The following is a 288,358-nucleotide window of genomic DNA, read 5'->3' as shown; positions in this document are numbered from 1 at the left end:
TATGCACATAGATAAATGTTCTTCCTTTTAGAGCAACACAAAACCTGGGAGGTCCTACCTATCTTCCCTGTCACACACACAAAAATCACCAAACAACAAATAGAGAACTACATTTTGTCCAAAATAACTAAAGGAGAGCACAGGGGAACAGCAAAGGAGCAGCAGAAAGCCTGCCAAGCACAGAAATCCAGATGGCTGTACAGGAAAGGGGGAAAAATCCACCTTGCCTCTGCCACCCCTTCCCCCAATTGGGATCAGCTTGGAACCAGGAGAGATTTCCCCCTATGGGAAAAGGTAAACAGAGGAACCCAGCAGCCTCCATCACTACTGTGGACACCTGCTGTCTTCACGTCGCTGCACTTCACTACAGGGGACTTCTGCAGTCCTCACAGGCTCTGAACCCAGCTGAAGGACATCCCCAGAGTCCACACATTGTGCTATCCCCAGAGAAGTAGCTGATACTATACTCCATCACTCTATGGCCCGAGATGCTGTCTTAGAGCTGGAACCATTGCTAGAGCATGTCCTGCTCCAGGGTAAAGTAGACTTTACATACCTAAGGGTGCACCCCTGAGGCTTTGCCACAATGGCACCATGCCCCCCTGGTAGTGAGCCATCCCTGAGCCATGCTGAGGCTATGCTCTACTCTCTGGGTCTGAGCACTGCAAAGCATTCCATCTTCCTATTCCTTGCTGGTGTGCCCTGCCCCCTGCGGTTCAAGCTGAATTGGCAACCTGCCTCCTTGGGGTCCTGAGCCTTGACACATTGGAACAGTTGTGTCCCTGGTGCTGAAACCAACACAGTGTCACGCCCCCCAGGGACTTCAGGCTTCTGGCACACCAGAGCAGTCATGCCCTCTAGTGCTTGAGTTGACCCAGCACTCTGCCACTTGGGAGACTCTAGACCTTGGAACATGGGAACAGTCATCCCCTTGTTATCACAGCCAACATGGTGCCTCATCCTCTATGACCTCACACCCTTGGTACACCAGAATAGCCACACCCCTAGTGCTCAAGCCATTATGGCACACCACCTCCTGTGGAGCCTCAACTGACCTGTGTAGCCATGCTTTCTGGGGCTGAGCAGATGCGGCACCTGATGTCGAAGGGAATGAGAGCCTTGGCTGAGCTGAGCCATTCTGTCCTCCAGGCTGAACAGTCAAAGTTACTCACTCTCCTGTAACTGGACCAACCCTGCACAGAATCTGAGTTGCTGAGGTGCTTCACACTCCTGGGAAGTAGAGTCATCTCTGTGCGGCTGGCTCCCTGTCCCCTGAGGTGCAAGCCACAGATGCAGCTTGCCATTCCTGGGTTCTTGTTGCTGCTGTTCAGGCCTCACAAAGCCTGGGCTACTGCCACGCCCCATCATCCCAGAGCCAGAGTCACAATTGCATGATAGTTTATCTGCCAGGGCCTGAATTGATGCTATACACTGTTGATTCTGGGTCTTACCTTACAGTTGCACTGTTATGGCTTAAATGCATCCCCTCTAAATTCATGTGGTAGAAACTTAAACCCTGATACAACAGTGTTTAGAGGTCAGGGTCTAATGGAAGGTGTTTAGGTTATAATTAGGTTATTAATGCAGATATAAAAAGAACTTGTGGGAGTGGGTTCTCTCTTTTCTGCCACTGTGACAACTGAAGACTTAGCGTTCATCCTTTCTTTCATTTCTGTCTTTTGCCATGAGAGGACATAGTAAGAAGGTCCACATCAGATGCTAGTGTCTTGATTTTCAACTTCCCAGCTTCCAGAACTGTGAGAGAATAAATTTTTGTACTGTGTGGTTTTAGGTTATAGCAACACAAAATGAACTAAGACATGTGCCGTGCTCCCCAGGCCCTGAGCTTTCAGAGCACCCCTCCTTGGAGCCACGCCAGTGTCTTGGCCCACAGAGTCAGAGCCACAGGTCAATCCCTGCTCCCTGGGCCTGGGCTGTTGAGCAACAGAGCTTTGTGAGATAAATGAATCCAATTATGCCATGAAGAGTAAACCTGCACCTCAAGTCCCAGGGGCTATAGTAGTTTTGCAAGGCCCTGAGCCCAGGACCATGACTCCACAACTGCTCTGAGCACTTGTGCCCTGGATCCCAGAACTGCTACAGCTGCTGGTGGGATATGTCAGACCCAACATCAAGAGTGATTCTCTCAGTTAAGACTCCTTAATGTGGGAAAGACAAGAAAAGGAGGGTCCCTAAATCCCTTGCCACCAAAGACCCTAATAACCTTTACTGCCATCACTACTTTCACAAACTCATATAGTCTAGACCACTGAGGCCCCTGAAGTTACTGCTGACATTGATCACAACCAAAAAAGCTGCATGGAGACTATACCATTGTGCTCATTTCCAAACCAAAGGCCACGTACCCTCCTCAGCCAGCACCTTTAGTCACATCTGCAGGTGAAAATCTTCCCCTACAAAAGCTACTCTGTACAGTTTTGAAGATGTGCCTGCTCCACCAGATGCGCAATCAATATAGGGACACACACAAAAACATGAAAAAGTCGGAAAACATGACACCACTGAAGGAACACAATAATTCTCCAGTAACGTATCCCAAAGAAATAGAAATCTATGAATTGTCTGAAAAAGAACTGAAAATGTTGATCTTGAGGAAACTGAGTGTGATATAGGAAAGGAGTAAGAAAACATGACACCACTAAAGGAACACAATAATTCTCCAGCAACTGATCCCAAAGAAACAGATATCTATGAATTACCTGATAAAGAACTGAAAATAATGATCTTAAGGAAACTGAGTGTGATATAGGAGAATACAGATAGACAATTCAATTAAATTAGAAAAATAATTCATAATCTAATGAGAAATTCAGAGAACAGATAGATATAAAAAAGAATATGACAGAAATCTTGCATTTGAATAAGTCAGTTAATAAAATTTAAAAATGTGGTGGAGAGCTTCAACAGCTGACCAGATTAAGCAGAAGTAAGAATCAGTGAACTTGAAGACAGAGTTTTTTTTTTTTTTTTTTTTTTTTTTTTTTTAATAGTCTTGCTGTATTGCATAGGCTGTAGTGTACTGTTGCTCACTCTTGGCTCACTGCAACCTCTGCCTCCCAGTTTCAAGTGATTCTCCTGCCTCAGCACCTGAGTAGCTGGGATTACAGGCATGCACCACTATGCCTGGCTAATTTTTATATTTCTAACAGAGAGGAGGTTTCACCATGTTGGCCAGACTGGTCTCAAACTCCTGGCCTTAAGTGATCCACTTACTTTGGATCACATGAGCTACTGTGCCCGAAGGCAGGTCTTTTTAAATGACTCAGTCGGGGGAAAAAAGAAAGAAAAAGGGTAAAGATAATACACGCAGCTTATAAGACACCCTTAAGCAAACAAATATTTGTATTATTGGAGTTCCAAAAGGAGAAAAGGCACAGAAAGGGACATAAACATATTTAATAAAATAATTTTTGAAAAAAATTCCCATGTATTGGAAGAGATATGGACATCAAAATTATGAAGTTCAAAGGTCCCCAAAGAGGACGTAAAAAGTTGAAGCCAGAGAAATAATTTTAAATCAGCAAGACAGAAATGTCAGGTCACATATAAGGGAATTCTTATTAGACTATTAGCAGATTTATCAGCAGAAACCTTGCAAACCAGGAGAGAATGGGATGATATATTCAAAGTGCTGAAAGAAAAATGTTGCTAGTCAATAATAATATACTCAACAAAACTGTTCTTCCAAAATGGAGAAGAAATAAAGTCTTTTTGAGACAAGCAAAAAGCTGAGGGAATTCATCACCACTAGGTCTACCTTACATGAACTACTTAAGGAAGTTCTTTAAGCAGGAATGAAAGGATAAGAATTATTACTCTGAACTAATATAAAAGTGCAAAATGCACTGGTAGAGGTAAATACATAGTCACATCTAAAATACTCTAATATTGTCATAGCAGTGTTTAAATCATCCACACTTCCAATATGGAAAGCTTATAAGTTAAATGGACAAAAATAATGAAAGTCATAATAAGTTTTTAAGGAATACACACTATAAAATGTAAATTGTAATATCAAAAACATAAATGGGGAGGGGTGAATAAAAGCCTAGAGTTTTTGTATGGAACAGAAGTTAAGTCAATATCAGCTTCAAGTAGTTGATTAAAAGTATAAGATGTTTTACATAAGCCAAATGGCAACCAAGAAACAAAAAACTACAGCAGATAAACAAATAATAAAAACAAAGATATCAAAGCTTACCACTACAGAATATTATCAAGTCACAAAGGCAGACAACAAGAGAAAAAGAAAGGAACAAAGGAACGTCAAAACAACCAGAAAACAAATAACAAAATGGCAGCAGTAAGTCCTCCTTATCTATTGATGATAACCTTAAATATAAATGGGTCAAATTTTTCAGCTAAAAGACACTGAGTACCAGAATGGCTACAAAAACAAGATTCAGCTATATACTGACCATAAGAGACCCGCTCTAGCTTTAAGGATACAGGCTGGAAATGAAGAAATAGAAGAAGACATTCCATGCATTTGGAAACCAAAAGAGATCAGGGTGGCTCGACTTACATATGATAAAACAGACTTTAAGTCAAAAACTGTTACAAGAGACAAAAAAAGTTTTATTTAATGATAAAGGAGTCAATTCATGAAGAGTACATAACAATTGTAAGTGTATCTGTAACCTACTTGGGAGCACCTAAATACATAAAGCAAATATTAGTGGACATGAAGGAAGAAATAGTCAGCAATATAATAATAGTAAGGGGAATTCGGTACTCTACTTTCAATAATTAAAAGACCAACCTGACAGAAAAATTAATAAGAAAATACTGGACTTGTATAGCACTTTAGACCAAATTGACCTAAATAGACATATACAGAATTTTTCATCCAAAAGCAGCAGAATGCACTTTTTTCTCTAGCACATATGGAACATTCTCCAGGATAAACCATCTGTTAGACCACAAAACAAGTCAATAAATTTAAGAAGATTGAAATCATGTCAATTCAGACCACAATGGTATCAAACTCAAAATCAATAACAGGAAGAGTTGTAGAAAATTCACAAATATGTGGAAATTCAGTAACATGCTTCTGTGAACAGCCAGTGGGTTAAAGAAGAAATCAATATGACACATCGTCTCAACAGAATGAAGGGGAAAAAAACATGATCATTTCAATTGATGCTGAAAAATCATCTCATAAAATTCAGCATCCCTCCGTGACAAAAACCCTCAAAAAACTGAGTGTAGAATAAATATATTTCAACATAATAAAAGCCATATATGACAGACTCACAGTTAGTATTTTACCAAATGCCAAAAAACTGGAATGCAACAAGGATGCCCACTTTCACCACTGTTATTCAACATAGTACTAGAAGTTCTAGCTAGAACAATTGCACAAGAGAAAGAAATGAAGGTCATCCAAATTGGAAAGGAAGAAGACAAATTATCCTTGTTTGCACATGATATGGTCTTACATTTGGAGAAACCTGAAGACTTCAACAAAAAACTATTTGAATTGGCAAACAAATTTAGTAAAGTTGCAGGACACAAAATCAACATACAATAATCAGTGGCATTTCTATATGCCAACAGTGAACAATCTGTAAAAGAAATTAAAAAAGTAATCCCAGGTCAGGCGTGGTGGTCCATTCCTGTAATCACAGCATGTTGGGAGACCAAGAAGAGTGGATCAATTGAGGTCAAGAATTCAAGACCAGCCTGGCCAACATGGTGAAATCCCATCTCCACCAAAATATACAAAAGTTAGCCAGGTATGGTGGTGTGGGCCTGTAGTCTCACTACTCAGGAGGCTGAGACAGGAGAATCCCTTGAACCAGGGAGGCAAACGTTGCAGCAGTGAGCCAAGAACATGCCATGGAACTTCAGCCTGGGTGACAAAGTGAGACCCTGACACACACACACACACACACACACACACACACACACACACACACAGAGAAAGAAAAGAAAAGAATCCCATTTACAATAGCTACAAGTAAAATTAAATACCTAGGAATTAACTTAGCCAAAGAAGTAAAAGATCTCCATGATGAAAACTATAAAACACTAATGAAAGAAACTGAAGAGGACACAAAATATTTGAAAAATACTCCACATTCTTTCATTGAAAAAATTAATATTGTTATCCCTATCAAAATGCCAATGACATTCTTCACAGAAACAGGAAAAACAATCCTAAAATGTATATGGATCCACAAAGGACCCAGAATAGCCAAAGCTATCCTGAGAAAAAAGAACAAAACTGAAGGAATCACATTACCTGACTTCAAATTATATGACAGCACTATAGTAACCAAAACAGTATGGTACTGGCATAAAAACAGACTCACAGACCAATGGAACAGACAACCCAGAAATAAATACATATATCTACGGTGAACTTATTTTCAACGCAAGGGCTGAAAACATACACTCTGTAAAAGACAGTCTCTTCAATAAATGGTGCTGGGAAAACTGGATATTCATATGTAGAAGAACAAAAGTAGGCTCCTATCTCCCACCATACACAAAAATCAAATCAATATGGATTAAAGACTTAAATCTAAGACTATGAAACTACTACAAGACAACATCAGAGATTCTCTGCAGGGGTAAGAGGATACAAAGTAGAAGATACATAGAATGAACATAGTGCTAATGTACAATATGAGGACTATAGGCAATGACTGTATTTGAGATTCCTAGAAAAGACTAGACTTTAACTGTATAAAAAGAAACCATAAAATGGATAAGCATGTGGGTTGATGGATATATTAATTTGCCTCACTATAGTAACAATTTTACTATTTATATGTATTCCTTAGTATCAAGTTGTACACCCTGAGCATACACAATAAAATTTGTTTAAAAATAGAAAAAAAACCTAAACAACTTCACACTAACCAATATACACTTTCTAATCATATGACTATAAAGCAAGGGAATAGTGAAGAGATATTTTTAGATTTTGATTTATATTCAAACATTTGATGTCTTTTAGGCCCTGGGAATGTGCTGATTTCCTAGCTACCTAAACTATGTATATTTGAGACAGGGTCTCTCTCTGTTGCCGAAACTGGAATGAAATCGCACAACCATAGCTTACTGCAGCCTCAACCTCCTGGACTTAACACAATCCTCTCAGCTCAGCCTCTCAAGTAGCTGGGAATAGAAGTATGCGCCACCACACCCAGCTATTTTTGAAAACTTTTTTTTTTTTTTTTTGTAGAGATGGGATCTTGTTTTGTTATCCAAGCTGATTTTAAACTCCTGGGATCAAGTGATTTTCCCATCTTGACCATCATCCAAAGTGCTGGAATTATAGGCAGGAGCCACCATGCCCAGCCTGAAATATCTTTAATGATTTCTACATGCAATATTCCCACTCTTATGCATAAAATATATGGGACAGTGTCTTCAAATGGTGAGTTGCAGTACCAATGAAGGTGAGTGATTTCTGAAAGCTACTCTGTGGTTGGATGGTGACTAGGGAAACGAAGAATGTTTCAAAAGACTTAAGTAACATTGCTAAGATTGATGAAGATACTCACTTTATGTTGTGATAAATGTATTAGAATACGACAATAAAAATATAATTGTTGAGAAGACAGACTATATTCTTGATGTTGACAGAAGTACAGTCAAACAGAAACATCTTGAAGTCTATAAACTGGATGTCAAAAAGATCTGAACTCTAAAGCTTATTCGTCTACCATGAAAAATGTCCATTATATTACATAAGAATTATAAAATCTTTTTTTAAATAAAATATTTAATTTGAACAGTCTTTACCATTTAGTTCTCAATTAATGTAATATTTTAGAGGGTTAAAAGTAGCCACCATAAAAAGAGGTTAGAGGTAACTTCAATGACTAGTGAACCATGTGACTTGGATAATAAGGGGAAAATCAGAAAGCTCTGGAACATATACCAGGGAACTCAAACAGCATGGTATTTTGAACTCTTTTAGTGTATGAACACACAGCCTTATATATTTCTTTTCTTATATATAAATGTAATTATCTCTTAAAAATCAGTTATATTTAAAAAATTTTTAGTCCTTTGAGGCAGAGTCTGAGTCTTCACAGTTACATCTCACTGTGAATATAGTAACTGACACATAATAGGAGCCCAATGAAGTCCTTGCTATTATCTTTCAAATACTAGGAAGAATACATTTTCTTTCTTTGTATATCTTTTTAGGTAACTATTGACTTCCACACATTTGGAAGCCTGTTCCATGGAAGTCCTTATCAAACTGCCATTAGCAATGAAATATATTGCTAATAAGATACAATATGGCTTATACTCAAGTAATAGGTTCTAACTGAAGACGGGCTGTGTAGCTTGAATATACAGTAATTTCCTTTTTCAATAGCTTTCTATGTGACCTTGGGCAATTTATTTAATCTCGCTATGAGATAACTTTCCCTTCTGTGAAATGAGAATACTGCCACTTGCCTCCTTCCTACTTCACAGAGATATGTATTTCCACACCTAAAATAATGGCTATAAGTCATTTGAAGCTCATTGGAATAAAGCACCATTTAATTACAATTGTTATTACTTTTTAGAGAGAGTTAATGATGATGAGGGGAGGAAGATATGCCATCCAAGATATGTATAAATGCATCTAGGCTAGAATCAAAACACACAAGCAAAATGAGAAAAAGAATAAAACTAAAATTCCTACTAAAATAAAGCCAACTAAATTATTTCTGCTTTAGAATTACCAAAAACTTATATATTATTTTTCTAAAGAGGCAAAGAGAAAATGATAACATAAGAAAGTTGAGAATAAGGAATAGTTTTTGTTATCTTTATCTGAAAAAGCATAAACAATAAAATAATAGGAAAAATTAGCAGGAATGAAAAGTTTTAATAAGATTTCTAGTTCACTTTTTAGAGACAAGTTCTTGGTTACATGTTTGTGGCTTATCCACTTGCTGTACTATCTAGGTTAAATCTGCACCCCTGGGCAGATATCTCCCGTGTCTGCATGTTTCTGGGTCAAGTCCCTCTTTCTGTGCCCTCTCCCTGAGGCAGTTTTTATGTCAAGGAATGCAAACCAATTTTAATATTAGCCTAAGGTAAACATAATTAGGAGGGTAAATTTTCTGCCAAAAGAGAGGAACTTACAAAATGCACTTTAAAAGCAAATGTAATTTTTGTAAACAAAAAAATGTCTTATACTTCTGTAAAATATTATCTCAAAGAAGCCCAGGGTTAGATATCACCTGTAAACTATTATCATTTGTCCAGTGAGTAGAGCAGTTTTGAAGAAAAATTTTTAAGTCTCCCAAAACTGTACTTTCTTGTAAAATATTCAACAAACCCCTTCAACTTACCAGTGAGTTGCAAAACCATAGATAAATATATAGAACTCTATAAATATTTCATATCTATAAGATAAAAATCTGAAAGAAAAAATGTAGAAAAGATAAAAAGGGAGAATAATTATAATTTAACAGTGGGATGATTTAATGAATAGATATTGAAAATTGGGCATCAAAAGTGTAAGCATGAGCTACTTGAGGAAAGAAACTGTTTGCCTTTTTTATCATTATATTCCCTTAACAAATGGAGAAAGACTCATTAAAATCACTGCAGAATGGAGGGTAGGATAGGATAGGCAAGGACTAATACAAGGCTGAAATCAGTAGTATAGTACAAGAAAAAATAAAAAGGAACGGAAGAAAGAAAAAGGTGCAGGTGGATGAGTACTGAAAACCATGTTATTTAGTTTTGTAAAATGTGGAATTTTTAAAAAAATCCTGTAAACTTTCAGGCCCTTGGGATTTTCTTGGTTATTTTCTACTTTTTTTCTATTTTGTAGTCAAACTAGTTTCTATCTGTTGTCTCTCTAATTCATATACTTGTATATGTTCTTAGTCCTGAAGTTTAAGCCTGGGAGAGATGCATGATTTTCTGATTAGCAACAAAAGGATTACCAATCTAGATGACAGTTGGGATTTTAAAAATATACTTTATTTTTTAATTTTTGTGGTACATAGTAGATGTTTATATTTATGGGATACGTGAGATATTTTGATACAGGCAGGAAATGGGTAATAACCACAACATGATAAATAGGGTATCCATCCTCTGCAGCATTCATTGTTTTTTTAATGGCTGAATACTACTCCATTGTGTGTGTGTGTGTGTATATATATATCTATATATATATCACATTTTCTTTATCTATTCATCTGTTGATGGACATTTAGATTGCTTCTAAATCTTGGCTATTGTGAACAGTGGGGCAACAAACGTGGGAGTGCAAATATCCCTTTGCTATACTGCTTTCCTTTCTTTTGGGTATATACCTGGCAGTGGAATTGCTGGATCATAAGCTAGCTCTGTTTTTAGTTTTTTGAGAAACCTCCAAACTGTTCTCTATAGTGGTTGTACTAATTTACATTCCCACCAACAGTGTACAAGCATTCTCTTTTCTCTAGCTCCTTGCCAGCATTTGTTATTGCCTGTCTTTTGAATATAAGCCATTTAATTGGGGTGAGATGATATCTCGTAGTTTTGATTTGCATTTCTCTGATGATCAATTGTGTTGACCACTTATTCATATGCCTGTTTGCTGTTTGTACGTATTCATTTGAGAAATGTCTATTCAGATCTTTTGCCTATTTTTAATTGGATTATTAGATTTTTTCCTATATAATTGTTAGGAACTCCTTATATATTCTGATTACAAATCCCTTGTCAGATGGGTAATTTGCAAGTATTTTCTCCCATTCTGTGGGTTGTCTCGTCACTTTGTTGATTGTTTCCTTTGCTGTGCAGAAGCTTTCTAAGTTGATGTGATTCCATCTGTCCATTTTTGCTTTGGTTGCTTGTGCTCGTGGGGTATTCTTAAAGAAATTTTTGCCCAGACTAATGTCCTGCAGGATTTCACCCATGTTTTCTTGTAGTAGTTTCATAGTGAGAGGTCTTAGGTTTAAGTCTTTAATCCATTTTGATTTGATCTTTGTATATGGCAAGAGATGGGGTCTACTTTTTTTTCTTCTGCATATGAATATCCAGCTTTCTCAGCACCATTTATTTGGAACAGAGTGTCTTTTCCCCAGTGTATGTTCTTGGCACTTGTGTTGAAAATAAGTTCACTGTAGATGTATGCATTTGTTTCTGGGTTGTCTGTTCCATTGGTCCGTGAGTCTGTTTTTATGCCAGTACCATACTGTTTTTGTTACTATAGTGCTGTAGTATAATTTGAAGCCAGGTAATATGATTCCTCTAGTTTTGTTCTTTTTGCTCAAGATAGCTTAATCTAGTCTGGATCTTTTGTGGTTCCATATACATTTTAGAATTGTTTTCCCTGTTTCTGTGAAGAATGTCATTGGCATTTTGATAGGGATTGGACTGAATCTGTAGGTTGCTTTGGGTAGTATGAACATTTTAACAATATTGACTCATTCAGTAAATGAACATGGAATATCTTTTCAATTTTTTATGTCCTCTTCAATTTCTTTCATTAGTGTTTTACAGTTGTCTTTATAGAGATTTTTCACTGCTTTGGTTAATTCCTAGGTATTTAATTTTACTTGTGGCTATTGTAAATGGGATTACATTCTGATTTCTTTTTCAGATTGTTCGCTTTAGACATAAGAAATGCTACTGATTATTGTATGTTGACTTTGTGTCCTGCAACTTTACTGAATTTGTTTGCTGGTTCAAATAGTTTTTTGTTGAAGCCTTTAGGTTTTTCCAAATACAAGATTATGTTACGTGCAAACAAGGATAATTTGTCTTCTTTTTCAATTTGGATGCCCTTTGTTTCTTTCTCTTGTGTGATTGCTCTCGCTAGAACTTCTAGTACTGTGTTGAAGTACTTGTCGTGTTCCAGAGCTAAGAGGAAAGGCTTTCAGTTTTCCCCCATTTGGTACAATACTACCTGTGAGTCTGTCATATATGACTTTTATTATGTTGAAGTACGTTTCTTTTATACCCAGTTTCGTGAAGGGATGCTGAATTTTATCAAATACTTTTTTCAGCATCAATTGAAAATATCATATGGTTTTTATTCTTCATTCTGTCGATATGATGCATCACATTGATTGATCTGCATATGTTGAACCAACCTTACATTGCGGGGATAAATCTCACTTGGTCATGATGAAGGATCTTTTTAATATACTGTTGAATTTGGTTTGCTAGTAATTAGTTGAGGATTTTCGCATCAATATTCACCAGAGATTTTGGCATGTGTTTGTTTATTTTTATTTTTTTTGACATGTCTTTGGCTGATTCTGGTATTAGGGTAATACTGGCCTTATAGAACGAATTTGGAAGTATATTCTCCCTTCCATGGTTTGAAATAATTTGAGTAGGATTAGTATTAGTTCTTTAAATGTGTGGTAGATTTCAGCAGTGAAGCCACCAGGTCCCAGGCTTTTCTTGACTGGGAGAGTTTTATTATGGCTTTGATCTTATTACTTATTACTGGTCTGCTTAGGTTTTGGATTTCTTCATGTTTCAGTCTTGATAAGTTGTTTGTGTATAGAAGTTTCTCCATTTCCTCTAGATTTTTCTGATTATTGGCATATAGTTGCTGATAGTAAATACTAATGATCCTTTGAATTTCTGCAGTATCAGCTATCATGTCTCCATTATCATCTCTGATTTTATTTATTTGGGTCTTCTGTTTTTTTCTTAGTCTGGCTAAAGGTTTTTCAATTTAATTTATCTTTTCTCAAAAGTTAACTTTTCATTTCATTGATCTTTTGTATTTTTTTCTTTATTCAATTTCATTTATTTCTTCTCCAATCTTTATTTTTTTTTTCTTCTACTACTTTTGAGTTTGGTTTGCTCTTGCTTCACTAGTTCATTAAGATACATTATTTGGTTATTTATTTTAAGTTTTCCTTCTTTTTTGATACAGGCACTTATAGGTCTAACTTTGCCTCTTAGTATTTTTTTGCTGTATCCCATAGGTTTTGGTATGTTATGTTCCAATTATCATTTGTTTCAAAAATTTTATCAATTTTCTTTTTAATTTCTTCATTGACCCAATGGTCATCTAGGAGCATGTTTTTTTTAATTTCCTTGTATTTGTATAGTTTCTAAAATTCCTCTTGTTATTGGTTTTTGGTTTTATTCCATTGTGGTAAGAGAATATGGTTGATATTATCTCAATTTTTTTTGGAATGTTTTAAGACTTGTTTTGTGACCTAACATATGGTCTCTTCTTGAGAATGATCCATGTGCTGAAGAGAAGAATGTGCATTCTGCAGTTGTTGGATTAAATTTTCTGTAAATATCCATTAGGTCCATTTATTTTATAGTGCTAATTGAGTTCAATGTTTCTTCGTTGATTTTCTGCCTGGAAGATCTGTCCAGTGTTTAAAATGGGGTGTAAAATCTCCAGATATTATTAAAATAATAATATGTACCAGTGTTGGGTGCATATATGTTTACAATTGTTATATCATCTTGCTGAATTGATCCCTTTGTCATTATATAACAACCTATTTTTCTCTTCTTAGGTTTTTGTCTTGAAATTTATTTTGTCTGATATAAATTTAGCTACTCCTGATCTTTTTTGGTCTCTGTTGGCATGGAATATCTTTTTCCATCCCTTTGTTTTCATTCTGTGTATGTCTTTATAGATGAACTGTGTTCCTGCAACAGATCATTGGGTCTTGTTTTTTAAATCCAGTAAGTCAGTTTATATCTTTTGATTATATTATTATTGATAAGTAAGAACTTACTTTTTCCATTTTGTTATTTGTTTTGTAGTCTTCTCTTCTCTTCTTTCCTTCCTTCCTATCTTTCTTTTAGTGTGAGTAATTTCCTCCAATAATATGAAGTAACATTTTGCTTTTTTGTATCTATTATTTGATTTCAGGTTATCATGAGTCTTGTAAATACTGTCTCTTATAACCTATTATTTTAAACTGATGTACTTAAGACCGATCACATAAATATGCAAAAAGAAAACTAAAAAACCTCTATGCTTTAACTTTTTGCTTTTTAAGTTGTTTTTGTTTCTTTTTATGTCTTATTGTAGAGTCTATATCTTGAAAAGTTGTAGTTATTATTTTTGATTGGTTCATTATTTAGTCTTTCTACTTAAGATAAGAGTAGTTTACATACCATACGGTGTTATGATATTCTTTGTTTTTCTGTATACTTACTATTACCAGTGAGCTTTGTGCCTTCAGAAAATTTTGTTATTGCTCATTAATCTTCTTTTCTTTCAAATTGACAAAGTCCCTTTGACATTTTTTGTAGGACATGTCTGGTGTTGATGAAATGCCTCAGGTTTTGTTTGTCTCAAAAATTATTTCTCCTTTATGCTTGAAGGATATTTTCACTGAATATACTATTTTAGGGTAAAGGATGTTTTACTTAAGCATTTTATTTATTTATTTATTTAGAGACAGGGTGTCACTCTCTCACCCAGGCTGGAGTGCAGTGCTGTGATCACAGCACACTGCAGCCTCAACCTCCCAGGTGCTCTACCCAGCTGTGGTTGAGCTGTACCTAGGTGCAATACAAAATACCCCTTACATTTCCCTATGCTTTTCTCAAACAGGAGAAATCTTTCACTATAGACACAACACCTGGGACTGTGCTGGGTATCACGTGAAGCCAGCACTTCTCGGAATCTCACCCAAGGTCCATGACGTACTACCTGGGTATTACTGTTGATTATTCGGGGCCCAAGCACTCTTTAGTCAGCAGGTAATAGATTCTGTTAGGACTGGATCCTTCTCTTCAAAGCAGTAGGTTCCCTTCTTGTCCAGGGTGCATCTAGAAATGTTGAAGAGCTAGCGGCTGGAATGAGGGCCCCTGAGTCTTCCCAGTGCCCCATCCTGTTGTGGCTGACCTGGTACTAAAATGCGAGACAAAGTCATCTTTACTCTTTGCTTTCCTCTTCTCAAGCAGAAGGAAGAAGTCACTTTAATTGCTGTCAGCTATGCTGCCTGGGTTTGGGGGAGGAATGGCACAAGCTCTCCTTTAACTGCTCTGGCTTATGTCTTCCTAAGTCATGTGCCACCCTCGTGTCCTGGCTCTAAGTCCAACCTAGCACTAGGACTTACCTAGGAATTATAGTCCTTGTGTCCTAGACTGCCTCTCAAGCTTACCTAGGACTCCAGAGCACTTTAGCCCATGGTGATGAGGCTTGCTGAGAAACTCGATTTCCAACAGCTGGGATGAGTGATTTCCCTCTGCCTAGGACTGGTCCTAATGCTCATTCTGTGGGTTGGTGCCAGCTGAGCCCAGTATGACTTTTTTCTCTGCTATGACAGGGCAGCACTGAATTCAATGCCAAGTGCCTGTCGTTGTGCTCTCCTTCCCCCAAGTGCACAGATTCTCTCTCTGCACCATGTGGCCACTGCTGGGGGATGGGGAGGGGTGGTGTGAGCAATTCAAGACTATCTTTCTTACCCTCTTCAATGCCTCTTTTAGTGATATGAACTTAAAACAGGTAGTTTGATTGCTCACCTAATGTTTGGTTCTTATGATGGTGTTTTTTGTGTGTAGTTTTTTGTTAAAATTTGGTGTTCCTGTGGGGAGGACAACCAGTAGAGGCCCCTATTTAGGCAACTTGCTCTGCTCATGGGCGGTTGGAATCTTAGTAAGTGCTTTGCCAAGTAAGAGTGATTCTATTTTTAACCTCTAGGCTGACGTGCCCACCTCTGCCCAATGCCCTGCTAAGCCACAGGATGCTAGCTTCCTGGGCCAAGAGAAGATGGTAATTACAAAGCACAAAATGCTCATTGGACAAGGGTAGATAAAGTCCACAAATTTTAAACATTTTAAACGTTTCTATCCCACATTTTCCCCTACTGGTGTTGATTTCCTCTTGGTGTAAGTAGTTTTAAAAATGAATTCCAATAATGCCATTGGTTAATCTTAAAATATTTATAGTTACAGAGTTGACTTGTTCCCCTTTCCTCAATAACTCTCATCTCGCTTTCTCTGCTAACATAAAACCATGTGGCTTTCTGAGGCAAACTGAGAAGAAAGTCAATACTAAAGAGTAATTTTATGTTTTACTATTAGAGCTCACCATCCATTTGTTTTCCGGGACAGACAAACTTGGGTGGTTTATAAAGAGTTTGGCCTTGGAGGAGCATGGTGTCTCATGCCTGTAATCTCAGCACTTTGGGAGGCTGAGGCTGGTGGATCCCTTGAGTCCCAGGAGTTCGAGACCAGACTGGGCAACACAATGAAATCCTGTCTCTATAAAAAAGGTACAAAAATTAACCAGGCATGATAGCCCACACTTGTGATCCCAGCTACTCAGGAAGCTGAAGTAGGAGTATTGCTTGAGCCCAAAAGGTGGAGGTTGCAGTAAGCTGAGATTGCACCACTTCACTCCAGCCTGGGTGATAGAGTGAGACCCCATCTGAAAAAAAATAAAAATAAAAAAAAGAGTTTGGCCTAGTGTTGTTTTGAATCAATAACTTTGATTTTTTTTTTTTAAATCTACCTGTTTTAAAGAAGGGCTAACGTGTTTCAGTGATTTGAACTGGCAAAGCTGGAGCCACAGATTCTAAGTGTACAACACACGTTTCTGAGACATAGTCCTTCATGTAAAGTAGCGCCACAGCATCACAGCTCTGGATCCCATCGCTGGGTGCTTCTTGGAGGAAAAGGGTAAATTGCACAAGCAATTTCTGGGGAAAAAATGACCCCCACCAACAAAATATTTTTTAAAAAAGCAGACTTGCCTGTGTAGGAATTTAATACTGGGTCCTTTGACCTTAGTCTACTGATGCAAATGGATCTGTAATGGTAATGGGGCTTTTATGGCTGTGAGGCATGGAAAAGAAACCAACCTCCAGTGTGAATTGAAGGAAGAAGTTCCATATTTTTATGATCTTTGAAGACATGAAAAGTCTGTCAACTAGCTGATCTTGCCCATCTATGATTATTAATACCTTTCAAGACTTCTGAGCTTGGCAGTATATTGTTCCCAACATTTCATATTATTTTCTCTCTGTTTATATCTCCCTTGTAGACATAGGCACCACTTTAAATAAGAAGCCCTTCCAGAGAGATAGCCTCAAAAGATTCTATTTATGTGTACAAGGCTTGAAATAAGACATCTCCTAGCCTTTAATTATGAATTACTACCTAAGTTTCAAGGAGTGCATAAAGGGTGGAAAAGCAATGATTTTTTAAAGATGACAAACTCTTGAGGTTGATTTAACAGGATTTCTTTGACTTTAAAAGTCATATGCTGAAAGCACTTGTTAAAAAAAGATTGGCACAGGTGACATTGTCAAGGATAAACAATCATTCTTAAATCCTTTGTTTCAGCCCACAGTGAAACTTAATCCCCGAGGTGTTACTGTCTCTCCATGCCTGCATATGGATCTCACCATTCCTCTAGTCCTGGTGCTTGCTTTCAACACAGAGCTCTGGACTGCAAGGCATTTGATTTCTGGTAATTAATCAGCTCATCATACACTCTGTGCTTCTCCCCCAGGCCCAGCTCAAGTGAGTGATCCAAATCTGGCTTCAGGAAAAAAGAAAGCGTTTATGCTCTGAGTGCACAGAATGAAACACTGATAAACAGTTCTTGGTAAAACATTGAATTCAGATGGCGTTATTTTTCTTTTCAAGTCACAAGTCATCATGAAAAAATACACATAGCAAAAAAACCAAAACCAAAACAAAAGCCAAACAAAAACATGTTGGATGCCCTTTAAACAGAAAGCATTTTTTCCTAATAAAAAGAGTTACCAGGATTTGCTGGTATTTGTGAATCTGGTGCCTTTTAAAATGTTTGCCTAGAATGTGAATGTTCATTTTTTAAACATCTTTTTGTTTGACTCTTTATCCACAGTACTTTATCTTATAGTTTCTTGTTTGTCTTGTCTCTGTAATAACTCAGATGCTACTAATTTTATCGGTTGTGAAAAATCTGAACTTACATTAGTAATTATTCATGCCTCGAGACCTGGCAACTACCATTCCTTTCAATTAGTTACTTGTCTGCCTCAACAGCCATTTGTAAAGTCAGGTTTTGTTATTAGGACTGAGAATAGTCTCATATATTGGTCTTGCAGGTAATTTTGAGTCCCCTTGTTTCTATAAATAATGTAGTCCTATAATGGGTTCCCTTTTCTTGCCAATTATTCTGCTCAAAACTGAGATTAATCAATCAATCAGCTGTCAAAAGCATTTCTGAGTTGGCTGTGTTTGATTTATAGAAGCTACACATGAAAGTTAAGCAGTGGGAAACATGGTGTATCCAAACTATAATAAACTTTGATGATTTTGAAGACAGTGCGAATTTCAAGTAATGCCAACCCACATAATTTTCTCCAAGTCTGGTAATGTTACTCATTGTTATGATGCAATAATCCTATCTTAAAGAATTATTTCCTATAGGCATCTGACTTATAGTCTTTAACAATGATAGATTACTTTAGAGGTTCTCAGGAGACTTTGTTTCCTGGAGACATTTAGCAATTTGGGAGATATTTTTGATTATTGTAACTAGAGAGGAGAGATACGACTGACAACTAGTGGGTAGAGGTCAGGAATATGTCTGAACATCCTGCAATGCACAGGAAAATGCCCATAACAAAGAATCATATGATCCAAAATGTCCCTAGGGCCGGTTAAGGAATCCTGGGTTACGTACGTTAATACATTAATACACAGATTAAATACCTTTCAAAAGCAGAATACATCCGTGTAAGTAGCAGCAAGATCAAGGAAAACAAGATGATCAATACCTCCGAAGCCCCCCCACTTCCCAAGCTCCTTTCCACCCACTATCCCCGCAAGGTAACCATGATCCTGATTTCTTAGGGCATCTAAATGGAATCACAAAGTAAGTTGCTTATACGTTATATGTAGTTTAGATAGACACTTCTCTCTTTCCATTTGAATCCTAACTTTTATTGAATCCTAAAAGTCAGAGCTAGGACTTATCTGACTCATGGAAAATTGAAGAACTTTGGGTCTACAGTGCATTTTATGAGGATTGTTATTGATGACTACTTAAGCATTGAAAGCATTGTTTTTCTTGATCTTGCTGTTACTTAATTGTTATTTCATCCTTCTCGGACCTCCTGTTGCCAGGTGATGGAAAGACACCTAGCCTCTGTTCAGGGTCAGAGGCTTTGTCATGATGGGAAAAGGAGACCTGAATTCATACAAGAAAGCAGCTAGGGGCTGGTCAAATAAAGCAAAGAAACATTCCCTAAGCTTTTGTTTGTTTTACTTCAAACGAACTCGCACACAAAGAGAGAGCCCTTGAAGCCACAAGTAAATGATGCAGACTCTTAGCCAAATGGGGAAAAGTGCTTTATATGTCATGTACCCTTGTGCTGTTTCTAATTTTTCCTGCTCCTTAGTTCTAAGCATACCATCCACATAAGTAAAATAAACCACATTGGGCTAGAGCTTAAGTTAAATATCAAAATCACTGCATGCTGACCGTGAAAACTCACTCATGCTGAACATTTGTGGGTTATCAGGATCAAAGAAGACTTCGATATTTATCAAAAAATTTAGCCCACCGTGGTTTAGCCTTCATTAACCTGGTATGCATTTGAAGAATTCCATAGAGTTAATGCAGGCCAAGGCTGAACTAAATTTTTTCAACTTAGGAAAACACTTATCCTCTAAAGAGATAGATATCAGTTTTTAAATATTGGAAAAGGGCAGAATAACATAAGGTTCACACATGGCTGTCTGAATGCGATGAGCTCACTACAGGGCTGAATTACGCTTTGTACATGAAGAGACACAAGAACAAATTTGTCTTTATATAATGCTCCTAATACAGATTTGAGGTACTATGGGAATTCGTACTGAGTCTAGACAGCAAACTTTTTCTAGTTTAGATCTAAAATTACTTTAAATGAAAACAAGCCTCGTTGCAAAATCATGGATTGTTGCAGGCACCCGAATAAGCAAAGAAGATTCCTCCAACAAAATTTCACTTACACATTTACCCCACACAGAGGAGACTGGATGATGAAGTGATCTATCTTGAATTAGAGACAGGAGATGTTTACTTTAAAAAAAAAAAGTGCCTACTCATTTTTGGTGTCATGGCTCTGCTGCATAAAAAGTGGTTAGATCTATCATTTTATTTAAAAATTCCAATATTATGATCACTGGTGTGTTTATTGCCACTTACTAGTCCTATATATTTCTTGCATGAAAGCAGGGATAGTGCATTCTTTGCACCTGTTGGGGAATGGCAATGCTGTGGGTGACAGTGAAGGGTGGGGTAGGAGCAAAAAGAAAAATAAATCATTTGCATCAAAAGGCTAAATAAATTTTTCCAGAAGCTCTTGGTAATAAGGAAAATGCTCTGAATAGGAGAACATTAGCCAGAGACAGAGGAAGAAATTTGCAAATTTAAATCAGGAATCTACAATATTTTCAGGCAAATATTTATCATAACAGCTGTTATTACATGATTTTGACTATGCCATCTTATTTTAGATAAAGAAGTAAAATGTAATAAAAATTCTAAGAAAGAAAGATATTGCTTAGGAAAAATCATTTGCTTTTTTAGACTTTGCTTCTTTTATTACGTTCATTATTTGTGCAACAAAAATAGAGATTTGACATTTCCCCCATAGATATAGTTATAATTCTGTGCTGCATTCTTTCAAGGTCAGTTTCCTCTTCCATGCTTCTAAAAAGCATTTTTTTTTTTTTGGTCATAGAGTCACCCATGCATAAAAAGTATACAATGCTATAGTTATTTCAAAATATAACTTAATTTCTATAAGTATAGAATACATGATCAAATCAAAACTTAAAATTAGACAAATTGTCCTTGTGTTTTTTCTGTTTGTCTAGTGCAAGGCATTCCTTGTAAACTACAGTGCACGTAGCTGCAAACATTCCCAGGAATTGGTCAGTGCAAAAGATTTTCACATTCATCTTAAAACAATGTTTCTCTATGTGTGGTCTGTGGATCACCTGTGTCAGATTTCTTGGGAAGCAGAGTGTGTTATAATTATACTGAGCCCCACCATAGTTCTATTAAGTCAGATATCTGAGGGTTCTACCTTGAAAAATGTATTTTAATACGATTATGAATAATACACAAGTAAGGTAAAGCTTGAGACTAAGAGATATAGAAAATGTTGATGTCCGTACATCATCTTCAAAACTATGATTTTTCCAAGAAAATGAGAAGTATTTGAAAAAGCCTACTAGAAGGGTATTCAGGGAAGAACAAATAGCTTTGGTAGAAAATATCTAGATGTGAAATCACTTCTGAAATAAAGAAAACTTTTCTCTTTAAAAAAATATTGCTGATGTTTCAGTCGTAACACATAAACAGATATCTGGATTTTAAAATACAATTTTAAAAATGCATTTAGCTGACATAGCCATTTAGATAAGCTAATCTTGAAGTAGGGACTCTTATTATCCCATTCTGCAGTTGAGGAAACCTAGGCTCAGACGTGTTAGGTGACTTAGTCAAGGTCTCACAGAAAGTAAACTGGAGCATCCCAGGCAACTTGATGCAGTTACACAGCGTCTTCTGCATTTTTCTACTTACATTTTAGATACTGTTGACTCTTTTACCTAGGTTAGAGTCAAAGCTGAAAAGAAAAGGTGCTAGGTAGTCTCTCATTCCAGACCCAGCCCTGTCTGACATGGCAAGGGCACTGGCACTTGAATTCCCTTTTAGTCTAGGGCATCGCAGACAGTAACTGAGCTAAGGCTGCTTTGCTGTTCTTCTACCTAAGTTAGGCCACCTCCCATGCTGGGTGTAGACAGTCCACTAGCTTTTATTCTGGAGCTGACATTTTGAACTCAAAGCTGAGTCAAGGCTCAGTACTGAGGAAGCTCTACCAGGCTGCCTAAAAGGCACACTTGTAACCTCTGAGAGTCAGTTATAGGGACAGTTAGGGCAAGGAAGACACTGCTAGTCAATACTGGTCAAAAAATAGCAACATTCTGCTCTTTTATATACCAAGATACTTGCCCTCTCTCCCTTATCTCCTTTCCCTAACCCAGCATCACACATGGAGGTGGGAAGAGGCATGACCAATGTTTTAAATCAGCTCCAGTGGAGTTATAATTGTTACAGTGCCCAGAGATTCGGGGAATATCTTCCCCTCTTTAAGGGCTGAGGCTTCAGAATTTAATACAGCATGGCTCACAGAAATAATTCAGGAAAACATATTTATATCCCCTCCCTGATTGACTTTGTGATAAGCTGTTCATGAAAATTACGTATTTTGAGTAGGATTCTTTATTACAGTCCCCAAAGTTTATATTGAGAGTTCATAGAAAGCAGTTCATATAGAACTGACATCCTGTAAGAACCTCTGGATATTTCCTAAGGGTTATTGGGCTGGTGCAAAAGTAGCTGCGGTTTTAGACCATGAATTTTAAACCATTATAACTAGGCTCAAGAACATCTTTATTAGTCGAAATAGGAACCATTATAATCAACATATTTTTGCCAATGAGAAATAAGTTTGTTTATTCCTGTAGCGTAAAACTCTATGTTTTGGATTCAATGAACTCTTGGAAAGCATTTTTTGCCTGCTACTTGTTGTGGAAGTCTTTTCCCTGCAAAAAGTTGTCGAAATGCTTGAAGAAGTGGTAGCCTATTGGCAAGAGGTCAGGTAAATATGGAGGATGAGGCAAAACTTCACAGCCCAGTTTGTTCAACTTTTGAAGCATTTGTTGTGTGACATGCAGTTGGGCTTTGTTGGAGAAGAATTGGGCCCTGTCTGTTGACCAAGGCAGGCTGAAGGTGTTGCAGTTTTAGGTGCATCTCATCGATTTGCTGAGCATACTTCTCAGACATAATGGTTTTACTGGGAGTCAGAAAGATTTAGCAGATCAGACTGGCAGCAGACCAGTGACCATGACCTTTTTTTTTGGTGCAAGTTTGGCTTTGGGAAGCGCTTTGAAGCTTCTTCTCAGTCCAGCCACTGAGCTGGTCATTGCTGGTTGTCATATAAAATTCAGTTTTTGTCCCATGTCACAATCCGATTGAGAAATGGTTTGTTGTTGTTGTGTCTTCTTAAGAGAAAAACGACACTTCAAAGCGATGATTCTTTTGATTTATGGTCCGTCAGCTCATGAAGCACCCACTTACAGAGTTTTTTCACCTTTCCAATTTGCGTCAAATGCTAAACAATGGTAGAATGAATGGTCTTTGGCCACTTCTTGTGTAGTTGTAACAGGATCAGCTTCAATGATTGCTCTCAATTGGTCGTTGTCAGCATCCGATGGCCGGCCACTATGTCCCCTATCTTCAAGGCTCTCTTCTTCTTTGCAAAACTTCTTGAGCCAGCACTGCACTCTGCATTCATTAGCAGTTCCTGGGCCATATGTGCTGTTGATGTTGAGAGTTGTCTCCACTGCTTTACCCATTTTCAACTTGAATAAGAAAATTGCTCGAATTTGCTTTTTGTCTAATGTCATTCCCATGGTCTCAAATAAACATAATATAAACAGCAAGTAACAAGTCATTAGCAGAAAAATATAAAGTGAGAAATGTGCATTAAAATGATGCATAACATAACCACGTTTATTTAAAATTGTATTCCAATATCAAATGTCAAAATCCAACAATGCAAAAACTGCAATTACATTTGCACCATCCTAATAGAATGCAGGTCAGAGAGCTCAGGCATATATGTGAACATATAATGGTGGGAAGAATCTGAAGGGACTGGAATTTTCTTTAAAATTGTGACAAAAATTTATTTATTTTTATTATTTTTTTTAATTCCATTTATTTTGATGCTAGTCCTCTAGTATCACAAACATATAGGCTTGCAAATAACTGTTCGTCTCAGGAGATGGGTCCTGGAAGCAAAGCCTCTCTCTTGGAACCTTGTTATATTTACTTCAGCAAAAAGCTTTTTATAATCAAGCCACATTCAAGACCATAAAATCATAATTCTTTTTGAGTTTTATAGAGTAGTAAGTATTTCATCTTTATCTGCTGGCAAAGTTAACATAAAATTAACTTTGGCTGGGCATGGTGGCTCACGCTTGTAATCCCAGCACTTTGGGAGGCCAAAGTGGGAAGATCCCTTGTGTCCAGGAGTTCAAGACCAGCCTGGGCAAAATGGCAAAAGCCATCTCTACAAAAAAATACAAAAATTAGCTGGGCGTGGTGGTGCATGCCTATAGTCCCAGGTACTTGGGAGGTTGAAGCAGGAGAATCGCTTGAGCCTGGGAGGCAGAGGTTGCAGTGAGCTGAGATTGTGCCACTGCACTCCAGCCTGGGCAACAGAGTGAGAGCCTGTCCCAAAAATAAATAAAATAAAAATAAAATAAAATAAACCTCATTGAAGAGAACTTGGCACCAATAGCTTTTTTAATATCCAGAAGTGAAGATACCACAGCACCACAGAACCATACATTTTGAATGCCTCTCACACAACTCCTCTATACATTGACTACTGCTGTTTGGATTTCTAGAAGCTTTCTACTAGCATAGAATTATTACTGCAAGAACATGACAATGGGTGCACAAGTGGTGCCACATTAAATGACAAACATTAAAAGAATCATTCAGGCTTGGAATGGAACACAGGGTAGCTTATCTGTGTATTAATGCTGTCACTTAATTCAGTTGCTAGTGAGGAAGTTCATAACATTCTTGCCAGTAGCTGACTCATATTTTAATACTTGATACTCTAGGAAAAAAAGAGGTGCTGCCTTATCACTCTATGGAATGTGCAGAGAATAGGAATGCTTGATGTAAAGCCAGTTGAAGAGCCTCTGATTTGTGTCACCATAAATACTCTATACACATGTATGGTTAAATTGCAGCTTACATATCATTCACAGCACAGAAAAGAGTTCCAGTATGAAGAACCAGCAGGCCACCTGTCTTTATTGAAAATGACACAGTGGAATGTATCTGCAGTTGTTTAAATTGGGAGAGTGGGCCAAATTGTTTTACCAGAAATCCTCTCCTGGGGATGGAATGTTTGCATGTGTACATGGTAACATCACTCAGGGATTGATAGAACACTTCACTATTGTTGGAAACCTGTCTCATCATTCAAGGAATGTGTCTGGCTGGCCATACGGGACATCTCATCACTTTATGGAAGACTTATTCCAAAACAAAGCACCAGGTCCTGGTGAGGCCTTGCTTATTCATTTTACTTCTTGCTATCTCTCTTTTTTTTGGCGGGGGGATACTTTTCATCTAAGAAGTCAGTAAACAAAATCCTTTGCTGATAAGCTTACAGGAGAGCAACATTTTGACCTACAGGCTGTTGGTTGTCTACAATGTGTTATTAAAATGTAAATGCCAAGTGATAGAACACAATTGAATGCTATCAAATGAGTCAGAATCATTTGTCTATTAATGGGGAGAAAGATGAAAATGTAGTCACGGTGTTTTGGGGGTGTATCATGTGCTTAATTCCAGTACAGTTGTTAAATATTAGGTCATAGGTTGACAGCAACTGCATTCTTTGCCTGGTGTGATCCTAAGAAAAATTCTCTAGATGGTAAAAATTACGATAAAAATTAAAATAGAAACATAATATTTATACATAAGATTTTTGTTTTGTTTTGACTTCTTTTCGCTAAGTTCACTGCCTAATGTTTTATGAGTAGTGTTCTCAACTGCAGCACTATTGCACTATTGAAATCTCTTTATATAAAAGATGGGGCCTCGCTGTATTGCCCAGACTGGACTTAAACTCCTGGGCTCAAGCGATCCTCCCACTTCAGCTTCCAGAGTAGTAGGGATTAGAGGTGCATGCCACCATACCCAGCTTAGCACTATTGACATTTTGAACTTCATATTTCTTTGTTGTGGAGACTACTCCCATAACATTGAACATTTTTGTGCAATTGTAGGATGTTTAGCAGCACACCTGGCCTCTACTCTCCAGATTCTAGTAACAGCTGCTCCAGTCTTGAAAGACAGAATGCTCCAGACATTGCCAAGTGTCCCCAAGAAGGTAAAGTTGCTCTAAATCGAGAACCATTGTTCTATCAGTATTATGTAGGGATGTATCATCATTAACACACTCAGTATATTTGGCAAGATGTAGTGATAACATTGTAGAAGTTTTAATGTGTCATATCATTTTGAACATTTTCAGAGGCAAGCTGTAGAGTTTTGGTTCATTATCAAATGCATTTGATATTTTGCCCTATTTAGAAACAGTTTCTACTACCAAGGGATATACTAGCCTAGATTTCCATGGCACATTCATTTAAAAGCAGTTATTCAACATAATCATAGAAGGTCATGTGTGCCATGATAGGTCAAACTGGTTAATCATCTAGCCAGTCTATGATTTGGCCTCCAATGCTCACCTAGATCTATTTTGAAGCTTTTAAAAATGCTTTGCATAACATCACATTCCAAAGGAATCCCAAGCATCTCTCATTTGATTAAAATATCCATTTTAAAATAGTTGCACCACAAATGTACTTAAAACAGTTTTTGAACCCACTTGTATATGAACTCTTATATTTTAGAAGAAATACATTTCTAAATGTTGAGAAGCTGGAAGGCATTTCTGCAACCCAGCCACAGGGCCCGTCTCATACTGGATTCTTCCTCACTTCTTTCTCACTGTAGGCTGGCAAGACTCATTCAGTTCAGTTTTCCTCTGTTTTTGATAGCCACTGCCGCCCATTCTATCTTTTGGGGTTTCGTTATCCACCAAAAAGGAAGGCAGAAGCTTGTGAAGTCTTGCCAGTTTGACCTTTTATTTACCTACCTCTGACAGAATCACACAGACCTCTTTTGTTTTAAAGGTTTCACTGCTAATTCCTCTGGGGAAAATACTGAAGAGATAAAAATAACAAACGTGGGAAAGTGATGAAAGTCACAGACGCTTACAAAGTTCTTACAGTCTTATTCCCTTGTTGATGGTTCATGACTCTTTTCTGAAGGCAGGAATGGGAGACTTCCCTTTGAATCTTGCCCTGTAATTTTATTTTTAAGACTGGGCCGATCCAATGTCACTTCTCCTCTGAGCCATTTACAGAGTAGGTGATATGCAATTTTTCTCCTTGAGGGCTCCTGGCTCACCATTGGAAAGGTTTAAGGCAGATGCAAATCTTCAGGCTCTCTCCCATTAAACTATTCTCTATTCACCCAGGAATTACACCTTTCAGGCGCTTCTTCACAGTGTTAAACTCTACTGTCTAAAGTCTTGATTTCTTATCCACACCAAATAATGCAGGTTATTTTTTTTTTCCAAACATCAAGGTGTATTTCCTTAGTGTTTTATTTTTTAATCATAACCCCTCACAGCCTTACATATTTTCATCTTTTCTCATTTGTAATTATATCTACCTTAATTGTTTCTCTTCTTAGACACCTTCTTGAATGTGACATCTGGGAATACCGATATAATTTTATTTTGGTAAAAGGTCAGATTCCTCTGTTTAGCAAACATGTATTTATTAGCTAAAGAGTGTCAGGGACTCTTGTAGAAATTAGACGAAAACCTGTCCTCATGAAGGGTACATTCCAGTGATGGAGACAGTCAGGAAACAAAAAAATATAGCACATAGGCTGTTAAATGGTGATAAGTGCTACAGAGAATACAAGGCAGGAAAGGGGTAGAAATTGCTGGTTTGTAGGGAAGTATCTATATTTTTAAGTGGAGTGGGCAGGGAAAACTTCATAGAAAAGAGATGTTTGAATAAGGACTTTAGGAAGGTAAAGAAGAGAATTATGTTGATGTCTAGAGAAACAACTGAGAGAATCATCAACCTATCAACCTAGTTTTTACTAGATAGAAGCAAAAGCCAACACAAAAGCTCAGAGGTTGGAATTGTGTCTGGCATATTTGGAGAAGAGCAGTATGTTTAGTTGGGTGGGGTAGAGCAAATGAGGAGAAAATTTAAAGAAGATGGAAGACATAAAGAAATAATACTTGTTTGCACCTTTATGTTTACTATTCTTCCTAATTTATGCAGTGTTTTATAGGTCATTTTGACAATATTAGATTTAGTGCAATGTCTTTAAAGGTATTTTCATAGGCATTAGTCCAGGAATTTCTTATTATTCAGTCGTTGGTTATCAAAAGTGCTAAATCAGGTTGAACCGTTGCAACAAGTTATAAAGATGCTCTGATATTTGTCCAGTTGTTGGATTTCTTTTAGACAATCACACCAAACAAAACAAAACAAAACAAAACAAGCTGAAAACTTTGGCAAATCAACAAACTGTTTAATCCTTTGTGGCTCAGTAGCTGAGTACCAGTAAGATCCAGGGAGCTCAAAATGTATGCCAGATACATTTGGTAATAAGGGCAACTCATTTTGCTAGTGCATCTCAGGGCTATGTTTGAACCATTGCAGCAAGTCATAAAGATACTCTGATATTTGTCCAATTGTTGGATTTCTTTTAGGCAATCATACCAAACAAAACAAAACAAGCTAAAAACTTTGGCAAATCAACAAACTATTTGATCATTTGTGGCTCTGTAGCCGAGTACCAGTAAGATCCAGGGAGCTCAAAATGTATGCCAGATACACTTGGTACGAAGGGCAATTCATTTTGCTAGTGCATCTCAGGGCTCTGATTCTCAGGGTTATGAAAAATAGAACTTTAGATTGCATTGACTCTAGGAATTTATAATAATCACAAGTCTGTTACTTCTAAGAACATAAAGTCCACATTCAATTGGTTTAACTAATAAAGGGAATTTATTGGTTCACATGTAACTGAAACAACTGGAAGTGTCAAATTTTAGAGGTGGCTTAATACAGCAGTTTAATGATAGCATCAAGAACCTGTTTTTATTGTAATTTTTTCCCATCTGAACACTCTGGCATCTGTGGGGTTCTCTTCACCTTAAGACTAGCTGTCCTCAAGATGGAAATATGCCTGCTGGAAGCTCTAAGGACTTCATAGTCATATGATGCTGCTAAGTGTGAAGAACCAATGTCTTTGTCTCAAAATTCTCAGCAAACTCTCGAGGTTCAATCAGATTGAGTAAGAGTATTTGAAGAAACTATTTTGGCCAGGACTCCATGTAATTGAACCCAGGAGTTGATACCAGATTCTGCCAAAGATCATACACTAAGTTGGGACTAGGACTTGGTTTCTCCTTACCAAACCAGAGTAATCTTGCACTAAGAAGGAAGAGGATACAAAGTAATAAGAACTATGAATGTACCAATGGTGATGCAATACGAACAAATCGCCTTTGTAATCTCAGGGTCTGGTACTATGTCTGATATACAGTAGATTCTTATGTTGATTGCCTTAATGAAAATGCATTTATTGAATGAGTAAACATTCCTGATGAATATAGACTTAAAAAGGGCATAATAACTTTTGTCATTGTATGTTTTGTAGAAAACTCTGTATTCTGAAATCTGTGTTGAAATCCATGTATGACAGCTATACTATTTCTAAGGAATGACCTTACCTCTGATTTTACCTTTGAAACTCTCAGCAGAAAATTTGGAGGCTAAAATAAAAATATTCTGTTTTTTTATTCTTAATTCTGTTTGGGGACAGAATTAAGGTTTTTTGAGAGGGAAGAATTTCACACCCAGAGAAGTGCAGTAAAGTTCAAGTAAATGTTCTTTGCATTTCAAAAAAAAAAAAAAAAAAAAAAAAAAAAAAAGAGCAACTTTTCTTTACTTTTTCCTCTGTGAAGTCACAAGTCAAGTTGCTCCTTCAAGTAAACCTTTCTCTTTGAGAAACTTCTCAGGTCATCTGGGAATCAGAGGCTATTACAAGTTATGGCTTTGCTCATTGCTAATAGTGGATATCTGTTATTTTATTTAATTCTTACAAAAGTCTCATTAGGCAGTGTAGAATAGAGGTTAAGAATTCAGATATTAGATTCAGACTGCCCAGGATCAAATCCTGACTTCTTCATGTCCTAGCAATGTGACCTTGGGCAAGCTATTTAATCCTGTATGCCTCAATTTTATCATTTGTAAATGGGGAGATAATGTTTGCCTCTCAGGTTTGTTATAAGGAATAACTGAGTTAAAATATGCAAAGTACTACAGAGCATGCCTGGAACATGATAATCATTCAATAAGTATTACCCATCATGATAATGATGCTACTGCTTCTGTTTCTCATACATGGGAAACTGAGCCTCTGAAAATCTCAGTAGCCCTCTGATATTCCCAGAGTAGCAACGTCATAAAGCTGAATTCAAATGCAAGTATGTTTGACTTTGATTCTGCAGCTCTTCATACTACAGCCTGCCCCTTCCAACCCTTGTCTTTTTACTGACATATACATACAATATTTTAGTACTAAATTGACACCTGGGTAAAATCTAGGACTATGAATATTTTTCATAAGTGCCACAGGATCCTAGCACAGGGTTTTATACCCTGTGGGATTTCAATAAACACTGCTAATGTGATCAGAGATATTCTGCAGGGAATCCTAGCTCCAGGTGGCATTAGAAAAGACACTAACATTGGAAGACCTCCTTTAAAATACACATCATTACCTGGAGAATGAGACACACAAGCCTTCCTTGTTAGTCTTCTCTCATAACTATCATGCCCTACAGTGTCTGTCAGTTGAACTGCTTGTTAATTTAGGCAAATTGGAAGGGCATAGAAAGATGACTTAACAGAGCAAGACTAGGAAATACATGTAACATGATATCATGTGCCAGTTTACATATGGGCACCAAAACTCATGATGAGAGGCCTGAGTTTCCTTATATAAATGAGCGTTATTACTCTTCTTTCCATTATGTGCCCAGAATAGTTGCAAATAAAGACATCTAGCAAAGCTGCTTTCAAACGCAGTGGTGGGAAAAAAGACACCCCAAAATGCTGACAGTGATGAGCAAAGGATTTCAGCTATTTTTATTTATCATCTCTTCTCTATATTTTTCTTTTGTGATATAGGTATTAGCTCATAATAAATGAAATTTGTGTGTAAAAAATACAGTAACATTGAACTTTCTACCCTACTTAAATTGGCCAGAATAAGTTTGAAACATTTCAACTTAAGAAGTTATGTTTATCTTGGTCTATGTTGAGTTAGTGATGGTTTTGAAGAATTACACTAGCATAAACTGCATAGTAATGATGTTATACATCAAATAGACATAACTCTCAAGAATTCTAAGATGCATAATCACTGGGGAGACAGAACACACAAACACACACACACCACAAGCATCAAACATACTACAAATAAAAAACAAAAATGCAACACACTCAAATACCCAGGCATTTGCCAAATAAACCAACTTATATAAATATATCTTGTCAATTATATATAATTGCAGAACAAATTTTCAGAGAAAATTGAGTCATCTAACAGATGAAAACACAGAACATTAAAAAACATTATATTGTTAGTCTTAAAAGTTTTTTTAGTAGAAGAGATTATTCTCTCTGTATGTGTGTGTGTGTGTATATGTATATGTATATCTTTAGGTGATTTATGAGTTATCCAAAGTATATTTAACATTATGTCACAAGACTGGGAATTAATTATGACACATAGCTATGAAATTATATTTCATAGAGAGCATTTGATCCCTCAGTCCATGTGTTTTGTGTTTTCACTCTCAAATATTTAGAAGAAAGTTTAAAGACAAAGACATATGGAGGATGCTTTTATGTGTGCAGTTGACAGAGGAATCCTGCAATTTTGTAAGATCTAGAACATTTTGCAGTAAATGATCCAAAAGGAGAACACAAGATGAGTCTGATCTCTCACTGTGCTAAGCATGATCAAATTAAGCTGCATAACTAACTCAAAAATAGCAGCAAGGGAGAGGGACAACAGGATAAAACATCAGAAAGGAGTAAAGAAACTCCAGAAGAAAAAAAATTGTGACTCTTTTTGTCTTTGGAAGTAAGTAGGGCTGATGCCAAAAGAAAAGACTGCTTTTGACTAGAATCTAATTCAGAGGACTGAGCCCCGTCTAGTCCCTTTGTCAGCACTTTAGCACTTTATACATTTTGTCTATAAACAAAAAGTGAATGGATCATCTTAATGCTTCTCCAGCACTATTCCAACATGTCAGAATTATTTTTACTTTTTTTTTTTCTTTTGGAAACAATATATTGGAGAAAAATGGTAAAAATGAAAGGCTAATGCAGGTCATGATTTGGTTTAAACCTGCTTTCTTTGGTGTTCTACATACATAGATTTATAGTAATTCTATTTTTAATTCTCAGGAACTTTGCTCCATAGTGCACTATTCTTGTAATTCTCATGTTCTCATTTATCTCCAGTTTGTATAAATCTCTCTCTAATTCAGCTGAAAATGATGAAATATGTTGATATTTATAAATGCTGAATATTCAGCCAGAAGACGTGAATGACAGAGGTTATAAGAGGAAAACTCCCACAGGAGTAACTATGAGTACAGGGCTTTCTTATGGCCTTTATCACAAACTGTCAGGATACACTCTGGTTTTTTGGTTGCTGGAGCTCTTAGTGAAATGGGTAGCTCGGAGCACACAGAGAGGAAACGGGTCCCATTCTGGGTCAAACCTAATACAATTCTTACTTTGAAGAAATTTTGGAAAGCATGATGATTTTGAGCAAAGATTTCATTTCTTGTTTTACTTCTTTGAGTTAAATCAGAACAATGATTTGCCTTGAAATGGAACTCCGAGGAGGTGGGATTCCTAAAATGGTCTGCAACTGCCCTGAACTATGAGTGTTTTCTGCCACTGAGTAATATGGAAGAACTCTGGTGTACACTGGTGTCATACAAGCTATAAAATTAACCTAGCATTTAGACATATGGGCCTCATTTTGCTTGGTGTGTACTGAATTGGTGAATAAACTCTGTGTCTCTATTGCTCCAAGCTTGGGTTGTCATTATCATGCAACAAGGTTTGCTAGAATGACACAGAAGCAAGTATACAGTAAAATGATAAAGTATTCGTGTAGTCTTGTTGGTTTTTTTCCCAGCCTAGTTAAAAATATGAAACAAACAAGTAAGATAGGCAGATACACTTACTGTGAACTAGAGTCTCAATCAATATTCAATGCTTGCAACTCTCTCATCTATTCAGTTTTGTGTCTCTTCTTTGCATTGTTATAGCTTTATTTAGTTGTTTACAGCTACTGTATCTTCACATTTTTCTTATTCAAGACAAATTGTATTTAAATGTACTCAGCTAATCACTAAATTTACTTTATGAAAAAGAAAGACCAAGTAGGTACATCTGAGGCAGTGACAGGAGAACAATCTAATCGTTTATTTAAATGAATTAATCTAAATGTTTTATGCATAAAAAGTTCAATAAGTTATAAATCTCAGAAGTTAGCCTGTGTTTATCAGAATTTTAAAAACCTTTTATCCTCTGCAAAATGTTTCAATCTAAATCATGGTCATGACATTTCTTTTACAATAAAAAGAAGGTTCTGAAAAATCCCCTCAATTTTCCTATTTGTAATCAGGAATACTGATTAACTCAAGTTCAGTTTTCCATTATGGGGCAATACAGTGATAAGATAAAGCTTCAGTTTCAAGGTTAAAATCATATTGCTTAATTCTACCGTGTTTTCACCTTGAATATTTTGTTTTTAACTGGAGTAGTTATATTCCATGTAATTAAGATGCCGCAACTCTCTTTGAAGCTCAGAGAATCTAATCACTTCTACAAAAAAGGTTTTATTCCCATAAGTTTACTGTTGGCAAGTGCAGATGTTTTTGAGCAATCTTACATTCCAGAGTTCTGCCCCACCTCCTGACTAAAGAACAGGAAAAACTTTGCTTCTTAGTGTCCTTTACAATTAAAAAAAAAAGAAAAGAAAAGAAAGAAAAGGATCACTTTTAAGTTCACCTAGATTTTAGCCCCTAAAGCATGCTGCATGTAACAAAATGATTTTTATTAATTTTTTTTCATGGAAAGGCAATGCTTTCTAAACATCAATTTCCATTTTCTTTGTAAGAAAAAAAAAAAGGATTTGTAGCCATCCCTACTCAGGCCTGTTAGCCTGGGCAATTCTCTGTTCACATTTTTCTTTCAAATAGATTCAACAGACCAATTGCTAAGCTGAAGTTCATGAGCAATCTTTCCTTTAGCATTCTGCAATGCCTTCTTGACATTTTTTTTTATTAAACTAGATTACATTTCTTTAATTAATTTTTTTTGAGGGCAGAAAGCTAACATTTTAACCTCCTTGAGTTTATGCAATGGAAATATTTTCATCTGTGACAAATGGATAGTAACAATTAACAACAAAAGAGAACAGAGGATGATTAGAAAGCAGCTTTACAAGTGACACCTGAGGTGACTTGAGGGTGCGATGGGCAACTTTACAATGTATATGATCATATCTCACAGATTCCAGAAATAACTGTCTAGAGGGACACTTTGAGGTAGACATTGAGGGTTGCCTGATATTATGCACAAGAGAATTGCCCAGGTCAACAGACTTGAAAATATAATCTCATATCAAAACAGGTATTACTCTTTTTTTTTTTTTTGAGACGGAGTCTCGCTCTGTCGCCCAGGCTGGAGTGCAGTGGCCAGATCACAGCTGCTCACTGCAAGCTCCGCCTCCCGGGTTCACGCCATTCTCCTGCCTCAGCCTCCCGAGTAGCTGGGACTACAGGCGTCCGCCACCTCGCCCGGCTAGTTTTTTGTATTTTTTAGTAGAGACGGGGTTTCACCGTGTTAGCCAAGATGGTCTCGATCTCCTGACCTCGTGATCCGCTCGTCTCGGCCTCCCAAAGTGCTGGGATTACAGGCTTGAGCCACCGCGCCCGGCCTAGGTATTACTCTTATTGTCAATGTGTGAAGTATGTTTATGCTGATGCTTTGACATTTGATATTTGGCTGTTGCTTGACACAAGAGAATTTGGAAAAACGTTTGCTTCTACCATTCAAATAACAGTTAAAGCAGATTGGACAAGATCCTAAACCAAAGCATCTACCTCCTCCTTGGGTACAGTTAACCCATTTATGCCTGAAGTTGCAATTTTTTGAATTTTTGCAATCAGCGCTTGGCAATGACCTTGAGCAGTAGGATATAAACAACTCCCACTTTCTTAGAGTTCCAATAATGGAACACTGGGCATAAAAGGGTTTAATGTGCTATGCAGGAGTCCCCAACCCTTGGGCCACAGACCAGTAGCAGCGGCTGGTGAGTGAGCATTGCCACCTGAGCTCTGCCTCCTGGCAGGTCAGTGGTGGCATTAAATTCTCATAGGAGTCCGAGCACTGTTTTGAACTCCTCATGAGAGGGATCTGGGTTGCATATTCCTTATGACAATCTAATGCCTGATGATCTGAAGTGGAATGGTTCCCCAGCTTCCATGGAAAAATTGTCTTCCATGAAACCAGTCCCTGCTGCCAAAATGTTGGGGACCACTGTTATTGCAATGAATACGTTACCAAATACTACTGCCAATAATTTGTTGACCTGAAAAGCACTGGTGAATTCAAAAGTAAAATAACGTGTTTTTAGTAGTATCCACTTATGATAGTCTTCCAATATGTCATTATGATGACAAGTTAAAAAAAAGAAAAGAAAAGCACCAGTCAAATCAACTTGCAAAGAATCCTTTGATGGAAATAAGATTTGGGACTGCCCGACACTTACACAATTATAAAATTTATTAAAATTACAATTTTTTATATGTCAGTTTTGATTGTCTAGATCTAAAGAATTTGACAAAAGAATAAATTAAACTTTTCACAAAAACTCAATCTCCTGTTGGAACAAACGTTTCCTTGTTACCAGAATAGATGAATATGTAATGGATTTGTTGAATGCAAATATGTGTTCATTGAGTGCACGAGTGACTCACTGAATGAATGAGATAACTTACCTGTGTTCCTATGGACATCATCTGCAGTATTCAATCAAGTATATTCTTTTATTCTCAAATGGAACATTGGAACAATGTTGCCTTCAAAGTTCATGCAGCTAAATCCTTATGCAATGGCTATATATATAATATTATGTTTATTCTACTTGATGGAACCTCACAAAAAGCTGAGAAAGCTTTCCTGACTCTGTTTAAATGGTGTGAAAGGATTATATTTGAAGAATATTTTTTACTACTTCTGTAACAACGACCTGGTGAGATTGAACGCTGAAAGCCACCAACCCTTTCATAGGATACACATTTGACCTGCCATTTGATCATCATCCTTGCATGTATAGCTCAATTATCTGCAGGTCCTTAAAGACAAACAGCTTTCAGTGAGTTCGCAGGGCAGAAAGCAAAAGAAACAACAACTGGCAGCTAGGACAATATCTTGAATACTTTCAATAAATATCATCTTACAAAATAAATCTACATTTTATCAGAAGAGTTTTGAGAATAAGGAATTCTACATTTTCAAAATTGTTCTGTGCAAATGTTTGAAAACAGTGTTTCAAAATATATCAGAACTGTTCCTTAGTCACTACACTATTGATCATGGACCTCCTGATTTTGGACTTGGCAGAAGGGATGAGCAGGCTATTTTTGATGCGATTCTGCTTTAGATAACGGTCTTTGTGAGAAGTGGAAGTAGAAGTAGAATCATGTAATTTCCTTCTTTTATTATCTCCATGAAGAGCTTTGCTTTGACTCTGGAAGACTGCAGAACAATCCTCAAGTTGCTGTTCTTCTGTATAATCAAAATACCTGCCAAGTCTTAAACATGATGGCAAATAAATTGTCAACAACAACTGATAGGCCAAATATCACCTGAGTCGCCAAGGAAAGACTCCCTCCAAAGTGTGGGTGAGATAAGCATAACATTTTAAGCTTTCAAATTCTGTACTGACTCCCTTCCAAGGAGCTCAGCGTACGTTACAGACATTGTATCACTAATCCTAATACATCCCAATATGGTTCCGGCCAAGTAAAGACAGGAGAAAATCTTCATCATGTATTATGTTGAAATTCTAATATCTCTCTCAGCTCAACTAAGTAACTTTGATCATAGGTGTCATAGAAATAATTAGTTGGATAGGTGGAAAGATAGATTAAGAGCTCGCCAAGTTTTATGTCTGTTATTGTTGAGGATCCATTAACCACCAGTTTTCCACTTAAGTGTTTTCATTGTGTTAAAAGCCTTCATATTTTTCAGTGAATGCCTGATCATTTTCCAGGCACAAGACATCACTATTTCAACTAGAAGACAATAAAATATTTCCGAACAAAAGAAAGAGTGGAGACTCCCATGTAATGGATTCCTATTTATTTTTAAAGTAATCAATAGTTGTTTGCAAGTAATTGCACCGTGTAATCTGTAAGGAAGGTAAGACTGCAAACACACATCTGATGAAACACAAATCTGTTCAAATGGACAGATTATAGATGATCCTGAGACCTCTAATTTTGGTAAATTGTCATTGTGACCCTTACACGGCTGGCTTTGTACTGTATGTTCCTTGTGAATTTCAAAGGAAGAGTAAACTTCCTTGAACTACTCAACTACTATACTGATTGAAGTTAAGCACTGCATTTTCTATAGAGATCAATGAAGCTAATCACACAAGCACAGCTCAACATATCCCATTCAGAGTTTTGAAAATACTTGAATATCGTAATTGGTCTGCAGCTGAGCATATTTTGGTCTTCAGATCCAAGGAGGATGAAATATCCATCTCAGTTCACCATACACAAGTGAATAATGAAAGATTTAAAACACAGAGTGTTGTTTTTATTAAAGAGATTACTCTCAAAATAGTTTCACAGGGCTAAAAAGTCTCTTGTTTCTTTACCTTTTAAAATGAACAACTGAGCATTGCAAATATACTAATTATTTTCAAGCAAACAATGCATTTATAAGTGGAAACTTATCAGGAAAAAACAAATGTCTTTTATCAGCAAAAGGAACTTCTTAAGAATAAAAGTATTGGTTTCAGAGGACACACGGGTTTGAAACTTTGTACTAAACACCTAACCCAGTATGTACTCTGAAAATAATAGTTATCATATAAACAAATTATTATTGCTGTCTCTATTTTGCAGATGAGAAAACTAGGGCTGAGGTCATCTATCCAAGTGTACAGCCAGAACTGTCTGAATCCTGTAGACTTGAATTTAGATATGTGATGTCTATATTAAACCGGTGAAACAGAATTACACTTGAGCAAGTGTTTTGTTTGTAGGAGGGCAGGAAGGGTATACCTTTTCTCCATTGCTGCTTATGGGAATAACATGGGCATGAAGTATGCTGGGGAAAGCTGAAAGCATTGATTTTAGGCAGCATCCAGTTCTGGTTTATGCTTCTAATTACAGTGGTCTGCTAGTGTGAGCAAATCTCAATCTTTTTCCTTCCTTCATTTGTTTTTAATCTACAGAGTCAAGATGATATCTATCTTTCATATATGCTACAAGAATACTGGAAATATTTATTGCACTTAAACAACATATGAATGCATTGCTTTGACTGTTTTGAAACAGCTGTTTCTGAAATGGGGAGTCCAATTCTCCTCTCTGGACAATCTTTGCACTGATATTATTAGGGTGGCCAGTCATGAAAAGTGCCATTCATGCACCTTTTGAGAGAAGATAAAAGGAAGGATAGTGTGATACTTTTTATAGAATGCATTGTGAGCCCCCTGACTCCAAGTAGCTCTAAGTAAAGTTCCGATTACTGCAATTGCTGCAATTTTCCAATTGCTACAGAAGATGGACTATTTGGGAGTCCCATGATATCACAAGCAAAGTCAGTTCCACCTGCTGTCTGTCTACTTAGGGAGAGACTCACGATACTACGCTTTCTAACCACAACTGAAGTTCAGTGGGGGCATGTTTCACAGCTTGTGAAGACTGCCACAAGGCAAGTAAATTGTCTTCTTTCTTCTTCCTCGTCTTCTTTCTTATTTTTTATTTTTGGTACAACCAATTCATGTAGTTACAAACACAAGAAGTGCCTGCTGTAATATATTTGCTGTCAATTCCCATTACCTCTACAAATTAACTCCTTCCTGACTTGCTCAACTCTCATAGTGATATTTCCATCTTCCATTTACCAAGGCTCAGTAAATTAATTCATTTTTCAACATATATTTATCGAATGTCATCTTTATCTCTTCTCTCTCACTGGCCCGCATATCCAATTAATTGCTAGGTCAGCCATCTCAAATCCTTTTAAAAACAAGGCTAAGGACGGGCGTAGTGGCTCACGCCTGTAATCCCAGCACTTTGGGAGGCCGAGGCAGGCAGATCACCTGAGGTCAGGAGCTCGAGACCAGCCTGACCAACATGGTGAAATCCTGTCTCTACTAAAAACACAAAATTAGCCAGATGCGGTGGTGCATGCCTGTAATCCCATCTACTGGTGGGGCTGAGGCAGGAGAATTGCTTGAACTCGGGAGGTGGAGGTTGCAGTGAGCCAAGATCGCACCATTGTGCTCTAGCCTGGGCAACAAGAGTGAAACTCCATCTCAAAAAAAAAAATATATTAAGTACAAATAAATTATGAAACAGACAATATCCAATCACAAGTGCTGTAGAATCATCCTCTCCAACAATTGTGAGGACATCTCTTTCTGCCTATTCCTCTGGCATTATCGTTATATGAACTTTGCAAAAAAAACCAAAAAGGTAATTATGAAAAGATTATTACAATTCTTAGAAAATTCTTTCTTACACTGCTTTCAATAAACTTCTCAATAAATTCTTGTGCTCTGCCCATTTCTCATTTACCTGTATTGATCTCTTTTCATTTCTATGAGTTCCATGAAGCTTTTCTCAATTTTCCCAACTGAAATAATTCATCCTTCTTCTGAGGGTCAACAGCACTTTATCTCTACTCGTCTTCTGGTAGCTTTGTTTTTTCTACTTGTAATGAATTATGCAATTGCCTTATTATTGCTTTGGAAGATTCATAAGGGCAGAGATTAGAGACTACATCATAGTAGAAATTAGGTAAGTATTTTAAAGTTAATGTCTTCTATTTAACAATTCTTTATCAAAATGGAAAGGTAAGTAATCTGATTGAATAAATTTTTACTAATATGCAAATGATAAAATTATAATCCTTCAGGAAGTGCTTATATTTTAAGAAAAATATGCACTGGACATTTGTTGTTTGGCTTTGAATCACGTGGTTCTTCTTGTGGTAATGGCACCTAAATTTCCTTGAAGAAGTCATGTTTAGGATAGAGTTCATTCTTACTTCTTCAATTCTAAGAGTAACACGCAGTGCGCAAATTTGGTAAATGGGACTTTTAAATTGCTTTAGTCTTAATGACTACATCAGAGATGGGCATGTTATCTAATCAGAGCCAATAGGACTCACTGAATCTTCTGCTGGTATTGCCAAGGAGAGGCAGCTGGTCTTCAGCACAGGACTGGATCCTGGGAATGTGAGAAGCCAGGCTGCCACAGCCATCTTCCACCATACTTGAGGATTCAGCCAAGATAATAAATGACAAAGCAGAGAGTTGCATTGGGCTATGTTGTTGAAGTCTATGAGTTTCTGGACTCATTCTGTCTGAAGTCACATTTACACAAGGGTGTTTTAATTATGTTAGCCAGTAAATTCCTTTTACAACTCAGTATAGTTTATATCAGTATATTAGGGTTCATTGCATGAAAGAAAAATCACAAGATATTTTAAGCAGAAGAAAATTTAAAAGAGTGAATTAAATATTTACCAAATGATTGGAAATCCTGGAGGACTGGGCTTCTAGAATTGACTTCCAGAACACTACAGAATTGTCCTGCCAAGGAAGCTATAACACTGGGTACATCAGAAAGTGTGGCGTAAGGAGGAAAGTGTGGTGTAAGGAGGAAAGTGTGGCGTAAGGAGGAAAGTGTGGCGTAAGGAGGAAAGTGTGGCGTAAGGAAGAAAGTGTGGCGTAAGGAGGAAAGTGTGGCGTAAAGAGGAATTGTGTTCAGCAACACAATGCAAAAACTACAAATCCAGGAAAAGGAATCTGGATCAGGAAGTTTCTTGCTCCAGAATCTTCTTTTGACATCATCAAAGCTGGAGTCTGCACACTGGAGTCAGGCTGTTCATTCTGCCACAATCCGACTGCTTTCTAACACCCACATCACTAGCCGTGACATAGTGGAATGCTGAGGCAGAAAAGTTCTACTTCGTGACCTTGCTGGCCAGCAAAAATAGCAAATGTTAATAGACACATGGATTTTTTTTTCTCCTTTCCATCTTCTCAGCAGCTTCTCAGTACTACTAATTGGAAGAATCTCTTTTTCTCATAGAGAAGCTAAGATGGAAGTCTGGGAAACGTAGTTTTTAGCATTTCAGTCATTACTGTAGAAGAAAATGCACTAAGAAAGAAGTGGGAATGGAAAGTGAGTGTCAATTTGTCTCAGAGAGTTTGAGAAATATTTCATTAACTCGAAGTCAAAAGATTCTTGATACAGAAGTCTCTGGCTTAACTTAGGTGAATTTCAAAATGATGGAATCTCAAACATGGTAACTTAGTGCAAACACTTCTACAAAATAGAAAAAGAATCAGGAATTATCTGGGGTCAATTTCCTAAAATACAATATGAGGTACATCACAAGCCCTTGGATAAATATTTGTCGAGGATTTTCAGTGAATGAGGATTATCTTGTTTCTTTCAATGATATCTTCTTTTCTTCCAGTTGTAAATGTACAGATTTTTCAAAATTCCCAAGTTTCTTAACAAGTCTCCTGAGGCAGGAAAAGTGACATCTAAGTTAAATATTAAGTATCATTTTAATAAGTGTTGATTAATTTATACCATTTGTATCATGTCTTTTCCAATATAACAGCCTTAAACATTAAAAAAATTTCAGACTCCCACGTTTGTTGTTGTACTTTTAGTATCATTAAACTGAGCATGCAAAGGTAGGTGCAGTAAGATTTGTACTGAAGTTTTTGTTTAGTACAACACAATAGCTGCTACATATATTTTATAGATAAAAATATACACAGAAAAAAGAGTGTGAGCAAGACAGATATGTTCAAGACATTTTATTCAGTTAAAAAGATTTTCTAATACATACATATCATGGACAGATATCATTAATCTATACTGGGGCAGAATACTGATTAATATAAAGGAGCCACAATAGTATCTTAGTTAACTGGATGAATTAATAAACTTTTTGAAGGTATTGAGAAAACTTCATGAAAGCTAAGCATTTGGCCTATAGCTCATGTAATTTCATAGTTGTAGGACAATGCCTTCTAAAGATAAGTCATCTAATATATATTGGGATAATGTTATAAGCTCTATGTATACAAGTATTTCATCAATTATATTACCTCCTCTAGGTTTAAAGAAGAAAAATATAATTTTTATATAAAGTGTTTATGAATGTCTGTCAAAATTTGAAATCATAGCCCATATTAGCAAAAAATATTTTAGCTAAACGTAAAGAAATGACTAAAGAAATGAGTAATAATGTGCCATTTATGGCTCGCTCATATTTTTCCAGATAAAATAAGCTGAAATGTGACTGAGATATATAAAATCTGTATAAAAATGAATATGAAAATGAAATCTACCAAATAGAAGTTGAAACTCTGGGATAGTTCCTTAGTGAAATCTTAGAACTGTAATTATATATGATGATAAGAAACTATTTTTCCCACTCTCCCTGAAAATATATTTTAATATAACTGTAATTTGTTTAGTTTCTTATTCTTATATTTTATAGTATTATAATGTTATAAAATGCAAATGCAAACCACTTCTGTCACCTATCATCATGTTTGATTAACAAATCAACACAATCTAATACGATACTTCAACTTAAAATTGTTTTGCATTATGTTAAATGTTTTACTTAATAAAGTGGAAAAAAAACATTTTATTCATTAAAGGTTTATTTTCAATGGAAAGTGAAATAAGTGAATCATGAAACCTGCATAGATATGAAATTCTCACTAGATAAGTGGCATGTTAGGGTCTGTGAAAATGAAGTTTGTAAGCAAGAGGTTGCCTGGAGTATCTGAAGGTTCTAAGACAGTACCAATCAGATGAATGAATTTTCTGCTTCCTTTCTCCTAGAAATTTTTTAGCATCAGAAGAGTGATTTTTTTAATTGGTAAAAAAGATCATGCTACTTTTGGTGTCACAGTAGATTGAAAAGGTTTATTTCATTTTTTTTTTCATAATCACAGTGAGCATCTTCCTTGTATAGACCCTTATACCCACCAACATTGCTTGAGATACATGCATGCAATACTGTAGACACGATAAGACTGTTGAGTAATACATTTTCATTTATGTCATAGTGCAAACATAGTTAAATTATGAAAGATGTTTATAGTTTCAAGGGTTCAGTAAAGAGCTTCATTGTTCCATGCCTGAATTCTAAATCACTTGAGAAATAAGACCAAAGGGAAAGGCAATTGGAAGAAAAAATATCTACTTAATTGTGAATATTGCTCTCAGTTGCCAACGTGGATTATATCTAAAGATAAACCAGCTTCTTGATATCAAAATTCAAAATTGGGGAAAATTTTCAGCACAAGATACAATTTATACCATGAGGACTGGGTTTTCATAGCCAAGCTGACTATCTGACCATAGCAACCCAGAACCCATTCTCTTTGTGGGTAGTCCATTCTTGAAAGAGAGAAGGAGGGGCTTGGCCTAGGAGGATCAGTTTTCATTCCAAACTCTTCAGTCTGATTAAGAACTCGCAGGTGAGGAGGAATAAATGAGGGGGTGGAGGGGCCAAGAATTTGCATAAATAGAGCTTTCTTCACATAGAAGGAAAACATCATGATAAGGGAAAAATGTTTCTTCCCCAAAATGGATACCACTCACATTTTATGTCCAAAATCTAAGTAATAATTTAATCTTAAACTAGGCAGAGTACAAATACATGTATTTCTAAATAAATGTAAATATAAAAATACAAACGAAAACTCAAATCATTAATTTATATAGTCAATTCATATTCATTGAGTGTTAACTACATGCTAGGCATTGGGAATTCAAAAATGGAATTATTGTTTTCTGCCTTCAAGATATTTCTAGTCCAGTAGAGGAGAGAATTTCAAGCAAACCAATAAAGCATGATGTTAACTGTCAAAATTAAGTTATGCACAATATGATGTTGAACTTTGGAGGAGTAATCCCTGAGTCTGAATGGCAAAGTCAGGAAAGACTTCTCATAGAAAGCAGCATTTGAGTTGAGATCTCAAAGGTAAGAAGAAATTTGCCAGTTGGATAAGTTAGGGATGAATATTTTCTCTAACCTGAAGAAGAGGCATAGATGCATGAGAAAGGCTAGGGAACTTCAAGTGGCTGGACTGTAAAATGGCATTAATAAAAATAGCAATAACCACAAACTTACTTTGTGTTAGAAAGTTTTCTAAGTGTATTGTGTGGATCGTTTCATTTCTCTCCATAACAATCCTGTGAATTAGTGAATGTAACTATCTTTATTTTACTGGAGGAAGATGAGGCATGAAGAAGGTTAATGATAAGCCTGGGATGCAATCTCAGGTAGCTTGCCTCCAAAGCTTGTGGTATAGCTGCTGTGCTATTTTGCCTCTGAAATGGGACTGATAAGGGATGAAAGTAGATATGCAGGTGGAGACTACATCCTAAAATGACTTATAGCTCATGATTAGGAATTTACATTTTACCCTGTGATCAACATGGATATATTTATATTATGATGGACAAAGTCTTCATAGAATATAGAAGCTTATCCTATAGTGATGCTTTTATCTCATAAAATACGCATTCATAAATTATAAATTAAAAAAAAAAAAAGAAACACATTTGCAGCTTTTTTTTTTTTTTGACGGAGTCTCGCTTTGTTGCCCAGGCTGGAGTGCAGTGGCATGATCTCGGCTCACTGCAAGCTCTGCCTCCCAGGTTCATGCCATTCTCCTGCCTCAGCCTCCCGAGGAGCTGGGACTATAGGTGTCCGCCACCACGCCCGGCTAATTTTTTTGTATTTTTAGTAGAAACGGGGTTTCACTGTGTTAGTCAGGATGGTCTCGGTCTCCTGACCTCATGATCCGCCCACCTCTGTCTCCCAAAGTTCTGGGATTACAGACGTGAGCCACCATGCCTGCCACATTTGCAATTTTAAAAAAGCACAATTCCAACATGCCTATCCGAATTGTGGTGCATTTACTGTACCTCTTTTTTTTTTTTTTTTTTGAGAAGGAGTCTTGCTCTGTCGCCAGGCTGGAGTGCAGTGGCGCTATCTGGGTTCACTGCAATCTTCTCCTCCTGGGTTCAAGGAATTCTCCTACCTTAGCCTCCCAAGTAGCTTGGACTACAGGCGCCCACCAGTAGAGACGGGATTTCACCATGTTGGCCAGCATGGTCTCTATCTCTTGATGTCGTGATCCACCTCTCGAACGCCAACAGGACTGGGATTACAGGCGTGAGCCACTGTGCCCGGCCTATTGCACCTCTTAATACAATTGACAGTATCCAGGGATTCATCTAAAGAGAATGTCACAATTGTAGATATTGTGTGTATTCTTGTTCTATACAACTGAATACAAAGGTCAGTAACCTTCAGTTGAGAAAACTCCCAAATCACTTGATCAATCACATACTAAGCTGAATTACTAATGTATTATCAAATATTTATTGAGTTTATAATATATGAAAAGAACTGTTTTAGGCAGTGGGGTTACGGTAGTAAATGACACAGACAAAAATTCATGACTTCATAGAGCTTACATTCTAGTAGAACAAGACAATTAAAAACAAATAAATATGTAAAGCATGGATGTTGTCAAATGATAAGTGGTATGGAGAAAATAAAGAGGATGAGGTAAATAGGAAAGGCTGTGGCCTATAATTTCATGTATTTTAAATGCTAAATATGGGTAGATGTCAGGGAAAATCTCATGGAGAAGGTGTCATTTGAGCAAACGTCTGAAGGAGATGAGGAAATGAGTCAAGTGACAAGCATTCTGGACAGTGGAGGTCATATAAAATATACAAAGAAGATGAGTAGTGGTGATTGTCCTCTAGAAGTGTATAAGACGAAATACATGTTAATAATTAATTACAAGATAGCATAAGAGGCAGTGTCATGTAGTGTGATAAAAGCAGCCTCTGGCATCCACTTATTTTGGTTTGAATCCCAGTTCTTCTTGCCCATTGTTTTAGCACAGACAATTAACTTAACCTTTCTGCTCTATTATCTATAAAATGTGTACAACAGTATGAGTAGTAACTACATGCTAGACACTGAGAATTCAAAAATGGAATTAATGTTTTCTGCCTTCAAGGTATTTCTAGTCCAGTAGAGAGATAGATTTTAAGTAGAGGAGTGATGTATGGAAAAAATGTGCTTAACAACCATAATATTATTATGAATTAGAATAGTCCTGGTATATTATAATTGCATGGGAAATGCTAGTTCAGAAGAAAATTATCATATGTTACATTCAAATAAACTTTATTATTTTCAAAGTACCTTTTTAGACATATTACTTTGAAATTGTTATAGAAAGCAGTTATTAATCTCATTTTAATAACGAGGAAATGAAGGATCACAGGGTCAAGTGACTCATTCAAGGTCATGTTATTGCTGTGTAAGAGTGCTGGAACAAAAATTCAGTCTTTCTTTCTAGTTTCTAGACTTTACCTGTTTTCCTCTCCAGAACCACACTTCCCGTAGGGGGGCTCCATTAATTCCAGGAGCTATGCAGATGTGGAGAAATCCTTCCAGAGCAAATGGAATCTGGAAGGTTGATGGAATAAAGTGTGACAAAAAGGGGAAGGGGGTAGTGGTCATTTCAATCACAGAGAATGATAATCAGCATTCAGAAAACTCATGGAATTTTTTACTGGGGGCTATGGAAAGAGTAGGGGGTAGCAGTAATTAGATCACTTCGAAACAGAGGATTTATGTTTAGATGTACAGGGAACTAGGCAACAACCACAGGCAAGTTGAGGCCGGACGGCAGAGAACTTTAAATGTCAAGCTAAGGCATTTGAGCTTTATTTTTTGGCACAGAGAAACCATTGACAGTTTTTAAGTAGAAGAGTGATGTATGGAAAAAATGTGCATTTTTAGGAAGAAAATCTGAGAGAATGAATAGGAGGTAGGGAGGAAACAGAGAATTGAAGAACCATTCAGAGAATATTTGGAAGTAATCCAAGGGGAATATAAAATAATTAGAAGTATATACCAGGATAAATTAATCTCAGTTAAAATTAAATTGATTTCAATACAGAAGCTTTCTATTTTGTTAAAGCAAACTACAAACTACATTATGTTTAGAAGTTTAGTTATTTCCAGGTGCCTCAGGTGGGGCGTATATGTGCAATAGTCTTACTGGAACGTTTTGCCTGTGTGCTGCTCTGTGTTTCAGATGGTGACAGTTTGAGTGTGATATGTTGCACTTGCTGCTTTGGAAACATATAAGGAAACATCAAATGCACGTGCCATGCAATGCATAACTTAGATTAAGACAGCTTTTTTTTTTCTTTCTTAAGCAGCTGCAGTTAACACTTTTGTGAAGTTTGGTATGTTCCCAGTATCTCTTCTACTGGGTGCAGTAACAGCAGCCCCAGAGAAACATCATAGCAGCTGGCCATGTAATTCCCAGTATGCATTTAAAGAATGCAAAGCTACTTTATGGAAGGTAGAAAAGTGGTCCACTGGGAGGCAAAGCATAAGCGAGGAGAAAACTAATATCCAAATGCAATATGATGTGTGTATTGTTCTCGCAGTGGTACAAAGAAATATCTGAGACTGGGTAATTTATAAAGAAAGAGGTTTAACAGGCTATACAGGAAGCATGGCTGGGAAGGCCTCAGAAAACTTTCAGTCGTGGTGGAAGGTGAAAGGGAAGCACGCACATCTTACATGCCCAAGCAGGAGGAAGAGCGAGAAAGGGGAGGTGCCACACAATTTTAAACAACCAGATCTCATGAAAACACACTCCCTATCACGAGAACAGCAAGGGGGAAATCCACCCCCGAGATTCAGTCCCCTCCCACCAGGTACCTCCTCCAACTCTGGGGATTACAATTACCCGTGAGATTTGGGCAGGGACACAAATCCAAAAATCATATCAACCTGTAACATTCAAGATTTACCCATATCTTCTTCTTCGCATCCACCCGCCCCCCACTCTGTTTGTTAATTGCTTATAACAAAATGAAACAAAAAACAAAGGTATCTCATATTTATGACCAAGTAGTAGATTTATTAGCTGCCTCTAATCATTTCTTGGTGTGTACTAGTGCCAAATAAGGCATTATTTACAAAGGTGACTAGAGAAATAAATTATCTTACTGGACTTATAAAAAATACCTGTTAATTAGCTTGAAAAACAAAATCTTTTTCAGGCCTGCAGTCATTCCTTGTCAGGTTGGAAACTCATTAACTGTTACCAGCTAAGTAAGGTCTGACCTTTCAGCACATCCTGGAAAAACTCAGAGGCTTCCTTAAGCAGCATTGGAGGATACTAAATCTCTCTGTAATGATGAAAGAATCTGAATTGCTGAAGGTACCAATGTGATTCCTTTCACAGATAAATTCATACTGAGGTAAATACAAACCACAGTTATCTGTGCGCAGTCTTTTAGTTCTTAACACAAGAAAAGCACTTATTCTGGGTAGACACATGTTTTCTGTCTTGTTTGTCTTTTAAAGACATGAAACTTGACTCAGGTTCACAAGTCAGTCAGTTTCACTACAACTTGGATAGAGATTGTTTTCTCCCATAAGCAACTGATGAAATTTCGAAATCTCAGAAGCCACTTTATTCTGAGAGTAAGCACAAATGGCAGGGTATGGGGAAATTACTCTGAACATAATTCTTGAATAATCCAGTGGACAGATGCAAATTTTCCTGATTGGCTTGCAATGTAGTGGATAGCTTATTTACCTTTGGAGTACATTTCCATTTAAAGTAAGGGAATTAAAAAGTAAAAAAGCATCCAGTAGGGATGAAGTAGAGAGAGAGAAGAGACAGCAAAAGAAAAATAAATAAAGAGGAAAATGGCCAGGAGACAAGAGGAGATGAGAAAATAATATGAATATGAATAGAAGGAGTAGAATAAGGGTTTATTACAGAGGATACCGAAATACTGAAATACTCTCAGTATCCCAACCAAGCTGGCACTTAAAATTTCTTTATTCTTAGAGTTTAAATAGCTGCATGACTTTCCTCTTATTATAATTAGTGAACAACAAATTGTCATCAACATTTAGTTATTCTGGATAGCAGAAGTCATTTGGTGCTTCCATTGGAGATTGCTTAGAACCATGGACAATGACAGGTTAGAGTGTTTTCATTACTTTGCGAATTATTTATAAATCAAGTAGAACACACAAGTTGAATGAAACTCTGCTATTTGTACTTGCATTCTTCTCATGAAAGTCTCTTCAACCGTATGATTTTCTGGGTCTAATATGAGGCCCCATTGGAATTTCTGTCTCTGACTCTCCAAGTCATCACAACATTGCATCATGATGCCTGAAAGAGAGCTCTGGAGGTCAAATCATACTTTGGTCCCCCTCAGTCATTCACTGAGTTGTTGCGGTCAATGGAATTGTCCCCAGGATGACAGCCAGAGAACGTGCCTAGGCCAAGATAAATGCATTAGAAAGCAAAAAAGGAATGCAGCTCAATGGGCAGTGAAAATCAATGAGAGCAAATTGGCCCATTCTTGCCTCACTGACTTGTACTGTCCATTAAGCCCTATTTGCTGGTTCGTGGTTGTTCACTTCATTTACTTTCTAATCCTTTTTTTGCCAGCTTGGCGCATCTCCAGGTTAGTGCAATCCTGTTAATTGCCATCGCCTGCTACTGACTAACTGTGACACAGGCCTTATCACCTCATTACAGGGATTGGACATGAAATTCTACACATGAAACCCAGCATGAGGCCTGGTTTGTTTAGGATTGGGACTTAAATCAGACATGATCTCACAGCTTCTTGGGAATGGAGATTTTCCATGTCCTCATGCCTCCAAAGGAGCTATGATTTCCTTTAGCTCATTTGACTTTTACATAGTCTCATTGCTACTGTGATCACTTCACTACTTTAGACAAGGAAGTGGAAGAGTGGAATATTCAATGGTGGGAAGAGGTTTTGGGAATTTTTTGTTTCCATTTGGAATCCAGGCCCCTTAATCACTAGGAGCAAGTCTGCATTGGTGAATTCAGAGTGCCTGCCTCCAAAGCCCTCAGCATTTTTCCTTCCATCTTATATTAAAGAGGCTTAATAGATTTGATATTGTAATGAGACCATTAGAACATGAACCATAGGCATCAAAGGATCTTCTGGAGACTGAAGATGAATTACAAAACTTTTGTGATCATAAAATTGCTAAATAAGTTGAAATATTGAAAAATATATACAAATCTTATTTTATGGCATATCCTTTTTACTTAATAATTCAAAATAAAAAATAAACCCTGCTTTTTTGAGAACATTTTATTTTAGTCCTCCTTTTCTTTTCCCTTCCCTTATATGGTATACTTGGTTACTCAAGAAGAGATCAGCTTGGGGCAGGACTTGATATTCATGGAATTACACACGTGTGTTAGTTTCCACACTTATACGTGTGTAATAGCAAAATTCAATCTCTCAATATATTAGATGTCTTAGTTACTGAATAGTGATTGCGACTATAATGGTCTATCATTTAGTTTCTGAGTCAAAATATAATAGACTCCAGAATCACCTCCTCCTTGTATGGAATTACACACGTGTGTTAGTGTTCCATAGCACTTATACATGTGTATATGACTCTGTTATTCCATACAAAGCCTCTGTATGCAATTTCTTCAAACTCTATATGATGATCTCCACATGGCTCTTGTTCTAGTTTCAGTATCCTGGACAGACTCCAATTTGAATAATTATTTTCTGTCATCTCAGTTCCTTCTTCAGTTTCTACTGTATATATTCCTCTTCTCTTTGTGTCTCAAACTCTTGCACAGTGTTGCTTCACAGTGTTTGATAGCAATTTTTATGTGACTTTTTTTTGGTCAAAATAATTAAAATACCTACTTTTTAAAATGTATAACATTTTGGACTTAAAAAATAGACTCAACCAGTACTACCTTTTTTGTCATTCTTGTACAAATTTTGTGCACCAAACTTATGTATTTACAGATATTCCCTAAACTTTTTATTTTCACCTTCTTGCAAACTCACTTTCTAATATGTTATCTTATTCATCATTCAACTCCACACCAAATTCCCAACTGTGAAAAAGACTCCTGCTATTTTTTAAAAATGAAGTTATTCTTCATTTTAATTCTGTGTCTGCTGTCTTTAAATTGATTGTTCAAAGTTATGTACAATGCTTCTACCTTTTCTTTTTTTTGGTTTCAATGGCGAATGTCAAACTTCAAAGGGGCAAGACAATAGCTGGCAATGTTTGTTCTGCATACTTCACAGTATTCTTTCACAATATTTTAATTTTTGCATCTCAAAATTCCATTGACAATCTGAACAACTTCCCTTTGCTTTTACAAAAAAAAAAAAAAAAGTGCGAAGGTGTACATAAAAATCTCTGATCATTTTTAGCACTTCTGACTCTATGTAACTGGGAGCTTTGTAAGCCTGTGGTTTCTCTCCTCCTTGGTAAGTCTATCCGTCAATAGGTACTGTGCAGCTCCCACAGTGAAGATGTGAAAAGAGAGCAGTGACAAATATCCTGTGAAAATGAAACTTTGTCTCCTGTGACCTTGAGTATTTATTTACCCATTTATTCAAGAAATTTTTTATTGAACATCTACTGATGTCAGCCTCTCCCTTGGAATTTCTTGGTAAACACTATTTATTTCAGACCATTGATGCCTGACATTTGAATTAGTAATTTATTATTTAGTTGAGCCTCAGTTACTTTCTTAATCCCACAAGCCAAACCTGAATATCAGAAGGCTGAAACCCCTTTAACTTTTGCTGAAGATTCCAGTTCTTATGCTCAGTAGGTAGAATGATTTTCATTTGAACATAACACAAAGGAAACATTTTGATGATATCTTCACTATCTGATATGGCGGTCTTAGTTCAGATAGCTTGCTTTTGCAAGCACTCTTGCAAATTGAAGGCATACACCTGTGATAACTTTCCTTTCAGCCAAAATACATGCATAATGTTCAAACTAGATCAAGTCTTCTAAAATGAAATGGAAGCTAGTGTTGTTGCTAAGCAAATGCTGTGCCATCAACTGAAAATAGCATTCCTATTAAAGCCAAGTGAAAAGTTTTATTTCTATTACTTAAATTGTACATTGTGTTATAGAACTCTAGGCTTAAATTCTGAATATATGATTTTATGTTGTTTTAAACAGAAATATTTTAGTTAAGTGAGCAACTAGCGAACTGTGATATTCATATTCGAGTACATGCACATTTGCATGGTGTAAGAAGGGATATAGACATGGCTTAAATCTTTTAAATATAATATTTATAGGCAAGATGCTCATAATTATAAACCTTATGAGAAGGATGATCCCTAGGGGTAAATGCAAGAAAAAAATTATGAAAAGTAGATGCAGAAAGATCCTCAAGGGAAATATTATTCATGATGTATTTTACTTCTCTAACATATGTTAGAATGAAAATAATATTGCTGGGGTAGAATTCAAAATAATTTATAAGATCAGATTTTTAGTTTGATTTTATAGTTAGAGGAATATTTATTGGTTGTGTTAGTCTGTTTTCACACTGCCGTAAGGAACTACCGGATACTATGTAATTTATAAAGAAAAGAGGTTTAATTGACTCACAGTTCTGCATGGCTGGGGAGGCTTCAGGAAACTTACAATCATGGCAGAAGATGAAGGGGAAGCAAGGCATGGCAGAAGGAGAGAGAGAGTTCAGGGAAAATGCTGCACTCTTTTAAACTATCAGAGAACTTATGCACTACCACTAGAACAGCAAGGGAGAAATTCGCCCTTATTATGCAATCACTTCCCACCAGCCTCCCCTGACGCATGGGGATTACAATTCAGATGAGATTTGAGTGGGGACACAGAGCCAAACCATATTATTTATTATTTGATTTCATTTCAGCTGACTTAGAGACCCAGGGTTTAGAAAGAGACATAGAAAATGAGGGAATCTAACACATTATTTTCCCTTTGTTTCTAAGCAAAAATAAGAAAATATGTTGGTGTAACCAAATGTGGGTATTTCCACACACAATTTCCATTGTTTTATTTAATTTTAATGCCTATCTCAGAATTATAATAGCTCAAAAAAGAATAAGACACTTAAGGAATAAAAAAGGTCTCATCTACATGGAAGCTTGTGCAATAAGAAAAATCCTGCTACCACTGACCAAGAAAATTCTTACTTAAGTACTACAAAGAAATAAAGAATAAAATGAAGTTATAAAGATATGGTACTTTCAAGAGATTTTTACTCTTCTTGCAACTTTAAGGTTAACAAAATCAAAGATTCTAAACACACACCATTACAATTTTTATAAATGTGCTTATGAATACATTTACAGCTTTAATTACAATATACATAACTCATACACAGGTTGCCAAATACTTTCTTGAGTTCAGTAAATCCAAGAATTAAAATTAAAGCTTAAAGCTGCTTCATAATAATTAATTTGGTTGAATTTAGATATTTTGCTCATTATAATCTTCAAGTAAGAAGCTTTAAGATATATTAAAATTGCTTTTTCAATAATTATTAATTTTCATATTTCGTGAATTTGATGATTAAGATTTTTGGTATTTTAAAATACGTATGCATGAAATAAATTATTTTAAAGTCTATAGTTAGTTCAGCAGACATCAGGAAGTTAGGACTAATGAACTGTGATATTTTGTGACATTTCATTAATAAGGTTTTTTCTCTGTTCTTAAGTAGTATTTGTATACTTAGCAATTTTCTGCCAAGTTATGATCAACTAGTGACTTATTTCCTTTATCATCCCTTTCCTCAAGAAATGTGAAATGCCTTTGTGTCATAACCAGCAATGGTCTTTTGTTAACTTCTTTAGCAACACTTTTGTCTTGTGTTATTCAGTAGAGGAGCAGGACAAAAATATCCTGGATAAATTAGTCTAAATATTTGTGAAACAATATTTGGTGGGATGACAATAAAACCTAAGGGGTCGTACACATACAATCTTCAATCAAGAGGATTATATCCCACAATGTTTAAGACTCTCTTTGATCATGTTATGGCTAAAACACTTTTATTTAAATAATTTAATTGGCTCATACTTCAAATTTTAGAGCTGTTGGCCAAAATCTAAATAATCTATGCTGATAAATTGTTGGGAACCATTGACCACTACCTAATATTTCATGAAATTATATTTCTATTGTAATTTATAGATGATGAAATTTGTCATTTTACTATAGTGGAATCAAGCTACAGATTCTGAATGTTCGTTTTTGCCAGTTGTTCTCATTTCTACCAGCAGTCAATTTTATATTGCCTTGTACAATATAGGCACTTGATCAGTATTTGTTGCTGGGCTAAATCTTCATGATTGCAATGAAGAGAAAATATTCTTTTTTTATTTTTCAATTTTCTAATGAAAATAAATACAGTAAAAGTTGGTGTTGAGAAAAGTGTGAAGCTCAAGGATAATGCTGAATTTTAAAATTGGAGTTTTGGATGGAATATCAAAGCTTTGCTACTATACCATACCATTGCTCAGTCACAGTGAGGTAAGTGGATGAACACAGCTGTCCAGCCCCCGAAGACTGATTGGAACTGAATCTCTGATAAGAAGGCAGGGTCCTGTTTTGATTGGTCAGTTTTGATGCTTTATTGGTTGTTAAATGTTTTGAACATCAGTCTGTATGTAATGGATTAGAGGGACAAAGATTATTTTTAAATGTCTTTAGATGTCACAAGAAAATAATTGGAGGCAGAAAGGAAAAGGAAAATTACATTTGCCTAGCATCTACTATGTGCTTATTTCTGGTTAAGATTTTTTATTTCTTCACAGAATCTCCATTATAAAGATGAGAAGACTGAAACTCAGAGTTTAGGATTAAATAAAATCACAAAAGTAAAATGACTAGATCAACCTTTCTGCTATTTATAACCATTCAAAAATCTTAACAGATTTATACGCCTTTTTCCTGAAGTGGAATATGTTGTAATTTGCAAATCCTTCAAACCAATTCCTGCTAAATGCCAGTGATTTACACATATAAACTGCATAGTGCTATCACGAACTGACTTACTTTGAGGGTAGTGACAGATTGTAAGAGTGGGAAGTTAGCTTTTTATTACATAATCTAACCTTTTGGCTTTGGGAGGCCGTGAAGACATATACCAAAAAAATTATGACGTTCACAATTTTGGTACTGGCAAATGTGGAATTACAAATTCGAATCTATTTCTATGCCTTTATACTATTCTATATTACTACTAAATTGGATGATTGTAAGCCACTTGAAATAGACACCATGTCTTCTTTTTTTTAGGCAATTTTTTTTTAGCATGAATATATGTTCAGCACAAATGTGACATTTGATAACTATTTGGTTGACTAATTTATTCAACAAATACTTTTAAGCCCTTTTTATAAGATAGATGCCAATATGGTTTGACTGTGTCTCCCCACCCAAATCTCACCTTGAATTATAATAATCCCCAAGTGTCAAGGGAAGGACCAGGTGGAAGTAATTGGATCATGGGAGCAGTTTCCCCCATGCTGTTCTCCGATTTTATAAATTGTTCAGATAATCTAATGAAGTATTGCAAAGTATTTATCATTGTGTCTCACATCATTTAGTGTTTAATAAATAGTAACTGCTATAATTATTATTTACTATTGTAATCTGTGATTATGCACAGATTATTACTTGTCCCTCTGAGAATATTGTCTTACTTCCTTCACAGATATAATTCAGCCATAATATAGACCACTGTTGTAGCCCAACGTAGACATCACTGTCATAGTCCAGCATAGACACCACACACACACACACACACACACACACACACACACACACACACGGTGTTGCATTAATGGGGAGAGGAAAGAGCATGAAATTTGGAATAAAATAAAGCCTTGGGTTGGGTTACATCACTTTCTAGCTGTTTTATTCTTGGAAAATATCTTCTCCTCTCTGATTTGTAATTTCCTCATCTGTATAATTGGACAAATAATAATTTTCTTACAGGAACATTGTAAAAATTGGATGAAGCAACATCTATTTAAAGGGTTGCACCAGAACTTATTCTTATTTAGTAAAAAAGTATATTTGCATTCATTTATCTTCAGGGTTAAACAGGAAAAATGCAATCATGTCATTTTTTTAGTTTTAAATACCATTCTTTCCATTTTCTTTTCCCCCTGTGAAAAGTTTCCTGCTAGACTTAAGGGTTGGTGTCAGCAGAGAGCCAGCTTATCTCACAAAAATATAAACACAAACAACAAAATCATTTTCAAGGGGTTTTTATGTTTGGTGTGGGAAAAGAGAATAACTCTAAATAGATGAGCCACGTGCTCACCATCAGGGTTGGCATTGCCACTAGTATCTCACGGGATCTGGTGGAATTCAACGTATCATTACATTTTGCTTTTATTCTCTTTAATCCAGAATCAAATGTCAGCTTTAGTCTTTCAATAGTCTCATTTACCTCAGGGAGCAACTACTATGTCCCCAGTGCAACCAGTTTCCCTTGAAAACTCCCCATTTTGTCACTTGGTACTTGCTAGATTTTCACTTTTAAATAAAATGGTTAATAATTTCTCTGGTGTATTTGAGATTTTAAAAGCATTTTTTTCAATCTAGTTTAATCTGTGTTTAATATATCAAATCTTAATTTAATATTTTACAATTTGAGCTAATATATTTAAAATGCATTACATCTTAATTTTATATATTCAATCACAGTTTAATAAAGTTTCCTTTTAACATCTTGATTAAAAGGACTGTTGCACAGTAGTTATGCCTTTCAATTAAACTCTAAGCACTGTTGTCTCAGTGGACTTCAGCATTCCATCAAGGGCTTGAAGCCTGAAGTCCGAAAAAGGAGAAAGAAGTACCGGTAGAAAAATGCAGAAACTTTATTACTGATGTATCTTTCTGACCCTAGTGACTTCTGCATTAGTAAAGATAACTCTAGTGGCTGTGCAAACAAGTTCCCAAATTTCAGCGATTTAAGACAATGGAAATTATTCACATAATCCACCAAATCGGTGTTCCTGATCCATGTGTGGTTTGCCTCCAAATGATGATTCAGGTGCTCAGTCTTGTTCCATCTTGCTGACCTATAATTTTTAATGCTTTTAACAAGATCATCCTGGAAGGTCAAAGAATGCTGAGGATCACATGGATGAATTTTTATGAGCAGATCTGGAAGTGGCACATATTATGTCTATTTTTATTCAGTTGGCCCAAACTTAACCACATGACTATTGCCAACTACAAAGGGCAATTGGGATTCTAGTTTAGCTGTGTGCAAAGGAGAAAGAGGAAACAGGTTTGTTCATATTCTGAATGTTATTATTTGTATTCCAAAGTATCTAAAGCATTGGTTAGATATTTAATTTCCAGAATCACTTCCTTGCACCTAGCATCATGAAATTCAGTGCCTTGGAGGAAATTAAGATAGCCTTGACTGAAAAAAAAATAAAAATAAAAAAAAAACAAAAAACCTGCTATTTGAGAAAGAAAGCCAACAGAGTATGTGGAAAATGTCTTTACTTTTGTATTTCTGAGAACCTTTCTCTGCTTTTAATCATAAACTTTGCATACTGAAGTAAATAAATAAGTAGCAACAAACCATAGCATCCATAAAAAATGCTTTGAGGGAGATACCTAGGTCTTTTTGTACTTTAATAACTAATTTTGAAGAGCTCCAAAAGAAAGGGGCTCTAGGTTTTCAACTCTTCAATGCAGAGGCATGTACCACTGATGATAAGGAACGAAAAAAAAGAAAACACATATTTTGAACTCCTCTGATCTGTAAAGAAAAAAAAGCCATAGGGAATTGTGATACAGAACCACACATTTTCTTTATGAATATAATATTAACATTTCTCTAACAAGCATATTTTGAGTGATTTGTTAACAGCTCATGATCTATGGATAACAAATAAACACATAGAAAAATTCTCAATGTAGAGAATTTTTGGAAATGCAAACTGAACCATGAAGGGATCCACTGCTCACCTTTTAGAATGGCTAAACTTTAAAAGTCTGACCCTCCCAAGTGCTGGTGAAGAAGTTAAGAAACTGGATCTTTCACCCAGCTGGTGGATGTAAAATGGCACAACTACTTTGGAAAAATATTTGGCAATTTCTTAAAATGTTAAACATACACTTACCATGTGATTCAGCTATTTCATGCCAAGATATTTTCCCAGGAAAAATAAAAGCATATGTCCACACAAAGTCATGCATGACTGTTCATAGCAGCTTTATTTTAAAAGTAAAAATGTGGAAACCACCCAAATGTCCATCAACAGGTTCCAACAACTGTGGTATACTATGCAATAGAATATTCCCTCATAAATAAAGAGGAATAAATGTTGATACATGTTACAACATGAATGAATCTCAAAATAAGGATGTCAAGTGAAAGAATTCAAAGAATAGTGCATAATGTATAATTTCTTTTATATAGAAAATACAAACAAATATACAGTGACAGATAACAGATCATTTGTTGTTTGGGGTTGGGAGAGAAGGCCCGAGCAGAGGCATAACAAAGGGCTCCAGGATCATTTTGGGAAAGTCAAGGGTATGTTTATTATCTTGATTTTGGTAACAATGTATGCATAGGTTAAAGTTTAATGAATACTTTAAGTGTGAGTAGTTTATTGTTTATCAATTATGCCTCAATAAAGGTGTTTTGAAAAAACAGTAATATATAAATATGAAACTTCAGCATTATTTCTGTTATATTCTTGTCAAAAACGTACAACCAGAATTGAAACCTAAACTGAAGGACATCCTACAAAATAATTGACCTGCCTTCTTTAAAAGTTTTAAGGTCCTAAAGGCTGAAAAAGAAAGAAGAAATGTTGTAGATTTAAGGAAACTAAAAATACATGGCTATTACATAATACCCGGCTACATGTGATTCTGAGTTGGAATTTTTTGCTTTATAAGGCATTATTGGAATAATTGGCCAAACTTACTTGGGTAAGTCCTGAATAGTAAATGGTGATAATACACAAATGTTAATTTCCTGGATTTGATGGATGTGCTGTCGTTATGTGTGATAATCTCTTCTGTAGGAAATACACATTAATGTATTAAGAGGTGATGCAGAATCAGGTTGACTACTTACTCTCCAATGGGTGAGGACAATTGTGTCTTTGTATATATACTTCTATAAAGTGTTGTATAAGTTTGTGATTGTCTCAAAATCTAAATATTTTAAACAAAAAAATAGAGTCTCAATAAGAAAACAAACATTTGAAAGAAATGGGCAAAAGATTTGAAGAGATACTTCACCAAAAATGATATCTGAGTGGCAAATAAGCATATGAAAAGATGACCTCATTAGTCATTAGAGAAATGCAAATCACAACCAGATGGAAATCTGACTACATATGTATTGTAATGTTATCAAATGGAAAAGATTGGCAATGCCAAGTGTTGGAAGATAAATTATAGAAACTGGAACTTTCATACAGTGCTTTTGAAAATATATGATATGGGACTTTGGAAAACAGCTTGGCAGTTTTAAAAAATATACTTCTACCAAATTACCTAGTCATTTTACTTGTAGGTATTTATTCAGCAAAATGAAAGCATATATCCATACAAAGACCATTATACAAATGTCCATAGTAGAATCATTTGTAGTATTAAAAAACTGGAAACACACATGTCTATTAACAACTAAATGGATAAACACACTGTGATCTATTTATTCAATGGAATACTACTCAGCAGTAAAAGGAAGTCGATCCCTGGTACATGTAACAACACGGGTAAACCTCAAAATAGCTATGCTTGAATGAAAGTAGCCACACAAGAAAGTACGTACACTGTGATTCTCTTTATATAAAATCTAGAAAATGAACATTAATCTACAGTGACAGAAAGCACATCATGCATTACCTGGGGACAGGTGAAGATGAAGACCAAAGAAAGGAATCAAAAAAGGGGCACCAGGAAACTTTTGAGAATGATGGATGTGTTCATTCTGTGATTGTATTGATGACTTGACTGGTGTTTATATAAGTCAAATCACATAAAATTGTACATTTTAAATATGTGTAGTTATAGAATGTAAATTGCACCTCAAAAGGCTTTTAAAACAAATGAAGGTAGAAAGAAAAAAGCTTAGCTGAGTTCATAATCATTTTAGGTAGCAAATAATGCAAGCTTCTATCTCTGGTGAATGTCTGAACTGCAGCAATTCCATGCTGCCAGTAGAAAGTATACATATCTACCCACTAGACAGTGAAGTTGGGATTAAGGTTTACATTTTTTGAGGTGAAATCTGAGGAACCTAATAGAATATCTGGGAAAGGATCAATAGAATCCCTTTGAGCAAAACTAGGGCACAACTCAGAAAATGTTTTCTAGCTGCTTCATCTTCCAAATGAATATTAACGGTGTGTGATTTCCTGGTGTGGAAGTATTTCACAGAGAAGTAGAAGTTCAAGGATGCCAGGAAAGTACCAGGAACACTTAGTTTCCCTGTGGGAAATCTCAGAGACATAGGACACCAAAGTACCATCTCTACCAGTGTTAGGATGTATGTTGGCAGGTCAGTTCATGGAGTTGCTATTGTGCATGTGTCGGGAAGGAGACTGATACCAATACCAGCCTGTATGTCTTAACTAATCAGAATTTCAGATAAAAAAGACAACGTGATGTGCTACCTTCTCCTTCCTTGGATCAGCAGCATTTGTCTGCTAGTCTTCCAGGAAGGACTGATTCCTTAGGCTAAGTTGCTAGAAAGGAATCAGGTATTTGGAACTCAATGAAGCAGTCCACAGAAAGCCTTCAGGCAGGCCAGTGGTGAAGTGCTGTGGTAATCACTAAGTTGTTCATCAAAGTATTTCTGGTTCTCCCTCCTCTAGGACATATGTAGAATTGTACTTCTTGTAATTGGCATGCAATCCACATAGCCCCCTCCCCCTGCCCCTTGAGGCCATGTGACTACTTTTGGCCAGTGAGCCACCAGTATGTCATATCTAGGCTAGAACATTTTAATTGCTCCCTGAAGCTCTTTTTCCATGGACTCAGGAAGTGGCACTGCTGGAAATAGTGGCTCTTCATTCAGCCTGAATCCCATATTGTGTATAATGAGCAAGACACCCCTTGCGTGCTTTCAATGACCTTTTAGTCTGAACAAGAAAGAAGCTCTTCTTGTTTGATGACATTAACATTTTAGAGCTGTTTGTTACTGCAGGACAGTCCTAGCCTATCCTAGCTCATTACAAAAAAAAACCCTGCATTTGACAAGATATAGGTACTGATTTTCTTTTCTTAAGGTCATTTGAACATGGACTGAATTAGAGTTACTGATTGATAGAAGCAAATTGATCCAGAGTCCACAGTTAGTATCTAGACTTTTCCACTGCATTAGTTAGTTTGGAAAATGGGAAACAATTTTATTAACACAGGATGTAGTCAACAATTTTCCCATTACAATGTTTGCATTAAATTCTACATCTTCAGCCATAGAAGCCATAGATTGCATTGTTCTAGACCTAAGATTTGGTCAAGAAACTTGAAGCACAAAGATGACATGGGCTGCCTAGGATTAAACATTCATAGTTTGCATCTAATACATAAACTGACATATATCAAATTACCTGTGACTAAATTGAAAGCAAGGATAGTAGCTCCTAGTGAAGATAAAGTGAGTGCTTAGCTCTCTGGACTCAAGAATAAGGGAGCTGTCTTAAGAAAGGAAGGCTACTGCGACAGAGATCCAAGAAAATCTCTACACACTTTAAAAGTTTTCCTCGTAAAAGTATTTGTCCACCTGATTGTAGTAGTTAACGATATTCACAAAATCTTTTAAAAAGATACTGAGGCAGGAGAATAGGGTCTGGAGGCAGGAAACGTAAGGCCGATTCACGTTGACTTCCTAGAACTAAATCAAATGGAAACACTTCAGCTATGACAGCAAATATCCTCTCCATTTACAGAGGGCGCAAACCTAGTAAATGACTTTGTAACTTTACTTCAGCCTCTTCATTTACATAGGGCGCATATCAAGTAACCAATGGAAACTTCTATAGGATATTTAAACCCCAGAAAATTCTGTAATGAGGCTCTTGAGCCAATACTCTCAGGCCCGCTCCCACCCTGTGGAGTGTACTTTCATTTTCAATAAATCTTTGCTTTTGCTGCTTCATTCTTTGTTTTGTTTGTTTGTTTGGTCCAATTCTTTGTTCAAGCCTCCAGGAACTTAGACGCCCTCCTCTGGTAACATTGCCCTGAGTTGTTGTTGTTGTTTTTTGTTTGTTTGTTTGTTTCCTCTATTCTTTACTGAGGCTTGGTGTTGCAAATGCTCCTTTCAATAATTTGGTAGACTCAAGCTTTGATGCAGAGAAAGTATCTGTTAGAAAACATGGTAATATTCTTCCTACTTACGATTCTTTTCGGTCTAAACCACTATCTCATTTCTGTTCTTAAACCTATCCCTTGAAAGCACAGAAAACACAATGATGAGATTTTTGAAGAAAAGAAATGTAAATATCATCCAACACCTCCCGGCAATGGGAAACACCTTCCTCTATCTACTAAAACCAGAGACTTTTTTTTGTTTTTTTTTCGTAAACAGCATGGATTTGGTCCCTACCACAGCTTTACCAAAGTAAAGCTTGCAATACCTAGCCAGAAATGCAATTAAAAAACACACATGAGTCACTGCATTTTAGAGAGGATTTTAATACCAAAGAAGTTATTGACTGAACCAAAACCACAAACTGTTCCACCTCAGAAAGATTAATAACTGACAACAAAAGTAATGTTCCAGAAATTAGACTGGACACGTATGATAAGGACAGAGAACTAAATAGAAGACCATGCATGTTTCTAATCCTCTTAATGCTACCCAGCTGCCAGTATCCAATAATTTCAATAAAAAAAATCAGATTTTTTTCTGGCTTTTTTTGCTCTTTCACAGCCTGAAGGAATTTCCATGTCCATGAAGTTGGTTTTCTCATCAATTATAATTTAAGAACTTAAAATGACTAAGCCAGAAAGAGGTAAAAATAAATTAATCTTCCTATTATCTAAAATTACTGACTTATAGATAATATCTAGCAACTTCTGGAAAACAGTGCATAGCTTCTTTGAATACTGTCATCCCTCTGGACAAAGGAGTCTGGTAATTCCAGGAAACTGCTCTGTGCCTTTATCAGAGGAAAATTCTGCAAATTCTTCTGCACAAGGGTTGAAGGGATGAGCTCTGAACAATGCAGCCAATGTAAGGGACTTCATGACATATTTTAATAAAGTGAAAAAGAGGTGAAAAAATAAGGGGAACACAAACTATGAACCCAGATAAAAGGCCAAGAAGAAAAGTCAGTGAACAGAGTATGGATGGTGTCTTATTTGTCTATATGTAAAGACTCGAAGTCAGAAATATCAGTATTTTAACCGGTTCCCTGGTATCTCTCCTTCCTACGCTGTCACCCATTCCTTCATATCCTAGCTCAAGATATATTCTACACTCAGCAACCAAAGTCATTTCCTAAAAGTGTATATTGGATCACATTGCTTCTCAGCTGAAATTCCACCAGTGACTTCCTGCTAAAAATAAAATGTAACTTTCCTTGTACTTGCCTAGTTAATTCAACCCCTGGGTAATCAATCTTCCTCATTTCCTATCACTCTTTCCTTTGATAATAATGCTCCCATCACAATGACTTTCTTCCAGTCCTGGAACACACCAAACTCGTTCTTTTCTTGAGCATTTGTAATTGATGTTAACTTTGGGGGCTGAGCCTCCCTCCAAATGTCCACATGTGTTGCTTCATCTTTCTTGTAAGTTCTCAGCTCATATCTCATGTCTTCAGAGAGGGCTTTCGAAAAGTTATGTGCCCCTCAGTCATTCTGTCTTTTTGTCATAAGTATCACTATATTTAATTCTTATTCTTTTGCCTGTTTTAATCTTCCCACACCACTTCAGCTCTAAAATGACAAGTTCTGTGACAGAGAAACGTGGATATTGCCTTTTACCATTGCCCAGCTCATGAAAATACCTCTAACACCACAGATACATATTTTTTTTTAAATTAATTCAAACGTCTTTTGCTCAAGTTGTGTTCAGGGAAATCTACTAAAATCTAGATCAGCATAAAATAAAGTTGGGCAATTAATGAAACAGCAAAGTAAGGAAATAGAACATTTCATCAGGGAAAAGTAATTGTCTTTCTTGTTTCAGCTTGGTTACATGTGAGGTTTTCTGTTTCACATTTTCCCTGTTTGAGAATCAAAAAATTAAGTACATGTGAAATAAAGCAAATTGGTAGTTTTCTTAAAAACTGCCTGGCTAGTGAGGGACAAGTAACTTAAAATTGGATATTCTCATACCAGGCAAAATTCTAACTCACATGTCATAAGTCAGATTTGTAAAGTAATTCCTTTGTTTTTCTAAAGAGGACTTGCCAGCCTCACCAGATATAGTACTTATTCATTTATGCACATGTTCTGTGGAAGTGATGTTGGCGGCAGAGAAATTGAGGTTTGGGTACTAGTGAGGTCACAGATGGAGTCTCATTTAATTTCACCTAGGAAAAAACATTTTTGTATTAGCCACAGTCAGAGTCTTGCTAATAAGAAAGCAAGCTTGGCCAGTTATGTACCAAAAACAACTCCCTGATCACAGGGTGATTATCACGCCAAAGACGGAAGAAAAGTCACTAGTGACTCATCACACTGACCTGGACATCCTGATCTGTTAGGATGTTCTTAGACAAAAGTCAGAATTTGTGTTGAGTTATTTGCAAAGACAAATAAACATTACTTTAGTAGATAACGAGGTCTTAAAAGATGGAACACTTCTGTTAATAAAGCTCTTTAAAAAATATTAAAGAAAACATTTATTTACATGGAAATTTCAGGAAATTCTTTCCCACAGAAATAGATATTCAGTAAAATGGACAGGAGTTGCTTAAAATACCCCGAGTGAGTCAATTTAGCTCAAAGGTGAGCAAAGGCGAGGCCAGTCATAAAGAATGAAGTTAGTGTCTGCAGTTGAACAGAAGTGAGAGAGAAGATAGCCTTAAAACATATTTTAGAATCTTTAAAATGATTTTTATTTAAAAATGTTTTTAATTGACATATAACTGCACATATTTATGGGGTACAGTGTATGGGGTACAATGTATGTTTTGATACAAGTATACATTGTGTAATACTTAACCCAGGATATTTAGCATATCTGTCACCTCATATTTATCAATTCTTTGTGTTGAGAACATTCAAAATCCTCCCTTCTAGCTATCCTGAAATATACAAAGCAATATTGTTACTGTGTGGTAGAACACCAGAAATTATTCCTCTGATCTAACTATAAACTTGTACCTGTAGATTTTTTTTTTTTTTTTTTTTTTTTTTTTTTTTTTTTTTTTTTTTTTTTTAGACAGAGTCTTGCTCTGTCACCCAGGCTGGAGTGCAGCAGTGTGATCTCAGCTCACTGTAACCTCCACCTCCCGGGTTCAAGCAATTCTCTTCCTCAACCTCCCTACTAGCTGGGATTACAGGCATGTGCCACCATGCTCGGCTAATTTTTTGGATTTTTAGTAGAAACAGGATTTCACCATGTTGGCCAGGCTGGTTTCAAACTCCTGACTTCAAGTGATCCGCCTGCCTCAGCCTCCCAAAGTGGCTTGAGCCACCACACCTGTCCTCCTGTAGAATTATTTTATGACTAGGTTATATTACTGACATACACAAACCTGTGAAATTGTACTCTGATGTATATGTCACTTAGGTGTATATCCTCCAAAGTTTATTTTGACTTAGTACTCTTAGATCATAGTTGAGAGGCCCCCTCCCCCATTCCATTTTGGCATTTATTTGGGTTACCTTCCCCATTGGTGAGGGGTCCTGGGTCCAAGGAGATCTGCTCACCTGGAGCCTATGTGTATCCTTCTAAACCATGCTACAAGGTTCACAGCACCTGAGTTTCCAGCCCATGTGTTTTTGCACTTGTCCCCAAATACTGTGTGTGCCTTTTCCCACACTATGGACTATTGCTGGTGAGTGTAGCCTTAGATGTGGGAGATATGGATAAAACATGAGACAGCTGGCTAGAAAGTCCTAATGTATCAGCATGGGCATCTTTGAGTGTGTTAGAAAGATAGCAGTGGGAAGGTAATACCTATTAAAGTTGGCCTGAGACCTGGGCCTGGGGAAGCTCTCTCTCCTCTGTCATGTTCTGATGAGGAACTAAACTTTCAAGTCTTAATGAAGACTTATTTGTCAGGGCAGAAGTTAGAGCATATTTTATGTAATTATTTGGTTGCATGTCTTACAACTTTTAAATATTTAAATTTATAATATGTGAGCCTCCATTTGTATTCTTGACTTAGCCTTGTAAATGTTAGGGGGATGTCTCTTAGAACTGTAAGAATTGAGCTTGAAATGTGTTTGGAGATACGTCATTAGGAAGCTGTGTGTCCTTCTACCAATCTGGAACTCTTTACTATGTCTGTTCACCATACCTTGATGAGGTGGTGTATGTGAAATGTTCAGGTTGCTGCCAGAGAGTGATCTGGGGGACCCAGAGAAGCCTGGTGTGTTGTGGGGGGATGGGGGTAGATTACATTATTCAAAATATTTGCCGTTTCTCTTTGGGAAAAGATTATACTATTTCACCCCATTGAAATTAGACTTGGAAGTTCATGTGACTTCTGTCAATGAGATGTAAATTAAAGGTACATAAGCACTTTCTAGCAGAAACTTTAAGATCCATTATGTGGCTCCATCATCTCTCTTTTTCTTCTACTATGAGCTTGGCCAATCCTTGACAGGGGCCTCTCCTTCAGACTCTAACCTTGAATAAAAATCAATGTTGAGGGAAAGGGGATGAGATGACTGAATAGAGGCAGCCAGGAAGTGCTGCTCCCATTGAGGGAGACAAAAATATTGAGTAAACCAACACAATTTGAGCAGATATTCAGAGAGAAAACACTGAGAGTGGATGGAGAGACAATGCAGACTCTGGGGCTGAAGAAGGAGGAAGCTGGAAACTCTGAATGGAGTACTCAAATGCTAAGACTAGTTCCCAACCCCAAATGGCTCCTGGGGAAGGGGTGAGTGAAGGGGTTGAGTCACAGCTCACTCTTACCATGTATTTCTGGGATCCTCACTACAGGAGACTCCACATTCCCTATGGACATTTGAGCTGGTAGGGGGCTCTACCCAGAGAGTAGGTAGAGACAGGGTTTCAGCCAGTGTGGACCATGCCTAGGGACTTTTGTGTGTAGACAGCTCTGGTGGGATGCACACATAGGCACTCACCCTCCATGGCTTCCCATTTCCCTCTGAGAAGCTCTAACTCCCAGCTGACTGCTGGGCTAGGAGACAGTGGGGCTGGCTGCCCTGCGGGACGGGGTATATTTTTCTGTAGGCCCTCCTGCCTGCCAGCTCTTCAGGGCCCCTGCCTGGCTGTCCTGCAGGAGTGGTGCACAGTGCAGCCTCCACTGCCCAGCCTGCATGCTTTGCTTCACCTGCGTAGTTTCCCAGAAACCTGGGAGCACTTAGGATACCCCAGTGCAGCTGGAGCTCTACCCCAAGCTGCGGGCTGATCCCTGTGCTCCAGGGCTGTGGCACAAAGCTTGGGAATGCCAAGCCAAGATCTGTGCTCAGCACTTAAGCAGGGTAGAGTCCCACACTCTCAGGGCACTGAGAGGGGTGACACACAGGGGTTCATGGGTTGGTATGGAAGTGGAACGTGCTTCTCTCTGAAGGGCTGGTCTGGAAAGGATGTGGCTTGTTTCCCTGCCGTGGCCTCATCCCAAGGAAGCCCCACATCCTGGAACACCTAAGAGAGAAATGTGGGCATGCCTGCCAGGTGCAGTGGCTCACACCTGTAATCCCAGCACTTTGGGAGGCCGAGGCGGGCAGATCATGAGGTCAGGAGGTTGAGATCAGCCTGGCCAACATGGTGAAACCCCATCTCTACTAAAAAAATACAAAAATTAGCCAGATGTGGTGGTGGGCACCAGTAATCCCAAGCTACTTGGGAGGCTGAGACAGGAGAATTGCTTGAACCTCAGAGTTGGAGGTTGCAGTGAGCCGAGATCACGCCACTGTACTCCAACCTGGGTGACAGAGCGAGACTTCTTCTTGGGAAAAAAAAAGAAAAAAGAAATGTGAGCACACCATCAGTGATTGGAGGGAGCTCACCTGAAGCCCAGGAATGAACTTGGTGAGGGGGTCATCTCTTTCCCTTACACTGCAGAACACGCCTGTGAATGTGAGGAAATACAAAAGAGCTGCATGACTAAGAACCTATCTACTAGCCATTACTCTTAAGCATCATCTACTGGATTGAATCCCAAACTACAATACCAAAAAATATTCTGATTCTGCTAATATACACCCCTGTGGAACCACAGACAAGAACTAGCCACAAATCCAGATGATGTACAGACCCTTAACCCTCTGAAAACATCCAGAAATGAAGCCAACTGATTATTGTCAACCTTTGCTACACTAAAGGAACACCAACCCTTTCAGATGAGAAAGGATTAATGCAAGATCCCTGGCAATAAAGCCAGAATGTCCCCTTACCTCCAAACAAACCCACTAGCTCCCCAGCAATGGTTCTTAACCATAGTGAAATGACATGCTGAACACAAATTTTAAAAAGTTGGCATCATACCAAGTACACTCTTGGACCAGGGCATATTAAAAATAGAAATCAGTATCAAGAAGATCTCTTAAAATTACAGATAAAAATTAAATAACTTGCTCCTGAATAACTCCTGGTGTGCAATGAAATTAAGACAGAAATAAAAAAAATTTGAAATTAATGAAAACAGGGACACAACTTACCGAAGTTTTGGGATGCAGCCGAAAGTAGTATTAAGAGGAAGGTTTATAGTTTATAGCTCCAAATACCTTCATCAAGAAGTTAGAAAAATCTTGGGAAGTAGGAAAAAAAAAAAAAAAAAAAAAAAAAAAAAAAAAAAAGAACAACCTCAAAGCTAGAAGAAGAATAGAAGTAACTAAAATTACAGAAGAATGAAATTAAATTAAGATGCAAAAATTCATACAAAAGATCAACTAAAAGTTGGCATTTTGGGAGGAATAAATATGATTTAGAGACTGCTAGTTAGATTAATAAAGAAAAAATGAGGATCCATATAAGTACAATCAGAAATGGCAAAGATGACACTGTAACCAATCTCACAGAAATACCAAAAAATCCACAGAGACTATTATGAATAACTCTATGTACACATATTAGAAAATGTAGGGGAAATGGATAAATTCTAGGAAAATCACAATCTCCCATGAATGAACCAGGAAGAAAGTAAAAACTTGAACAGATGAAAAACAAGTCCTGCAATGGAATCAGTAATAAAATATTTACTGTCAAAAAAGGCCTGGAACAGATAGATTCACAATCAAATTTTACCAGACACACAAAGAAGAACAGGTACCAGTCCTAATGAAACTATTCTAAAAGAATTGAGGAGGATGGGCTCCTCTCTAGCTTATTCTGTGAAGCTAGCACCAGCCTGATACCAAACTCTGGCAGAGACACAGTGGAAAAAGAAAACTTCAGGCCCATATTCCCGGCCAACATAGATGTAAAAATCTTCAACAAAATGCTAGCAAACTGAATCCACAGCATGTTAAAAAGTTAATATAGGCTGGATGCAGTGACTCACACCTACAATCCTAGCGCTTTGGGAGGTGAATGCTAGGAGGATCACCTGAGCCCAGCTTTTCGAGACTGACTTGGGCAATATAGTGAGACCTTGTCTCTACCAAAATTTAAAAAATTAGCTGATCATGGTGGGGTGTGCCTTTAGTCCCAGTTACTCAGGAGGCTTAGGTAAGACGATCATTTGAGCCCAGGAGGTTGAGGCTGTAGAGAGCTGTGTTCACGCCACCGCACTCCAGCCTGGGTGACAGATAGAGACCCTGTCACCAACAAAACAACAACAACAACAACAAAAAAGAAATAAAGAAAAAACAAACAAACTAAAAAAAAAAAAAAAAAAAAAAAAAAAAAACAAGTGAATACACCACAATCCTGGGGTGCAAGGCTGATTCAATATACGCACATCAAACTGATTTACCACATAAGCAATGGTGAATGGCAAAAAACCCATATGATTATCTCAATAGATGGAGAAAAAGTTTTCAACAAAATCCAACATCCCTTCATGATAAATAACTTTAACAGACTAGGCCTCAAAGGAACAGATCTCAAAATAATAAAAACCATCTACAGCAAACCCAAAACCAACATAATACTGAATGGTCAAAAGCTGGAACCATCCCCATTGAGAACTGGAATAAAACCAGGAGGCCCACATTCATCAATCCTGTTCAATATAGTACTGGAAGTCCTAGCCAGGCAATCAGGCAACAGAAAGATATAAAATATATCCAAATAGGAAAAGAAGAAGTGAAATTATCTCTCTTTCTTGATTATATGATTCTATATCTAAAAAATCCTAAAGACTCTGGCAAGATGTTTCTAGAAATGATAAATAACTTTAGCAAAGTTTCCGGGTATAAAATAAATGTGTTAATGCAAAAGAAGGTAGCATCTCTATACATCAATAACATTCAAGCAGAGACTCAAATCAAGAACACAATTCCATTTACAATAGCCACAAAAATGAAATAGCTAAGAATACAGATAATCAACGAGGTGAAAGATCTCTACAAGAACAAATATAAAACTCTGCTGAAAGAAATGAGATATTACACAAGTAAGTGGAAAAACATTTCATTCTCATGAACTGGAAGAATCAATATCATTAAATTGGTTCTTTCAAACTACCAACATCATTTTTCACAGATTTAGAAAAAAACTATTGTAAAATTCATGTTTAACCAAAAAAGAGTCTGAATAGCCAAAGGAATTTTAAACAAAAAGTACAAAGTGGGAGGCATCATACTACTGACTTCAAACTACACTACAGGGCTACATTAACCAAAACAGCATGGTACTCATACATAAACAGACACATAGACCAATGAAACAAAGTGGAGAGCTCAGAAATAAAGCTGCACACCTACAACCATTTGATCTTCAACAAAGTTGACAAAAACAAGCAACAGGAAGAGGACTTTCTATTCAATAAATGGTACCTGGATAGCAGCCTGGCCATATGCAGAAAATTGAAACTGGACCCCTTCCTTCCACCACATACAAAAAGCAACTAAAGAAGGATTAAACACTTAAACGTAAAACTAAAACTATAAAAATCATTGAAGAAAACCTAGGCAATACCATTCTGTACACAGGACCTGGCAAATATTTTATGATGAAGACACCAAAAACAATTGCAACAAGACAAAAATTGACAAATTGGACCTAATTAGACTAAGGAGCTTCTGCACAGAGAACCATCAACAGAGTAAACAGACATCCTACATAATGAGAGAAGATATTTGCAAAGTATGCAACTGACAAAGGTGTAATATCCAAAATTCATAAGGAACTTAAATTAACAAGCAAAAACAAAACAACTCCATTTAAAAATGGGCAAAGTTTATGAATAGACATTTTTCAAAAAAAGACATACATGCCACCAACAAGCATATAAGGAAATGCTTAACATCACTAATCATTAGAGAAATGCAAATCAGAACCACAATAAGATATCATCTCACATCAGTCAGAATGGCTATTAAAAAGTCAAAAACAACAGATGCTGGAGGATCTGTGGAGAAAAGGGAACACATACACTGCTGGTGGGAATGTAATTAGTTCAACTGCTATAGAAAGCAGTTTGGAGATTTCTCAAAGAACTTAAAATAGAACTACCATTCACCCCAGCAATTACGTTACTGAGTATATACCCAAAATAAAACAGATTATCCTAGTGAAAAGACACATGCACTCACTCGTATGTTCATTTCAGCACTATTCACAACAGCAAAGACATGGAATCAACCTAGGTGCTCATCAGTGGTTGACTGGATAAAGCAAACAGTACAGACACACCATGGAATACTAGGCAGCCATAAAAGGATTTAAATCTTGTCCTGTGCAGCAACATGGATGCAACTGGACACCATAATGGTAAATGAAATAATGCAGGAACAGAAAAATAAATACTGCATGTTCTTGCTTATAAGTGAGAGCTAAACATTGAGTACACATGAAGATAAAGATGGGAACAAGAGATACAGCAGATTACTAGATGGAGAAGGAAGGAAAAAAGTTGTGGGTGGAAAAACGACCTATTGGGTACAATGCTCACTCGCTGGCTGACAGAATCTGTACCCCATACCTCAGTTTCATGCAATATAGCCATGTAACAAACCTGTACATACCCCCTGTATCTAAAATAAAATTGAAATTATTTTTTTAAAAGGCTTTAAAAAGGTTGATGTTGAATAGAACTGCTTCTGAACTTCAATGAATATGCAGCGAGAACAAGAAGTAAGTATTTGTTGTTATAAACAAGTATGAGCTGAGTGTTCTTAGTGTATCATAACTTAGCTGGTTAATAGGGATGTGTGCAACAAAAGCACACTGTGAACTTCTTGGTCACAGGCCACAAAGATCATGGATGTCAGCAGCAATTGCCAGAGCATGATGATGCATGCCAGGATTAGCATGTTGACAACCGTGAAGAGCAGCAAGGTTAGAGGATATGGGTATGGGGGCCAGACTCCTCTCCCCTGATGCTAGGACTATAATTAAGCACTAGAGATGAGGGTATGCAAAAGGAACAGGAGTGAAAACCTTAATTAACTCAGTCAAAATCCTGAACTGAACTCAGTAAAACCAGAAATGACAATTGAATTGATGAGCCATTTGACTATAGCTGAAATAGAGACTTCAGAGTTATGTTAATTTTAATTTTTTAGGGCCAGGTGCAGGGGCTTATGCCTGTAATCACAGCTACTTGGGAGGTCACCGTGGGAGGATCACTTGAGGCCAGGAGTTGGAGACCAGCCTGGGCAAAATAGCAAGATCCTGTCTGTATTTCTTTTTAATTAATACTTAAAGGCAAGGATACGTTATATTTTTGTAAATCCAAGCTTGAGACTGAGAATATGTACCTATTACAATAATAATTTATTGCTAATATGTCTAAACACTTAGTACTAACAACAATCTAATCTAAGAGTTTCTCTTACCATGCCAGTTTTACGGAAGAGGAAACTGAGGTGCATTGTGAGTGTTACATTACACTAAGTCTCACAGCCCATTCCCACAGACACATCACCATACCTTATATCTAGACTTGATTTCTATTTTCCTGATTCGCCAAACTCTGAGATAGCCTGTTCACAGCCTGGAAGCTGACATACAATGTCCTTACCATCCAGTTGACTGAATTTTTCACATGGGAATGAAGGAAGATGTGAAGGAAGAACTCAATAATCACTCCTTACATTTGATCATTGCTTTAATCTTGTCTTATTTCATAATAATGCACATTTATGAGGTAGGCAAGGTAGAAATTATTACTCTACTACTCAATTTTATAAATTAAAAAAGAGCTGAAACAACCTACTCAGAATCATGCTACTTGTGCTAGGGGGTAAGCACAGGGATTGAAAACATGTTCCTGAGATTCATGCAATCTCCTGAGCTTCTAACAATTTGAGGAAAGGGTAGTATTTTCCCTATTTTAAGACTGCCGATAAAGATACTGCAACATTCACCAAACTAACAGAGATTTTGGAATTTCTGTTTTAAATCATAGCTAAAACCTCACTAAGAAAATAAGTGGGGTGCTCTGTAATAAATTCACCGACAGAGGGAGTTTTTTTTCGAATACTGAATCTAGGCTTGGCAGTACGCAGGTAGATGCCCAACAGGAGACCCTTGTGGAGGTGACTCCTGAATCCAACTGCTTGCACTTATCTCTCCCCATAGCATCAGTGTCTGCATTTCTAAAAGTTTACATTGCAATTCTTCCTGGATACTTGTCAGCCCTTAAAATCAACTGGGCCAATCTTGTTCCTACAACTTGTTTCTGCACCTGACTTCCTAGGTTCTGTAATAGTAGCAGAATTCTCTCAGTTACATACTATTAAGTGCCTCATGTTTATCTTTAAGTCTTCATTCTATCTTGCCTTACAACATTTAGGTACATGTCTATAAATTCCATCTATTTTATTTATAAAAATCTATTCCTTTCTTTTCAGTCCTACCGACATAAGGCTAGTTGAAGTCTTCATTATTTATCTTCTGGATCATTAAAATAATCTCTTGGCAGTTCTCCTCCATGACCATACTGCCTCAATCTAGAAGAGCATAGTTACTATTACAAGACTAATTTTGTTTCTAAACCCAACTCTAATTCTAGCATTTCCCTTTTCAAACCTAATTTGGTGTCTGTATTCTATGGAATTAAATACCAATTTTGTTTCCAAGTTTAAATTCAATAATAAAGCAATATTTCTTTCACATAACTTTAAACTCTCTCTTTTTTTTTTTTTTTGTTTCATTGCTCTGTTTATGTACTATCATCTCCAGGAAAATAGAACTACTTATATGGTAAGATGCCATACTTTCCCACTTCTATTTCTTTTGTTCTTGCTATATTTTTCCATAATGGGAAATCCTTTTCAAACGTCTACCCTAAATGCCTTTACCTTCATGAAGGCAACCCTGCTTCTCTCGGGGAGATTAACTATTATCTTCATGAAATCATGAAAGATTTGTATTTTCATATATCATCATTGATACAATCAAAATTTATATTATCTTACATAATCATGATTGATGTATAAGTAGAAGTTCAATTTTAGATTAAGCATATGAAATTTAGCTATAAATACAGACAGGATACATTCTAACTTTGTTCTACTACCTGGGCCTACAGTCTTTAGAATAGTGTTAAGTCCTAGAGGGGAAAGTTTGATTTTATCCAGCATTTTATTCAGTGTAATCTAATATACCTAGATTGCATGTGAGAGATACTCGAAAATTATTTATTGAGATGAATTGAAGTACATTAACCAACAACTGTAGTATACTTTCTCATTATCATGGAGGTACTTGAAACTACTATGTTACTCATTGCCAATGAAAACATAAGGTCAGAGACTTGGAGGAATAAAACATTCCTCAATAATTGCATTATTTCATTAGTTTAATGATATATATTCTGCATTAATAATGAAAAGATAATATTGATTTTGGATATCATCATATAAGGAGGACCATTAAACATTATAAAAATCTTTTGTTCTTGTTGTTTTCCTATGGCTCTCATGAAAATTTGAAACTGTGTTTTATTATCCTCAAATCATTTACACAGGCCTACATAAATTTTGATACTGGATTCTTGCCTAGCATAGCACCAAGATCAAGGGCTTATTTTCTATTAAATTAGGATTCAGATCTTTGTATCACAAATTTATAAATGTTGGTAGTATTAGCCACAAAATAATCTTTCATCTGGTCTTTACATTTCAACACTGGGGAAAACGTAAACTGGGTAAAATGAAAACTTAATTAGGACATTAAAAAATAGACTTATGAGGGATATTCAAAATACATTTAGACTGGATATGTTTATAGGGTGAACTCTAATTGTCCACAAAACTAACTGTTTAAGGAAACATCATATTCCCCATGTTACACCTTTCAAAGGCTATAATATTTAATAAATATGCTGCCAAATTGATCAATGTTTAGAATGTACTTTTACTACAGCTGCAGAAAATATAAGAATATTATAGTATTGGGCCAAACAGGTCATAAGAGTTGCTGAGAAGAAAGGTATAACCAATTGAGAATAAGAGATAAGAGGGTTATATAACATTGAGCCCCCACAGGAAGAAAGATTCGATGATTGCCTCCTAAGGACCAGGCAAGTTAGTAACAATTCAAACAAGGTCTTTGAGCTGAAGTTCAACCTAGTGAATGGTGCCCTGGATATGACAGTACAGAGTACAGTACTGTTCAGCCATTGTGATGAATGTACTGTATGAAACATTGTTAGCTTGGTTAGCATTCTTTAAAGCCCATGGAAAATTCTAGATTAAAAAATATGCCATGAGGACCAAATGTATTAGTCCATTCTCACACTGCTAATAAAGATATACCCGAGCCTGGGAAATTTATAAAAGGAAGAGGTTTAATTGACTCACAGTTCAGCATGGCTGGGAAGGCCTCAGAAAACTTACAATCATGGAGGAAGGGGAAACAAACACGTTCTTCCTCACATGGGGGAAGCAAGAAGAAATACCAAGCAAAAGACGGAAAATCTCCTTATAAAACCATCAGATCTTCTGAGAACTGACTCACTATTATGAGAACAGCAGCATAGGGGAACAGCCTCCACTATTCAATTATCTCCCACTGGGTCTCTCCTAGAACTCATGGGGACTATGGGAACTACAATTCAAAATGAGATTTGGGTGGAGACACAGCCAAACCATATCACCAAGCAACAGGGAAACACTGCCTTAAACACAAGTGTAATTATCAGTGAAAGATTTCAGAATCAGATTTTAGGTTATTGTAGAAAAAAAATCTTTGGACCATATCCAGTTGGTTTTCTAATTTGTCTTTGACTATACATTGCAAAATATAAGAAAACCACAGTATAGATATGAAATCTGTAGATATGCTTCTCTACTTGCTATTTTCATCATTCAAAATATTTTCTTTCATTAGAAAAGATAATTTTTTTTCTAGAAATTTGTAATTTGCAAATGCTTGTTTTGTAATATAAACAAATGTCTTAGTTAAAAGCCAGGATAGTTAGAATTGATAAAATGTTTTAACTATTTACCTCTTTTTAAAATAAGTGTTTCTTCATGAAAACTATCCTAAAATTGTTTTTTTTGGTGGCCAATAATTACTTGTCAATAGAGAGTGAGAACCTTTGTAGATGCTGATAGATAAGATATGGGAAGTGGAACAGAGGACATACATTTTTCCATTATTTTGTAGCAAAAATAAAGACCAATATATTGTCCAATTAGATATGAGACCTCATTAGAAGAACTAAATTTGATTCTAGGCATTCCAATTAAACCATAAAACACAAATTTAATACAATACAATTTTGGTTATGGAGCTACACAACCAGTCCAATGGATCCTCTCAGTGAACTTGAATGCAATTTGTATTGTTTTGTTGTTGCTCAAGAAAACAACAGATTTCAAGAAGATTAATTTATTTAAGTAAAAGATAAGCCATAGTAACTTAAAGATATCTTTTCAGTCAATAATGCACATCCTTCAAGGTTCATCTTCTCAGTAAACTCTTCCATAACTACACAAGCCCTCAAAAACTATATAAGATGCAAAAAGTTATTTTAAATTGAAAGGTCAATAGTTGTAAATAATTTGTTACTAATGACAAAAATCAAGAAACCTTAACATGATACACTTTAAGAAGAAAAATCTATGAGAGATCTGAATCTATTTCTGTACTGACAATGCTCCCATTTGCTCATATGATAACTATTATTTTTAAAAAAGGCTGGGCCCGGTGGCTCACGCCTGTAATCCCAGAACTCTGGGAGGCCGAGGCGGGTGGAACACCTGAGGTCAGGAGTTCAAGAGCAGCCTGGCCAACATGGTGAAACCCCGTCTCTACTAAAATACAAAAATTAGCCGGACATGACCGGGACCTGAATCTCAGCTACTCCTATAATCCCAGCTACTCGGGAGGTTGAGCCGGGAGAATCACTTGAACCCAGGAGATGGTGGTTGCAGTGAGCCAAGACGGCGCCACTGCACTCCAGCCTGGGGGCAGCTGAGCGAGACTCCATGTCAAAAAACAAAAAACAAAAAGAACTATTTTCTGGCTGGAACCGTAGAAGGTGTTAGGCGTTGAAGAGAAGAAAAAGAATGTTCCTGCTGTGCCAGAAATCCTTAAGTAAAAGCGAAGGAATTTCGCAGAGCCGAAGATCAAGCGCCTGAGAAAAGTTTGTCCAAAAGATGCTTCGAAAGGCAAGGAGGAAGCTTATCAGTGAAAAAGCGAAGCACTATCACAAGAAATATAGGCAGATGTACAGCGAAATTTGAATGGTGAGGATGGCAAGAAAAGTTGGCAACTTCTATATACCTGCAGAACCCAAATCAGTGTTTGTCGTCAGGATCAGGGGTATCAACGGTGTGGCCAAAATGTCCGAAAGGTGTTGCAGCTTCTTCGCCTTCGTCAAATCTTCAGTGGAACTTTTGTGAAGCTCAACAAAGCTTCAGTTAACATGCTGAGGATCGTAGAACCATATATTGTATGAGGGTACCCAACTCTGAAGTCAGTAAATGAACGAATCTACAAGTGTGGTTATGACAAAATCAATAAGAAGAGAATTGCTTTGACAGACAACGTTTGGATTGCTCGATCTCTTGGTAAATATGGCATCATATGCATGGAGGATCTGATTCATGAGATCTATACTGTTGGAAAGCACTTCAAAGAAGCAAATAACTTCCTGTGGCCCTTTGAATTATCTTCTCCACGAGGCGGAATGAAGAAAAAGACCACCCATTTTGTAGAAGGTGGAGATGCTGGCAACAGAGAGGACCAGATCAACAGGTTTTTTAGAAGAATGAACTAAGGTGTCTACCATGATTATTTTTCTAAGCTGGTCAGTTAATAAACAGTACCTGCTCTCAAATTGAAAAAAAAAGAATGCCATGTTTTTTAGTGAATAAACATGGGTTGTACATCACCCACAGTGTTTATTCATTGGAGTGTATAGCCAGGAGAAATTGCACCATGTTTTTCATGGTGATAGAAAGCCAAGAAAGGCTGATATGACAGTTTTGTTTGTGAAGGGTATAGTGTCTACTTTTCAATTAGACTATAAATTCTTCCAGGGAAAGATCCATGTCATTGATTTATTTAAATATCAAGTACAGTGTAGGCACATAGTAGTCCCCTAAGAAACAATAGAACCAGGCCAACTAGTGTAGGGACTTGTTCATTGCTACCAGAAAAGCTGAATTACAAATAAACTATTTTTTCAAGCCTGAGGGGAAAAATCACATATATATATATATAAATACTGGAAAATAATGGGAGGTGCTGAGTCTAAGAAAAGTTTCTGTGAGCTTAGGAAAAAAATTAGAAATGTAAATTGGCTGAATAATTGTAAAATGCAATTGGTAAATATAAATTGCCTGAGAAAAAGTTCACAGAGAACATTCAGGCTAAACATCTAAATTTTTAAATTAAAAGTAATAGTGATTATTCACAATTACGTATATTTATCCAAAATAATTTTTTAAATAGCTATATATCTAGAAAAGCAGAAACTGACTGGATGATTGTTCACAAAGCTGCAGAATACAGCTGTTAAGGGCACAAATTTTGAGCCCAATAGCCAGGGTGTGTAACCCAGTGCCACTTCACATCAGCGTTACCTAGAGTAAGCAAAAATAGGGTATTCTACCTCTCTGTTACTTGTTTCTTCTCATCAGTAAAGTGGTGGAACAATAGTACTTAGTACTTTTGTAGTTAGCTCAGACCTTAATAGTACTTAGCTCAATGAGGTGTTGTGAGGTTGATGCTAGTTGATAAGTAAGGAAGCACTTAGAATAGTGCTAGCTCATGTTAAGCTTTATATAATGTTCACTGTAATAAGCATTTTCTTATGTCACCCTTTGCTTACTATTAACCAGTGACTGAATAAAGTAGTCAACATGTGAATATGTGAATATATACATAATATATAAACACATACATGCATATATACAGGTATAAAATCATGACAATTTAATTAGATGAAAATGGCTGTTATCAATGTAAAGCATGCATCCTAAGATCTTGCAATGTAAAAAGTCAATGCTGATAAGACCTATATAAAACACTGAATTTAAATTTCACTTGATGTAGGTGTGCCCAAAAGTTTGTAGAAAAAAAATATTACTATAGTGAATCTTATTTTCACTGAATTATCAACTTTTGATTTTAAAGATATGCTTTCCTCTAAAATGTGTTTTTGACCATAGCATTCTTTTATTTTAGAATGTTTATTTTTGCCTTAACTAAGACTTGTTATTATAACTTGTAAACAGATCAATCTTTCTTTTCTCCCAAACCCTTTCTGAGGGAAATTGGTAAATGTTAATGTAAATGTGTATGTTTACATTTATTTTAAAATATGCATTTTTTTAATGTTGTCTTAGGACGAATACCAAAATGTTAGCAGTTAACAGTGTTTAACCCTGAAAAGGGGGATTATTATTATTATTTTTTTTTACTATTTTGCTATTCTTTGTGTTTTTCTTTATATTCTGAAATGTTTATTATAACATTCAATTTCTTCCATAATCAAAAGAAAATATTTTGTTTTAGAAGACAGTAATTGTTGTCAAACCAATATTTCATTCAATCTAACATCCTCAGAAAATATGGACGTGGTTGCTGAGCTTAATCAACATCAAAAGAATATAATATTTTCTCAAAGTATTAATTTCACTTATTATTATGTTTCTTTTGCATGGTGCATTTATTTAAACATTTTGGGAAATGATCGTTTTAGCTTGCACTAATACTTAAATATATAAAATAAAGATACAAAACCATTGGGAATATTTAGTACATAGTTTCATGTTATACTATCTTGTTATTTAATATTAGTAATGATTGTATTAGCTTCATCAGTATGCTACCGATTGGGTCAAGAGGTCTAGTTAGTTTGAGATTTAACTCTATAGTTTACTCTCTACATTTTAGTATTCCAAGATTTGATGATGTTCTAGAAGTTAGGCATAAACCCTTCCTAGACAATTCCTTTAGGGCTGGAGCATCCCCAGTCTGGTTTATTAATTGGCCCACCTAACTGTTAACTCCTTGGGGGACTGGAACTACGCTTTGTTCATGCTCATGCACCTATCACTTGGAACTGTGCAAGCCATATAGTACCCACTTTATAGAGTGGAAATTTTCATGTGCTGGACTTCCTAAGGTATGTCCGCCAAAACCTGCTCCATCCAGTCTCCCATATCTCAATTAATAGCAACTCCATCCTTCTACAGACACTTCGGCAAAAACCTGTGGCTTTATCCTTAACTACCATCTTTCCCTCACACCCTACAACCTCTCTATTATAAAATACTCAACTCTACACGCAACTCCCGTACAACCCTCCTCATTACATTCAGAATCCAACTCCTCATGACATTCACTGTAGTCTCAACCTCATAAAATCTCACTTGTATTACGATTATACAATGGTCCCCTGTCTTGCTACTTGTATCTCTGTCCCTCCACACTCTATTCTCAATAGTGCAGCCAGAATTATTCTCTTGAAATGGAAATTAGATCACATTGTGCCTTTTTCAAAACCATCAACAGCTTCTATTTCACTCAGTGTAAAAAGTCAATGGCACACAAAGGTCTACCTTATCTTGCCCATAACCTCTCTGACCTTTCCACATACTGTTCTCTTCATGGCTCCCTCTTCTTCAGCCATCCTGCCTCCATTCTCTGAGTGAATACTGCAGGTGCTTTAGAGTCTTTGCACTCTGTCTGAAGATCTGTATGGCTAAATCCCTCACTCCATTCAAGATTTTACTCAAATGTCACCTTCTCAAAGCGCTTACCTTACTCATCCTATTCAAAATGTCAGTCTCCATATCCTTCCTTGTCCTCGTGGTTCCCCTTTTCCTGCTCCATTTTTTTCCTACAGAACTTATAAACTTCTAGCATATTTTATATTTTGCTTATTAATATAGTTATTGTTTTTTTGATCAATCACTGCCTGTTAAAATATAACCCCTTCAAAGCAGGAATCTGCCCCTTTTCTTTCCTGCTGATTTATCCCAATTGTCAAGTAAAGTGCCTGAAACAAATTTGCTAAATGATTCATTAATTATATTCTTTTCATTGTCTAAAAGTTGCTCTTTTCTCTATTATTCGTAGTTTGAGTATGTTTTTTATTAAGGTGTAATTCCTGCCTTATTTTGTATATGCTTGTATTTGGTTTTATTTTATTTTATTAAGGTGCAATTGCTACCTTATTTTGTAGCTGTATTTTATTTTAATGCAAGCTGTTTTGTGGGACTTGAGTATTTATGCAACCACACGACCTATATCTTTGCTTCATAATAAAGAATATACATGTTAGGAGAGTCAGAGGGACCCCATTGTTGAGACAAAGATAATCTTTGAATATGCTCCAAAAATAGTTTTGACAGCAATGTGTTTCTTGATATAACTATCTAACTGATAAAATGAGATACTAGTTTCTTAGCACTTCATTGAAAGAATCTGCTGTTAAGGTTAAGTAATCAGGCAGGAATTACTGACATTGGTTTAAATTCACTTTTTTTGAATGATAAGAACTCTTCAAAAACATAGTTGATTACAAAAATAAATTGTTTACTACTAAGATTATTTTGGTTGGTAAATCTGACACTAAACAAAGTAAGTATTTATAACAGTTAACCTGTATAAACAACTGAATAAATGCATAAAATAACAAATACAGCAAATATTTTTATATAAAGGATGCACTCATGTTAGATGGTGACAACATTTGCCTTTCATGATTATAATGTAATGAGCTGTTAAATATTCATGTTAACTAATTTTAACAAAAGGTATAGTGTAGCTATTAATCCATTTTCAGGTAAGAAAATGAAAGATTTCTGTCCATTTCCTAAGTAATGAACTACTGAAATCTGTATGCCTTTTATTGCCCCTTCTTTCTTTCACATTTGCCAATATATTTCAAAAACTCTCTTCCATACTTTCCTTTGATGAAATAATCCCCCTTCCCTCCTTCCTTCCTTCCGTCCTTCCTTCCTTCCTTCCTTCCTTCCTTCCTTCCTTCCTTCCTTCCTTCCTTCCTTCCTTCCTTCCTTCCTTCCTTCCCCTCCCTCCCTCCCTCCCTCCCTCCCTCCCTTTCTCTCTCTCTTTCCCTCTCTTTCTTTCTTTCTGTTTCTTTTTCTTTTTTTCTTTCTTTTTCTTTCATTTTTTATTTTTTTGAGATGGAGTCTCGCTCTGTCACCCAGGCTGGAGTGCAGTGGCGCGATCTCGGCTCACTGCAAGCTCTAACTTCCAGGTTCACGCCATTCTCCTCCCTCAGCCTCCCGAGTAACTGGGACTACAGGTACCCACCACCATGCCCAGCCAATTTTTTTTTTTTGTATTTTTAGTAGAGATGGGATTTCACCGTGTTAGCCAGGATGGTTTTGATTTCCTGATCTTGTGATCCGCCCGCCTTGGCCTCCCAAAGTGTTAGGATTACAGGCTTGAGCCACCGCGCCCGGCCTTTTATTTTTATTTTCAATGTTTTCTAATGATCTCTCAGATGTAATCCCACTTTACTGGATGACTTTAGCCTTCATAGGACACAAATGTATATTTTTCTTCCCCAGTCCAGATCTTGTCATACTCTGTACAACTGCAGCACTTAAATTAGTGATTATCATCAAAATACAGTTTGTTTTTTATTATAGCTTTATTGAAGTACAATTGATGCACATTAAAATGCACATATATAAAGTGTATTATTTGATGCATGTTGACATGTATATATTTGTGAAACTGTCACAATCACGATAATGAATATATGGCATTCATCAAGCCCAAAAGTCTCCTTGTGCCTCTTTGGAATATTATGCTCCCCTTCCTTGCTCCCATCACTCAAGACAACCACCAATCTGTAACTATAGATTAATTTGCACTTTCTAGAATCCTGCAAAATTAAATCAGGCAGTATGCATTCTCTTTTTCTCTCTCCTTTTTTGGCTTGCTTCTTTTCACTCAACATAATAACTTGGAGATTCATCTATATTATGGTAAGAACAATAGTTTACTTCATTCTATTGCTTAGTATTATTTCATTGTATGGATAGGTGACAATTTGTTTTCCATTTATCTGCTGATGGACATTTGGTTGTTTCTAATTTTTGTTCCCTACAAATGAAACTACTATGAACATTCACATATAAGTGTTTGTATAGATATATGCTTTCATTTTTTGGGGTAAATACATAGCCTGGGTTATAGAATTGGGTATGTTTAATATTTTAAGAAATTGCTTAACTGTTTTCAAAATGTTTGTGGCATTTTACAGTTCTACCAGCCATTCATGAGAGTTCCAGTTGCAACACTTTGTATGTTCATACATTTAACTTCAGCTATGTTGGTGTATACATAGTGACATCCAATAGTGGTTTAAATTTATACTTCCCTGATGACAATGGTATTGAACATATTTTCATGTGCTCACTAACATTTACACAGTTTTTGGGTGAAGTTGCTGCTCAGTAATTTTGCTCATTTTTTCATTGCGTTGTCTTTTAACTGAAATATGTGTTCTTTTATATTCTAGCTGCATATCTTATGTTGGATATATGTGATGTTTTGCAAATATTTTTATCTTTGGCTTGTTTATTCTTTTTCATAACAATATCTTAACATTGTCTTTCAAGTGGCAAAAGTGTTTCATTTTGATGAAGTCCTATTTATCAATTTTTTTTCCTTTTATAGTAAGCATTTTGGTGTATTTAGGAAATCTTTGCCAAATGTAAGGTCAATAAGATTTGCTCCTACGTTTCCTTCTAGCAGTTTTATAGTTTCAGCTCTTACATCCTGTCTAAGACCATTCCAAGTTAATATTTTGTATATGGTAGAAGGCCAGGGTCAATGTTTTTTGTTTTTTGTAACTCTTCAATTGTTCCCACATTATTTCTTGAAAAGATGAACTTTTTCCATTGAACTGCCATTGGCATTTTTGTCAAAAATCAATTGCATATATATGTGTGGGTCTATTTCTGGACTGTCTATTATGTTCTATTAACTTATTTATCTAGTTTTATGCCAGTACTACACTGTCTTGATTACTGTAGAGTTTTAAAAGATCTCAAAATCAGATATTGCCTGTCCTCCAACTTTGGAAACTGAGCCTTTTGAGGCTTTTTTTTTTTTTTTTTTTTAAATGGTTAGAACCCAGTAAACTTTAATGTACAGCTGTTTTTTTGGCAGATTTCTGAGGGAATCTCCTGACTATGCCACCCTACACCCTGTGAATTAGGATGTTTCCCACTGTGATTTAGTGAGAACACAGACTGTTCACACCCCTGTGAATCTATACATTTTTTCCTCTCTTCTTTTGGGGTAGTTCTCCTGAGCATAGGTACTGTCCTCATATACATGTGTTGAGTCAGCTGAAGACTCAAGTTAGAGCACCTGCAGATTTCTGGAGTTTTTCTCTCTGTGTATTCAGTAACCTCCTCTGTGGTAAACTGCTTCACAACTCTAGCTTCTTTGGACTCTCAGTCTCCTTGTTCTGCCTCCTCGGGGCAGGATGATGGTCAGCAACACGTCGGTTTTTCATCTCTTTGCTGCAACCTAGATGCTCTTTCTAATGACAATCACAGAGCTCTTCTCAATGTTGTTCTTTCTCTTAGAAATCTTGTTCCGCACTCTCTACTGTCTAACATCTGAAAACTGTCATTTCATATATTCTGTCTGTTTTTTTAAAAATTTAGGTCATAGGATAAATCTGGTTTCAATCATCCCATCTTGACTGAAAATGGAAGATCTCTGTAGAATTTTTTATGTGTCCTCAAATCCAGAGGTTTAAAATCCAAAGCGATCTAACTATAGTACCCTTTTCAGAGCTGGAAGGAACTTAGTCTCACTTGAAATCATCCTAGCACTCGTTTGTCATCTCATATTCTACCCCTTCTTTACCCCAATTTCTTTACTTCTCAGTTTTTCTTCTCTTTCAATCTTATGCATTTATGACCTGTGATCTCTTGACTCCCTTTGATAACCCCAGTCTGTTAGTATCCTTTCATTTCTGTATTCTTCCTAATTCTCCCTGGATATCATTTTAGCTAATCTCTAATAAGAGAACAATTCTATTACCATATTTTTGTTCTTCTGTTTCTGATTCCATAGACTATGGTTTACTAAAGTTTGCTAGAAAAATCTCGATACTATATAGTTGATGTATCTAAAATGAAGCCATATACATTTTTTAAAGATTGAAATCATATAGAATATCTCTCTAATCACAGTGAAATGAAGCTGAAAATTTATAGAAGAATTGAAACTGAAAAATTAATTAACATGTAGAAATTAAACAACACAAAGTCTCAAAGAAAAAATACAAAGAAAATTACGAAATAGAGATGAAAGGAAAAAAAAGCACAACATATTAAAGCTTATGGAATGCAGCAAAGGTAGTGCTTAGAGAACATTTTATATCAATAAATGCCAACATTAAAAACAGGAAGAAAAATCTCAATTCAATAAGCTAAATTTGTACCTTAGGGAAATAGAAAAAGAGCTAACTAAACCCAAAGCTAGTAGAAAGAAAATAACAATAAATTTAGAGTGGAGATAAGCACAATAGGGAATAGAAAAGTAATAGCAATAGACTAATGAAAACAAAAGTTGGTCTTTTTGAATCAATGACATTTAGAAACCTTTAGCTAGACTGATGAAGAAAAATAGAGAAGAAACAAATAACTAAAATAAATGAATTTGAGAACACTACTATAGACACCGAAGAAATAAAAAGGATGCTAAGAAAATACTACAAACAAATTAGATAACCTAGATGATATGGACAAATTCCTAGAAATACACAAATTGAGGCTGAGTTGCTAGAACTTCCTTCTTCTGCCATAGAGCAGGGTCAGCAAACTATGACCACTGAGTCAATCTTTAGCCCACAGCCTGGTTTTGTTTCTGTGTGTATTTTACAGCCATAAAACAGAATGGTTGTTCTGTGTTTACAGGATACTAACAAACAAGAAAATAGACTAGATGGGAAAGAGGATGTATGTGGCCAGCAAAGCCTAAAATACTTACTATCTGACCATTTACAGAAAATGGTTTCATACCCTTGTTTTAGAAGGAAAAGCCTGAAAGCTTTGGGAGATATCAATTTTGGAGGGAAACATTTAATTTTCATCTATCCCAAATCACATTTCCCTAAGATGTCCCAGAGAACATTTCCTCTCCAAAGGTTTTAAGAAAGGCCTTGGATCGCCATTCTAACTGGCAAGAGATGGCATCTCATTGTGGTTTTGATTTGCATTTCTCTAATGACCTGTGATGGCAATCATTTAAAAAGTCAGGAAACAACAGATGCTGGAGAGGATGTGGAGAAATAGGAACGCGTTTACACTGTTGGTGGGAGTGTGAATTAGTTTAAGCTCATTGTGGAAGACAGCGTGGCAATTCCTCAAGGATCTAGAACCAGAAATGCCATTTGACCCAGCAATTCCATTACTGGGTATATATATCCAAAGGATTATAAATCATTCTACTATAAAGACACCTGCACACATATATTTATTGCAGCACTGTTCACAATAGCAAAGAGTTGGAACCAACCCAAATGTCCATCAATGATAGACTGGATAAAGAAAATGTGGCACATATACAACATGGAATACTATGCAGCCATGAGAAAGGATGAGTTCATGTCCTTTGCAGGGATGTGGATGAAGCTGGAAACCATCATTCTTAGCAAACTAACACAGGAACAGAAAACCGAACACTGCATGTTCTCACTCATAATTGGGAGTTGTACAGTGAGAACACATGGACACAGAGAGGGGAACATCACACACTGAGGCCTGTTGTGGGGTGGGGGGCTAGGGGAGGGACAGAATTAGGAGAAATACCTGATGCCTAATGTAGATGACGGGTTGATGGATGCAGCAAACCATCGTGGCACGTGTATGCCTATGTAATAAACCTGCACGTTCTGCACATGTACCCCAGAACTTAAAGTATAAAGCATAATAATAATAATAATAATAATAATAATAATAATAATAATAAAGAAAGACCCTGGAGAAAACACCACCATTATCCTCTATAGGCTTTTGGAGGCTGTCTTAGGCTGGATATAATGGTGGGAGATTAATCATGAAGAGGAGGGGCCATCGGGTGGCCTTTATCTGGTAAAGACAAGAAAGATAAAGGGACACAGTGAAGATCTATGATGGCGCATAATTGATCACAGCGTTTATAGGAGTAAAAATAAGTGAACCACACTTTATGTTGTTGCTTAATATACATAGCTTATGTTTGCTGGGCTAAAATATCTTTTGTTGGTTTAAAAATACAAAAGATTATCTTTTTTTTTTACGTCTTCATAAACTCTCCCTATCATCAAATTATAAAATATTTGCCAATTTGATGGATTGAAGACAATATTTATTGTTATTTTACTTTGCATATTCTTAATTAGGAGTAGGATTAACACCCTGTTTATTGACCATTACATTGCTATTTCTGTTATTTGCCTGTTCAGTTTGCAGCTATTTTTTTCAAATGAGCCATTTGCCTTTTTCTTACACATATTTAGTAGTTAAAAAACTTACTTTGAGTAGTAAGTTATTTATTTGACAGAATCCAAATATTACTTTAGAAAACATAGTCAAAGCTACTACCATTATTTGTTTTACTTTTCCAAAAACTAATTTTACTCATATTATTAGTCTTATAATAATTGTGTGTGTGTGTGTGTTGAAGTAATTCTATGCATTCATGGCACAAAGATATGCTATATTTCTCTTAATGTGTTTAATGTTTCTTTTTCTCATTTAATACTTTAACTTGTCTAGAGTTGTTTTTGCTTCTGTTTTGAAAAGCAAAATTTAATATTTTCATGTGTAAACAAATTGCTCAGCTATATTTTTCCTAAAGATTTTCAGTGGCCTGCCACAGTCCCATACATATTTTGCTCTGCTTCTTGATTGCTGATTTTGTCCCATTTATCATTTTTCTACATCTATGCAAATATAAAATTGTCTTAATTATTATAACTTTATAAAAATCTTCATATCAAGTAGCAAAAATTATCTTCCTTGTATTGGTATTGCATATTTTTTATTGTTATTTTGACATTTTGCTTTTATATATGATTTTTAGAATCAATTTTTCAAGTATAAAAAATCTTCAGTGGATTTCTATTGGAACTGCAAGAAATTTATAGATTAATTTTGTAAAATTTGACATGTCTTTGATATTATGCCTTCCCTGTCATAAATATGATAAACCTTTCTATTTATTCAAATCTTCCTTTGCATCCTTCAGAAATATTACATATTTTTTAAAGTTTTATACATCTTTCATTACATTTATACTGTAGTACTAAAAAACTTTTGCTGTTATTTAAATACCATGTTTTCCACTATATTTTCACATAGTTAATATGGGTAAACAGGAATGCTCTAGTATTTCTGCATTGATTTTCTTTCTGAAAACGAGGGTGGAACTGTCATAAAATATGCCAGTAGATTCTGTTGGATTTGATATATAGAAAATTACTTTATTTTAATTTTGTTCATAAAAATAACCACAGCATCATTTCTAATCTTTATAAATTGTATTGATTTTTTTGGTCTCAATACACTGGCTGAAAATTCCAGAAATATATTAAACATTATCATTAATATCTGGAATCTTTCTCTTGTTCCAATGTATAGTTTACTAGTAAATATGGTATCGTCTGATTTTGTTGTTAATCGTTTATTCCTGGGCTTCTAAGAGTTATTTCTCCCCCCCATTAATTAGTTAATTTTTTTAAATGTTAGCAAAATGGTATGTTCTTTTTGTTGTTGTTGTTTTTTGAGAGGGAGTCTTGCTCTGTCGCCCAGGCTGGAGTGCAGTGGCATGATCTCAGCTCACTGCATCCTCCGCCTCCCAGGTTCAAGCGATTCTCCTGCCTCAGCCTCCCGAGTAGCTGGGATTAGATGTGCGTGCCACCATGCCCGGCTAATTTTTGTATTTTTAGAAGAGACAGAATTTCTTGACTTTTAGAAGAGACAGTCTTGACTCAAACTCCTGACCTCAGGTGATCCGCCCGCCTCGGCCGACCAAAGTCCTGGAATTACAGGCGTGAGCCACCGCGCCCAGCCGGTATGTTCTCTTCTTTAGGATGAATTGCAATAACGCATTTATGATGTTTATATATTCTTTCATTTCTGAGGTTTATATATTCTTTCATTTCTGAGATAAAACTCACTGGTTAAAATTCAGTATTACTGTTATTATTCTTTTTCAATTCATTATTTTATTTGTTAAATTTTATTTGGGATTTTTGACCTATAGAGTAAAATTGATTAATAACTTTAATATGATTTTCCAGTTTAATTTCGAGATAATTTCATTTCATTAAAGAAATTGGGGCCGGGCGCGGTGGCTCAAGCCTGTAGTCCCAGCACTTTGGGAGGCCGAGACGGGTGGATCACGAGGTCAGGAGATCGAGACCATCCTGGCTAACACTGTGAAACCCCGTCTCTACTAAAAAAATACAAAAAAATTAGCCGGGCGAAGTGGCGGGCGCCTGTAGTCCCAGCTACTCGGGAGGCTGAGGCAGGAGAATGGCGTGAACCCGGGAGGCGGAGCTTGCAGTGAGCTGAGATCCGGCCACTGCACTCCAGCCTGGGCGACAGAGCGAGACTCCGTCTCAAAAAAAAAAAGAAAGAAAGAAATTGGTTGATGTTTCAAATATATTTTTTCTTTTGGAACACTACTATATGCTAAGAAAATTTGCTCTTTAGAATTTGACAAACCTTTTCTTCAAAGCAATTTAGGCTCGTTGTTGGGAGTTAGATTAGTGATGTTGGATTACTAGTATAATATCTTTAATAGTTACTAATTTATAGTTTTCTATTTATTACCTGTCAATTTTAAAATTCATATCTTCTACAAAATTGTCCAATTCTTATTTTCATTTTCTAGCAAATATTTATATTCAGTTTTCTTCTATTATATGTTTGTAGTTATGTTTCTGTTTTCGATAGCGATATTTATACCTTCTTTCTATTTTATAAAATTAGTTTTGCCTGAGGCTCATTTATTTTATAATTCTTCTGGGAATCAACACTTAAGTTAATGGAGCATCTTTTTTTCCTATTTTATTTAATTTCTGGCATTACCTTTATTACCTTCTTTTATCATAATTTCATAAGTCTGCTTTATTGCACTGTTTTTCTGGATTTTGAAGTTTAATATTTAGCTTATTTAGTTTTAGGATCTTTTTGGGGGTGGGACATAACAAACTAAAGCTCCGGTTTTCTTATATTCACCTTAGCTTCATCCTACAACTTTTACCATATAGTAAATTTTGTGTTGTCTAGGTCTAAATATTTTATAATTTTTAGAATATGGTTTATTGATCTTCTAATTAATTGATTTCAAGTGAAATTTTATTGTAGTCAGAAAAGGTGGTGACTATCATATTGATTCTAACAATTTTTGAGATTTCTTTTGTAAACAACTAAGTGATCCATTTTTTTGCATATATCTATATATATATATGCAACTAGAAAAAATATATATATATATATTTTAACCAGAGTCACACTCTGTCGCCCAGTCTGGTATGCAGTGGCACCATCTTAGTTCACTTCAACCTGCGCTTCCCGGGTTTAAGCGATTCTCCTGCCTCCGTCTCCCATGTAGCTGGGATTACAGGTAAGCGCAACCACACCCAGCTAATTTTTGTTTTCAGTAGAGATGGGGTTTCACCATGTTGGCCAGACTGGTCTTGAACTCTTGACCTCAAATGATCCACCCACCTCGACCTCCCAAAGTGCTGGGATTACAGGCATGAGCTGCTGTGCCCGTCCATAAATTTTGCAAATATTTTGTTAGTGCTTAACATTCTGCTTGATGTATCAGTTTTTGATAGAGGTTTTTTAAAATCTCCAAGTATAATGGCATATTTGTCAATATTCATTTTTAAATCACTGTTTTATAGTGCTTCTTCCATTATATCCTTTATGCATATTCAAATTCATGCTTATTATTTCTTCCTGATGTATTATTACAGTTTTCAATATTAACATCCACTTTATTTCTATCATTGCATTCACTGTTAGAGTATGTTGTGTCAAAAATTAACACTGTAGTGTAGGCTAGCTTTTTTTGAATAATGTACCCATGGAAAATTTTTCCATCCCTCTATTTCTTGTGTTGCTATGATGTAGGACGTAACTTGACTAAACACACATACACACACACCACACAAACACACACACCTCAAACTGCTAAATTTTAATGTATAAATTTAATCTATATAAATTAACTTTGGTCACTGTTCTATCACCTTACATAATGCTTTTATGTTTTGTTCTATGGGTCTTGCTTTCTTCTTTCTTTCTTTAGAAAATATCAACCTACCAATGAAGCGCTTTACAGAACTAGAAAAAAAAATATTAAAATCCATATAGAAACAAAAGAGAGTCTGAATAAGGCAATCCTAAGCAAAAGAACACAGCTGGAGGCATCACATTGCCCTACTTCAAACTATACTACAGGACTACAGTAACCAAAACAGCATTGTACTGTTACAAAAACAGACACATAGACCAATGGAACATAATAGAGAGTTCAGAAATAAGGCCACAGACCTACAACCATCTGAACTTTGACAAAGCTGACAGAAACAAGCAATGAGGAAAGGACTCCCTATTCAGGAAATGGTGCTGAGATAACTGGCTAGCCATATGCAGAAGGTTGAAACTCAGCACCTTCCTTATACCATATACAAAAATCAACTCAAGATGGATTAAATACTTAAATGTAAAAACCAAAACTATGAAAATCCTGCAAGACAACATAGGCAAGACCATTCTGAACATAGGAACAGGCAAAGATTTCATGATGAAGATGCCAAAAGCAATTGCAACAAAAGCAAAAATTGACAAATGGAATCTTGTTAAACTAAAGAGTTTCTGCACAACAAAAGAAATTATCAACCAAATAAATAGACAGCCTACAGAATGGGAGAAATTTTTTTGCAAACTGTGTATCTGACAGAGGTCTAATATTCAGCATCTAAAAGGAACTTAAACAAATTTACAAGAAAAAAACAACTCCATTAAAAAGTGGGCAAATGACATGTAGGACACTTTTCAAAAGAAGACATACATGTGGCCAACAAGCATATGGAAAGAAGCTCAACATTACTGATTATTACAGAATACATATAAAAGCCACAGTGAGATACCATCTCACACCAGTCAGAATGACTGTTATTGAAAAGTCAGAAAACCAAAAAATTCTGACTATAACAGGTTGTGGAGAAAAATATATGTTTATATACTGTTGGTGGGAGTGTAAATTAGTTCAATCATTATGGAATGCAGTGTTGTGATTTCTCAAAAAGCTAAAAACAAAACTACCTTTCTACTCGTCAATCCCATTACTGGATATGCACCCAATGGAATATAAATCGTTTTACCATAAAGACACATGCATGCATATGTTCCTTGCAGCACTATTTACAATAGCAAAGACATGGAATAAACCTAAAGGTCCATCATTGGTAGACTGAATAAAGAAAATGTGATAAATATATACCATGGAATACTATGCAGCCATAAAAAACAATGAGCTCACATTCTTTGCATTAGCCTTAGCAAACTGACATGGGAACAGAAAATCTAACACCGCATATTGTCAGTTAAAAGTGAGAGCTAAATGATGAGAACACACGGATACATAGAAGGGAACAACAGACACTGGGACCTATCTGAGGGTGAAGGGTGGCAGGAGGGAGAGTATCAGGGAAACAACTAATGGCTCAATACCTGGGTGACAAAATAATCTGTACAGCAAACCCATGTGACACAAGTTTACCTTTATAGCAAATCTGCTCATGTACCCATGATCTTAAAAGTTAAACAAATTAAAAGAATGTTAGATCATTTCATATTACCACAATTCTCATATATTGTTCTTTTTATTTTTTGTATTCTTTTTTCTTTCTGGCTTCACTATGGGTAACTTTCGACCTGTCTTCAAGTATACTGATTCTTCCTTCTGTTGTCTTATGACATGTATAATGTTACAATGAAAAGAAATGTCTATCTAGTCTCACTGCCCTTTTGTTTTCTGTATACCTCCTATCTTTATCTCAACTATAAAAATTAATGTCTGATATTAATTCTTCACCAACTGTGCAAATATTAATACCTTATTTTCAGATTGATGGTTCACATCACTCTTTTCCCTTGCCCAGAAACCGACAGTAATTTTCTATTGCCCACCTAATTATTTATCAGCTCTGTTGACTTGTAGTGAACATCCTTCACAATTTGGTCCCAATTTATAATTTTCTAGATCATCTCCTATTGTTTATTTATTTATTCAGCATATACTTTTTTATTTATTTTAATTTGTGGTTACATAGTAGGTATATATATTTATAGATTACATGAGATATTTTGATACAGGCATACTATGCATAATAATCACATCAGGGTAAATCTGTGACCTCAAGCATTTATCCTTTGTGTTACAAACAATCCAATTATACTCTTTTAGTTATTTTAAAATGTACAATGAAATTATTTTTTACTATAGTCACCCTTTTGTGCTAGCAAATAGTAGACCTTATTCGTTCTTTCTAAGTATTTTTTGTACCCCTTAGCGCTCCCCACTTTCTACCCACTCCCACCACTATCCATCCCAGCCTCTGGTAACCATTCTTCTACTCATTATCTCCATGAGTTCAATTCCTTTAATTTTTATCTCCTACCAATAAGTTAGAACATGAGAAGTTGGTCTTTCTCTGCCTGGCTTATTTCACTTAATATAATGATCTTCAGTTATATCCATATATGCAAATGACAGAATCTCATTTGTATGGCTGAATAGTACTCCATTGCCTATATGTACCACGTTTTCTTTATCCATTCATTGTTTGGCAGATACTTGCATCGCCTCCAAATCTTGGTTATGGTGAAAGGGTGCTGCAATAAACATGGAAGCGAAGGTATCTCTTTGACGTACTGCTTTCCTCTTTTGAGTTGATACCTAGAAATGGAATTTCCTGGTCATATGGTAGCCCTATTTTTAGTCTTTTGAGGAACCTCCAAACTGTTCTTTATCGTAGTTGTACTAATTTACATTTCCAGCAACAACCTACAAGCGTTCCCATTTCTCTACATCCTTGCCAGCATTTGTTATTATTGTGTTTCTTTTGGATAAAAGCCATTTTAACTGGGGTGAGATATCTCATTGTAGTTTTGACTTGCATTTTCTTTGGTGATCAGTTATGTTGAGCACCTTTTCATATGCCTGTTTGCCATTTGTATGTCTTATTTTGAGAACTGTCTATTCAGGTCAGACCATGTGGCTCCCCTCCTTCAGCATACATTTATCAAACACTGCTAGGCACTGAGGAGCAAATAATAAACAACAACAAATAGTCTCCATGGTCTGAATAACTGTGTTCCACCAAAATTAATATGTTAAGATCCTAACACCCAAGGCAGTGGTATTAGGAGTTGGGGCTCTTGGGGGTGGGGTGATGAGATCATGAAGAGAAAGCTTTCATAGATGGTATCAGTGTCCTTATAAAAAGGGCTTCAATGGTCTGCTCTATCACTTCCACCATGTGAGGATGCAATGAGAAAGTGCCCTCTTTGAGGAATGGTCTCTCACCAGACATCAAATCTTCCAGACCTTTGATCTTGGCATTCTTAGCCTCAAGAACTATGAAAAATAAATGTTTGTTATTTATAAGTCACCAAGTTTGTAATATTTTTTGTTGTAACATCATGAGTGGATTAAGAAGTAGACTCTCCACAAAAATGACATAAACTCTGGTGGTTAAACCATGCATTAATATAATGATCACAGTAAAAAAAATCATAAAATTACAACTGTAATTTTAGCAGCAGACTTTCATGGTGCAATAAAATAACATATCAGTAGATTCTGACCAGATTAGTAGAGTTGAAAATTCTCCTCTACAAAGTAATGATTCATGATGAGAAATAAAAATGAGCATGAAGTGAACTAAATGAAAAAAGGAGGAAGAATTTCATGCAAAAAAAGCACACCACTTTCAAAATCTCTGTGGTAAAATGTAGGGTGAATCATGTAAGGAACTAAAAACAACGTCACTTGAATGCAAAGAATGAAGGTATCCAATTCCGAGATAAAGTTAGATACATAGATTGAAAAGCAGGTATGCAGTGTCCTGCAGGATTTCAGACTTTACTTCAAGGTCAGTGGAAATTCACTGAGTATTTTTGAGTAGAGGTGTGATACGATCAAAAGTATGAGCTGGTTGCAGTGGTGGCTCTTGCCTGTAGTCCCGGCACTTTGGGAGGCCAAGGCAAGAGGATCACTTGAGGCCAGGAGGTCAAGACAAGCCTGAACAATGTAGCAAGACTCCATCTCTACCAAACATTAAAAAAAAAATTAGCTGGGTGTGGTAATATGTGCCCCTAGGCCCAGCTACTCAGGATTGCTTGAGCTCAGGAGTCCAGTGAACTACAGTGAGCTATGATTGTGCCACTGCACTACAGACTGGGTGACAGAGTGAGACTCTAATATATATATATATGTGTGTGTGTGTGTATCAACATGACTATGACTTCTATACAAATAGACTAGATAAACAAGAATGGATATGTATAGTGCATTTGTAGCTCAGACTAGAGACAATGAGTATACACTAGAATACTTACTATGGTTATGTAGTTGCTATGGTTTTAAAGACAAAAAAATAAACTCGAGAAATGTATAGGTAAAACTAACAAATCCTTTTAGTAGATTTGTTATGGTGGGTGGATTATGTAAAATCAAGGATGTTTCGTAGGTTTCGGCCTATTTAATTTGATGGAAGATGGAGTCATTCATTGCAGTAATAAGAATTGGGGAAGAAAATCCATCTCTGGTTTGGTTTTGGAAATATGAATTCTAAGTTACCTTTCATTTTTCCCAAATGGAGAGTACAACAATGCAGTTGAGGTCCACAATTTAGAGGGGAGGTCTGGGTTAGAGGTATAAATTTTGGAGTTGTCTGAATATAAGTGGTAAGTAAAGTTGTGTATAGATGAGATCGTCTAGGAAGAGGATATGGAATGAGGAAAGAATAGGACTAAGGAAAAGTCTTCAGTTTGCTCTGTATTTCATCATTGGCTAGAGAATGATCAGCCTGAAAAGACCCAGATACAAACAAGCCAGAAAGGTCAGAGAACAGTTGAAAGTGTGCATTATTCAGGAAGCTAAGAGGAAGATACTAATTCCAAAATGAGGTAAAAATGCAGATCAATTTAGATAAAAACCAAATATCCATTAGATCTGGTGATGTTAAAGTTATTATAATTTTATCTAAAGCTATCTCAGTGGAATAATTGTGTATGTCTGATCGAAGGAGTCATATGTTCAAAATAATTTTTAAAAAATATAGTTTTTTAAGTTAGAAAAAATAACAGCATAGTCATGTTCAAAGTCTCTGAAGAAGAAACCCAACAAAAAGAAATAGATCACATATTTAAATGTGCAAGTCATGAAATCTTTCTAAAATTAAAAATAATTGCATCTACATAATAAATGAGCACATCACATTATGAAGAACATATTTGATACTGGCTTTTAATACAAATATACTTTAAAATAGTAACTATTTCTAAGATTAAAAGAGTCATTTAAACAAACATGGCAAAAGATCATCATCTCTTGTTTTGTGCCTAACCTTGTAATCGAAGTAAAACTCATACACTATAAAATGCAGATAATTTATGTGTACCATCTGATAATGTTTGACAAGTTCATACACCTGCAATCACCACCCCAATCAAGACACAGAATATTACAACCTAAAATTTTCTCATGCCTCTTTCTAGTCAATAGCATCCACAAGTACTATTCTTATTTTTAATCACCATATAGCACTTCATATAATGGATTTATACCGCATGTACTATTTTGTGGCAGATATTTTTTACTCAAGATATTATATTGGAGGTTTACCCAAGTTGTGGCATTGTTAAGTGGCATTCCATTGTATAAAGATATCAAATTAGTTTATTTGTTCCCCTGTTGATGTATATTACGTTGCTTTTAGATTTGGGCTAATATGAATAAAATTTTCGTGAGTATTCTTGTACATCTCTTTCCTGTTCTTAGGTAAAGACTTCGGAATGGACTTGATGGGTCACAGGCTATGTACACGTTTTACTTTAAGATAAGCATCACCCCTTTCCCAAAGTGGCTGCTATTTTAACCTCCCACCAGCATGGTGGGGATATGAAAGAGTAGCAACTGAATCACATTTTGACATCATTTGGTATTTGGTCAATATTTTTAAATTTTAGCATTCTAATAGGTGTGTTGAGTCCCTTTCCTCTCTTTTCCTAGAGTGAATAATTTTATTATCAGTTACTAGAAGTGAATTATTGAATTAGAAAATATTAAGTGCCAATTTAAAACATCAGCATACTTTTAAAAAATAATATTTCATAAAATTTGAAATAAAAATTGACATTTTAACTACTTTTAACTGTTCAATTCGGTGGCATTAAGTATATTCACATTGTTGTGCAACCATTACCACCATCCATATCCAGAATTTTTTTTTTAATTCTGCAAACTGAAACTCTGTACCCATTAAACCAAAACTCCCCATTCCTCCCTCCATCCAGTCCCTGGAGATCATCAATCTACTTTCCGTTTTTATGACTTTGACTACAGTAGATACCTCATATAAATGGAATCATACAGTGATTGTCTTTTTGTGACTGGATTATTTCATTTAGAGTGATGCCTTCAAGGCTTATGCATGTTGTAGCATGTGTCAGAATATTCTTCTTAAGACTGAATAATATTCCACTGTATGTCATTCATTGATAGATACTTGGGTTGATTCTACCTTTTGGCTATTGTAGTAATACTGCTATGAACATCGGTGCACAAATGGTCTGAAGTGGTATCTTATTATAGTTTTCATTGGTATTTCCTTCATGATAGTGATGTTGTACATCGTTTTATGTACTTATTGGCCATTTGTGCATTTTTTGGAGAAATATTTTTTCAATTTTCTTGCTCATTTAAAATCATGTTTCTGTTATTGCTGATAGAAGTTCTTTATATAATAGGATTATAAACCTATTATCAGATATATTATTTGGAAATATTTGTTGTCACTTTTTTTTTTTTTTTTTTTTTGAAATGAGTCTTGCTCTGTGGCCCACGCTGGAGTGCAGTGGCATGACCTTGGCTCACTGCAACCACTACCTCCTGGGTTTAAGCAATTCTCTGCCTCACCCTCCTGAGTGGCTGGGTTTACAGGCACCTGTCACTATGCCTGGCCAATTTTTGTTTTTGTTTTTGTTTTTGTTTTTGTTTTTTAGTAGAGACAGGGTTTCACCATCTTGACCATGCTGGTCTTCAACTCCTGACCTCATGATCCACCCGCCTCGGCCTCCCAAAGTCCTGGGATTACAGGTTGTCGCTTTTAAGAATAAAACGTTATGTTGGTCTAAGATTTCTACAAAGGAACACACATTTGAGTAAAAATAGAATAAAATACTCAAGACATTCTAGCAAACAAAGTAAAGCCAAGAATTTTTAACCTGTCAAGTGGCCTTCAAGTGGATAAATTATAAAAATGCCAATATTAAATATACAAGAATTCAGATAATATTGTTTCACCATAGTATCATAAAGAATCAATCAATCAATGTATTAACCACTGTCAACCAATAAATGACTGGGAGTAGATAGAAAAATGGTGGGTGGTGAGCACAGAGTATATTTAACTATGGAACTGAATTAAAGCAAATGTAGACATTAGAATGAAAAAGAAAGGAAAATTGTGTTTTAAAAACAGAAAGAGAGATCCAAATAGAGTCACTCATGGTAAGTTTCTGTATTACCAAACTGATACCAAAGTTGTTTACTTACAAGATCTGAACTTCCCAGAAATCAAGAGAGAAATGATAGGCAAATTCTATTAAGTTAACAAAATTTTACTTATATTCAAATAAGGACAGTAGCTTTGAAACTATCAAACTGCTGTTTCTTTCTTTATTCCTGCTTTTCTCCACTTTTTTCTTCTTAAAAAACTCACCCACGAATTGGAGTTCCTTCCTATTTTGTAAATTGGATGCTGTCCAGTTCATGAATCACTAATAAAAGTCAATTAGATCTTTGAAAATCAATTTTTTTGATAATTTTTTCTTTGACAAGTTTTACATTCTTTCAATGTAGAAATAATATAGCAAAAAAACTAAACAGTGAAAAAAGGTAGAAAAAATAATAGTTGCATTGATGAAAAGCTAGTTGCATTATTTGAAAAGCTCAGCTGAAGGACACAATTTCAAGGTAAGTAATTTTGTTCAAAAAACTATAAGTGTGTTCAATGGTGCAAAAATAAACCATTGGAAAGTTAACATATTCAGGGGAGGGCTTTATATTAATTAACATTTCAATATTCGTTGTACACTTACTTAGATGGAAGATCAAAGCCTATATGAACACTAGAAATGCAGAAATTGAAAGAAAGGAGAAAAACAATACAAGTATTTAGAATAGATAACAACAACAGTAAAACAGCTTTTGGTATCTAAGTGGATTTGATGGTAAAGCACAGCAAGGCGGAGAAAATAATTTTAAAGGCTTTTCTTGGAAGGTTGATAAAAGAATGAGGCTGCTTTTTGAATTAAGGAAGATTAACATAAAAGGATACATGAAAGGAAAAGTGAATACTTCTGATTTTCTACATTGGTGTTGATTTGGTTGATTATCACCTGGGCTACTGGCTGTGTGAATTCCAATTCAAAGTGACTGAGAGCAAGAGTATAATACCCAACTGAAAGTAAACACTCGAGGGACAGATATCGATCAGCTTTGTCTTCTGTTTACTTGTAGAAACAAATAGTGTAGACGAATCTCCAGAAAATAGAGACAACTACAGAAAATGAAGGAAAATGGGGTGTGTGGTAGGTGTGAGTAGAGTTAACAGGTGTCAGGGGTGAAGGAAGGTTAATTAGGTGGAACTGAGTCCCGATGCTTCTATTTCTAAAAAGACCGCAGGAGACTGGAGCTACAAGGGGATTTAATTTTGTCTGTTAAGGAAAACAAATGATGTCCTTTTTTTCTTTGCTAAAGAGTATATTCTAAAGGATATATATCACAACATGTAAGGAAATATTTTTAAGCTATAAGAATAAAACTGATCAAACTAATAATGTGTTGTAAATAAATTAGAAATGATTTCAGGAAACAGTTGAGGAACATAAAAATAAAGTGAGTTTGTTGTTATCATCAACTCAAAATGAACAGTGTTTAACATAATGCTAAGCAAGTATATGTATACAGCTAATTCTTGATGTATAATAGAAACTAGCTATAGACAATGAGAAACAACACAGGTATTATCTGCTTGCAGTATTTTTATTAGATTACAAAAAAGTGCATCCAGACTTACATGTGTATTTTTGGAGCTTTTATAAAGATAGACAAATTTGAAGAAGGCAAATAGCTCTTTTAGAAGATGAGGATAAAAGGGATTTTGAGAAAAGAGGAATAACTTACAGAAGGATAAAAACTACTGGCAAAACAATGAGTAGCTGTTCTCCATATCTGTCGAGAACAAAACCAGAGAAAATAGGCTTACATTGCAGACAAAGAGATTTAAATTGTATGCAAGTTAAAACTTTCTAACGAAGAGAATTTTGAGATACTTGTTGGATATCTTTTTCTGGCTTTGTTTGGAAAATTATTAAGGGTAGAATAAGACTCCCATTGTGTTTTTAGCTATGCCAAAATTACTTAAGGTTGAACTCTGTGAAAGTTAGCTGTTGCATCCTTAATGTTAGTGTTTATGTATAAAAGCTTCTTATGTCAAGGATGCTGACCAGTTTATCCAGATCAATTTTAAAGAAGAGAGCAAATGATTGCATCAGGAAAGTGGGGTTAATTATAGAGAATAATTTCCTGCTGGAGAGGAATGTTAAGCATCAAAATAAAATTTTATGGGACAAAGTAATACTGAATAGAACCCAAGGGTACAAGATACAGCGAAACAATGATTAAGCAGGAATTTCATTGTTGAGCTTGTGAGCCAGGTGTGCCCTGGGAATCTGGTTAAAACCCCCATCCACTGGAATGGAGAACAAATGAGAGTGTGGGGCCTCGTAGTATTATGGCCATGAGATGAATTTAGTTTTGGGATTGCCTCAAACCTTTCAAGCCCACAAGAGACTAACTTGACCCAGTCAAGGGCTAATGCTATTATGCTCACTTTGTACAAATTTCTCTGCAAACCAGGAAGGCTTCTAGGATAGCTGAGTGTGGAATAAGAGTTACTCATTGTTGACCTCGGTGTTACAGAGTAAGTCTAAGTGCTTTTTAAACAATATTACATGCATTATCTTATTTAATCATTATAATAAATCTAGGAAGGAAGATGAAGAAGGTATTACTTCAATTGGCACTTTACAGTTGAAGATATTAAGATTTTGGAGATCAAAATTTTACCCAAATCCCCATAGCAAGTAAGCAGGTCACTCTAGAGACCATATTCTCAGCCAATATTCTACACACTGATTCAAATGTATTTTGAAAATTTAGCAGATATCGTTAAGTATGAACTAAACTATTAGACTATGTTAATTTGTTTACCAAGTTATTGATTTATTTAGAAAATAATAAATGTTTAGAAAAATGTACTTTCTCATTAATAAGTTATTACATGTAGTTAATGAAAAAATGTCTAATTTCTTTTTGATGTTATGCTAATTGCAGATTTTTAAAGCCTTATTAAAATGCATCATTATTTGCTATAGTTAAAAAGATTAGTTGCTCCCCCTTATGCATAAGAAAATGGAATAATCCTGGTTTCTGACAATTTTTGAAGAAATTGTGCTCTGGAGGAAAAACAAATTTCAATCATATAAGATTTGCCTTTCAATAACACATTTATGTCCTTTATTTGGCCTCCAGTAAAATATTATTATATTAGATCACATTTCTTTAGATATATACAAATTAGGCATATTGCACAATGTCTAGGAATTACTTTCCTAATGTTTCACAATAGCTGGAATTAATTGAAATCCTTTAGGGTATATGAGGCCGGAAGTATGTCGTGTTCATGGTATAGTAGGAAATAATTAGATCTGTAGTGGAGAGACACTCCCAATTAAATCTTTACGGGAAAATGATTTTGAAATTAGCTTTAAGAAAATTGAACGGAAGCAGATCATAGGCAAATTGTAATACTCCAGCATAGTATTAACAAGTATATTTTATATCTGTTCAAGGAATCTGAGTTGTCTCCCTTAGAGTTAGAATATAATTTGTGTGACATGTTTTGGAAAGTTAGGTCTATACTAGATGAACTAAAAACATCATGGAAACGTATTTTCATCACAATAGGAAGTTTTTTTATAACAGAAATGGCATACCTCTATTTATCAGATTTATATATAAACCTTAAAAGAGAAAATAATGAATGTATGTTAATAGCCTAAAGTTCATATGAGACAGATACAGACCAATATAGAAAAAAGTCTTTTTGTCACATTCTGGAAATCTGACATCTATTTAATACATCGTTTATTAAATCACATGGAAATATTATGTAGGATCTTATATCACTATTTCGGTTTTAAATTAGAAATATTTTTATGAATTCACATGAAACAAGATACATTTTAGAAAAGCTTGAGATAATCCTATCTATGTAGACCCCCTAATTCTTGTTTTACTGCCTTGTTTTGGAAGTTCTAGTACACCACTTTTGTATTTTACTCATTTCTAACAACATTTAAATAATATGGTTTCAAAGTAAAAAATGTTTATTTAATTATTGATGAAGTTGAAACACTTTAGATGTGGGAGTAATTTTCATAAATAAAAAAACCTCAGATTCAGGGAGGTTGAATAGCTAGCCACATAAAAAAATCTAATTGTTAGTGACACCTTTGGAACTAGAATTTTACTTCTAACCTTGTCGCTATCCTGTACACGGACCAAAGTGTTTCCAAGGTGTAGTTGCTTGCTTGTATTTCTCCATACTCGGACAAATCTTCAGTGCACAATGAACAGAAACACTTTTTAAAAGTTAAATTTGAAGACATTTATACTTATGCTGAGGTGCAGCTTTAAATGTTTTTCTGGATCATTATTGACATTCAATTATCTTGTGGAAAGATTGTGGCCTCTAGGTTTTTGCCATAATATTCCAATTATAATTTACATAGTGCTTCTAGTGATTGGCAAGAAGGAGACTGCAGTGTTATTCACATGCAGAATTTCAGTCCTCGATGAGTAAGCTATTATGTGTAAAAGGGAAGAATTTTAAGCAAATTGATTTCCTGTGTAGAGCTTTAGCCCAAAAGGACTTCTTTGTGCAAAAATCAAGATCAATAGTTCTATGCAAAGCTAAATGGAATCATGTCACTGCTTCAATTTTATAATAGTTCTAATGTACAATAAATAATAAACTTGCTTTGGAATCTTTCTTGTGGGTTGTCCTAATTTCAATAACAATAAGCGCGTATTTCATTACACCACTTGCTGTGGACACCAGAACCATCAATAGAATTTACAGCGGAGGAGGCATATGTTTGCATGTCAACCAAAAGCAGGATGCCTGACATGTCTTGTCATTTACTTAACCAAAATGCGGGTAAAACTCAACTCTATTATGATAATTAAACTCTGAAATTATGAATGTCATGTAAATGAATGAAAATGAAGAAAGTAATTCCTGCTAGTATGGAGGAGTTGGGGACAGAATTTGGGTAGCATATGTTAGTGCATTAAATTGTGACTAATGATAATATTTTCAGTGTAGGAGATCTGGTACCTCCAAAGGGAAAGAGCCATGAGGGGATTGACGTGATTATTCTGACAATCCAAGCTTAGAATGCACATTTGTTCCAATAACAGAAATATTTGGGGAGAGATGGGCTGATGCAAATAATTGTGTAGGTGGGAAAAGGAAAGTGAAGTAGCATTTGTTGAGTACTCTCTGTATGCCAGGCAGTGCATATGTTATCCTGCACATTCACCAAACAAGACCAGTGTTTTTCAAACTCTTACTATGCCAGGAGTCAGATATATGATACTGGACAAGAAAGATTTAGTTTATACCATCCTGGAACTTACAATCACCTTGCAATGGGTATCTAAGTTGCCCTAATTTAGGATGAATAAGAGCTCAGAGAAGTGAAATAATTAGTTCAAGGTCATATTGTCAGGAAATGGCAAAGACAGGATCCAAACCTAGGTCTGTCTGTCTTCAAAGCCTGAGTATCTTATGCCATCAGCAAATTCAGTTGAAAAGTGAATATATGCTCGGGTATATAATAACAAACATGTGCCTATGTGTATTCATTTGGTAAATTCCTAGTCCCCTGGATTTCTTTGGGTTAAAAAATATATATGTGTGTGTGTGTGTGTGTGTGTGTGTGTGTGTGTATATATATATATGTATATCATTTTTCAAATCTTGGCGGGGCCTTTTGTCTGGGCCTGAGTCATTTCATTACATTTGACTGTCACACATAAAAGCTTCTCTTAAAATGGTAATTTGCACATATTTTTGAAAATTAATTTAATAAAATATTCACTGAAAACAAAGATTAATTACTCCAGGTTTGTCAGCCAACACAACCAAGTGATGACTGTGGCTTTCTTTTTTGAAACAGTTGTTACTTAGACACAAATTATGATGCATTTTTGGAAGATAATTCCTAAATTCATATTAACTGCTTCATAAATCATAGGCCAACTGAAAAATTAATGAGAACGTTTTCACATGTAGGTGTGTTTAAAACAGGCAAATCTAAGGCTAAAAACAAACACAACTCTCAAGCCTTTTATTTCTTCAGAAATTAGTTAACTCCACCATTGGTCTCATTGGGAAGTAAATTTTTAGTTAAGAAATTTCTGTAATGATTAGAATTCGTTAGTCGTAGGAAGCTATACAATTATCTAATTAAAAAGACTAGTTTGAAAATATCTAAGCATGAAGAGATATTTAGCATTTTTTAATCATAGAAAATTATATGATTAACCCTCTCTATCTTTTTAAAACTGGTTAAAATTTTTTAAGCATATAGACAATGTTCAATATAGGTTTGGGAAATGAGTGTTTTAAGGATATTTGAAGTTGGGCGTGGTGACTCATGCCTGTAATCCCAGCACTTTGGGAGGTCATGGCCAGCAGATCACTTGAGGCCAGGAGTTTGAGACCAGCCTACTCAACATGGTGAAACCCCATCTCTACTAAAAATACAAAAATTGGTCAAGCGTGGTGGTGTATGCCTGCAATCCCAGCTACTTGGGAGATTAAAGCAGGAAAATGGCTTGAACCTGGGAGGCGAAGGTTGCAGTGAGCCAAGATCACGCCATTGCACTCCAGCCTGGGCAACAAGAGTGAAACTCCGTCTCAAGCTAAATAAATAAATAAGAATATTTGAGAGACCCTATCTGGATATGGACCCTGAGCATTTCAACTGCAAAAACAAATCTCCTCTATTTAGTACTTGATACATACAACTATTTTTAAACCTCTACTATATACTAGAAATTATTTCTGGTGCTTGAGATATATTAATGAACAAAAAAAAAAAAAAAAGAAAAAAATCACTTACTTTATGGTGCTTACATATTCTTCCTCCTAGATTTCTGAAAATTCTTCTTCTGATTTCCTTCAGTTTCTCTCCTTCCTGCCAACATTCTTTAAATACTAATGTTCTCTGAGGTTTTATTAACATTTTTCTCCCTAGGTACTATATTTGTATGTAATATCGTTCTTGCCTTCAACTGTCTCCTATACGTTGCTTTAAAATCTGTGTCTTCCACTTTTCTCTTGTATGCTAGTTTCATGTGTCCGAGCGCTTACTCAAGTCCATCTGGAAATCCCACAATTACTTCACACGTAATGTGTCCTGAATTAAAGCACTATTAACCTCCACTTCCCTTCCAAATAAATCTTTGCTTTCCTTAGTTTCTTTTCCATTCTATCAGCATCTTGACACTGATCAAGAAGTCAACCAATGTAAATGTCTACAGTGTAAGTGATTAATAGCTCAGATTTCTAGACTCAGACCGCCTGTGTTTCTATCCCAGCTTTGTCGATAATTAGCTTAGTAATATTGGCAACTGATTTAACCTATTGGAACCATAATTTGCTTAGCTGTAACTTGGGGATTTGGCTGCTAGAATGATGGTGATAGGATTTTAGGGTTTAGCACACAGTAAGATGTAAATAAAAATTAGTTTTTGGTATTAGTTTTGCTTTTATTATTATATTTTTATAGCTACCTCTACTCAGTCATCTTAAAGTGTGCTTGCGAAAGTCCTAGTGTGTCATTTTGGGGGCTTCCTCTGCCTTTGAGTCTGAATACCATGGCTCCTGATTACCCTCGAAAATAACTTCGGCTAGAAAAACTCTGATGTCGGCCGGGTGCAGTGGCTCACGTCTGTAATCCCACACTTTGGGAGGTTGAGGTGGGTGGATCACCTGAGGTCGGGAGTTCGAGACCAGCCTGACCAACATGGAGAAACTCCGTCTCTACTAAAAAAAAAAAATACATATATATAAAGTTAGCTGGGCATGGTGGCTCATGACTGTAATCCCAGCTACTAGGGAGATTGAGGCAGGAGAATCGCTTGAACCCGGGAAGTAGAGGTTGTGGTGAGCCAAGATAGTGCCATTACACTCCAGCCTGAAGAACAAGAGTGGAAAAAAAAAAAAAAGAAAAAAGAAAATCTTTGAAGTTATCTGTTCTCTTTACTAGAGTTTTCTGAATTTTGATTGAATTGGATTCTACTGCTGAATATAATTTTATCAACCAATAATGTAGCTCTAGGGATGCCTCTTTGTTTTTCTATTCAAATCTACTTTTTCAAATACTACACTCGATGAGCCATACTTTCCACTTGGCACTGAATTTTTCCTTAGTTCAAGGCTTTAAGTGTCTGCATTTGGCTCAGAATCCCTATCCTCCAGGATGAATTCTCCTGAGAAAATATTGTAAGAGGTAGACAGACGCTGTGGAATATAAGGAGGGGTGACATTGCTGGCTCTTCCTGATACTGCTCTGGTTAGATCAAGTTAGAGCTGTGCCGTTAATTAAAAGAAGGCTCCTTTCGTCTTTAATGTATTACCCACAATTGCAAAGCTACTGGTCTCCAGCAACAAAGCACACTCCAAAAACTAAACAACAACAAAAAAATCTGCCTGTGTGAAGAATCAGTAATAGTAATAGTAATTAGCTTTTTGACATACCAGTTTCTAACGAATGTGTTATTTATTTTAAAATACCATTAGAGTGTCTATTAAACTGAAACCTCCAACTCTGTTTCTAGCATACCCATATCTCTCCATGTGAAAACATGGTATTCAAAGCCAAGAATCACATGCTATATTGAACATGAACTTATAGACAGATAATTTCAAATAGTTGAAATGAGTTATAGGTAGCAAGTGGTGTTCATATATACATGTATATATGGTACAAATTTGACTCAGAAACATGGAAGTACAAATTGAACTTTCATCGTTTTTCTGTTACTAAACATAATTTATAATTTGAGTCTGTATTTTCAATTCATGTAAGTTTCTACCAAGTAAACTCAGTTGAATTAGTATTACTTAGAAATTTCTGGTTTTTACTCAAAGGACATCCCTCTCTTAAACCCAGATTGCACTTAAGTAGGTCTAAGTGCAAACCACATGTCTCAGCGGGGCCGTGAATGGCAATAATGCAGTCTTGACCATGAGCACCCATTGGCCTCTTCAAGACTCTGCAGAGACATAAATCATGATGTCAGGTGTTTGATTACAAGTTTCATTTCCTACAGCATCAGTTACCTCCATTCCCAGTAGACCATAGCCCTAACTTATATGGTCCAGGCCACATACACTAACAATGTCCCTCAGTCACCACAAACAGACTTTGTATTGTGGGTCAATCCTCTCTTTTAGCTAACTCTAGTTCCTTCTAGACCTCTAGAAGGCCTGGAAACATTCTGACAAATCAAGGGCTTTTGTCTGAAGCTATGGAAAACTTGGGGAATTGTTTCAGATCCTCTCTTCTAAATACATTCCCTCTTGTTTCTGCCTTCTGTTGAGGACTCATGCTGATACAGGAAGCTTTCTTCCTCCTTTCTCTTTGACTTTCTGGCTGTCCCACTCTTCTTATCCCTCAGGTGCAAAAAAATGGGTTTATTGCTCCCAAGTTTGTGGCATATTATCATCATCAGCAGGCCATGCCAAGCATCTCTATTGGACAGTTGTTTTTTCTCTTTCATCTTGATTCCCACTCCAATTTTCCTTCTTTTAATAGTTGTCCCATTAATTGTGTTTGACACATATCCTTATATATGCATCTATCCTGGTAAGATATGCAGTATATTTTTGTGTATGTTTTTACTTTGTTTAAATGAAACTCATATATATTATATATACATATTTTTACTTTAAGTTTTAAGATACATCCATGTTGCTGTAGGAAGATCTTGATTTTTTTGTTTGTTTGTTTCTGCTACATAGTATAGATCTACCACGTTGCATTAGGTTGAACTATATGAAATTGACTTTTTTTGTAGTAAAAAAATGGACAAAAATTCACAATTTCATATGGTCCAACTTAAACTTACTCATTTCCCTAGGGACAGAAAAATAGGCTGTGGCCAATTGTTTGCAACCATGGCAATGCATCTATTAGCATGCTTGTGGATGTGGTTTATATGTTATACTCAGGAATCAGATTGCTGGGTAGTGGAGTATATATTCATTTAATTTCACACAGAATTGTCACACTGTTTTCTGAATAGCTACACTACCCGGAGCCTCCTCCGCAAGTCCTGGTGCCATCTCAGACATTACCAGGTGGCAAGAAATAAGCCTCCATTGTTCTTGAACCTCTCCAGATCCATTTGCTGTTTCTTCCCGTCTCTCTAAACCTAGGCTCAGCCAAAAGGGAGGATGCTGTGCTCTCTGTTGATGATGAGAGGCCTGTGGATTGGCAGTGACAGCACTAAAAAACTGTATCCCATGATGTGTTCCTTCATTTGGAAGTCTTTCAGTTCTAAATGTCAAAATCCTAACACAAATTATTTTAGTTAAAAAGGGAAGTTTTTGGCTCACTATCCAAGGAAGGGTTGAATGACCAAATCACAGGAGGATAGCTGCATTTGGAACCAAAAGTATTAGGGGCTGAAAAGGTAGCAAGGTGTTCTCTTCTCCAGTCTTTGCTACTTTCCACATGATGCTCTCTCACTGTAGACCAGCTTTCTCTATGTGATGGAAAATGCAGTGGCCAGCAGGTTCTGAGTTTTATGCCATAAAATTCTGCCACCTGAGAGAGATCACCTCTGTCACTCAGATCCAGGTATAAAATCCTAGGGAAGCTCCCCGATATCACTGGCTTGCATCAGTGCTTATTTCTGGATCACTCAGCTCCAGTCAAATTAGGAGTGGAGTTAGGCATGAACTTGTTAGCTTTGAGAGGTCAAGTTCATGTATGGAGGGAGAGGCTACAAAAAAGAGGATGGGCAGGCTACTTGGCACATTGAGATGCTGATGAGGAAGTAGAAGTGTAAGCTATAGTGTAAGATACATCATGTACCCCCACTTTCCCAGAAAAAATACTTACTACGCCATCACTCCTTGAATGATGATTCTGCCAATGCATTTCTCTTGGCCTATGGCCGGTCCTCTTATTCCTCCCAGCACAACTATGAAACCTCTAGGAGAAAGTTTCCTGGAATCTCTCCTAACACATGTCCAAATAAAACCAGACACAGCCTGAAATGTGAAAAGGGCCTGTTTTTCTGCCCTTCATGCTGCATAAACTATTGTTAAAGAGGAAATCCATAAAAGCAGTTTCCATCCCTAAGCTTTCTGGGAGAGTTAATACAATGACTCCACATGTCAGAAATTGTCTTCTTTGGGATTTCACAGGAATATCTACTTTCTCATCACCAGAAAGACTTAAAGTGGACAAATTCTAATGCTGATGATATGAGTTACATGTAGAAATCCTTCGGTCGGATTTGGGAGGGAAGGTGATAGTAGGGGAAGGCAGACATCAGGTATCAGTGTACGCAGGTTCAATTCCTGGCTATAGTTAATAGCACAGGTGTATAAAAGAATTGTAGGTTCTTCTGTATGTCTTTTTTTTTTTTTTTTTTTTTCCTCTGAGGCTCTTTTTTTATGTGGCTCAGAAGAACCTCCTGTGGCCAATTGTGGGTTGAAGATAATTAGCCTTTAATTATCACCAGTTACATTTTCACCTGTTCCACTTGCAAATCCCCAGAACTTCTAGTTTTCCAATTAGCGTATTCATCCTCCAACAAGCAAGTGTGGGGAAACAGCCTTTCCCTTGGGGAACTAACCTCTTCCCCACTAACCTTTCAAGTTATATTTTAGCTAGTGTGAGAACACCCTTGAGAGGATCAACTTATTTTTATTTGCAATATATATCTACAGAATCTCAGATCAAATGTGTGCTCTCACTGCAGTAGCTGAATCTAGGTAGACACTGGGAATATCATCTCTAGGGAGATAAGAATAATGAGTGTTACTTGAGACAAGAGCAGATGAATTAAAATTCACTCAAATAGGCAAAACCTTATTTGCAATCTAAAGAAGAGTTTTCTTTTCTGTTTTCCTTTTTGGTTGCATATGGATAAAAGTCAAATGCAAAACATTAGAGTGGGAAAATAATTCTGATTTAGAGTACTTTTTTTTTGTTTACCATCTATCAGGGGACTGAATCTTTATCCATTCCAGCAAAGATAGAAAGGACTTTTGGCTCACACCAACGAAGGTGACTGTGGTGTAATCTTGGAAGCAATAAAATAAATAAATGTATAAGCCGGTGAAAAATCCCATAGAATTAAGGAAAACTCATTAGCAATAAGCTGGCAAATTTAAAATAAAACATTCACTAATCCCCCAAAAGCATATTACAATGGAAAAAAGGATAATTTACTTCACAGACCTTTTGAGGTTTCATATCTTTGTATCACATGGTATCATATATACCTGATAGTAGAACTATAGAGAAACATTTGGAAAGGCTGTTCTGGGAATGCGTTCTCATTAGCATGCAAATCATTTATCAGGATGCAAATAATTTAATGATAATGTGGCCAGAGTCCCCAGAGTAAATAATTTCCATTTTCATTACTGTATATGATATAAATACCCATAATGTTTTCCCTGAGAATTAGAGTACGTATTTAGCACACTTTGATCCGATTACAAATTTTGTCTCATTACTCCTCACTTTAAAGCAGGTACGTGAAAGGGGTTATTTTGCTAGCTCACAGGGGGAGAAATAGAAGACATAGGTTCAGTCCAACCATAGGATGAGTTTAAAACCTATGGATGTCCAGGATTTCTAAGCTACTAATATGGTTTGATGTGTTCACTAACTCTTCTTTGTGTGAATTTTAATCAACTAATTACACTTTTTTCTAATTGTAGGAATTAAAAAAAAAAAATGGTCAATGTGTTATTTGGCCCAGTATCAAATAATGTAGTTTTAAAATTTAAGATCATAAATTGACAAAAATCTCACCCCTTGCAGTATTCAAGCCATTGAGACAAATTACCTTGAGAAATTTTGTTGTGCAGAATTATGTGTGATATTCCTTTTGACATGGTAGGATTTGCAGATTGCAAATCAAATGGTATATTTTAGCAAATTGAGTGATACATTTTAATACTCCCATTTTCAGCATTTTTATTCCTAAGTTATGGGGAATAAATAACATTAAAGAGAGTAAGAGTAAATGGGAGTAAAGAAAAAAAACTAAAAGATAAAAGAAGGAAGAATTGAATGACTTCTATTTTTACCCTCCTTGAATTACTTGCTACATCCATTTAACCTATTAATCTCAAGTGGGACAATAATTTACCTGTCTGAGGAAATTGAGGACTGAAGATGGTCAGTTCATATAGAGCTATTATTATTTGCATTTGAAAATGCTGCAAAGGTGATTGCATTTTGTGGGCCTGAATGTGTCTCCGATTTCTAGAGTACTTCCTACTAGGTTAGGTATGTTTCCTCCATGGGTAGGAGCATGTTTGTAGTTTACAATCACCCAGATTATTGGTCCCTGTTTTGGGCTTCATAGCTTACCCAATACTTTCTCATAAACAGGAGCGATCTTTTGCTCATTGCTATGTATCCCAGTGGGCTTTCTGATGCTTTTGCTTTCCAAAAGCAAATGACCTTGTTGCCTGTCATGATCTTTTTCACCAGTCTTCAAAGCAGTGGTTCTGGAGTGTGTTTTGAGAAATGGTCTAACTTTTCTCCCATTACGTCCAGAAAGTCTGAAAGTTCTTCATGCAAACAGAAACCATAGCAAATAGAGATTTATTTTTTCCTACATCTCATGCCTTCAAAGAAATCGACCAGTTCACGTTAAGTATTCAGTGATTTTTAAGCCCTTTTGGGTGAGATAGACTGCTATTTTCTGGAGTCACTAAGCCTGAGGTATGTGGGTGACTGGTACATCTTGTCCAGCTGACAGCAGCAAAAATTTAGCTCGGGAAAACAAGGGCTTGTATTCCAGTTCCTGATGTTAGAAAATATGCATTTTCTGAGAAAGTGATTGCTCATCAAACTGAAGTGGAACAAACAAATTAAAGGGAACACTGTTCACACTAAAGAGAGAGTGGATAGGACCTTTAGAGTTTTGCTGTACTGGGAGTAATCTTTGCTCAGATTTACAGGGTAAATCCTTACAGGGTGGGTAAGAATTAAAGCATTCTATTAGGAGAGTGTTTCTGATGGGAGAGTAATGTAAGAGGAAGATCAAGAAGCAGAAAAGAAAGAAAAATGAAATAATAATTGCACAATGGCAAATCTGACTATGAGTTAGAAGCAAGAAATGTTCTATACATTTATATATTTCTCTATCTAAAGCCTCTTAAAATTAAGTGGCAAGTTAGCTTGGGGTAATAATATCTTTGTGGTATTGTATTTTTGTTTGCCATACTGAGCATCTGATCCCAGTGCCTGCTTTCAGTTTTACATTAATGTGCATATATGTGTATGTGTGTGCAGTGGAATCCATTAAATACGGTGCTTCTAATGTGATGCTATATATTGTTTATGACACATAAGAACAAGAACAGTGTATTTCCTATTTTCAGAAACAGAAATTGTTTATAGGGAGGTACTCTTTAAAGTGTTTTCAAAAATTCACAAAACTATACTTCTAATAACATCTATAATTTATTGATCATCTGTTATATACCAGCTACTGGCATGTATTATTTACATTTATTATCTCTTTATCAGCATAATGTTTTTGAAAGTTAGGGCTGTTGTTTTCAAATGGTGCATCAAGGCAAAATCAAAAAGGTGAAGGAGTATTCTTCAGGGAATGTCAAAGCACAAATCTGTATCTCAAAGTAGTTCACAGTTTTGACATCAGAGTGCTACAATAACATCGTATCTTTGGGAAGCTGGGTTTTCTGCAATTACTATATTAAAAATAAAATGCCACACAAAAATCCATATGGAACAAGAAATGATGGTGGCAGTGTCCTGTTTGATTCTAATATTTGAGAAGCTGTGCCATGACCAACAGGCCACTAAGTTGTTAGGATCTAAGTATGTATTAAGTTTTGGACTTAACTAGCTAATAAATGGAATGTATTAAATATTACTTTTGGCCTAGGAATGCTGTGACAAATACTAAATGCCTTCAATGGAGAATATTTGTGTTAGTATGTCAGTTAGTAGTAATACTTTGGTTACAAGTAATGGATTCTAAATTGTGAGAATTAAACAAAAGTAATTATTTTTTCATGTATCTTGAAGTCTGGAAGTAAGCAGTTCAGTGCTGTTGCAGCAGTTCAATAAGATATTAAATGCTGTCTCTGTTTAACCCCAGGCTTAGCATGCTGTCTCATGATTTCAGTGTCGAAATGTGACTGCTTCTGCTCTGGGTATTATATCCATGTTCAAAGCAAGAGTAAGTAGAAAAGGAAAGGCCAATGACATCTGTCTCTATGATAAGGAAAACAAAGGCTTTGCCATTGGCTGCCCAGCAGATTTCTATTTATAGCTTTTGTTTTTGTTTTTGTTTTTGTTTTGAGATGAAGTCTCACTCTGTCGCCAGGCTGGAGTGCAGTGGCGCAATCTCAGCTCACTGCAACCTCCGCCTCCCGGGTTCAAGCAATTCTCTTGTCTCAGCCTCCAGAGTAGTTGGGACTACAGGCGTGCACTACCACACCCAGTTAATTTTTGTATTTTTGGTGGAGATGGGGTTTCACCATGTTACTCAGGATGGTCTCGATCTCTTGACCTCATGATCTGCCCTCCTCAGTCTCCCAAAGTGCCGGGATTACAGATGTGAGCCACCTCATCCAGCCTATTTATAGTTTCTTGGCCAGCTCTGTTTGCATAGCCATCTCTGGCTACAAAGGCATCTGGGAAAGGGAGTGTTTAGTGCCTGTAACATCTTATAGTAAATCCTGTAAGTAAAGGGATTAGAAAGGGTGTTAACTTATTTTGAAATGTCATCTACCTCAGCTAAGTCTTGTCATCTCCAAAGTTACGCTGTCTACTTAAGCAAAAGTTAATCCTACTAAATGGTTGGGCTGGGATTAAACTCAACTTTCTCTGTTTCCCATGTGCATGCTTTTCCTATTATGGTTAGGTACCACATTTACTTTATTTCATATCTCCCTTTTACATTGGCCTCCTCTGCCATAAATGCATAACGAGTTCTTGGGACACTGGGGAGGTCCATGGGGATGAAGAAAGGCGTACATTAAGGAGGATCACAGGAGCTCCAAAAACCAAGCAGGAGAATTTTTTTTTTTTTTTTTTTTTTTTTTTTTTTCTGTAAGAGGAATGAAGAAGTGATGCTGTTTTCTGAAGTGGAAACTGGTATGATAAAATCAGTGTATAAGAAAAGTTAGTGTGGCCATAAATACGTGAACATCACTTTTTTGAGACTATCTCTTGGCGCATCTACGGAATCTGGACTCTTCCAAGCATTGGTAAATGCTTCCCGATTCAGTGGCTGTGTGAAGAGATGGCCTCAAAGCCATGGAGGATTCTGCTTAGCAAAATAAGAGATTAAAACGATGAATTTTATTTCCTTTTCTCTGTCATCAGGATAGAAAACATTTCTTGAGATGTATTTTATGAATGAAAATGATAACAAAATATGTTTCAGGGCATGGGCATTTTGTGAGGAGCTACCTCTCTAATCTGGTTGCTCACGGATGAAGATGACAGAGAAATCATAAATAATCCTCCTCAGATTCTTCCTATAAGAAACTAATGCTTATTATTTCAAAAAATGAGGAGAAGAGAAACACTTTCTATAAGAAACTGATGCTTATTATTTCAAAAGATGAGGGAGAAGAGAATCACTTAAGATCTGTTAAAAACAAAAACACTTATGCTACCAACTTTTCACAACGTTTCATTCCAAATATAATGACATTAGACTCGCATCAAGTGCAGGATGCAGAATTACACTTGTTCAAGTATTTCATTTGGCAGCAGCGCAGAAGAGAATATAATTTGCCAAGCATTGCTTCACTCTGTCTCCCTTAGTAAATGGAGAATTCACTATCAATAGGAAGCTGTACAGGAGATCTATTCACTTGGTTACTGTTAGGAGTCTGCCCCAATTTTTATTACATGTCCTTCTTTCTTCAAGTTTTAAATTTAGACATGAACATTGAATAAACTACATAAATTGGAAAAATGAAGTTGTTTTTGTCTTATGTTTCTGTACCTTGAAATGGCCTGCATTTTTCCAGTGAAAAGCAAAGGCTTTTATGGTCTAGAATATTTTCTGCTTCAAAGAAATACATTCAGCAGACAAGTGATAATATGACAATATAGGTTTCCTATGTGGAGAAAAAAATCCATTGCTGTTTACCATTATGCTTGATTAAAAATATTTTTAAAATACTTATAAAATAATAACTTCAAAGTAAATTATTTTTTAATTAAATATTTCTCATCACTTTAACTCCTACTGTAAGATAATTGGTTGATTATGCTTGTACAATTCATAAAATGATGTTTCATTAATCAAACATATATTAATTAAAGGCAACAATATTTAAAGATAGAAAACATGGTGATTACACACATATACAAGCTGCATTTGGAAAATGGAGATTTAATGACTTCAAATTTACAGTTGCTAACTTTTCTTTTCTTTTTGGTCACAGCATCATATTGTACATCTAAAGCCCATATGCAAGTCCTTACAAAAATAAAAGAATCCATGGATAAAGTCATGTCTTTTGTAAGAGACACAGATCAGCATTGCTTATGTTCAATATTGGCCATTTTAATAGTGGCACCAGATGACACACAGACTTATGTATTTTTAAAACAAAAGGCAAGAATTAAAATGAAGGCTATTCATGATATCAAGTTATTTAAAAATTTATTAGCTATTTCAGAAAGCATTTTAAGATAAATGATTTTTCAAATTGGCAAAACTTTGCAATTCATTCATACGGTTTAGATTATTATGTGTTTACCTTGAGCCAGCTACTGTGCAACTTGCTGAGTAGATCTTGTTGAAGAAGGTAAATACAATTTTTGTCTGTTTTGAACTTTCATTATAGTGAAGGGAATAAATTGTGAAAAATACTGACAAGGGAAAGCATAGGGAAATTGGGTGATGTTAAAAAAAAGACAGTAACACAGTCTAGAGTGGGGATAGTATAGTCATAGTCATATTGGGGATAGTAAAACCTTTGAGGGGGGAAAACGGAAGCCTGTATCACAAATTAGCCAACTGAAGTGTGTGTGTGTGTGTGTGTGTGTTTAAGGTAGGGGGATGTGGGTAGGAGTGGAGAAAAAGGAGAGTGTAGGCTGAGTTATGAACATAGCTGAGACTGGTAAGATTGGACAAAGAGAACATTGGTTGGCATTTGAAGTAATGCAGGTTAGAGATATTGATGATAACCTGGGGTATGGTGACAACTAGAAACATATTCTGTGGATAACATGTGAAAGGCAAGAGGGAGTCACTGTAAAAATGTGTTGGATGGCGCAGATAACTGAGTGGGGCCAATCAGTGAGAAGATAAAGGAAGAGCAGATTGTAGAGTGGGTGAAATGGTATGTTCAGTTTGGGATTTGTTGAATTTTAGAAGTTGAGGAGCTATCTAAGTAAAAAGAGACTAGCAGAAGCTCAGAACAGATATCTGGGCTGGAAAAATACACTGGGGAGTTATAGTATGTGAAGATGTCATACATACCCAAAGAAACTTTCAGAGAGACTGTGTGGGTTGAAAAAAAGGAAATATGTTAGGGTGTAACTTGGATGAACATGAACATTGAAAAGATTTGGTAAGAAGGTCCTAGTAAGGAGACTGATTTGCAGTAGCTAAAGATATATATATATATATATTTTTTTAAAGGAGTTAGAAAATCTAAGGAAGATTGACAAACATTTTCTGTAGAAGGTAAGATAGTGAATATTTTAGGTTTTGTGGGTCATATGGTCTCTGTCCCTACTACACAATTCTGTCATAGACTCCAAAAGCAACCACAGACAATGCATAAATGAGTATGTGTGATTGTGTCCCAATAAAACTTTATTTACAAACATGCGGAATGAACTAGATTTGGCCTGTGAGCTATAATTTGCCAACCTCTGAAACACAGTATCAGGAAGACAAAGAGAAGAGGTTGTTTGATTAAGGAGAAAGTAGTCAAGGCTGTTAAGTGGTGTCAAAAGATAAAGTTGAATGAGGACCGATAAATATTCATAAAATTTAGCACAAAGCCGTCACTGGGGATTTGGGTAAGGGGATATTTTCTGAAGTATTGAGAGTGTTGCAGCATTTGGAGGAGTGAATGGAAGAGGAGGAAGTGGAGATAGTTTGTAAAGGAGAACCATATGAAGATATTTCCAGGAGAAAAGATAAATTGTAGCTGGGGGAACTTGAGATAGAGGAAGATTTTAGTTTGTTTTCTTTTCTGTATGTTTTGTAAGATGAAAGAGTCCTCATTATATTTAAATGCTTAAGGGAAGGAGCGAATAGAACTGGAAGAGATTCAGTTTTCTGAGCAGGCAGGAAAGGTGGTATCTAGAGTAGATACAGAGAGATTAGCATCAACTCAAGGGAAGACACATCCTCATTTGTAACAGGAAGGAAGAAAAAAGGAAATCTTGCTATTTAGTAATGAGATGTAGAGACCATTCCTTAGGGAAAATGTCTTTGGAGTAGGAATCTATTCATCTGACAAAATAAGGGGAGAAGTCATGGGCCCAAATACTTGAGGAAAGCAGAGAAGATTTAAACTAAAGCAAGAAAATATGAAAGAAAGGCCTATTAGAGTCTGAAGCCAATATAATTCAGAATGACCAATCAACTGGATTGTGTGGTTATGTTTTCCCCTGTAATCCTCAGCATCACAGGTGCAGGTAGGTATGAAATGAATAGTGGGACTGGAACAGGGAGGGCTTTCACCAGGCAGGCATGATGAAAGGAATGAAAAGTACTGACAAGAGATGGTTGAAGATGTAGACCAGAAAATATAGAGAGGGAAGAAGAGAGGATTGGCAGCTCATGTATTAGATGAACAGACATGTGTATTAGGAAGATTTTCATGTAGAAAATTACCTTATCTGCAATGGGTTTTCAAGCCCATCCTTCAACAGTACTGTCCATCTTTGCTCTCCCTGGATGTAAATACTATAACTCATACTTTTCATCACATAATATGAAAATAATTACATTCCCAATTACATCAAAGTGATGCACACTTTTATAATGTATATATGTTAATGCATACAATTATGTGAATGTATATAATGTAATATATATATATTTTCAATAAGGGCAATGCCTCTCTATATATTAATTGAGTTACAGGTTTTTTGATTTCTGAAATGTTCATGATGCATTAGGAACTAGGCTAAGCGAGAGAGACCTGAAGTAAATAATACAAGTTCTTACTCTAGTAGAACTTAAAAAATCTACTGTAATATGCAACCACCTCTAGATATAATTATACTGCACCACAGTGTAAAAGGTTGAGTATAAAACCTTTTCTTTCCTTAAAATTTCTTCCTAAAAAGGTTGAGTCATATTGAAAGGACTTTTATTCTAGAAAATTTTTCATTTTTAATATCTGATCATCAGTTTTAATTATTATATCCAAATGTGGTGTTAATATTTGAATTTGTTGGTGTCAGGTTTCAAGCTTTACATTTTTATTTTCTTTTTGAGTATACCATGTGGGCTATCTAAAAATAACTCCTCAGAAAGACATCAATTATTTGCATTGAAGGAGAACTTGAGTATTTACTAAAAAACTTAGATAAGCAGTTAGAACAAGGCAGTCACAAAGCATTTAATGGTGGTTACCCATACCGGTTCATCAATTATATCATGAATGATGAGAATGTACTCTTGTTGGAATTTCTGTACCCTGATTGGAGTAGCAGGACTCATGATAAGGAAAGAGACAAAGAGAAAGCCACACAATGCTTATAGAAGAAATAGACAAGAAATATTTGAAAGCAGTTGTCACTACCTGTGAGAATACTGAAAAGCAACTGCCTTTTACTATGCTTTTACCTTATACATTTGAAAGAGATAACACACTAACTACTTAGTTATGGAAAAGATATCCAATATATTACAAATAGGTATTTTGCTGGGGGGAGGGGAATCTGAGACACTTCTGTCACTACTAGATACGACATGAAAAAATCAACATCTGGCACTTCAGAAAATTAAGCAATTTGGGAAAAAATCAAGCAGATACATATGTAAACAATACCTAAGAATACTTTTAAAGAAACGAATATTAAGGCATTTGCTATATTTCTACTAAAATATCTCTTTGAATTGTTCTCTTCTTTTATAGAGGTACTGACTTCTTTTTCTCACTTTAATTCACAGCATTGTATCACCTTCTTGACTTTTTAAATGCCTCATCTTGTAATTATTTGGTTCCCAAGCACTGAAAGAGTACTAGCAGAGGGTTGACAATGTCACTGCAAAGTGTTTGAAAGTTGTTCACATTTGTGGCATTTCAGATTAAGAGAAAAAATTACAGCAAATTAACACTCTTCTCAAATCACACAAACAGAAAATTCATGTGTATGTGTGTATATGTATGTGTGTGTGTGTATGTATATATATACACATACACACACACACACACACACACACACATATATACACATAAATTTATTCAGTTTTTAAAAAGCATTATTTTTCCTCTGGCCAGAGAAGGATTATGCTTTTATTGAGTCCTCAGTTCACCTCATCTCGCTTTTTTCTTTTCCCTTTTATTTTCACTCCTTTTAAAAATCTAAGGTACAATTTAATTCTAAATCACAATGGAAAGTTAATGGAAATTATTTGAGAATAGATAACCAAATCCTTTTAAAAATAGTTAATATGAATGAAGAATATTCAAATACGCAACATGAATTTCTAAGAACAATATTATTTCCACCAAGTATTTCACCTTTGAAACAGTGAGTGTCAAGGGAAGTTTTAGCTGATTTGGTCCTTTCTCTAGGCATGATTAATATAGCGACTTGAAAGATGATTTACTGGCTGACAAAATGTCGAGTTATATATTTACATTTCCTCAATATGAAAAGCAGCTAGAACACTTAGGGTTTTAGTTTCTAGTTTATTAACCTGCTGAATTTCACACAAAAATGTTTTAAATTATAATCATTTGTGATAACATGCAGTGTGCCTTTAAGAACAAAATTTAATGGCTTTTAGCACAACTTCACCACCTAGATATTATTTAAAATACAGACCTGTGTGTTAATTTGGAATACGGTCTAGTTTTTTATTTAATTATTTAAGGATCAATTGCAACCCCATGTTAATAGTTTACTTCACTCCAACAAACCCTAAAAGCATACTTATTTTGAATGAGTACATGAGAAAAGCACATTAATGTTGAAAGTAATAATTAAACGGCCTTTATTCTATCTACAAGCTTAGCCTCATTATAAATAAAGACAAACAAGTGCAACATAAAGAACACTTATTCCTTTTTAATGGACTTTTAAGAGTGTTTCTCAAATTGTTGATGAATGTAATAAAATAAAATTAAATTAAAAGAAATGTCAAGAAGAAAACAAATTTAAAAATTAACAAAGCCCACAATAAATTTGCAATTACATGTCCATTAAAGGTTTTAAAGGAGGTTAATCTTGGCAAAAAGAAAAAAAAAAACATCGATGCTATTGGAGCTTTAGCAGGAACAATTATTATCATTGCAAATTACTTAAACTATTAAGCTGAGAATAATTCAGAAATATCATTAGCAGTCAAATTACTGAAAAAACTTGTTTTCTTTACCCCTTTGTTTAATTTAAACTTAATGTCTGCTTATTCTCACACAAGCAGAAAATGCTGATAAATAATTCCAGAGCATGCCTAAACATCTCCCTTCACAGCTAGCTTCTAATTTGATCTCTGGAGACCCTTCTCGGTAGCTGAATAAAATATTTTCATTTATTCTAGGAGAGCCTCCACCACCATACGTTTCTAATCTCGAGCTGCTTGGTAATGCCTCTAGATGAGGTCCTCAGCAAATCATTAAACTTGTTCAATAACAACATTACAAAACACAGGAGACCTGCCGTTAGTGAAACAAAGAAGTTTTTCAAACAGGGGAAAAAAAACTTTAATAAGCCAACTTCACTTTCTAGGGCAAGTTTGAGAGATTATTTAACATTTTAAACTTTCTGGCAGTCACAGTACAAGAAGACTTCAAATTCATGGTGTCAGAATGTCTCACAAGGGCCATACTTTCAAGTTACAGAAACAGAGGCAGTAAGATTGCTTTGCTGATAGAATGCAGCAGCTGCCCGGGTCCCCAGCCAATGTCGTGCACACAGTCTCCGAATGTGCGCAAGACCTCAGCTCTGGAAATACATGAAACCCTGGACTATCAATTTGTTTGTTTTTAATAAAAATAAATGTTCTACTGATCTGATAATGGAAATTACTTTACCTAAAGTGTCTGAATCTATCAAGATGAAATTTGATGAAAAGAAATGAAAAACTTGTTAATTTTTCTTTCTAGGCTAGGAATTCATGATAAGCACTGATAATTTATGCCACATAAGACACATTACCAATTAAGAAGACAACTTTCCTGGACGGAATTGACTTTTTAATATATTAAGGTATCAGATTCCACACCAGGATGGAACCTGATTGCTGGGCAGGACTGGTCGCTGGGGGCGTCTAATAGGTTTAAATCCCAGGAGCAAGGGGGAGGAGAGACTCCTGTCTGGTGACAGCTCATCAGTCTTGTTGTGTTGCTGGATTATTGTATTTTTATATTAGAAAAAAAACTTACTCTGTAAAAAGTTTGTTGAGCCTGTTGTACAGAAGAAAGTGGAAATAAACGAGAGTATAGAGAAGGTAATTTTAAAAATAAATCTTTAACACTTCCACCCAAATTTCCAAGTTTATGGATTTTCTTTTAAAATAGCTCCTGCTTTGGGAAAAAAATTGTATTTTATTTAAGCTTATTTTCATTTCATGTTCTTGTGATTTCCTCTGCTACCAGAGTGTTCTGTGCTCTTCAGTTGCAGAGTTGATTACCTGGTCTCTCCATTCATCAGCTCTCATCATCTTCTTAACCTTCAATTTCTTTTCTAAGTCTTTTCCCCTAACAACTCCCTAAATTTCCTTCTTCATATGGAATAGAATTTCTAGAAATTAACATGTATTAGAGACAATGGGGGGCATACAAGGGAGCCATCTGTTCGAAGAGTGATCAGTTCCCTTGACCATTGCAATACTTGATTTAGGAAGCTAAGAGAAAATAATGCTCTTCTTATGTATGTATTCTGAGCTAACCTGGCAAAGTTGCATATAGAGCTATTGTTAGACCTAAAATGAAAGTTGCATTGACTGAGTGTTCAAAAGAGCATACAATCATACTCAAAAAAAGAGGCATATGTGAGTAGAAATGGAGAATTTGCACTTTACCTTTAACAAAGCTCGATTAATTATAACTTTCTCTTTGCTCTTATGATCTTTAGTAGTATTAGGTTTGGTCACTATCTGGACATAGAAATTAGAAAACTGCTCCAGAATAACTATACTAGAAAAAACGTATAGCCAATTTATACCACTGGCCTGGCTAACACTTCCAAAATACATTCTAATATAAAAGGACTGGCCTGGCTAACACTTTCAAAAATGCATTCTAATACAAAAGGAGTATGATTCTACATTCCTTTAAGACTCGGAAAATATATAATGCTGTGCTAATTAATATTTGAATTGCAAAACATTGCCTTCTTTATGATTGTTTTCTGGAAGTTCAATTCTAAAGTAGAAAATGCTCATAGTTTCACTCACATTATATATAAAACTTTTCATTTTTTCCTACTGGTTGAATCGTTTTCATGTACTTTGAATAAAAAAAATCATGAGGAGTCATCTGCAGAAAAAAAACCACACTAATTAAAGGAAAGTCTGTGTGTACTAGGGTGAGAGGAAACACAAGCCACTTTCGGGGCTGTAATGCATACAGACAAGGAGCCTGAAGCTTTGGGGGTGGTAATCTAGGTTAAGGATTAGGGATCCAGGTTTTGGAGTCACCCTGCCTGGGTTTAAACGTAAATCTAGAGGATAATAACTGCTTGACCTTGAGCAAGTTACTTAATCTCCCTTTATCTTAGTTTCTTCACCGAGAAAATGGTGAGAGTTGTGCTTATTCTACGTTGGGTGAATTAATTGAAGAAAAATATTTTTATGGTACCTAAAACCTGGTAAGCATACAATAATGGTTCATTATTATTTTTACTACTATTATGGCATGAAGACCAAGGTGGCAAGACTAGATGGATTTCATTTGTGACCATTTAATTTCTGTTTCACATAACATCACAAAAATAGTTTGTCATTTGCCTACCTGTGTCTTCCGATCATGCACCATCAAAGTCAGGCGCCTTCCTCTTCTTTGACTAGATTTCCTTGTCTGTAAAGACTGTTGAAGCTGAGGAAGAAAAAATGCTTAGTTCTTAGAAGTATCTGCACTGGGATCCTACTGAGGCCAATGTGAATTCCAGCTCCACTACTTACCGGGCAGCATGGCATAGTGGTGAGGCACCTAGATGCCTACTCTGCCACCTGATGGAAATGCCTCTGTAAACTAAAAATAATAATACTTACCTCCTAACTCTACTACAAAGCTTAAATTAGTATTTGCAAACAGCTTAGAATAGCTTCAAGTGTATAGTAGTGTTAATGTATTTGTTTCAGCAAAGTCCTTCCCGGTATGATATTGAGCCTCTCTGAATCTGTTTCCTTGCAAGTAAGATCAACATGTAATTCCTCCCTCAAGGGTTATTGAGAGGATTAAATGAAATAATACATATATAATACTTGACATATAGCAAGGACTATTAATACTCCTAATTCTTTAACATGATTTTCTACCACTTCTCAAGACGAATCCTGTGAAGATAATCTCTTAAAACATTCCTCTGTTAAAGGTCTATTAATTTCAATAAATATCTTCTTTTCTCTTCCTTGTGGCATATCATTCTTGCAAGCCCAGTTTCATTTCCATTTCCTTCAGGTCTACACTAACATACTAACCTATCTCTTCTGTAATATGCTGTCAAAGGGCTTCACCTAACTTATTGGTATTTATCAATATTGACTCCTACTTAAGCAGTGGTACAATGGAAAGCACATAAGCTACTTCATCGGAAGACCTAAGCTTTAAGTCATCATGTATTAGATGGACCACTGAGTTGGGAATGATAGTTCATCTCTCTAAAGCTCAGTTTCTTCAAACCAAAAAACTACATTATATGTTATTTATTTGGGGCAATCATCCATCCAATACATTTTGTCTCAGGTCTTAGCAGATCAGTTTGACCAAAGGTGTAAGCAGTTTCCCAAGAAAGCCCAAAATCAGTGGGTGCGACTAGTTAAGTCAAACATTAAAATTTGTCGAACTTGGAATAATGTATATGTTTTGTACATTTGAGTTTACAAATTCCTTAAAAGAAACATTTAATACTCTTTTGCCAGATGGAAAACCATGGCTCTGGAAAGTTAAAAAGCTCTAGACAATCACTCCAACGATTACTGCTTATTGCTAATTTTACTTTACCTTGCCACTTCCCATCAGGCAACAAGAAGTCCAAAGTGTGAATGAAGAGAGAAGCGGTGTCTCACCATTTTTTTCTAGGGCATCACAGGGAAAGTGCTAGGAATTAAAGTTATTCTAGCATAAGCTAAGTCAGTGCTTTTTGTTCTAACTTTCTACATTCATGTGTCATGCCTATCTGAAGTTGTTGAAGACTGACACATTGATTGATTGTACCCCAGAGGACAGCTCTGGACATCAAAAACAAAGTCTATTTTTTTTTTTTCTTAATGTTACCTTTCAACTCCTTCTGACCACTCTTGAAGTTTTCACCAGCCTTGCTCTTCTATTATGGAACTGAGATTTTATTTTTCTATATTTCTGCTAGCATTCTTATCCATTGATCTCTAAAGCATGATGATAACATAGTCAAAAATATCCTTAGAATTTTCTTCTTGGTTTCAGTGTTGGAAGTGGAGATCTTTGCCCTCCCTTGTTTACTCCATAGGGCCTGATTCTTAAGACATTTTCTACAGTAAGATTGGGCCATAACATGTTGCAATGTATCACCTAGTTTAAATAACAGCAACCACAATTTATTTTTCTTCAGTAATAGATGAATCTTAATGCCATCTGTGATATTATTAATAATATTGCTGAATGGCAGTAACAGTGATCATCTGCTACCATAAAAGCAAATCAATGCTACTTCTTTTTTGTTTTTCACTGTAGTGATAGTATTCTTTCTCGTAGATATCTTTATGTATCTTTTCTTAGTTCTAGTGATTACAAACAAATTTCTATTAGACTTTAGGTATTAAAAGCATTAAAACCACATTTCCCTCAGCTTATCCAATGTAATTTTAGCAAATTTTAGAAAAACAGTAAGCATTTTCATTTATGTGGGACATGTCAGAGCCTTTATTATGATAATGCTCATTGTGACTCTTCCAGCCCTGTTCAGTGTACTTCCTTTTGCCGTTTACTATTGTTTTTCTTTTCTCCTCCAGTAGCATCACATGGGCCCAATGGCTCAAGAAACATGCTCTGGGAAATATTTTAAAATGTAGAAAAAAATAATTGTTTTCATTAAGATTTCATTAAGATTAAGATTTAGTAGAAATAGGCTCCATTAAAATTGAAGTTGATTGAAAAAGTAGTAATAAATCTTGTTTGTTTATTCAATATTTGATAGGCACTTACTATATATTACTGTTAGATCTAATTATCTTTGCACTGAAATTCGGAAAAATTAAGTAAATTGTTTAAGGTCAATTAAATTAGTGATGCTGAAATGTGAAGCCAGGTCCGTCTCATACCCTTCACAGGTTTTCCCCTGTCTGAGATTTGCAGCTGCTCAATTCATTTTTCTCCAAATGTTTGTAAAGATCATTCCTTAAGTTGTAGATGCAAGTATAGATGTAGGATAAAAAATTAAGGTCATCATCAAAACAAGTCCAAGCTTGGGGATGGCAAAGGAGTCATGGATAAAATTTTTCTTACGTAGTAAGAGTCATGAGCTAGAGAGAGCGAGCAAGTGAGAGAAAGAGCGAGAGCGAGAATGAGAGAGAGACAGAGAGAGAGAGAGAGAGAGAGAGAGAGAGACCTGTTGATTTTTCAAACTTGTTACCCGAATTAGAGATTCTGTCATTTATTTTCTTTGGAAGAAGCAGAAGATTCTTCTGATTCAATGGTCTCGGAGATGAGTGTGATTTTTAACTCTTGAGATCTCAGTATGGAGGGCAGTAAAAGATTTCTAGCCTTGGTTCAGAATATTCTCTAATTTACCTACACAAAGAAAAAATAATAATGAATGGCTACATTAATAATTAAATAATAAATATATAGATAACTGAGAACAAAGTACTCCTCTTAATATCTATATTTATTAGCCAACTTATATTTTCCCTCACTGGCACTTTACTTCCCCTTTAAACAATAATTTTAGCTGTTTCATAATCTTTTAAATAACATTTTAACATAAAAATATGTCCTGTTGGAGTTTTTCTGTAGTTCCTGAACTATTATAAATGGTTATCCATATAACATCTGTCAGTATCCCAGACGAAGTCAACAATACCTTTTAAATGTCACTAGAATGCAAGCTGTCTTAACCACCTTTATAATCTCACTCTCTAATAGCTCTGTAAATCAAACTAAATCATGTTCACAAGCACTGTGGTAGGCAGAATTCTGAGATGATCCTCAAGATTGTAACCCCCTGATAAATAAGTCCTATGCAGTCCTTTCCCTTTCTGTATGAGTAGAACTATGACTATAATGGATTTCACTCCAGTGACTACATTATGACATATGACAAAAGTGAAGTGATTTTGCAGATGCAGTTGAGGCCCCATATGAGTTGACTATTAGTTAATTAAAAGAGAGATTATTCTGGGTAAGACTGAGGCCTAATCAGGTGAACCTTTAAAAGGAACTGGGCCTTCCTGATGGGAGAGATTCTCCTGCTGGCTTTGCAGAAGCAAGGAGCCATGTTGCGAATCACCTTTGGAGGCAGCCCAGTAGCAAGGGGTTCAGTATGGTCTTAGGAGTTGAGAGCAGTGCCTGGTGACAGCTAACAGGAAAACAGTGAACTCAGTCTCACAGTCACAAGAAAACAAATTCTGCCAACACACAATGAGCTTCGAATCAGATCTTTCCTTTGTGGAGCCTCCAGATGAGAGTGTAGCTGGCCAATGTCTTGATTTTGGCTTTTAGAACCCTGAGCAGAAGATCCAACTAAATTGTACCAGACTCCTGACCAGTGAAGCCTGTGAGATAATACTTATATGCTGATATAACCTGCTTAATGTGTGGTAATTTGTTACACGGTAATAGAAAACTAATACAGCTACAAACACTGGTGGCTAGATCACATGTTACTAAATTCATACCGTTGGGTTCCCTCCAATTGAGTTGTGTGAGTGATGAAGATCAGTTACATTTGTTTCCAGTGCTGTTTATGCTTTTTTACTTTGTTATATAAATCCAACAAACATGAAAGCATAAATCAGCGAATAGTTGTTTCTATGAAAAACAGACTATTGTGGATAAAATTTTGATTCTAGTGAAAACTACTTTAAGTAAAATTGTAGGTAAAAATTTTATTTGAGGTAGAATTTATGTTAAGAGACTTTCTGTCATATTAATTATAGATGAGTCAGCTGTAAAGATTAGGATGGGAGAAAAATTCCCCAAATCTAGAAGGAATTTAGAATGAAATATGCTCTCCTGCCCTTACATTCCTCTTTGCATTCTAATGATATAGATAGACATATATAGATATCAATACAGATTTATATATATATATGTATATATAGAGATATATCTTTTTATGTTTCCTCATTTCAATCAATTTTATTTTATTAGCTATATGGGTATAAGGGAGATTCAATTTTTTGTAAAAGCACTTTCAATATTTATAGAAATACAAGTTAAGACATCTGTTTTGTGTTTGAAACTAGAGTTCTAGGTTCAAGGTTCAAGATATGCTCAGCTTCCCAAGCCTGGATAATCCATTTCAGCATATCTGTACAGTGGTGAGTTGTGTAGCATTTGTTATTAATATATTAAGAAATCTTTTAAAGTGATAGGCTATTTTATATATTAAATGCCACATATAAAATAACATCACTGCCCAGGCGCAGTGGCTCACACCTGCAATCCCAGCACTTTGGGAGGCTGAGGTGGGTGGATCACCTGAGGTCAGGAGTTTGAGACCAGCGTAACCAACATGGTGAAACCCTGTCTTTACTAAAAATACAAAAATTGGTCGAGCGTGGTGGTGTATGCCTGTAATCCCAGCTACTGGGGAGGCTGAGGCAGGAGAATTGCTTGAACCCAGGAGGCGGAGGTTGCAGTGAGCCGAGATCGTGCCATTGCACTCCAGCCGACAGAGCAAGATTCCAAAATAATAATAATAATAACAACAACAACAACAACATAACATCACCCTTCTCTTCCTCTCTCTATAACTCCTGCCCCTCCACCTCTTCCACTCTCTCCTCTTTCTTCTTTGCATTCAGTTAAACTCTCCCTAATAGGAAAGAAAAAGTTACTTCTTGGATATAACTCAAATGCCTGTTTTAATTTCTCCAAAAGGACTCTATTAACTATAAGAATTTACCAATCATGTTCAGTAAGTAGGAACAGAAATATATGTGTGTATATTTGTATCTCTATATATCTACCTTTAGCTATCTAGCTACCTGCCTACATAGAGATATATACATGTGTTTGCCACATTCAGTGTGAAACGTGTGGACAACTAATTCTATCCTGCATAAAATGACACAAACACATTTACACCCAAATCCCTAGTTATATTCACATACCTTTGTCTATTCTGAATTTGAGAATTCCTTCAAATCCTGGGTACAACCATAATTAGGAAAGACAAAAGAAAATTATAGGATGACAATGAACATTAATTCTTATTACTTTATTTATAGAATACTTATAATGAGTGTAACACTTTACTTAGTGGTTCTCAAAGTATGGTCTGTGGACTGGCAACACCCAAAACACCTGGGACGTTGTTGGAAATGCAAATTATTGGGTCACACTTTTCACCTAATGAATGAGATACTCTGACGGTAACGCCATAAAATCTGCACTGTAGCAAACTCTCTGGATAATTTGGATGCATCTTGAAGCTTAAGAACAGCTGCATTAAACATCCTTGCATTACTCTATATGTTCAGTATTATTATTAACTGCATCTGACAGATGAGGACATGAAACAGTGATGTGGAAGTGCAACTGTCAATGTCCAATCAGAGAAGCAAGAATCTGGATGTATTGCAAAAAGAAGGAATTTTAATATAGGAAATTAATTACCTAAATGATAAGAGAACTAAGAACCATCTTCAAGTCTGGAGATATAAAGGGAGGGAGTACTTTTGTCTATGTCTGGAGCCATCTTGCAGAAGGCAGAACCACAGTGGGTCTATCCTGTGGATGGCCAATGAAAACGTGGCTATCCAGGGAAGAATCTGCCAGAAGGCCCACGTGAGAGAGGGAGGAAGGGAGAGAAATACCATCCTTTTCCCCCTTCATTCTGTCCTCTGATTTTCTACCATTTCTTCTGCTGGCTGCACTTACCCAGAAAACAGAAAATAGAGGAGCCTAAAAAAAATGTAGCTTTCTGCAATAGAAAAGCAGACTAAGAGCAGACTAGGAAATGAATCTGAGGACAAATAGGCAAATATTCACACAAATGGTTAATTCTATTTTCCAAAGTTAGTAGATGGTAGAGCTGGCAGAAGGTAAGTAAGCAGGAAGCTTACTTGCATAATTCCAGCTCTGCACCCCCAACAATGAAAACAGAAAATACGACACATTCAGCAATAACTGAAACATTACAGAAAAATTTATGGAAAGAATATATTACACAGCTCAAATATTGAGATCCAGCTGGCATCTCAAAACATGCAATCAATAGTTTATGCTAGTTAAATCCTGCATTTTAGATGTCCTTTATGTTCAAGTCAGTCATCTTGGCCTGTTTACAGAGAAGCAGGTTAGACAGAATTCCCATGATGACTGTAACAGAAATAGGAAATGATCAGATGCTAAACTGGTGTATGGCATGGGATGGTAATGAAGGACACGGTCTCCAAGACCGACATTTTGTACACTTTGGTTGATGTCTATAGAATCATTTGTGGGTGTTAATTCGGATGAGTGTGTGTGTGTGTGTGTGTGTGTGTTGTGCTGTTAGCACACCTCTTAATTGTTAAGTTAATTGGCCTTGCTCTTCCTGAATTACTTTGTAAAGAGTAGTTACCTGAGACCATGTTGCAGCAGTTTGGTGCTGCAAGAGAATTGTTTGTGTGTACCACTTAAAATAAACCTGGCTTGTTGACCTGTTGTTTTTACCCATCTCTCTTGCTCCCTTTCAATTTAGAGAGAACTCTCAGAGGTAAACCACGGGAAGACTCACACAGGAAAATTCCCTGAGGTCAAAGCTAGTAGCCGCGCCAAGTTGGAGACTCCAGGCAAATGACAGCCTTTTGGGAGTTAGCTTTTACAGTGCCTGCCAAATGGGAATTTGAGATAAGCAAGGCGAACATTGGGTTTCTTGTAACTATTTTTTGCAAAGGTGAAAAATGAAGACGCTTCTAATTAGCAAAATTGGTTCGTAACAACGGTTCGAATTCCAAATCCTGTGGTTGGTAAAGCATACAGATGGAAATATAGTTAAGTTTAGTTGCCAAAATTTGCAATCCATTTCCTTTCTGCAATATTTGAATCCATATGGGTATTAGGGAGACCCAATTATTGTCAAAGTGGCTTCTATATTTACAGGACAAGATAGTTAAGCTTGAGCACCGTTTTAAGATGTGTTCAGGTTTGGTTTCAAAGTCCATAATCCACTTAGGTAAGGCAGAATACTAATAGGTGACTGCCTCAAGGCGATTTTTTTCTTTCTTGAAATATTACAAAAATTACATTTTAGAGACAAATTGAGAATAAAATTTTTAGATACTCCAGGGGAGGCAAATTTTTACATTATTTTTAAATTTTGGCAATATTTTTACCAAAAAGAAAGACATAATCTAGAAAAATAAAGATCTGCCTTTTCGATATAATTTCAGTGTAATAAACACAACATGTAGATTTGTGTAAGTAAAATGTAGCAACAGTAATTAAATGTATGAGTATCTTTATTGGTGAAGGTTTAAACTGTGAATCTAAATCGGAATAATGTAAAGTTATATGATTTTATACATATAAAAAGTGTCATGAACAGTAGTAACGTGTTCGAAAAAATAGTATAAACACATCATACTTTTCTTAAGGTTTTTTGTAATATAGAATATATTTTAGTTTGTAGTATTTCATTACCCACTACAGTTTTCAATATTACATATTATTTTCAAAAAGGAAAGACACTTCACAGTAAGTGAATATTACTGCAGTCATTTTATGTGGTTTTGCATGAATATTAGTAAATATAACACATAAACATATCTGTATTATTTGTCTTTGCTTTTCAAATATTTCAATCATTGTGAATTTACAGTAGCCTTCATAATTTTGAATATACAAAAATGGTTTGCACACCTTTTAAAATTCAATTACACTTTTACATTTAAGTTGTTATATTTGTAGAGATTTGTATTTTTTAATACCTAGTTGTTGGTGATTTGACTACGAAGGAAGACATAAACAATAGTGACTTTATGACTTTGTTAAAATCTCATTAGCTAGTTTCAGTATACCACAATGAACATCAGCTATGTCGTCCTCATCTATATAGTTAAATTTGGGGTATCAGATGTATAAAGACGACCCTCAATAACTTACTCAAATTTTCATAATTACGTCTTTTAGCCCATTCAGAGTCATGTTATTTGAGGCCACGTCAGAGTTTTGCGAACTCATTGCTGGATTTGAAGTACACATTGAATGGTAAACTCGTTGTCCCTATGTTGAAAGTAGGTTTCCATAGGAAACAGATTCTGAGTTAAAAACACATGTACAGGAGGTTTATTAGGACATGTTCTTGTTATAACCATCACTGGCAGGAAAGGAAAACAAGCGAAACTGGGCAGGAGAGGCTGGGCTGCAGTGCAGTCTCAACGAAGTCCTCATCTGACTCCACTGTGAACTCTTGAGGCTAAGATGGACATTCAATTGAGGAAAGTGGACTGAGGCTTTTTCTCCTCATATTGCTTAGCCCTTGGATATGGGTTGCTTTGGAAAGAGGGCATCTCTTGGATGAGGCGACTCTCTTTAGATGGGGTATTGGGTTGGTGCAAAAATCATTGCGGTTATGGCTGTTACTTTTAAATGGCAAAACTGTAATTACTTTTACACCAACCTAATTACTTTTGCACCAACGTGATAATTCCAAAAAGACTCACAATAGAGGGCTGTCTGCCTGAAAGCAATACTTGTAGCTGGGGGAATATGTCCATCAGTCTTGATGGGGTATCTGGTGATACATCAGATGGCACCACAGCCTTCTGAAAACTTTCTGTATATTCATCAATGAAATATAAACGTTTTTGAAGTTAACCTATAATTCGTTCCTTCCTTTATTCATTCACCAAACATTTACTAAATATATTTCCCATTCCTTAACTCAGTACTTGGCACACAGTAAGAGCTCAGTAAATACTTACTGAATGATTACACATGTAAAGATTATTACAAATGACAGAAAGCATTTTTTCTTTGGACTAAGACTTGCTCAAAGAGGCATCGAGTCCTGTTTTTTCTTCCTTGCTATTAAAGTTTAAGAAATAAGCTCAATCAATTTTGATTATTTTCATTTCTGTCTTCACTTGGGTGTTTATTGTAAGAAGGTAACAACTGCCTTTTAATCCTTATAACCACAGAATCTAACAAAGTTTCTTCCTTATAAAATAAACATGTAATAATATTTATTGCATCAGTGAAACGGGTTTATGATGATATTTGAATGTTATGCCAATAGATGTGAATTTTATCTTACTGATAATGGAGGGATTGTCACTGAAAAAAAATTAACTAACATTAAAAGTTTAAAGTCCAAAGCCGTATGGAAGGTGTTTTGGAATACTTAGGGCCAAAAACATGGAGTTCAATGGGTAGATTACTCCAAGAATTCAGGCAGGAATGAAAGGTCCGATTTAAGGCAATGAAAGCAAGAAAGTGAGGGGATGAGATGGTAAGGATTGAGTTGTTCATTGGTAAGAGGTTGGCTGTTTATTGGGGAGGAAGATACGAAGGCAAAAAGGAAAAAAGGTTTTTTTAGAATGCAGTAGATTTAAGCATCTTCATAGGAAAAGGGAAAGGATTAAGTGCTGGATTAAAAAAACAAAAAAAACAAAACAGACTTCAGTATAATAACTAAGCTATCATTATTTGGGTTAGAAGTTGTTGTAATTTCCTGCCGCAATCTGCTCACTTACCACTCCTTCTCCAGCCTATAATGAAACAGGGCTTTTCAGGTCAAGTTTTCTATTAGACCAGAATTTAAGAGCATTGTCCAGTAAAATTTAAAGATCTGGCGTATTTGCTTCAGGAAGAAATGAAAAACTATCTAACTATAATTTTCTAGAATTTTAAAATCCATGATTCACCACTTTAGTGCATCTGCTTCATATGGTATTTTGTTTTGGAGAATGACACAATCAACCTCCTATACAAACACAATTAGATTAATTAGCTGTTGTCTTGCCCCCTCTTCCTCCCTTTCTCCTTTCTTTTCTTTCTTCTTTCCTTCTTCTAGCCCTTCTTTTCTTCTGTACTCACTTTTCTCCTTCTTTCACTAAACAAGAAATTTGGAATTTAATATTCTTCTTTTACTTTCCATTTAATGTGCAAATAGCATCATATTCTAAAGTGGACGAACTAATGATGGTCCAGATTAATTGATGATTATGTCCCCAGCAAGCAGTGCTTAACAATGTATACTCATTAAGACATAATGAATTGGAGAACAAAAAAAACAACAACAATAATAATAGCAAAAAAGTAATAATAATAATAAAAACGGGAAATCAAATTGAAATTTCCATTTAATTCAAGCCTGCAGTTGTGTTACCCTAATTGCTTTGGTGTACTGCGTGACCCATTTTTGGTGTACCTTTCCTTTATTGAGACTTTATTTCTATTAGTAGATGTAAAGCTACTCAGAGAATATGGGTTTAGGGTAAACTCAATGCTCACTTTTGATCCACTGATTTCTGTATGAAAATATGGCTGTAAATAAAATATTGCATTGAATATGAATAAATTCATATATAACAAATGTACATAAGTATGATGTTTCTTCCATGGTAATTACTTGGCTGAAAGTAATTTCCTAAAACATTTAAAAATTATCAAGCAGGGACTGAAATTTTGGCTCATGCAAAATACCATATGTGATGATGTAGCCATGTAGTGAAGTGAAAACAAAAACAAAGACCGAAAAACCAACGTGGCATTTCAGGCTGGATGTTTGTTTGTTTTTTTACCCATCAAACTTTTAGCCCCAAATACCCCTGGGTTAAAAATTTATGTCACATATTCTAGAAAATAAAATTTTAAATTCCTTCATATTGTGTGTTCCTTAATGTGTGTGTGTGTGTGTGTGTGTGCATGTGCATGTGTGTGATACCAACTTGCTGTTTTTTTTTTAACAAAACAACTTTTTCATTTGTTTCACTATCCACGGCCACGTAACTATACTTGAACAAAGTATAAGAACAAGTTTATAGGTTTACTCATTTTTTAATTTGTTTATTTTAGTCAGGATATTTTCTGAAGTAAAATTTCACAGAAAACATAATGTTATTTTACAAGTACATGTCATCTCTTTAAAGTCAAGGTATCTCTTTAAAGTCATGAAAGGGATATGATACCAAATTTAATCTGTCCATTTTCATATTTGTCTTCTCTCTGTTTTAGGATCAAAGAAGAATTATAAACGAAATAATTCACACTACTGCAATTAATAATCTTTACCTACCATAGCTAAAATGTAAAAGGATTTTAAAATTTTTCCTATATTTGGTGTTTTAAATATATATTTGGCATATCTTACCTAGCAATTTAGTTTTAAATGTTGTGCAAATTATAGAAATTAACATGGGCAATACATATAAAATTAAACTGTTTTTTAAATGTTCTTATAATACTAGTTTATAAATGACCTATTCTCTTTGACTTTTATTATTGCAGAAACGTTTAAGTAATTGTTTTATAAAATATTTTTTCTTAGTCAACACTTATTGAACATTTTTATTAAAATGTACGTTTTGCAAATTTGAATACTGACAATTTTGATATTCATCTCTAAGAGCATATAAAAGCAAGATAGTAAATTAAATGTATATTTGCCCTAAATATTTCAATGTCGGTTCCTTTAATCTCGTTGCTCCATTTTTTTCTATGAACAGCTCATATTCACTTCTGATTTGAAATCCTCTGTGCTCCTAATGCCCTTCTTTTCCATCCAAAGATTACCAAAATTTTAAAATTCAGCTCAAGCCCCACCTGAACTTCTTTTCCTATTATTTAGCTTACATTGTATTTCCCATATCTCTGAACTTTCATTACAGTTATTATTTCTAACTTATTTTAGTCCTTAAAATTTATTACCATAAGAAGTAATAATAACTGCTATAGTGTATTCAGGACCTAACATGGGGCAAAAATGAATCTAGTTTCTCTCATAACTAATTCTGAAATATATAAAACATCCCTCTGAGGTATGAATTATTTTTCTTTGTTTTACAGATGAGGAAACAAAGTTTCAGAGAGTTGTTTGCCAAACTCACACAACTAGTGAGTGTTGGAACCAGTACTCAACACTAGGTCTGGATCCCAAACTCATGTTTTTTTCATGAAAAACATAAAATAGCATACATTTTTCAACTCATATAGACAGTAAGATACTGAAGTCCAGAAAGTGAGTTTTAATTTTAAAAAAAGTTAACTTTCTGGAACACTACTGTGCATATTTTAAGATCAGAAATGATTGACTTTTTAATAAACAGACTCAGTTAATTCTATAATTTTGTGTAATATAATTTATTATTAATAGAAATGTACTCAAGATGAAGTAAGATATCAGTTTATGGTTTTCTCCTCTTAGTTCAGTGACAACTAATTTGGGGGTAACTGGTCAGATTCATGTTTCACATTTTCCTTTGTGTTTTCCAAAGTTTGGTGATGTACAATTCAACACTTAATTATTAGCACTCATGGGGAAAAGTTCAGGTAAAAATAGTGGCAGACATATATCAAGTAATTTACATTTGTAGAATATTTTAGATATATTTATACAAATAACTATATATTCCGGTGACTTATATTACAAAGTAAGGCTGAATCAAAACAACAAAATTAAGAGGATAGGAAAACCTCCCTAGTTTTTGTTTTTGATCTCTAGCAATCCTTGCCATGATGCAAATCAAAAGTTCTCCTTGTTATTTGTCTGCAGTACCAGTATGGTGGTTTTGTGTCATTTCTTCCTGTGACAGAGAATGGTTAAGTGGTAGTGAGAGACTAGCACTCCCACAATCTGTGCCTGCCTCTTCTTGTCTTGTCTTGCCATGTCTTGGCGCTTTGCCCAATCATGTTTCATACAGGTGGGACCAAATGACTACTTCTGGTCAATGGGATGTAACTGAAAGTGATAAAGGCCACTTCTGGTTCTGGTCCCAAAAAACTCCTTCAAGTTCTTTACACTCTTCTTTCCTTGTTTTTAGGACTTAGTGAAGGGTGGATCCACTAGACAGAAGAGACTAGGGCCCTGGAAACAGACACCCTCCCAGCCCTTAACCTGCTTTCACTGTTCACTATGAAGTGGGCAATTAAAAAATCAAAATCAAATCCTCAGTAGTCCTAGGTTAATGAAAATTAGGACGTATGTTATCACAGTTGGCACACCTTGACTCATGAAAACTAAATGCAAAGTCATAGTAAATTGGATTTATAGATCATCAACAAATAAATAAATAGCATTTTTTAGATATGAATTTCCAGTACAAAAATGATATTTATTACAAGTAGATCAGTGTTTACTATCTGGAAATAATAACTATATGTTTTACTAATTTAAAAAATCAAATATAAATTTAATTTTAATAAAAAGGAATTGGACCAAGTAATAATGAAAGTATTGTCCAATTTATTATTTCCATTTCATCCATGTGACAAATATTGCTCGATATCTGCTATGTGCTGGATATGGGTTTAGGCTATGCAGGTATGTCAGGGAGCCACACAGGCGACCATCCCTACCCTCACGAGGTTTACCTTGCAGTGGAGAGAGACAGACCATAAACAACTACCATAAAAGTGAGTCAGTTACATATTAAACATGATAAAGTGCTGCAGGGATAAATGGAACAAGGTTAATGGGATTAGGAGTGTGAGGGTGTGGTGGGGGAAGGGGATGCATTTTTAATGGCGGTGGTGGTAGGAGTTGTGTTGAGAAGGAGACATTTGAGTAAAACATAAGGACAAAACATTTAAGGCAGAGAAAACAAGCAGTACAAATGCCCAAAGGTAGGAACAGGTCTAGTGTGTTCAAGGCTAGCAAGAGGGTGTTAGTAGACAACAACATTAGAGGGTGTACTAGGGCTGCCATAACAAAATCCCACAAACTAAGTGGTAAACAACAGAAATTTGTTTTCTCTTGGTTCCAAAGGCTAGATGTTCAAGATCAAGATGTTGGCGGGCTTGGTTTCTTCTGAGGCTTCTGTTCACGGTTTAGAGATGCTGTCCTCACATGGTACCCCCAGGTCTGTGTTGTCTGGATCCTAATCTCCTCTTATCATAGGGACACCAGTCAGATTAGATAAGGGCCCACCATAACAGCCCCATGTTAACTACCTCTCTATTGGCCTTACCTCCAAATGGAGTAACATTCTGAAGTACTGGGAAAGAGGACGTTAATGTAACAATTATATGGGGACACAATTTAGTCCTTACTAAAAAGATATTATGTCCCAGCTCATACAGATCTTTGAGAAATTGAGTTTTCACCCACGGGAGTAAAGTGGAAGCAACTGGAGGCTTTGATCAGAGTGTGGCATAACCTGACATGTCTTAACAGCAGTACATGCAGGGGGCAGGGAAAGAAACGGTGACACATGTGAAGAAGTTATTCAGGTAGTCCAGGCAAGAGATGACGCAGTTTGGGCTCACATATAAACTGCTCAGTAGTTGTTATATCTGAACTAAGTAACAGGAAAGCAATTTCATCAAATCAATAATCTCAAGATTTGGGGGAGCAGAATGATGCATTTATTTTACAGATGGGAAAACTGAGACTCAGAAGAAAATGCTTTTCTATGGTTTCACAACTTAAAGGCAGAGTGATTCTTAAGTCAGTGATCATTTCATTATCCCTTCTATCAGTCTCAAATTCAACTTTGTTAAAGCAAATTTTCTGTTCAAGAATGTCTGACTTTTCTACTACATGTTCCTGACTTATTCATTCCCTCCAAGTCTCGATTCAAAGACACCTTTAGAAGCCTTCTCCGACCACCCTACATGAAACAGCAACCAACTCTTTCATCTCTCCCGGCATACCCCTTCCCTGTTGTGTATTTTTCCCACACGGTTGATATCATATAATTTTAATTTATTAGTTTATTTTCTGAATATATTCTCTAGAATATAAACTCTACCAGATCAAGCGCATTTTCAGTTTTGGTTATTTATATATAAAACAAGATATATGCTAATTATAATTACATATATATTATATAAGTGTATGTTTTGTATATATGTATATGTGTATATTATATATGTGTATATACATGTCTATTTATGTATATTTTATATATTTATATTAGTTCGGTAGTGTCTCCCTTGTTTAATTGTTTTCTTATGAAAGACAAATTTTAGGAGAAGGTATGCATTATATTTGGATTTTTGGAATAGCGTTTTTACTTCAAATGTTTCCAGTAAAATTTTTTAACACAACTATTTGGCTGGCAGCTTCTCTGTTTTTGGAAACAGACTCTTTCCACTCTCCTTCTCCCTGCCCCGTAACTTCTTTTGGAAGCTGCTTTCACTTCCCACCCAAGTCCAACCATTTGGTTCAACTAAATTAGCCACATCCACTCGTTATCCTGATCTCCTAGTTCATTGGTCCAGAGTGACAGACTCAAATTAAACCAGTCAGAATCTTTCCAGTGTTTTAAGACTAGAAATGAGAGAGATTTTTCTTCTTCCTTTCGTGAATGATAAACAGAAACACTATTGGCAGAAAGATGGTCTGAGTTAAGAAAGAATAAGACACATAGAGACTGAGATATAAGAGGTCTTGGTGGGATTCAATTCCTTGACTTCAGCTGTATCCATGTCCTTGTATTCTGGACTAACAAAGTTTCCTCTTGCCAACTTAGTTTGCTTTGGGTTTTTATTATTAGCAAATACATAATTTCAGATTAACATATCTACAGCAAATATTTACCAAGGATGTTACAATTCCTTGCTAATATAATCTCAGAATTCTTATGATATATCTCGTAAGAATATAAAATACGTATAAAAGAAAATCATCTAAAGTTAAAAAATTTTTAGCTGTTGAAACTTTTAGAAACAATACAGTCTTCATCATAGTACAGGGAAACAAATGATCCTTAGGGAATGGGCTGTCACCACTTGTGTGCTCCTGATAAGGATCAGGCACTTGTCACCATGGCCTACAACACATATTTGAGCAAAGTTCCTAAAGAAGGGCTCAATTGGTAGAGATATAACCTTTTTATGAATCTGACCTTTGAAACCAGCATAGTGGGCAATAACCATTAACAGATCAAATATGAGAAATGTCAGGTGTGGAATAAGCCCTGACAGAAAATATTTCATCAGCCTAAGCCCTTGAACAATCACTGTCAGGACCTTGGAGGCCATTCTGTAGGCACCTTCTCCCCTACACACAGTGATAAGGATGATGGGTTACTTCTTTTAGCACAGTCCTCCTTAGCTAAATGTTCAGCTAAAAGGAGATCAAATCAACTCAAGTGTACTATAATTCTGAGAAAATTACCATGGTGAGGTGACCCAATTTTTTCATTATTGACACAGAGAGGGAATCCTTATAGAGAAATAAACTTAATATCTTTGAGTACTCTCATCTATGTTTTTCTAGGCTGTGTGTAATACATAATGGTATTGCTTTTTTTTTTTTCTTGCCAGAGGCATCTTCAGCCAAGATCCCCAAGTATACTTTTCCAATTGTTAAGTACATCTCACAACTTCAGGTTTAAGATCACTGTGGAGTTTGTAACCGAAAGGCAAATAAAAATAGTTATTGGTATAGTATGCACAGTTACTATTCTAATACATTTTGCTCACCATATTTTAACTTAGTGTTGTTTCTTTTGACGCAACTGTCAATTAACCAGTCTGATTATGAAATAATAGTAGTATGCCTACTGATACAATTTTTTAAAATGTGGCATTATATTTGCATTGGCCTTTGTGCTATTGTCAAAGTAATTCCCCCTACATAGGTTTATTACCTGACTTGCAGCTAGACCTGCTAAAGATCTGATTGCTGCTGAAATGAGAAATGCCATTAGTGATACGTTCATGAATGTTTTTAACATGAGCCTTGCTTCTGAGTTGTGGGAGGAAAAAATCACTGGATATTGATGTCTGTGGCAATGATCCCTGAGCTCTTTTAGTAAACAATCCATCAGCATCCACAGATAGGAGGGGAACATGAATTGCATGCATCATCTAGCACGCAATAAACACTAACAAGTAATAATAGGAAAAGTTGAAGTGCAGGTTTGTAACTGGAGGGAAATAAGAATGGGTACTAAAAGGGAAGGAAACATTTGAATTTTCTTTGTAATAGCTACTTCTGTCTGCCTTCTTACTTATGAAGTTTTATTTCCTTTGCACTCTTGTACTTTCATCCTGATGACATGGCTATTATTTTATAGCAGTTTCAAGCAGTTAATTAATGAACTGCACACAAGTGACATGACACCACCTTGCCCAATTATCTCTAGTATCTATTTTTACAGTACAAAGCACTGCCGCTTTGTGAATTGTCTTGTTCGCAAATTGGCTCAGGAGGTAGTTACTTTAATAGCCAAAACAATGCAACAGTAGTGCCACACTGGTGACACAGAGTAATTGTAAATCACCATGTGAGATCTCATAAAGCTCACCATAAAAGCCTGGTGATATCATGTAATAAAAGTGCTCTTTTCTACTGAGTTAAGCAGCTATCGCTCAATTTACCGTGTAATCTCATGAGCCCCAGGCTCATTAGCTCATCCTGGATGAGATGTGGCATGAGGGTACGGTGATCACATAGAACCAAGGAATCACTGACACTTCTCTCCTTTTTTTATTTCCTTGGTATGGTTTGTAACATAGAGAAAACTATATTGTCAGGTTGTTATATTTTAATTTTTTTTTCAAGCTGCTTCGTCTTCACACTGCTTCTCTCTAATCCGACTGTCTTCCCTCTCTGGTCACCAGACAGTCCAGACAGTGTTCTTGGCCTTTTAACACACGCACCCACGATCTTCAGCTGCTCAATTTGCGTGTCCATGTAACTGCATCAATTTTCTTTTAGAGTTTGTCACAGCAGTCTTTGTTTAATTAAAAATCATCTCAGCTGGGCACTGCAGCTCACGCAGGCCTGTAATCTCAGCACTTCGTGAGGCCGAGGTGGGTAGATCCCTTGAGCTGAGGAGTTTGAGACCAGCCTGGGCAGCACAGGGAGACCCCGTCTCCAGAAAAGAAAAAAAAAAAGAAAAGCCAGAAAGCCAGACATAGTGGCACATGCCTGTGGTCCCAGCAACTTAGGAGGCTGAGGTCCCAGGATTGTTTGAGCCCTGGAGGTTAAGGTTTCGGTGAGCTGTGATTGCACTACTGCACACCAGCCTGGGAGACAGGGTGAGACTTTATTTCAGAAAAAAACAAACAAAAAAAACCAAAATGCACACACACACACACACACACACATACATGCACAAATGGTCTCAGGTATAAAATATTACCAATGTTGACTCCAGAAACAAAATGTTCTTTTTGATTAAACCAAGGGTACATTTTATAACTTAATTTTTGCATAAACAAAACTCACCATGATGATAATATACTTTCCTGACACAAATCATGAAAAAGCACAGGTATGTTTCTGTGGTGGATATTTTTAGTGGAAGTGTGTTCAGTGTTCACCTGCACACTGTAAGGGTACCCATTCTATTACTAATATTATTAAGAACTTCAAGTTTAACCACTCCAAAATGACAAAACTAGTTGTATGTGTGTAGTTTTTGCCATTTGCTATACAGTTTTAAGCTATACTTGTATTTCTGCATTAAAGTTATATCTGTAGCACTAAACTATTTCATATATATTGTTAAGATTATTCTTCACAAAGCTAAATTGTTAACAAAGTACGACGCCTGGAATGTAATTTTCTACTACTTACCAGACTATTGGTAAAAACTAGCCACACATGTCATAATTAGTTCAAACTTCTTGTTAGTCGCTCAGTTCTTATCATTTGTGAATATTTCTGCCTATTCTCCACTAAGCTCCTTGGAAGGGTTTTCTATTTTTTTAAAACTCTACCTGTCTACCATTTTGCTCATAATAGCTATTTCATAGATGTTTATTAAGAGTATGTTTCAAGCAAAACTACAAAAACTTTCTTTCTAAATACTTTTGTGTTTTTAAGAAATCACTATGAGAGCCTATGCCAGAAATGTAGTAAATTTTGGAAAGTCCTCTCTTGAACTTATCTTTGGAACAATTTTTAATACACGTAGAAAAATAACTTTTGTTAATTATTCTATATTCACGATTAGTTTTTATTTTTAAAGCAAAACAAATATTAAATGCCCCAATCCTTCAGATAGCCACTGACTCTTAAAGGATTCTGGCTAATTCTGACACAGTGTACTGGTGAAAAACAGCTGAGGGTGAATATGTGATTATGCCAAGGATTCTGACTGTCAATCAAAAATGGGATTGAAATGACCACTGCCCTGCAACAAATGGACTGCAGGCGGGAAGAGATCTCTGAGGTGTATAACAACTTTCTGTTTCAATTCTAACATAGTTATACAAATTACTCAGAACCATAATTTTATGGTAACATTTTGAATAACAGTTTCACCAGGAAGCATTATTATATAGTTTAATTACTTGATTAAAGAAAACAAGTGAATTAAGGCTACATTTTTATAGGTTGCAGAATAAATGAACATTAAAAATATACACACTTAAAACATTATGTGATGTGTTTTATTTGCTCGGAAGCCATTAGCAACAAAGAGGGAAACATGAATTACATGGTAGATGATTTTACACAGAATTCCCAATCTATTGTGTTGCACAAAAATATGACTTTCTTCCTTGCTAAATATATGCCTAAAATTTTAACGTATAAGTTATTTAATCATATCCTAGTAAGTGTGTACAGGTGTGTGTATTTTAACTCAGTTGACCGTTACTATCTGAATTGTTACATTAGATATATAATGGGCTGCTGATGTTTTATATTTTTCCCAGTTTCCAGTGACAGCAGATGATAGCTTAAATTGAAAATAATTTGCTGATTTATGATACCAAACTCACATCTAGTATTAATCTACTTTGCCAATATAAATGTCAGGAAAGATAAACATCTAATTGTTTTAAATACATTGACAACTGATTATTAAAGGAAGATCGATTGCAGGAATAGGATCCACAAACACACACATTATCTCGCATATTTTAGGAATCTAATATAGATAAGTTTCTATGTCATGGTGTACTTTTTGTAATGTCCTTAGAAAAAAAGTATTACAGGAATGGTGATGCCATAAAACGGTGAAAGGAGATCTTGTAACTGTCAAGGATGGTGTAAATTACTTGTGATTTGCACACTGCTTGATTCAGAAGTAATATATTTGCTACCATCAGTTATAAAAACAAAAGTGAGCTCAAAAAGTAGGGCTTTGGATTAGAAAATTCATGTGACTATACAATTGCCTGAATTTGAAGCATAATTGAAGGTTCAAGCAAAACATGAGAAATCCAGGCAGGTTACAATTATGAATGCATGTGCTAGAAATATTCACTAACAATGCAATGTGGCATTGCAAGAGAAATAATAAACTCACACATATGTATAGTCCTGCTAGTAGGTTTATGTTCCTAGTCTGTCGTCTCTTCCCAATTCTCTTTGATTGGGTTCATTCAATATCAGCAGATATTTTCAAGAAGTTACTTTATTCCAGGCAATGTTCTGGCCCTTGGGAAGTCAGAAACTTAAACCAGCAAGATTGCTGGGTTTTTTTCTTTTGTTTTGTTTTGTTTTTGTGAGATGGAGTTTTACTCTGTTGCCAAGGTGGAGTGCAGTGGCACGATCTTGGCTCACTGCAACCTCCCCACCCGGTTCAAGCAATTCTCCTGCCTCAGCCTCTTGAGTAGCTGGGACTACAGGCACATGTCACCATGCCCAGCTAACTTCTGTATTTTTAGTAGAGATGGGGTTCCACCATGTTGGCCAGGATGGTCTCGATCTCTTGACCTCGTGATCCACCTGCCTTGGCCTCCCAAAGTGAGTAGATTACAAATGTGAGCCACCACGCCCAGCCAAGATTGCTGTTCTTATAGCTTTACATGACAATTTCTCAACCTTGGTACTATTGGTACTTGGTACTTGGGCAAGATAATTCTTTGTTATGGGGTTAGCTTTTCCATTTGCAGGATGTACAATAGCATTCCTGGCCTGTACCCACTAGATGCTGGTAACACCCTACCCAAGTTGTGACAATCAAAGAGTGTTTACAGACATTGCTAAATGTCTCTTAAGAGACCAGATTGTTCCCAGTTGAGAACCACCGAGTTTGACAATAGTAGGGAATGATAAGCAGTGATTCATTAAATAAATAAATAATGTAACTTCAGATAGTAAGAAACACAATAATGGGATAGAGAATTACTGGGAGTAATAGTGAAAAGGACAAGAATTTTTCTGGAAGGTATACAAGCTGCTGGAAAAGCCTCTGAAGGAAAGGAATCTTTAGAAGGTACTGTATGATGTAAAGATCTAAATGAAGTTAGAGGCAGGGGAATAGCAATCCTAGGGCCTTGGCTATGAAGAGTCTTTGGTCCAGAGAGGATTCTTTATCTGCTCAAAGTTATGCTGAACAAGGATGCAAGTCAGATCTGTCTGCTTCCTGACGCTGAATTCCTTGTATGACCTTCTATTACTTTATCTGAAGTTAAGACAACTGACACTCATTTATCATAGAGTGAAAATGTGGCAAGTTCTACAGGTGAAGCAATGATCTGAATCTATTGCCAAGACGCATCAGTGATTGCTTATGGTTAGAGGGTCTGGGAAGGGGATGAAGTTGATGATATTAATGGAGGTAGAGTCAGAAAACAAAAATTTCTCACTACAATAACTAGAAAATTAATATGTGAAATACTAATATAATGATCTAAGTCCCTTCCCTTTTTCCCTTCCTTCCTCAGAAATATAAGCTTTCAAAGACATATTTTTTCTAAAGAATAAGTCTTACAGGAAACCACGCTGGTTGGCATAGTAATATGAAATTAGAAAGGAAATCTTTTTATCTGATAATAATTCATCCTAAAATATAGTATATCTCTGACACTATGAATTAAAATATGTGTTGACAAAGAGATATTGCCTTTTACACTAGGTAATATACTTATTATGGATTTATGGTTTGTACATAATATTAAGTGGCCCAGACAGAGAGATTTCATTGAACTCTTGGGAAAGACTGTAACTTATATTTCCTGCTGACTTCTGTTTTTCATGGTTCTTTATTAAGATTTATGGAATATTTAGTCTTTGATTCTTTAATTATAATTGGCAGGTGTCCCTGAAGCTGTAAAGCAATTAGGAAGCCTATAGTTATTTCCTTAAAACAGCACCACTGGTGGATTTGATTTTTCTAGGGTGTTTATCATGTCCTATTGCCTTTCATTTATCATACTAGATTGGATGCCTAAAGGATAGCATCCTAGCCATGACCAATAATACCTCAAGGCACAGATAAAGGTAAGAAAACCAGAGAACATACAGGCGAGTTTCTTGCACCTGGGATTTGACCATCAGTGGTAAAGTTTAACACATTACAATAAATGCTTCTCTATATGCTGTCTCTATAATTGGAGGCCACCTTGTTGTTGTTTTTTGTTTGTTTGTTTGTTTTTGAGACAGAGTCTCGCTCTGTCACCCAGGTTGGAGTGCAATGACACCATCTCGGCTCACTGCAACCTCCCTCTCCCAGGTTCAAGTGATTTTCCTGCCTCAGCCTCCAGAGTAGCGGGGACTACAGGTGCACACCACTATACCAGGCTGTTTTTTTCTATTTTAGTAGAGATGGGGTTTCAATCGTGTTGCCCATGCTGGTCTCGAACTTCCGAGCTCTGGCAATCTGCCTGCCTTGGCCTCCCAAAGTGTTGGGATGACAGATGTGAGCCAGCGCGCCTGGCCGAGGCCACCTTGTTTTTAAAAGCAACTAGAAATTTAACTCTGTGAATACTTGAGGCTATTATTTATCCAGAGATAGTAAAATATCCCACAGTTTAAAAGCCCTTAGAGTAGATACACTTCTTCCTACTTTATAGAATTTGTAGATATCTTACAAACAAACAAAAAACCAAATCTATTCCCTTGGCTAACTCTACAGAGGCCCTTTATCTCTTTTTATTTTTAAATTCAGGAGGAACTTTTATAATCCTCAAGAAGTCATTACTTTTAGATGCTTTCCTTTCTAGAAGAGAGAGATAGCTCAATTCCTCTTTTGTAGCACTTGTTATTTTTATCAATATCTTAAATTGGGCAATATTGGGCATATGCTAAATATTCTCAGTGATGTATTCATGTATTCAGTGAACATTTATCACTCTACTCCTATGTGCCAGGTACTGGATATATATTTGTGAATAAGCATATGGTCCCTTCCCTCATTCAGTTTACAATCTAGCAGGGAAATTTTTATTCATTTATTTATTCAATACATATTTATTGTATCAGGCTTGCTTCTGTTTGTACAATGATAAATAAGACAGGCAATGTCTTGAATTTGTAAAGTATTTACTCAGTTGAGAGGCATTAAAGCATCAACAAATAAATACATACCATAATACAGAAAAATCAAAGCAAGCGGATTATGGCAAGCAGCTTGGTGTCTTAACTTCTATAACTACTACCTTTCTGTAAGTTTACATATTGTATAAAATCATTTTCATTTTAAAGAGTAAATAGGAAGTATGGAAGTAAAAATAAATCATCTCTAATATTTACAGCTGCTTCACTGTGAAGAGGAGAAAAGTGATAGAGACATTGCCTGTCTTATTAATCACTGTACAAACAGAAGCAAGCCTGATACAATAAATATTGAATGAATAAATGAATAAAAGTTTCCCTGGTAGATTGTAAACTGAATGAGGGGAGGGATTATATGCTTATTCATCAATATATATCCAGTATGTAGCACATAGGAGTGGAGGGATAAACGTTTACTGAATAAATGAATATGTCATTGAGAAGTTTACATATTATATAAAATCATTTTCATTTTAAAGAGTAAATGGAAGTATGTAAGTAAAAAATAAATTGTCTCTAATATTTAGAGCAGTTTGTGAAGAAGAGAAAAGTGACAGAGTGATATAGGAGGTAGATACATGGGAACAAGTAAAATATTTTAAATATGGAAGATCCTGAAACACATTTGAATGTAAGTAAGAGTGAGACAGTAGGGAGGGAAAGATTGAAAATAAAATAAGACAGAGGTAATTCCTGGAGGCCAGATCCTTGAGAAGGCAAGAACTCACAGAGATTTTAAGGTGCAGTTGTTCATAGGAAATTTCTTTCATTCATTTATTCATTCATGCATTTAATCATCACACATTTTATTCAAATATGTATTAGGCAATATGAAAAAATAAACACTATCTCCACCAGTGCAAAAATTACAATCTAATTTTTAAAATAAGATATATGGCTGAAACAATCTCATTACTGGGTATATACCCAGAAGAATATGAAAAATTCTACCATAAAGGCACATACATATGAATGTTCATTGCAGCACTATCCACAATAGCAAAGACATGGAATCAACCTAAATGCCTATCAATAACAGATTAGATAAGGAAAACATGATACATGTGTACTATGAAATATTATACAGCCACAAAAAGAATAAGATCATGTCTTTTGCGGGAACATGGATGGAGCTGAAGGCTATTATCCTTAGCAAATTAATGCAGGAACAGGAAAGCCAGTATGGCATGTTCTTACTGATACGTGGGAAGTAAATGATGAGAAATTATGAACACAAAGAAGGAAACAACAGACTCTAGGGTCTACTTCATGGGGGAGGGTAGGAGGCAGGAGAGGAGGAGAAAAGATAACTATTATTGGGTACTGGGTTTAATACCAGGTTGATGAAATAATCTGTACCACAAACCTCCATGACGCATGTTTACCTATTTAACAAATCTTTACATGTACCCCCAAACCAAAAATAAAAGTTAAAAAAAATACATGGCTGAAAAATAACTAAAAATACATGATGGATTTTAGTAACAACTACCACTATGGGAATTTGGAAGGAAAGTTCTCCACAGGATGCAGCTGTAATCTATATGGAGTGTTGTGTACCTAGTGTTCCTGGCTTTTCATAGGCACTTGATGAATAGGGGCTAGAGTCATTATTCATAGAGGAAGCTGTACCAATTTGGCCCTCGAAGAAGTAATTGTGAATATAGCAAGAAAAGGCAAAAGCCTTCCAAGATTGGGGAAATATCATGAGCACATGCGGAAACAGCAATAGTGTTTTTGACATTTATGTTCTAGGTTAAATTCTGTCTCCCCCAAAAGATATGTTTCCAAATGTGATCTTATTTGGAAATAGGGTGATTGCAGATCTAATTTGCTATAGTCAGGTCATACTGGAGAAGGATCTTAATTCTACATGAACTGCCATCCTTATAATAAAAAGGAAAATACACAGGGAGAAGACAGCTGAGTGGCGACAGAGGCAGACAGGGTAGAGATGTATCTACAAGGCATAGAATGTTAAGGATTGCCAGCAAATGCCAGAAGCTAGCAGGGGTAAGAAAGAATTTCTCCTCTACAGATTTCAGAGGGAGCATGGCTCAGCTAACACCATGGTTTTGGACTCCTACTCTCTAGAACTGTGAGATAGTAAGTTTTTGTTGTCTAAGCCACCCAGTTGGTGATACTTCATGACAGCAGCCCCAGGAAATGGATCCACATGATCTTTAAAATGTTGTAGGTATTTCTTCAGCTCTACCTAAAATGTGGTAATGTTATCTTTTTAAAAGTTTTAATATTTCATATTCTTCTGAAAATACATTCTATCTGAATAATAGGAAGAAACCTTTTGAAACTCTGTTATGTCACATTTTATCCTCATAACAAGAAATGAAGTACCTTTAAATTCAGTAATATTATTATGACTGACTATGTGATAGACTTTTAAACCTATGGTTACAGTAAATATTTTAAAATACCAAGAAAAGCTTACAACATAATATTAAATAATACAGGCATATATAAAAGTACAGATGTCGATTGTATTTAATGTATACAGCCAAACTCACATACACATACAAGAATGGAAATGGATGAATAGGGAGATACAGACTGGAAGGAACTATGACAAAATAATGAGAGTGGTTATGGCTGTATTGTCTTTTGTGCTTGAAAATAAATCTAGAATGATTTCATATTCTTTGGGAGAAAAAGCTTTTCATCAATTCAAAATGAAAGTTAACTCTTTTTGTTCATAATCATAAATGAGTTGCTAATGTAATTTAATGTATGTGTGCTAAAGCTGAGCTGATCCAGGAAAGACTAGGAAAATGTACTTATTGCTTCTGACCTCATATATATTATATTCAGTAATAGCTCAATTAGCATTGGTTTTCTGAAAACAAAACAACTTCCCTTTTACAAAGGCAGTCTGAGTTCAGAAGTGCAGAAAGCACTGGGAGAGTTTTGGTGTCCTCAGAGTTGGGGGGTCACCCAGCTATAGAGAGAGACTCAATACCAGGCCATGCTCTGCTGAGCTATCCAGGAGAAAGTAATTTATATTTCATCATTTCTAGGTGCAGAGCTCCAGCTATTTTCCTGTGCAAACAGAGAAGGGTGTGGATGGCAGAACCCAATTTACCTTGAGGTAAGTATAAAAGGCCCTTGATTATACACATGTGGTGCTTTTCTATGCTGCTTTTGCTACTCTTCTCTGTTATCTCTTGGTCTATTAAAGAGGTTTCTGAGAATAACACTGTACTGAAATGTGTGATAACACTCCACATACGACACAGCTAGACATTCACTAGTTAATTCCAGAATACAAGTTGTGTTTTCATAAATTTCCCTTCATCTAGCTGACTTAGTAATGGATTTTGGCCTATATAACATGTTACTAAGATTTTAAAAGTCCGGAGTTAAAATAATTATAGCCTTAATTTAAATTTGAAGTATATTCAAAGAGTAATTTGGTTTTAGAGGATGAAAAGACAGGATCTTTGAACTCATCTAGTGGACTATATTTCACACATGATATACCTGAGGCATAGGGAGGTAAAGTAACTCCTTAAGTTTTCTTAGAAAGTTTGTGTCAATTCCAGGATGGAACAAAGGCCTTCTGACTCTCAGGTGACGGGTTCTTTCCATTATATCATGCTCCGCGATGATGATCTGTCAGAGATATTCAAGCACAGGCACAATGACTGTCAGTCAACCTGAACGTAATCCACTAAGTTATGCTAATTCCCATAAAAACTAAGATGACACATAGCTGAAGGAATCCCCACTAGGATTTTGTTCATATAAATTTGCCCATTTATGGCAAATTCATCCTGCTCTTTGGAATCTCTTTTGTTCTCTTTATGCTATTCCTATTGTCTGTAGGATTAAAGGAAGACCAAATGAAGAAAACTGGAACAAAAATGAAAGGGGTGCTTTTTGCTACATGAGCTAGTCTTTCTGTGATAAGTATCCATACCAAATGAAATGGAGAGATGAGGTGACATGCCCTGGCATCCAATAAGTTTCATCAGTATCGGTGCTAAATGGAGAGAGGGTCTACTCTTAAACAGGTCAGAGGAAAAGCAAATTTGCTTGTAGTACAATCCTGGTAAAAAGGGCTTTTAGTAGAGTCTAAAATAATTTAGCAAATGGAAGATTATCATGGACTCAATGAGGCTTAAATGTAATGAAAATGTGAAAAATAATCTACTGGTTTGAATACCCAATCACTGTTATTCCTATTAAGATTCAATTTTTTAGAAATGATTAAAAATACTCAAAGATGACAAAAATCCTTGGTTTTGTTAGGAATTTTTTTTTTTTTTTTTGATCAGCCAAGGCAACACCAGAGAGAGAAATTCTATGGTAAGAAGCTGCTATCAAACTGCCAGCTGGAATATCTGAATAAGTAGAGTCTTTTGTTTAGTAAGCAGAGGACCAAATTTAGGAATGAAGGAAAGGAGGCAATTTAGGTAATCTCTTGGAAAAAAATGTTCCTCAGATGTTTTTTTCTTTGGTCTGGAGACTAAAGTTGATGTAGGAGTGTTTTCATCTAAGCCAAATTTCTGCAGACTTATTTTTTTCCTTGATTATATATTTCATATATAATGTTACCATTTAAAATTCTTCCGTGAGTCTGTCTTTTAAAGAGAGACTCACAGATACTTAAAAACTTAAAATTGTCAGTTTGCAGTTCCAGACCTGTGTCACCATTCAAAGCTTCTCTCTCATGGCCACCTAACGTTTGAATTTCATACATGAGAGACTCCTTTTGCCCTTATATGCAAAGTGTTCTCATACTTCAGTGTCTTGAGGCACACATAGCTCTTCCAGGCATCCTCATAAGCCTTTTTCCTATCTAGTGACACATTTTCAAAGTACTGCTCAATTGTCTACTGTGGAACCTTCCATTACCCATTCAGAAAAGTCTTTCTTCCTCTGTGTGTTGGTAACATTTATACATATCTCTGTGGATAGATCCTATGACAAAAGACCAGTTTTGTATATATAAGTGTAGCCATCAGCTCAATGCTAGACACTTAGTAGGTGATCAATGGATGCTTTAAGAAGTAATGAATAGAAGAATGCATATGCTTGTTGAAACCCAATCCATACACAGAAAAATATGAAGAAGTAGGGGAATGTTGTGTGCTTCCCCAGTGGATATTTGTAGATTTCTGTAATAAGTGCTATTAAGCTAAAGGCAACATCAAAGGCAGCCTCAAAATTAAAAAGAAGTCATACCTGAAAGGGGTATTAAGAAAGTAGAAACAGCTTTCTTGCATCTTTGTCCTCAGCAGGATTCCATGGGTAAGATAGGATTATGGGATGATTGTTTGCACTTGACTCTCAGGCCTTTTTAAGATAAAAATCTCAAATCTCAAAGGCAATTGGTATAATCACCTTTTTGGGGCCATTATGCTTCTTCTTTACCCACAATGACTCAAAACTCTAAGTTCCTCCCTAGGTTTTTTGGCCCCGATAACTCTTTTCTAACATGCTCTACCTATAGAGACGTGTTGTTGACTCTAGTAGAATAATCCCTCAGGAACAGATAATGTAATTAGACCCCATATCCAAAAATCTTTCTTGCTAGGCGAGCACATAGAATTGTTTTGCTCTGATGACTGCCTAAGACACTGAAATTAAATGATATCATTTGGATACCTTTTGCTTCAAGAAATAGAATATCTAGCTAAAAGTCACTTTACTAAATAGGAATCTATTTCTCTCATATGTGAAAGAGTTCAAAAGTAGGCAAGCATTAGTTTGGCTGTTCAAATATGTCAAAGACCAAGGCTGTCCCCCACTTTTTTTCATTGCTGTCTTCTGGGTGTTGGCTTTTCATCCTGGCCTCATTGCTTTACTATATCAAGAAGCTCCTTCAGGTATCATGGCGGCTTTGGAAAGCACAAAACTGGAATATTATTTGTGCTAGAAAGAAAATCTGCTTATTGGTCATAGCTACACGAATCAACAGCAGTGCCGTCATCTGCTGGCAGCTTCCAGAAGTGTAGACACAAACCTTGAAGACAGACATAGAGAGAGTTTTAAATCATTGTATTTCTGTTATGTTTTGTTGTAGCAAAATGAGGCATAGAAATCTGGAATTTTCATACCCAAACTAGCATGGGGCCTTAAAGAGAATGGGTCTATGATAAATATTTTTACATAAGTTCATTTTCCAAACAAAAAGATAATATTGACTGTTGAGATGAGATGATTTAAATTTATTTTAAAAAGCTGAAACTATATATCAGGAGAGATTTATATGTAAAACAAAAGTTAGGTCTGTACTGTTTGCGTTACTATGACAAAAGTAACAGGAAATTTGTTTTAATAAAAGTTTCTAAACATCTTATATTTCTTTTTCAGTTTCAATTTTCCAAATCATTTTCAAGATCAAAATCTAAAGTCACTAGTTACAGTAAAGTAAAATAAATCAATAAAAGTGTTCAAGGAATTAGTACTCAAATTTTAAAAATTTCCTTTTCATTTATTTTATGAGAGGTTTCTGGGACTACTAACACAGACTAGAGGAGAGTCCCTTTAATTTCCCCCAGTGTAAACATGAGGTCTCACTTTACTGGTTCCCTTTTACTCTAAGAAGGCATGTTTGTTTTTTTCTTCCTGCAGAGACAAAACTTAAAGTTAATGGCTGTTCACAGCTTGAAAGAACAAGACCTCCACTACTTTGTAAGTCTTTCCTCCCCAGAGGTAGCCTCTTGGTTTAGTAAATTGAAACTTTAATCCTAATGGTTTTTTAGAATTTGGTTCAAAGGTAAAGCGTAGAAAAGCAGAATGTGATAGGCTATATTTTTTATATTTAAGATATTATATAATTATAAACATATAGTAGTGAAAGTTATTCTGTTCCCCATAAACAAAATCATAGAAAGATGATGATAGTAAATATTTCATAGTATATACTTATTGTAGAAATTTTTAACATTTCTCATTAAGAAAGCTAAAACAAATATACTTTTATAATGGTAAATACTAAGGCATTTAAAAATCAATAGACGAGTTTAGGAGGCTGAGGCAGGTGGATCACGAGGTCAGGAGATTGAGACCATCCTGGCTAACATGGTGAAACCCCGTCTCTACTAAAAATACAAACAATTAGCCGGGCGTGGTGGTGGGCGCCTGTAGTACCAGCTACTCAGGAGGCTGAGGCAGGAGAATGGCGTGAACCTGAGAGGCGGAGCTTGCAGTGAACCGAGATCCCGCCACTGCACTCCAGACTGGGCGACAGAGCGAGCCTCCATCTCAAAAATAAATAAATAAATAAATATAAATTTTTAAAAAAATAGATGAGGTCTATGACCCTTGTCTTGAATCTGGACTGTCAGTGATTTGTTTCGAACGCAAAGAATGCTACAGAAGTGATCCTGGATGACTTTCAAGGCACGATGAGAGGAGATTGAGCAACTTCTGCTTGGTTCTCTTGGGCTGCACACTCTGGGGAAATCCAGCTGTCATGTAAGAAGTATAACTACCTAGAGACCTTCATCCTGATGGGTCACATGTGAGCACTCTGGCCAGCATCAACAGCCAGCCACGCAGGTGAGCCATCTGGACATTCAGCACAGTCACGCCTTCAGTGACTGTAACCCCAACCAACAGCTGACTCCCAATACATGAGGGGCCTGAGGTGAGAACTGTCTGGCCAATCCCTTCCTCAATTGCTGACACGTATCTCATGAGCCCATTCAAATACATGTCTTAAGCTATTAGTTTTAGAGTAATTTGTTCTGAAACAAGGCCATTACAAAGTTTAGTTGTTTAAAAATCAGTTCTATAAGAAGGACAAGTTGTACATCTGTGGCAGATACTGTTTTTGGATGTACAGTTTAATTTCAGGGAATATTAAATCTTCAAAGTAGTTGTAATTTAGCCATAAGAAAGAAAATTTTCTGCTTTTTTGAGTATTCCCTATGAGAGATAACACAGGGCAAATGTAAACATAAACTCCCATGAAAAGTCTTTTTTTTTCTTTTAAAGCTAATTTATATAACTTATTTTTGAAGTTTTTGTCTAACTTCAGATATTGTTAAGCAAAACATAAAGTTAAGCACAAATTCTAGAAAAAGTACTAGACAAAATCAAAGGTGATGAAACTTCTTACGATGTAGAGCATTATGAAAGTTTCAGAGTCATTGGTCATAGAAGGAAAGATTTGTATGTAGTTAGAAAGGGAAAGGTCAGAATTAATGATGTGATTCTGTGAATTATCAGCAAAGTATGGTCAAAGCCATAAAAATAAATAAATTCTTCAAAGAAATAAATAAAAAAGGGAAAAGTAGATTATGATCAATGAATATAAATCATGGTAGGGACTTAATAAACATTGGTTTAAGATGTCAAAGATTGAAGACAGCTCTAAAAAGAGGGAAATTTTTGGAGAAAACCTTTTTTTGCTTCTATAACATTTATTTTTCCTTGTTTTCCCTTTGCTTCACCTCACCTCCTTGTCACTGTTTGTGAATTCCCTTTTTTCTACCTGTTCCTTCCTGTTTTTTCCTCTTCTGTTTTTCTTTCAGCACATCCTTTCTGTATAATCTTATCTCTATCATAGCTACACTGATGACTCGACATTGACAACTCTGTCTCACACTGTTTCCTTAACTCTGTGCCATATTTTTAAGCAATTAAGTTGCAGGATCTTAATTTCAACAGGTCAAAATTCAAACTTACTAGCTTTTATTTCAAAGGTTTAAAAACTTGTAACTTTTAAAAATCTTGACTAATGGTAAAATCGATTACATGATCCCTTGTGTTTTTCAGCCTCTTTTAATTGTAAGCAACAGAAAATATAACAGTACATAAAAATAGTATATTAAACAGCACATTAAAAATAAGAGTTTTTATTTAACTTCCTTTTCTCTCATATAATGGAAAGTCTGGAGGCTGGGGCTGGAGCAGCACGTCTAGCGTCACCAGAACTCAGTCTCCTTTTAATTCCCCCTCTATCTTCCTTCACATTTGGCTTGCAGCCTGATGGTCACAAGACAGCATTTCACTGAGAGATTTGATTACATCAATGCTCCTGTCTGAAGGAAGGTGAAAGGTGAATGTGAAGGGCAAACTTGCAAGGAGAGCATATCTAAGTTGGAACTCTTTAAAAAGCATTCTAAAATCCCACCCAGTAGATGCCTATTTACAAAATTTGGCTATAAGAATAACCCTAACTACAAGAGAGACTTAGGAAATAAGCAATGCTATCTGGATACAAAATCACCCTTTCCAAATCGGAATTCTATAATTGAGAAGATGATGAAAAAGGATACTCACAGACAAAAAACAGTTTCTTCTACCCCACTCAAGGCAGAAATATGTAAGTCATTCTTAATTTTTCCATCGCCTTTAAATCACTCACTTGGGATACTTTTTCTATTTAACCATTATTCAACAGATTTTATCAATCCCCCATCTGCCATTCTCCACTTTTTCTTTTCATTATATTCTGTAGTGGGTTGAATTGTAGACCCCAAAACGTATGTCCATGTTCTGATTTCTGGAATCTGTGAATGTTATTTTATTCGGAAAAAGGGTCTTTGCAGATGTAATTAAGTTAGGGATCTTGAGAAGAGGAGATCATCCTAGATTATCCAGGTGGGCCCTAAGTCCAATGATCCCGGTGTCCTTATAAGGGACACGTGGGAAATATAACAGACAGAAGAGGAGAAGGCCATGTGAAGATGAAGGCAGAGATTGGAGTGATGTGACCACAGTCAATAAAAGCCAGCACTTATCAGAAGCTGGAAGAGGAAAGAAACAGAGGCTTCCACAGTCCCAGTGCCCTGCCAATACCTTGATTTCAGAATTGTAACCTCCAGAACTGAAATAATTTTCTGTAGTTCTATGCCATCAAGTGTGTGACAGTTTTATACAGCAGGCAGAGGAAACTAATACAGTTGCCTAATCTGCATTTTTTTTGTTTGCCTGAATTTTTGCAACAGTACTAAATTATCTCCTTGCTTCCATTCTCTGCTAGTCCCATCTGTGCAGTCACTAGATTAGTCTTCTTACAACACAAATCTGATGATTACTTTGCCTTAAAACTTTTCAATGGCTCACCATTGCCTATAGGATAAAGTTTAAATTCCTTCTTACATCATATAAATGGCTTTACAATCAAGTCCTTGTCTATCCATACAAATTTATCTGCTTACACTCTGAACTTGAATCATACAGGATTTCCTGCAGTGCTGTGAAATCCCCCCACCATACTCAACTTCATTTCTGCATACATCATTTTCTCTGTCTGGAATATCTTCTACCCTTCTCTATCCAGCAAACTTCTTCTCTTTGTATGAATGTAAGTGGTAATTCTGTGATTCTGTGGTACATAATATCATAATTTTTTCTTTCTTTTTTTGAGACAGAGTCTCGCTCTGTTGCCCAGGCTGGAGTGCAGTGGCACGATCTTGGCTCACTGCAAGCTCCGCCTCCCAGGTTCATGCCATTCTCCTTCCTCAGCCTCAGGAGTAGCTGGGACTACAGTAGCCCGCCACCATGCTGCCCCCACTGATTTTTGTATTTTTAATAGAGACAGGGTTTCACCGTGTTAGCCAGGATGGTCTTGATCTCCTGACCTCGTGATCTGCCCGCCTCAGCCTCCCAAAGTACTGGGATTATAGACTTGAGCTGCTGCGCCCAGCATATGATAATTTTTAATTCAGTTTGTCCCACTTATATGTAAACCCCTTAAAGGTCTAGCAATCTTTGAATTTTGCCAGCCTAGGAAGTGGCAGCTGTATAATAAGTGCTTGACAACATTTGGCTATTAAAGAATGACATATATTGTAGTCATTAAAACTGGATACTGAAGAGGGTAAGTTCATTGAAAAGAAAGAAAAGGACATTGACTTTCACTAAAATACATGATTAGATATCTTAGGGATAGAGGTTTGGGTAAAGATTTGGGTACTGATGCTGAGTGCTGGATATTAAAAAGTAGTATGTGTTTAGGAAGTAAAGTGACTATAGAAATTGAGTTCCAGAAATCTGGCCATGGAAAAAAGGAAACTTACATTTATCTAGCATTTTAACTTGCTTCTGATATTGTATTGTTTTTTAAAGAGCATAGATTATGATTTGTGATACTGGACATGTATTATTATTGCTGTTGTTTTTGCTGGCCAGTATTTATTCCCTCTGCCTTTGGTAGCAGCACTCTGCTTTTATTAAGAAGAATTGTCTCTCTCATTTTATTTAGTCTTAATGAGATTGAAAATAAAGATGGCCTGACTTGTACTAACTGAGATATGATATGTGTATTAGTCAGGATTCTCCAGGGAGGTAGAACCGATAGAATACAGATAGATAGATAGATAGATAGATAGATAGATAGATAGGTATTAGGGGAGCTGGCTCACATGTTTATGGAGGCTGAGAAGTCCCTCAATAGGGTCTCTGAGGCTGGAGAACCAGGGAGGCTAGTAGGGTGGCTCAGTTCAAATCCTAAGGCCTCAGAACCTGGGAAGTTTGGAAAGTTAATGGTGAAATCCTCAATCTTGGCCTGAAGGCCTGGGAGTGGGAGGTGGGCTGCTGGATATCTTGAGTCCAAAGGCTGGAGAACCTAGAGTTCTGATGTCCAAGGCCGGGAGAAGTAGAATGACTCAGCTCCATGCCAGAGAGGGTGAATCTGACTTTCCTCTGGCTATCTGTTCTTAAGTGAACTCCCAGCCAATTGATTGGATACTGCCCACCCATAGTGAAGGTGGATCTTCCTCACTCAGTCCACCAACTAACATGCCAGTCTTCTCCAGAAGCATCCTAACAGACACATCCAGAAATAATAGTTCACCAGCTATCAAAGAATTCCTTAATTCAGTCAAGCCAACACCTAAAATTAACCATCACAGTATGTGATTCAATCTTGGCCAAAATATTTTTATAGTTGGTACTTTGAGTCTAGAATGAATTGATAGAGAAAATGACGTCACTGTATTCACTCCAGTGGGGTTCCTTGATGAGACATTTGATGGCTCCTAACACATAAACTTTCAGAGTTGACCTTGTTTGTACCTTTTTGTTCTTTATTGTGTTTATCTTTTCATTGATTCTTGAAACTACATGTGACTCTTCCAACAAGCTTTCCTGATAATCAGCTTCTATGACTTATAATGAAAGAATCCCAGCTGCCATAACTGATAAACTTGTTTATCTAAAATTTTTATTGACATTAATAAATGTGAAAAAACTTTAGGACAGTAGCAAAGGCAATTGTTTAGTGAAATCTAAAGCTAATATTTACACTATGACTACTATTTTTATTAGGTTACTCAATGGCCCATGTTAAGAAAAAACATTGCCTGTTCTGGGACAAATTGAAAGTGAGAGTACATTTAAAAAATAATTATATTTAAGTTTTTAATCCATCTTGAGTTAATTTTTGTACAAGATGTAAGGAAGGGGTCCAGTTTCAGTTTTCTGCATATGGCTAACCAGTTTTCCCAGCACCATTTTTTAAATAGGGAATCCTTTCCCAATTGCTTGTTGTTGTCCAGTTTGTCAAAGATAGATGGTTGTAAGTGTGTAGTGTTATTTATGAGGCCTCCGTTCTGTTCCATTGGGCTATATGTCTGTTTTAGAACCAGTACCATATTGTTTTGATTATTGTAGCCTTGTAGTGTGGTTTGAAGTCAGGTACTAAGATGCCTCCAGCTTTGTTCTTTTTGCTTTGGATTGTCTTGGCTATATGGGCTCTTTTTTGATTCCATATAAAATTTAAAGTAGTGTTTTCTAATTCTGTGAAGAATGCCAATGGTAGTTTGATGGGAATAGCATTGAATCTACAAATTACTTTGGGCAGTATGGCCATTTTCACAATATTAATTCTTCCTATCCATGAGGATGGAATGATTTTCCATTTGTTTGTGTCCTCTCTTATTTCCTTGAGCAGTGGTTTGTAGTTCCCCTTGAAGAAGTCCTTCACATCCCTTGTTAGCTGTATTCCTATGTATTTTATTCTCTTTGTAGCAATTGTGAATAAGAGTTCATTCATGACTTAGCTCTGCTTGTCTATTGTTTGTGTAAAGGAATGCTTGTGATTTTTGCACATTGATTTTGTATCCTGACCCTGCTGAAGTTGTTTATCAGCTTAAGGAGTTTTTGGACTGAGACAATGGGGTTTTCTATATGTAGAATTATGTCATCTGCAAACAAAGACAATTTGACTTCTCTTTTCCTATTTAAATACCCTTTGTTTCTTTCTCTTGCCTGATTGCCCTGGCCAGAACTTCTAATACTGTATTGAATAGGAGAGGTTAGAGAGGGCATCCTTGTCTTGTGCCAGTTTTTAAAGGGAATGCTTCCAACTTTCCCCATTCAGTAGATACTAGCTGTGGGTTTGTCTTAAATAGCACTTCTCCAAACCATAAAAACCCTAGAAGAAAACCTAGGCAGTAGCATTCAGGACATAGGTATGGGCAAAGGCTTCATGACAAAAATGCCAAAACAGGCCAGTCACAGTGGCTTATGCCTGTAATCCCAGTACTTTGGGAGGCTGAGGTGGGCAAATCACCTGAAGTGAGGGGTTCGAGACCAGTCTGGCCAACATGGTGAAACCCTGTCTCTGCTAAAATTACAAAAATTAGCTGGGTGGGGTGGTACATGCTTGTAATCCCAACTACTCGGGAGGCTAAGGCAGGAGAATCGCTTGAACCCAGGAGGCAGAGGTTGCAGTGAGCGGAGATCATACCACTGCACTCCTGGGTGACAGAGCCAGACTCCATCTCAAAGAAAAAAAGAAAAAAGAAAAAAATAAACCCTCAAAAATGCCAAAAACAATTGCAACAAAAGCCCAAACTGACAAATGGAATCTAATTAAAGTACAGAGCTTCTGCACAACAAAAGAAACTATCATCAGAGTGAACAGGCCATCTACAGAGTGGGAGAACATTTTTTGCAATCTACCCATCTGACAAAGATCTAATATCCAGAATCAACAAGGAACTTAAACAAATTTACAAGAAAAAAACAAACAACTCCATCAAAAAGTGGGCAAAGGATATGAACAGACACCTCTCAAAAGAAGACATTTATGTGGCCAAAAACATGAAAAAAAAAATCAGCATCACTGATCATTAGATAAATGCACAGCAAAACCACAATGAGATACCATATCACAACAGTCAGAATGGTGATAATTAAAAAGTCAAGAAAGCATACATACTGGCGAGGCTGTGGAGAAATAGGAACACTTTTACACTGTTGGTGGGAATGTAAATTAGTTCAACCATTGCGAAGGACAGTGTGGCGATTCCTCCAGGATCTAGAACCAGAAATACCATTTGACCCAGAAATCCCATTACTGATTATATACTCAAAAGAATATAAATTATTCTACTATGAAGACACTTGCACACATATGTTTATTGCAGCACTATTTACAATAGCAAAGACACAGAACCAACCCAAGCGCATGTCAGGGATAGACTGGATAAAGAAAATATAGTACATATACACCATGGAATACCAGACAGCCATAAAACGGAATGAGGTCATGTCCTTTGCAGGGTCATGGATGAAGCTGGAAGCTGTCATCCCTAGCAAACTAACACAGGAACAGAAAACTGAACACTGTATGTTCTCACGCATAAGTGGGAGTTGAACAATTAGAACACATGGACACAGGGACAGGAACCACACACACTGGGGCCAGTTAGGGATGGGGGGCAAAAGGAGAGAGAGCACTAGGACAAATAGCTAATGCATGCGGGGCTTAAAACCTAGATGATGGGTTGATAGGGCAGCAAACCACCATGGCACACGTATACCTAGGTAGCAAAGGTTCTGCACTTGTATCCCAGAATTTAAAGTAAAATATAATAATAATAATAATAATAATAATAATAATAATAGAAGTCTTTATAAAAGATAAATGTCACAGATTCATGATTATTCAGATTTACACAGAGAACTACTTAGAGGAGGTCAATGAGATAAAAACTGTGATGTTTGTCATTTCTAATTCCAATAATTAAGTGCTGCTCTTCTACTTGAAAGGGCCACTATGGGATTATATTAATGGCATAATGGAAAGTCAAAGAAAGAAAATAAAAACTATTATGAAAAAGAATGATGTTGAAAAATTCATGAGCTGGAACCTTCAGGAAAGGAGAGTGTTTATGGTGATAGATGATAAGGATTACTGGAATGGTATGTGGTCTTTTGTCCAGAAGGACATGCCACCTCTTATATTCCTAAAATCTATAGAATGCATTGGAACTATTCTCATCAGGAAGACTACAGGCAAGTGTTTTCACTAAAGTTCTTTCGTTACTATCCTACTACTTACCTTTTTCTTATTTCTTGTAATAAAGGATTATTTCTTATTTCTGCTTATTTCTTCCCCAAATAACAATTGCTTGATTTTCATTGTAAGTTGATTATTTTAAAGGAATAAATGTGATCATTATGACCAAAAGTTAATACTTTATCATTTTGGAAATGAGAAAAGTATCCTACTTGGGCCTTGAATATGTGACTCTAATAAGTAGGAGTTATTATTTGCCTATATTAGGCTGATTATCTGCCTGCATCTGCTCAGATACCAATATTCTAACTACTCCATACAGCATGTTGTAACAGGGGCATCTAGAAACCTAGAGGGAGGAAAGTCTGAAAGGGATTTCAAAGAAGATGATTCAGAAAGCTGAAATGAGCCCTGGGAAGTCAAGTGCTTGCATGACCTTCATCAAGATATTTAACTTCTTTATGTCTCAATTTCTTTGTCTCTAAAACGGAGATTATTGTACCTAATCAGCTTATCTCATGGAATTACTGTGAGGAAAGTATGAGGAAAATTTTAGCAAAAATAGATTTGATGTAAATGCAAAGTATATTATTAATTGAATCACATATCATGTTACATAATGATTTACATGAAGTACGCTTTTACACAAACAATAAGATATTATAAATGTGTTAAAAATCATAAATAAGGTATTCAAATAAAATAAAACATGTATAACTTTTGAAGTTATTATTTACACATGCTATTAAAGAAAGGTCAAATGTATTCATCACGTACATCCTGGGATAATTCTTTTTAAAAAACAAAAAATCTCTAACAATATTAGTAACAATATGTAGTAAGATGGTTGTTCTTTTCAAACTTTAATATGAGATTTGTCTTTTGTCTATGACCTATGTTACCATGGGCTTTTACTCCTAATAAACACTATCCATTTTGATTAACCATAGTACAGATGCTGTTATATAAAATCTGAAATCCTTTACTCATCGATGTGGCTTTTCTAATCTTATTCTTATTCTTCTTTTTTTTTTCTTTTGAGATGGAGTCTCACTCTGTCACCCAGGCTGGGGTGCAGTGGTGTGATCTTGGCTCACTGCAACCTCTGCCTCGCAGGTTCAAGCAATTTCCTGCCTCAGTCTCCTGAGCAGCTGGGATTACAAGTGCCCACTGCCATGCCAAGCTAATTTTTTTTTTTTCGTATTTTTAGTAGAGATGGGGTTTCACTATGTTGGTCAGGTGGGTCTTGAACTCCTGACCTCAAGTGATCCACCTGCCTCAGTCTCCGAAAGTGCTGGGATTATAGGTGTGAGCCACCATGCCCGGCCTTCTATTCTTATTCTATAGCAAGTTGTAATGCAGAAGGTGCAATAGAATAAGGAAGAGCATATTTATCAAGACCTACTGATGCATTAAAAATCCTCCTGTGGTAAGCTATGTTGACTGATACTGAATGTTTACAAAATACAATCTATTTCTTTATAATTATACAATAATTGAGCCATATATGGCATCAGAGATAACTGCATATGTATTGTCTACTTGAATAATATTTGAAGGTACATCTTTAAATTTTATTGGTTTTATTGACACTGTTACTGTTTGTGATTTCCCCACAGCTGTTTTTATTTTGTGACTATCATTCATCCCATGGGCATGACTATAGCTCTAAGCATTTTAGAATAAATTGTTATGATCATTAAATACATGTAGTTAAGGACTTCTTTGCATCCATTTTCTTGTCCTTAGTTTTAATTTTTCATCATCTTTATTAATTTTATATATCAAATATAATTTTTAAGCCCCCAGATTAACAAGGTACATATGCTCTGTCTGTGCACTGAGAGCTATCTTTGCACATCACTCCCCCACACAGTACACATCTCTTTCCTGGTACAGATTTCTCAGCAACACTTTGGCTCTCTTCCTGCTCATGTTGCTGATGGATGCCCAGTCCTGTCGTATACTGTGGTCCTTGGTGATTTTCCGTCTTCCTGCTACATCATCACCTGTTCTGGTCTCCCAAACAATGTTCCAATTACGTCTCCAGTGTAGCTCCCCTGATCATCTCTGTGCCTTGCTCCTACTGTCTTTTCAATGTAATGACCGTGATTGTCACAAGATATTCAATTCCACAGTTGGCACTGGTTATTACCCATTCATTCATTATTCATTCCATCCACAAGCATGTCTTTAGGGTCTACTCATTAGTGATGCTAAGAGACTGAGGTTACAAAAGATGATTGAGAGACAGTTACTTCCTTCCAAAAATTTAGAGTTCCTTGTTCTAGAGGGAGATTTCAGAATTTGGAGACCTGAAACAATGGCCTCCATTTCTAAAATTTCTGGATCCCAAGCAAATTTGCTCTGGAAAAATGTCTATTATGAGATCCATCTTCCTTCCATAAATTCCTAAATGAAACAGAGGATGTAAAATTTGCTTTGGTGAGAGACAAAACTTCACGAAATTTCAGTTCAAGTCTATTGACTATTCATGTATGATAACCTGTGAGTGAACACTAGCCATTATTTTATGTTGTATATCATACTTCTGGAAAAATTAGTTCCTCATAATCAATGAAAACAATACTGCAATTTCTGTAGTAAATAAACCACCATAGTTTGTGTTAGACTTGTGTTAGTAATTTAGACAATTAATCTGTGACTTTACTTGACACCAGACCATAAAGCTGTATAAAATTTAGGTGTTTTTTTTTTGTTGTTTTTTTGTTTTTTTTTTTTTGCAAAAGCCTGAGCAATTTATTATGCTAGGTGTCCCCCAGGATGGCATTTCTGAGGCAATTACAGAAGAAGTTGGACCCCAGGAACTATAAAGGTGTGTAGACTCAGCTCCATGCAAACAAAATATAAAACCTAGGCTAAACAACAAAATCCACAAAAAATAATGGTAGCAATTCTGCTTTGAATTTCCAGAAGGGGAGAATTTTCCCTTCTTCTGAATCGATTTACGCTTACAAAAAATAAAATCCTATTTCATAGATTATGTTTTATATACAGTGATCCCAGAGATCCTATAAAGCACACACACAAAATGAGTACTCAGTAGGTGAAACAATGTCACTAAAAATCTAAGTCATATTTCTACTTACTAAGTTTTTTTTAAAAAAATGCCAGATGGGAAAATTTCCCATGATATTATTGAGGAAATTCTATCCTTGCGGGGATGTGGGCATGGGAGTGTGAGGGAGGGGGTGCTTTCGATTGTAAACGTCTAATTTTAAGACATTATAATTTCAGAAAAGTCAAATTATATGGATCTAACAGAAAAGCCACTGTGGCAGAACACATAATATTTTTTTAAAGGCTAAAAATTTAATGCAGATGTAGGCCACAATAACACAAATAGTGTCCAAAACAGGACAACTAATAATCCCACTGAACCATGCTGTATAATATAAAGGTTTGGCTGACACAATTGGCTGACACAATTCTCATAGACTTTGAGAAAATACAATGCACCCAGGGGCAGACAGGCAGAATGGCAAATATTCTGAAAATCTCGTGTCTTAGAGGAACAAAGAATTGTTAACTTGAAAAAGAAAACGTCCTAAGAGTATTTCATGAGCTGTATTAAAATATTGGAAAAATTATAATCTTTAAGCATGTAGACCTATTATTATTTTTTTCCAAGTGGAAAAAAGAAAGAAATCAGTTGAAAGTTTTACTATGGCAGATTTCAATTTGCCATTAAGAAGATTCAACTGTTAGAGTCATCAAGAAGAGTTTCTGCAAGGCGGATCTTGCTGTGGCAGGCTCTGCTGGCTCCTGGGGGCATTGGCAGTTTGGGTCTGAATGCTGAAAGACTGAGACAAACATTGACATATGAAGCTGTGTTAAGTAGATTATTATCTGTCCCTAAACCGAGAAGGCCAAAGAATCTGGGCAAGTCAGTAAATAATTACTAAAAGCTTTGGTTAACAGACATGTGACAGTTCATTTTTTAACCTTAAAAACTCTTTCTGTTTCTTTCCTTTTTGCAATTAGGATAAATTAAGAATAGTTGAAGTTTGATATTTTGGGTTACCTATATTAAGCTGCATGAAATCAAATGCTAATTTTGTTGTATTATATATCACTAATGTGTTTAAAACAACAAATTTCCACGAGACTATCAATTAATCAACCAACAAAAGAGCCAGTGAGTCAATTAAGTAGACATTAAACTCCAGTTATACAATCAAGCTCTTGCCTTTGAGAAGTTCAAAATCTTACTGCATAAAAAGTCCTACACTCATAAATCAACTAAAAATTACTATAATTAAAACTGTAAAAACAGACGAGTGGTTTCTTTTTGTTTGTTTGTTTTTAAGACTCTTATCTAGAAGTTGTCGCTGGGTAGGTTTTCCAGAAGCAGACGCTGGACTCAGGGAGGAAGTTTGACATGGGTTAACAATACTTGTGAAAAGGAATGGGAGGAAACAAGACTTTTGGCAGAAGAAGAAGCTCAACAGTGATGTAGGCCAGACAAAGCCTTCCTTAAACCCATGAGGAGCTCTGCAGCACATATGGCCTATCAAAATTGTCCTGCAATGGAAACAATTGCTGGGCCTTTATGCCTTGGCCTGGAATAGTCACTGAATGTACTCCTGGGAAAGATATGCCTGTGCCCAGAGTGACTCTTTGCAGCCGAAGCAAACTTTGAAACCTTAATCTGGGCCCATGTCTACCAAAAAAAGTTGATAACTATGCAAATAAAGCTGGAATTTCTTCGCTTGAACCTGGGTTTAAGGTCTAGAACCTCACCCTGGCAGTCATCGAAAAATCCCTAGAACCCAGAACAGTAATAGATTATAGTTACACAGTGATGGAGAAGGGCTACACACTCTTCTAAGTGCTTAGTACGGATTAACTCTTTGAATCCTCCTGATAACCATGCAATGTATTTACTACTTGCTCCATTTTATGTGTAGCAAAACAGGCACAGAGAGGTTAAGTAATCTGCCCAAGATTACCCGGTCCTTTTGGCTCTGGCGTCTGACTTCAGCTACTACAATGTATTCTGCTTACTTGTAAAATCTTCATGTAAAGTGTCATAGATAAATTTTCTGGTACAGTTTCAGGAAGAAGGTATGCTAGAGAATGTGCCTGAGGGACTTGTAGTATTTGGTTTGGCATAGCCCTGGAGTTAATAATCTGGGCTCATGAAGACTTATGAGACTCTCTTGGGTCTATGGATTTCCCACATTTTGTAAAATTAGTGTATATATGCTTATATGTTTTTCTGGATTAGAGGCTTGTAGCTTTTATTAAATTTAGGGCCTCATAAGTTAAGAATCACTGTTACAAGGGAAATGAGAAGAGCAGATGTGCAGGTTAATAACAAACTTTGTATTCTCAAGAAAGTAAAAAAGGAATACTTGCTAAGAATGGAGTTTCATATTTAGGATGAGTTTAGCAATCTATTTCACAAATGATTTTTTTTTTTTTTTGGCCTATATTTTGTGTGCTAGGCACTCTTTCAGAGAGACAGTATAAAACCAATGATGTTTTAGTTTAGGTTCTTCTGGAAGCAGACCCTGAGAAAAGCATTTGAATGCACGTAGTTTATGTGAGAGAGGATCTCAGGAAACATAATAGGAGAGTGGGGAAGTGAGACAGCAAAGGAAAGAGAGCCAACAAACATTGTGTTATCAGCCAAGTTATCATTACGGGCAACTGGAGCTTAAATCTACTGAGAATCTTGGGACACATTGCAGAAACAATTCTCAGAGTTAGCTCAGGCAAGGAATATGGGAGCTAGGGTGTTTATCTTTCCTCTTCCATAAGTCTTTGGTTGAGAGCTGTCCTCCAATGGGGAGAAAATTATTAGTTGGAGAGTATTAGACAAAAAGCCAGACTGTCTTTTACTTCTTGCATTTAACAAGATATTACAAGTGGCTGAGCTCAAGCAAAAATTGTCCAGCTTAAGAGAAGAGATGAAAAAGAATAACTTGGAGTTCTTTGAGATGAGAAATACTGACTTTCCAGGCTTCGGGTTGTATAAGAAATAATATTAAAACAGGTTTTTGAACAACAAAAGCTCATTAAGATTTCTCACTTCAACAAAGGAACACATAGCTCAGCTGAAATCAGATTAAGGGTGTTGTCTTCTTATTCGAGCTTATTTATTTGTGTTCTCATCTCAGTTGTCATTAGGTTGTGAGAGAGAAGTCTTGTGGCGGGAAAGCAACAACAACAGAAAAAACAAAAATCAGATTTAAGAACTGTACATTAAGAAAAGTGTTTGAGGGAACTGAATTTTTCCAAGAGACACTGAGACCTGCCTGAAAAAGCCTGTGACTATAAAGCAACCTGGAGGCCTCTAAATTTTGACCACCAGGAATTAGGCTGGGAAAGTTCTATGGTTCTCAAAGAGAGCATCCTCTTCAGTCCCCACTTCAAATCTGATCACAGAGGATGAAATACAGGTAGAACCTCCCAGAGGGCAGAACAGAGGCTAAACTGAGCAAAAATAAGGTGTTCTCAGGAAGAACAAATTCAAAGTCTTATCGTGGATTTCTCTTTTCTAGTGACATAGGGTATTTTAATAATAGCTTTCTCTGATAATTTTTTTGTTTGTTTGTTTTCCAGTAACTGCTTTGTTTCTTTCCTCTTCTGTAATAGATTGCAGTTTATTGTGGCTATATCATCTCCGCTCCATCATTGGGTGTGTATATAGGAATGGTGACAAAGAGTACTGGTCTTTTCAGATTTTTGGTCATAGGACAATGCGGGTCACATTGGGCTCTGATGGGAAGGACTACATGTCACTAAGATGTTCTGGAGTTTTATCTAGATATAGCAAGTCAGAACCTCTTTGGAGAGGGAGAGTTTTAGTTTGTTTCCTAAATAGAGAAATGGGTACAAATGTTGATTAGAACAGCATAATTTGGCTGCAACAATTAGGTACATACCAGAATTTCCATGTTAGTTTGAGTCCTATGAGAAACACAACCAAGATGAGAGTAGATATGCAAGAGATGTATTGGGGAGAAATACCAGTAGAGGATAAAGTGGAGGAAACCAGAGAAGGTGGACAGAGCCTGTAGATTTGACCCCTATGACGGAGAAGAGGAAGAAAGCAGGATTAGGTAGGAAGAAATTTAGAATGCAGTGCAGTTCTAAGAAAGATTTGGCCAGACCAAGAGGGAGTTCTCAAGCCAAAGTCATTCTTAGGAGGAGTTCTGTGTCTCACAAGAGTAGGCCTGGCGTCATATCCTAACATGCTCAGTCATTGGCCAACAGCAGCCTATCCAAAGTGTTGCTTCAGTACAAACACAGCGGTGGACCCAGAGGGACAGCAGCTGGGGACAATAGTATATTATACTCTATACTGTGGGAGGCCTGAGCAGCAAATTTTCATGACTGCCACCATCTATTTCTTCCTAGTGAACATATGCAGCTGGACTCTATTCCTCTGCCTCCCTTGTTGTTAGATACGACAACTGAGTTCTTACCAATAGAATGTGAACACAATTGAGGTACGAATTCCAGGTATGGTCAATAAGAATTTACCCCTCAAAGTAATCCATTTTCTCTTCCCTATGTTTAGAATAGAGACTTCTTCCAGGGCAACGTTGAAAACCACATATAGAAGATGATGGAATCCCTGCTATCATAGACAGGACTGCACGGAGCAGAGCTGATTTTGAGTGAGAAATAATTTTTTCTTATTTGGATGATTATATGTCTTGTCTACTTGATACTGCAAGCTAGTGTACCCTAAGTTAGATATTCTTTCCACTGAGAGAGTTTTGAAATATTTCTAATGTCATTATTACCTGCAGAGAATGCTGCTGTCATCCTGACCAGGACAGAGACTCTTCCTTCACCATGCTGATTGATCATTAACACTTTTTCTTTGGTGAGGGTGGACTCCAAATTATCATCAGTGCCCATGTGTATTATTGTAGTGCATGTAGCTAATTATGTGTTTGGGAGATTCTACATATGAGACCTCATCCAAAAGGATCAGACTCTAAAATTCAGCATGCAGAGGTTAGGTAGGTACAGGGGTAAAACGAATATATGCCTAGCAGTGTCAACAATTCAAAAATATTTCAAACGGCTGGCTGCCAGGCCCATGCTGGTCACTGTGAGGGCCATGGGCAGAGAAGCATAAGGGTAAGTGCTGGGCTGGTAAGCTCTGCCAAGCTGAGCCTGCCAGTTGTGCTTTGGGATTTGCCAAGTTTCAAATTGTTTTACAAAACAGTTGGGTCTAGTTGAACAACTCAAAATTAAAATAGAAAGGCCTGATCTTTTTCAGAGAGTACTTGTAATAAATCAATAAAATGATAATTATTGTTAATACTGGCCTATAATTAATGATGTTATAGTTACTTAAAAATATTTATTGAGTTTCTACCATGTGCCAGGCACTGTTCTAGACACTAGCAAGATAGCAGCAAACAAAGCAGAATAAAGTCACTAACTATTTAGTTCCACTCAGAGTTAAAATCTGAATGGGTTGTAATAATAGTGATGTTTCTTCTTTTTAAACCATTAAATAAGGTGGGCTCTCCTTGACTTAAGATTTGGAAGTTCAGAATAGGTAAAAACAGGAATGAAGCAAACCTTAAAGACTGCTTTCTGGGAATGCCTTGCTGTATTGGAGTTTCAGTTATCTGCCTTGGAGTTGAGTAGCAACCTTGAACCACTGAGAAGCAGACACAGAACCAAGGCTTTATTATGCCTCATAAGGTATAATTTTTGAAAAAAGCAAGTAAAATTTAATAAAGAACTGAGATACATAAAGAAAAAAATACATACTGGTATTTTTTTAAATGCTTTTAATACTTGGCTTGAAACAGAAATCAGTACATGCAAAGGAAAAAAATTGCATTAAAAAAAGACTTACATATGATGAAAATAACTTGTAGAAATTCTAATGAAACCATTACAAAACAGATTACTACATAATTTATAACACACATATATTTTAAAATCCATACATATGCACAGATTAAACTTCAAATGTGTGGCCCAATTCATAAATTTGGTTTTCATGTAATGTAACAATTAGCATGACTCTTGAAAATTTATCTGTAAATATCGCTTGTGTTGGGTATCACTGTGAGATCAAACTCCTCACAAATGGAAATCTTGCTAATTTAACCAAGCATTGGAAGATACACATGGCCCATGTATGTTTCTGATTCACTTCACACATTCACAAACCTGATTCTTAACACTTTGCTGTATGAATAAATCTAATTCATACAGAAATTTAAAAATGAGTTTTATGCCTTTCCCTTAGATATGCTGTAAGTGACACAAGGGAAAGCAAACTGCTCTTTTCAGAAAGGCTCATTTTCACCCAGAACTACTGCACTCCAACCTAATCATACTAATTTAATTTAGTTTTACCTAAACTTGAAGTTTATAATTAGCACCTGGATAATTCCTCCTGTACCAGTAAGACAACTCTCCATGAAACATCCTGTTAAAGCATAAAAACTACTGATAAATGGCAAGCTTTGTTTTATGCTACCTGTGCTGGCTTACAAGCAACTCCAAATAATACTGGAAGTAGTGAGAACTTGTGCAACATTTGTCACTCAGATTGAATTTACTCTTCTGTAATTTGGTCTGGAAAAAAAAATAGTGATGGAAATTCTACAGAGACAGATTAATTCAGGGGTCAAACAATAACAAAATAGGGAAGCAAAGTTAATGAATCTTTACCATGTGAGGCAATGCACAGAAGGTCCTGGAGAATCCATAAGCCTAGTGAGAAAAGCATGAGTAGTTTGTTAATGACACGAGGGCTTTGAAAATGAATTTATCTTGTATACTCAGCTGTTTGGGGAGTACATCATTTATAAGGCATTCTTCTTATTAATATTTTCCATTCCATAGACCCTTTTGACAAACTATATACTTTTTCACCACATTAATTTTAAATTTAAAATGAACATCTGGTAACTGCATTTATTCATCTGGTTTGCAACCACTTACCCTCTCTGATTTTCTTCTCATGCATTTCTAAATAGCCAAAGGAAGAAACACAATTTGAATACTGTAGGTATAAAGTCATCAAATCTTATTGCTCAGATTAGAAAGATGATAGCTCTTTCCTTCAATCATTCAGTTGATCAATCATTCAATCAACACATGTTCTGCTGACCATTTTTTTTTTTGGAAGTTCTCTCAAAAGCAGAGACTGAGACAAGATTTGATGCAGCTAGTTTATTTATGGGAGAGGGGAAGAAAAAAAAGACAGTGGCAAATGGAAGAAAGAAAAGCTCATGTAAGTGTGCATTATTGACGTTGCCACAGAAGGTAACAAGAGCTTCATCCTTTTGAATCTCTGAGAAGGATGCAGAATGGTCCTAGACTTGCCCATTGGAAGAATGGAGGATGAAGCTGTACAAGCTTCTGCTTCTGGGGAGGCTTCAGCAAACTTACAATCATGACAGAAGGCAAAGGGGAAGTAAGCGTGTCTTCACGTGACTGGCAAGAGAGAGAGAGAGATAGGAAGTGGTGAAGTGCTACATACTTTCAAACAACCAGATCTTGTGAGAGCTCACTATGATGATAACGGGAAGGCGGAAATCTGCCCCCACGATCCAATCACCTCCCACTATGTCCTGCCCCTAACATTGCTGATAATAATCCAACATGAGATTTGGGTGGGGACGCAGAGCCAAACCATATCACTCTGTCACTCAGGCTGGAGTGCAATGGCGTGAACACAGCTCACTGCAGCCTGGACCTCCTGGGCTCCAGCAAACCTCCTGCCTCAGCCTCCCATGTAGCTGGGACCATCAGCATACACCACCACACTCAGCTAATTCTTTGATTGTTTTGTAGATTTTAGTGTCTCACTTTATTGCTCAGGCTAGTTGAACTCCTGGCCTCAAACAACCCTCCTGCCACTGCCTCCCAGATGGACCACACCAATGATTATTAATGTGATGGCCAACTTTCTATTCCTTCTTTTCTTTTCTTGTTCAGTGTTTTGATTGAACATTTCTGAGAGACAAAGATATCTTGTGTTTTAATAAAGGTTTGTTTAATGCATTTCTATAACTTTAGACAACCTTTCTGGAGCTCATTTATTTTGCATATGTGAAGATCTCTATTGCACTTAGTAGAGAGTGTATTAAAAACTCTGCTACTTTATACATCTCACATCAAGTACACAGGTGGCTCTAAGCAAATTCTATGCAATTTTTGAAAAACGTGTTTTACCTTCAACCTTTTAAATCATATTGAAAGAATTAGCAACATTATCAAAATGATAATTAACATGTTACCATTTGAAAAATTGCCAGCATCAGAAAGTCTTGGGATATCTTCCTTTTTAAAATTTATCGATCTCTTGCAAGAAAATGAATGTGTTTATTAAAACACCTAAAGCTAAGGTCCTGTTCTCTGTATGTTAGTCATTTGCAAGTTTTTGGAGGGTTTATTTGTTTTTCACTTTGTTTTTTAAAGTACATTAATCTTGCTTTTTATTTTGTCACAAGCTGATATCACAGCTTGAATGTTTTACCCAGTTGAATTGTTATTTTAAAGTAAGATTTTTCCCTACCCCACAGCCCTGTTGGCCCTGCCCTGAAACTCTGTGTTTCTTCTTTAGTCCCTTCTCTGGATGTTCCAGGGTCACCTTAGCTATGTCATTGATCAGTCAAAAATAACTTACTGGATAAACCATCTATTACTTGCTTTTATACAATAACTTAGCCCTACGGCTCCAAGAGGAGCTATTTATGGGAACACTATGGCATCTTTGCTGTCTCAATACCTATATAATCTTCATGACGAAGGCAACTTGTGTAGTGATACAGAATGTAGGTTTGATAGGCAAATTTTGTGACTTTGCAGCATATTTTTCAATTTTTCTAAGATCCAGTTTTCATGAAGACAGGAAAATAATAAAAGTACTAAAATGATAGGGTGTTTGTACTGATTTTAAAAATCATGTCTGTAAAGGATTCAGTGGAGTTCTAGGCATAGTTAGGTTTCAAAATGGGATCTATAAATATAATTATTATCATTATGTCAAACAATGGCCTGGAGTGTGGTTCTTTCTGAGTAACTTTGAGGAGAATAATAATAGGTCCTTGAGTTCAAATACAAATTTTAACTTGATCGATTCCTGGGGTAGCTCTCTAAGGAAAGATATTTATCTCATCTTAGTTTCAGTTTTCTCAGCTTTAAAATGTTAAAATTAACACCTTACATGGCTATTTTAAAGAATAAAGAAGATAATATAATAAAATACTTAATACAGTGCTTGATTACTCAAACAATAAAAAAATACTTTTTTAAAGGTAATAGTTGCTAGTATTATTCAGTAATATATAATTTGGACAGATTCAGAACTTTCAGAATATCATTTAAATTTTTTTTTAGTATTTTCTTAAAAGGATTCAGATGCATAAACTCACAAGATTAAATTCAAAAATACAAATTACAATTTGGATAATAATAATTCACTTATGTTTTATTTCTTTCATGAAAGAAACACAATTATTAATAATACTAGTTGAAAAGAACAAAACAAAATCCTGTTCATTAATTATTTCCTTTATTTCTCTTTCCCTGTGGGAAAAAAAGAAATAATAGAAGTGTAACATGTTTGTGTACGTGTAATATATTTTAAGTAAGAGTCCCTTAAAAGAGGCCACAGTCTTTGTTTCCTTATTGGAATGTCTGAATCTCAAACTCCAATAAATCCAATGGTAATGAGATAAATTGTTCATTTGCTTGCTTATTGCACTAAAAGCCATCTATAAAACAGAGGAGGCTCCTATTACTCTGACTTATCCTCAGGGCCATTACCTCTGAGATGTACTGTCATGGTGAGGGAGGTAGATTCTGCAATGGAAAAATACTTTTGCTTGGCGATTCATTCCCTTCTTTTCTTTGAAAAAAATAACTTATCTCAGCACGTATTGCACATTATATCTATTTTTAAAATTTTCAATATCGTGTCAGTCATACCAGTTAATTTAAAAACTTTTTCTCAAAAGTTTGGAATGGTATTTTAGCAACAAGTTAACTTTAATTAGCTTTAAAAATAAAAGGTTGAAAGGCATTTTACAATGCCATTAATTATTTTATAAAGGACCTATGTTAAAACATTTTCATCTGGGATCATATTTAACCCTCATCTTAGGTCTAAGATTTAGGTTTCTTTTTGATACTTATTTTAGATAGAAATATAATGAGAGCTGAGGAATTTAAGCCGCTTGACTGAGGTCTCTTATCTGAGAAGGGGTAATGTCAGCATACAAATATAGGTTTGGTTACCTCCAGAGTTTTAAAAATCTTATGCCGTGTGGTCATGATTTTAGGAAACGTTGTTTCAAAGATTTGTTTATATAAAAATAAAAATAAAGTAGGTTATATTTTCATCCCAAAATATAAACATTGCCCAGAACTTATTAGCAACTGAAATTCTCTTGTGGAAGAATATCAAAAAATAACTCCTCAGGTACATCTTTGTAAATTGGGTTTTATTCAAAATCATGTTATCTCTGAAATGTTTAAACTTTTGGGAAGTTAAGAGATAATGAAGATATCTCACTCAAGCGCCATAGCAAATGACATTCCAGAAATCATAAAAGACCTATAAAAACAAAACAAAACAAAACAAAACAAAAAACCCCCAAAATACAGAAGAGGTATTTTTATTTTTAAAAAAATTTGAGTTTTATTGAGTGTCAAAATAGTAAAAGATTCATACTGAAAAACTGTTACTTAATTATCAATCTACAGACTAAATCTTCTCCAAGTCCAAATGGTTCCTAAATTAATTTCTCTTTCACTAAGAACACAGGGTCAATTATAAGAAAGAATAGATAGATCACACCATCCTGTTAATGTATACCAAGCGTTTGCTGAGACTGTTCCATTTCTACAAAGGGGATTGGCGTCTTCAGATCGTTTTCTTAAATGGAGTGTTGTTGTCTTAATTTTCACATGTACTCCATTATGAGGATTACTTTATTTATGTGAGTTGTCTACATGTTTTTCACTGGCTCCTGGTGAGCTCCTAAGTGCAAACTGGTTCCACTGAAATATTGATTTTAATCTATAAAGTCCTCTATGGTCTGGGTACTGTCTGCATTTACTAATTTTACTACTTCCTAGAAGCTGAAGTGAACAGAGAGCTGTTCACCTTTTCTATCTATCTATCTATCTATCTATCTATCTATCTATCTATCTATCCATCCATCCATCTTTATGTATGTCTATATATCTGTATACCATAAGGGCAGGGGCACATCCAGGTCTTGGGACCTGAAGCCGATGTAATTTGTGAGGCCATCTTTAAAAGAAAGTTCAATTACAATAACAACTATTTATGAAACTGGAAAGGAAAGGAAATAATGAAAAACTATAAATTTTTAGAAAGCAATCATGAATAACACAAACACCACAGAACCAAAAATACTTTTTAAATTTATAAAGTGCCTTAGACACTTGTGTTATTTATTTTATGCACATTTTCCCCAACATTTGGCTGCGTACCCTTTGATCACCTCTTCATATGACAGCATTTTGTACCATTTTTTTTTCAGAAATAAAAGTAAGGTAATACAATCTTTCTCAGAGAACTCAATCTTTTGTTGATTGAAATGTTTTATTATTCATAGTTTTTAGAAAAAGTTCTCTCAGCTTCATACCTTATTGCTGGTAATATCAAATACACTTTTAAGATTATTATCAAATTTGGAAAAATTTCTTTCAAGCTTCTTTCATATATTAGCTGTAATTCCAGAACACCTCAAGAGTTCTTATTCAGTAATTAGTGTTAAATATTATTTGAAATGAACTCTTACCTACAGCTACTTAACTGCGGCTGTCAGATGCCATCACATACATTCACACAGCTATCCCATATCTGACCTTGCAGCATCAGTCACAGTCCCAGTGAGTCAGCACTGGGTGGCAGAAGTATTCTGAAGACATTCCTACCTCTGGATGGATGGCTAGCAATCCCTGAACTATATATAGAATGTACCGTGAACCACCAAACCCCAAATTAACAGATTTATAACTCACCTTCACCTTAGTTCCGCCTCTGCCACACCAAAACCACGAGACCAGAGGCGAAGTACAACCAAGGGGATGTTGGAGTGTAAAGGAATAAATAGTGAATACATATATACAATTGCAGCTAAATGTCACATGTTTGCAAATTTTAGAAAAACATATAGCCATGTGAACACATTGTGAAACGCTGTGCCAGGGCCTTGGAATTACCTTTGCAAATAAGGGTTTACCTCTTCCTAGAGGACCAATGATCAGAAAGTCATTTACAAATATTACTTCCCCCATTGATACAACCTATCTTACATTTTAACATAGATTCAGGTGACTTCAGACTTTGATAAACCCCAACATTTTATTCAAATTTTGAGAAAGATAGCTCTGCTTCTATTTAAAACTTTTGCAGTATATTCTATCTAAGAGAAAAAAAGTAGCCCACAACAGTTGGGGCTGTGACAATTTCAACTGAGTATATTTTGAGAGAGTATTTTCCACACCTTTGGTCTTGTCTGGATACTTGCCTGAACACAACTGAATGATTTCAATACCGTTCAGGCTAGAATAATGTAGAGGGATAAGCGGTAGAGTTTATAATGGATCAGCCAATCCTCTCTGCTGTCTAACATCTCATACAGACAAGTAAGGGCCTATACTCATGTCTGGGTATGGTCCTGAATACCATCATCCAGACGTATCTGGTACAGAATAAGTTAAAAGTGCAAGGTGGTCTTATTTATTCATCTTGTCTTAGTTTTTAGTGACTGAGAGCTGGAAATTTTGCATATTTAATATTATTTTTCCATCTCTTACCTTATAATTGTTGGCAAAGGAAAAAAAAACTGTAAAAAAAAAAAAAGGAAAACAAAATAGATACATCAATCTGCTTTCTCTTAAATTACAATTGTAGCTTGTATCCTATCCATTTCTGCCTAAAGTCAGCTTTCTTGAGAACATACTAGGCAGGGGTTTTCAGAGAATGTAGATGGCAGCTGGCAAGAGTCAAGAGAAATGTGAAAACTCATGGCCCAAGGTTTAGAGCACTTTGGAAAGATGTGACAGTCAATAGGACACCAGGCTGTGCTGGGTGGTGAAGTGTTCCAGTAGCAAAGGAACCAAGCAAGGTCAGAAAGATTACGTGAAAACTGAGATCACCAGTCTGAGTTCTTGTGAAAACTGCGATCACCAGTCTGTGTTCTTGCTGGAGGATGTGTCTTGTTAAAGGACTAGGGACTCTCTGAGTCCTGGTCTGACAGGCTCAGTGGTCTTAAGAGAAAAGCATTTTGATGAAATAAGGCAAAGAGAATTGAAACAGAAAAGCATTGGTAAGCATGGAAACTTGCTTAATGCAACCAAGAAACACGAATCCCACAGAGATTAATGCTGGCAGCACCAATCACAAAATACAACCTAGTAAAAAGAATCTTACATTTTTCTGATTAGGCTGAGAAAAGTGTCTCCTGGTATGCATCATCATGCACATACAAATATATAAAGCCACATAGAATGGACAAATGATAAACAAGGCACAGTGGCAATAGTTACTTCAGAAAGCCTGCTACATTAGAAATTGAACTTAAGTGTGCAAAGGGGGAAAATGCTAAGTAGATAAATATTTAAGTCATAGGCTGTTCAATAGGCCTGTCCCATTTATAGCACTGAGGCATTTTCTCTTCCCTTTCTGGGAGAGAAGGGAGGTGCTCTGATGCAAATCAAACAGAGAAGAAGCTAGAAAACCATTTTCCAGATAGTAAAATGCTCACCAGAAAGGAAGATTGACATCTTACTTCATTGGGATGCTTTTCATGCTTTAGAAACTCAGGCCTATCTCAAGGTGCTACCAGAGCAAAGAAAAGTGCAGGAGATTTTGGAAGAACTGATCTTTGTCTGAAGTTTGAATAGAGGCTGGTTCTTGACTCTCACTTTGAAAGGCTTAAGGAGAAAGACTGGTTGACATTGCCTCAGAAGAAAGACAGTAGGAATGGCCTGTATTCCCAGAGTTTGTTAAGTCCAGGTACCTGTGGGGTAGAGTGGTCAGTAAAGAAAGCAGCCAAAGCCAGCCTTCTTAAAAAGACCCCACTCAGGCCGGGCGCGGTGGCTCAAGCCTGTAATCCCAGCACTTTGGGAGGCCGAGACGGGCGGATCACGAGGTCGGGAGATCGAGACCATCCTGGCTAACACGGTGAAACCCCGTCTCTACTAAAAAGTACAAAAAACTAGCCAGGCGAGGTGGCGGGCGCCTGTAGTCCCAGCTACTCGGGAGGCTGAGGCAGGAGAATGGCGTGAACCCGGGAGGCGGAGCTTGCAGTGAGCTGAGATCCAGCCACTGCACTCCAGCCTGGGAGACAGAGTGAGACTCCGTCTCAAAAAAAAAAAAAAAAAAGACCCCACTCAGGAGGTGGCTACCACCATGACTCACTCTAAAAGAAATGGACTGTTAAGAATGTCAACTATGTAGAAGTCAGCTGAAGAGGCATTGCCCTGTTCAAGAATTGGTGGGTAAAGTTTTCTCTCAGTAGGAATAACCCATGAGAAAGCTTTGCCAGAGAAATAGCTGATATTTAGGTGTCTGCCACACAGTTTGCAATGAAGTTGTATCACACGGCACCAATTAAGAAAGATCTTGCCATTTTCCTCATTGTTAATCGTCCCATCTTCCTTTTCATCCTTGGAGGATGAATGATTGACTGCTTCTCCCTTGTCCAATGCTGATAGATATTTGAGATTCAGGTCTTAGTTTGTGGAAAAAGTGAAGTTTTAAATTAGAAGTGAAATAAAACTTTTGTTCAATTCTGATTGGACTTCTTAATACCTGAAAATACCGCTTTTCCAATACCTGAAGGCTGGGAGACTTACAGAAGATACTATCCGGTAGGGTAGGAAAGAAGGTATAATAGGAAATCAGTTGTAGGAGAAAAATAAAAGTGTGTTTATGATACATCTGATTACATAAATAATCCAAATAGATAATATCCTAATTCTCCTGAATAAACTGCCCACAAATCTCTACAACCTTCCCTGATGGATGGTGAAAGCATATGCAAAAGAAAAGAGGGCAAAGCGCTCTAAGAAATGAAAATAAGTTTTGGTGGGTTGGAGGAAACAAAAGAGAGGAATGCAAACACTTGAGCAGAAATTAATAGTAACAAGAATAGAGAACACTTTGATGTCATTCTTTAGATGGGAGTGTTCTGGTTTTGCTCCTTTGGGGATGTCATGCGAAGAAGCCTGGACTAGTTTACTGAAATATGAGAGAACAAATGACTCCCTTGGCCCCACTGCCCCAGCCAAAAGCCAAAACCAACTACCATATACATGGATGATTTGACCTTAGATCATTCAGTTTCAGCAGAGCCAACAAATGATTGCAGCCGCATGAGTGATCTCAGGGAGATCAACAGAATGATTTTTCAGTTGAGCCCAGTACAAATGGCTGTTTTGTGGAATTGTAAAAAAAAAAAAAAAAAAAAAAAAAAAAAAAGAAAAAAAAAAAGAACCTCAGTGATTTAGTATCAATGCAGATGAAACCACCCATTTCAGTCACAATCCCTACCCAAGGATTTCACCTAGTTAATTCCTTCAGTTGAGTTTTCTAATAGAAGCATGCAATGGGCAAACACATGGAAACCTACCTTGACTTGAGTATGAAGCCCAGTGGTACACAAATGGTGCATATGTAGAAACTCTGCTGAGCTGAGCCAAAGCTACAAGGATATTTCAAAAATTACCCATCATTTAAAAAGGAGATTAGTTTGTAGGTTTGATGACAGCAATTCCTGAAAGTTTTACAAATAACAATTCTTAAGAGAACATTGTTGAAACATGAAGAAATTCTTTCCAGACATAACAGTAAAACTTTCTCCGAAGTCATCTTTTTGTGCACATGCAATAATTCAGACGGATAGTGGAAACTAAAATTTAGAGGCATATCCAGGTGGTATTGTTGTCTGCATTGAGGCCTTTCTCGAAGAAATTGCCATTCTGATCACAAACAATCTTTTCTTTAAGTTAAATATTTCATTCTCTTGGGCGTTTGTTGCTAATGGATACAAAAATACCACTCTCATCTGGATTTAATACATTTCACCCACATATCCTTCAAGTACACTATTTTCTCAGCAGAAGTAGAATTTTAACAGTTTTTTGTGACTTTTGACACATCATCACTTGCAAAAGACCTTCCTTTAGTAGCCTGTGCAGAGAGACCTTGTGCAAAATTTGGCCTTGTCTTGTTCACAAGTGGATAAACAGATGTCACCGATAGCTTTTTACTAACAAAAACCAAATGACATCATGCAAAGAAATTGTCACAACAAAGTTTGTCTTGTTTTCTCTCTATGCTCACCATGTTATTTTGGACTTCAACACACATCAGAATGCTCCCACTACCTCCTCACTTTTTGCCAAGAAATAATTATACTGAAATATTTTGGAACAATTACGTTCTTCACAATGCAAAGCACCACTTAGAGAGGATTAGTAAGCCAAGAGTTGCTGTATGTACTACTCCCACATCCCCATTCTGGGATTTGGTTTTCCAATTTTTTAATACATGAACCCTCTTTATAGAAGCAATGAACACAATAATTGCTGGTGAATTAAAGCACAACAACCTGGAGGTGTTGTAGACTTTATTATCGAAAGTCAATGCAACATGGTAAAAAGAAAATGGTCTTCGAAGCCAGACACATTTGGGTTTAGCTTTATGTGTGGGTTTTCATTCTACATTGAGTTCATCAGGTTGGCCAGAGTAAGGCACTTAGGTGCTTTGATCCTCTATTTTCTTGCCTAAATGACAGGACTGAGAGACCTACCTGGAAAGTTTTATTATTCAGATTAAAGTCTATAACCAAGAAAGAAGAACTTCTGGCATGTAGTAGACGATCAGGACATGTTAATTACTTTTACCACCTTTAAAGCAAAGAGTTGCTTAGTATTAGAATATAATAACGAAAGCAATTATTTTCATTCTTTCTATAAGCTAAAGTTATATAACTCCAAAAAAAAAATTCAACCGCTATCATTGTCAGTTTTAAAATGGCTTATCTCCATCTGATCTTTCTGTCACAACCTGCATGCTCTGCCAATATGTAAGCCTCTGTTAACCATCTTGAATGTTTCATAGTGACTAGAAAGTGTTTGGGCCAGAGCTGGGCGTGCTGTTTGGCACACCCTTCTACACTGTGCCGTAAGCTGGGGAACAAGCCAGCACATATGCTGATCAGCTACTGTGTGGCAAGGGCTAAACTAAGAGCTTTCACATCTCCTATCTCACCGAATCTTTGTAACAACAGCAGAGGCAGTGTTAACCCCCATTTATAGTCGAAGACAATAAGGTTCTGAGAGGTTAAGCAACTTGCTCATTATCACACAGATCGTATTTCAAAATCCAGATAATTTTCTAATTTAGTCTTTTGTTCACAGAAGCAGGGTATGTTTAACAAAGCTTCCAATAAACAAATCATTCCTGAGGATTAGCGCTTGCTATCGCCTAGTATCATGGTGCGTTAGATGTGTAATAATTTTAGAAACTGTCCAGATTACCCTATTGTTTTACAATTATAATAAGTGAGACGGTCAATCGGTACTAGCTCAGGATTAGAATAGGGTTAAAGCTGATTTTACAACTCCCAGAAAATATTGAAAAAAAAATAAAGCCTAAGGTGTAATTTTTCACTTTCTTTAATTTTACTGTCTGTTTTACAAAATAGTATCTCTGTAATAATCTGGGATTTTTGAATTATAGAATCATTGAATGATAACTATGATGTTATAGATATTTGGTGATCATTTTTTAAGTGCTCTCATCTTACAGATGTGAAAATAGAATTTCTAGTTAGGAAAAGTCACTCATCTACATCATCAGGTAGGAAGTATCAAGCATAGCAATAATATCTTTTAATTTCTAGTCTAATGCTATTTTTACTTACCTATCCTATCTCTTTCACTGAGTCCTGTAGTTTGGCTTGTAATGCAAAGACCTTATGGTAGCTGAATTCTATCAAAGCATTTTCTTAAACTCCACGAGATCTAACATTCTTTGAAGGACATAGAAAAGGTGACCAGAAGACAGAAAAGTATCATTTAGGTTTACATCTCTTTCACTCTTCTAGTTCAGTTATTCTAGGTCAAAGTCATAGTTTAAAATGTATAATGGCTCAAATACTGAGGAAACAAATGTTTTTTTTTACATAATAGTTCAAGGTATTTCTTTCTTTCCATTAACAGTCCAAGGTGGATGGCAAGTGGAAGAAAAGGGAGTCCAGGAGGGGCTTGGGTCCATATCAGGGATCCAGGCTCACAGCAGCTCTGACATCTTTAACACACACCTTCCAAGTTCCCTGTAGAGCTTGCATCCTTCCCCTTCAGCCAGAGGAGAAAGGGACATAGGAGGTCATTGTAAGCAAAGCTTGGAAATGCAACTCACCACTTTCTTTCTCATTCCATTCTCTAGAACTCAGTCACATGGTCACATCTGCAAGGGAATCTGGGAAATATAGTCTAAGCGTGTTCCCAGAAGGTGAGAAAACAGATTTCGATGAACACTTACTATATTTCTGTAGGGCTCTTTCCAATCTAAGATATTTTTTGAGTGGGAATATGTCTTGGTTTTGCTTTGGTTTTGATTTTTCTGATTATGTTTGTTTCTCTGAATTTTTGTGGGTCTCTTTGTATGTGTGTGACTTGCTTTGTCTGCTCCTGGGTACCTTTTCCAATATATGTTTGACTCATTTTCTGGATAATATAATTCTCTTAGCATGGGCATATGGCTTTTTCTGTGTCTGTGGTAATATACCAGTGCAGCTCATTTTGATATATATGTTTTCTTCAATTTGGAAAAATAGGCTTTTGTTAAATACAGGAAGTTATAGGAATTAATAGATTGTTAAACAGTGACTGAATCTCTAATAATACCTAACCAGCATTCATAGACTGTTGAGGCATTTCACAGATTTCTCGCCTAAATTTGTTACATTTTAATCATTACAAAACCTGTCTTTTGCTAATAAGAACTTAGTTCAGCTCATTTGTATAGTGAAAATAAATATGCATTTAATTTGCACATTTTAGAATTTTTTTTTTTTTAAATAACATTTCCCATGCACACTGAGGGAGGTTCTAAGTTGCCCAAATAAGAAACTTTAACTCAAAGGCAACCAGAAAAGTCCATAGATGAACAAATAGGACTAATTGGTATTTGGTTTATAGCTACATGCTGACAATGATTAACTTAATTATAAGGCACATGGTGGTAAATTACTATCTTTTTCATACATTTTCTGTAACAGCAAGAACCCCAGAAAGGTTCTGATTCAAAGTCTAGTCATTCTAATCAAGAAGAGTTAAAATCATTTCCAGAGTTTACCAGTTAACACATTCCAGTACAATTAATGCAATATTCAATAAACCATTACATTTTATAAAAAGGAAATGAAGTAAAGACACATTCAGTTAGATAAATGCTGAGATAGTTTTCAAATGTTTTTGCAGTGTTTTGGTCCTGAAATACTGAGGTGTCAATAATGAGTTCCAACAAACACTTTGAGAAAAGGTAAGAGAAATTTTGTTCTGGAAACAATAGGGCCAGTATCCACTAGCTATATAGGAAAGAAACAGGAATTGATGCCAAAGACCTTTGGTTCTTTCAAAGAGAGCTGGATTAAAAAAAAAAAAAAAAAAAAAAAAAGAAAGAAAAAAATAGATAGTTGTAGATGAAGATTGTTTGTAAATTAAAACATTGTGTTACGATGTACATAAAGTTTTCCTTTGAGCTCTGGAGAGTAAGACTGAATATCAGCAAAACTCTTGTTAGTTTTCAAACTTTGAGAAGTTTGTTTTCAAGTTATTAGTCCATTCCATTCTTCTCTATCATTTATATTTATTGAAACCATATGTGAATTCAGATCTATTCAAACTAGTGAAATTTACCAGAAGCAGAAGACGAAGAATTGTTTCTCTAATGCGTTTTGGGATGCAATGTTTTTCTATAACTGAGTCACTAGTTTTACCATGTAATAACTTCCTTCCAATGGACATCCAGAGCTAGGCCCTCTGTATTGTATAAATGGGTGAGCATCAAGACTAGTTATGCACACGCTTAGTATGAATAAAATCACTGCTGATAACTGACTTACAGAGTATAATTGAAAGGGGCTGTAAAACATAGTCTTGTGGAAAGATTCAAAGAATTTATAACCTTCATAGCCTTTCCTTAACTTCTAGCATATTTTTTCGACCCAAAGTGATCATTTATAGTATTTGATAGCAAAGAAATTCAGACTTTTAGATAAAGACGTGCAAAAGGATTAAGAAAAACATAATGGAGAGTCCACAGTTTCCATAACCTTCAACCCTTGCCTTCTTGAATTTTTTCATTGCCTCCCTGGTCTTTTTATTCTCTCCTACTTTCCCCCTCTTGAACCTTGACCAACTAACAAACCACAAGGCTTGCAAATAACAGCTCTCAAAATAAGTATCCTGGCAGTTACAGAGATGGAACTGTCCCAATGATACCGAATGAGAGGCAGGAAAAACCAGAATAATCTCCAGCTGTTGTAACCACAATTTTCAGAGCAGTTAGAGACAAAAAACTGCTAACTGAGCCAAACCACGAGGACTTGTACTGCTCTCTTTCCCAGCCCCCTCCCATAAAGCTCAATTTTGCTTCAACGTGGAGAATTACCTGGTCTCCAGGTGTTCTCTTATGCATATTGACTAAATAAAGCCTTTGACCTCTCTTTGAAGCACCTAATTTATTTTCTTTAAGCAGATGATCAGGCTAAAAAGAGACTGGGGGAAAATTCCAGAGACTGGAAAATTATGTAAATTTTTTTCATTTTTTTTTTCCTTTTCTTTGACCCTTGCCCTTCTTTATTTAAGCCTTGGGGCCCTGCAGTCTTGTATGGTTAACACTATTTATAAGCCAGCTTTAAATTTGTGTGTATTTGTGATTATTGAATCATGAATGTTGAAACTAGCAAACTGTAATTTACCTGTATAAGAATCGTAAAATACCAATGAGGTCATAAGAATTCATTTATTGTTACTTTAATGCTACTTAGCATTAATTACCTTATTAGGAAAATTTTAAGATTTCAAATACACCACCAGAAAAAATCTAGATTAACAAAAACATAAAACAAGACCTAGTGCATATCATTTTTATATCATGAATAAAACAAACAAAAAGTAATCCATTTCACTTATTAATAAACCTGTGTAAAATACATGTGGGAAAATGCAGAACTAAACTTTGGCAGCAACAAAAATTTAGCACTTATTTTGCTTCCTGGAGAAAAAAAAGAAGCAAAAGTTAAGGAAAAAGACTTACAAAAATATATTTTGCACAATAAAGTTCTAGCCCTAAAACAGAATGATTATTGGAAATGTGCCTCATAATTTTATACTCTTTGATTTGGCCCAGTGTGGGAATACTTAGAGATAGTCAGGAATAGTTACCGGATGAAAGATATTTACTGAAACTTAACTTTCATTCTAAAAGATATGGACAAGTCAAAAGCCATGACTCACAGTGACTCACTAGTGCAAACTCTGTATCACACAGAGATAATGATTTATAATTGTTAGTATTTGATATACTTAAAGGTTGCCCACATACATACCTTGCTCTTCAGAACAAAGCAGAAATGATAGATTCTATTATTCTCATTTGAGGAATAGGATAACTGAAAAAAGGGATGCTAAATGGCTTGCACAAGTCATCCACATAGTCTGTACGGGAATTAGTTCTAGAAGCCAGATTTTCTGACAATATTGCAGACATATGATTCCACTCTTAAAACTGAAAAGAAATAAAATATGAAAATAGACAATCTTAACAACAAATACATTATTTTTTTTTCTTTTTTCTTTTTTTTTTTTTTTTTTTTTTTGAGACGGAGTCTCGCTCTGCCGCCCAGGCTGGAGTGCAGTGGCCGGATCTCAGCTCACTGCAAGCTCCACCTCCCGGGTTCACGCCATTCTCCTGCCTCAGCCTCCCGAGTAGCTGGGACTACAGGCGCCCGCCACCGCGCCCGGCTAGTTTTTTTGTATTTTTTAGTAGAGACGGGGTTTCACCGTGTTAGCCAGGATGGTCTCGATCTCCTGACCTCTTGATCCGCCCGTCTCGGCCTCCCAAAGTGCTGGGATTACAGGCTTGAGCCACCGCGCCCGGCCCAAATACATTATTTTTAAAAATCATGTAACTTCTTCACTATTGAAGTTTTTATATTTAAATTCATTACACGTATTAGAATATAAAAAATATATGGTCTGCCAAGAAAACAGCCAAGTTGGATATACTTTCCATAAAATCTACTCCATAAAATTTGGCAAGTTTTTGAGAGTAAATATTCCCTAAATGTAACATAAGCTTTACATGCTATCTGCTGGTATTATTGAGAATATAGTCTGACAAAATTTTCTACTATTAGTATAGATGAAAATCATGTAAGTATGGTTTATTTCCTTCTACTATTCAACCACTTGTATTGTGTTCTAGTGCACCATAGAGAGACACTAACAGAAGAGTTCTTATTTGGCAGTGTGCTCAGATGACATGCTAGTCAAGAGCATATCTGAGTTAGAACACCTGGCAAACCTGAATAGATTCTAAAGCATACCTCCAAGGCATACTTACATCTCTGAACAAATAACAATGAGCTTCAATTCCCTGGAATGCATTCCTTTGGGTGACTGGATCATTTCTCTTGCAACTTACTTAAGCAAATTAAATTAAACCTCAAAATTTTAATGGTGGTAGAGGTGGAAAAGAGAGATTTAAGAAAGGATTACAATTAATATTTAAAATTTGCTTATGCAAAATTTTTACTTGATTTCTTAGTAACGATATTAGTATAATTTTAGGCATCTTATAGAAAGATTTCATTGGAAGAGGTGAAGTGAATTCAATAATAAGGTCGTCATATTGCCTTTGTCAATATAGGAAGATCTTTTAGTTTTCATCTATTTCTCTATGTTCCAATTCATAAGCTTACTCTAAGCAGAAAATTTAAACTGGTATTAGACAATTAGATGAATAGAGTGTAATATATTTATGTCTTCTAAAAAATGAACTAAATCACTTAGTTTTATGGCTAAGATAAATCCTACCAGTGGTTATGAAAAGACCACATTTAGGAAACCTAGAATGTAGTTTAAGCCAGGCTAGAACTTACCAGCACAAATTTCATTTGAGTATAAAATTAATGGATAGTACTTGCACTGCTTGTAAGAAGAGAAAGTGGTCCTTGGAGGTTTTAAATATCTGGGATTTCTTGTTGTTTATGTATCTTCTAGATATGCTTAGAGGGGGGTATTGATAATCTCTCCACACCCATTCCTCTTTCTATCAGTGGGAGAAAATGGGTATAGAGAACTGAGTTCCCTGCCCTTCCATATTAACCAGAAGAGCACACATTAAAAGCTAATATATCTCTTTTATGATTCAGGTAGGCCCATTGGGGTAGGGCAGGAAAGAAATCAAATGCTTCTGCACACACTAATTGGAGTCCATTGACTCAAAGAGCAGACAGGCTCCTTGCTAATTGGAAAAATAAAAGTTTTTCCTTTCTCAGTATGGATTTAGACCAGAGCTGAAGGGTAAATTAATGTCTATACTTGATAGATGTGCTTATTTTAATAGTTTCATTTATTAAAGGACAAAGCTGACCAGGATCACACAGGTGAGAATGTTGATTGGTAAAGCTAATTGTATGCTTTACTTCCTTCATCTACAGGGCAGATATTCGCAGTAAAACTTTGTCACTGGGTAGTGATGGACATCATTGTCATTTGGGCAATCCTGAGGAAAATACTTGAGCTTATATGACTCAGACAGGAAGCAATGTATGTGGATAATAGTCGCAATAAATATAACAAAAACATATTGTGTTTACTACTCGACAGAAACTCTTTAAGCATTTGTATATAATAAGCTGCTCAATCTTTACAAGTATCCTATAATATAGATGCTATTGTTATATTCACTTCACAAATAAAGAAATACGTTATAGAGAAGTTAAATAAATTGCAGATAGCTGCAGGGTGGAAAAGACAGAATATTTGCCTAAGCAGTTTTGAGCCTGGTCTATGCTCTTTACAATGTGAAATGTAAAAATATAATAATCGTGATGACAATTGTGATTAGAAAGAAGAAGATGATGGCGATGGTATTTATCAAACATTCACTATGTGCGGGTACTTGGCTAAGTCATTTGGATGTGGTAATTTATTTTGTCCTTAAAATAACACTCTTAGATAGAGCTGAAGAAAGTGAAGCAAATATTTAATAAATCCAGAGACTGAGATGTTGTCCTATGGAGAGGACTGGAGTTTTTCTGAGGGACTGGGAGTGAGACGTGAATCAGGAGATTTTTCAGAAGGGACATGCACCTATGAGAGAAGAAGAAAGTGCGGATTAGAGGAAGTATCCACAGAAGACTTCCTTTTCTATTTTGATTCCTCCATTATTTAGACTCACAAAAAATTCAGAGTTGGCTAGAAGTTTAAGATTTTCCAGTTTGTATGGAAATTTCCTCCTGAAGTTATGTTAACCCTTTAGTAAAAAAAATGTACATGCATATCAAAATCTTGTGTGCTGTGCTTGGGAAACAAAGGAAGCAGTTGAGCTCTACTTTATATCTTCTGAAAACCAAGCAAAGCGCAACAGCAGCCCATCACATAGACCATGAAATGAGGTTCTGCTGGTCATGGGTGGGAGCCAAGGTCCACTACAGGGTCGGGAGATAGGGAGTCAAGTTATAACTTTAGTGAGCAAGCACAAGAAGTAGCACACCAAATCTTTCATTTTTTTCAAAAGATTAGGGAAACAAAGGAATTCAGAGGACATGTGGGCTATGCAATTAGGTAAATGCGTTATATGTTATTTTTTGCTAATTCAACTACACAGTATGGGGTGCTAGTAAATGAGCTCATCCTGTATTTAGGTATCTTTAGGAGTACTGGTAAAGAAGAGCAAATACATGCTTTAAAAACACTCTCTGAAATTAATTACCTGAGCATACTTATTAAAATGTTCCATGTATATTTTATAGAATTAATTAATGCTTTACTATATATTAAATGTAGGTAATCCTGTACACCCTATCTACTCCACAGGGTTGGGAGTCAGATCTTCTCTTTCTTCTGTTTCTCTGCTATCTGCTTTGCTTCTCTCTCTAAAGCAAGCTTTGTAATAAACATATGGCAAGGCCCAGTATAAACTAGGTCCTTCCATCAGATTGTCAAATCTAGGTTGAACAATGTCTTTTATATTTAACTTAAAATGAAAAAAAGAGATCATTTGATTGGCCCAACTTGTTATAGATATTACCTTCTGGTGAATCAAATATGTTAGGTGGGAAGGTGGGAGTTAGGCAGTGTGTAATGGCACGTTGGACAAAATTGATGTAAAGAGACCATCCCTATTCATTAAGAGACAGAATTCATGAAAACATGGGATAGGTCATGGACTGAACAAATCTTTTGAATGATAGCAATGTAATGTAAAATATATTTCTAAAAGAAATCTTTCTTCTTTAGACACATATACATATAATCATGCACATATGTGCTAATGTTGAGCAGAAATGGGATTAATTTCATTAAAATAGCTGACTGTTTTCTTTTACAACCTGACTAGAGATGCTTATTTTGAACCAAGCATCAGATATCTCTTAATATAGACTCAGTTTATACTTGCATTTAAAATAATTACAGCTGCCTGTGACAGATTAAAATTTTGTTCTGCAAATATTCACTCTGTCCCTCTTTATCTTCATCTTATTGATGCTGGGTTTGACCATGTAGCTTATTTTGCAATAGGATGTTAGCTGACAACATGTGAATAGGGGCTTAAGATATGCTTGTGTGGGTAGGTGGGCTTGCTCCCTTTGCTCCTGCCTTTGACTGTGAGAAGCTCATACTTTGGGTACCCAATGGTTCAGGGTGATGAGAGACATGGAGACCCATTTCACATCTTGAAAGCCAGACTGGAGGAGGAGCCCAGCTAAGAGAGGCCAAATCTCAGGGTACTACAGGGGTACTACAGACATGTGAGCAAGGAATAAATGCTTGTTGCTGATTATTACAGAAATTTTGTGTGGCATGTTATTCAGCAACAACAACAAATGACTGCTACACAATCTGCTTGCCTTGTAGTAGGCATATTGTTTTATTTTGTATACTACCGACCTCACACTATGAAACTTATGTTAAATGTCCAGATTTTTATCACATAATATCTATTTTGTTGGGTTTTAATCTATCTTTTATAAAAACTGAATGCATTCAACTCATCTGTATTATATGTGTGATTATTTGCATGGCCACACTTTGCTGCTGCTTCTTTTTAGACTGACTAAAAGATACTCTGAGTTAAATTCTCATTAATTTTAAGAATTGGAGTTTACCTTATTGATAGCTAAATATGAATTCAACTATAGTTCAGAATTCTTAAGGTACATATTTTTCCACATTGATTTCAAACACTGAACATTTCATACAGTTAGGTATAAGGTTTGGAAATACTGCTGAAAAATACAAATATAATAGGTAAAGGGAACTTCAAAACGTTTTTTGGTGGTTCTTTCTCTACTTCCTGATTCTTAGTTCACGACTTCCTCCAGTGGTTAAATTAGACTTCTGTGGTAGCTAAAGATGTACTGATCTTCAATGGTAGAACCATTGATCCACCAGTTTATGTTTTATAAATAATTTCTAAAATGCCTTTCTGAGCAAAGCAATTTCCAAAATCAACTGTATTAAAAATAATTTTGTGGAAAGATTTTACCTATACAAATTATATCACTAACTGGTTCAGCGTAACTAAATAATTTTAGGCTGTACCGGATTTTTGCCCAATAAATAAATAATTTAAAGCACTGTCTAGGGTGGCTAAGTAATTATAATATTATTTGGATCCAGAAACTTTTTTAGCATTTCATCTAGGAGAGTAATAATAACAATTAACAAACATTCACAAAAAACTATGCTTCTCTAACAGACTTCAAATGACCACATTGAGTTTTCTGTACACATTAAGTGCACTTTTGTGAACCGGATATCTGGAAATCTTTAAAGAAAATAATTTGAATTGAATATTTAGAAAAGAATATGAATTGCCTCATTAAGGAAAATAATATCAATTTTTTGTTTTTAAAACTTAAAAGGCTGATGCCGAAAGTATTAAAAAAGTCAATGCAGGAAAACCAGCAAAAGTGCTTTACAATAAGTATTACTGATAGCATACATATTCTGTTCTAAATGAATTCAATAGAAACAACGATATTTTTATTTATTCATTTACATGTCCACCCAACCACACATAAAGCTATATAGATATACGCTCCTAAGAGATCAATTCTTAACATCTGTGTCTTTCCAACACTATCTGACCATTAGGGAACTATACTCCCTTGTAGTTGCTGGGGAAACAATGACAGAACTCAAGCCAGGAATCAATTAAACTAAGGAGACTGTTCCATATCTTTGTTTTCTGGGAAGAGAACAGGTGTTTAATAATTTACATAAATTATGCAAAATCTAAAGCATTTACAGTAACTAGACACTTAGCAACAGACATGAATGAAGAGGTAAATTGGCTGATGACATTTGGTATTGTAGCGGCGCCTGCTAGCATTGCTATTGTTATGGATCTGTCAGCATTTCCATTATAAACACTGTTTTTTAGGGCTATATATTTCAATATAAAAACTTGCCTTAGTTTTTAAAAGTTTTTTAAATATCATAGTAGACATGGCCCTTGCCTGGTAATGTATCTTATTTGTAAACTAAGTATTTTTTGTGTGTAGAAACTAATTTAAATTATATTTAAGTTATTGAAACAAGATAGTAATGAAATTTGAACTTAAACTCTTTCTTTAGCTAATACTCACAAATGACTCCAACTGAAGAATGTGCTTTTAAAGAATGAGTGATTTTGAAGAACATTTAAAATCTGCAATGTGAATTTGAATATTTGTGTAATGTTAGATGAACTGTGTTGAGGACTTTATTTCAAGATAGGAATACAGAACCTAAAACTGTAAATCTGATCATTTTAATCAACAGAGATTTTTGTTTATTGGGTTTTTTTTTTTTTAAGGGAATTTTCCATGTGCTCTGTCATATGCTAAATGCAGTAGAGAATAAAATGAATAAAACACAGTATCCGCCTAAAATAAAGTCATCCTACTTGGGAAATTAAACATAGACACTTCTAACAATAAATGAAAATGGCAGTGTATATGTAGCTACATTTTATGCTGATACAATAGAATGTTGAATTATTTGTCATAGCAAAATGCACTATCTCGATATAGTTTTTCTCCCTTGTAAGTACCTTTCAACAGTTGGCCAATATGTGAACTTTTAAAACTCAATTTCAATTTCACAATTAATACATGCTGTTGAATTCTTGCCACATATGTGAGAGCCTTAAAAATCCTTGGGTAAGGCCGGACGCAGTGGCTCACGCCTGTAATCCCAGCACTTTGGGAAGCCGAGGCGGGCAGATCACGAGGTCAGATGGAGACCATCCTGGCTAACACAGTGAAACCCCGTCTCTACTAAGAATACAAAAAATTAGCCGGACATGGTGGCAGGCGCATGTCGTCCCAGCTACTTGGAAGGCTGAGGCAGGAGAATGGCGTGACCCCGGGAGGCAGAGGTTGCAGTGAGTGGAGATCGCGCCACTGCACTCCAGCCTGGGCGACAAAACAAGACTCCGTCTCAAAAAAAAAAAAAAAAAAAAAAAAAAAATTGTTGGATAAATAAGCCTTTGTGAATAAGACACTTTTCTTACCTCAGATGATACCCAAGAGGTTTAAAATTCCTTTAGCAATATATATTTTAGATAAGTTAAACATATCCCATGTGTCCTGGGAATTTTAAACTCATTTGGCAAAGCTAAAACCCTAGGAAAATTCAACTTCCCACCTACTCTGTACCTGTACCTGTGCAGCTACACACAGTTGAAGGAAAACATACAACCATGAAGACTAGCCTCATTTTAAATTCATGGCTGTGAACCTGGAGAGGATACTTAATACAGCCCATCATTACATTGTGCATCCGAAGTGTCTTCACTTTCCCACTTTGATGACTATTTCTCATTTCTATTTTCCAGCCTTAGTACCTACTACCTCATTTCACTCTCAGCTAAGGATCTTGCTTCCTTTTTCATTGAGAAAATGAAGGCATTCAGCTGATAATTACCACCCTCCACAGCCAACCTTCTGCACTGTTTCCGCACTAACAATGCTGCTTTCCTACATGGTTCTGTAAATGAATAACATTGTCACTACTTAGGCTAATCCCTCCCTGTATATACCAGATCCACATATACTATACACAAAATATTATTTCTGCCATAAAAAATCCAAAACCTATCTTTTGATTTCTTTTCTGCCACAAGCTTTTGCAGTGTGTTCAAGAATTGTCTCAAACCACCGCCACCTTTTTCCTATTCTCTGTTAATTGTAAGTGAATAAGGCACTGCACTCTGCCACTCCACCAAAATTGCTCTCCTATATGTCACTAATAGCCTCCTTGCTGTCAAGTCCAATAGCCGATTCTTGGTCTTAAATGCAACTTTCTGAGAAATTTGGTCCAGTTGATCATTTCCTCCTTCTTGATACAGTTTCTTCATCTGGCTTTGAATATTCCACACTCTCTTGGATTTCCTCTTCTCTCAGGTCTTTATCATGCTCTCCAGTTCTTCTTTTTCCTAATCTCTTAATGTTGAAGTGATTGGTACCTGATTATCTCTCTGTGTCTCCTCATTCTCTTGTTGGTCTTATCCAGTCTTCGAATAAAATCTATATGTGAGCCAGGCATGATAGCTCACGCCTATAATCCCAGCACTTTGGGAGGTGGAGGTGGGTAGATCACCTGAGGTCAGGAGTTCCAGAGCAGCCTGACTATCAAGGTAAAACCCTGTCTCTGCTGAAAATACAAAAATTAGCTGAGGATAGTGGCAGGCGCCTATAGTCCCAGCTACTCAGGAGGCTGAGACAGGAGAATTGATTGAACCCAGGAGGCAGAGGTTGCAGTGAGCCGAGATCGCACCACTGCACTCCAGCCTGGGTGATGGAGCAAGACTCTGTCTCAAAAAAAATAAAAAAAAGGAAAGAAAAAAGAAAAAATATTCTATATGTGGATGTGTGGATGCTGTCTACATTTATAACCAGCCCAGAACTCTGTCCTAAATTCCAGACTCATATCCAACCGCCCACTTGATTTCTCCATTTGATTCTGCAATAGACAAGTCAAATTCAGCACATCCAGGATGAAACTCCTGATTGTCCTCCAACACTTAGAATCCTCACAGCCTTTTCCATTTCCTTCCACTTCCTTGGGCCAAGACTATGAAATTATGCTTAATTCTATTTCCCTCACACCACACATAAAAGTTTAGAAAACCCATTTTGCCCTGTCTTCAAAATGTATTCATAATTTGACCACTTTTCACCACTACTACTTTTTCACTCTTTTTACTGTGGGCCAAGCCACCATTATTTCTTAGCTGGACAACTGCATTCAGCCTCCTAGTTGGCTTTTATGTTTGCCCACTTGAGTCAATTCACAATACAGCAGTTAGATGCATCTTTTAAAAGTGTAAGTCAGCTTGAGGGGATGGATACCCCATTCTCCATGATGTGATTCTGTCACATTACATGGATGCCTGTATCAGAACATCTCATGTACCCCACAAATATACACATCTACTATGTACCTTCAAAAAATTTACAATAAAAAACACAAAAAGCATAAGTTAGATTATGCCATTCCTCTGCTCAAAACACTACAAAAATTCTCATTTTATCCAAAGAAAGGCCAAAGTCGTTAAAATGGTATGTGCGATCCTACATGATTTGGTCTCCACCCCTCCACCTCCCTATACTCTTCTTCTTTTTTACTCTTTCCACTCAGACTGGCCTTCTTGTTATTCCTAGAAATTAGTTCACCTGAGAGTAGGACTTTTGCATTGCTTATTTCTTCTCTTCGATTTCTCTTCAAACACCTCTACATAAGACTCATTCCCTCATCACCTTGGAGCTTGTGCTCAAATCTCACTCTTTCAATGGAGCCCATCTGACCTGCTAAATCATGGCTCCCATGTCTAATATTCTTGATTTCACTACTTTACCTTTGCTTTCAACATAGCACTTATCATCCTCTAATATGCTATGTACAAGCATACCTTGTTTTATTACTCTTTGCTTTATTGTACTTGGCAGGTATCTTTTTTTTAAATAACAAATTGAAGGTTTGTGGCAACCTTGTGTCCAGCAAGTCTATTGGTACCATTTTTCTAACAACATGTGCTTACTTTGTGTCTCTGTGTCACGTTTTGGTAATTCTTGCAATATTTCAAAATGTCTCATTATTATTATATCTCTTATTATATCTCTTATGCATCAAATAGCACTCATGAGCGCTCTTTGATGTTACTACTACAATTGTTTTGGAGCACCACAAACTCTGCCTATATAAGACAGAGAACTTAATTGATAAATGTTGTGTGTGTTCTAACTGCTCCACAGTGATCTCTCATCTCTCTCACTTTCCTCTGGCCCTCCAATTCACTGAGAGAGAAGAGTATTGAAATTAGGCCAATTAATAACCCTACAATTACCTGTAAGTGTTCAAGTGAAAGGAAAAATCACATGCCCCCCACTTTCAATCAAAAATTAGAAACAATTAAGTTTAGTGAGAAAGAAATGTTGAAAGCCAAGATAGGTTGAAAACTAGGCATCTTATGCCAAATAGCCAAGGTGTGAATGCAAAGAAAAAGTTCTTGAAGGAAATTAAAAGTGCTACTCCACTGCACACATCAATAATAAGAATTCAAAACAGGCTTACTGATGATATGAGGAAAGTTTTAGTGGTCTGGATAAAAGATCAGATCAACCACAATATTTCCATAAGCCAAAGCCTAATCCAGAACGAGCTTCTAACTCTCTCCAATTTTATGACTGCTAAGAGAGGTGAGGAAGCTGTAGAAAAAAAGTGTGAAGCTAACAGAGGATGTTTCATGAGTCTTAAAAAAAAAAAAAAAAAAAAAGCCATCTCCATAACATACAAGTGTGAGGTGAGGCAGCAAGTGCTGATAGAGAAGCTGCAGCAAGTTATCCAGAAGGTCAATGATGAAGGTGGCTCTACTAAATAACCAGTTTTCAATGTAGACAAAACAGCTTTCTATTGGAAGAAGATGCCATCTAGGACTTTCAAAGCTAGAGAGGAGAAGTTAATGCTTGGTTTTAAAGCTTCAAAGGATAGACTAAGCTCTTGTTAAGGGCTAATGCAGCTGATGACTTTAAGTTGAAGGCAATGATCATTTACCATTCTGAAAACCCTAGAGATTTTAAGAATTATGTTGCATTTATTCTGCCTATGCTGTACAAACGGGCACAACAAAGCCTGGATGACAGCACATCTGTTTACAGCATTGTTTACTCAATATTTTAAGCCCACTGGTAAGACTTACTGCTCAGAAAGAAGATTTCTTTCAAAATATTATTGCTGATTGACAATTTACCTGGTCACCCAAGAGCTCTGATAGAGATGCACACAAGAGCACTCATGGTGATGTGCAAGGAGACTAATGTTTTTATTCCTGCTAAAATAACATCCATTCTGCAACCCGTGGATCAAGGAGTAATTTTTATTTTCAAGTCTTACTATTTAAGAAATACATTTCATAAGTCTATAGTCCCTTAGAGGGATTCCTCTGATGAATCTTGGCAAAGTCAATTGAAAACCTTCTGGAAAGGACTCACTATTTTTGATGCCATTAACTATATTCATGATTCATGGGAGGAGGTCAAGATATCAATATTAACAGGACTTTGGAAGAAGTTGATTTCAATTCTCATGTATGACTTGGAGGTGTTCAAGACTGCAGTGGAGGAAGTCACTGCAGATGTGGTACAAATAAGCAAGAGAAATAACATTGAAAATGGAGCCTAAAGAGGTGACTGAATTGCTACAATCACATGATAAAACTTGAATGGATGAGGAGTTACTTCTTAGGGATGAGCAAAGAAAGTAGTTTCTAGAGATGGAATCAATGCTGTGAATATTGTTGCAATGACAACAAAGGATTTATAATATTTCATCAACTTAGTTGATAAAGCAGTGGCAGGATTTCAGAGGATTGACTCTAATTTTGAAAGAAGTTCTACTATGAGTAAAATGCTATGAAACAGCATCACATGCTACAGAGAAATCTTTTGTGAAAGGAATATTCAATTAATGTGGAAAACTTCATTGGTTTCTTATTCGAAGAAATTGCCACAGCCACCCAGGCTTCAGCAATCACCACTCTGATTAGTTAGCAGCCTTCATCAAGGCAAGACCCTCCACCAGCAAAAACATTATGACTGCTGAAGGCTAACGTGATTGTTAAGATTTTTCAGCAATAAAGTATATTTTAGTTAAGGTACGTACATTGTGTGTGTGTGTGTGTGTGTGTGTTTCTTACATATAATGGTGTTAAACACTAAATTAACTAAAGCTTAGTGTTAACATAACTTTTACGTGTACTGGGAAAACAAAAAAATTCATGTGATGCGCTTTGTTGCAATATTTGCTTGATTGCAGTAGTCTCGAACTGAATATGCTATATCTCTTGAGTTATGCTGTAAAAATCTCATCTATTTTGGATATTGAGAATACATCTCTCTCAATAGGATGCATGCTCCTTGATGATAAAGGTCTTTGTTGTATTCCCTGATGTATTCCAAATTCCCTGATATAGTAGTACCAGTCACATTATAGATATTCAGTGGATTTCTGTTTGAGTCAATGAGGAAATTGATGAAGATACTAGGACAGAGTGTCTGCATTTAGGATCACACATGATAAGACTCAAGTAGCCAAGAACTGCCAAAAAGTATCCTTCGGTTCATGTAGAAAGAACTTGCCTGAGAATAAAGCCACCATGGGAGAAAGCTAAACAGGAGTCACACCTCTGAGGGCATTATCTGAGCACAGCTGCCTAGCTGTACCCAAAGCCAAAGTCTCCATGGTACACTGAGATAAGTGAAATTCAAGCTATTGGATTCTCTAGGAGATAATTCATTTTCCTAATTCTAGAGGTTGCCTGCACTCCTTGGCCCATGGCCCCTTACTCCTCTGCTTTAAAGGACATTTGTGATTGCCTTGGGCTCACTCAGATAATCCTGGATAATCTCTATATTTTAAGATTAGCTGATTAGCAACCTTAATTCCATGTACAACTTTAATTCCTCCTTGCTGTGTAACACAATATATCACAAATTCTGGAGATTAAGATGTGAACACCTTTGGTGAACATTATCCTGCCTACCATAACATTTGATTAGAAATTAATTTTTAGAGATTTTATCTAGTTAAGATTAGAAATTTTATAGTTAATTATGATCATAAATAGATAAATTTTGTTATTGATAATTAATTCCTAAAATGCAAAAAGAATAGTGCCCCCAGATTTATGTTAATAAAATGCAATTTTTGTTCTGCTACTTTAAGGAAAAAGCTCATTTCATTCGCACCCTTGAAGCATACACACAAAAATTAATTGCCAAATCATAATAATTTATATTTACTGTGTCTTCAAAAATAAAAATGCTCTTATTCTGTCAATCCCTTGCCCAAATGTTTGGATTAAAATACAAAATAAACCACTTTTCCAGCTGGAATTTCCATGTAATAACTTCCGTTTCTGTCATCAAATGGTGCAGCAAAATGTCTATACAGGCACTCTTTTGTAGTTTTGGGAATTTTCTCAAGGTTGCTTGAAAGAAACTGCTTGAATTGGATGCTACTTTTGTTATCAAACAAACCTCAAGGATTCACAAACATCATTCAGTCAGTTAGGGCTAATATAGGTGGAATAAATAAACACTGAACTCTCAGTGAAATAAATTGTTTCATGTGCAATTTTTTGAAAGGTGAAAAGGGAAAATGCCGTATGAGTCTTTTTACAATTCCAAATGCTGCCCTTGAAATAGAGTTTGGTCCAGGCAAAGCAGTTTATTCCTCAAAACCTACTAACATCCATAACGGAGATTTTTTTTATAACCTTCAGCAATTTCTGACTTTTGCAAAGTCATATTCCTAGCCCCAAAGCAAATTGTGGTTAGATATGGGCTTATAATCTGCAACTGAGTTTCTCTAAAACTTTAAAAACAAGTAAAGTATAAGTGACATTAAATTAAAAAAAAAATTTTTAATGCAAAAATATAAGGGGAGCAACACCAGTCCTTTGTTATATTAAATATATTCCTTTCAAAAGCATAGTTTTAGTAATTTTCTATCTAAAGCTAGGAAATACTATCTCTTCACCCTAAAGATTAAGAAGGACATTTGAAGATATTTTGTACTTTGTTTCTGCTGAAGCTCTAGTGCATCATCCTTAAATTTTCAAGACATCAAAAACATTTCCTTGGAAGTATATCTCAATTCCAAACTGATATTTTTCCCCTCCTTTCTCCAGGAAAAAAAAAAAAAAAAAAAAAAAAATTGAGCCATTATAAGCGTATTAAGTAAAACAAAAATAAAAAAGTCACCCCCACTTCCCAAATATATATGTCAGTAGGCAATAAGGCAAATGCAGGAGAGGAAAACCTCTTTAACAAAATTGCCTTTAAATAGCAGAGTGATCAGGAAACTCTGAATTTATGTATTGGTCACTGCATTAACATTGTCTTATCTGTCTATTTCTTATTCTTCGTATTGGTTACATTATGAAAAATTATATCAATAGGACTGCTGTAATTGTTATGCCCAGACCGTTTGTTCCCCAAAGAAGACCACCAGAGTCCAGAGTCAAAGCCAAGCGGCAAGGATCTTTACTACAAGTTGGAACTTGGTCCCTCCATTCCACAGCATATAGGAGGGCCTCGAACAATGCGAGTGCTTGCTTTTTATAGCCCGATGTAAACAGGATATGTAAAGTTATAGGGAACAAGGTAATCCTCTCGGTTACAGCATTACAATTGGTTAATATTCTACATTTAGCATTCCTTATCGGAGATCTCTCAGGTGATGTTTTTCTGAAGTTTGAAAGAAATATGGAGGAATGTGTTTGTGCTGGGCTCAGGAAGTTGGGAGATATATGGGGGATGTGCCTCATTCCTTTCATTATAGTTGAACAGGAGAATAAGAACTTCAAAGTTTGTAGGTACTAGTCATATTGGCTTTTCAGTCTTCTCAAATCTGTTCTGAAATATGGCAGGAAATAAATAAATGGTTACCAATAAAAAATATCCTAATCTTCCTAAGTAAAGAAGAGTGGCAGTGAGAGCGAATGACAACCCTTCTAAAGCCTTTATCCAGAAAAACAAAAATAACTGAGAATATTTATGTGATTTTGTGGCATTCTTAAGGATGTACCATGCTCAGTCTGCTGACCTAGTCTCTGTCTACCTTCAAATTGACGTAGGGTTTTCTACACCTATGCTTTGTAGTTGGCTTCCATTTCTTTTATTCTCCTCCCTTTTGTAATTTCACCTCTTTTTTTTCAAGGTTCAGTTCAAATTCTGCCTTCCCTCTGAAGGCTAATTGTGCTAGGTGGAGTTTCCTTTGAAGCTGGACCTGAGCTATGTAAGAGTATTGAAGAGGTTTATTTAGGAAGTGGTCCCAGGAAATAGTTGGCAAGTGAGAAAGGGAGAAAAGAAAGGGAATGGAGCTAAGGCAGGGGATGTTAGTGAGCAGGTACCTCTGTGGGCAAATGAAGCTCAGTCCCTCTGGACTTCTGGGAAACTGCAGTGTCCCTTAGAGTTGTTCATCTAGAAAGCTAAGTCATTTGTTAAGCGCTGCTGGAAGGTGAGGAAGAGATCATTAATTCCGCAGTGCATTTGGTCTCTGCGGCCCCACCTGGGCAGCTCCAGTGGCCAGACTAGCAGTCAAAGTTGCTTCCGGTAGGGAGCTATGTAGGAGGGCATATGGAGCATGATTTCTGAGGAGATTTAGGCAGAGAATTGTGGGCATGTGATATGCCAAATAATATCTCCATTTACTTGCAAGTATCTCCTGTGGTGTGGGTTACAGAAACACAAGTACACACAACCGAATCTTCCCAGCTAGTAAGGCCTGTTCAGCATAGTGGTAATGCCTGGGGCATGGCTTTGTCACATTGTCTTTATTCAAACCCTATTCAACAGTCTGTGTTGCCTTGGGCTAGTTGTTTAAATTCCCTGAACTTTAGATTACCCATCTGTAAAATCTGAATGCACCACTTATTTCCTGGGTCATTGTAATGATTATATGAAAATTATGCAATGAAATACTTGGCAATAGGTAGGCATTCCATAAAGCTGATCGTTCTCCTTTGACCTCTTTCTTATGCATTCTTCATAGCGTTTTGGTCTTTTCTTTTTTTTCTTTTCTTTTTTTTTTGAGATGAGTCTCGCTCTGTCGCCCAGGCTGGAGTGCAGCAGTGCGATCTCAGCTCACTGCAACCTCTGCCTCCTGGGTTCAAGTGATTCCCTTATCTCAGCCCCCAAGCAGCTGGGATTACAGGTGTATGCCACCACACCTGGCTAATTTTTGTATTTTTAGTAGAGACAAGGTTTCACCATGTTGACCAGACTGATCTCGAACTCCTGACCTCAGGTGATCCACTCGCCTCGGCTCCTCAAAGTGCTGGGATTATAGGTGTGAGCCACCGCACCTGGCCTCATTTTGGTCTTTTCAAAAGTTGATTGTGTCATGCATATGCTCACATACATTAAAAAAATGTGCCCCCTTTCACTTAAGCATGTGTTTCTCCCTTTTCTTAGCCACACTACCCCTATCACTGGCTCTCTCACCCAGCTCCTGTAGTTTATTTTTTCTCTTCAATCAAACAGAACATTTAGAAAAATAATCTAACCTTGTAGATGTAATTGAATAATTTTTTTTCTTCTGATCCACTTTTTTTTAACCCGTTGCTTAATTCCTCCTATCCCACGTATGTAGAGTACCAACCTCAAGAAGACAAGGAGAATAAAGTAAGGAAAATGCTCTCTTTGTCCTGCTTTAAAACTTTTGAAGAACTTTTTTGGTTATAGACTCTCCAAATTTCCATAGTGTACCTGTGGTAGGATAGCTTTGGGGTTTTCTTGGAGGCCCCGATATACTTAGCAGAGAAGAATTTTGAAAGTCTTCCAGGGGTCTTGTTTTTCATAGTGGTAATCAGTCTGTCAATTCTATGAAGTCAGGGACACGTTATTTCTGTTGACCATGGTTTCTCAGGTACATTTTGCAAAGTATATAATTTTGAATTTGAATTAGAAGTCTGAGTATATATCCTGCTACTTTTCAAAGCAGTGAGATGTTGAGAAAGTTTCTAACATTTTAATTTGTAAAGTAGGAAGATAGTACCTACCTGGAAGAATTGTTGCAAAAGACTAAGGGGAGATCACATGCAAAGTGCCCAGCATGATACGTAATAGTAGGTTCAAAATAAACATTAGTTTTCTTCCTACTCAACTCTTAAGGTTGCTTCTAAAACATGTAATGATACCATTCTTAAGACTAATTAAAAGACAGGAGAAGCAAGAGCATCCCTCTAGCTATGGAAGTACTTTTGTTTGTTTCTTAAAAACTCCAGTGCTCTCTGGTGAATTTCAGTATAAAAAATCAGCAGTGTCTGAGTGGTAAGCACCATATGCTTTCCTGGATTTTTTTCACTTTATTTTTCAAAAGATATCTCTTATCACATTAGTGCAAAGCCTATTTCAAAATGCTTCCCAGAACCTTTTTCAGCCTGTAATGAATTGTTAAAAAAAGGTTTAAATGAGCTATGAAAAACAGGAGTTTTTGAATTGAATAAAAGCTCTTCTTGGAAATGTGGTTCCAACTGAAAAAAAAAAAAAAATCTACATGGAAGTGTTTACTGGTAAAGCTTGTTTGATTAGCACCACCTGATATGTCTCACCCCATGATCACCACAGGGTAGGTTACATAATGTACATTGGTTTCGAAAACATATAATCCATTCTCCTTAGCTACAGTGCTTGTATTCCACGCTGACACATTCACTAAAACCCTGTCTGATATATCAAGCTCTTTAATTGGGCTTACTTGATGGTCTGGGAAAGAAAAAAGGACATGAGTGGCTCCCTTTTTGCTCCCTTGGGTACCTTTTAGAGGAATCTCTTTTCAATAATGGACAAATAACTTTAAATATATATGCGGGCGTATGTGTATGACACTTTTTTTTTTGTCTTGGATAACTATTCCACCCAATTTTAAATTAATGAAACAATGTGCTGTACTCTCTTAGAAGTAATGAGGTATGTGCTGAAACTAGGCCTCATAATTCCTAAGCCTCATAAAATTTAGAAAGCTTGGCCATCATGAAACTTAAACCCCAGATGGCCACGGATAGCCCCCCGATGTTCCCAGAACCCAAACAGAAAGACAATTCCGGGAAATAGCCTCATGGGGTCCCACCCTGATAACCTCATGAGGTCCCACCCTGATAACCTCATGAGGTCCCACCCTGATAACCTCATGGGGTCCCACCCTGACTCAATGTCCCCGATGTTCCTGGAATCAGCAATTCCAGGAAAGAACCTCCTAAGGTCCCGCCCCAACCAATCAGAACAAGATACCTTGCTTAGGCCATAGACAGACCCAATTACCACACGCCTAAAGCTTTGTTTGAATTTCGCGCCCTAAGCTGTGTTTGAACTTGTGTTTGCCTATATAAACAACCTGTAACAAGCACTTGGGGTCCCAGGGCCAACTTAGAGCTTGGGACCCTAGCGCGCTAGTAATAAATAACTCTCTGCTGTGAATCTTGTGTCGGTGATCCTTCGCGGCGACCCCTGCCCAGGAGGGAATCAACAGTTTGGTTCCAACATTTGGTGCACTGGCCGGGAAGTGGGGTCGTCCGAGGACCCCCGACCCATCCGGCGGAGACCCATCTGGCCCGGGCCACGGACTGCTGACTGAACGGACCTACCAGGTACTTTCGTTTTGTTCTGTCTGTCTTGCCAGCTAACTCTGAACTCTGGGGAGTACTCCTTCTGAATTAAGTGGGGAAGGGGGACAGACGTGTCCGGCACCTTCCCACTTACACCCCGGGGGACGCCCTGGCGGTAGTCTGGGAGAAGGCTGACGACTCAGTCAGCCTCCTTAAATCTGTAGGCAGGTCGCCCCTGCCATCTGAATATTTTGTGATCTTGTGGCGCCACTCTATGGCCGCGCGGCTTCTCCTTACTTGTCTGGTCTTTGTTTGTGTTACTTTCGTTTTGTCCTTGTTATACGTGGACGAAATGGGACAAACATTGACGACTCCTTTGTCTCTGACCCTGACTCACTTCCCTGACGTCCGGGCTCGAGCCCACCACCTCTCTGTAGAAGTCCGTAAGGGACAATGGAAAACATTCTGCTCGTCCGAATGGCCAACCCTCCATGGAGAGTGGCCCCGGGATGGAACATTTAACCTCTCAATTATCTTGCAGGTTAAAGCAAAAGTGATGGATCCTGGGCCACTCAGACACCCAGACCAGGTGGCCTACATAATTACTTGGGAGGATCTGGTCCGAAGTCCTCCCTCTTGGGTGAAACCCTTCCTCCATTCGCCTTCCCCATCCCAATCTACCCTCCTTGCCTTAGAAGCCCCAAAGAATCGGAATCCGGACCCGCATAAGCCAGTCCTCCCAGATGAACCCCAGAGGGATCTCCTCCTTCTTGACCCCCTGCCTCCTGCACCTCAAAACCCCCTTCTGAGACCTCCACTTTACGCTTCACTCTTGCCCCCTGTCTTGTCCCCAGCTCTTTCCTCTACCACCTCGGCCCCTACCCTTTCTCCAACTTCTCCCTCGGCCCCTCCCTCCACCCCGTCTCCTTCTCCAGCCCCACCCAAACTCACCCCTCGGACGCTGCCACCGACACCTCCTCGTCTCTGCTTGCGGTGGACTGAGGACCCAGATGGCCCTTCCACTTGGCAATCCTCCCTTTTTCCCCTCCGTACCGTCAATCGCACGGTCCAGTACTGGCCCTTCTCTGCCTCTGACCTCTACAACTGGAAAACCCATAACCCTTCCTTTTCCCAAGACCCCCAGGCCCTAACCTCGTTGATAGAATCCATTCTCCTCACTCACCAGCCCACTTGGGATGATTGCCAGCAACTCTTGCAGGTCTTCCTAACCACTGAAGAAAGGCAGCGAGTCCTCCTGGAGGCCCAGAAAAACGTGCCAGGACCAGGAGGCCTCCCAACCCAACTTCCCAATGAAATAGACGAGGGATTTCCCCTCACCCACCCGGACTGGGACTATGAAACGGCACCAGGTAGGGAGAGTCTCCGAATCTATCGCCAGGCTCTGTTGGCGGGTCTCAAAGGGGCAGGAAAGCGCCCCACAAATTTGGCCAAGGTAAGGACCATAACTCAGGAAAGGGATGAAAGCCCAGCAGCCTTCATGGAAAGGCTTCTGGAAGGGTTCCGAATGTATACCCCATTCGATCCAGAGGCCCTAGAACATAAGGCTACCGTAGCTATGGCATTCATAGACCAAGCTGCATTAGATATCAAAGGAAAACTCCAAAGGCTAGATGGGATCCAAACCTATGGATTACAGGAATTGGTTAGGGAGGCAGAAAAAGTGTATAATAAGAGAGAAACCCCTGAGGAAAGGGAAGCCAGGTTAGCGAAGGAACAGATGGAGCAAGAGGATCGTAGGGACCGAGTGAGGGATAAGCATTTAACAAAAATCCTGGCGGCAGTTGTGAGAGAGAAAGGACCAGGGAGAGAGGGAGAGAAGCGGAGGTGGCCAAAAGTGGAAAAAGACCAGTGTGCCTACTCCAAAGAACGGGGACATTGGATCAAAGATTGCCCCAAGCGTCCTAAAGACCAAAAGAAACCTGCTGCTGTCCTCACCCTAGGTGAAGATAGCGAATAGGGGTGTCAAGGCTCTGGAGCCCCCCCCGAGCCCCGGCTAACTCTCTCTGTAGGGGGGCACCCCACCACCTTCTTGGTGGACACAGGGGCCCAACATTCAGTTTTGACAAAGGCAGACGGGCCCCTGTCTTCCCGCACATCCTGGGTCCAGGGGGCAACAGGGGGAAAATTGCACAAGTGGACTAACCACCGGACAGTTAATCTTGGATGAAGAATGGTGACACATTCCTTCTTGGTGGTACCTGAATGCCCATACCCCCTCCTAGGGCGAGATCTTCTGACCAGGCTCGGAGCCCAAATCCATTTCTCCGAGACAGGGGCCCAGGTATTAGATCGGGATGGTCAGCCCATCCAAATCTTAACTGTGTCTCTGCAAGATGAATATCGGCTTTTTGACGCTCCGGTCATCACTAGCCTCCCTGATGTTTGGTTGCAAGATTTTCCCCAAGCTTGGGCGGAAACGGGAGGACTCGGGCGGGCCAAGTATCAAGCCCCAATCATAATTGATTTAAAGCCCACGGCGGTGCCCGTGTCTATCAAGCAATATCCCATGAGCCGAGAGGCTCATATAGGAATTCGGCAGCACATTAACAAATTTCTAGAACTCGGAGTGTTGCAACCTTGTCGCTCGGCCTGGAACACTCCTCTTCTGCCAGTAAAAAAGCCTGGTACTCAGGATTACAGGCCTGTCCAAGACTTGAGAGAAATTAACAAAAGAACCATGGACATCCATCCCACGGTCCCCAATCCTTACAACTTACTCAGCACCTTAAAACCAGGCTATGACTGGTATACAGTATTAGATTTAAAAGATGCTTTCTTGTGTTTACCTCTGGCCCCCCAAAGCCAAGAACTCTTTGCCTTTGAGTGGAAGGATCCTGAGAAAGGAATTTCGGGCCAATTGACCTGGACCCGGCTTCCCCAAGGATTCAAGAACTCTCCCACTCTCTTCGATGAGGCTCTTCATTGAGACCTGACCGACTTCCGGACCCAAAATCCAGAAGTGACCCTACTCCAGTATGTGGATGACCTCCTCTTGGCTGCTCCTACCAAAGAAACCTGTATACAAGGTACCAGGCATCTACTCCAGGCACTGGGTGAAAGAAGGCACAGCTCTGTCAGACCAAGGTAACATATCTGGGGTATATCCTGAGTGAAGGAAAAAGGTGGCTCACCCCTGGGCGCATAGAGACAGTGGCTCGCCTTCCACCACCACGAAATCCCAGGGAGGTACGTGAATTCTTGGGAACTGCTGGGTTCTGTTGCTTGTGGATACCTGGTTTTGCTGAACTGGCCGCCCCCCTTTATGCACTCACCAAGGAGAGCACCCCTTTCACCTGGCGGGCAGAGCATCAATTGGCTTTTGAGGCACTAAAAAAGGCCCTCTTGTCTGCTCCAGCCCTTGGGTTACCAGATACCTCAAAGCCCTTTACCCTCTTCCTGGATGAGAGGCAAGGGATTGCCAAAGGAGTCCTGACCCAAAAATTAGGGCCTTGGAAAAGACCGGTAGCATACCTGTCTAAAAAGCTGGACCCTGTGGCGGCCGGCTGGCCCCCGTGTCTTCGCATCATGGCAGCCACCGCTATGCTGGTCAAGGACTCTGCTAAGTTAACCCTTGGGCAGCCACTAACTGTTATTACCCCACATGCCCTAGAGGCCATAGTGCGGCAGCCCCCGGACTGGTGGATAACCAACGCACGCCTAACTCACTACCAGGCCCTCCTACTGGACGCGGACTGCGTCCAGTTTGGCCCTCCGGTCACCTTAAACCCTGCCACGCTGCTGCCGGTACCAGAAGACCAACTAAGCCCACACGATTGTCGGCAAATACTGGCTGAGACCCATGGAACGCGGGAAGACCTTAAAGACCAAGAACTCCCAGACGCGGATCACACTTGGTACACAGACGGCAGCAGTTACCTTGACTCAGGTACCCGGAGGGCGGGAGCGGCGGTAGTAGATGGCCACAACACCATTTGGGCACAATCACTACCTCCTGGCACGTCTGCACAGAAGGCTGAGTTAATAGCACTAACCAAGGCCCTAGAGCTGTCCAAGGGAAAGAAAGCTAACATTTATACTGATAGCCGGTATGCCTTTGCAACGGCTCATACTCATGAAAGTATTTATGAAAGAAGAGGTCTCCTAACCTCAGAAGGAAAAGAAATCAAGAACAAAGCTGAAATAATTGCCTTATTGAAAGCCCTTTTTCTTCCTCAAGAAGTGGCTATAATTCACTGCCCCGGGCATCAGAAAGGACAGGATCCAGTCGCAGTAGGAAACAGACAGGCTGACCAAGTGGCCAGGCAAGCCGCCATGGCAGAAGTACTGACCCTAGCCACAGAACCTGACGAAACCAGCCACATACTTATACCCCAGAAGACCAGGAAGAAGCAAAAGCCATAGGGGCTATAGAAAACAAAGACACTAAAAACTGGGAAAAAGGAGGAAAAATAGTCCTTCCCCAAAAGGAGGCCCTGGCAATGATCCAGCAGATGCATGCCTGGACACACTTGAGTAATCGAAAGCTAAAATTACTGATTGAAAAAACTGATGGCCGGGCGCGGTGGCTCAAGCCTGTAATCCCAGCACTTTGGGAGGCCGAGGCGGGCGGATCACGAGGTCAGGAGATCGAGACCATCCTGGCTAACACGGTGAAACCCCGTCTCTACTAAAAATACAAAAAGAAATTAGCTGGGCGTGGTGGCGGGCGCCTGTAGTCCCAGCTACTCCGGAGGCTGAGGCAGGAGAATGGCGTGAACCCGGGAGGCGGAGCTTGCAGTGAGCCGAGGTCGCGCCACTGCACTCCAGTCTGGGCGACAGAGCGAGACTCCGTCTAAAAAAAAAAAAAAAAAAAAGAAAAAACTGATTTTCTAATCCCAAAGGCAAGTACCCTCGTAGAACAAGTGACATCTGCCTGTAAGGTCTGTCAGCAGGTAAACGCTGGGGCTACCCGAGTGCCAGAAGGGAAACGAACTCTTGGTAATCGCCCAGGAGTCTATTGGGAAATAGACTTCACTGAAGTAAAACCTCACTATGCTGGATATAAGTACTTACTGGTGTTTGTAGATACCTTTTCAGGATGGGTAGAAGCCTACCCCACCCGGCAAGAAACGGCGCACATAGTAGCCAAGAAAATTCTGGAAGAAATCTTTCCTAGATTCGGACTTCCCAAGGTAATTGGGTCAGATAACGGGCCGGCCTTCGTTTCTCAGGTAAGTCAGGGGCTCGCCAGGATATTGGGGATTAATTGGAAATTACATTGTGCCTATAGACCCCAGAGCTCAGGACAGATAGAAAGAATGAATAGAACAATAAAAGAGACCCTTACTAAATTGACCTTAGAGACTGGTTTAAAAGATTGGAGACTCCTCCTATCCTTAGCTCTGTTAAGGGCCCGAAATACGCCTAACCGTTTTGGGCTCACTCCATATGAAATCCTCTACGGAGGACCTCCCCCTTTGTCAACCTTGCTTAACTCCTTCTCCCCCTCTGATCCTAAGACTGACCTACAGGCCCGGCTAAAAGGACTCCAAGCAGTACAGGCCCAAATCTGGGCCCCCTTGGCAGAACTGTACCAACCAGGACATCCACAGACCAGTCACCCCTTCCAGGTGGGAGACTCTGTCTACGTTAGATGGCACTGCACTCAAGGACTAGAGCCTTGATGGAAAGGACCCTACATTGTTCTCCGGACCACGCCCACAGCCATAAAGGTTGACGGACTCTCCACTTGGATCCACGCATCCCACGCCAAGGTCGCTCCAGGGACGCCCGGACCAACACCACCTGAGACATGGAGACTCCGACGCTCCGAGGACCCACTCAAGATAAGACTCTCTCGTATCTAGCCCCTTGCTTATTACTAGCCCTCCTTCCCTGCGTCGCTGGCAGTAATAACCCCCACCGGCCATATAACCTGACCTGGCAGGTAACTGATTTTAGTACTCATGAGGTCTTAGGTAAAACCTCAAAAATTGCTCCTATGGGGACTTGGTTCCCTGACCTCTATTTCAACCTAGACAAAATAGCAAGGATAGATGACATGGAAGGGGGAGAATGGAGAAAACAGGCTAGAAGGGTGTCCGTAAGCCGGAACGGGTTTTATGCCTGTCCTGGATTCAGGACAGGAGAAATGAGAAAAACTTGTGGAGAAATAGATGCCCTGTTTTGAGCTAGTTGGTCCTGTATAACTACTAATGATGGAGAATGGAAATGGGCCACGAAACCCTGGTATATAACCATGTCCTTTGTCCAGCGCTGCACCAGAACCCGATATTCAAAAACTTGCAATCTGGTCCGCATCAAGTTTGAAGATGCAGCAAAATCTGATAACCGTTGGATATCCGGGTTAACATGGGGCCTATATTTATACCAAAAGCCACTATATGGAATCCCTATCCAAATCAAATTAATAGTCAACCCTATCACAGCCCCTGTCGCAGTAGGACCAAACCAAGTTTTATCAGAAACAAGGAAGCCCCTGGTTCCTGCACCGAGAGAGCCCCAACCAAGAGCTCCTAAAAGCACTTCCCCGCCCTTAATCTCCACCTCCTCTAAATACACACCCTCAGCCCAAAACGTCACCCGCGGGCCCCTTGACCTGGGAATAGGTGACAGGCTCCTAAATCTCATAAAGGGCTCCTATTTCGCTTTAAACCAGACAAAGCCAGAATTTACCTCCTCTTGCTGGCTATGTCTGGCAACAGGCCCCTCTTACTATGAAGGCATCGCCTCCACTAATAATTTCACTAACTCCGCCAATCCTACTGGATGCGCGTGGGAACAACAAAGAAAACTAACCCTGGCTGAGGTTTCTAGGTCGGGAACCTGCATAGGCCAAGTGCCCCCTAGTCATCAGCATCTTTGTAATGTAACCTTGACAGTACCCAGCTCCAATCACTATTTGGTCCCCTCCGAGACGGACTGGTGGGCTTGCAACACTGGGCTCACCCCCTGTGTATCCACAGCCGTTTTTAGCAGCGGCACCCACTATTGCGTATTGGTACAAGTTGTTCCCTGAGTATACTATCACTCTGGAGACTCCTTTGATCTCCGGTATGAGCAAAAAGCTCATACTAGACCAAAGAGAGAACCTATCTCCCTCACCCTCGCCGTCATGTTAGGAATTGGGGTAGCGGCTGGAGTTGGGACCGGGACAGCAGCCCTAGTGCATGGTAACCATCATCTGCAACAACTTAGAGTAGCCATAGATGAAGACCTTAGAGCCATAGAACAATCTATCACAAAACTTGAAGAGTCCTTGACTTCTCTGTCTGAAGTTGTATTACAAAACCGACGAGGACTAGAAATTGTCTTTCTGAAAGAGGGCGGGCTCTGTGCAGCCCTGAAAGAGCAATGTTGTTTTTATGCAGATCATTCAAGAGTAGTTAAAGATTCTATGGCAAAACTAAGAGAAAGATTAGACAAGAAAAAAAAAGAGAGAGAATCTCAGCAAAGTTGGTTTAAAAATTGGTACAACCGATCCCCTTGGTTTAGCACCCTAATCTCCACCATCTTAGGACCCCTCATCCTGCTCACGCTCATCTTGACTTTCGGGCCGTGCATACTTAACCCTTTACTCGCCCTTATTAAAAACAGATTAAACATAGTACATGCTATGGTTCTGACCCAACAATACCAGACCCTCAGGACTGAAGAAGAGGCTCAAGATTGAGCCTCTAACACAAAAAGAGGAGGGAATGAAACTAGGCCTCATAATTCCTAAGCCTCATAAAATTTAGAAAGCTTGGCCATCATGAAACTTAAACCCCAGATGGCCACGGATAGCCCCCCGATGTTCCCAGAACCCAAACAGAAAGACAATTCCGGGAAATAGCCTCATGGGGTCCCACCCTGATAACCTCATGAGGTCCCACCCTGATAACCTCATGGGGTCCCACCCTGACTCAATGTCCCCGATGTTCCTGGAATCAGCAATTCCAGGAAAGAACCTCCTAAGGTCCCGCCCCAACCAATCAGAACAAGATACCTTGCTCAGGCCATAGACAGACCCAATTACCACACGCCTAAAGATTTGTTTGAATTTCGCGCCCTAAGCTGTGTTTGAACTTGTGTTTGCCTATATAAACAACCTGTAACAAGCACTTGGGGTCCCAGGGCCAACTTAGAGCTTGGGACCCTAGCGCGCTAGTAATAAATAACTCTCTGCTGTGAATCTCGTGTCGGTGATCCTTCGCGGCGACCCCTGCCCAGGAGGGAATCGACAGTTCGGTTCCAACAGTGCTTGTTCTTATCTATAACAATAGATGACGCCATCATTTCTAAATCTTTTTCACTTGTGTTTGCTTTCCATCTCCACCTGGACCGAAACTCTGCCTTTTACTGATCTTACATTGCCCCAACATTACTTGTCTGTAGGCACTTGGCAATTCAAGTTATTCTTGACTTGTACTAAAATAAAGGCTTAATATTGTGGAATATGTAAAGCAGAATCAATTAAATTGCCACTCATCCAGCCTAAATATATTTGAGCATGTCATTGATTGTTCAGGATCATGGTAGCATTGATTTGGTTTTGGCAGCACATGCCAATTAGAAAAGTTATGGATATGGCTATCAGAGACATGATTCTGTCTTATTCAGTGATTTTACAAATGTGACAAAAATTAATTAGTTACATGGATAATAAAAACTACAGTCTCAAATTAGTTGAATTGAGTAATGGATATAGAAATAAAGTTTATTTGTTTGGAGCCTCTAGCAATAGAATTCCTACCTTCAGTATAAAAAACCAGCAATGTCTGAGTGGTAAGCACCGTATGCTTTCCTGGATTTTTTTCACTCTATTTTTCATTAAGAATGTTTACTTTTACCTGAAAATTGATTAGAATTACAGTTTTAGTATGATACAAATAAAGTGATGAAGAAGAAAATGATGCCTATGGATCTGACCTGATCAGTTACATCAACCATGGTGATCAATGGACCTGAGATGTCACAGGCATATCACATTTTCTTCTGGAGTTTATTCCAAGCATTGAGCAAGTAGCCTGATAAGGGAAATAGGCACCATTTACAGTTATCAGCAAAGGGAGAGAAATAATCCCATGTCTGTCACTTTTACACAACAAATTTTGTCAAAGTCATCTCCTCAATCTCCTTTGGGAATATGGAAATACCTTGATGACATATTTGTGAGTTATTATCTTTAGATTATCTAAATTTCTTTACAAAAGGAGCGTTTCTCATTAGGCATATTACTTTGCGATGGGTGGATGTGAGAGCTGTTTGTGTTGCTTATGTTATTTGTTACTAGACTTTATGGTTTTCTATTCTCTTTTTTCCAGACGGTATATGTTAGCCTATATATTCTTTCTATTGAATATAAAGTGAATTCAAGGTAAGCAGTTTATCAATTGTTTTCTTTGTATCCTCTTTCCTTCCTTCTCCATTTCCTCAAATTAGTACAGTGCTCAATATAGAGTAGATTCAAAAAGTTGTTCACTGTACGAAACTATTCTGTCTGGCTAGACAAAATGTCACAAGTTTGAAACTGTCAATTGCTTTAAAAGGCTCTCACTTTCACAGTCACCAGCCAAAAGAATCTCATTTAAACATTAAGGAGTCATTCTTTTTTGATGAGTATAATCTTGATGTGCTGAAGGTTTCCTTGGACATTTAGCTTCCATTTGTATGACAATACTCTTTTCCAGGCCAGGACGGTGGCTCATGCCTGTAATCTCAGCACTTTGGGAGGTTGAGGAGGGCAGATCATGAGGTCAGGAGGTTGAGATCCTCCTGGCTAACATGGTGAAACCCTGTCTCTACTAAAAAAAAATACAAAAAAATCAGCTGGGCGTGGTGGTGGGCACTTGTAGTTCCAGCTACTCAGGAGGCTGAAGCAGGAGAATGGCATGAACCCAGGAGGCGTAGCTTGCAATGAGCTCGGCCACTGCATTCCATTCACTGCACCATTCCATTCACTGCATTCCATTCACTGCGCCATTACAGTGAGATCACGCCACTGCATTCTAGTCTGGGCGACAGAGAGAGACTCTGTCTCAAAACAAAACAAACAAACAAACAAAACAAAGACAATACTCTTTTCCAGTATTATTTTTTAGAATATATTACACCTCATAGTTATTCATTGCATTCATATTCACAGTCCCTGTAGACTTCGTATTACAAACTTTATGAGCATTTGTGCAATGAGAACTATTACTTAAATACAATACCAGACTTTTCTGGCAAACCCAAGCATATCACAGATAATTTTTGTTAGTTCCTGTAATTGTATTTTTTTTTCATAATTCTTATATACACGGTGCAAATTTTTTATGAACTTTCTGCAAAAACATGAAAAACTTTGAATCCCTAATTCTTTCCCTTTAGAAAGAGGTTCTCTCAATATTCAAGTTGGAAGAGAGAGAATATGAACAGATGGCTGTGGCAAACAGCACATTGCAATTGGGAAGTAGAGTACAGGTACTAGTGAATATGACATTTGGTATTCCATAATAGTCTTGAAAATTAATTTTAAATCAGTCTTCAAAATCATAATAAAGAGCAACTCATATATTATTCATTTCTTTATTCTGAGGGCTAATGTTTAGCATTAAGTATAATATATGCTGAAATAAGGTAAAGGAGATGTGATTTTCAATTAAATACATAAAATATATGTTTAAAAACCACTGGCATGATCTTAGTTATTTTTCTAGGATTATTGAATAACTTCCAATTCCCTTAGACTTTTACCTGTAAGGACTACTTAACATTAAAAGAGAATATAAAGTTAAAGTTTGTAGTAAAAGTATTTTAAAAGTTTTAATTTTATATTTTATGCCGACTCTGGTTGTATTTTTGAAGGTAATTAGTTGGTCAGATGCCAAAAGTGGTAAATATTTTATACTTGCTCATGGAAACAGGTAGCTGGAATGTCAAATTTGTACACATAATCAAAAACCAGGCAATTATCATCTATGCTAATGTATAGATGGCTGCCTCTGGGATTCACAGGTAATCAGAGCTTTTATGAAGACTTCAGCACATAGTTCTATTTCTATTTAAAATAAATATTGCAGTCTGAATAAAAATTTTCATTTCTTTTTTTGAGGAGCTGCTAGGGGAATGGTGGTATTATGATAGAAAGATTGGTTTGTTATATTATTATTCCTTTGTGTTACCAGTTCTGATTATCTCGGTGGTATTGCAAGCAGAACATTCTTTAAATTAATAGAAACTTTTCTAATGAAAATATCCCACATTAAATTCCTTTTAACAAGAGAAGATAATTATGTAAAGAAATTAGCAAATGAGAAACACGTCCATTAACATACAGATTTCTGTACAGACATGCATTATTCTCATGGCATTGATTAATATGTGAATATATACATATTGCATGTATGTGCATGCACATACATGCACATATATACATGCATTTGTCTTTAAAACACATGTGAATTATTTAGGGGCTTGTTTTACCGTTGTGAGCCTATAGTGGATATCTTTTCTGCCCTGAGAAAATCTCCTTTAGGGACTCAGAGAGAATTATATATCTAATAGAAGAAATATTTCATGGTGGAAGAATACGGATGTTAGTGACCAGTAGACCTATGCTGAATTTTTTTCTTTAGCATCTACCAGTTATAAATCCTTGTTTGTATTTATGTAACCTTTGTAACCCTCATGTGTGAAAAGAGGATATCAAAAATGGAAACCTCACAGTGTTGTTGTAAGGATTATTTAGGTATTGTATTTGTATTATTTAGGTATTGTATTTGTATTAAGATACTTCACCTCTTTTTATTGTTATATTTTTGTATATCAGTAGAACATACACATGGGGGTTATAGAAATCTAAAATGAAGAAACTTAAGTTTGATCAGCAGTTATTTACAGAAAGCTGAATGCGCATCAGGTATTGTGATCGACAACAAAATCATTTATACTTTTCCAACATGGCACATTTGTGTAGGGTTGTAGCATGGATTATTTCATTGGCTTCTCATAACATCCCTGATATTAGCATGTTAAGGAAAACCAAAGTAACTTTCCTAAGATTGTACAACATCTTCATGGTAGATCAAGACCTAGAAAATAGCTTTAGACCACTGATCTAGAAATTGTTTCATTACACCCCATGGTCTCCCAATTAAAGTAAAAATTATCTGTCTCTGATTGAAAGAGAAAATTCTTCTACATTCCCTGCTGTCTAAAAATTATCTCTTCTTATTTATTTTTATCATGAGTGCTTTTGTGATAAATATGTTAATTGTTTAAAATGACATTTTACAAGCGTGACTCCTCTTCCTATTGATTCTGTCAAATTAAAGGCTAAACGTCATGTGGAGAAAACCAAATGTGTAAGACATAATTTAATTAAAGGAGACACATATTTATTAGATGCTTAGTATCCACAAAGACACAGTCTGTGCTAGATGCATTGTTGGTAAACTTGCATTCATGTGTAACCCCTAGGTTGTACCTATCATGTCGGAGAAGGAAAACAACTTTCATCCATCACCAGAAAGAACTCAATGCCACTATTAGTTGATTACCTGCACACATGGTATTTAGAGGATGTTGCACTAATATTTTACATCTCAGGCTGGGATACAGCATAATTTTGATCTATGTTTAGGAGAACCACCACAACAGTCTTCTTCCTTCTCCTCTCATCATTCCAGGTTCTCTTGGTCTTTTCTTTCACTCTGTCTCCTCTTCCGGGCCCTGCCTCCATTTTGGAAACACACAGCTATGTCATACTTTGATGATGGTAGCAGTATGTGAACTAGAACTTCCAGATTTTTTCAAAGAGGACTATCCAATAGTCCAACAAATCTTTTTACCATAATGACTGCTTCTTAAATCATATTATTTTTAAACAAATAAAACTGTCTTTTTTAAGCAGTAAATTGTCAAAAATTTAAGAAGATGAGTTAAAAAGTTGTTATATTTGAATCATGTCTCTGTCCCTATGAGCTGTGTGACCATAGCAAGTTACTGAATCTCTTTCGGACCCACTTCTTTACCTGTAAAATGGAGATAATAACAGGACATCATTCTTGTGGTTTCTTGGAGGGTTATATGAGTTAATATATATGACTCATATAATATTGTCTGGTGCTTAAGAAGTACTCAATGTACTGGTGTTATTAATATTATGACTTTTCAGTTATTATGTCTTACCAAAAACTTATCCATTACTAGGTTGAGAAGAAAAGAAAAGGGTGAGGGGAAAAAGAAACCTGACCTATATGTACCTATATTTATTGATTAAATGTTTAAATAAAATATTTAATATTTCAACATTTCTCAGTCTCTCTTACCCATGAACCTCACATAACACACACAGGCATACATACAACAATAATTGCCTAGTATTCCTGGCAGATATCTATGAGAATATGCATTTCCTCCCCCTGCCACTTTTTAAAATACTTTTTATTATTTTATCATGTACAGGTAGAGAGAAGAATGTAAGGAATTCCCATAATAGTGCTGTAAGATTGTAATGGAGTGATTAATTTTATTTGGTATGATGAGTAACGGAACACATTTGAATCTTGATCTTAAAGGATGAGTAGGACTTTGTCAGTTAGGTTGGAAAAGGACATTTCTAGTTAAACAAAAAGTTCATTCTGCATTTCTGCTTCAACGAAAGTAGGTCATAGCTTTTCAAGCTTCCCAGGCTAACTTGACAGCACATTAGCACTATCTCACAGGTCCTTGTCAAGAGTTTGCTATCATGGGAAAGAGTCCCCATGTCAAGAAACTCTCCCTCAGCCAATTTCATGCTTCACCCGACCCCTTTCCTTGATTGAGCACCCTGAGAACCTTGTTCCATGCAAAGTCTCCTGGCTCATGCTGGTACCTGACACCTAGGTTATGCAGCTTCTTTGTTGTTTAGTGCAACTTCTTCTACAGCAGGCCCAGAAAATCCCTGGTCAAAGTTGTGCTGGGATTGACCCTAATTTTTGGTCTGGTTGCCAGAGGGGGAAATGGAGATAGACTTTGAAGGGAGCAATCTTCAAGGTCTTGAGAAGGATTAAATCTTAATTTCCTGTGACTTAATTATAGGCTCAAAAATTACTCCTATTTACCACTGTTTCTTAGGTTACACTGACAGGTTTCTAAGGCTTAATCATTATTACAGCAAAAGGCAGTGGAGACAACCGCTGTAGAACAAATCTGAAAATGCCTATTCACTAAAAAATATGGCCACTGTATCTTTCATTTCAGTACCAGCATGTTACAAACAGAGGACTTGGAAGCAAAGTAAAATTTAACTGATTTTACGTATAAAGGAGGAGGAAAAGTCTCAAACAAGAGCTGCTTTAACAAACTCTAGTTCCTTCTAGTTCCTTAACAATATCATTGTTCTTTCTTGCTAAAATAATCCTGATATTTATTCTAAGTTGCCCCCTAGAAAGGAGATCCCATTTTCTAGCTGCCTTTGCAGGTATGTGGAACTACATGGCTAAGTTCTGAGTAATAAGAGACAAATGAAAGTGGCATATGAGACTTGGAGAATCCTCCACAAAATACTGGGGGAGGGGTGCTCAACTTCTCTTCCCTTCCTTTTTCTTGGGACACAGGAATAATGGCTAGAGCTCTAGCAGAGATCTTCAAGGGGATTTAATCTTTGGGCTTAAATTTTGCCCTAAAAATTTGATAATTATAGGAGGCTTTGTATTCAAACTTGTTATTTTATTATGGGAATATCTCTAAGTTGACATCTTATTATTGCATTATTTGCATTATCCTAACGTTTTTATATGATTTTATTATAGAAATTCTGGACTGCTTATTTCTGACAACATAGTTGAACATGAGGAAAAGAGTACATTTTCACCTTAGGTAAAAATTGACCTTCAGAGTTCATATACATTTTGGGGTTCAATATACTCAGTAATCAATTTCAGATCGAAATCAGTACAGTCCTAAAATCAGTTGGGACTCTAATCTTTACTGTCCACCAGAAGTTACAAGAAGATACTCAAAGGGAATGGTATTGAGAGAATGGAGTTATGAAGGTAGGAACAGTGCTGTCTTGATGGACTGCCAATCTACCCTCCTAAGTGAAGTGGAAAGGAATGGCGACTGACCCTAGGAATCCTTAGGTTTAATGGTTAAGATCAATGAATTAAAATAACAAAATTTTCACGATATTGATTCTTCCTATCCATGAGCATGGTATGTTCTTCCATTTGTTTGTGTCCTCTTTTATTTCACTGAGCAATGGTTTGTAGTTCTCCTTGAAGAGGTCCTTTACATCCCTTGTAAGTTGGGAAAATGGCCATACTGCCCAAGGTAATTTATAGATTCAATGCCATCCCCATCAAGCTACCAATGAGTTTCTTCACAGAATTGGAAAAAACTGCTTTAAACTTCATATGGAACCAAAAAAGATCCCGCATCTCCAAGACAATCCCAAGTCAAAAGAACAAAGCTGGAGGCATCACGCTACCTGACTTCAAACTATACTACAAGGCTACAGTAACCAAAACAGCATGGTACTGGTACCAAAACAGAGATATAGACCAATGGAACAGAACAGAGTCCTCAGAAATAATACCACACATCTACAGCCATCTGATCTTTGACAAACCTGAGAGAAACAAGAAATGGGGAAAGGATTCCCTATTTAATAAATGGTGCTGGGAAAATTGGCTAGCCATAAGTAGAAAGCTGAAACTGGATCCTTTCCTTACTCCTTATACGAAAATTAATTCAAGATGGATTAGAGACTTAAATGTTAGACCTAATACCATAAAAACCCTAGAGGAAAACCTAGGTAGTACCATGGACATAGGCATGGGCAAAGACTTCATGTCTAAAACACCAAAAGCAACAGCAGCAAAAGCCAAAATTGACAAATGGGATCTCATTAAATTAAAGAGCTTCTGCACAGCAAAAGAAACTACCATCAGAGTGAACAGGCAACCTACAGAATGGGAGAAAATTTTTGCAATCTACTCATCTGACAAAGGGCTAATATCCAGAACCTACAAAGAACTCAAACAAATTTACAAGAAAAAAACAACCCCATCAAAAAGTGGGCAAAGGATATGAACAGACATTTCTCAAAAGAAGACATTCATACAGCCAACAGACACATGAAAAAATGCTCATCATCACTGGCCATCAGAGAAATGCAAATCAAAACCACAATGAGATACCATCTCACACCAGTTAGAATGGCAATCATTAAAAAGTCAGGAAACAACAGGTGCTGGAGAGGATGTGGAGAAATAGGAACACTTTTACACTGTTGGTGGGAGTGTAAACTAGTTCAACCATTATGGAAAACAGTATGGCGATTCCTCAAGGATCTAGAACTAGATGTACCATATGACCCAGCCATCCCATTACTGGGTATATACCCAAAGGATTATAAATTATGCTGCTATAAAGACACATGCATACGTATGTTTATTGCGGCACTATTCACAATAGCAAAGACTTGGAATCAACCCAAATGTCCATCAGTGACAGATTGGATTAAGAAAATGTGGCACATATACACCATGGAATACTATGAAGCCATCAAAAAGGATGAGTTTGTGTCCTTTGTAGGGACATGGATGCAGCTGGAAACCATCATTCTTAGCAAACTATCACAAGAACAGAAAACCAAACACCGCATGTTCTCACTCATAGGTGGGAACTGAACAATGAGATCACTTGGACTCGGGAAGGGGAACATCACACACTGGGGCCTATCATGGGGAGGGGGGAGGGGGGAGGGATTGCATTGGGAGTTATACCTGATGTAAATGACGAGTTGATGGGTGCAGCACACCAACATAGCACAAGTATACATATGTAACAAACCTGCACGTTATGCACATGTACCCTAGAACTTAAAGTATAATAATAATAAATAAATTAAAAAAAATAAAAAAATAAAATAAAATAAAATAACAAAATTATTTTAACAATGTTGGGATGCATTAGCATTGCTTACTCTCCACTCTGATGTTTCCTTTTATGTTGATGAAGTTTCATGAGCATAATGCTCCTGGTCTCTCTCCTCCCCCTTTCTCATTCCTCCCCAGTGGAAGCAGAGTGACATCTGACTGGGGATAGTGGAGGGAAAGAACATGCATAGAACAATCCCTTGCTTTCTCTTCTCTCTTATGAATGAACTGCCTGAAGGATGTACATGCTCTCAGTGCTGAATGTAGTACTTCAGCACTCTCTCTGCCCAGGTAAGTCAATCTTACTTGGGAGTTTAGTTTGGAGAGGTCCACTTGCCTACAATATAAGAGAGTACCCAACACAAAACACACATTTTTAAAAGTACATAATACGTAAAGCGTATATTGAATTAAAAACTCCTGACTATTGCCAAATGAAGAAATAGAACATTGTAAGCAACCAGAGGCTCTCTGTGTGTCCTTTCTGGATCTCAACTCCATTCCTATAATAGCAGTCCTAGCAAACTAATACAGATTTTTGTAGTTGTTTCCTTTGCTATCTGACTTCCTGTGCGCAGCAATTTTGTGTGATTCATTCACGGTGTTGTATATAGCTGTAGTTCATTTTAATTGTCATTTAATTGCCAAGACTATATAAGAAGGTAGAAGCTTTCTCTATAGCTCTCCTGTTTTCTTTACAAGCATTTGCTAGAATCACCTCTAACATATATATTTCTATCAACAATCTCTTCAAAGCAATCTAGGCTTTTTCCAACATGCGCCTCAAAACTCTTCCAGCCTCAATGCAAAGCCACTTTTACATTTCTAGTTATTTGTTAGAGTAGCATCCTACTTCTTGGTTCTCAAATCTGTATTTGTTTTCAAGGGCTACCATAACAAAGTACCATAGATGGGATGGTTAAAAAAATAGAAATTTATTTTCTCACAATTCTGGAGACTAGACATCCAAGACTAAATTGCTGACAGGACTGGTTTCTTCTGAGTCTCTCTCCTTGGCTTGTAGATAGCCATCTTCCTCTGTCTGTTTCATAATCTCCTCTTCTTATAGATACACCAGTTCTAATGGATTAGGGTCCACGCTCACCTTATTTTACCTTAATCACCTCTTTAAAGACTCTATCTACAAATACAATCCTACATTCTAGGACTGCATCATATGAATTTGGGGGACAAGGGACACAATTCAGCCCTGATATGGTCTGTCTGTGTCCCAACCCAAATCTCATCTTGAATTGTAGTTCCCATAACATAATCCCCACATGTCCTTGGAGGAACCCAGTGGGAGGTAATTGAATCATGGGGATGGGTTTTTCCTGTGCTGTTCTCGTGATAGTGAATAAGTCTCACGAGATCTGATGGTTTTATAAAGGGCAGTTCCCCCGTACACGCTCTCTTGCCTGCCACCATGTAAGATATGTCTTTGCTCCTCGTATGCCTTCCGAACCATGATCGTGAGACCTCCCAAGCCATGTGAAACTGTAAGTCCATCAAATCTTTTTTCTTTATAAACTATCCAGTCTCAGGTATTTCTTCATAGCAGTATGAAAATGGACTAACACAAGGCAATAACACTATGAACCACACTTTTTTCCTCTTCCCTCAGCTAATCATCAGATATATGATTAACCCATAAGTCTATGAGTAACAAGAGGTTTGTTCAACTAAGGCCCATAATTACTGTAGTTGGGATTTAACTTTATTTGAATTTCAGCTAATGGATTAAGCCCTGGGTTTGATTCTCAGCTTTCTCCTCTCCTCCAGATAGAGTTGGTAAGAGCCTCTTTGCATGCAACCCAGCAGGGCTTGGGGGTTTCACAACTGGCTTTGAATTGCCAGTTCCTTGCCCAGAGCTACTCATGATATATTTGTAGAGCAGTCATGGTGTTCAGCAATAGTCATTTAGCACCTAATAGCTACTGTTTTGTTTAAAGGTCTCCAAAGCCTGATACGGGTGCATTCTCTTTCACTAGCACACCCTCTCAATTCGCTGCCAATGAATGTTTTACAATATGATCAACACCTGTGTGAAGGGGCGATTTGTGTGTCACCTACTACTATTGATGGGTCTCCACGGCCAGCTGGGAAGTGAACGATATCGCCTCAAATCCTACCTTGACAGTTACTTTCTCAGACCACTTCTAACACCAGCTGTCACATACTGATTTATCAAGAAACAAGTGCTGAGATGGGTCTTGGTGTGTGCAATGCTTTATAGGAACTAACGCCTGTGAAGAAAACCAGACTGGGGCAGGATTGAGCAGGGAAAAAAGCTGAACTGAGATAAAGGTCCAACAAAATCTAGAGCAAGTAAATAAGGCTTAAACGGCCAGGCTCTAAGAGCCCAGCCTCATTCAGTAACCTGGTATGAGCTGCTGCCCTTAAGAGGGATGATCTTCGTCAATGTAGTTCTCTGCAACTGAGGCTGACCACAAAGGAGTTGGCAACTGAAAGCTGTTGGCCGACTGCACTCACTGCACCTGGGCTACAGGTCCTTCCTTGAAAGAGGGTCTTGGAGGCAACTCTTTAAGCCCGGAAAAGGCACTTAAGTCTTCTGAGTGTATGCCTCAGGAGTGGAAGTTTTGGGTGATAGAGTATTTGTAACTTTCACTTTAGCCAACAATGCCAAAACAAACTCTTCCAATGTGGTTTTACTAATTTACACTCTTAAGGGTTTAAGAGACTTTTAGTTGCTTCGCTTCTATGTCAATACTTAGTATTGTCTTTTGGTTTCATTTTAGCTTCTCTGGTAGGTCTGTAAGGGTGTTATATTTTGGTGTTTATTTGCATTTCACAAATTACTAATGTAGTTATGCTCTCTTTCATGTGTTTACCAGTCAATGTGGAAAAACTCTTGGAGAAGTGGCCATTTAAAGAATTTGGTCCTTAAAAAAATGGTGTCGTATTGTGTATATGAGGTCTTTAGTTGTATATGGTGTAAGCATTTTTTTTTTTTTTTTTACTTTGAGGCTTTTAATAGTATATTTTGATGGAGAGAAGTTTTAATTCTTCTGTAGTGTAGTGCAATGTTTTAGTCTTTCTACAGATTTTCTTTTTGTGTTTTTTTTAGAAAGTCACTCTCAGCATCATAAATATGTGCCCCTATAATATCTGCTAAAACATTTTTGTTTTGTTATACACCTTCAGCTCACTAAGAATTAATTTTTGTGTATGATGTGAGGTAGAGAAGAGTTCCAAAAATTCTTTCCCATATAAAGCTACTTTTATTTTAGCATAAATAACCAAAAAGACTACAGATAACATCCCTACTGCTATACTGTACAAAGTAATGAAATTCAGAAAATACTAAGGTTTTCTGTAACAAATATCCCCCAAATTTAAGCATCTCAAAACCCACAAAGTTTATTTCTCATTTACATTTGTTCATCCTGAGTGGGCATTGGCTTTACGTCACAGCCTCTATCTGGAACTTTGCTGGTCTTCGTGGCAGAGGGGAAAGGAGAAGGGAGGAAAGCTCTTAAATCTTTTGCCCTGAAGTGATACTAACTTTTGCTCATATTTTAGTGGCCAAAGCTAGTACATGGTCAACAATTCAACAATTATGTGTACATATTATTTGTGCAGAGAAGGCTGGCAAATTTTGGCAAATAGTAATGCATTCTATCACACAGCTTTACAATGAAACAAGTGTCTATACATTCATCAGGAAGCTGCTTGTCTTTCTATTGCTTTCCAGTCAATCTTTGCACCAGTGGAATACTATCTTAAGTACTAGAACTTCAGGCATTTAAATAATCAGTACAGTGTACAGTAGTCCTTTCAGCTTGTTCTTCAAGAATATCTTGGGGGTTTTTTTTGTTTGCTTTTTTGTTGTTTTTGTTTTTTAAACCTGTTGCAGTTGTATTTTTAAAAATATTTTAACTTGAAAGTTTTACAATGGCAAAAATAATGGTTTGAATTTTGATTAGAATTTTATTGGCTCTGTGACCTCATGAAGCTAATAATTCATTTTTCCTTCTATCTGGGAAAGATGATGGAACATCTACATTGATAAAGTTACCGCATTCAAAACATATATATTATGTGTTAGTAAATAAACTGGATGGTGCCCTAAGTACTGAGATTTACAGTGAATATGGGTTCCCATCCTTTATGAAGCTCACAGTTTGAGGGGCAATCTGTAAGAGTGGCAGATTTGTAAAGAACGCAGAGTTTGATGGCAGAATATAGCAAAATTCTTATTTGATTTCAACAAATATGACCGAGCATGTACTCAAATCACCTGTCTAGGTATTACAGGATCCCAAAGTTGAATTCTGCACTCTAGAAGCACCCAATATAAAGTACGAAGTGATAGAATTCTGAACTCTAGAAGAATCTAATATAAAGTACAAAATGATAAATGTCTTGAAGAAGCAACAGATGCAGTTCTGAAAAAAATAAGAGCCAGAAAGATTTCTTCCTGCCCTGAAGCAAAATTAAGAAGTGAATGGGAGGGCATTCAAGGCCTTGTGCATGAACAATGCCTCATCATTATTTCCCGTTGATTCATATGGCTTCTTTTAGGACTTTTATACTAAAACGTCTGGCCCTTTAAATCATGAAATTTATTTTTATTTCAGGTGACAAATTTTAGGAAAAGGAAAAGTATAACAGCTGCATCCTAATAAGGTATTTATAATTTTGCTCACTGAATTTCAAACCATGCATTCAGAGAAAACGCATTACGAGTGAATTATGAGTTTAAAAATTTCTGCAGAGCTTTTTTTTTTACTTTTGTTTATTTTTTGCCAAGAGAGTTAATTGCAAAACCTTATATTAATAGAACACTAAGGGCAAGCTTTCTAACTGTAAGTCAAAAATTTAAGTGTAAGTCAAAAAATTCCAAGTTATGTTTCCCTTAGTAACTGTAACTAATCTTTTTGTACACATAGTGAAGCAATAATATTAATATTTTGTGCAAAATGTATATAAAAGCTGGGTTGTAGTCACTGTATAGTAAACATCATTGCATTTTAAAAATCTGTTGTGTTTTTAAGTTCTGACCTGAAATTGGAGTGGCTGTTGGGAACATTTTATAGTGTATCTTCAGATGCAAATGACTTTATCTAATCTATTTAAAAATCACTTTTAAAATTTTAATATCAGTTCAGTAGATTTTGTTTCTGAAATTTAATATACTATTGAATCTTTAAGATACTTTGTACATTTATCTAAAAAAAATTCAGGGAGAATAAAATTTGTTTTCACATTGGTCATATTAAGAATTTGGGGTTATAATTGAGGTGCACCTGCAGATATAGCTCTTTATAACATAGATGTTAAAAATGTCTTGACTCAAAACCAGAGTCTTCAGCACTTCAGACAGCAGGTTAAATCAACTTGTTTGTTGATAGTTTATAAATTCAGTTCCCACCAAACTAAATCGGGTGCTTCAGTTTTTTTTTTTTTTTTTTTTTTTTTTTTTTTTTTTTGAGACGGAGTCTCGCTGTCGCCCAGGCTGGAGTGCAGTGGCCGGATCTCAGCTCATTGCAAGCTCCGCCTCCCGGGTTTACGCCATTCTCCTGCCTCAGCCTCCCGAGTAGCTGGGACTACAGGTGCCCGCCACCTGGCCTGGCTAGTTTTTTGTATTTTTTAGTAGAGACGGGGTTTCACCGTGTTAGCCAGGATGGTCTCGATCTCCTGACCTCGTGATCCGCCCGTCTCGGCCTCCCAAAGTGCTGGGATTACAGGCTTGAGCCACCGCGCCTGGCAGGTGCTTCAGTTTTACAGCCATACTTTGCACAGCTACTGGGGCAAATATCTTACTAGCGTTTTCCATTGCTTTTAATAGGAACTAGCAGCTGGATGTGGTGACTCACACCTGTAATCCCAGCACTTTGGGAGACCAAGGTGGGTGGATCACCTTAGGTCAGGAATTTGAGACCAGACTGGTCAACATGGTGAAACCCCATCACTACTAAAAAACAAAACAAAACAAAACAAAACAAAACAAAACAAAAAAAAACAAAATGTTAGCCAGGTGTAGTGACAGGTGCTTGTAATCCCAGCTACTCAGGAGACTGAGGCAGGAGAATCGCTTGAACCTGGGAAGCAGAGGTTGTGGTGAGCCGAGATCGCACCAGTGCACTCCAGCCTGGGTGACAGAGCAAGACTCGGTTTCAAAAAAAAAAAAAAAAGGAACTAGCAAGAAATCCTAGAAAAGTCAATGAAATATATTCTTATTAATAGGCAAAGCCCAACATAAACTATATGGCCTAGTACAGGTGTTCAAGAGAATCATTTTTATATACAAACAAAATTCATTAGTAGTAGTACAAAATACCAGTACAGTTAGACACTGAGGACACACACAAAAAAGGACTCACAGGCTAAAAAGGCAATACTTTTTTGCTTGAAATATTTAATTTTGTCTTTCTTGCTCTGTGTTCCTGCCTGGTTTTGGTATGTTTAACTGGTTCTTTATAAATGCCTTTTGATACTTTTGTATATTCCATTTCTAATCTGTTGTTTTCATCCATCTTGGTTCCTTACATTTTTCTGGTTACCTAACCTTTATTGTCCAATTACTCCTTTTGTTTATCCTAGGCCTGTGTTTGTCTCTTTGCTTTGATTTGTGTATACTTAGTTATTGTCACATCTGTCCTGAATTCATGTCCACAGATGATGTTCTAATAAACACTTACTGGCCGGGTGCAGTGGCTCACGCCTGTAATCCCAGCATTTTGGGTTGCCTATGTGGGTGGATCACAAGGTCAGGAGATTGAGACCAGCCTGGCCAACATGATGAAATCCTGTCTTTACTAAAAATACAAAAATCAGCCAGACATGGTGGCGCACGTCTGTAATCCCAGCTACTCGGGAGGCTGAGGCAAGATTATTACTTGAACCCAGGAGGCAGAGGTTGCAGTGAGCTGAAATCTCGCCACTGTACTACAGCTGGGTGACAGAGCAAGATTCCATCTCAGAAAAACAAACAAACAAAACAAAACAAAACACCTGATGATTGCAGATTTGCCCTGTGCTTCTGTGTGATGGTTCATTTTTATGTCAACTTGTCTACGTCACAGTACCTACATATTTGGTCAAAAGTTACTCTGAATGTTTCTGTGAAGGTATTTTTTTTTAAGATGAGACTAATATTGGAGTCAGTGTACTTTGAGAAAAATAGACTACCCTCATGATGTGAGAGGGTCTTATTCAGTCCGTTGAATCCTTAGAAGAAAAAGATTGACCTCTCTGGAAGAAAGGAGAAGGAATTTAGCCGGTAGACCACTTTTGGACTCAAACCTCAACTCTCCCCCAAGCCTTTAGCATATTCTACAGGTTTTGGACTTGCTAGGCCTCTAAAATTTAATGAGCCGATTCCTTAATCCATCTCTCTCTCCCACTCCCCGCTCTGCGTACACACACACATACATCTATAAAATACACATATATACTATATAATAGATAGTCATATATTATATATAATATATACTGTCATATAATATAGTTATATAATATATACATATAGAGATTTTATATATAAGCATATTATACATAGAGATATTTTATGTAAAATATGACCAATGTAAAAACCAACTTATCCACCCTGAAATTATTTTACATAAAATCTCTTTAGATGTGTATAATCTGTTTCTCTGAAGAACCTTGACAAATAGATCCTGATTTGATGGAATCTGAGCCTTTGTTCTGCTCTCAACCCTCAGGGCTGAACAAGTGCTATGCTATGAATACATTCCCCTTATTCATAATTGAGACCTTTGGCTAGTCCGAAAACCTAGGCCATGGCAAGTAATACTTAGAAGAAGCAGTATTAGGCTTTGCAATGTTTCTATACTCTCAATATGAACAAGCAGAATTATATGACACTATCTCCATCATCTATGTCCATGTCAATGCCTATATGATTGTGTGATGCCTTCAGTGCTTGTGATGCAAGCAGAAGTTCTCACAAAAAATGGGGGTTGGGGTCATCAGGCAGTGACTCATGTCTGTAATCCCAGCACTTTGTGAGGCTGAGGCAGGAGGATCTCTTGAAGTCAGGAGTTTGAGACCACCCTGGCCAAAATGGTGAAACCCCATCTTTACTGAGAATATAAAAATTAGCCATGTGTGGTGGTGCACACCTGTAATCTCAGGTACTCAGTAGGCTGAGGCATGAGAATTGCTTGAAGCCAGGAGGCGGAGGATGCAGTGAGCTGGGATCATGCCACTGCACTCCAGCCTGGGTGCCAGAGTGAGACTCCTTCTCAGAAAAACAGAAACAAACAAACCAAAAAAATATTTGAGACTGATTTATTCTCTTAAATAGCAAAACTGGAGGTAAGAGATCATGTTCGAGGTTGTCTGTGACACAGCTCCATGCTATTTTTTCACTCCATCTTCTACTTGTTGGATGCTTGTTGTTTAAGTTTCATGTTTGTTACCTCAATATTGCAAGATGGCTGCTGTAGCTACAGGGAGTCATTCATATTTAAGCCAAAAAGTGGGGAAATACTGGCACTGTCTCTGTTCTTTTTCTTGTTAACAATGTGCTTAATTATCTCTTCTTTGATGTGCTCATACATAGATGTTTTAAAAAGGGTAGCTGTACAAAGTCAGGAATCTCCTGGTTCTCAAATATACACTAAATCAAAAGGCTGGGAAAAAAAGTTCAGGATACCTTTAGTCCACTCTTTCCTTTTTTAACAGTTGTATTTAGTGTAAAATCCAACTGTTATATATATAACTGTTATAGTTCAATGACTTTTAGTATTTTTAGAATTGTGTGATGATCACCACAACTAGTATTAGAACATTCTCATCATCCACCTCCCGCATCCACAAATTCCTCAGACACATTTGCAGGCAACCTCTATTTACATTCCTGCTTCAGAAAGCCACTGTTCTATTTTCTGTCTCTATTGATTTGACTTTTCTGAAAATTTTATATAAATGGAATTATACAAATAGTATTTAGCATTTGATATCTTTCACTTTGTATGTTTTTAAAGTTCATTCAGGTAGTAGCATATTCCAGTAACATTTGTTCTTATGGCTGCGTTCCAATGTATGGATATATCCTATTTTGTTTATCCATTTGCAAGTAATTGACTATTTTATACATTTAGACTGTTATGAATAATGCTGTTATAAACACTTATGTATGTTTTTCTGTCTACATACTTTGTTTCCCTTCAGTATATTCCTCGGAATACCACTGCTTGAGTTGCATAGTAAATTTATGTTTAACCTTTAAAGAAATTGCCAGTCTATTTTACAAAGTGGCTGCACCATTTAACATCCTTACCAACAATAAATGAAGGTTCCAGCTTCTCCAGATTCTTATCAATCTTTGTTATTGTCTGTCATTCTGATTAGTCATAGTGGATATGAAGTGGTATTAATTTCATTGTTTTAATTCACAGTCCCCTAATGGCAAATATTCCTAAGTATCTTTTCATGTGTATTTTAGCCATTTGATTATCTTCTTTAGTGAGATGCATATTAGATCTTTTACCAATTTCTAAATTGGAAGTTTTGTGTTCACATTGAGTTATACATGTTCTTTATATATTTTGGATGGAAGTCCTCTGTCACATATAATGATTCACAACTATGTTCATTCTTTCTGTGGCTTCTCATTTATCTTAATGACATATTTTGAAATAGAAATGTATTATTCTGGTGAGTTCTGAGTTTTTCTTTTATGGATTAAGCTTTTGGTATACTACTTCAGAATTGTTCCCAGATCATGAAGAGGTATTCTTTTATGTTTTCTTGTACAAGATGTATGGTTTTTGCTCCTACATTTCGGTTAACTTTTTACTTGGGGTTAATTTATATAGCATGAAGTAAGGCTCTTAATTTATAGTTTTGGATATCAAATTGGCAAACATTGTTGAAAAGACTATCCTTTCCCCCATTAAATTGCCTTGGTACATTTTGTGTAAGATCACTTGACTGTAAATATTCTGTTCCATTGATCCATATGTTTATCTCTATGCCAGCATCATCTGTTTTGATTATTGTAGTTTGATAGCAAGTATTGAAATTAGAAAGTTTATACCCTCTAAGGTTTTTTCCTCAAAATCATTTTGGCTATTCTGGAACCTTTGCATTTCCACATAAATTTTAGGGTCAACCTGAACATTTCTGCAAAGAAAAATCTACTGGGTTTTGGATAGAAATTATAGTGAATCTACAGATCAATTTGGGAAAAATTGTATCTTTATAATATTGTCTTCCAATCCATGAACATAAAATGTCTCGCCATTCATTTAAATCTTGTTTCAGCAACTGTATAAAACATTTTTACTTTTTGTTAAATTTTATTTATAAGTAGTTTATTCTTTTCAGTGTTCTTGTGAGTGAAATTTTTACCTGAGTTAATTTTTAGACTGTTCATTCCATTACTTACAATGGTTCTATGTACCACAACTTATGATGGTGTTACATACCAATAAACCATTGTAAGTTAAAAAAATCACAAGTCAAAAATGCATTTAATAAATGTAACCTACTGAACAATGAAGAGTAGCCTAGCTTGGCCTAAATATGCTTGGAACACTTACATTAGCCTACAGTTGGGCAAAATCATCTAACACAAAGCCAATTTTATAATAAAGTGTTGAATATCTTATCTAAGAGTATTGTACCACATATTGCTAGCCCAGGAAAAGATCAGAATTCATTATTTCAAGTACAGTTTCTACTAAATGCATATCATTTTAACATAATTGTAAATTTGAAGCATCATAAATTGAGTGGTAGTAAGTTGGGGACCATCTATGGAAGTACAATTCATTTTCCTTTTTGATATTACTCTTGGATTCTTACAACTTGCTGAACTTGTTTATTAGTACAGTCATATGCCACATAACGTTTCAGTCAAGGACAAACTATATATAGGAGGATGGTCTCATAATATGAGCTGAAAAGATTCTATTGCCTAATGACTTTGTAGGCATCACAATGGCATAGTGTAACACAGTGTAACACATTACTCGTATGTTTGTAGTGATGCTGATGTAGAGAAACCTATTGTGCTGCCAGTTGCCTAAAAGTATAACACATATAATATATAGAGTACATAATTCTTAAAAATTATAAATCACTGATATTGGTTTATATATTTAATATATTATATTTTTATCATTATTTTAGAGTATATTCCCTCTACTTATAAAAAAAAAAGTCATGGCCAGGCACAGTGGCTCACTGTATCTCAGCACTTTGGGAGGCTGAGGAGAGTGGATCACGTGAAGTCAGGATTTCAAGACCAGCCGGGACAACATGGTGAAACCCCATCTCTACCAAAAAATACAAAAATTAGCCAGGTGTGGTGACGTGTGTCTGTAGTCCTAGGGGAGGCTGAGATGGGAGAATTGCTTGAACCTGAAAGGTGGAGGTTGCAGTGAGCTGAAATCCTACCACTGTACTCCAACATGGGCAACAGAGTGAGATGCTGTCTCAAAAAGAAAGTTACTTGTCAAGTAGCCTCAGGCAGGTCCTTCAGGAAGTACACCAGAAGAAGGCATTGTTATGAGAGATGACAGTTCCATGTGTGTTACTGCCCCGGAAGACCTTCCAGTGGGACAAGATGTACAGGAGGAAGACAGCAATTCTGACCCTGAGGAGGCCTAGGCTAATGTGTTTGTGTCTTACTTTTTAACAAAAAAGTTTAAGAAGTAAAAATAAAAGATAAAAAGTTAAAGAGAAAAGTTTATAGAATAAGAATATAAAGAAAATATTTTTATAGCTGTAATATGTTTGTATATTAAGCTAAGTGTTATTGTAAGAGTCAAAGTTTAAAGGTTATAAAGTGAAATTAGCAGTAAGTTACAGTTAATTTATCATTGAAGAAAAATGTTTTTGTATAAATTTAGTGTAGTGTAAGTATACAGTGTTTATAATTTCTACAGTAGTGTACAGTGATGTCCTAGGCCTTCACATTCACTTACCACTCACTCACTGACTCACCCAGAGTAACTTCAGTCTTGCAAGCTATATTCATGGTTAAGAGCCCTATACAGATAAACCATTTTTCATCTCTTATATTATATTTTTACTATATCTTTTCTATGTTTCGATATGTTTAGATACACAAACATGATTGTTACAATTGCCCATAGTATTCAGTATAGTGACATGCTGTATAGGTTTGTAGCCCAGGAATAATAGGCTATAGCATATAGCCTCGGCTATTGCCTAGGTCCATAGTAGGCTATGCTAACTAGGTTTGTGTAAATGCACCCCAAGATGTTCTCATAAGAATGATACTGCCAAACAATGCATTTCTCAGAATGCATTCCCATTGTTAAGTAACAGTTATGATTACTAGTGGTTTTTGTTGTTGTTGTTGTTGTTGTTCTGGTTGTTTTGTTTTGGTTTTGGTAGGGATTTCTTTAGATTTTCTATAAAGAGTATCATGTCATTTGCTAATAGATTCTTTGCCTTTTAGAATCTGAATTAATTTTTTTTTCAGCTAGGTTGAACTGACTAGAGCACTGAGTGTAGTATTCATCGAAAGTGGCACAAGCAAATGCTCTTGCCTTATTCCTTATCTTACAAGAAAAGCATTCTGTTATTCACCATTAAATATGATTTTAGGTGTATGTTTTTCACAGCTTCCCTTAGGTTGAGAAATTTCCCTTTTATTACTACTTTGTTGAATTTAAATCATAGATGAGTATTACTTTTTGTTAAAGGCTTTTTCTGCATCTATTGTCATGATTGTTTTTTGTCCTTTATTTTATTAATATGGTATATTAATTGATTTTCAGATGTTAAACCAACCGTGCATCCTGGAGATAAATCCTACTTGGTCATGGTGTATCTAATCCTTTTTACATATTGCTGAACTGATGTGTTGCTAATATTTTGTTGAAGATGTGTTTTGATGTCTATATTCATGATGAATATTGATCTCTAGTTTTTTAAATGAATTATATGACTGGCTTTTGGTATCAGGGTAATACTGACTGTAAAGTAAGTTAAGCATTGCCTTTTCTATTTTTAAAAAAAGTTTATGAAGGATTAGTATTATTTCTCCTTTAAGGATTACATAGAACACCTTTTTTGGATCAAGCCATCGGGCCCTGGGCTTTTCCTTGTAAGATTTGTAATTAATTCATTATTTATTAGAGATCTATTCAGGCTTGTTGTTGAGGTAGTTTTTATAAATTTTTTGTTTAAAGAAATATAGTTCATCAAAGTTGTCTTAAGTTGTTGAAATATAGTTATTCATAACATTCTCTTACAATTCTTTTAAAATTTTTCAGTTGTGTAGTCTAGTTGTCTTCTTTGTTTCCTTTTTTTTAGTTTTTGTTTTTATTTTTTTAATAATGATAGGGTCTTGCTATGTAGCCCAGGCTGGTCTTGAACTCCTGGGCTCAAATAATCCTCCTGCTTCTGCTTCCTGAGTAGCTGGGGCTACAAGCATGAACCACCATGCCTGAACTCCTCTTCCATTTAATATTTAAAAATTTGATCATTTGAGTCTTCTTTATTTTTGTCATGGTTTGTCTAGCAAAAGGATCCTCATATTTTTTGATCATTAAAAATTACTGGTATCACTGATTTATTCTACTGTTTTTCTGTTTTCTACTTTATTGATTTTCACACTAATCTTTATTATTTTCTTTCTCCTTTTGAATATTGTGAAAAATGCTCCTATGAACACTCATGTTAAAGTTTTTGTGTAAAGGTATGTTTTTAATTTTCTTGAGCATATACCTATGAGTGAAACTGATAAGTCATGCTAATTCTGTTTACTTTTTGAACAACTGAAAAACTATTTTGACAGTGGCAGGTTATTGATTTTTTAGTTTTCCTAATATAGACATTTAAAGCTGTTAAGCACGGCTCAAGTTGTATCTCATAATTAATATATTGTGCTATGGTTTGAATGTGTCCTTCGAAAAGCATGTGTTGGAAACTTAATCCCCATTGGAATGTTATTAAGAGGTGAGACTTTTAAGAGGTGACTAGGCCATGAAGTCTCTGCCATTATTAATGGATTAATACCATTATGGAGTGGGTTTGTTATCTTAGGAGTGTATTCCTTACAAAAGGATGAGGTTGGCTCCCTTTTGTTATCTCTCTCTCTCTCTCTCTCTCTCTCCCCCTCTCTTTTTGCCTTTCTGCCATGGCATGACACAGTTAAGAAAACCCTTGCCAGATGCCAACCTCTCAATCTTGGATGTTGTAGCCTCCTGAACTAGAAGCCAATCAATGTCTGTTCATTGTAAATTACCAAGTCTGTGGTAATAGTATTATAGCAGCACAAAATTTAGACATGTTGTATTTCCATTGTCACTCAGTTTAAGAAACTTTCTAACCTGTTATTTTTTTTCATTGATCCATCAGTTTTTTATAACTGTGTTGATTAATTTTTTAATTTTTTTCTGCTGTTGATATGTAACATGATTATATTATAGTTGAAGTATACATTTAATATGATTTCCATCCTTTTAGATTTATTTAGTCTTATTTTATAGCCTGGAGTATTACCTTGGGGGATGTTTTTGTGTGATTGAAAGGACGAGGATTTTGTTGCTGGATGAAGTGTTTACTAGTTATCAGTTAGGTCCAATTTGTTTATATTGTTGGATAACTCTTCTATATCTTTGAAAATATTCTCTCTAGGTGTTCTATCAGTTCTTGAGGGTGAGATATTGAAGTCTGTATCTATTATAAAATTGTCTAATTCTCTTCTCAACTGTCAGTTTTTGCTTCATGAATTTTGGGGCTCTATTTTTAGATGTGCTTATGTTTATAATTGTTATATTATTGATTAACACTTCTATTATAAAATGTCCCATTTTGTCTGTAGAAACAGTTTTGTCTTTAAAACTATTTGATATTAGTATAGCCACTCTGAAACTCTTGTGGTTATTGTTGGTATGGTGTGTATTTTTTATTTTCCTTGAACTTATTTTTGTAATTAAATATGAAGAGTGTCTCTTGCAGACTGCATACAGTTATCCTTTATCCAGTTAGACAATTTCTTTATATTTAAACAGTACGCATTATTACAGTTATTGGTATGGCTATGCCTGCTATTTTGCTATTTGTCTTCTATATGTCTCTTTTTTTTTTGTTATTTTCTGTTCTTCCTTTAGTGTCTTCTTATGTGTAAAATAGATACTTTTGCCTGAACTAATTTTGTAGTCTTTCTCTCAATGTATGGCCATGGATGTCTCTGCTCAGATATTTTAAGTGGACTATTTAAATTCCTTTTGGGTTATTCTCCTATAAAGTTGTTTTCTTACTGGTTTCTGTAGCTGTCATTATATATATCTTAGTACATTCTACTTTGATTAATACTAACTTAATTCCAGTATAATATAGAAACTTTAGTCCAAAATAGCCACATATTCTCCTCTATCCTTCATGATAGCATTGTTGTATATATTTGTTTTTTAATTTATGGGCCTAAAATTTCATTTTAAATATTGTTTTATGTAATTTTAAAAAAATGATTTGATAATAAAATTAACAAAATAAATGTGTGCTGCCTTTTATATTAACTAGACAGTTACCTTTACCATTGTCTGTTGTTTCTTTTTGTGATTTGTGTTGCCATCTGATGTCATTCTCTTTCAGTTTGCAAAAATTCCTTCAGGAGAAAAGAAATTCTCTCAGTATTTATCTTAAAATGCCTATTTGACCTTCATTTTAAAGAATAATCTTCCTTAATATCAAATTTTTAGTTGACTTTTTTCCTTTTAGCTCTTTGAATATGTCATCCCAGTGCCTTCTGCTCTTCATTTATTCCTAATGAGATGCCAGATATTAATTTTATTGTGGTTTCACTCTGTGTGACAAGTCATTTTCCTTACACTTCTTTCAAGATTTTTTTTTTTTTGACAGAATACATTGATTTGATGCATATAGATATGGATGTTTTATTTATCCAATCTGGAGATTGTTGAGCTTCCAAGATGCATAAGTTAATACTTTTCATCACTACCTGAACATTTTTTGGACATTATTTCTACAGTCTTTCTAGCCCTTTCTGCTTTCTTCACCCTCTTTTACTCCCATTATGCATATGTTGATGTGTTCGATGGTGTTGCACAAGATTTGAGGATTGTTTGTCTTTTATTTTTAAAAATTGTCCATTTTTGAGATTAGAATCTTCTATTGGTATACAAGTTTATTGATTCTTTCACCAGCTCACGTCTGTTCTTGACCCCTCAGTTTTATTTTCATTTCAGTTATTGTACTTTTTGACAGAAGACTTTCCAGTTGGTTCAGATAATTTTTATCTGTATTGACATTCTCTATTTGATGTGCCACTATCATCATTGTTTCCTTTAGTTCTTTGAATATATTTATAATTGTGATTTCAGTGTCTTTATCTTCTAAATCCAACATCCAGGCCCCCTCAGAGACAATTACCATCAATTGCTTTCTCCCCACTGTGTATGTGACACATTGTTGTTTCTCTGAATGGCTCGCATTTTTGGCTGCATAGTGGATGACTTGGAAAATGTACCATAGCAAATCAGAATTCTGATTTCTCCTCTTGCCAGGTGTTGTAGTTCTGTTTTGTGTCTTTGTTGTTGTTGTTGTTTTGCTTGTTGTTGGTTTAGTGACTTGCCTGAACTAATTTTGTAAAGTCTGTCTCTCCCTCAGTGTGCGGCCATGGTTGTCTCTGCTCAGGTTTTTGTTTCTTTTTACATTTTCTTTCTAAGCCTGACATCTAGAGATTAGTTCGTAGAACTCAGTGATCAGATAGTAATTGGTCAAAATTATACTTACACACCTTGGGCCAATAAATCTTCCACCCTTTGCCAGTAGATCTGGGTATGTGTTAAGGAATGCATTCGAAGTTCAGGCAGTTTACAAGTGTGTTCTAGTTTTTACTTTTTGCTAGGCCACCTCATGTCACCTTTCTACACTAGGCCTCAAATTCAGTCAGTGACACATAGGTAGCTAGGGCCCTCTGGTGTCTCCTGAGTATGCACTCACTCTTATGCTTATGTAGACCAGCCTTCTAGACCAAAGAGATATGAGAAGCATATCCAGACCCATTGTAGTTGCCTTATTTTCTGGATATTCCTATTAAATTTCTGGCTAGTGTGCTAGTCTGTTGCTTGACACAAGCAGTATAGCAACCTCAGACTAGTGGGGTTGGTTTCTTTGAATCATTGCAACCATTATTACTATTGTTTCAACAGCTTTGCTGGGGTTGGGCTTTTCTCCAAATCAAGTTAGCTTCCTCTGGCAACAGAGGTGTTCTCACAGCTTGCCTCTCTCTAGTTGAAATACTGGGCTAATGGGGCTGAGGGTAGGAGTGGGATGGGAGCAACCTTAGGCTCAGACACTATTTACTGCCTTCATAGAAGTTTTAGTAACTTTACTTGAATTAAATCTTCCAATTTGTTGTATGCCTTTAGCTGACGTTTAGAGCACAGAAGTTGCTGTTTTTAACAATACTGTCCACTTTTATTATTTCCTTTTGCCGAGAGAGTTGGCTGAGCTTCTCATTCTACCAGTCTAGGAGTTACATTGTTTTCATCAGAAAAAGTGAAAGTTTTCCTCGAAGACTAGGATAACGTCTAATTATACTTCATTGAACAAAGCTGTGTCACATAACTCCTTGGTGCAAGGGAAACTGAAGTCAAAGAGAAATTAGCTTTCATAGCCCCTATAATGAACGCTGGCTAGTGAGAAAATGTATATGTGGACATAGGCTTGAGGTTAGACAAACAATAATGCTCCACCCCTCTAGCCCTTGTTACCATAAGTATAAAATGCAAGTATTTGTTTTAACACTTAAATATTAGCAACACTATTCCAAAGGCAATTGGGCATTGATTTCATTAGGTCTCAAGTTGAAGGATGTAGAGAAAAAGAAATCTGCTTATTTTCAAAGGCATACACACTGAGGTTAAACTACATGAGTTTTATGCTATGAATCATGTATGAACATAGTAACCTTGGGCAAGTTACAGAACTTCTCTATCCTTTTGACATATATCCATTTGACATATGTCAAATGTGGATAACAATTATTCTTCAAGGGTTGTCGTAAGAAATGTCTGTGAAGCAGTTTGCCAGGAGTCTGGCTCACAGCTAGTGTCTAACAAATATTAAGCTCCTGTGGTCATAAGTCACTTTCTAGAAAAATCAATCCAACTTAATATGGAAGTCTTCCTTTGTTGCCCCAGAATATTTTTCAGTGATGATAAAACTGGAAGGAAGATGCTTTCTTATGTCATAACCATGGAATACTCTAATGACCAGCAAATATGATATTTCATGTAGAGAAGTGCCTGGTTTTCAGTGAATGAAACTGAACCTAGGCAAGCTACCAGCTGATGCTTGGTACCTTTCCTTCTAGGATTGAGGCATGGAACCAGCAACCCCAGCTTGAAAATAACAACATTGTATGAAAGCTGGAGAGATCCTAGTGGACTGTTTACTATTTAGAATATGAGATGGGAAGGAAGAATAGAAATGAACTGATTAAATAATATTTTTGAAAGCATATTGGCAGTGTTTATTACCATAGTTGACCCTTGAACAACAAGTTTGAACTTCATGCGTTTACTTACGTGTAAATTTTCTTGTCTCTATCACTCCTAAGACAGCAAGACCAGCCCCACCTCTTCCTCCTTTCTCAGTGTACTGAACTGTGAAGATGAGGTCAAAAAAAGATCTTTATGATGATCCACTTCCACTTAATAAATAGTAAATATATTTTCTCTTCCTTATGATTTTCTCGATAACATTTTCCTTTCTCCAGCTTGTTTTATTGTAAGAATATAATATATAATACATATAACCTACAAAATATGTGCTGATTGTTTGTATTATCAGTAAAGTCAATGGTAGTCTATTAGTAGTAAAGTTTCTGAGGAGTCAAAAGCTATATGAAGACTGCACAGGGGCTGATTTTCCTCACCCCATATGGTTCAAGGGCCAACCGTATATGTGTATATACATATAAATGGTATATATTTCTCATTGTGGTCAAATACAGAATAGATTTCTGATATTATAAAATGACAGTTCACTTATGGATAATTGGAAAGGAAATGAAAAATAAATGAGCTCCCATGAATATACTGAGAGTAACTAGCAGTCAGAAAAATAAAATCAGCATATAGATATATAGGTTATAATGTAATTTCATTTTCAATCAGCCAACAGTAATTGATAAAATTGGTTATAATAAAAGTAAAAGTATTTTAAAGGTAATACATTTTGTATTCATAATGAATTAATGATCATTGGTGATATCTATAAGTTATTATAGATTTTTATAATAAGTTGAAAAAAGTTTTGGTCACATTTTAGAAATAAAAGATATGTAGTGGCACAGTACTATCCAGAGATTTATCACAAGGGGTCAGAACTTTTGTGATGAATTGGGAATGGAAATAAGCTACTTCCATTAGTTTCATTTAAACATGAAGCAATAGGAACCATCTCTATTATGGTTACTGCAATTACCACAGTTCTTGCCAAATTTTCCACCCACTGCTTATTAGCTCATTTCTCCAGAGAAGCAGTGCCTGAATATATCATTGTTGATGATACAGACAGCATGAATACATTTGCTCTTTTAAGGGGGGAGGATGGGATGAGGGCAGGTGCATTGTGTGCACAGTGACTAGCTCTCCACTGGGATGACAGTGATAATGTTTTTATAACCGGTCTCCTCTGAAATTTAGGTCACTGTTAGTGCTCTGTATTGCTTTTATTTCTCTAAATTTATTCCTGAAAATTGCTGACCACTTTTTCATTGCGTCTTCCTGCCTCATAATAGCTAAACTACAACTGCTGTTTCCTGATTACCTGAAACTGAGATCAGAATTGGTACCTAATAAATCCTCAAACTCTATACTAGCATTTTTGTAGCCATATGGTGATTTCAGAAAAGCTTGTCAAAATATATGAAAGGTAAAAATGTACAGACCTTTCAGCAAAATTCATTACAAGAAAAAATGTCCTTAGTAAGACACATATCAATTGTTTCATGTTGCTGTGAATTCCGTTGTGTAGGAAAGGCAAAGGTGTAATTCTTATTTAGACAAGCTGAGTGAGGGATTGAGAAAAGTCTTGTTCACTCTTAAGTGACCCTTTCCGACTTAAAGAGAGTACACAGAGACTATAAAGAAAAATCAAAGAGATGACAACTAAGGCTGAAGTTACACAACGGAATAAGAAGAATGAAAATGATGAGAAGGACTAAGAAAAAGAATTTCTAGATCCGAAAACAATATTTCACAGCAAGAATAAGAATAAGATGTGTTCTACTGTAAATGCCTTGCTGTGAAGCACCTTGCAGTGCTGTGAACTTAAGTCTAATGTCAAGATCTTTGCGTGTGGGAACTCCCAGGAGTCGGAGAATTTTTTTTTTTTTTTTTTTGCAAATTTCTACTACACTATAGAGTCTATCTAGGATTATTATATTTTATCATTTCAACCTGAGGAAAATGATTGATTAAAGATTCTCTGCTATTCTCTTGTATGTATAGACTACACGTATAGTAGGACCACAATACAACAAACACCAGCAGAGTATGGCAGTTAAGTGTCAGACTCTGGAGCCAAAATATGTTTGAATTCCAGTTCTAGTACTTATTAGGTATGTGATCCATGACCATGCCATTTTGCATTTATCTGCTTCAACATCCTTATCATTCATTAGCAATAATAATAGTGTGTAATAGGATTGCCCCACAATATACTGTTTCTAATCCAAATTTTTAAAAAATATAAATAATAACTGTAGCAAAGGGCTTTAATTTTTTCAGTGTGCAGGTGTCCACCTGAAAACACATTTACTTTTGTCAAGAATGTGGAAGATTATGGCAGGTTCAATTTGGATCAAGTGCCTACATTTTGATTGATCAACTATACAACCAGTGGTTTGTAGATGCATGGCAACTCTAATTCAGATTTTAAGATTGGGATCAAGGAATATTTCCCACAAAGATTAGGGTGCTAATTCCCTTATTGGACAGACAGATTAGTGAGTTTCTACTCTAAGATTTCGGTTGATTTAACTGAATGTTATAAAGAAATGTATGTTACCCTGTACAAAATTCCTGAGGTGAGCCTGTACATGTTGGTGACTTACAGGCTGCAGTCAATGGTACTTCTCATCAAAATACCATCATTCTCTGATTTGGGCACCATTTGTTTCCTCTTATATTGCTTGTTAGAAATACAAATGCACAGTGAATTTTTTACTTTTTGTAACTAAAAATGAATTACTTTTTCTTATCTCTCCCAATACAATAAGATGATATTTGGTATATACCTGTGTTCACAATAAGGTAATTACTATTTTTAGTGAATTGAATATATTGTGCTTTTATACAAATTCAGCCTAAATAATCAAGTTTCCACAATGTTTTTTTATAACTTTTTGGTGAAATTTCTGCTTTTATATGCTTTCGTGTTATAGCTGATCGTCTTTTCATTTCAACCTGAAGAGTTCCCTTTAGCACTTCCTATAAGGAAGATCTATTGTTGATGAAATTCCCCAGATTATGTTAATCTGGGAAAGTTTTTTTCTTTCCTTTATTTTTAATGGACAGTGTTGCTGGATAAAGTATTCTAGGTTGCAGGTTTTTTTAAAAAAAACTTTGAATACTTTGAATATATTATCTCACCTTCGTCTGGCCTATTTAGGCTCTTGTGCAGAAACCCACTGATAGTCTTCTGGAGGCTCTCTTGCATGTGACAAGTTGCTTTTCTCTTGTTGCTTTCAAAACTCTCCTTGACAGTTTTATTATAATGTGTCTTGATACATATCTCTTTGGAGTCAACCTGTTGAAGACCTTTGGGTTTCACAAATCTGAAGGTCCATTTTCCTTTTTGAATTTGGGAAAATTTCAGCCATTATCTCTTTATGCTTTCTTCTCATTTTCTTCTATTCTTTTTGTCTTTTCATAATAATATACTGGTTTACATGATAGAGTGCCATAGGTTCCTTTACTCTTTTTCATTCTTTCTTTAAAGTGTGATAATGTTTGGTTATCTGTCTTCAAATTCACTGATTTTTTTCTTCATCTTAATCAAGTCTGGGGTTGAGGCTCTATAATTAATTTTTCAGTTCAGTCATTGTATTATTCAGTCCCAGGACTTCTGTTTTTGTTGTTTCTTATAATTTCTACTTATTGAATTTATTTTGTTTGTGTATTATTTTTCTGATTTTATTTGAATGCCATTTAGATGTCTTGTAGCTCATAGAGCTCATTTAAGACATTTAAAGAAAATTCTTTATCAAGCAGTTCATGGATATCCATTTCCTGAGGATTGGTTACTGGAGCTTTGTTACCTTGGGGGTTGTCAGATTTGCCTGATTCTTCATGATCCTGTGGCTTTGTGTTTGTGTCTGTGCATTTGAAGGAGCAGTCATCTCTTCCAGTCTTTACAGACTAGTTGTGTAGTCTGTAGCAGATAGAGGCAGATAAAGACCTATCCTTGCCAAGTCCAGACAAGACTTCCTCCAGAATCATGACTGAGCAGACCTAGGGACACATCATGGGGTTTCTTCTGTATCCACAGTCAGGCCTGCAGTTGGTAGACCTGTTAATAGGAAGCACAAATGGGCATGGCTCCTGCCTAGTCCTCAGGCAGACAGAACTGCACTGGGAACTGCCCTCTGGGGTGCTGGAGCCAGACCATAAGTCTGGGTCCATTCAGGTCTGTAGTCAGGTCCCTGTGGTCAGCATACCAGTTATCAAGGGTGTCAGTAGGTATAGCTACTGCCTAGTTCTTGGATAGATGCGACAGCCTCCAGGACTGCTTACAAGTGGGGATGGAGAAAAGTCCACAGTGGATGGGACTACTTCTAAGTCTGTAGCCATATCCTCGGTGGCAGGCTTGCTACTGGAGTACTCAAAGCCACTTCCCTTGGTCCAGGGCTCCAATAGGGTGTCACAATTGCCTACTTGGGTCCTGAAGTTCCTACCAAAAAAAAAAAAAATTCTTGGATGGTTGCCAAATTATTTCTTCAGTGGGAGATGAAGACTGTAGACATTGTATTCTATCATTTGGCTGGTGTTACTTGCCCAGAACTTTTTAAATAGCATTGGTAATATAAACAAAACAGATTACTTCTGAGCCTTTATGAGCTAGGACAAGACACCTGACATACTGGTAATAATTAAAAATCATTATATTAATGGAACAGAAAAATTGATCCTTTATGTACTTTTATCTTTAAAAGGGTTAATTTATAAATAGACAATTTCTAGAGGGAATTTTATTTCTGTGATTCACCACAGTATCATACCTGAATTTTGGTAATTAGATCAAAACACAAAACATAATGCCCATGGATGGCCCTTATAGGAAGCAATAAATATGATTATATTATTAAACCTATTCTGCTAGATTATTAGCCTATTCTACTAAAATACATCATTTTGAATTAGGAGAAATACAATATTAACATTAATTTTTAAGCCATACACATTTAAAAATTACAAATTTCAGCATTATCATGTGTTCATTAGACGAATTATTATGATTATTATTATTTTTTGAGCTGGAGTCTTGCTCTGTCACCCAGGCTGGAGTGCAGTGGCGCGATCTCGGCTCACTGCAAGCTCCGCCTCCTGAGTTCACGCCATTCTCCTGTCTCAGCCTCCCAAGTAGCTGGGACCACAGGCGCCCACCACCTCGCCCGGCTAATTTTTTGTATTTTTAGTAGAGACGGGGTTTCACAGTGTTAGCCAGGATGGTCTCGATCTCCTGACCTCTTGATCCGCCCACCTCGGCCTCCCAAAGTGCTGGGATTACAGGCGTGAGCCACGGCGCCCGGCCTAGACAAATTATTTTACACTAATAATTTTGTGCATGGGTAGACATGTTTCAGATAATTGAACGTAATGGAATGTAAGCAGAAAATTGTAGGTGTAAGTGACTGTTCAGCATGACAGCCTGCCTCTTTGTATAGGCACTTGAAAGCAGGTATGTTTCCACTTCATCCATTTGGTATTTAAAAACATACATAGCATTGCCAAAAGTAATGTTTAATTATTTCATTACTCTTTGAAATATTCGTTCAACAGGATACAATGTGTGAAGTTTCAAACCTAAAATTCAAGTTAGCTAATAGTTTATTTTATTATTATTATTTATTTATATATATTTTTTGAGATGGCGTTTGCTCTGTCACCCAGGCTGGAGTGCAGTGGCATGATCTCTACCCACTACAAGCTCCACCCTCCAGGGCTCACGCCATTCTCCTGCCTCAGCCTCCCCAGTAGCTGGGACCACAGGTGCCCGCCACCACATCCGGCTAATTTTATTTTTGTATTTTTAGTAGAGATGGGGTTTCACCGTGTTAGCCAGGATGGTCTCAATCTCCTGACCTCGTGATCCACCCGTCTTGGCCTCCCATAATACTGGGATTAAGGTGTGAGCCACCGCACCTGGCCTAGGGCCTAGATTATTGTCTTTGTGTTGGGGTCCGCGTGTTTCCTAAACAAAGGAATGAACACACAAGACAACACAGGACAAGACAAACATGGCGGCCACCCCGAGCAGCACGCTCTGCTTTATTTTATACACGCTTGTGGAATTTTACCACGTCACAAGACACAAGTTGTTTTTATGTCATGAGTTGTTTTTCTGACCTTTCCCTAACTTTCTGAGTTCTCAAGATGCTTAAACATTAACCAGTTCCCAGAGTCTGCTGTTTGCGGCTGACTCTTTTGTTCTTCCTGTTTGCAGAGAAGAAACGTCATGCTTTGTTTGCAAGAGCATAACTATCGGGAATATCTTGTTTGTGAGCATGTGGTCCTCTACATCTTTGCAAAAACATTTTGTAACTGAATATGATAATGTTATGATTTATGCTGGTTTAGAAATCTTTTTCACCATTCATTCAGCAAACTTTCATGGAGTGCTTACTATGTTCCAGGAACTATGGTTCCCAATGGAGATGAAAAAATGGTGCAAGATATCACCCTTAGTGTTAAAGAATTTACATTTGTTAAGTGAAGCAGACACAAAAATATACTATATAATTAATCCTATATTTCATAAATTCTTTTAGGCAATTGGTTTCATTTAAATTTTCTGTATCCCATAGCTCTACTTCATCTGACTCTCCCTGCCTATCAGTACTTCCTGTTATACTATGAGGAAGACCTCAACAAGCGTTTTTATAGAAGGTTATGATAAACATTTCAGAGAAAAAGTTTTTTTTTTTTTTTTTTTTTTTTCAGGAAAAGTGTATCTGAATGTGGATAACTTATTTCTCCATTTATGTACAAGGACAGAACTTTGAAAAAGGCCAGCAGGTACTTTCAACTCTATCTTGGTCTAATCACTCTTTTACTTCTCTCCTGGCAATGATCTAACCTCTGGTAGATCAGGCTGAAATTTTTTTATTTCCTTTTTTCCAGAAGAACAGAGCCCTCACAGGAACGTACTTGGCATACTATTTACCCAATACACACACATAGCAGGAATACATTGTAATTTTGTCAAGGAAGAGAGAAACTTACACATTATGGCATACATACCACACATAGCATACATACCACACATAGCAGTAATACCTTTGTAATTTTGTCGAGGAAGAGAAATTTACACATTATATACAGCAATCATAGTATTTCCTTGTATATAACTTTTTATCTCTTGGTTAGAGAAGTTTTCCTACTAGGTTCTTTAAAGGCCTCTTATCTTTCAGTTTGTCTTTCCATCATATTTCCATCTACCATATTAAAATCTCTAATTTCTAGACACCTAGTAACACATAAATTTGCAGAGCAGATAATCTAAAACTTCATGAGCATGAGAATGATATGAAGCACCAAGTCCTGGGTCCTACCCCAGAGACTGATTTAGTACATTGGAGTGGGAGCGGGGCATTAATTGGATTTTTAGCCTCCTAGATTGTAGTTTTTCATGGACTATACCTTCAGTAGAGTGGTAACAGTGATTAAAATATAACAAAAATATTCAATTGAACCATAAAATAAATGATCAACTTAACCTGGTATTTTTAGAAAAGCAGTCAAAGTAGAGAAACTACTTGAATTGAGTCATGAGCAATGATTAGCTATTTTTTCAGGCACATGACATAGAATTGTGGACATATCAAAAAGAAGGGCATTTCAGCATGTTAAGCAGGGTAAGTATAGGCATAAAATAGCACATTAAAAAAAGGAAACAAAAGTTTGCATGACTGGAGGGTCTAAAGTATGGGGATAAAGGTGAGGTTGGAGGATTAAGAGCAGAGCAGAAAGCAGGGGGCCAAATTATGAATAACATCTGACATATTTTAAATATTTCTTTAGGTAATGTTGTAGGAATTGAAATAATATGACAAGCATTACTTTTAGAAAGATTATTTGGCATTAGTATGTAAAATAAAGCAAGATGGTACAGACTTGATGCAGAAGAAAGAGAAGAAAATGATTGAAGTCATCCCAGTGAGTGATGATGAGACTTGCACTAGAGTAAGGAGTGGCAGTGAAGATAGAGTAATAAACTAAACAGCAGAACCTTAACATGATTTTAAAGATGCAAGTGATGTTGTCTGCCTGGTTTTAAACACTATTGGCACAATAAATTGAGATGACAAGATAATTATTCCAGGGGAAATTACAGGTTTCATGGCAAGAGGGGAAGGAAAGAGTTGATGAATTCTGTTTTTTAGATGTAGAAGCTGAGCTTTTGGAAGACATGTATTTGAAGATATAAAATAGGCAATTGCCTATATAGGCCTAGAGTGTAGTAAATGCATCTGAGTTAAATGTACAAATTTTGGGGTCATTTAATCATTGTATAGTTGTCTTTAAGATAATAGGATTAGATGAGATAATCCAGGAGAATATGGAGAATCAGACAGGTTCTTAGGAGAGAAGATCTAAGACATGCTAATAGTTCAGGAATAGCTTCAGAAAGATGTCACTGTGGAAACAGAGAAGGTTTAATTAGAAGGATAGAAGGAGAACTAAGGAAACAGTGTTATCACTAAGCCAAAGGAAGAGAAGCTCAGAGATGTCAAATAGCTCACAGTCACCAATGACTCACAGATACCAAACATTTTGGTTACTGAACGGAATGTATTGGATTTGGCAATTAGGAGATTATTGGTGACTCTGGTGAGAGTTCTTTCAGGGAAGTGATGAACATGGAAACCTTATTTGGAGTAGGGAAAATACTTAAAAGGTGAGGAATATGACATAGAGTACAAACTTTTCTCAGAGCTGAATTAGGAAGCAAAAAAGACTGTGTCTTCCCTCGATTAAATAAAACCTTAAATCAGGATGACAACCTATATGTTGGTACCAGTAGATAACCAAGATTGGGGACCAATCGGTGGTCAACAAAGGACACCATGAGCCTGCTGTAGAAGACTCACAGGAAGAACTAAATCATAAAGGAGGAAGGAATGGCTGTCAGGGAGAAGGAGAGGAACCCCCAGCAAGCAATGGCTGCTTCTTAACTCATTTCAAACACATTCAGCTGAAAATAAGTGATCAAAGATTCTGAGAATCCTGTCTTAGAAGTTTGATTCTGCTACCAAAACTTGGCAATTAGTAGTTGAAAACCACATTCATTGCGTATAAACCATCCACAGGTACTTTGACATTTACGTTATACATAAGAGAATACACAACCCTAATCTGAACTGAAATGAAGGGAAAACACAAAGTTATTTGCAATAATTCAATCATGTTTCTCCGAACATCAGACTACTGAGTGATATTGCCAAATCCAATAAATAATCTCTTGAGTAATAGTTCATTGCATTTAAGCAAAATTTGTCCCTGATTTTATATAAATGTATGTGTTTCACTGTCAAGAAACCAATAATTCTAACTGCTGAAAATGGCTTTACTTCAACATGCTTCCCAAATTTGGAATATTTAAACTAATGTTTACAGTTGCTGCTTAAGAATTATCCTTTATGAAATATAATGGATAAGAAATTTTTTTGAGTGTACCCGACATATTGAATGCATGTCTGAGAAATGCCTAGTGGTAAATCCTTCGAGAGAGAGAGAGAGAGAGAGAGAGAGAGAGAGAGATTGAAGACCTAGTGAGAAAAGTAGAGGAAGAAAGTATTTCTTATTGAAGAAAAAAGAAATTACAAATAAACTTGTCTAACTAGCTGTAATCATGTCATATCCTGGTTCAAAAATTTATGAAATCCTACTGTAGACAATGGAATTATCTACAGTAGGATTTCATAAACTAAGTTCCTTAAATTACTTCGTAGTCTTTCAAGCATTAAGAAATGTTCCTTAAGAAAGGAAATACTGCATACTATAACCCCCATGTATTTGTTAGGGCTGTCATAACAAATGACAACAGTCTGGGTGGTTTAAACAACAGAAATTTATTTTCTCACAGTTCTGGAGGCCAGAAGTCCAAGATCAAGGTGTTGTCAGGGTTGCTTCCTTCTGAGGGCCAGGAGAAAAGGATCTGTTCTTTGGTTTTTAGATAGCCATCTTCTCTCTAGATCTTCACACTAACTTCCCTCTTGGATGTGTCTGTGTTTAAATTTCCTTTTTTTACAAGAACACAAGTCATATTGGATCAGGGGTTATCCTAAGGACTTCACTGTCATTTAATTATTTCTCTTAAGATTCTATGTCCAAATATGATTACATTTTGAGGTATGAGGGGCTAAGACTTCAGCATGAATATTGGTGGGAACAAAATTCATCCCATAATATCTTGTCTTAAGTATCTCCTGCTTCATAACAATGTTACCACAAACATAGCAGCTTAAAACAACACACATTTATGATATCACGATTTCTGTGAATCAGGAATCTATGCACAGCTCAGCTGGATCTTCTGCAAGACTTCAATCAAGGTATCACTTGGGGTTGTAGTCTCATTTCAAAGCTCTGTTTCCAAGGAGAGGATCTGCTTCCAAGTTGACATAGTGGATGACAGAATTCTGTTCCCTGTGGCCTGTTGGACTGAGGGCCTCAGTTTCTGCTGACTCTGGGTCAGAGGCAACTTTGAGTACACTGCTATGCAAATCTCTGGAATATGGCCAATTTACTTTATAAAAACTGGCAAAAGGAAAAGTTCCCTCACTGGACTGTTGTTCTAATTTTCTATAGAGTAACCATGGAAGTTACATTCTATCACCTTTGCCATGTTTGAAGGATTAGAGGTAAGTCACATGTCCTGCCTACACTCAAGAGAAAGGGAATATACAAAGATTTGAATACCAGGAGTTGGGGATCATGGTGGTTGCTTTAGATTCTTTAAGGAGTTACAATGGTTTAAACATACTAAGAGCTCTGAGAACACCATATGGGAATATCTTCTTAGGCTATTAGGATAAAGTATATTCCTTATCTCACCGTATAGGACATTCCACAATTTACTTCCAATTTACTTTTCTAGGATGATGTCATTATATAGTCATTATATATCCCTTATATACCATATAACTCAGTGCGTTGAATAGCTCACTCTTTTTCTAGGTATGCCCTAGGTTTCCACATCAGACTTCACTAATTTACCTTCCTAAATTCTTCATATTCTTCAATGATGAGTTTAAATTTCACTAGCTCCATGAACATTTCCTTGAACATTTCCAGGGGGATTTATATATTCATTCAGTTCCTCATTCAACAAGTAATTATTTGAGAACATGGTAAAATGCTAGGCATGAAATTTATAGCAATGAAGAAATCAGACATGGTCTCTGTTGTCTTGGAATTTACATTCTAAAGAAGGAGGTAAGCATAAAAATGTAAAGAAACAATTGTATAACTGCAGATAAAGATATGCACCATGCAGGAAAATAACAGGGTGCTTTTTAAGAGAAAAATATTAGCCTAATTTAGTCTGGGATGATTGGAACAGACTCAAAGGAAATGACTCTGAGCCCTCAAAGATGAAGGAAAAGTGATACAAGGGTTCCAGGAAGAGAATAACTTGTGCAAAGTCCCTGAGTTTATGTAGCTTTGGCATTCAAAAAAATGAAATAAGACTGATTTAGCTGAAAGGTAATGAGTGTGCAGTAAATGTGAAGAGGTCAACCGGGCTCAGATGATCACAGGCCTTGAAGGCCACTTTATGGTTTTGTTTTCATACTAAGTACAATGAGAAACCAGCAAAGGACATTAAGCAGGTTAAAATACCGCTCATACTGTTATTTGTGAATAGATTGAAGATGGATAAAGAAGCAGATAGATCAGTCAACATTAAGCTTCTAGTGTATATTCAGAAATTAGTTGATGGTAGTAGTATGATCTTGACCAGGAATTAGTGGGTACAAACCCTATAGTGACCTGCCTCGTATGGCCCATAAAGTAAGAATGGTTTTCACATTTTTGAAAGTTGTAAAAAATAAGCAAAGAAATGTGACAAACTGTATATACCCACAAAGCCTAAAATATTTACTCTATAGGCTTTTATAAAACAAGGTTGCTGACCCTTCATTTAGACAAATAGCAATAGTGGATGTGTAAACAAGTGGATGAAATTGAGATATATCTGCAAGGACAGAATTTGGTAATGGATTAGATGTGGATGTGAAGAAAAGGGTGTTTAAAGAAAAATGTTTGTTACTGACTTGAACAACTGAATCAGTGGAAATGCCATTACCTAAAATGTAAGAGACTGCAAGTGGAATGATTTGTGGAGAGGGAAATCAAAAGTTCCGTTTTGATTACTGTGGCACAATCTGTCCCATCTCTGTCGGCTCAATACCTTTTCACAACCATTGCTATGTTTGGGAGAGTTTTATTTTTAATAAATTCTGCCTTCCCAAGGAAGAAGCCCCAAATACCCTTCTCAGCTTTTTTTGCAACTTGATGTTATGTCTATGCATAATATAAACCTGTGCAAAGATTTACTCTGCTAATGTGGTGGTGACAGTGGACTCCACTTACCAGGAATAGGGGGCAGTGATTGCAAGATCATCTTCCTGGGATAAGCCATCAGTGCTGGGGGTCAGTTGTGGAAAACGTAAGCTTGTGGCACCCATGCAAACAGTAGTTTCTAGAATTTGGTAACAGCAGCAGCTGCAGTGATTATCTTAAGCCAATTCTGATTTGTGGTTTTGATTATTTTTTCTACAAATTTAGCTTAGAACCTGGCTTTCTAATCCTCACAACAATTCTGTGAGTTTCTCAATATCTTTTTTACAACCTCTTGTTTGATTTTTCAGCCAGTCCATTTCTGTTGCTTGCAACTAAGAACCATGACTGATGAAGACATTTAATTTGATCCACTTGTGGGACATTCAAGTAAAGACATTAAATAGAGAGCTATATAAGTCTGAAGCTCAAAGGAGAAGTCTTGGCTGGAAAGAGAAATTTGGGAATTGTTGGTTTATAGATGTTATTTAAAACTACAGGAATAGATAAGACTGTTTAGGAATATAGTGTAAAGTGAGGACTTCAGACTGAAAATAGAACAATTCAATATATAGAAGTAGGGTTGAGAAGGAAGTTTAATTCTTAATCTTTTTGAGGTCCTACAGCATTTTATGCCTACGATAATACATTCTGCCTCATATTATAGCGGTTTAACTGCATAAAAATAATTTACCTGATTATATATATAATATATATATACATATATACAATATGTACATATATACATAATATATACATATATAATATATACAAATAGATGTAAAGCTGTTTATTTACCTGTATGAAAATATACCAGGCTTTTTTTTTTTTAATGACTATTTGGTCATCTTCTTCATGTCTCCTTCAGTAGCAGGCATGACTTTTCATGTGAGATATGTATTTAGCATATTTTTTTACTTGAAATTAATTTTTTAATCTTATTTGATTTTCCCTCCTTAGATGTGTTTTAAATATATGTCTAGGAGTAAACTATTTTTGCAACAATTGGTTTCTATGTTCATTGGGTCTTCTCTTGGTCTGCTGACAAGACACTTTATAAAAGTAATTGTTTTTTTGTTCCCTTAGGCATTTCCTAGACCAGAGGATGAGCAATGGTTGAATGATTTGTTTTCAGAATTCTCTTTGGAAGGATAAATTGTGAAATGTTTGACTTTTTACATTTTAAAATATTCTATCATATACATATAATGACTCTCACTTCTTCTAGAAAGATACCAGAGATTGGACAATTTTCCAAAGTATGAAATATCTTCAAATACTTATGGTTAGATAGTTCAATTACCCTTACCTCTGTTCTAGCTCTATTTTAAACGGACACTTTAAGTACTGTTAATATTATTCACATGTATTTAAAATGCTCATTGAAAAGGCTATGCCACAGTTTTTTTTGCTGATAGGTTAGTATGTATATAATATTGGGGAAATTAAATTACTTTATTTAGTTTGCATTTAATTTGCAATACTTTATGTATATGTCAAAAAGTTGTCTTAAGTATTAACTCATTTAAAATCAATTATGTAACTACAATGAACCAGCACTTTTCTGTTTTGAGAATACAAAGGGAAATAAAAGAAGGCTCACAAAGAATTCAGTCAGTTGTAAATGATACTGGAAGATACTTGATTTTTGTGGCTTATTTCTTATTTTGTATAATAATCTTATTTATAAAATGGATCTTATAAACCTCAGTTGTTTACCTTTTGTTTGATTTGAATTTATAGTGGAGAAAAACTATTTTTTGAAAAACTTTATGAAATGTCTCATGAAGCCTTATGACATTGTTCAACCAGAACAGTAAATATCAGCTGAATTTCTGAAGGACACAGTAAAATGGGCAATTAATTCACTATATACACCCCAAATTTTGTCATTCCTTGGGCCTGATTAGTTCTCTATAGATTTGACCTTTTATGATTTATCCCTAAACAAAATAGGGATTCCATCAGGGCCTTTCCAAGTCATTGTCTGGGAGATCATTTTATCCCCCCATTCTTGCATATTGTCAAAGGACTTCCATATTCATTATTTCATGTGATACTAGCAAAACTTGTAAAAGGCTGAATAGGTATTATGATCCCAATTAATAGTTCCAAGGTCACATGGATAATAACTTACTTTACTAGGAATAGAAATGCAATCTTCAGGTTTTCATTCTTGATCTTTACCCTTCTACACTCCATAAGCTAAATAAAAGAAAAAGAAGTACCAAGAGATAAGTAGCTATTAATGATTATCTTAGTTGTGATATGCAAACCAGAGGTTGTGAGTTGAGAGATTTCTTTGAAATACTAGAATTTCTGGACACAAAATTTCAATCTTTTGATAATATACATTTATTATAATTATGTTTCAAAGGGTACACATATTCTTGACTCAAGTGTCTAAGGGAGATGAAAGAGGATAGCATGCAGAAATGTTGAGAAGCACTGGAGACTGATAGAGATTAGATAGATAGATAAAACATCTTTGTAAAAGGGTACTCTGCTCTTTCAGGGAAATGACAATGCAAAAAATATTCTTCTTGTATATCTAATTATAGAATTATGTAAGGTAAGACATCTATATGACCAGTGACTTGTCCGTTTAAAATCTTTGGATAGTTCTTGTTATGGTTTTGAGGCAGTGTTGGTTCTTCACCAAAACTCATGTTGAAATTTGATCCCCAATATGACATTGTTGGGAGGTAGGCTTTAGTGGGAGGTGTTTGGGTCATGGGGACAGACCTCTCATGAACGGCTTGATGCTGTTTTCACAATAGTGAGTTCTAGCTCTGGTGAGACTGGATCAATTCTTGAGGGAATGGATTAGTTTTCACAAGAGTAGGTTGTCATAAAGCCAGGATGTCACTGGATTTTCCTTTCTTCACATATCTGCTTTCCCACTGACTTTCTTTAGCATGTGGGAACATAGCACAGAGCACAGAGGCCCTCACCAGGAGCCAGGAGTATGCCCTTGAACTTCTCAGTCTTCAGAACTGTGAGCTAAATAAACCTCTTTTCTTTATAAATTACTCAGTTTCAGGCATTCTGTTACAACCAAAAAAAAAAAAAAAAAAAAAAAAAAAGGACTAAAGACAGTTCCTATTGCCTTTTCATATTTCTTTAACACATTTGAAGATTACAAAGTGTCTTTAAATCAATACTTGTGGCTTACTACAGGGAGGATATATATATAATGGGAAAGAGACTGATGTGCTCTTCAAGTATGACACATGTATCCTCAGAATCTTGTATCACCTATCCCATTTTGCCATTTCAGTCTCATGTACTGCCATTCCTTTTCAAGGTACTTGTTTTAGCCACACCTGTTTGTTCTCTTTCCTGAATTTACAGCTCTAATGAATGTTCATCACTTCCATTGCATCAAGACTCAAACTTCACCACCTGTATGTGGTCAATCTTCTGTCTTCCAGAATGCTGAAAAATTTGCATCTCCTTTTCCTATATCCTTAAAATCTTGTACAATGCCTCAAAACACAGTAGATAGATCTTTAAATAGTCAATGAATAAATGCAATGTATTTGATTAAAGTCAGATTTCTAGTTGGTATCTGCCAGAAAGAAAACATTTAGGAAATTCACTGATTGTGTCTCTGCTTATACCTTTCACAGGTGAATGAGAAATTCTGGCTTGATTATAGACCATGAAAATTGTTTGCAAAATTTTGCATTTCATATCAGATAGCCAATGTATCAAATAGCCTTATGATAGGGGACAAAGAAAACTGCTTAAGTCTTCTTCTTTATAGGGGAATAAATATTTCTTACCCTCTATATGCTATTTAGAAGACAATGATTCATTGCTTAGAAATTTTCCTTGCTACTTTTTCAAACCCCCAATATTATATCCCAAAAAACAGGTTATACCACATTATTACCATCTACTCAATAGCTGTTCAAGTGAACCACTTACCATGTCTAAGTCAAAATCTTATCTTCTAGGTTGAAAACACAATTAACTTCTGGCTCTTTGGGGAGAGCAGAAAAATAAATAAATAAACCTGTTTCCTATGTAATTATGCTACCAAAAGAGTCAAACTACTCTCTACCCTTTACACATAGGTCAACTGGAATAATTATTAGTAATAATGCTTGATATTATGTATTTTATGCCTTTCTCTCAGGAGATCAAATTGCTTTACACACATTATCTCATTAATCCCTACTCCAATTTTGTGAAATAGAAAGAAGTAGGCTTTTTATGTTTGTATTAGAGTGTTATTCCCCCTCTCAGATGTAGCAACTGGAGTCCAAGGAGGTTAAGCAACTCACCCAAGGTCATACTCTGTGTCAACTGCTGATTTAGATCTTTTTATTCTTAACTCCTATGTTTTCTCCTCTAAACCACACTGGCTTCAGAAACAGTCCCTTCAGGCTTCGTTGCATAGTATACTGACCCGTATCAGGGTTTAATTTTATTAAGTAGCACAAGGTCAAGCCCTTTACAAAAGAGGCCCTGAGTCAACAGGGAGTGCATTGCGTCTTTGTTTTGTACAAGGCCTTCTCCATATGAATGAACTGTCAGAATAATTTTATAATACATTGTTCTTTCAAGTTTAGATATGGCATTCTTCCATTTACTGATGAATGGTGAACATGTAAATTATTTTAAGCTACAGCAATGAAAACAAGATCCTACTGTCAGTAGAATTAATATTTTTTCTTAACTGCATTACTGTACTACCTTAACACTCTGACTTTGATGCTAAGAATGTAAATGAAAGGAAACAAAATCTAAGCTGTTTGAATCTTCTAAATCAATGGCAAACATTGTTAGAATATTACATTGAACAGCTGTAATACTAGCGTAAATTTTCAGCCCTGGGGCTGCAGCCACTAAGCCTGAAGAATGACAGTTCTAAGCCAAAACAGTATTTTGAAAGGCATTTCACTGTCAGTTTGTTTCAAAAAGTATTTCTTACTCTGATGAAATTTAATATACATTGATGAAAGAATTAAACTCTCATTTGTAATCTGGAAGTCAAGGACAGGCATACTGTAGGGATATTTTTCTTTTTCTTCTGGACCAAAAAATTGATGTTTAGCTGGGGGCAAGTTTAGAAAGAAAAGCACAAACATGATTCTAGAACATTTTAGGGATAACAAGTCAACATTGTCTGGATATGGCTTTAGCCAAAGGTTAGGTAAAATATAATAGGGACCATCGTCTCAACATGGAGTCAGTTTCTCAGCACTTACGGGAAAGCTTCCTGAAATCTGTCATTCTGCTCCAAGCAATCTTTGATTCTTTGGGTAATTAATTCTTTTCACTGAAATATGTTGTTCAAGCCCTGCTATATATTTTTGTCTACATCTAGAATTCCTGGAGAGTAACAGAGAAAAAGGCACTGTCCCAATGGTGAGAGCCACTCTTCAAAGATAAATATCTCTTCTGTTTTATGTTTTGTTTAAATTGGAAAAGAGCAGTCCAACAAAGCCTGCATAGTGTCAGTGTTTAAGATCGAGTTGTTATGCTCTTGATAAAAAAAGGAGAAAGAAAAAGCCATACACAGTAGAAACCATGAACCTGATTATGTGACTGCCTCCTATTTTACCAACTGACTTAAAATATTTTAAAAGCATGTATTTTTAGAATTTGGAAGCTCAGTACAAATTGTAAGTAGATTGTAATGAACTCCTAAAATATGAAGTCTTTGATGGAAATATCATCTGACTCTTAAATTTTACATCATAAGTATGTTAAGTTTAACACATGGTATGCTTTAAAAATATCTAGGGATTTTAGAAAAAGAATAGAGAAATATAAAATGATGATAAAATTTCATCAGTAGACTGTGTTGCCTTATTGATATTTCACTGATAATTCATTGATATTTTTCTGATTCCTCTTATATTCCTGTAATTAAATTTCATAAGTGTCTTTACATTGTAATCAGTCATTAGATTTTTTCTTTGCTTTTTTATTCCATCTTTCTATTATCTAATGAAGCTAACTTCATATAGTTTTATTTTGATAAATGGAAATGACTTCCAGGTTAAGTATAGCCAGTTCTTAATCAGAAGTTTGCTGTAAATTTTAGTAAGGTTAAGGGTAACATGAGTTTTGTGGACGTGGGGGAAACTACAAAACAGCTCTGGGTCTCAGTTTTCTCATTGTGTAGTGGGGATAATAACTGCTTATTGCAGTAAGCTGCTTTGAAGATTAATGACTGAATGTGAGGAAAGTGCTCTGTCCTTTTATTTGTAGAATTATCATTTTTCAGGATTTCTATTTTGTAATGAACTTCTATCTGTTCATTTTAGATTTTTTAAAAATAAATAAATGTTAGTAGTGGAAAGAGCACTGGATAGAGAGCCAGAAGAACTATGTTCCTTTTACTAGTCCTGAATATTTCATTAAGGTTGCTTGAGAATTTTCACTTCCTCACTTCAGGTTTTTAATTTCCTTATTTTTTTAAAAAAAGGAAGGAGCTAAACCAGAGTAATATTTTCAAGGCATTTGGAAATCAACCTGTAAATTAAAAATCAAATAAAGGACCAACAGGATCAGTGGTCAAATCTTTGTTTTATCAAGGAAGCACATTATAAAATCCACAACACACGATCACTAGGATTTTACAAAAAGATAAATTTGTATACCACAAAAAAAGGAAGAAAGACATCTCAAAATAGAAGTATTTTTCTTAAATAAATTTAACTTTATGGAAAACTTATGACAGTATAATAGATACATATTAGTATCAGTTTCAGCTGAGGACTCAAGACAATTGATGCCACATTCTAAGTGGAGTTATGAAACCACCATGAAGGATTTGCAAAAGAAATTATGGAAACCAATTATTTTATGAATTGAAATATTCTCCACCATTTTAAAAGTATAAAAATATTAAAAGTGGAGACAATAAAGGAATTTTTGGAAAAAGCTATGCTTTTAAGTACCATTTGATTTCCTCAAATAGGAGATTTTGAGGGTGTAGGTGTCTGTTCCTCCCAAAAACATTGGTGAAAGAATGTTCTACAGAACCACTTTGAGTTTGAAATATGTACCCTGGAGCTTGGGAGCCATAAGGTACTGCCGATCGTGAATGCCTGAGACATCAAAAGGAAAGCCGAACAACAGACGAGTGCTCTCTCTGGGCAGCGTGTGACCTCCATGAGGCAAATAAAGTGTAAACTTCCCATGGATCACATACAGACTCTGTGAGAATATACCATCACAGATGTGGAAAGAGCAAACACAGGCCATCTTAAGTCCTATTCAGGGGACTGCCTGTGATTCCAACATCATGGAGTGAGGTAAGGGGCTGATGAAAGTGCCAAAGTCAGGAGCAGGAAGGGATACATTTGCCCTTATCAAGGGAATGGCAAGTAAGAATTTGTTAAGGATGAAAATGTCTAAGGAAATATGTGACTATTCCACATTAAAGAGGTCAATCTAAAGATCTGACTGACTTCTGGAGCATGACTGCAGTTATGGATCGTGGTATATTTAACTACAAAGTACTTCTTTATTTTCTTCTTCCGGTCCGCCTCTCCATAAATCTAAGTTAGAAAATCTCGGTGAACAAAATGGAGGAAGAATGGGTAAAAAAGCAAGGAATGGAAGAAGAAAATGACAATTACCTTCTACACCTTCAATGCAGGTGCTTAGTGTGAGTCAGGTTCACGATGGTAAGGAGCAAGAGGACCTCTCTTCAAATAAAATGTGAAGTTTTTATTCTTACATCCGTAGATTATTATGAGTCAAAAAATTGTTTTTCTTAACGAAGAGTAAGCAGTGGGCAGGAGAACAGGGCCCATAGAATCATGTTAAAAGGAATGAAGGGATGAAAATAAAATGGCTTTAACAATACATCTCACAAGCCGTGCATTTCAGCATAACTCTTGCACTCACTGCAATGCCCTTATTGAATTAGATATATTTTTTCTTCCTAATTTTTTAGACATTTTGCTGCAGACTCTCACATTGGTACATTAGGTAACTAGGGAACCAGTTGACTAGGTAAGACCTGTGTTCTCTTTACCAGATACAGATAGATGAGAAAATGTAGAATACTCATTTGTTAACTTTAATTCATCTTTGAAGAGTTAGCTATCACTGTTTAGCCTTTTATTAGATAGTGAAATTGTAAGAACAATAATAAACACACCTTATGTTGAGAACCATAAGTAAAATAAGTTATTTGGCATTTATATCAACATACAAGAAAATGCATATAATCTAACTAGAGTAATAGAAGGCATTTTATAAAGTCACTTTGATCCCTAATTTACAAGGCAAGGTCTCCTGAAACAGTAGGTGTCATCACAGACATAATTTCAATTTTGCATGGCAGGAGAGAATATAGTTTGGGGTGACAAAGTTGTACTTGTACCAGTATAACAGGACCAATAAGTTTGTATGTCTGCTGTACAGTAACAGACCAATACATGGAGACAGCATGGTTTGCAGAAGAGAAAGAGTTTAATGATCACAGGATGGCTGAATGAGGACATGGGAGGAACCCTCAAATTCATCTTCAAATGGAGTTCTGGGATGCAAGTTTTAAGGATATTATGGAGGGCAAGGGGCTGGAAAATTGGGGTTATTGCTTAGTTATGATAAGGGGGATAAAATCATCAGGATACAGAAACTGAATTCCTTGGTACATCGGTTCCTTTTGGGGTCCTTCAGAACAGCTGGTGTCAGTGGTTTCACCTGTATGCAAGACCTGAAAGAATATCTCAAATGAGAAAACAGTTTCACAATGTTTGAGATGTTATCCCGAGAGAAGTTGAAGGGAACTGTAATTTTGTAATAGGGTCTACATGATTCTGGGGCAATAGGCAGTAAACAGACAACTATGAGGAAGCAAGTTAGAGAGCAGGCTGACTTGAATGTGCTGCAGTCTTGGTTTATTTTTGTTTCTCCCCTTTCCTTCTTCCCTGATTAATTTTATGAAGTTTATAAAGACAGTTTCATTGATGGGTTCTAGAGTTAGATTAGCCTACAAATTGACAAAACCAACATTAGTTGAACAGCTATCATTACTATGTCCCAGAAAGTATGCTAAGTATTTTACATATAAAATTTCAGGCAATCCTTACAAAAAACTCTGGGAATGGTAATTATTGGCCTGATTAATAAAACAAATGGGGAAACTGATGATATATACTTAACATTTCGAGGTCATAGAGTTACTAAATGGCGGGATTAAAAATTTAAATGAAATTTAACCTATTTCACAGTCCACTCTCTTTCTATTATACCCTGTAGAAGGCCCTCATATTTCTTTATTTATAGAAGTTTAAGCTGGATATGTTGGAAAACATCTTTTATTATACAACCATTTCATCTAATTGAATCACCAGTTTCACATTTTTATCTAGTCATCCCACCTCTAGTCTTTGACCTTCTAGATGCCCCAAGTCCTTTATGCTTATTAGTAGGCATTTAAGCAATAGTTATTGTACACATGTGTTTAAGCTATTAGATTATTTACTTAAGGCAATGATTATGTCCATCAGTTTTTGTTCATATAGTTTAGCATATTGACTGGAATCTAGTAAATACTCCAAAAATATTTGTTTTTGTAAATAAATGATAGTGAACAGTGCCTTCATTTATACCTTTATTTAACATATATGTATTAAATGCCTACTAAGTTCCCAACACTGATAATTCTATCAGTGTGAGCAAGCTAGAGAACTTCCCTGCCAAATTTTGTAGTCTAGTGGGGAAGACCTAGAGTTAAACAAAAACAGTAAAGAATGGTAATTGATCTCAGTAAGAAAATTATGAATACTGATAAGCACATAGCTGGATTCTCTAGTGTGTCTGGGTGCTTGTGAGTGAAGAGAGCAGGGTGTGGTCAAGGTTGTTTTCTTTTGATACTTCACACTAGAGGTTTAAATGTGGTACAGAATGAGGGAGAATTATTCTGCTCTTTCTTCAAGGGAGGGGCAAAAAAGATATAAAATTAACTTCAGATGGAACCAGTATTGCCCAAGGTCCATCTAGAACCAGAAAGAAAAGCAGATGGTTGTAGAAGGAGTTATAGTATAGGTGGTTGAGCCATCAAAGAAACTCAGGGAAAAATTTTACCCAGTTGTCAGAGAACATATGATGCTCCAGATGGCTAACTTGCCTTTTCCTATACCATGCCTTTGTCAGGAAGCATTCCCTACTTTCAAGTCTTAAGCATTGTGTCCTGTATAAAATCAATCTTTAGCATTTTCCAAAAGAGCTATCACTTCCTTCTTTTATGAACTTGATGTATCTTGTCTCTTCACTTTAGCACCTAGTACATTGAACTAAAATTATTGGTTTGCATTCCTCTTTAACTATAAGAATTTTGCTTCTTGAAGGCCGCAGTTTTTTTTTTTTTTAATATATATTTCTGTATCCTCAATACCTAGCATGGTGCTTGTTTCACAGCAATTTGTATACAAATATTTGTTAAATTTCTCAGTGTAAAACATGCTGATGAAAATTAAAATTTTATATTCTTTATCCAAAAGTCCCAGCTACATAGAATCAGACATGAGGATATTTGAGTTGCGGGATTTTCGAAATTTTTGTCTGGCTGTTTGGAAGCATGTATAGAAAAGTTGATTTTTGTCTGTTTTTGAATGATTATAGCATATTAAAAAATTAATAACATAAGTTCTTGAGTTAGACTGTCACAATCTTATTCTAAGCTTTATTCCTTTATAGACTTTATGAATTTCTGTCTGCCATGGTTTCTTCATCTATAAAGTGGGTATAAAAGGTGTACCTGATTGGGTGGTGGGAAGTTAATGACAATGCAAGGTGAAAATGGAAAGCAATAGTGCTTTGCTTAGTCCTTGAAACAGAGTATGCTCTCAGTGACTGTTAAAAACAATAATTTGTATTTCATAATTTAGTGTTCCTAAAACTTAGCTTAGTAGCTGTTATAGGTTGGATTCATTGGAAGTGGAGGCTAAAATGGAGCCTGGGGGCAAGATAGTTATAAAATTCCCATCTGTGAAGGGAAGAAGGAAGAAGCAGTTTGGCACAGACGAAGGTGAACTACAATGCCAGCCAACAAAGTCTCTACCACACTGGAAGTAAATATCGCAAGGCAGGGCATTCACCCTCAGGTAGAAGTGGCTGGGCCTTTATATCCCACCTCACTCAGTCACCACATGAGAGTTACGCTGGAAAGCAGGGCAGAACTTCCATCAGGGTAACATTTTGCAGCAGAACCTGATGTTGCTGACAACTAATTGCTCTCTGCTGTCCTTGAAGGAGGATCCACGCATCAAGTGGCAGATCTGTACGTCTGCTATGCCCACTTTGCATGCTGTACTGTGAGTGCAAGCCACGCTGCATTGAAGCAATAAATTTCAGAATTTTTTCCATTTGTTAGAAGAGAATTTAAACCATTGCCTTTTGTTTTGTTTTAGTATTTCTACAGAGGTATATGTCTCTGTAAAAATCTTTTTCCTTCCTCTTTCTTTATAAAAATAATGACTAACAAGAATCCAAAACAAGATTTTTTTTTTTTTTTTACACACCTGTCTCTACCTGTGATGACATAGATGGTAAAGATTTTCAGTGATCAAGAAAACCCAACCAAACAAAAATGAAAGCTTTTTTTTTTTTTTTTTTGCTCATTTTGCTTTATTTTTCTTGTTCCCTTTTCATTCCTTTCCTTCCTTTCCCTTCTCTCAATTTTTTTCCTTTCCTTCCTTCTTACTCCCAGTGCCACAATCTATTGTAATTCTATTTTGACTAGTTCTGCACATTTTTAGTTTATTTTCTCACAGAAAAGAAAATATCAGAAGGCCCCATTTTGTACTGAGTTATGTGGTTGTCAGTAAAATTGTATTTGAGTTTCAGTCAAGTCACCTTGGAGCTTCTAAGTAACTGAATTTGTGGCAAGTTTCTTTTTAACAGCAGAACCTGTGTGTGTGTGTGTGTGTGTGTGTGTGTGAGAGAGAGAGAGAGAGAGAGAGAGAGTGTGTTTGGAGCGGGGCGGTGGTGGTGGGGGAGAAGGCCTGAAAATAAGCAAAAGAAAAAGTACTTATGTAGAAATTAACAGACTTTGGAGACGAAACCTTTCTCTATGCTGCATTTGTGTTTTGTAAAGTTCAGTAGAAATTATTCAAGGTTGTTTTTTACCCAGATCTAACATGAATTTTTTTTTCAATGTAGTCAAGCTTTTAGTAAATTTTTCTGTAAAGACTGTCCAAGGAACATATTTTTAAAAGCTCTGTGTAGATGTATGGTTTTGATTGGATTGCATAGATTAAATCTAAGAACTATTTTTCTAGGATAGAAATATCATGAAAGTGATTGCATTACCCCCAGAGGCTAAATGTTTTTTCTTAATACTTGCAAGCTGAGAGTAAATTGTAAGCACGTCTCCACCCTGATTTCAATGCTCTTCTCTGAAAACACAGTATTTAGTGTATTTCTTTTGCAAGTCAGACATATGGGGTTTAATTTATAAATATTTTTCTATAAAACTTAAATTATGGAGCTAAATAACAAAAGAAAATATATAAAACCACTTTCTCCCAAAACAGCTGCAAAAACTACTCCTTGAAACATTGGACTACAAGAAACATTTGCATTTAGTAAGCTGCATTATTTATAGATACAGAACTGCAACCTCTCATCCCTGTCTAGTAGTTTATTTTAAATCTATAAGATTTACAAAACAAAAGTAAGAGAAACATGTGTTGGGCAATAAATAAACACGGCTAGTGAGCTTCTGTATTCTTTTAGCATTATAGTATTTTCATTTTTTGACATAAAGATGTGTTCTGTAGGAAAGGAAAAGCACATTTTGAAATAACTAGTTAAGTAGGGGATGGAAAACCGGTAACAAAAAAGAAGGGAAATGGTTTTGATTTCCGTTATGCTTAAGGTCATGTACAGGTCATGTTTAACAGATTCCATTTTCATATATTTTAATAAAATCTGTATAAGAAATTTAGGCAACAGCTGTGGAAGGAATTTGATCTAAAGGAGTAAAACAATCACTTTAACATTAACCTTCTAGTAATGAATAAAAGCAGAATAAAAAAATATTTTCTCGAAATCAGAAGGCAGAGATATTTGTGCCCTAGCTACTGATGGGAAAGATATATTTGATAAGCCTTGTAACAAGATGTCCTGGGTTTGGCATTACACCAAGGGTACATTAAACACTAATGCATATATTTTACTTAAGCACTCTCACCATAATTGACGAGAAAGAGTTAAATGTCAGGTTGTCCTGTCCTTGGAATTTTTGAAAATAGTGTGGCAGGAATTAAAACTGTACCAAGCACTTCTTACTTTGCGTACTTTTCCAGAGAGACGACATCTATTCCTTTATAACTTTGCTGTCATTCTTGGAAGAAGAAGCTCATCTGGGTCTTACTTGTAACTCTGTCTCCTGTTCTTGTGCTTTTTAAAGACATATTGCGTTTCTTTCTATAATGGCTTATCATGCCAGAAAGAGTATAATTGCAACTTCAAGCACAATTTCAGGTTTCAAAGATGAAATCATTCACATTTCACTTAGACACAGCATTAAGAATCAGCTTTCTTTCCCTTGGGTGGTATTCTGCTTATTTCTCTAATTTACATGGCTGTTTTCTTTTGCATTGTGTGAAATGTAAAATGATTCAAAAGAAGTTCTGAGTGAACAGCACAATGTCCGCTGCCCAACTGCTTGAGTCAGTATGTAATAATTGGCCTGAATATATAGATAGGCCATTATGGGGCTTGTTAAAGTTTGTGTCAGGTTCCTGCAATAATTATTGAAGGCCTAATTCAGACCAGCTTTCCTCTACAAAATTAAATAAAAGAGGTACTGGATACACCATGCATTGAAAGGATTAGTCAATTCTCTTTGCACAGCAGTGACCTTTGCATCCCCTCTATTAACGAGTGGGAAAGATTTAACTGCACTGCACGTGCCCTTGTATTTTCCGGCCATTATTTAAAACATGTCAAAATGAGTTCAGTAATTCTTCAGTCTTTTTTTAACCTCACCTGTTCCTCAATCAAGTATTTCAACCCTCATTTTTCCTTTTTCCTTTCCTCCCCTCTTCTCCTCTCCTCCTCTTTTCTCCTCTCTTCCTCTCCTCCTCTTCTCCTCTCTCTTCCTCTTCTCTCCTCCATTCCTCTTCTCTCCTCCATTCCTCTCCTCTCTTCCTCTTCTCTCCTCCCTTCCTCGTCTCTTGTCTCTTGTCTCTTGTCTATTGTCTCTCGTCTCTCGTCTCTCGTCTCCCCTCCTCCCTCCCTCCTCCCCCTCCTCTTTCCCCTCCCCTTTCCTTTCATTTATTTCTTCTCTTTTTTTTTTCTTCCCTTCTTCTTTCTCCCTTTATTAAACCAGAGCTACTTGAAGTTGTTATCCTGCGTAATTCTGTAGTAGTCTTGAAATTGCATACCACTGAAGTTCTGTAAAATAACTGTACTGCTTATCAACTAGTAAGTGAATATATACACTGATACTTTCCATGGAGATCACATTGTGTCCAGTATTTTGTGATTTAATCGCATACTGAATGTATGTGTGAATCTGTTAGATAAAAGTTGGATGGACACTTGATGAGGTAATATTTTACCCTCTACATCGTATTTCACTTAAGTGATAGTCAACATGCATTCCTAATTGGCAGTCAAATCAGAACTCTGTTGACTGTAGCTAAATGCATATTGCCTAATTGTGTAATTCACATAACTTCATGCAAAATTCAAGGTATAAATGCATTTCCTAAGGGTGGGCTCAGTGAGTATAAATCAATGACTTTTTTTTTTAATCTTGAAAAGTTCATTTATTCATTGGCCTGTGACTTCCTGGGTCAGTTAATTACTAGATTTCAGAGTTAATTAGGTTAATGGACACATAAGAACTATAACACATATGGAACCAATTATTTTAATGTTTTCTAAATATAGCTCATTTTTGTTTTTCAAGGTTACGAATAACTTTTTCAAATCCTTGCTTGCATAAATCCATGTGATTTTCTTATTTTGCCTACAAGTTAATTTCTTAACTTATCTGTATTAAGGGACATTTAGTAAATATTTTTCTTATATGTTTATTTTTAAAATTTTAATTTAGAGGAGTATTTAATAATTTTCAAAATTCTTAAATCTAGTTTATATAGATTATTGAAACTCAATGTTCAAAGAATCATCAGATATTGTTTAACTGACTTTCTCACTTAAAGGAAGAAACTTTCTTATAACACCCTGATTAGGCACTCAACTAATCTCAACTTCTTAGTTCATAAGAACCTACTCATTTTGGGAGAAGTCCATTATATTTATTGTAATCTCTAAAAGTTTTAAAGTTCTTTTTCATATTTAGTCAATGTCTGCCTGTCTGCATCTTCCCTCCAATGGTATAATTCTGTCATTGAGAATCCCAGAAATTAAGTCTAATATCTTTCAAATGACAACCTCTCAAATAATTGCAGTCAGTCATCATGTTCTCTCTCTGTTTGATCCTTCAAGCTAGACAACCCCAGTTTCTTTTGCTAAGCTGTAGAACACATACTTTTACAGAGCCTTCACAATTCTGGCTGCCTTTCCTTGAAAATTTTCCAGTTCAGTTAAGAGGCTTCCAAAATAGAACAACGTGCTCCACATGTAATATGAATAAGACAAAGTACACTGAGTCTGTGAACTTCATCATATGTCTATATAATTGAATTAACGTAAGCTATTTCATATTAGTTATTTTATGGACTTAATGTAAAACTGGCTATTTGTAAGATAAAAATAAATAAAACACTTAGATATTTATCCTCCAAATTGCCAACAATCCTTGTAAAACTTCAGGACTCATTTAGGCATAGAAATGTTAGACTCTAATTTCAACATATTGAGATATTTTGAATCTTGATTTGGTTATACAACTCAGTCCTTTCTTCAACTTCATATTTATAAATTTGATAAAAAATTCTTTCAAGTCTTTAACCATGTATTTTGTGTGACTAACCCTGCTAGGTGAAATACTATAAAAAATAAAGATTAGGCTGAGGTGGGCAGATCACTTGAGGTCAGGAGTTCAAGACCAACCTGGCTCAACATGGTAAAATGCTGTCTCTACTAAAAATACAAAAATTAGCCAGGTGTAGTGCACACCTGTAATCCCAGCTACTCAGGAGACTAAGGCATGAGAATTGCTTGAACCTGGGAGGCAGAGGTTGTAGTGAGACTAGATCATGCCACTGAATTCTAGCCTGGGCAACACAGTGAATGAGACTCCATGTCAATAAATAAATAAAGACTGATAAACTATACCTTATCTCCCCAACTCATCTTCCAAATTTTTCACTAATAGAGGCTTTAAGTCATGTACATAGACACTCTTATAAAACACAGATGGAAATGCAGTATATGGGAAATATAAAGTGTGGTGAAAATTCACAAGAGGAAAGTTAAGGGACAAATTTCCAAATGCTTTTGAAATACATGACCTCACTAATACTCACAACAAATACTTGAAGAAGATATTATTTCCATCTTACAAATATGAGAAAATAAGGCCGGGAGGGTTATATAGCTTGCTGATAATTGCGTAGTTATGAAGTGGTGAATTTAGGAGTTAAGCAGTGCTGTTCAACTAGAAAGCTAATGCTTAATCTACAGCACTGCTCTATCGGTGAAAGTTTTAAAAACCAGCAAGATTTTGATAAATAAGAATGAGAAATAGAACACTCAAGACAAAGAAGATTGTAAAACAAAAGGAAACATAATATGTATTCTAGCGATGGTGACATGTTTGAATACAAAGGAAAGTTGTGGGTCATGAGATCAGGAGATTAGAAACAGGTTTGTTTTTATCTAGAATAAGATCAGTGATCTACACATAGGAAGTTTCTGAGTCATTTCCTGGAAGTTGGGACCCAGAAGAACTGTTAGAAATTGCTGATATTAAATGATTAAATGTTAAACTCAGAAAGGGATACCCAGTCTGGTGGCAGTTCACTAAAGATCTCCATCAGGTTGACCCCAGAGAAGTTACTTCTTCACCTCCCTCTGTGTATACTTTACGGTTCATAATTTGTAGGAAGAAAAATTTACTGATTGTTTTATGCATGTCATGTTTTATGTTTTTCTCTGGGATAAATAAGATAGATCACTAGAGGTGAGCCATGCAGAAGACTGATGGTACCGGGTTCATCTCACTGGGGCTTGTTGGACAGTGGGGGCAGGACAGTGGGTGCAGTCCACCGAGCATGAGCCAAAGCAGGGTGAGGCATCGCCTCACCCAGGAAGTGCAAGGGGTCAGGAAATTCCCTTTTCTACCCAAGGGAAGCAGTGACAGACGGCACCTGGAAAATCAGGTCACTCCTACCTAATGACGCACTTTTCCAATGATCTTAGCAAATGGCACACCAGGAGATTATATCCCGCACCTGGCTCAGAGGGTCCCACGCCCATGGAGCCTCCCTCATTGCTAGACAACAATCTGAGATTGAACTGCAAGGCGTCAGCGAGGCTGGGGGAGGGACGTCCACCATTGCTGAGGCTTGAGTAGGTAAACAAAGCGGCCAGGAAGCTCGAACTGGGTGGTGCCGACTGCATCTCAAGGAGGTTTGCCTGCCTTTGTAGACTCTACTTCTGGGGGCAGGACATAGCCGGAAAAAAAGGCAGCAGAAACCTCTGCAGACTTCAATGTCCCTGTCTGACAGCTTTGAAGAGAATAGTTGTTCTCCCAGCACAGAGTTTGAGATCTGAGAACAGACAGACTGCCACCTCAAGTGGGTCCCTGATGCCCAAGTAGCTGGAAAGCACTAAACATGGAAAGGAAACACCAAATTGTAAAGACCATCAATGCTAGGAAGAAAGTGCATCAACTAATGAGCAAAATAACCAGCTAACATCATAATGACAGGATCAAATTCACACGTAACAATATTAACCTTAAATGTAAATGGACTAAATGCTCCAATTAAAAGACACAGACGGGCAAATTGGATAAAGAGTCAAGACCCATCAGTGTGCTATATTCAGGAGACCCATTTCACATGCAGAGACACATATAGGCTCAAAATAAAGGGATGGAGGAAGATCTACCAAGCAAATGGAAAACAAAAAAAGGCAGGGGTTGCAATCCTAGTCGCTGATTAAACAGACTTTAAACCAACAAAGATCAAAAGAGACAAAGAAGGCCATTACATAATGGTAAAGGGATCAGTTCAACAAGAAGAGCTAACTATCCTAAATATATATGCACCTAATATAGGAACACCCAGATTCATAAAGCAAGTTCTTAGAGACCTACGAAGAGACTTAGACTCCCACACAATAATAATGGGAGACTTTAACACCCCATTGTCAACATTAGACAGATCAGTGGGACAGAAAGTTAACAAGGATATCCAGGAATTGAACTCAGCTCTGCACCAAGCAGACCTAATGTCTAGTTCTATAGACATCTATAGAACTCTCCACCCCAAATCAACAGAATATGCATTCTTCTCCGCACCATATCACACTTATTCCAAAACTGACCACAGAGTTGGAAGTAAAGCACTCCTCAGAAAATGTAAAAGAACAGAAATTATAACAAACTGTCTCTCAGACCACAGGGCAATCAAACTAGAACTCAGGACTAAGAAACTCAATCAAAACCCCTCAACTACATGGAAACTGAGCAACCTGCTCCTGAATGAGTACTGGGTACATAACGAAATGAAGGCAGAAATAAAGATGTTCTTTGAAACCAATGAGAACAAAGACACAACATACCAGAATCTCTGGGACACATTTAAAGCAGTGTGTAGAGGGAAATCTATAGCACTAAATGCCCACAAGAAAAGTAAGGAAAGATGTAAAATTGACACCCTAACATCACAATGAAAAGAACTAGAGAAGCAAGAGCAAACACATTCAAAAGCTAGCAGAAGGCAAGAAATCACTAAGATCAGAGCAGAAGGAGATAGAGACACAAAAAAAAACCCTTCAAAAAATCAATGAATCCAGGAGCTGGTTTTTGGAAAAGATCAACAAAATTGATAGACCGCTAGCTAGACTAAGAAGAAAAGAGAGAAGAGTAAAATAGACACAATAAAAAAGTGATAAAAGGGGATATCCCCACTGATCCCACAGAAATACAAACTACTATCAGAGAATACTATAAACACCTCTACACAAATAAACTAGAAAATCTAGAAGAAATGGATAAATTCCTGGACACATACACCCTCCCAACACTAAACCAGGGAGTTTCATTATGTACCCAGTAGTCATTCAGGAGCAGGTTGTTCAGCTTCCATGTAGTTGAGTGGTTTCAAGTGAGTTTCTTAATCCTGAGTTCTAGTCTGATTGCACTGTGGTCTGAGAGACAGTGTTATAATTTCTGTTCTGAATAGACTAATAATAGGCTCTGAAACTGAGGCAACAATTAATAGCCTGCCAACCAAAAGAAGTCCAGGACCAAATGGAATCTACCAGAGGTACAAGGAAGAGCTGGTACCATTCTTTCTGAAACTATTCCAATCAATAGAAAAAGAGGGAATCCTCCTTAACTCATTTTATGAGGCCAACATCATCCTGATACCAAAGCCTAGCAGAGACAAACAAAAAAAGAGAATTTTAGACCAATATCCCTGATGAACATCAATGCAAAAATCCTCAGTAAAATACTAGCAAACTGAATCCAGCAGCACATCAAAAAGTTTATCCACCGTGATCAACTGGGCTTCATCCCTGGGATGCAAAGCTGGTTCAACATATGTAAATCAATAAATGTAATCCAGCATATAGCCAGAACCAAAGACAAAAACCACATGATTATCTCAATAGATGCAGAAAAGGCCTTTGACAAAATTCAGCAGCACTTCATGCTAAAACCTCTCAATAAATTAGGTATTGATGGGAGGTATCTCAAAATAATAAGAGCTATTTATGACAAACTCTCAGCCAATATCATACTGAATGGACAAAAATTGGAAGCATTCTCTTTGAAAATGCACAAGACAGGAATGTCCTCTCTCACCACTCCTATTCAACATAGTATTGGAAGTTCTATTCAGGGCAATCAGGCAGGAGAAAGAAATAAAGGGTATTCAATTAGGAAAAGAGGAAGTCAAATTGTCCCTGTTTGCAGATGACATGATTGTATATTTAGAAAAGCCCATCGTCTCAGCCCAAAATCTCATTAAGCTGAGAAGCAACTTCCGCAAAGTCTCAGTATACAAAATTAATGTGCAAAAATCACAAGCATTCTCATACACCAATAACAAACAAACAGCCAAATCATGAGTGAACTCCCATTCACAACTGCTACAAAGAGAATAAAATACCTAGGAATCCAACTTACAAGGGAGGTGAGGACCTCTTCAAGGAGAACTACAAACCATTGCTCAATGAAATAAAAGAGGACACAAACAAATGGAAGAACATTCCATGCTCATGGATAGGAAGAATCAATACCATGAAAATGACCATACTGCCCAAGGTAAATTATAGATTCAATGCCATCCCCATCAAGCTACCAATGACTTTGTTCACAGAATTGGAAAAAACTACTTTAAAGTTCATATGGAACCAAAAAAGAGCCTGCATTGCCAAGACAATCCTAAGCCAAAAGAACAAAGCTGGAGGCATCACGCTACCTGACTTCAAACTATACTACAAGGTTACAGTAACCAAAACAGCATGGGACTGGTACCAAAACAGAGATGTAGACCAATGGAACAGAACAGAGTCCTCAGAAATAATACCACACATCTACAACCATCTGATCTTTGACAAACACTGACAAAAACAAGAAATGGGGAAAGGATTCCCTATTTAATAAATGGTGCTGGGAAAAACTGGCTAGCAATATGTAGAAAGCTGAAACTAGATCCCTTCCTTACACCTTATAAAAATTAATTCAGGATGGATTAAAGACTTAAATGTTAGACCAAAAACCATAAAAACCCTAGAAGAAAACCTAGGCAATACCATTCAGGACATAGGCATGGGCAAGGACTTCATGTCTAAAACACCAAAAGCAATGGCAACAAAAGCCAACATAGAGAAATGGGATCTAGTTAAACTTAAGAGCTTTTGCACAGCAAAAGAAACTACCATCAGAGTGAACAGGCAACCTACAGAATGGGAGAAAATTTTTGCAATCTACCCATCTGACAAAGGGCTAATATCCAGAATCTACAAAGAACTTAAACAAATTTACAAGAAAAAATCAAACAACCCCATCAAAAAGTGGGCAAAGGATATGAACAGACACTTCTCAAAAGAAGATATTTATGCAGCCAACAGACACATGCAAAAATGCTCATCATCACTGGCCATCAGAGAAATGCAAATCAAAACCACAACGAGATACCATCTCACACCAGTTAGAATGGCAATCATTAAAAAGTCAGGAAACAACAGGTGCTGGAGAGGATGTGGATAAATGGAAACACTTTTACACTGTTGGTGGGAGTGTAAACTAGTTCGACCATTGTGGAAGACAGTGTGGCGATTCCTCAAGGATCTAGAACTAGAAATACCATTTGACCCAGCCATCCCATTGCTGGGTATATACCCAAAGGATTGTAAATCATGCTGCTATAAAGACACATGCACACGTATGTTTATTGTGGCACTATTCACAATAGCAAAGACTTGGAACCAACCCAAATGTCCATCAATGATAGACTGGATTAAGGAAATGTAAATGTGGCACATATACACCATGGAATACTATGCAACCATAAAAATGGGTGAGTTCATGTCCTTTGTAGGGACATGGATGAAGCTGGGAACCATCATTCTCAAACTATTGCAAGGACAGAAAACCAAACACCACATGTTCTTACTCATAGGTGGGAACTGAACAATGAAAACACTTGGACACAGGAAGGGGAACATCATACACTGGGGCCTGTGGCGGGGTGGGGGGATGGGGAGGGATAGCATTAGGAGATATACCTAATGTAAATGACAAGTTAATGGGTGCAGCACACCAACATGGCACATGTATACGTATGTAACAAACCTGCATGTTGTGTACATGTACCCTATAACTTAAAGTATAATAACAAGATCACATTCTGGTGATGGAGACAGAGATGGAGGAAGACTACTGATTTAAATACAACATGGTATGCGTTATAAAGTATTTATGCCCAGGATGCTAGGGAAGAGCTAAATTCAGTTACATGTAAACTGTGTTTTGAAAGATTAATAAAGTAGTTCAGGAGAAAAAGGAGTTGAACCATCTAGTAATGGTGGACAAAAGAAGCAAAAGCGCACTGTGGTGAAAGAGCATAGTGGAACAAGGAAACTATTTGGAATGTGGTGTTACTTTTATATGAATTAGGAAGGGAAGGGTAGAAGGAAGTCTGAAGAGGGCAAGAGTCTGAAGAGCTAAGCAAAGGTCAGACCAGAAGGCCTTGGGTGGCATGCTTACGACCTTAGATTTTGTCTTGACATATATATGTGTGTGTGTGTGTGTGTGTGTATGTGTGTATATAGATCTCACATATATAATGTGTATACACGGACTATGTGAAATACACCCCCCCCACACACACATATAACTTAATACAACAGTGTTCAATACTGGATGTTGGAGTGAGAAACTAGAGATTGTCAGGCCAGTGAAGAATGTACTGTGGCTAGACATATCTGCTTATAAGAAACAAAGTCTAATTTGAGTAATCAGGGGCTTATTACATGGATATACATGTAAGAACAGGAACTGTAATTGATACTATGGTAGACCTCGATGGCAAAAATTGCCAGGGCTTCACTGAAATGCTTCACTTAATAACTCAACTTTTCTTCAGTGTTTTGTTCGATATATATCTCAGTATGTCTATTCTTTTCTCCAGAGGTTTTATCAACTTCTATTCTCTTTACCCACTGCCTCATGATTTCTCCATTTTTGTAACATTGGTCTACTCAAAGCTTTAGCTAAGTGATAGTCCATCATGCCATCTTAGGTTTTTTTCTATATTGATAATCTTTTAGGTTTTGCTTCTATGGCTGATATGGTTTGGCTGTGTCCCCACCAAAATCTCATCTTGAACTATAGCTCCTATAATCCCCACGTGTCTTGGGAGGGATCTGGCGAGAGGTAATTGAATCATGGGTGTGAGTTTTCTGGTGCTGTTCTCATGATAGAAAATAAGTCTTACGAGATACGATGGTTTTACAAAGGCAAGTTCCCCTGAACACACACACTCTTGCCTGCCACCATATAAGACGTCCCTATGCTTTTCTTTCATCTTCCTCCATGATTGTGAGGCCTCCCCAGCCATGTGGAACTGTGAGTCAATCAAAGCTCTTTCCTTTATAAATTATCCAGTCTCAAGTATGTCTTTATTAGCAGCATGAGAACAGACTAATATACCACCTGTCATGGGAGGGACCTGGTGGGAGGTAATTGAATTGTGAGGGTGGGTTTTTCCTGTGCTGTTTTTGTGATAACGAATAAGTCTTGGAGATCTCATGGTTTCATAAAGCTCAGTTCCCCTGGACTGCTCTCTTGCCTGCCACCATGTAAGACAAATCTTTGCTCTTCCTTCACCTTCCACCATGATTGTGAGACCTCCCCAGCCATCTGGAACTGTGAGTCCATTAAACCTCTTTTTCTTTATAATTACCCAGTCTCTGATATTTCTTCACAGCAGTATCAATATAGACTAATACAATAGCTTACGGACTGATTCTCTTCATATTCTTCAATTCCTTTACAATGATAATCTGGATGAGTGAGTTTGAATATGGCTTTTCATGTAAAACCCCCTTATGTGTATGTGTGTGGCATTTTTTGCACTGAGGTTGTATACTCCCACTAAGTCAAATCAACTATAGTCAGAGGAAACAAGATCATGTATATCACTACACTGAGCTTCCCCTTTATAAGAACAGTTTGCTTTAGAAAAAGTGATAGATATAATAAATGTAATTAACTCCTTTCTTATAAAATGTACCGTGATAATGTATACAGTGTGAGAAAGTAAAGGCACTTTTAGGGAAGTGGCAATGGAGATGTGGTCAATAACTATTTAAAATATCATTCTGTAGGTCTTTAATTAGTTGGATTATGAGAGAAAAAAAACACAAAGATTCCAATGATTCTGAAGGGGTTGATTTATTTGATGGTAGGCAAAAAAATTAAGATGGGAAAGGATGAGAAGATAAAACTTTTATGACTGGGTAGGGGGAAAATTAGGGATATCGTTTTGAACACATTAAACTTGAGTTGCCTGTAGGTTATCTAGAGGGATAAATGATGTCCAACTCTTCCAGGAAATCAGTCCTAAAGACAGAATGTTGGGTGCCTGCATAGATCAAATAGTTTCTCAAACTAGAAATGTGAATGACATTGGCATTGGAGAAGAAAAGTTATGCAAATTTAAAAGCAATAGCATCAGAAAAGTAGACAGATAAGGAATACAATACCGGACCTGCAAAGGAGCTTTGAGGAATATTAAAAACATTAAAAACAACAAAAAAGCATGTTGTCAAAAGAAAACTAAAAGAGTCTTAAGAACTTTTCTCAACAGTGCCAAAGCAGCAAAAAGTCAAGTAAGATAGCTTGAAAGTGTCTATTTTACTTAGCAATTAAATGTCCTTGATAGTGTTAGCAGAGTTTTAGAGATGTGCTGGGGTCAGAGCAAGATTGTTGCTGGTAATGAGTAGGTAGAAGGTGAAGGTGTAAGAACTTAAATGTGGACTACTCTTTTGAGATTCTTGATGAAAACCAAAAAGGACAATAATGAGATAAGAATATGCCATCAAACCGTATTATTTTTTATTTTGCATTTTTTCTTTTGGGTGAGTGAAATTTGGAAATATGTATATGCTGAAAGGGGAGATCCAGATATTGAGTACAACTCAAGTGATCAAACCTAGGAGACAAAAGGGAAAAAGTGAGAACTGGAAAGGTGAAAGGTTTTGGAGGGAAGAAAGGGCTACGAAGCAGAGAAGAAAGGAGAACCAATATGAGGATATATTAATCAGGTTGGCTATGCTGTGGGTGAATAATGCCTCAATTTTGTGAAAGTGTGAGATACTGTATGAAATGCCTCTCAGGGCCACCTGTGAGCCTTTTCTCATTGGTTCCTATTGACCAGTGGTCAATGTTTTGCCTCATACAGGTTAATCCTCTGAAATTTTGGGTTGTTTCTGTTTGGGTGACAAATCAATCATTACAGCATCCCACAAGGTGAAGGCCACAGAAAAATTCTGGTGTGAGAGATGGGAGTGTGTGCTATAGACCCAAAGGAATGAACACATGCCCATACAGAGTTGGTCATTGCAGACATAGCTGAAAGGAAAAACAGATGAAGTCAAGAGCATCTGAAGTCATGCATTATGAATATAGGATAAAGAAAGAAAGACAGTGGAATTAGATGTTAAAGTCATTGATGACCATGTTCATACAGTCTAAATCTATCTTATCACTAAGAATTATGTAAGAAATAACAGAGGATTTCTTGTCAAAAGCTAATTAAGTATTCTCCAGTATTCATGGGACTACACAGTAGTAACTCTATTAAAATGAAAATATTGTTAACTTACTGTGACTTATTCTTTCAGACATCCCTGATTCTTATTAATGACTTCCTTATATTCTTAGTGTACACAAATACTGTACATTTGCCTAATAACTATATCACATTTTTTCACCAAATCATAATAAGTATAGTGGCCTATAATTCTTAGAATCCTCAGTTTCCCCCTTGTTTTTAAAATATTAGACATCTGCGCATATATATATATACACACACATATATGTATCTCCCATTCCTTGTGATTATTCATAGATTATTTGCAGTAGTTTGCAATAACCTTGCTAATTCTAAGCCTCCTGGAAGTTTTCCTGGATCTGAAAAATAAACTTACTTAAGATCCTTAGGTATTTTCTGTCTATCTTCCTACATATCCTGGTGTCCTATGGTCTCTTAGACATTTTTGTGGACTACATATTGTAAAATAAATACTAGCATCTGAATTAGAGCAGAGTATGTCTTCTTTTTTAATTTGGATTCTAAATTGGTTTTTACTTTCTTAGTTCTTATGAAAATATATATTAATTTTCTTGGGTTAAAACACATGTTTTCCAACTAAACTTGTACCCATGAATGCCATTTTAATACATCCATATTGGTTGTATATGTTAGTAAAAATATATAAGCAAAAAATATAAAGAATAATGTTAAAATATCCTGAAACTTTGCTGAAGTTATCAGCTGAAGGAGCTTTTGGGCCAAGACTCTGGAGTTTTCTAAATATAGAATCATGTTGCCTGCAAACAGGGATAGTTGACTTCCTCTCTTCCTATTTGGATGCCCTTTATTTATTTTTCTTGCCTGATTGCTCTGGCCAGGACTTCTAATACTATGTTGAATAGAAATGGTTAGAGAGGGTATCCTTGTCTTGTGCCAATTTTCAAGGAAAATGCTTCCAGCTTTTTCCCATTCAGTATGATGTTGGCTGTGAGTTTTCCATAGATGGCTCTTATTTTAATGTGTGTTCCTTTGATAGCTAGTTTATTGAGAGTTTTAACACGAAGGAATGTTGAATTCTATTGAAAGCCTTTTCTGTATCTATTGAGATAATCACATGTGGGTTTTTTTGGTGTGTTTTTTTTTGTTTTTGTTTTTGTTTTTTGTCTTTTTCTCTGTTTATGTGATAAATCACATTTATGGATTTGTGTATGTTGAACTAACCTCCATCCTGAGGATGAAGCCTATTTGATTGTGGTGGATAAGCTTTTGATGTGCTGCTGGATTTGGCTTGCAAGTATTTTGTTGAGAGTTTTGCATAATATTTATCAAGAATACTGGCCTGAAGAGGTTTTTCTTTGTTTGTTTTTCTTATGTCTCTGCCAGGTTTTGGCATTAGGATGATGCTTGCCTCATAGGATGAGTTAGGGAGTAGTCCCTCCTCCTCAATTTTTTGAAATGTTTCAGTAGGGATGGTACCAGCTCTTTGTACATCTAGTAGATGTACAATGTGCCATTCACAGATGGCTGTGAATCCATCTGGTCCTCGGCATTTTTTGGTTGGTAGGCTATTCATTACCTAATCTATTCTGGAGCTTGTTATTGGTCTGTTCAGGAAATTAATTTTTCCCTGATTTAGTCTTGGGAGGATGTATGTGTCCAGGAATTTGTCCATCTCTTCTAGGCTTTCTAGTTTGTGTGCATAGAGGTTAATATAATAAATAATGTAATTTTATCACAAAAATTCTCATTCTGATGTCTTCCTCAGACTCTTCAAGACCTAAACTTTAAAATGACTATCCTTAGGCGGGCATGGTGGCACACTCCTGTAGTCCCAGCAACTCTGGAGGCTCAGGCAGGAGCATTGCTCAAACCTGGGAGGTGGGGGTTGCAGTGAGCCGAGATCGCGCCACTGCACCCTAGCCTTGGCACCAGAGTGAAACTCCATCTCAACAAATAAAAACAAATAAATAAATACATAAATAATAAAATGACTATCTTCCAACGGCTAATTTGATAAGTTACACTAGCCAGGTTGTCTATTAATGTCAGACCTGCTCTCTTTTCTGAGATAGCTAATGAGTATAGATTTACTTTATGTTTAAAGAGGTGAAGTTCACCCAAGCTCATTGTAGAAGAAGCCAAGCAATGTAAAGAAGGAAGGGGGAGGTGAGCTACAATAAAATACTACGTTGTGTATTGAAATCCAACTGGCATCAGCTGGCCATACCCACAATGGGTGTTGAAGTGTGTCCATCTATCCATTCTTCGAGAAGAGACTATGACCACATGAGGACCACTGGATTTCTGAGACACAGGTTTTAAAAAGTACATCTTGGTTCACATGACTGCAAATTACGATAAGTTTTTAAATGATGCTTTAAGTTTAAATTCATATTCCAGAGCGACACAGCAGTCAGCATGTTTTACAATGTAAGCATTTAGGTACTAGCCAGTTTAGATTTATTACTCATCCCATTGTTTGCTGAAAAGACTGAGATAATTGATGAAGCTCTTTGATTAGCAGTGCCACATATTGAGGGCTCTTCCAAAGCCTCTTTTTGTTTTTATTTTATTTATTTTTTTGAGATGGAGTCTCACCCTGTCGCCCAGGCTGGAGTGCAATGGTGTGGTCTTGACTCACTGTAACCTCTGCCTCCCAGGATCAAGCAATTCTCCTGCCTCCGCCTCCCAAGTAGCTGGGACTGCAGGTGCATGCCACCACACCCAGATAATTTTTGTATTTCTAGTAGAGACAGGCTTTCACTGTGTCAAAGCCTTTATTTATCACAATTTAAAAATCATTCTCTAATTTAGCAGCAATATTAAGAGAGCTCTTTCATTCAGTCCAATTACCTGGAAGCACACTCATTTTTTTTTTTTTTTTTAAAGGGGTTACTCTTTAGGGATGAAACAGATTATCAGCTTTTGAACCAATTTAAGTAGAATCTCCAGAAACAAATCCAGGACAAATAATTATTGGCAGTACACAGAAGCATTCTGTGCCCACTGCTCTGCTGGATTCCGTTAAAGTCAGCTTGCTTGTCTTAATGGGAAACACCTGTGGTCCTCAACGTACGAAGACAAATCAAACTAACTGTGCTTTGAGACACTCAAACTAAATTATGGAAATAAAAATCTCCTCGTCTCAGCATCACCAATGTCCCTTTCTCCCTTGAAACAGATATTAAAGAGAGGCTGTTTTGAAAGCATTTATTTCCCTGAAGCATTCCAGTACTCTCAACATTGTCAATGAACACATCAGACAGAAGACAAGTCCCCCAGACTCCATGGCTATTATTTCAGTGGCACATTAAATAATTTTAAAAGAGCAAGCTTGTAAAAAATAAATGCAAGTTCTTCTCATCTCAAACTTGAGGAATTATTGGTATTTCAGGGAGGCATAGACATTATTTTCTCTTCCACTTATTACAGGTAAGATGTTTTAGATAATATGACTAAGAATAAAGGATGTGTTTACCTTTTTGTTTTTGAAATAGCTAGAGAAGTAGAGTTGGGCATGTAATCTGATGAAAGGGTGATATCTGTAAGATATCTTATAATAAGTGTGATCATAATGATACATTTCTGCATTAATGGCTGCTCAGAGGAAACTCCAAGGATTAAAAGGATGTCTTTGAAAAACTATATATAGAACCACAACAAAAGAAGAGGTTGATTTGTTGGGGCAGAAGCGATGCTATTTTTTGCCTAAAGGTAGATTTTCTATTTTGCTTTCACATTCGCCTGGAAGAAGAACAGCCTTCAAATTGGACATTGTAGAATATAATTTATTTAGAGCAGAAACATTTCCCTGAGGCTGTAAAATTTGCAGGATACTAGAAAGGAATTATGGAAACCAGAATTTGATTATTTTTTTTGGATTGGCATGAGAAAAAGGAAAGAGGGAGGGACCTTCTTACTTGAAGCAAAGTTTATGAACTCAAATGCTCATGGACGAAGGTGGAGATGGTGGCTGGCATATAATACAAATGAAGCCATCTAAGTATCTGAAAAATCTTTTCCCCAGGTTTTTTTCTCATGAGTCATAGGATCATACTGTTTTATCCCTTTCTTTCTTTTGATAGGGATTTTGATAGGGATATTGGTACTTTACAATATGTAAAGCAAGAAATAATAAATATGTAGTCTAAGTGTTAAAAAAATAAGGATATTTTGGCATCATGGCAAACTGGAGAACACATATGTTGTCTAATTGAAGCAATCCAGATAACGACCACCACTTAGGTATGTAGCCCGGTGTTGCCCTGTCTTCCAGCTTTACAAAAGAAAAAGGAGGTTGGGAGGCCAAGGTGGGCGGATCACTTGAGGTCAGGAGTTCGGGACCAGCCTGGCCAACATGGTGAAACCCTGTCTCTACTAAAAATACAAAAATTAGCCAGATGTGGTGGCAGGCGCCTGTGGTCCCAGCTACTCGGGAGGTTGAAGCAGGAGAATCACTTAAACCTGGGAAGGGGAGGTTTCAGTGAGCCGAGATCATGCCACTGTGCTCCAGCTTGGGCAACAGAGTGAAACTCTGTCTCAAAAAAAAAAAAAAAAAAAAAGAAAGAAAGAAACTGGAAATCCAGATTTAATGAGGAGTTTTATGATTTTTAAGTGTTGTCAATTTACTTATTCATTACTTTTAAGTTCATATTGTGAAAAAGATTAATCTTCAAATATCTATTCATCTAGCTTCAAACAGCTCTATTTGTTTCCTTATTTTTTTCATAGCACAAAATTAGTGAACATCTTTGTGGGCTAGATAATTTCTGTGGGTGACTGCTTTCTCACAACAAGCAATGGGTTATTGAGATTGGGTTATGAAACTAAATGGGGTAAAGCGGAAATTAAAAAATAAAGGAGGTCTATATGAGATCCTCCAAAAACCTGGCAACTATCCACTTGAGAAACTTATAGAAGACCTGGATTGTAAAGACTTGCTCATTAGGTAGTGCAAAGAAACACAGTAGTTAGAATAAGAACAGAGTCTAATATCCCCCCTTTCTTGAATATGTTCAGCTTTTATGAAATCAGTTAAATCTCATTACTAAAGAACTATTTAAATATTATTGGAGATTTCATGTGCTTTCACGTTGGAGAATGGCAAATGATGCCAGATGTAGAATAGGTAAAACAGGTATACCCTCCATCCTTGATGATTAAAGGGTAGTAGCGGAAACCCTCTGTAGACTTCTAAGCTCCCAAGAGTACATGCATTCAGGTTCAACTGAATATGCTATACTTCTCTTACACTTCCTACACTCCAGAACATATTTGGAGAGAAATAAACAAAATACCAGAAGGGAGGATTGTTCTCAAGAAGAAGAATGTGTTGGGCTGTTCTGTTTATAATATAAAATGCGCGTGTGTGTCCCCCTTTTCATCATGAGTGAGTGAGGCCCATTCTGTAGCATGACTTGACATGGTTTAATAAGTTGCTCCCAGTGACACTGAAGGAAACTGACTTATACATCTGTCCTAGAAAATCTGTATTAGTATTTCTGATATATTTCCTGAAATAATCATGTTGGGTCAAAGATTACACACACTTAGTTCTAATGGGTAATAAATAAAACAGCATCGAAAGAGACAGTGACATTCCCTCTCTGGTGGCCAACAGTAGATATTATCTACATATTAAATATTTGCCAAACTAATGCCTTAAAATGGCATTTTACTGTTTTGGTTTCCAATGAAGTTAAGTATCATTTTCTTGTAAAGTTAATTATTAGACAGTTTGTAAGAATTAGGAAATTATATAGTTCTCATTAGGAACTAATAAGTCTTCATTTAACTTTTGTGGTGAGATCACTTTAAAAAAATCAAGAAAATGTCAACAATGTTTCCAAGCACTGAAAAAAAAAGTTTACAGCATTTATGTTGAATTTAATAATAATAATCTGTGACTTGAATGATAACATATTTTAGTGGATAGGCAGCTGCTAGAAAAAAACAAAATGCCCCGTAGTCTAGTGATTACAAGAGCCTAGCAAAATGGCGATACCGGTAATTTGGTTTTTATTTTACACAGTGTTAAAAAATAAGTTCTTCAGTGTTTATTTTAAAATATTGAAAGACATTTAAAACATTTTAGTGAGCACCTAAATATAAAGTAAAACAATGGATATTACATAATGTGTTCTCATTTAAAGTGATTTTAGTAGATAAAATTTATAGAAATTTATTATTGAAAACACACTGATCACCTCATAAAAACAGACCAAATTAATTAACCATAAAAAATGAAAACTAAATATTACTTGACTTTATGTTAAAAGGCCTCTTTCAATATACAAAGTACATCAGTGGTGTTATCAGTGATTCCCAAGTACACTTTTGGGCAAATTTTCTCATTCTGCTGATAAACTCATTTCTGAGTCTATATTAGCCTGAGGAAGGTGAGGAGATATTTATGAGCTAACTTCATATAGTTTCTTCTGATGTCTTCATCTTTAAATAATTCCATCTCTTATTTGATAACACCGAGAAATTTTTTTGGAAAAACTTACTCCTTTTGGCAGGGACGGATAGTGAACCACAGGTTTGGTTTGAAAGAAACTGTTTCTAGTTTGTCTCAACCTTCTTTAGTGTCATGATGTATATGTGAAAATTCAGATGCAGAGTTCCCTGAATCATCTTCAAGATTGTCATGTTCATATCCTGCTTGTTCAAAACGTCTTTGAAACAGAGTAAGATTTATACTTGGCATATGAGCTTTGCTTTGTTTATTGTAATTTGCTTCCTCTTCTTGATGATTTTGAGGTATACTGAATACAAAATTTTAATGCAGTGTATAAATCTCTGAGGATGTGGAAAGAGATAAATGATTCTATTATGCAGTGTATAAATCTCTGAGGATGTGGAAAGAGATAAATGATTCTATTTTTGGATTTTACAAATCAAAAAAATGAAAGTTTTGCATCTACTGATATCTACAAGCATCACTTTCTATGTTTTAGAATATCTGGACTTCTGTATTGTAGATGGGTATAACACTGGATAGTGGGCTTAGTTGTTATGGCAGATGATGCTTTGTCCTGTCCTGGGCAACATTAAGAAAAAATCAGTCTCTCATAAGAACTTTATAAGCTGCTATGATTGAAAGCTACTTGCTGAAAGTTGTGATAACCTAAAGTTGGGACAGGGAACAACTACATTTAATGTTTCTGAACTGAGATTTAACCTTTACCTCTATAGGTTAGCATTTAAGTTCCAAACCACGATGAAGTAGGGTAAGTATAAATGTAAATAATCAGGTATTTGAGTTTGAAAATATTAGTTTCAGAGTGCATAATGACGTTAGCAACTAACACTAAAAAACTGAGTGAGCTACAAAGGAATAAAACAAATCCAACAACTATTTAGTTAATGGAATATCATAGCCAATTGTAGAGTCACAAAATGTTATTGTTTTCTTCAGTGATCAGATTGCATCACCTTAACTGTTTTAAGGTGTCATTGCTGACAGCAACATACACAGACTGGCCACTTCCTGGACAGCCAGTCTATGAAAGGTGTTAAAAATCCATTTTTTGGAAATAGTCAGAAATATGGTTCTAGTTAACTCTGGTTTGCACCAGTAACTGCTAACATAACTGTCAAAATAGGAAAATGATCCAGTTCCAGAGCATTTAAGAAATCTCTTGTTTGGAATCTGGACATGTGAAAGGAAAAAGTCATTTATAATCTCCCATTGCTTTCTAAGACTGGTGTGCTTTACCAACTATAGGGCCTTTTGTTTGCTGAACACTCATACAAAATCGTCATCTTTATCCTAATGGCGTCTGGCAACTCTTAAAAACAGTAGTGGGTTGGGGGTATAGGGTGTTGGAGAGTGAAGCAAGACAGAACTAAATTGCTTTGACTAAAAAAGGGAGAGGGGTTTAGGAGGTAGAGGACAGGAATGAAAAATCAAGCAAAAAAAAAAAAAAAAAAAAAAAAGAGTCAATGGCTAAAAAGCTAAAAGGGTGACCAGGGTAGGGGCAGAGGAGGTTGATAGAGAACTGGCATAGCAAGGCTAAGAGAAGACTTGTCTAATTGGGGATTTTGGAAGAAAATGCTCTGGTGTATTCAACTTACGCTCTCTTTCATTCTAACAAGTACGTATTTGGAAATTTCAACAGTTTTTGGCAAGTGAAGGTTATTTTGGGGAGAACCCAAAGAAGAGGATAAGGGAACAATTGATATATATTATTTCCAAATGTCAAAAATATAGTTTATATTAATTGGCAATATATTTCCGCCTGTCTCACTAAATAACTGTTAATCAATTCTGAAAAAAAATCAGGTGACAAATTATAGATGTGCCTGGAGCAATTTGTACTGATGGTCACATTGTAACAAGTAGAATATTGATAAACTAGATTACTTCTAAAGGAGGGCTGCCCCAATAGTGGAGGGTCTTGAAATTAGGGTAGATGAGGATGTACTATAGTGAAACATGATAGTATAAGAATAAGAATTGAAGGTGTATATTCAGGATAAGGAGAGAGAGAGAGAGTCCACACTGGCTTTGTGTTACGCTGTATTGCAACAGAACCAAGAACAAAAAAGGTTAGTGATAGGAGAGTTAGACTGATTTTAATATAAGAAGGAACTTTCTAATAATAGTAGTTACTTTGGGAAGTCACTGATACCATTCAAGCAAATATTGGGTATTCATTTCTGAATTGTTATATTACATCTATATATCTCATCTGCATAGCCTCTACAGTTAGTAGAGGTGGAATTCTACAATTATACCTTTGACTGGTTGTTCTTTCATCAAGTAGTGGGTTTGGCCAGTTCCTTCAAACTATGGTTCAATTCAGAGAAAATAAATAATGTATCATTGGGTTCTCTAAAGTAAAAAAAAAAAAAAAAGAAGTCTCACATTTCAACCAGTTATATTAGCATTATTTAAATTATCATAATTTCTAAAATTGAACTCACCTCTTACATGTTCT

General features: G+C 36.4%; 1 pseudogene; it reads left to right on the top strand.

The window, feature by feature from the left end:
• The first annotated feature begins 77,741 nt into the window (after positions 1-77,741).
• On the top strand, positions 77,742-78,468 carry LOC126943819 (60S ribosomal protein L7-like; annotated as a pseudogene).
• The last annotated feature ends 209,890 nt before the right edge of the window (positions 78,469-288,358 follow it).

The sequence above is a fragment of the Macaca thibetana genome, chromosome 1, assembly GCF_024542745.1.
Source record: "Macaca thibetana thibetana isolate TM-01 chromosome 1, ASM2454274v1, whole genome shotgun sequence".
NCBI lineage: Eukaryota > Metazoa > Chordata > Mammalia > Primates > Cercopithecidae > Macaca > Macaca thibetana.
Note: the sequence above shows the minus strand (reverse complement) of the source record. Positions and strands in the feature narration are given on the sequence as shown.